Source organism: Ceratotherium simum, chromosome 2, assembly GCF_057802395.1.
Source record: "Ceratotherium simum simum isolate JZ-2026a chromosome 2, ASM5780239v1, whole genome shotgun sequence".
Taxonomy (NCBI): domain Eukaryota; kingdom Metazoa; phylum Chordata; class Mammalia; order Perissodactyla; family Rhinocerotidae; genus Ceratotherium; species Ceratotherium simum.
The window spans coordinates 78336665-78613111 of record NC_141901.1 but is presented as its reverse complement, the minus strand read 5'-3'; the positions used below and the strand labels follow the sequence as shown (position 1 = coordinate 78613111).

Genomic DNA, 276447 nt, shown 5'->3' with positions numbered 1-276447 from the left:
GTAAATAGTTCACAGTGGGCATTCAGTTTTTCAGTTTCAAAAAGCCACTTGTTTATAGTAAAGATCCTGGCTCATTTCTCACTGGGCAGTAATGGTCATTGTTTTGTGCTATGCTTTGTTCCTTTCAAACGTCTGTGTTCTGCTCTGTTTATCATAGTTTATCTGTTTATCATAACAAAAAGTTATGTGCCCTGCCTCAAATTTGTAATGACCAGTAACCAAATAACACAAGAATCTTTTGCTCAATAGTATACTATAACATGACATTTTAAATTTACACACCAGAAGCCTTGAATTTCTCTAGCAGGTTCCCTTCATATGAAAGTTTCAGTGATTTACGGTGTTAAAGGGGACTTAAAAAAAAAGTCTAGAAAATGTAAGACAGGCTAATAGTAAACATGCAACAATTTTCTGGGATAGGTGGGCAAGAACAGTATTCACTGTGAAGTTTATGTGGAGGAAGAACAGAATAAAATAGGATTAAAAAAATGGAGCCTTGGGGGCCAGCCGGGTGGCGCAAGCGGTTAAGTGCGTGCGCTCCACTGCGGCAGCCCGGGGTTCCCCGGTAGGATCCCGGGCGCACACCAACGAACTGCTTGCCGAGCCATGCTGTGGTGGCGTCCCATATAAAGCAGAGGAAGATGGGCACAGATGTTAGCTCAGGGCCAGTCTTCCTCAGAAAAAAGAGGAGGATTGGCATCAGATGTTAGCTCAGGGCTGGTCTTCCTCACAAAAAAAAAAAAAAATAGAGCCTTTTATTTACTTACTGTTGACATCCTTTGTAGGTTTTATTAATGTGCAGGTAGTCTTTGTATATTCTAGATATCAGTCCCAGTTTTAGACATTATCAATGTCTTCTTCCAGTCTTCACCTACCTCTTAACTTTGTCCATGGTGTTCTTCCTTGGATAGAAGACCTTAATTTTGATCTTGTGAAACAAAATTAAGGATATTAAACCTTCTGGCTTGTGCTTTTCTGATCTTAAGAAGTCTTTCTCTACCCCTAGGTCACAAATATTCTTCTGTATTTTCTATAGTATTTTACTTTGATCCTGCATATCAAAGTCCATTGTACCTTGAACTTACATATGGCGGGAGATAGGAAGGCAGCTCAGTTTTTCTACATATCTAAGTCAATTTTCAGCGAACTATCTTATGAATCAGGAGTTGGCAAGCCTTCTCTGTAAAGGGCCAGATAGTAAGTATTTTGGGCTTTGGAGGCTGTGCTCTCTCTGTTGCAACTACTTGACTCCACCATTGTAGTGTGAAGGCAGTTGCAGACAATATGTAAACAAAAACAAGTGATTGTGTTACATGTCATGAAATATTATTCATACTTTAATTTTTATTAATAGACTTTATTTTTTAGAGCAATTTTAGGTTCACAGCAAAATTGAGCAGAAAGTACAGCGAGTTCCCATATCCTCCCTGCCCCACACATACACAGCCTCCCCTAATATCACCATCCCACACGAGAGTGGTAACATTTGTTCCAGTTGCTGAACCTACATTGTCACATCATCACCCAAAGTCTGTACTTTACATTAGGGTTCACTCCTAATGGGTTGCTGTGCAGTCTATGGGTTTTGACAAATGTATAATGATGTGTATCTACCATTATAGTATCATATAAAATAGTTTCACTACCTGCTATAGACTGAATGTTTGTGTTCTCCCCAAATTCATATGTTAAATCCTTATGCCAATGTGATGGTATTTGGAAGTGGAACCTTTGGGAGATGATTAGGTCACAATGGTTGAGCCCTCATGAATGGGATTAGTGTCCTCTCTCATAGAAGAGGTCCCAGAGAGCTCCCTTGCCCCCGTCACCATGTGAGAACACAGCAAAAAGACAGCTGTCTATGAACCTGAAAGCAGGCTCTCACCAGTCACCAAACTGCTGGCGCCTCCACAACTGTAAGAAATAAATTTCTGTTGTTTATAAGCCACCTAGTTTATGGTATTCTGTTATAGCAGCCCAAAAGGATTAAGACACTGCACTAATAATGCTCTGTGCTCTGCCTATTCATTCTTCCCCTCCCCCACCCCCTCACAACCACTGATCATTTTACTGTCTCCATAGTTTTGCCTTTTCCAGAATGTCATGTAGTTGAAATCACACAGTGTGTAGCCTTTTCAGATTGGCTTCTTTCACTTAATAATATGCATTTAAGTTTCCTCCATGTCTCTTCATGACTTGATAGCTCATTTCTTTTTAGTGCTAAATAATATTTTATTATCTGAATGTACCACAGTTTATTTATCCATTCACCTACTGAAGGACATCTTGGTTGCTTCCAAATTTTGGCAATTATGAATAAAGCTGCTATACATATCCGTGTGCAGGTCTTTGTGTGGACATAAGTTTTCAACTCATTTTAATAAATACCAAGGAGCACAATAGCTGGATTGTATGGTTAAAGGGATAGTTTTGTAAGAAACTGCCAAACTCTCTTCTAAAGTGGCTCTACCCTTTTGCATTCCCACCAGAAACAAATGCGAGTTCCTGTTGCTCCACATCCTCAGCAGCATTTGGTGTTGTCAGCGTTTTGGATTTGGGCCATTCTCCTAGGTGTGTAGTGGTATCTCATTGTTGTTTTAATTTGCAATTCTTTAATGATGTATGGTGTTGAACACCCTTTCATATGCTTAGTTGCCATCTGTATATCTTCTTTAGTGAGGTGTCTATTGAAGTCTTTGGCCTATATTTTAATCAGGTTGTTTGTTTTCTTATTGTTGACTTTGAAGTGTTCTTTGTATATTTTGTATAACAGTCCTTATCAGATTTGTCTTTTGCAAATATTTTCTTCCAGTCTGTGGCTTGTCTTCTCATTCTCGTGATGGTGTCTTTTGCAGAGCAGAAGTTCTTACTTTAATAAAGTCTAACTTAACAACTTTGTCTTTCATGGATTGTACATTTGGTGTTGTATCTAAAAAGTTGTCACCAAACCCAAGGTCATCTAGATTTTCTCCTATGTTATCTTCTAGGAGTTTTATAGTTTTTCATTTTATGCATATATTTATGACACATTTTGAGTTACTTTTTGTGACAGGTGTAAGGTCTATGTCTAGATTCTCTTTTTTTTCATGAAGATATCCAGTTGTTCCAGCATCATTTGTTGAAAAGACTATCTTTGCTTTATTGTACTGCCTTTGCTCCTTTGTCAAAGATCAGTTGACTATATTTGTGTGGGTCTAATTCTGGGTTCTCTATTCTATTCCATTTATCTGTTTAACTACTCTTTCACTTTCTTGATTACTGTAGCTTTATAGTAAGTCTTAATGTTGGGTAGTGTCAGTTTTTCAACTTTGTTCTTCTTCAATATTGTCTTGGCTATTCTGGGTCTTTTGCCTCTCCATATAAACTTTAGAATCAGTTTGTCAATATTCACAAAAGATAAGACCGGGATTTTGATTGCGATTGTGTTGAATCTATAAATCAAGTTGGGAAGAACTGATATCTTGACAATATTGAGTCTTCTTATCCATGAACATGGAATATTTCTCTAATTACTTAGTTCTTCTTTTATTTCTTTCATAAGAGTTTTGTAGTTTTCCTCACATATATCTTGTGATGTGAATTTTAGAATTCAGTTTTTGAGTTTCAACAAAAGCACGTGGAATTTATGTTACTGTTACATTGAATTTATAGATTAATTTGAAGAGAATTGAATCTTTTCTGAGCTAAGTTGCCCCCATTTGTGAATTGTTATCTCTGCAATCATGTGGATCTTCTTTTATGTCCTGTAATGGAGTTTTTTGAAATTTTCTCTGGGAAGGCCTTGTACTTTCTAGTTTAGGATAATTGCTGGATAATTTATAATTTTTGTTTCTATTGTGAATTATTTCTCTTATATTTTCTAGATGATTAATAGTGGAGAGGAAGCTTAGAGAGTTGTTAAATTGATCTTACATCCAACAACCTTGCCAAATCCTCTAATTAGTTTTGAGAATTTGTTACTTCTATTAAGTTTTCTATGTAGATCATCATATCATCAAATAATGAGAATTTTATCTTTTTTCTTCTAATCCATCACCTATTTGCATGTATTAATTTAATTTGAAAGTGGTGTTCTGGGACAAAAAGATTAAAACTCAATATGTATTAGATATTTCAAAGCTTTATTAAAGTGATAAAAGAAAATGCCATCCGAATTGTGTAAATAAAATATGGCATCAGCAAAATCAAAGTTTACCTAAAAATGATTGTAATAGACAACACAAATTCTAAAATATCTATTTTGATGTCTATAAACCCCCTTACTTGGAGGTTTCTCTCTTGACTAATATGATCAAAATATAGAAGGCAAGTCTGAATTTTGAACCTTCTGGATAGTTCCTTATTTTTAGCCCCAACAGAGGATGTATCTGTTTCTGGTCCAGCTCTGGGCCATGCAGCCACCACAAATCACTCGCATCAGACTCACCTTGTGTGCCTCCTAAAAATGCAGATTCCTGGACTCCCCCTAAGACTTGACAAGTAAGAAATCTCTGCTGGTATTATCTGGACATCCACAGTTGTAACAAGGTCCGCCAGGGATTCTTCTGTCCACAAGCTTGAGAATCATTATGGTGGGGGGAGAAGGCAGAGAACCTGACCTCCAGACAAACGGGCATCACCAACAGAAGTCCACCCCAATCTCCTTTTTGCTCCCCAAGTCTAGAAGCCTGGGAGGAAAAATGACTTTCATTTTCTATTCCTTCTTACAACAACTTTGACATTCTGTGTAGTACATATATACATATAAGGGGAACACTGAAATGACTGGCCCATAATTTATCTGCCTACCCGGATCAAGCCATTGTACTGGTTTGAGGACAGTTCAAAAGGTTAGTGCTATTTCTTTCAGGAAATAGTAGAGATATTCTCTCATGGGCATCATTACTAAAAAGTAGGAGGCCTTGGAATTTTTCAGGGACTGAAAGAAAGAAAGAAAACTTGGAGAATCAGGAGAGAGACGTGAAGGTGCCAAGTCACTAGCTTTTATTCTACAGGAGGAATGTAATGACTTCAGGGCAAAGCAAAACCCCAGGCCCAACACTGGGTCAGTGGTTTCATATTTCCATTAAAGTATTATTGCTAATCCAAAAATCTCACAGAGAGGAAAGAAAAAAGTATTGGCTAATAAACATGATTTCAAAATTCACATTGCATTCTAGTAAATTCTAGAAATCATTATGATACAAATATTAGAACCAAGCCAAAAAAAAAAAGAAAAACTCACTTCGAGGTTTAGATTTTTTATTTTTTAAAAGCCACAACAAATACTACAAAAATAGCTTATACTTGTAAAAGCTCACATTTCAACACCTGGAGTCATTATTATGATCATTATTATGTTAAGTAATAAAATTTCAGTATCTCAAGGCTATCTTTATTTAGCTCTTAAAACAAAATAAAAAATTAACAAATCAGTTTCCTTCAATAAAACGGAGTTTGCTTTGAGAAAACCTTGATTGCACATCATCAAATTCATTTCTATTTGAATAAACAGTACACGAAACAAAGGTTCATGCCGTGACAATCCCTGAAACCTCCAATCCGCAATCTGCAAGGAGTGGAGACTTCGTTTTTGTGTCTTTTTAAGGCATACGTTTCCCACTTGTTTTTAAATTTTGAGCATAATTGTTTTCCAAAACATTTTTAATGTGAATTATAGAACCTCTCCCTATGAAACCACAGCTCCTGACCCCAAAACTCTACTGTTTTCTGTGAGACTAAATATGCCTACAGTAGACCCAGTACATCAGATTTCACAAAGCCATGCAAATACTAATAAAATTATCATTGTAGGATTGAATATACATTTGGTATGTGCTTTAATTTTCATATATGTATAGGATACTCTTTAAATTTTGTACTTTAACACTGAAGGAGGAAAGAAAACTTACATACGAATACTAAAAAACCTGATCCTTTCCAGAATCAAAAGCAACATGAAATAACAGTTGTCCTTCAGAACCAAATATTGGATTGTTAGCTGGTGGATGGTTGCTTCTTTCTTATTCTGCCCTTTAAGAGAAGATTTTAAAACGCAATGATTCCTGGATATACAGCAACCATCCCCTCCTTCTCCAGGATGGACCCCTGAGAGTGGTCCAGGCATGGTCAGTGAGTTGTCCAAAGTCACTGTCAGACCAGGGATTGTTTCCCACTGATGACACAATCAGCACAGTCAGAAGAGCCAGAAGCAAGAGTGTAAGAGCAAGAGTAAAGGGGGGCAGAGAGAACATTCTAAAGCTATGGCAAAATAAACAAGCAAGAACAAGAACCCAACAGCTTCCCTCATCAAAGATAAACATAAAGCGGCAAAGACGTTAAATATTGCTTTTAAAAATATAAATATAGTTATTGATGAGTTATCACTATCAATTTGCTCAAAATAATAGTCTTTGAACATGCTACATGTGATCTTAAAATATCCATATAGTCTCCCAACTCAGCTCACATGATGTTTTCCTCTAGAGCACAGGTCAGGCTGATAGCTACTTTTTACAACAGCAGAATACAGATACTGGAGGGTCACCTTCTAATCTGTATTTTCCAGAATTGGGTAGATCCTTGCACTCTGATAGAAATGTACCAAGTTCAGTCGCTGGGAAGCCAACTTGTTGGTAATGCTATACAGAAGAATAAAAAAAAAAAAGCTCTAATTAATAAACTCCTTGAAAACAGCTCTATTCCAAATTCAAAATAGATCATTTGGTAAGGGAAGGGATCTTTCTAGAGGGATAGATTCCAAGTATTTTCAAAACATGTAGCCTCTAGAGCCACTCTTAGGTTTGGCTAAGGTAAAGTGGGTCTGGGATTGTGCAGCACACTCCTGGGCTCTCTTTTGTGGGTCTGGTTCAACCCAAAATGGGCATGTGGAATCTGAGTCTGAGCTCTTCTTCCAGGGAGAATCCAGCCAGCCATGTCCCAAGTCTGAGAACCTCTGTCACCACTTTGCCCTGCAGCCCATGACTTCCAGGCCATTGTGAAGCAGACACCTTAGATGGAGTCTGGTTCTGGCCACAAGAAGCGCAGCTGATCTAGATTAACAATGATGTTGTTGGGGGCTGAAGCATGGGCATACCTAGCCTTCCTCTGAAGACCTCAGCCCAGCCCTGGATGCTCCTGAGTTAGTCCAGGTGTCTGGACAAAGATCTGAATGCTGTAAGGGACCTTTCCAGTCTGCACACCCTTTTGGAGTCTCTCTTCTGGACAGACAGGTTTGTTTAAGGGCCTCATATTTATATCCATTTGGGATCTAAGAGCTCTATATCCCAGATGTGCCCTGACCAGAAAGGATCAAAAATAACTTAGCTTGCCCATTTGGAAGTGCTCTGAGCCCAAGGAAACAGGTTCACTTCTAAACTATGAGTCTCAGCCTTGTGTCATGGAGAATTGTCAACTCATGTTACTCTTAGAGATCTTAGGTGTCACCCTTGAATAACATATAGTTCTTTGCATGCAGAGTCAAGGTAGTGAATTTTAGAGCACCATGGGGAGGGATTTGGACAGGTACAGCTAAATTCTTTCCCAGTCACCTTGGTGACTCTAAGCACACAGTCAAGCAAGTACTGAGGGAAGTCAGTTCCTGAAATCTGATTCAGTAAGAATGAGGTCATGGCCCTGGCTTCATGAGTAAGCTACTCATAATTATCAACTCATAATCCATCAACTCCTGATGGCCTTCTCTTTATCCCTGGACCATTCACATGGCATCATGTTTCATTACCCATGTCATACCAGAAAGAAAAGTCCTCAAACAAAAGTATCTATGCCAATAGTGTACTTAACAGTATAAGGTTATTAGAAATTTAAATATATGTGGATATTTATTCTGCCCCTCCATTTTTCAAAGGGCTCAAACTGATTTTTAAAATATCCCATGTGAATGACAGTATGAATGATAACAGCTTTTAAAATCATGTTTCCAGCTGTGTAAAGCATTCGGATACTTGACCCATCAATCCCTCCCCTGTTCTGGAGACCAGGCCTCTGGGATGGCGCCATGCAAAGCCTTGCAAAGAGTAATGGGTTCAGTTACCGCACACTCCAAGTGAAAAGGCGAATTTTTCTTTATGAAAATTGGATTTTAAAAGTTCCCCCACAAAATTTTGTCTTTCTGAAATGCCGTCTGTTTCACTCACTCAATACCTACTGATTTTTATAATTCTAATAAAAGGTTAGGAAGCTTGTTTGAAAAAGCACAATTGGGGGCCGGCTTCATGGCTTAGCAGTTAAGTGCGCGCACCCCACTACTGGCGGGCCGGGTTCGGGTCCCGGGTGCGCACCGACGCACCGCTTGTCAGGCCATGCTGAGGCCACGTCCCACATACAGGAACTAAGAAGGATGTGTAACTATGACATACAATTACTGGGGCTTTGGGGAGAAAAAGGGAAAAAAAGGGGGGGAGGATTGGCAATAGATGTTAGCTCAGGGCTGATCTTCCTCACAAAAAGAAAAAAAAGGCACAATTACTTAGAGATAAAACTTTCAACATCCTAGAAATTCTATTTCTCTTTCATTTCTGTTTCTCAGTATCTAAAACTGAAGTCCTTCTTCTCTACCCTGAAAAAATGAACATTTCATCAATCCCCTTCCACTTTAAGTACTATATTTTATTGTCATTCTACAAGTTCTAGAAAAATGCTGCCACTGATGGCTCTTGATGAACCTACCTTAATTGTTTCATATGTATCAGTAATCAGCGCAATGAAAAGACTTAAAATCATATATATAAAGAGGCTGATGAATGAGTAGAGGTAAATTCTGCTAAACAGCCAGACCAAGTAACTTTTTTGGTGCATTTCCGCAAACGTGGCAAACATATCGTCTCCATTTATCAGAGAGAAAAGGCACTCAGAGACCATGTTCAGAGAACGAAACTGGAAAAAGAAAAAAGTTTGCTTTATTTCATATTCCTTCTTATTAGAGACTTCATTCATGACACCATATTTAAAAATAAAGGGACCAGTATAAGCCAATAAGACCTCAATAAAATAATTTTTTAAATAAATAATAATGGGACCAGAAATCCCAAGTTACCCTTTCAAATAAATAACCTGAGGTAACTACAAGCATTTGCTTTGTGATACGCAGAACATGTATAAGCCTACTATTTTTCCTGGGACAAGAAGCTCCTCCTTGATGCTCCTCTTAATAGGAGCAGCCTGATTTGAAGGCAGAGGGGCTGGTCTGTACTCTCAGCACTCTTCTGAGTCAAGCCTTACACACCCCCCACCCCTTTACCTTCATAGAAAGAGATCCTCGAAATGCTTCTGAAGAGATACCCAGATCCCAACCATGCACGCTCATGCTTCTCTTTTTAAAGTTCATTTAAGATAATGGCATTACAGTCAAGACTATAATTCTGATAACAAAATTTTCAAATATTTCTACAAGTTTCTCTCTATGCTACTTTTTAAAATAAGGTCACATCTTGAGAAGGCTTACCTAAATAGCCTACTTTAATATATATTGATGAATCAAACTGACTAAATTTAATGTTGCTGGTGATGAAAAGGACTTAATTTTCCAACATACTCCATAAAAGGAGTTGAGGCAGTTGAGTGAATCAATTATCCTCTCAGGTTGGTCACGCCTCACCAGTGTATGAACATGGCAAGAAATACACAATCAGCCCTCAGTTCCACATCCGCCTACAATGGTTGCATCTGTACTGACTTTGTTTCTTGTCATTATTCCCTGACATACAGTATAATAATACAGTATAACAACTATTTACATAGCATTTACATTGTACAGGTGTTACAAGTAATCTAGAGATGATTAAAAGTATACAAGAGGATGTGCGTAGGATATATGCAAATTTTGTATGAGACTTGAGCATCCGTGGATTTTGGCATGGTAGGGGTGTGTCCTGAACCAATTCCCCACAGATACTGAGGGACGACTGTACTACCTTTAACATTTTAAGGCTGAATCACAAAAGAAAAGGAGCTCATTTTAAAAGGATAACAAGCCACTGACACTATTCTAAGAGCTTCAAAGTAACAGGAAAAAAGTTGGTTATCAGTACCTTCTCATGGTACGGCCCCAGCACAATCCATCCACAGAAGCAATAGCCTAAATAAATCATAGTGGCACAGCAGCAGAACCTCATGACATTGGGCAGAGCTGCCTGAAGGGTCAGAATAAGGAGCTGGAAAAGTAAGAGAGGTCATTAGAATTCCTCTGTCCTTCAGCCAAAGCAGTGCAACAACTTTGAGAGAGAGAAACACCAACAGCCTGGAAATCCATGGTATTCCTTACATTGTACTTCTGAAAGAAACCGAGGTATCGGATGACTCCAAGCCACACGAGCATGGTAGAAGTCCCAAGAAGTATGCTACAGACATCATAACTTGTTAGACTCTAAAACAGATTGGAAAAAAATTATCAGATTATATGGCAGAAATTCATTCGGGCAAAAAAATATTTATTGAGTAGTTGTGAGTCAGGAACTGAACTGTTCTGGGTGCTAAGGACAACGCAGTCAACAAACAGACAAAATTCCGTGCCCTCATGAAGCTTACATTCTAGTGGGGGGAGAGAGAAAATGGAAATAAATTAACAAAACTCTTGGTACATTAGCTATTGGTAAGTGCGGAGGAGAAAATTCAGGGGAGGGGATAAGGAATGGCCATGGGGTTGCATTTTAAATAGGGTGATAAGGGAAGGTCTCACTGAAAAGGTGGCATTTGAGCAAAGACCTGAAGGTATGAGGGAGCAAGCCAGACAAAAATCGAGGGGAAGAGCTTTCTAGGCACAGGGACAGCAAGTGCAAAGACCCCAAGCAGGAGGGTGCCTGGCAAGATAGTGAGTCTGAGTGATGGGGAGAGTATGGAGTCACAGAAGTAAGAAGGCAGGTAGAATAGGGCCTCGTGGGTAATTTAACAACTTTGCCTTTTACTCTGAATACATCAGGGAGATCTGAGAGCTCTAAACAGGAGTGATAGGATCAAGTGTTGGCTGCTATGGTTGAGAGCAGATTGTTGGAGAAGTGAGAAGCCTATTGCAATAATATAGGTGAGAGCTGATGATGGCTTGGACCAAGCTGGTAATGGTGGAGGTGATGGGTGATTTTTGAAGGTAGATCAATAGGATTTCCTCTTGGATTAGATGCAGGGGAGAGGGGATTAGTGAAAGAGAGGAGTCAAGGATGAATCTATCACTTTTATCTTGAGCAATTGAAAAGAGTTGCCATTAACTGAAGTTAGAAAGGCCATGGAGAAGCAAGTTTGGCCTGTGGAGGTGGAAATTTTAGAGATTTTGTTTTAGGTACGTTAAATTTGAGAGGCCAGGTAGACATCCAAGTGAAGATATGGAATAGCCAAGTTGGATGGCTGAGACTGGAGTTCAGGGAAGAATTCCAAGCTGAAGATATAGATTTGGAAATCATTGGCATACAGATACCATTTAAGGACACGAGACAAGATGAGATCACCAAGACAGTGACAGAAAAGAGAAGATGTCCAAGCACTACGCCTTGGGCACTGTCACTTTAATGGGTTGGTGAGATGAGAGGGAACCAGCAAAGGAAAGTCAGAAGACCAGCCTGTGATTTAGGAGGAAAATCAGGTAAGTGATAGCCCACTGCAAACAGGGTATCAACAGAGAGGGAGTGCTTGCAGTGTTAAAAGCTGCTGATAGGTCAAGGTGACAATAAATAATTGATTATTGGACGTATCAACATGGGAGGTCATTAGAAAGAACACTTTCTGTGGAGTGGCAGGGCAGCCAGACCGGAACAGACAGAAGAGAGAATGGAAGGAGCAGAATCAGAAATAAGAGTAACTACTTTTTTGAGGTCTTTTGCTATATAAAAGGGAGCAGAGAAATGGGAAAGTAACTGAAGGGAGAAATAGGTTATTTTGTCTTTTTAGAAAGAAGAAAACATTATGTTAATGGAAATGACATTCGAGAGAACGGGAAACGGATAATGCGTGAGAAAAGGAGAACAGCTGGAGCCATGTTCTTGAGTAAGCAAGTGGGGACGGCACTGGTAGGTACGTGGAGGAGGTGGCCTTAGATGGCAGCCTAAACAATACGTCCACAGGAACAGAGAACAAGCAGAGTGTATGGGCACTGATTCTTGTAGGTAGATAAATGAAGCAGGCATTCGTGGAATTTCTATTTTTTTCTATTGTTTTTATGAAATAGGAAAAAGGGTCATCAGCTGAGAGTGAGGGTGGGGCAGGGGTGTTAGAGGTTTCAGAAGAGATGAAAACAGATGAAATGATTGTCTGTAAGACAGGGGAGTGAATGGTCTAGAAAAAATGTAGACAGATTCTTGGACACCATTAAGAGCTCATTGAGGTTAATGATAGTTGAGGTTGATAAAAATAAAGATTTGCTGCAAATCTCCCCCTACTCTTCTTTTTGTTTTCCCTAAAGTTAAACCTCAATTCCAATGATATATACCACAGTTTCATCTGGTGGCAGCTGCTCGATGTCAACCCAAACCCATTCTCTCCTTCTGAGACATATGCCTGGGCTGTATTCCCCAGTGCCACTTGCAGTTAGATGTGACTAAATTCTCTCCAGTGCAATGTGAACAGAAATGAAGACCACTACTCCTAAGCAGAGGCCATAAGACAGTGGGAGAGCTACCGCCATACCATGTTTTCCCTTCCCACAGGCTGCAACCTATTTGTGGGTGACCCAGCATCAATCATGCAGTCCACGTGAGCCTGGCAGAGCAACAAGATGGGAGGAACGTGAGTCCCTGAATGACTGCATGGAGCTGAGCAACTTGCCAGCCTGGGAAACCCACTCTGGCTGTTACATGAGGGAGAAATAAGCTCCTATCTTATCTGAGCCACTGGATTTGGGGGTCTCTGCCCAGGAATCTGAATCATAACAGGCTCCCTAGGTGGCTCATACTCATAGTTAGTTGCAGTCAAGGCTAGAAAAATATAAATTTGAACAAGATTAGTTTGAACAATATTAGTTCTTTAATTTGATTTTTGCTTTGGTGGGAGGGTTGATTTCTAGACTGGGTTAGTCTTAACTTAAAATGGAAAACCTTGTAGCACATCAATGGGAAAAGTAAGAAAAAGGGAACATTCTCAGCTGAAATGGACAGAGGAAACAGCAGCAAGCAAGCCCACAACACTGGCTTGGCCTCACTTTCTCCCCCAGCCCTACTCTTTTTTTGTTGTTGAAGTTTCTGGCATTTCTTGCAAGAACAACAAAAACACCTCTTACCTTAGTTACTTGATGTGTGTATGAATTCACAGGCCCCACCCCCAGAGTTCAGACTCAGTAGTTATCTAACTTGTGGCCTTTTTACCAGGTATCCAAATGATTCTGATGCAGAGGCTTGTGGATCACACTTTGAAGAACTCTGCCTAAGAGATTTCTTGACTAGATTTAAGAAAATTACTGCATTGATTTTAAGTTTACTTGGTACAATGTTTGAAAGAAATCATTTACTCTGCAAATTCTCACATTCTGGAAAAATAAATTACCGCTAATGCAAATCTGATACTAATGATGACATAAATAGGGAAAAATTTACCTTAGCTTGTATTTCCATTTTCAGAATTGATCCAGTGATTGTCAATGTGTCACTAATAATAATCATAATGTACCATCCATTGATGAATTCCATTTGATCTGAAACAGAAACTTCCTTCTTATAATGGAGGAGGAAAAAATTGACAAATTCCTTTAGGGAGAAGAGGAAAGGCACAGTGAATTTCTCTATCAATCAACACATTCACAGCATTCCTAGAAAGCAACAACTCCTACCTGCTGAAGCTGAAATCCTTGAATCACAGATCGAATGCACAGGATCATCGAAACCAAGCATATCAGAATAACAAAGGCATCAAAGATCATCATGAAATGAGTGTTCTTCTGAACTGGAAGGAAAGGGGATTACCCATTTATGTAGTGGGACATTGATATGGTGATGTCCACTTCTTTTTTGTTTTCATTTTTAGCGTCATTTATTTTAACTGCTCCATTGTATAACACAGTATAGATGCACAATACTTTATAAGGACATTCAGATTGTAATCTATTTTTCCCCTACTGCAAACAATTCTCCAACTCCTCCTTGTGCACAGGTGCAAGTGATTCTTTAGGTGAATGGATATCTAAAGATGGAATTGTTGGGTTAAGGCATATGCATATTTCTAAAAAGAGATCCTAAGAAATTACTCTCCAAAAAGATCATGCCAGTTTACATCCCTACACATATCTCCACATCTTCTCCATCATTTTTGCCAATCAAAAGAGCAAATCCATCATTCCCAATGATTTGAAATGCCATCTTTATCATGTACCAAATTACTATATGTATTCAAGTACCATATCTTACCCTTTTGATGTTTTTGTGTGTTTTAATGCCTAAGATAAATACCTTTCATTACTCTTTTCTGGAATTTTTGCTGAGTATTGTTGCTTGTTTATTTTTCCATATATTCTTTAGGATCAGATTTTCAAGTTCCAATAAAAATCCTACTGGTAATTTTTTTTGGGGGGGATCATGTTAAATCTATAGATTAATTTAGAGAGAATTGACATACTCATGATGTTGAATCTCTTGTCCAAAAACATGGTATGTCTTTCCATTGATTCAAGTCTTCTTGCATCCTTCAGAAGCATTTTCAAATTTTATATGGATCCTTCACCCACCTTTCTAGAATAATTTAGATAATTCAAGCATTCTTTCCACAGAGAATACAAAGAGAAAAAGCGCGATAAGTGTTCTTCCCGTTAGTATTTAAAGAAGGTTAAAAGTCCTTCTTTAAAACTCACCACAACCATCAATCAAAGATCTTTAATTACAGCTTATGGTCTTTTGTTCTTAATACAGTTAGCCTCCCTGCATATCCTATTAAAATATACTTATCTAGGTATAAAATATTTATTAAGCGTCCACAATGTGCCAGGAGTTTTTCTAGATGCTGAGGATACAGTGGTGAACAAGATAGACAGGGCCCCTGAGCTTATGGGCCTTCTATTCTACCACAGTGAGACAAGCAAAGAAGTAAACAAGCAAATGAACAAAATACTTGCAGATAGGAGTAAGTGAGGTCTGGTAGGTCCGGCCCTACCCAAGACCCACTGAATCAGACACTGCATTTTCCTAAGCTCTCCAGGAACACTAACGTTTGAAAACCACTGCTCTACTTGAGGGAGTTTAGTGTGGGGGCATGGTGAGAAGAGAGGTTCGTCTATATTGCATTGTAAAGGAAGGCCTCACCAAGGGGCAGTAGGTTTTAGAGGAGACCTGAGTGATGAGACAGAGCCATCCCTGCAGACAGTCTCGAGAATCGCAAGTGCAAAGTCTTGGCCAGCAGGAGTGCAGCCAGGTGAAGGGACGTGACAGAGGGCTCTGCCATCATACGCTCTGCTACAGAGTGTGTCTTTATTTAACAAGTTAGATTGCTCTATACTAATAAAGCATTAAGACTAAATCTGTGATGAAGTATCCCATTAATATTGGCCCAGGGGCATCTAATTGTTACACAAATGTCTAAATTTTAGGAAAACTTACAAACCTAGAAACAAACATTTGAGAGAAAGCTTATGCATCAAGCACTTTCATATGCTCTCCTTTTCCCTATTCTAAAGTTTGTGGAGAAGTACTACGATGTTTACAGGTGACAAAACAGGCTTGTGTTTCAAGTTAACAATTTTGTAATTGAAATAAAATTTGTGATTCAAGAGCCTCATATATTTGAAGTTACCTATTGTGAAAAGAATACTAGAATAATGAAATTTCATTTTATTTACTCTTACTATCTCATTACTACTTCTGAACTTTGTGAGTCAATTGGAAGGAAACCCTAAAGCAAGTATTATCCAAGTGTGCTGTGAGTAAGGTCCACCAGCACATTCCCAGGCCCTCCCCCAGACCTACTGACTGTCTCAGGTGAAACTGGGAAAACCATCTTAACAAGTACCTGGGCTGACTCTTCTGCCCACTAGAATCCAAGACCCTTGACCTACTCATTAAGTCAAGCACAACATACCATTATGTTACCTATAAGGGACAAGAAAATGAGATAGGTAAGTTCTTTCCAGCCAATTTTCTCCAGTTCGGCTCCAAGAATTCTCGATGGTACTCAGTCTATACCTGACTTCATGTCCATATTTCTAGGAATGTACTCTTTCCTTAGTTAGTCTACTTTTTGATCTGGATAGAAGACAGCTATAATGTGTGGGATGATTCAGGGTCAAATCCTACTTGACTTTTCCTTGGCTGTATGACCATGGACACTAATATTCTTTTCTGAGTCTTAGTTTCTTCATCTGTAAAAATAGGGATGCTGCCTATCCCAAGGATATTTTAAAATACTAAAATGAGGAAAATGTAGGTGGAAGTGCTTATGCAGTAAGCACTCAATAAATACTGGTTTGGGTATACATGAATTTTTTGCTGGGGGGATTTTTTTGCTGGGGGGCATTTTCTTGGTAAGGAGTGGGCCAGTGAGGACGCATGGAGAAGGCAAGAAAAATCATTGCAATGACTAATAAGTTGTGTATTGCCTGGAACATCAGGTATCTACAATGAATTGATCTACCTGCAGAGAATTAGGGACTTGGGAATGGTCCGATGTTTTCATTTGATGCTCCACTTATCCTTGAGACTCGTAATTTAATAAACATTTTTAAAACTAGTAAAATGCACCACTTACTTGATCCAGATACATGCCAGTTTTTACATTCTGTCATGGAAATGTCATTATCTAAATGTATCTTAATTCTTCCACTATGAGCCTTGTTGTCAAACGTTATCTGTGAAGAACAGGAATAGGGTCAAAAACATACCTGTAGTTTTTGAAGCCAAGATACCTCTATGCATTAATTAGGAAACAATTCTTTCAATGTAATAGCAGACCCAGATTCTCATCCCCAACCTATTGCTAACTCTGTTCAACCTTGGAAAGTTCCCTTTATTTCTCTGTGAAATGAGGTTGAACTTCCCAGTCTCTAAAATCCTGTGTTTCTAGGACAGTCATCCAGCCCTGCACAACTTCTAAAACAAGAGAACTTCCCCTTCCTTCCCATTCTAAGTGCCTCTAGATGCCCTCTTGATATGAGCAAGAGCCGATACAACTGTGCTTTTCCCAACCTTCCAGCAGGGCCTCATCTAGGGACAGATTTTTAGTGCTACTGCAATTCTCATTAACACAGAGGTTCATTACTTCAGTCTTGACACATTTCAGGTGGAGCTTCTTTGATTTTCATTCTGGGCCTAGATCTCTTAGTCACTCTAGAACCATAGGTATTACAAAGGATCTGGTCACAGGGAATCGAAAACTATGTCTTGCTTCAAGGATAACGATTTAAGGACACCAGGCACCCAACAGGACAAAGCCATGCCAGAACACCTTCCATAGTCCTTCTACTGTTTTCCCCTTCTAGCTCCCTCCACTTTCCCCGCACAGGGAACAGAAAGGCAAGGCAAGAAAATCAATCTGTTTTTGTTTTTTGTCCTTTGGTTTTTTTAGTGCCTCCTCTCTCAAGTCCTAAAGAAAAAAAGGTTCTTTTAAAAGTCTGTCATTTAAATGAGTTTTATTGAAGCTTCTTCATGTGGGGTGATCTGTTATCACTTCACATATAAGATTTCAAATAAATGTAATGAGTCTAGTCACTCTGTTTCTCCTCATAGTGGATTGTGAGCTTCTTTCCTTGACAAGCAACCAGGGCATTGTCAGTATCTGCCCATCTCCATTCTGCTGGAGGACCCAGCCCACAGCCTCACACAAGGAAGATGCTCAGTATTATTTGAATGAGTCAGAAATCCTTGCCAAGGAAAAACCATGCTTTTCCCACACAAAGAGCATCAGGGTCTTACAAATAGTAGGTGCTCACTAAATATCTGTTAAGTAAATATACTTTGGCTTAGTGTCAATCACATCTCAGTAAGGCTCAGAAGAAGCTGAATTCTTTAAACAAGGAATAAAAAATACTGGATGGGATTAATAACAGATTAGATAATACAGAAAAAAAGATTAGTGAATTTGAAGACATAGCAATAGAAACTATCCAAAATGAAACACAGAGAAAAAAGACTGAAAAATAAAAGAAAAGAGAGCATTCATGAGCTGTGGGACAACCTGAAGTGCCTAAATACACACGTAATTGGAATCTCTGAAAAGTAGGGGGAAGAGACAGAAAAAATATTTAAATAAATAATACTGAGTAAATGTCAAATATAATGAAAACTATAAACCCACAGAACCAAGATGATCAATGAACCCCAAACACAAGAAAGATGAAGAAAACTACACCAAGGTATATTGCAATCAAATTGTTAAAATTAGAGATAAAGAGAAAAATTCAAAAGCTGCCAGAGGGGAGAAAACATATCCCATACAGAGGAACAAAGGTGAAGATGACAGCAAATTTTTCATCAGAAACAATGCAAGCTGGAAGAACAACATCTTTAAAGTATGAGAGGGAAAAAATCCTAGAATTCTTTAACCAGTGAAACTATCTTTAAAAAATGAAGGTAGGGGCCGGCCCTGTGGCTTGGTGGTTAAGTGCGCGCACTGCGATGCTGGTGGCCGGGGTTCGGATCCCGGGTGTGCATCGAGGCACCACTTCTCCGTCCATCCTGAGGCCGAGTCCCACATACAGCAACTAGAAGGATGTGCAGCTATGACACACAACTATCTACTGGGGCTTTGGGGGGAAAATAAATAAATAAATAAAATCTTTAAAAAAAAAAAAAAAAAATGAAGGTAGGGGCCGACCCCATGGCCTAGTGGTTAAGTTCGGTGCACTCTGCTTCAGCGGCTCTGGTTCGGTTCCCAGGTGCGGACCTACACCACTCATCGGAGGCCATACTGTGGTGGTGACCCACATACAAAATAGATGAAGACTGGCACGGATGTTAGCTCAGGGTGAATTTTCTTCACCAAAAAAAAAAAAAAAAAAAAAGAAGGTAAAATACTTTTTCAGACATACAAAAGCTGAAAGTATTCATCACCAACAGACCTGCACTATAAGAAATGTTAAGGAAGACTTTCAGACAGAAGCAAAGTGACACCATTTGGAAACCTGAAGCTACATGAGGGAATGAAGCACCCTGGAAATGGTAACTCCATGGGCAAATATCTAGACTTTTTTCTTATTATTTAAATTGCTTCAAAAGATAATTGTTTAAAGCAAAAATAATAACAATGTATTGTGTAGTTTATAACACATCTGGAAGTAAATTGTATGACAACAATAACATAAAGGCTAAGACGAGAGAAGTGGAAATATATTGTTGTTAGGTTCTTATACTCTACATGTAGTGGTATAACATCATTGGAAGGCAAACTGCAATAAGTTAAATATGTGTACTATAAACCCTAAACTAATACAACAAAGAGTTATAGCTAATAAGCTAACAAATGAGATAAAATGGAATCCAAAAAATATTTAATTAATCCAAAAGACAGCAGAAAAAGAGGGAAACTGTATTAATAATCACATGCAATATAAATGATCTAAGCATCCTAATTAAAAGGTAGAGACTGTGAGGCTGGATTAAAAAGCAAGTCCCAACTATATGCTGTTTAACAAGAAACCCACTTTAAATATAAGACACAAATAGGTTAATATTAAAAGGATGGAAAAAGATATACCATGATAACACTAATCAAAAGAAAGCTGGACTGGCTATATTAACACCAGACAAAGTAAATTTTAGAGCAAAGAATATTACCAGGGGTAAAGAGTACCATTTTATAACAATAAAAGAGTCAGTTCACCAAGTGAACCCGAGAATCCTAGATATTTATACACCTAATAAAGAGCTTCAAAATATGTGATACAAGAATTTATCAAACTACTATGAATGAATGCTAATACACTACTTTTACATTATAAATTCAACTGGGCACACCCAGGAAAGGTTTAATAAATAGCTATTGAATGAATCAAATATTTACTATAGACCAGACATTTAGGCAGTTCCTTGATATATGTTATCTTCTGTCTTGACAACAACTTTGTCAGGTAGGTGGGCATTAACTCTGTTTTACAAACGAGAAAACTGTGGTTCAAACCAATTAAGTAATTTACCTAACGTTACACAGCTACTAACTGGTGAGCTGGAATTAAAATCTAGGCTTGCCTGACTCTGAATTCCCTGCATTTTATATCAGGTGTATACTGGTTCATGTTTACTTATCACAGTGAAGTTGCACTAATGGTTTTTATTATTAACCTACCTCATAGGATATAGGTTCTACCACAGTTCCATGAGATGCCCTGCTACATCCACAATGCACAGGCACAACTTGGGATAATTCTACAATAATGGTGAAAATGTAACATCTGCTTGTGGCTACCAGGCCAGGTTGCTTTTATCACTGTATTGAGTCATTGGAACAGATCTAGATTCCACAAGTGTTTCATTTACTCATTCAACAAATATTTGAGTCACGTTCTATGTACTTTGAGAGATGAAATGATTAATAAAACAGTTCCTGCCTTCGAGAAGCTTTCAATCTAGCAGAGTTGATGATAAACACCTAGAAAATCTTAAAACAAAGGAGAAAGTGGTAAGCCTATACAAAATGTAAAAACAAAACCTGAGAGTTCAGAGCACAGAATGTATTTCTAACTGAGGAATCACAAAAGGGTCCGTGAAGGAGGTGTCAGATGAGCTAAGCCTTGAAGGATTATAAAACTTCTAAAAAGGACCATTTCTCAATTCAAGAGGGAGGAGGGGAGAGGAGACAAGACTGTGGATAATAGCTCAGTTTTTAAAAAATCAAGTAATATTGAAAATTCATAACTGCTGGTTAATATCAGGATCAAAATTTGTAGCCTATTTCAAAATAGTCTTAGAGTTTTAGTGCTTTTTCTGGTTAAATAGTGCTTTTTCTGGTTAAATAATATGCATAATTATTACATTATACTATATTCTGAAAATTTTTTAACCTCAATCTCTGAAAACTTGATTTCTTACAGGCAATTAGTTGAGTATTGTGGACATAGCTTTTGATTTAAACTACTGCTAAAGTAATAGAAATGTGGATCATATGAAGGCAAGTTGTATCAAATGCTGTCCTGCATATGGTCATACAGCATTGGGTTACTGACTCTGATCCTCATGACTCAGATCTGCTGATCCTCCAACTCACATGAGAGGTACCTTGTGCTCTCTAGAGAACATTAATAGCTCCATTTGCAACTGGAATATCGAGAACATAGAAGTGATAGGGTGGGTAGGGGGAAGGGGGAGAAACCAACCAGAACATTCAGAGGCAGCACCAGGAAGGCACTGTGAGCAATAACTCAAAGGCTGCAAAGGTCCATGGGGAGGAAACTCAGTGGAAAGAACCCTTGGCAATGACCTTAAGCAGACAGCCACAGACTGCTAAGAGCCGACCATACAGAACCTACAAACCTCTTTTCCTTTTGTATTTGAACACCTACTCTGCGCCAGGCATGTTCTTGGTACTGGCGACACAGCAGTCAACAAGGCAAGGTCCCTGCATCATAGAACTTACATTGAGGTACAGAAGACAAATAATTAATAAGTAAACAAGCCACTATAACAAAACAGAGCTAGCTGTACCAATGCTTCCCCCATGCACATTCAAGTGGAAACATCCTATATACTTGATCACACCTTAATACAAGCAGATGAAACATATAACTAGATAAAACAATTGTTTCTCCAGACCAGAATCAAATTCAGTCCAGCCCACACTTACAGTCAGAGTAAATTTGTAACAGTCAGGGAGCTCCTGGTGACGAATAGTCTGCAGATTAATAGCCTTCAGTCTAAACTTAAGCTTCACTGTTAGAAGTCTAGAAAACAGAAGGGACTTTAGTGCAGCGAACACACACACACACAAACAAAAGTTACACTCCCATCCGCTTCCCTCACCTGTGAAAGTCCAGCATTAAGTTGAGTTTGTATTCTTCTAGTGTTCCAATGTGAAAAGATTCATCTGGATCTACAAAGAAACATTCTGCCACAGAAAGGAACAAAACATAATATGGCAACTAAAAAATTTAATAAATAAAACTGCATCTTGAAAGGATAATACATTTAAGACTAGATATTCAGATTCTAGTATTTTTCCTGAATTAAGATTGTAGAAACTAGACATCCATGCCACTTGGTTACAGTGACTCATTTTTTTAAAGATATAAGTGGCTACAACATTTCCGAAGTGGATGGGCGTAAAGAAAGATCTGAACACTCTCTTTAGTCTTCTATAGAAGGCTGTCTTCCTTCCTGTCTTTTTAAGCCTAAACTTTGAGTCCCTTCTTCTTCTTCTGCATCCTAAGCTTAGGGTTGAAGCACTTGCAGTGCCTAAGACAAAATTTTCTAAGTTTAAAGGATCTATTTTTCTTTAAATATTATGTGCTGGTAATTTTTCCTCAATAAGCACTTTAAAAAAAAAAAAAGGAAGACAGCATCTTAGAAGGTTTACACTAGTCAGTACTGTAATCTTTTACTACTCCTTTCAAAAAAAAAAAAAAATCCCGGTGGCTATTGTTAAAAGTATTTGAATACTTATTTGTTAACTCAACAACCTAAGCTAATATTTTAGGTACAAACTGCAAATAAAACTTTACTAATAAGAATAAGTTGTGCTATTCTAAGTTCTGGTTCTCATTCCTCCCCCAACCTACCCCCAAAGATACTGAATAGTGAAGTGCTATTGAAGGGAGAGAGTTTTATATACATCAAGAATTTGCAAGCATAATGTTTTGTAAGGATAATATCTGTTTATTTAACTGCTTATCTAGCATGAGAGGCAGAAGAATAAAATTGCCTAGAGCGCAGACAGGCTGGGTCAAATTTCAGCACTGCCTCTTACTAGCTCCACTGTGAATAGATCCCTTAACTCTTTCAGCCGTACTTGAGTCTTCTATAAAATGGGAATAATAATAAACCTTGCCTTGTTGGGTTTTTTTATTTTTGTGGGTTTTTTTTTTTGAAGAATCATAAGTTATAGTAAAGTATCTGACACATGATAACTCCTATATAGTTCTTACTATGATCTAATAGCATAGACTAAATCAATGTTTTCAGAGATGAAATGACTGATTTTAAGTATAAATCAGGGAGCTAAAAATGGAAGTTCTAGGTTATGGAAGAACATCACCATTTTCAATTTCTGGATCAATGTCAAAGGTGTCATTTCCAGGACAGATGTTTCCTTGCTTGTAGAAGTGCTGACAGATTGCCATAGTAGACTGCTCTGTGCCCTTGTTCTCATAAGCATGATTCCCAACTGAGATGTTGCGCAGCTGCAAGTACTTCAACCAAAAAGAGAAACAAAATGGGAATGCCAGCCAGGGCAGAAGTGAAGCCATGATTTTCCTCCTCCCCAACTTTGAAACCGACAGGTTCCCACCTCCCCTCTAGGTGGCAACATTCATGTTGATCTGCAGAGTAAGTGACATGCTGCTGTGCACCAGGACAGCAGAGGGCAGAGTGCTCAGGAATTAGAGTTCTGGGTTCAAGTCTCCTTTCTGTGACAATGGGCAAGTCATACACTTTCTGAGTTTCTGTTTCCTTACCTGCAAAAGTAAAGGCTTAAACCACATAATCTCTGAGGTTCTTTCCTCTTTTAAAGAACTGTGTTCAGAAACTGATTTTACATTCAATGTGAATACAAATTTTATTCATCTTTGAATGATCTCCTGCAAGGTCAGAGTTCTGCTTTACTACTGTAACATAAGAGGAAGGATACAATTGTTCCAGGCAAACTAGCTATCTTTGCAAAAATGCAGTGTAGTCACTTTCTTGGCAATATTCTCCTGTCCTAGTGAATCCTCTAAATAAAACAAAATGTTACTTTTAAAAACAAATTTTATGGTACCTTGGAATTACTGTCAACTTAAACTCAGTGGATTTCTGTAGATGGAAAACCCAAAACTCAGTGTTTCAGAGCTTACTATGAACAACGCTGTTTGGCAGAATTAGTGATACAAAGATAGGGATATGGTATCTGTCTCTTGGAATTAACAATTTAGTGGGATGAGCACATAGATAAACAATTCTCCTAAAAGATGCATGTGAAATATGCTATGATAAATGAAGGAAATCATTTATAATCTGGGCCTATGGGATGGATTCTAAGCGGGGCCTTGTCGAGGCCACCAACGAGCAAGATGTTACCAGATCTGATTCCTAGTTCTCAGTCCTCATCTAACTCCACATCTCACGGTGTTTGCTGAAGTGGAGTGCCTTCTCCTTCATGGGATACTTTCTTCACTCCACTTCTGGGACACTGGCTGTTCCTTCTCAGTCCTCTTTGCTGAATCCTCCTCTTGCCAACCTCTACATCTGAGAGTGCCCTTGGATTCAGGGCACTAGACCTCTTTAGCTACATTCTCTCCACAGGTGATCTTAACCAGTCTCATGTTTTAAACACCATCTATATGCTGATGACTTCTAAATTTACATCTCCTGACCTCTCCACTGAATTCCATACACAGATAGCAATCTGCCTACATGACACCTATGGTGTCTAAGAGGAATCTTACATGTAAATGTGCAAACAGAAAAACCAACTCCTTCCACAATAATTCCCTTCTCAATAATTGACTCTGTAAGTCGAGCAGCTGCTCAGGGCAAAACTTAGGAATGATCCTTTAGTCTTCTTCCCTCATACTCCACTTCCAATCCATCAGAAAATCATGCATTACTTTCAAATTATATCCCAAATCTGACTGCTTCTCATCATCTTCACTGCTATTGCCCTAGTCCACACCACCATCATCTTGCTCCTGAACAAATTAAGCCTGTTAACTGGTCTTCCTGCTTCCAATCCAGCCTCTCACCACAGTCTAGTCTCCACACAGAACTAACTCATTGGACTATTACAAGGAGTAAGTGAATTAAGGCATGTAAAGCCCTTAGAACAGTGACACACAACATCTGAACCTGTTCAAGACTCCGTTCTTGCTGTCCTCCCCCTTGGAAGGTTCTTCCTTGAGACAGCCACACCCGGCCTCCCACACTTCTGTCTGCTCTCTGCTCACTTATTCCTGACCGCCTCCACGTGTTCACGCTGCCTGCTTCCTTTTTCACTGTACTGATGACCAACTGACGGATGATATCCTTGTATACTTAATTACTGCCTGTCTCTTCCCATTAAAATATGATCCTCGACTTTGTCTACTGGTTCAGCGCAGTATCCCTGCACCAAAAACAACTTCTGATACATAACAGATGCTAAATATTTGAGTGAATAAATGTTAGCTTTTGCTAACGTATATGAAAGTCTCTCCCCTACTGAAAGCCCTCCTATGGTTTCCTGTCTCTCCCAGAATAAACCTCAAGGCCCCTTCGAAGGGCCTGGCAAGTCCTGAGACACGTAGCCTATCCACACCTTCCTCCTTTGCATTTCCTTAAACATACTGAATGTTTTCGGGCCTCCAGGGCCTTTGCTATTGCTACCCTTCAGGCTAGAATATTCTTCCCCAAACTTCAGTCCTCAGAGAGGCCTTTTCTGACCACCCTGAGGCCACTGGTTATTATGCTATGTTCTTTTACTTCATAGCATTCATCACTGTCTGAAATCAAATGATTTTGGTTAAACTTGTTTAAAATCCAGGTCCTCCAATAATATGTAAGTCCCACAGGGCAAGGAATTTATCAAGTCCACTGCTCTAACCCCAGCACTTAGAACAGTATGAGGCACAGAGGAAGTGCTCAAATATTTGTCAAATTAATGGTGAGATAAAAAATTATTATAGTGGCTCTGTATTTACTAGAGATAATCTATGCACCGTGAGATGGCAGAGTGTTAGGATAGGATATATGGTTATGGCCTCGAGCTTTCTGTTAGCACTGGGATTGGGAAAGTGAGCCAGAAATCTATGGTAATAGAAGTAAGCGGCACAAATTGTTAAATAGCATTATGTCCTACATGTAGGGGGAAAATAGTATAATACTGGAGATATTCAGTTTTGCGATTTTTATTTTCTATTCGAGGAAATAAGTGTAATTAAGTCTCTGTAAAGCTACTCTGAGCCAAATTGGTAGTTTTATATTGAGGCGGGGGGGGGGGAATAAACAGTCCATTAAATGAAAAAGAAGGTAAAAGATATTGAGTGTGGTAAGGTCCCAAGTAGACCAGTGTGCCTGGAATGTGGGGCGTGTCATGGGAGGTAAAGCTGGAAAGGCCAGCAGGGGTCAAGAAGGAGAGTCACACCTGTACGGGGCCCTGGAGCCCTTCTGAGTGCCCACGACTTGTGAGGCAATCCCCACAGGAAATACCCAAAGATCTGAACCTCTTGACCACAGAAACTTGTGTGTCTTGAACCTTGTAAGAGCTTGAAACAGAAAAGATCTTGGGCACCTGCTACCATTATAAGCTACGCTACGGCCAGACCCCCTTGCTGCCCTAAGAAGGCTCTTTGTGGAGGTCTGAGCACCTGCAAGAGCTGGATGGACTGGGGCACGTGGCAGAGCTGTGTCCAGCTAAAGGGCAGCATGGGACCCCGAGTCAGAGGACTCTGGGACAGGAACGTGGTGTGGGACCACGGCCAGAAGGCGGGTGACCTGTGGGACTGACCGATGGGGCACCTAAGTGGCTGTGGCCTCTGTGGGTCTTTAATCGGGCTGGGCATCTGTCCTCTCTCGCCTCTGCTGCTCTGCCTTGAGAGCATGCAGATTCATGGGTCCAGGTCATCTTTTGGGAGACAATATAAAGACACATTAAAAGTCCGTACCTGAGTGATGTGGTGCCCAAAGTAAAACAGATTAAAACCAATTGCTCCTTGACTACAGATTCCTTGTTTGTGGTCCTTCTGTGACCACTTGATCCTAACACATTTAATGAGCCTTTTGAGCTCACTCATCCATTCACAAACATCTGAGTGCCTGTCATGTGCCTCTGCCTTCACAGAATAAATACACCAAATGCTGTGGCACTGAAAACTGTTTATATAAATACACATACACACACACACACACATATATAATGAGGAGTATTATGCAATCAAATCTGTGATTTTGGGTGAATTCTTTAGAAAACAGCCAAGTAGTAGTAGGCAAGTGGGTGAGGAAGAAGGGAAGCCAACCAGAAGTAGGAATTTATAGACTATACTTGAGCTTCAAGAGTAAACGATTCCAAGACCCTGAGGCCTTTAAATCTAAGCAACTGACAGAAAGAGAAACAGGCCTGGGGAGCAAGTGGGAAGAGAATGTGAACCTGCTTTGGGTGCGGTGGTTCTGAGGTGCTCGTGAGCTGGCTGGCACACAGCAGTGTGAGAAGCTGTTTCAGAGTCACCTCATCGTGGTGATGGCTGAGGCTGTATAGTGGAGGAAATTCTGCAGGAAAAGGACAAAGCTTTGAGGATTGCCCAAATTTAAGGGGCTGGTGAAAGAAATGAACCCAGTAAAGATAACCCAAAAATGATTGAGGAAAGCCAGGATATAGTGTAAAACCAAAATAACTAGGTCTTTGACATTCAAATATATAAGCATATGTAATAGTCAAAAAGTGATGCTATTATAACCAGTGTCGGATCAGGATGACCCGTAGAGATTATCCAGTTAGACGACATCTTGGGGCTAAACCCTTCAGGATAATTAATTAGTCATGGAAATCCATCTAAGGGGTGAGAAGCCACTGTCCTATCTGTTAGTTCCCCTAGGCGACTATCACCTCAACAGTCAAGAGATTTCCTTACAGCAAACAAAGATCCTTCTTTAATATCCATATTATCCCTATTCAGTTCTCTGGAATCATGTAGAATAACTGACCTCATTAATCACAAAAACTCAAGTTATTCATGAAAATTGGGAGCAAAATACTTTTTATCTTCAGCTAAAAATGCCTGAAAAAAATGCCCAAAAAACCTAACAAACTACCAATTTGGTTCAGAGTAGCTTTAGAGAAACTTAATAAGTTCAAAACAAAAATCTCAAAAATTACTGTCTCCAGCATTATACTATTTTTTTCCCTTTACAAATTGTAGGACACAGTTCTGTTTAACAACTTACGCAGCTTACTTCGATTACTATAGATTTTTGGCCAATTTTCACAATCCGAATGCTAACAGAAAACCTTGGTGCCATAAAGATATATTTTATCATAGCAGTTTACTATCTCCCTGTGCATAGATTGTCTCTAGGCAATGAAGAGCCATGATTGCACTACAATAATTTTTTGATGAAAAGTTGTAATAATTTTGAAATGTGGTCTGCAAACAAGCCCAGGTTGGAAATATTGACTTCAAGAACACTTTCAATGATACCTACAAAATAAGAGCTTTAGGATCTTAGGAAAGTACTGCTTATAGCAAAAACAAGTTGATTAGAAACTCAGAATAGGAATTTGACTCATCTGTATGAAAAACAAGCTTTCGCTTTTTTTGGCAATTAATCAATATTACAATAAAATCATTGTCATGCATGACATAAAGGCCTTACTTATTTTTTAAATGAACTTTCAGGTCTTAGTTACTATATACACTCTGCAAGGTTAATATTCTCACTATTTGTTAAGGGGCCCTGAAAGTACAAACTCTGAAGACTTAATGACTACTCACAACCAGGGTCATAGTTAATGATTTTAAATCTTTGAGGCTCCCATGACAAGCCCTAGCTATTATTCTTTTATTTAAGTCTTTAAAGTTTCTGTCTCTCAGTTATTAAACAAAAGCTTTTCTCAATTTCTAGTTTTGTATAAGTTTGTTAGCAATATTTAAAAAAAAAACAAGTTTAAAATGGTTTTATACATGTCATTAAAGAAATGTTCACCCTTCTACACTTGAATGTCGGTTTCTATTATATACCTTGCTAACAATTTTCCAGTCTATTCTTTCTCCCGAGTAAAGAATGAACATGCCTGCTTTACCTGGTTCACTGCGAAGGTGATCTGATCATATACATCACTTTGTGTGTACACTGCATATGTGTCATCCATTCCGTCCACATAGCCTTTGAGGAAGAGGTGTTTGAATGCAATGGTGTTCTCTTCCTTGAAAGCTACCACCATCTGGTTACTTAGCCCAAATGTGACCAGCTTAAAAGAAAAAAAAGAAAAAGTAAGAAGGTGAAAAAGCGATGAAATAAAGGTCTCCAGATAATGATCGATTTATCTATTCAAAGTCAAATTAATCCTGAATATATTCAATAGAACTTAAAATTTTGATAGCTATGAGTTAATTTGCCCTTAAAGATAACGTAGGTTCTAGTTTTAAAATGAGAAAAAGTGGCTTTGCTTATTTTCAACATTTATTTTCATGTACAATCTCACTTATGACACTGCCCCCACCATCAAAAGCTTTAGGAGTTCCCAGAAGCAAAGTCACTTTGGCTACAGAAATGGGAAGCTTTCTTCAAGGAAGAAAGTGTGACAGAAACCCTGAAGTATGTGCATAACTTGGGCAGAGGGCATCTGAGGAGCACAGGGGAAAGGCTAAGAAGGTGGAGTGGAACTTGGCCCTTTGAGGGGACACTGAGGACACCAGCATAACAATTAGAGGAACGGCGAGAAAAAAATGTGCGCAGAAAAAGTGGGGGCAGCTGGTGCAGGGGCTTGAACCGCAAATGGAAGAGTGTAGAATGAATCTGTAGGACAGCAAGAAGGTTGGGAAGCAGGCATAGAATACAATGTAAGAAATGCCTTAAGTAAGTCTAAGTCCTTCGCTCAAACTATATTCCTAGGTCTAATTACCAAAACTGTGACAATAAGACCACAAATAAAAATATCCTTTCCACTCATTCCTAAATTAAAGAATATTAATAACATACCTTAATATTCAGGGGGGGTTGACCCCTGAGTTTTACATGAAACTCAGCTGTTCACACACACAAAAGTTGTTTAACTGCACTGCTGTCCTATTAACATAAGCTCTTTCAATCATACCCCAAACCCTACTGTACTCCAAGTCTCTCTTTCACCTTCTCTTCCCTCCCAAACCACCTCAATCTCTCTCACGCTTGCTTTTGTTCTTACGCTCTTATACATACACACACAGACACATATGCTGTAAATTTAGAACACACACTCTGACTTAGATCCCAGAGTGAGGCAGGGTGAATTTTACATAGAAAAGAGGAACAACACTGAGCACCTATGTGCTGCACACTATTCCAGGAATTTTCCTTATACTAATCCCACAGTATAGTTCTTAATATACCCATTTTACAGACGAGTACATAAAGACTCAGAGAAGTTAAATAATTTTTTTAAGTCACTTCACTAGCAAGTGTATAGTAAGAATTTGAACCCAAGTCTAACGGACTAAATCCAAGCTCTAGCCACCCTATCATGCTAATAATCCAGGGTCTGATCAGGAAAAATAGAGAAAGTAGACAAATCTTTTCCCCTCTCACCTCCTCTTGTGATGTATGCCTTGCACCCTACACATGTCATCACTCTCTACCTAACTCGACTCCCATTTCTGAAGAGCCTCTTTAAGCTGGGTATCCTATTTACATCCCAGTAAGAAGATAGCTTGATATTCCAGGGATTTTACATCTATTGAAGCTGATGACCAAAAAGTCTTGACTAATTCATTTAAATACATGAGTACCTCCTGCATGCCAGCCCTGAGCAAGGTACTGAGAATACAATGAGAAGACCACAGGCCCTGCCCTCAACAGCCTAGTGCAGACAGGAGTACCAATAGCAGTGAGAACTGCTGTAATTCAGAGCCTGAGCCAGACACTGGGAAAAGGGAAACTTTTAGTAGGGTGTCTATCATCATAGACATCCTTCTGCTGCTGCTGCAGGCACAAAATCTCCAACTTAACAGAACACCTTTTTTTCCTTGAAAAGAGGAAATCTGTCACCAAATCACCCTCATTTACTCAATTACAAAGTTGTCTTTACGTAATTTCGCTTGATTGCTCAGATATAAATTAAGGAAACATCACAATTAAGAAATCCTCAGTTCCTTTTTAATCTTAATTAAATGCCTTTTACTTGCTTATTCCTAACAGGCTTCACATCTTAAACCATTGGTCAGTATTCCCCTTGACCACCCTAGGAAACCAGGAAGGCTAGATGAGCTCCCTAAAAGATTAAGGAGTAATTAAGAACATAAGTCTTAGAGGGAATAAATCTGAGTTTGAAGTTCAGTTCCACTCTTCTTTTTGACTATGATGGTTATTTTACCCCACTAAGCCTCAGTGCTCTCATCTGTGACATGGGGATACTACTACCTACCCCGATTTGTTTTAAGAATTGAATATGATGATGCCTGTAAAATGTTTAGCCCAAAACACAGCAAACACTCAAGTGGTACCTATTATTCTAAGTAGAAAATATTCACATTCAACTGATATAGGCTTTTCCCCCTACTTATCAAAAACAATACAGATAAATTTTTCACTGTTGTGACACACTGTATTATCACCTGGAAGTTAAGAATTTCAATTCCAACGTGCCAAACATTATCCTGAGAGTTGAACATCCAGTTTCATGGTGATGTATTAGAGAGACAGCACCTGCCCCTAAAGTCTTGATTCCACCACTGACTAGTCATGTGGCTTCTAAAAAACTATAAACATCAGTTTCTTCTTCTGTAAAATAAAGGATGTTAGTATTTATCCAGTAGGAGTGTTGATGGAATTAAATGAAATAATGCCCTGGAACAGATTAATTACTCAAATGTTAGTTTCCTTTACACAACATCTAGCATCAGAAACTTAGGCAGGAATTCTACCAACTTCATGTGAGTGGAGAGATGGCCTTAGCGTCTAACAATCTTAAACATTTTGTTCTCAATAATCAGTTAAGATTAGCAATTTCACGGTTGTGAGAATCAGGACTTGCCTTAACAGAAACCCTGACTTTTCTGAAGAGAGAGAAACCTCCAGGAAACTAACTAGGAAGCAAAAGAATTCCCTGGTTGGGCAACAGCTAGTTTCAATTTTTGATTTAGAAATCTTCAACTAAACCTCTCTATTGGAAGCCACATAATAAAATTTTCTTTCCCTGAAAACTAATTGCATGATGTGACTAAAATTATAATTTAATGAAAGATGAGAAGGAAAAAAGTGAGAAAAAAACTCCAAAGTCTTCTTTCACAAATATTGGAGAGAGACGGGTTTAAGATTGTATGTTTCCTCATTCATTCTTCTCTATTATGCATACAGTTAAAAGTTATAAAAAACCTCTGTCCATCGTCCTCTTTGTTAATAAAAGAGGCCTTCACTAAACTCATGATCTGAGATGCTTACCTGGATAGTCACCATGACAATTTTTAGAATTTGTATGGTAAGTTTCCACGGTTTTCTACCTCGAGCCCAGAACTTCTCGCAAGGATTCATGAAAAAAAATTTGAGTTTATGCCTCATCTGGTCTTCTAATAGAAGCTTCTCAGAGGGATCTGTATGCTGATTAAAAGTGCAGGGATTTTCATCTTCATGAGAGCTGCGGCTACTTATAACAATCTCAAGATCTGACATCTCTAGGAGGAAAAAAAATATTTCCATTCTGTGAATAAAGGCACAAATCTATATTCTTTGCTAGAGCAGGATAGTCAAAGAAGCCCAAACAAAAGATCTGGTTTCAAATAAACAGCATTGTTCTAAGCTGCACTTTAGATGATAAAAGATCAATTAGAATGTAACACATCATTTTTCTTTTTGTTTCAGTTACTAAGTGATTTTCACCCAGTTAAAAGTTACCAAATTCAAGCGCTGCTTTAATTAGTAAAAGATTATACATACATATATAGTATGTGTATACTTTCTGCCTCATTCAGTAATAGATATAGTTAGAGCAGGGTGACCTGAAACCCCGGGGAAGGGTTTCAGAGGGTAGGTGGACCCTGAAATTACATGCAAAATTTTGTGCATATGTGGATATGGCCATTTTTTCCTGGGGAGATACTTCAAGTGTCATTAGATTATCAAAAAAAGTTTAAAACCACCAAGTTAAAGGTAGCAAGATGTGGTGTGGAGAACCAAGATCCTGTTTGGTTTCTAATTCTGGTTCCATGACCTGACACTTCTATGACCTTAGGCAAGTCACTCAGCCTCCCTGAGCCTCAATTTTCTCTTCTGCAAAATGGGAATAACAATGCCTACCCTCATACGATTCTAGTGAGCATGAAATAAAAATGCAAATAAAGCCCTTGCCTAGGGTCTAACACTAAGCAAGCAGCCTCACTTTCCATACAGCCCCAGCAGACAGATCAGCTTCCTAAACAGCCAACAAGGTTCTTAAGGGGCAGTGTGAGCCTCAGGGGACTTAACTGTTCTACAAAGGGAAACGCAGAAGCTCCATTTAGTCCAAATCTCAATCAGCCACATCACTTGTATTTGCTGTTCATTGAAGGCCTTATATTTATGTAGCACATTTTACTTTTCAAAGTACTTCATACCTATTATTTCTTTTGTCTCTTTGAAAAGGATGGGGCTAGTTTTATTGTCTTCATAGTCAGCTTTTCCAAAATGGCAAAGAAGTCACTCCAGAGGCTGGGACCTATCTTGGATTTTCCCTCAGGCTAATACTGATATTATGGAAACCTGTTCAAAATAAATGCCTGCAACCACCAAGACGAGTAGAGTTCTTCCATCTAGAGTAGAAAGGCTGGCACTGTGAAATTTTTACAGTAACTTCTGCTTGAAGATCAATGGGGGGAAATTTAACCAATGTTAACACCACATCTAACAAGTCACTGTTTAGGTACCACACTGCTTTCCAAGTTTAATATCCCACATTTGGTTCTGATTCAAACATTCTTAGCAAACCCAACATCTCCAAACAATAGATACCGGCTATAAAAACTAGCCATGGGGAAAGTTTTTAAACTCTTGATTAATGAAAAGATTAGTAAGGATATTGCTGAGTCAATAAAGCATAAAACATATTTACAATAGCACATGCAGTACCTTCACAATGAAATAATTATGATAGGAATTATTAAAGTGTGGCTCATGTATGTGTTAAAGTGAGTTAACATTTTGAGTTAAAACGCAAAGAGTACAATAACTCAGGTAAAGACATAATGGAGAGAAAAAAGTTATCAATCTCTTAGAATTTTCACTCAAGAACATTTTATTTCCTTCTTCAAAAAGGTATGCTGTTGTAACCAGCATTTAAAGAGACCTTATCTATGGGATTTAAAACGAAGATGATTTTTTGATAACCAAAACTCGCATATGAACACCGACATGATAATGAAGCAAGTACTAATAAAGTATGTTGGTAATTACAGGTTTGAGGTCACTTTAAACCCTTTCTAGTTTGGTCCGGGGAAAATTAAACTTTAAACAAAGTAGCCACACACCGTGTAACAGTAACCCACGGGAACACAGAGAAAATGAGCCAACCACAATTAATTTATTCAGCACATCGCGCTAAGTTGTCCCGGAAGCAAGACATTTCATTCACAAGGATCGACCGCTGAACTTGCTGCAAACGTTAGCTTTCCCGCGTCACAGAAGCCGTTCCGAGGTTGCGCTTTAAAAACTGCAAACTGTCCAGACCCCTAGCCGCTGAAGGAGTGCTCCTCCTCGGCCACCCTTCACCCCCACCCCTGGAGCGCCGCGCGGGACGCAGGGTCGGTGGAGACGCGGGCCGGGAGAGAGTCTATCCGAGGTATCAGGCACGCCCTTACAATCGGCAAACTAACACAGAGGTTATTTATTCCTGGCGATGAGGGGCTTAATTGGATTGAGCTGCAGAAAATTAGAGAAAACCAGGGAATACGTGTAAATAGTAAAAGCCTCACAGTTGACAAAGTAACGCAACTTAATTTCTTCAGAAGCGCTTTCTCACCAAATCCGAAACATCGGTCTCTTTTTCTTTCTTTTTTTTAAAACAAAAAACAAAAAACCGAGCGTTCAGACTGACTCTGAACTCTTAGCATCCGGCGCGGGGAGGAGCGGGGCGGGCTGCGCGATTATCCGCAGCGCGGCCCGCAGCAGCGCGCCTTCCTCCCGGCCGCCGCGCCCGAGCTCCCTAGACGACGCGAGCGGGCGCGCGGCTGCTTTCGCCCCGCGCGGGGACCCCGGCTTTGGCCCCCACTTCCATCCGCTCCCCACGCCTCTACTAAAGGGACACTCCGAGTCAAGAGAGGCAGGCTGTGCAACTTCCAGACCCTCCGGAGCCCCGGCCACACACGGACGGCCGCCCCCTCCCCAGGCCACCCAAGGCGAGACTCCGGACCGCAGGTGGCTTCCTGCTCTGGAGTCCCCGCCCCCCAGCCGCCCCGCTCCGGTCCCGGCTAACCCGCCCCGCAGGGTCCCCTCCCCGACCGCCGGCGGGGGCGCGCCACCACTGACCTTGCACCGGCGGCCGCGCGGGCGCTGTGCGGAACCGCTGCAGCTCGCACCCTGCTCCCACCTGTGTCCCTTCCATGGTGCCTTCGTCCTGGGGCCCGACCCTCCCGCTCTGTGTCACCGACGGCTCGCGACACCGCGGTCCCTCCCTGCGTTCCCACGACACCTGATGCCTCCGGGCGGTGCGGGGCTTGGCTCACCTGCGACCCGGGGCCCGCGGAGGGAGCGCCCGGCGGGGACAGCGGGAGGAGCCGGGGGAGCACGTCAGCGGGCCGCCGGGGAGGCGTCAGGTCAGCACGGCTGCAGGGGGACGCGGCATGTCAGCGCGCCGCTCTGGAAGCCTCTGAGGCTCGCTCAGTCCAGAGTCCAACGTGATGCCGCCGGCCGCGAGTCGCCGCCCGTGGCATCCTCCCTCCTGCGGCCGCTTTAACTCGTGACCCTCCTCCCCGTTACTGTGCCTCCCTTCCCCGCCCTTTCTGGGGCCTTCTTTCAGGATAAGTAGGGTGAAGGCCGCCGTCTGCAAGAGCCCGACGCTGTCGGGTTTCTGGGCACCGCACCCATCACGCCCCTGCCTGTCCCCGTAAACAACCCGCACAACCCCACTCGGGCTTTCTACGATTGCTCAGGAGCTGCGGCTCAGTGAGGTGCAAACGCCTGGGCTCCGGGGTTCAGACCCGAACAGGGGCCACCCTCCTGGCCCACTCCTCTCACGTGGCTGTAGACTCGAGGAAGGATGTCAAGGGCCTGGCGGCAGGTGAGTGCTCAGGCCTCTCTAGCAGCCGTGCATTCTGATCTTTGTATACAGGGAACATCATGAAGGGTAAGACTTATCAAGCCTGAACCTTGTACCCTCTCTAGGGCTTCCAGTTTTGGAGAATTGCGATGAAATTAGTGAACCATTGACTAGGCTCTTCTCTAGACTGCGTGCTGGGACAGAAAGAGCCCTGGAAAGCTCTTACAAGAAATGTGACTAGAGATACTTGAGGTAGTGACAAAGATTCTCTGCTTGACCAAACTTGAGTCTGCCTCATAAACCTTCGCCTAGGCCCATGTTCCTTGTAAAATCCGGTGTTTGCAAGAACCCTTCTAAGTCACTTTAACCAGAATGCCCACCCTCAATATCTGATCATCTTCAATATCTGATCATCTTTAATATCTGATCATCCTCGATATCTGATAGGGTTCCTCATCCACCACCATCTCCCAGGTGGTGTCTGATCATCCTGGCCTGTGTTCACCAAGAATCCTGTTAGGTCAGTTTAGCCAGAACTCTCCTTAACCCTGTTGTTTCCTCTTAGTAATTTTCCATCCACTGATCCTTACCCTGCTCCTGGGCTATAAATTCCCACTGCCCATGCCTTATTCAGAGTTAAGCCACATCTCTCTCCTCTACTGTAAAACCCCATTGCAGGGGTTCCTATAACTATCTGGATGGTCCTGAATAAAGTCCGCCTTACCCCATCTTTAATAAGTGTCATTGGGTATTTTTTCTTTAAGAGAAGACCTCCAACCATAACCTTTTTCGTCATAATTTTTTTTTTCTTTTTGTGAGGACGATCAGCTCTGAGCTAACATCTGATGCCAATCCTCCTCTTTTTGCTGAGGAAGATTGGCCCTGGGCTAACATCCATGCCCATCTTCCTCATTTTATATGGGACACCATAGCATGGCTTGACAAGTGGTGCGTCCGTGCCTGCCTGGGATCTGAACCCCTGAACCTGGGCACTGAAACAGAGTGCTCGAACTTAACTGCTATGCCACCAGGCCTGCCCCCGTCATAATTTTTTAAAATTAAATCTTAGCTTACTCCTTATCAGGAATAGATCAGGAACTTTGATCAATTCTAATTACAACCTCTGTGGATATGTTTTAATTGATTTTTTATTCTTATTTTTTGGCCACGGGTAAGTTTGTAAAGATCACTGAATTTCCATAACAGGTACTTCCCCAAATCATATCAAGAGCTGCCAGGTTGTTACAAAACCTTTTTCAAATCCTAAACCACTTTGCATGGATAATTTATAAATGGAAATATCTTTTCTTGCAATGGGGTACACGAATTTTATGCTGTTCTTAAAGCTGAATCCCAAGTGCTATGAACAAGGTAGATACTCAAGGGTATAATTGGTACACTCAATTCTCAAGTGAAATTTGGAAAATATAATTTAATCTCTAATGCCTGAATGCCTCCACGTGATTTAACACTATCTCCTTACCATAACAGTGAAGTCATCATGACCATGGGAGTTTGAAATGTTCAGGAACAATCTGAGCTTTGGAGAGGTTTGCAGGGATAAATGGTGGCCCTCACTTTTTTTTATTTTTATTTTTTGTGACGAAGATCAGCCATGAGCTAACATCCGATGCCAATCCTTCTCTTTTTTTTTGCTGAGGAAGATGGGCCCTGGGCTAACATCCGTGCCCATCCTCCTCTACTCTGCATGGGACACTGCCACAGCATGGCTGACAAGCAGTGCATCTGTGCGGCCCAGGATCTGAACCGGAACCTGAGAACCACAGGCCGCCACAGCGGAGCGCACGCACTTGACAGTTACGCCGCCGGGCTGGCCCCAGTGGTGGCTCTCACTTAACCCTAGTTAGAGCTGAGTTAAGTAGACTGCAGAATAGAAAATCCAGGCTTTGGAGTCAGACAGATGGGGGCCCACATTCCCTTCCATGCCACTTACTGGCTGACCTCTGGGAATTACTAAACCTCTCCACCTCCTCATTTCCTTCTACGTATAATCTGTCTAATAAAAGCAATGATGAATTTTAATTAATAGGATGCATGTAAAGCACCCATTACTGTGCCTGGCATATTTTATGTGCTTGTAAATGTTGATCCTTTTTTATTTTATTTTTTTGAAAGATCTAAATTCATGAAAAGATCAACCATGTTCATGAATTTTAAGACTCAATATTGTGAAGATATCAGTTCTTACCAAGTTCATTTATAGATTCAACCCAATCTCAATCAAAATTCCAGCAAGCTATTTTGTAGAAATTGACAGGCTGAGTCTAAAATTCATATGGAAATGCAAAGAACCTAGAATAACCAAAGCAATTTTTAAAAATAAGGACAAAATTGGAGGACTTATCCTACTTGATTTCCAGACTTATTATAAAGCTGTATAAGAAAGACAGTTTGGTATTCATGAAAAGAAACATATGGAATATATAGAGACAATGGAACAGACTAGACCCACTAGATCCAGAAATAGATCCACACATATATGGTCAATTAATCTTTGACAAAGGTGGCAAAACAATTTAAAGGAAAAAATTAAACCTTAACAATCAGCATAGTGATATTATTGGCTCAAAGAAATATACTGACATCAAGTCAAAAGGAAGACAGGAAATGCTGACACGTAGAGTCAAAGATTAAGGTCAACATTTCTGGAAAGCATGACAGGAGCACATTATAGAGAGAATCAGTGAAGATCTAGGTAGTCTTTCTTGTAATTGTTGTCATGTTATAAGTGTGTGTTCCTGGCCCTGCTGGTGATTACTTCTTGCAAATAAAATAAACATTAATATATTTATATGCATAGAATACATTGTGCTAGTCCTATGGATAGTATTTCAAGAAATAACAAGTTTTGCAAGCAAAATAACTCCCTAAATTGGCAATTTCAACATATTTCTATGTAATACCCTTATTCAGGCTAGGAGAGCCAAATGTTACATTATTTGAGTACTACCCAATCCTGTTTCTTGCATTTTGAATGCAAAATGCAAGAATATTCTTTGAATATTCACTAAAGGGTATAGTTCTTTATAAAACAGACAAAATATCTTCATTGTTAAAAAAGTAAAGAAGCTTATATAAAGCAACATATAACCTAATGCCCAATCTGATAATGCTTTGGGGAGCATTTTAACAACTGAACCAACAGTAAACACAGAATAAGAAAAATTTTTCCTCTTCTGGAATATTTATGTCAAAACATAGATCAAATCTATTGAATAAGGCAATTAATGTTTTATCTGTTTTAAATTGTCACTTGAAGAATAACTTTTAAATATTAAATATTTCTGGGACCGGCCCCGTGGCTTAGTGGTTAAGTGCGCACTCTGCTACTGGCGGCCCGGGTTCGGATCCCAGGCTTGCACCAATGCACCGCTTCTCCGGCCATGCTGAGGCCGCGTCCCACATACAGCAACTAGAAGGATGTGCAACTATGACGTACAACTATCTGCTGGGGCTTTGGGGGGTGGGGAAAGGAGGAGGATTGGCAGTAGATGTTAGCTCAGAGCTGGTCTTCCCCTCAGCAAAAAGAGGAGGATTAGCACGGATGTTAGCTCAGGGCTGATCTTCCTCACAAAAATAAATAAATAAATAAACAAACAAACAAATAAATAAATAAATATTAAATATTTCTATTTTTTATTTTTAAAAACGATTTTTATTTAGAGTTTAGTTTGCATTACCACTTCCTTCTTTTAATGATTTTTATTATGAAATGTCTATCACAGGCAGAAATCATTGCTACATGTAACTGAAATATATAATCTTGTCCAATATGTTTGTTCATAATATAATAAACTATGCTTTTATTATTTTTTAAAACAGAAAGAAACCTCTAGAACTTTTAGTATAACGCTCTCACAGAAAAATGATTTATTATTTATTATTATGGTTACTGATATTTCAAAAACATGTAAATAAAGTGTTATGAAAAATACAAAATAGTTTCAAGAATTCCATTTTTTTTGTTTGTTTGTTTCTGAATTCCAAAGATTAATATCTGTTGGGAATTGGGAAACACGACTACAATAGCCAATGAATCACAACAGCATTCTTGCTATCTAATGGATGGAAGAGAGTTTTTATCATGTCTTTATCTTCTTGGCATCACAAAAATCCTGTCTGTTTCAGAGTAACATAGCTCAGCTGAAAGCCTCTGGTAGCATGAGTATTAATTCATGCAAATGTCAACCCAAATATTTTTCACACGTGTAACGCTTCAGTCTTTTTACATCTGTACCACTCATCTTCTTTCCCCCTCAATTCTTTCTCCTTTTTTTCAATTAAAATGTTTATTTATTCAACACATACATATTTAACAAGTATTTATTGAGGACCTCCTAAATCCTACTAAGTAGTGGTACCTATGGATAGAAATATGAATAAAACATAGTTTCTGCAGTTAAAGATCTTGCAGTCTAGAAGACAATATTTTTTAATTTTGAGAACATTTCAAATACAGAAAGTATAAAGAATAACATATTAATCCCACTCCATACCCACAACCCCTATATTCAACAAATTTTACATTTCATTTTGTTTCCAGTCTTTTTATTTTATAATAAATAAAACATTATAAAGTTAACCATCCCTCCCTAAATGCAATCTCCTGTCATGAAGTAGGGTGACTCATCTCAGTAGTTCATTTGTAATGTTTTTCTCACGTACATGTACCCATAATAAATAAAAATAGTTCATGCATGTTTTTGTTCATGAAGATGGCATTGCTCTGGACGTAGTCTTCCACATTTATCTCACCATTTTGGTTCTGAGCTATATTCGTGCAAGTTTATTTATTTTAGTAGCTTTATGGTAATTTATTGACTACACCGTAGCACTCTATCCATTTCTGCGCTGATGAACATGTAGGTTGTTTCCATCTCTCAGCCATTACAAAAATATTCTGCAGTGAACATCTATGAACCATTTTCTCATGCACATATGTAAGAGTCCCTCTAGGGTAAATATCCAGGAGTAGAATGGCTCAATTATAGGACACGTACATTTCAGTTTTAATAGATACTGCCAAATTACTCTCCAAAGTGGTGATTCCAAGTCATTTAATGAACACCATATGATGCACCTTCTATACGGCAGGCATAGATTTAGGCACTGCGGATGCAGCAGTAATAAAGACAAAAATCTCTGCCCTTTTAGAGTTTACATTTTAGTGGACAAAGACAGTCAATGACCATAGTAAGTAGATTATAGAGTGTGTTAGAAGGTGATAAATACTGTGGGGAAAAAATAAAGCAGAGAAAGGAGAATGTGGAGAGTGTTGAGAAGTTGCCATTTTAAATAGGATGGGGTTAGGCCTCACTAAGAAGTTAACATTTTAGCAAAAACTTGAAGGATATCTGGTTTAAGTGTTCCAGGCAAAGGGAACGCCAGTGCAAAGCAGGAACGTGCCTGGTGTGTGTGTGTAACCCCAAGGAGGCCAGCGTGTCTGCAGCAGCGGGAGCCACAGGGAGGAATGGTAGGCAACGAGGCTAGTAACCGGGACTAGGTTATGCCGGACCTTGTGGGCCTTTGTGAGGACTTCGGCTTTTACACAGACTGAAACGGCAGCCATTGGAGGGTTTTGAGTATAGGACTGGCGTGATTTGACTTATGTTTTAAAAGTGTATCCCTCTGCCTGCAGTGTTGAAAATATATCCCAAAAGGGTGAATGATAGGAGAGGAGTCAAGGATGACTCTGAGGATTTTGCCTGAGCAACCATAAAGATGGAATTGCCGTCAATTGAGGTGAGGAAGATGGCAGGATGTGCAGGTCGGTGGGGAGAACCAAGAGTTGAGTTCTGAACACGTGTTTGAAATGCCTACTAAGTGCTTCCCAGACTATCTGTTGGAGGCTACTTGATTTGGTTTTGTTTCCATTTCTCTCACAGGCTGATACTTCTGTAAAATACAGTACAAATAAATTTCTAGAAAATGAATTTATAAAGACATTTAAAATACAAACCTCAATTTCGTTCAAATGTAACATAAAGTAGGTACTCTATCAAATTGCTATAAAGTTCTTAAACACTTTCCATTTCTGTACTTCTTTTGCTGCAGATGGTAACAAATATTTCATGGACTGGTGTACTAGTAACAAATATTTCCCAGCGGGCTGTGATATGAGGGCTACACTTTGGATAATCCTGTATTAGACTTCCAAGTAGAAGTGTCTAGTAGACAGTTGAATATTCAAATCTACCTTTAACTGTCACCAAAGGGCAGAAGCAATGTCTATAAATTCACTTTGAACAGAATTTAAGATTAATTCTGACTCAACAACTCTTCATTGAGCTTGTACCACAGTTGAGGCACTATGCTGGCCTTTTGATAGCAGTGCTATGGGAAAGGGACAGATTAATATCTGTGGGAAATCTGGACAGGCTAATAATTTGGCCTCCCTTCATACTAATAGTCTTTAAAAATTTATTCACCATATATCTCGTGGAAATAGGGAAAAACTGATTTCTGTTAACAAACGTATATACTCTTTCTTTACATTTGAAATAATTTATTAAACACAATTTTCCAAACTAGAAAACTTATTGGGAACATATTGAACTGTTCAAATTTAAATATTAAAACTGGCTGAATTCAGGGATGCGAGCAATGCCTTTTGGTTAAACCTCGTGATTTGTACCCTCACGTGGCAAAATTTTTCAACATAGATTTTATTTCAAATCTGAAGCTGTCTAATTGGTTGAGAGAAGAACGAATTTTATCTCTCTCCTGATACTTAAGAAGTCCCCTGTGGAAACCCAAACTAACAGACAACCTATTTCCGATTCACTCCTGTGCGGTTTTCTCTCTTTTGGAGAACACCCTTTACAGCAGCAATGTGGTTGCTCTCGCTCCTTCTCTGGCTTGGCTCTGAGGAAAGCATTATCAGCCCAGATTTTGCAGATGTAAAACGGAGATATAGAGAGTTTAATAGCTTGTCTGATGTCACTTATCCAGAAAGTGACAAATTTAGGCTCCAACATAATTTTCTAACTTTAAGGACGCTATTATTTGAATGATTCCACTTTAAAAACTATTTGAAGTGCCTTAATGGTAACAATCATTATACATGCAGTGCTGATACTTCACTGGCTCTTGACACCTGGTAACCTTGTAGGACTATCACCACCACACAGTGACTCTCCCACCACCAACTGTTTCTGGGTGTAGAAAGTGAAGTTTCACGTATACTCACAAATAAATCACTCTACTACCCCCATGGCCCCATATTTTCCTCCTCAGTTCGTGCACTGGCCCCTCTAGAAACATCTACTGCCTACAGCCTGCAGGCCACCTGTAGGGCCCTGCCTTTCCTTGTGGAAAGGACCGGCTATTCTGAAGGGGGGGACTGTCCTCTTTAGTCCCCATTAGACTCAAGCCGTTCTGTGCAGAAGTCGTAAGAATGCCTATCTCTTCAATTTAGTGTTACAAATGTTCCAATTTCTTACTAAAGTTTTAGTTCATTTTTTCTAGAAGTGCCACAATTGGTTTTCTCCTGTAAATAGCTAAAGCTTTGTTCTCAAGTCAGACTTTTCTGTCTGTTTTCTCACTTCTGAAGCTGAATATTTTTCTGGCATGCTCCTCAGTTCCTCACGCAATAGGCTGTGATAGTTTCCCCAAGCACTTTGCAAACGTTGGCATCACAGCAGTTTAGGGCTCAAACAAGGACACTTTCTTCCTCCCCACCCGCTCTTCCTCCCAGGCATACTGATGCAGACAAACAAAAGGCATAAAGACTCCTATTCAGGGTCCTCAACCCTTAGTTTCTGAACTATTTTTAAAAAATCTTAAAAGGGATGGGAGAGTCAGGCACTAAAATAATAAGTAGTAACAAGCTTCCTCCTATCCAATTTGTCAGATCACCCTTCTGTAAACCCAATCTGAAACTTAGTAAGATGTCTTTAAATAATCAAAGAAGTATTTTTAGTTAAAACTTCTTGACTCACTACATTTCACTCAGCTAGTAAAGCTGAAACTAATTTTTAAATATCTTCAAATTTTAGGCAAATTAATTCAGCATCGCCCGGAAGAGCATAGAAGTGTCCACTAGCCTCCGTGGGGATGTGTCATTTCTGACCACTCCCGTGAAAGAACAGATGTTCAGTCAATCATTCGTAATTTGAATTTGTAACATGAAGAAATTACTAAACATTTTCTATCTAATTTCTAACTTTGTTGGTGTCAGAACTGAATTCATTCCTCCAAATGAATATCCCCTTGGGGTATCTCTAGAGAAAAGATGACAGAAAGGCTTGGTGCCTCATCCAAATCACAAGGTTATAATCTTTACTTCCTTAAACCTGACTGCAAAGGATTATGATTTTATTTTTTAAGAAAAGGAAATTCTTCGGAAGAATACAGAGAAGCTTTTGTTAGAGAGCTTTTCCTAGATTTGCTTTCAAGAATAGACAATCAATTAAGTAATTCAACATATATGTTATTAAATACCCATGTCAGACACGGTGTTAAACAATGGAGATATAAGGGAGTGAGACACTATCCCTGCCCTCCAGTCCAGTGGGGGAGACATCCATATACATAAGCCATTGCAACACAATGTAATACTTGCTGTAATGGAAAAACAGAGAAAAGAGTGACTAATTCTGTGGGGTGCCAGGATGGCTTTGCAGAGAAGGTGATGTTTGAGTTGGGTTTTGAAAAATAAACAGGCGTTTACCAAGTAACGAAGATGAAGGAAGGCATTACGTGTTGAGGAAGAGGTAGCAGTAGAGGCCGGGGATGGACAGATACACGGTTATCAAAGGGCACGGCATATTTGGGGAGCCATGGGATCCTGTCCTCTGATCCTGGGACACACAACTTCCTGGGCTTGTGCAGCAGTATGGCAAAGGCTGTAGAATACCACAGGAGAAGCGTGTCACAGCTGCCTAGGGCTTCTTTGAGTTTATTCAATTTTAATTAATAGGGATTTTAGATATTTTTTTCCCAGTTTTATTGAGACATAATTGACATATAACGTTGAATAAAGATTTTAGACATTTTAAAAAATGAAAACAAGGGCCGGCCCGGTGGCGCAAGCAGTTAAGTGCGCATGCTCTGCTGCGGCCACCCGGGGTTTGCTGGTTGGGACCTGGGCGCGCACCGACGCACCGCTTGTCAAGCCATGCTGTGGCGGCGTCCTGTATAAAGTGGAGGAAGATGGGCACAGATGTTAGCTCAGGGCCAATCTTCCTCAGCAAAAAGAGGAAGATTGGCAGATGTTAGCTCAGGGCCTGTCTTCCTCACAAAAAAAAAGAAAACAAACATGAATGTGTTGTGGAGCAGAATGCAAAAATTCATGAATTCTTTATATGAAACAAATATATCTCAGTTGCAGAAGTCTGTTTCAAGTGATAACTCCTTTTAACCACCAGCCAATTACCACCCCCAGCCCCTATGGTTTCATGTCCCTTGGCATTGAGGGGCTTCAAGTGAGAAGCTCTGTACTAAAATGTAAGTTGAGCCCGGGAAAGAAGCAGGAAATGAGGTTGGAAAAATAACTCATTATCTTCCAGATATCTTTAAGATATCTTTCAGATCCCAATTGTATAAGGTTTCATATGCTAGATTGAGAGTATTTAAGCTGGGTGATGTCAGGATTGAATCCGTTTTAGAACACTCTGTGGCAACTTGGCAAATAAATTAGACAGGAGGAGACAGAACAAGTCAAGAGGTCGTTACTACCATCTAGGTGAGAGATGAGACATACCTAAAATAAGGGAGAGGCTGTGAAGATGGCTACGAAGAGATAGATTATTTGAGAGATAATTTAGGAAAGGAAAATGCCACGACTTAGTGACACGTTGACTGTGGGTGATAGAAGTCAGGATGATTATCAGATTTCTAGCTTTGCAAACTGGGGAACAGTGGATACTATTACCTAAGACAGAAAATAAAGGAGGAACAAAAGTTTCTGAAAGATACATGAAAGATATCTGAAAGATAATGAGTTGACTTTTGCCTCTGGTAAGTCATAATGCCTGTGGTACAGTAATTATTCATTCAATATCTTTATTCACTTATTCATTCAGTATCTTTATTTAGCAACTACTAAACACCATGAGCTAAGCTAGACATGTGTTTGGAAATGTCCAATAGATAGTGGAAATTCAGATCTGAAATTTAAGAGATGTATTAGGCTGAGAGTATAGAAATGGAAGTCACTGATGTGTTTAGGGGGATGGTTGAAGCTAAGGGGACTAGATATGACGTCACCAGGAGAGTGCAAAGAGTAAGAAAATAAGGCTCAGGACTGAGCCCAGGGGAAAGCTAACCTTTCAGTGTCAGGGAGTGGAAGACCCTGGGAAAATGCTGTCACAATGATAAGTCCTCCTAGTTTTGTTTTGTTTTTTAATGATTTCTTTATTAAAGTGTATTCGCATTTTGCAAACACAAATTCTTAAGAAATTTGAAAGAATATACGTGATCTTCCTACATATCATGTAAAGTCATCTTATCTAGGATCATTAAATTTCAGGTATGTTATGAATCTATAAGCCTCTTCTCAAAAAAATACTTTTGTTTAAATTGGGAGTAAAAAATTTAGACCAATTACAGCAGTCAATTGCATTACTTTATTAAATTCGGCTAGCTTACAAATTAGGCAGGGGAGAAAGGGAAAGGAGAGGAACAGTGTTCAGAGAGATGAACTTCACTGTATGAATCCCATAGGACCCATAATCACAGATAAAATGAACCTTGGAGTTACTAAGGGATTTAATCTTCTTCCCCTGAAACTCATACTTCCAGTTTGAGTCAAACACTATACAAAAGTTATTTTAGCAGGAGTAAAATGTAACACATTAGAAATTCTGGGACACCCACGACACCCAGTCGAACCGGATTTTTCTCTCCTTCACACCTGAATCTAAGGCACGTTCCTAGGAGGGCCCCAGATCGCTGCGGGGTAAGCAAGGCGGCTGCCCTAAGGAATTCCAAGCCCGCAATCTTTATATCACCCTTCCCTCCCTGCTGCTAGAGTCCACACCCTAGAAGGCTTCTTCTTTGGGTACAGTTGCGCTGGGTGCGAGGCATGGACCAAGCCTGTCAGACCTAGGGTCAGGCCAGGCCACTAGCCTCAATACTACACCTAAATTACACAACTCTTTCCTTGCTAGTGGAAAACTGCAGACCTCGCCCGGGTTCATGCTGCGCGACGTCAGCATCACAGAAACCAATCACAAGCCTGCTCTGAAAGAGACTGTTAGGGAGCGGACACTGTATTGGTGGTGGTAGTTTGTCAGTCTCAGCAGAGGAGTCACATCTTTTTGTCTTAGTAACGGATGCGTCAAAGCAACAGCTTGCCGTGGAGCTGCGGTTTGTGCTCTGGGGACTTGTTTTTCTGGGAGAGGAGAGTCAAACTCCCATCTCCAGCTCCCGAAGGAGCTTTTCTCTAGGATACTGCAAAGAGGCTTCTTTTCCCGTCCGTTTAGCAGTATAAGGTAAGGGAACCTCTGAATGGGAAAGGAGGTTTGGAAAACAAGCGTTTTACTCACTCTTTCAAGGGCGTTTGGAACACTCGCTGTGCCAGCGATGTGGTAGGCGCAGTGAAGACTACAAAAAAAGTGCACTTTCCCTGCTTTCAAAGAAATTCCAGCCTAGTCAGGAGACAAAAATAGCAAGGAGAGAGCAGTTAACGACACTCTAAGAACTTTGAGGGCACGTGCTGTGTCCTGTTCACAGGTTGTATATCCCCAGTGTCTACCACATTGCCTGGCACATAGTAGGAACTCAATAAATACTGAATGGATGGATGGATGATGGATGGATGGATGGATGAATGGATGGACAGATGGATGAAAAGGAAATAGCATGATCCTGGTGTAGGGGATCAAAAAAGAAAAGATTAATGTGGGCTGAAGTAGGTCAAGAGATGACCTCAGGACTGTTAAGAAAAGGCTGAAGTAGATAAAGAGTGAAGGAGAATAATAAGGGAATATTAACTCTTTGAAAATAAAAAACTCATCTTATTCCTCTAGTGACCTCCAGTACCTAATTGCTGCTCAACAGTTTCTCTCTCCTTCTCCACAGTGTATACTGAACACTGAGTGAATTCACAGCAATCTTTCAGGCAGCTCTGAGTTTGAGGCCCTCTGCCTTTGCAGAGGCCTGGCATAAGTAACTATACTACAGTGTGACTAGAAAGTGTCAGAGGGAACAACATTATTTAAGCCTGAGTGACAAAGTTGGGAAGGCTTTGGAGAAGGTCATAGAGTTTTGCCTTGAAGAATGAATTAGTTTTAAGCAAGCAGAGAAATGTGTGCATGGTGTGGAACAGGAGGGTGGGGAGGGAAGGGGATTCCCCAGGAAGGGAGAAAGAAAGGATGGGAACTGCCTGGACAATCGATAGTAATCCCATGAAACTGGAATAGAACTGGAAAGGTGAAGTGGTGAGGTAGACTGTGAAGGGTGTTAAAGGCGATGCTTACAAGTTGGACTCTATCCTGTTTTGCAAAGTCTGGGCTGCAGACCACTAGTGCAAGACTGCCTCATAGTGATTTTAAGAACTTGGAGATGGGGCCGGCCCGGTGGCATAGTGGTTAAGTTTGTGTGCTGTGCTTCGGTAGCCCGGGGTTCCCAGGTTTGGATCCTGGGCACGGACTTACACACCGCTCATCAACCCAATTTGTATGTGGGCTGCGTCCCACATACAAAATAGAGGAAGATTGGCTCAGATGTTAGCTCAGTGACAATCTTCCTCAAGCAAAAAGAGGAGGATTGGCAACAGATGTTAGCTAACTCAGAGTCCCAGGCTAACCCGAACCTGCAGAATCACAGTGAGTCCAGGAAATTTGCATTTCAGATGAGCTCCATTTCTACAGTGCAGGAGGAGGATGCTGCTGCGGACAGTAGGGACCCACGTTATATTCCCCAGTACACAAAGAAGTGACTTGTTAAGATCTGCATTTTAGAAAGAGCTCTAAAAGTGCCCTGTGGGTGACCGTTCTGTGGGTGACCGTTCTGGTTGAAACAGGGGCAGGAAGGCAAGTTAAATGTCCATGATTTAGTCAGAAGATGGAGGGAGGGGAATCTGTGGATAGAAAAAAATTACATATTTATTTTTACTAACCGTTAATTGAAATGTATGCATTTGGTAACAAATCACAGTAGTATTACTAGGACTTGTGACATTGTTACCCAAAGAAATTACAGCTCTTTTCATATTACATTTTGAATATTATAGATATATTTTTTATGATCATCTCTTCTTCAAAGTTAAGGTAGTAATTAAAACCACTGCTAACCACCACTTGTTATTTAATGTGTTAATAAAGAAGCACATGTGTTATTACATCATAATTTTAAAAATAGTTTGCCAACTGTATCAAACTATTCAATATAATATTTAAATATAATCTCTCTCTCCTGTAATCTCATGTTTTTATTTGATGCATGGCCTTCACCAGGCTGCCGAAGGGGTTCCCAGCACAAGATAGTTAGGAACTCCTGATACAGGAGGACATGGGGAAGGCCTGAACCAGAGGAGGCTGTGGGAGAGGAGGGCTGGGATTTCAGGAGACATTTCAAAGGGAGAAGTGATGAGATAGCATCTACTTAAATAGGTAGAAATCCAATCTTGGGAAGAGGTGGAAGTAGCTAGGAAGAGGAGAAACAGAAGTAGTAGACTAGGGCCGGCCCCATGGCTTAGCAGTTAAGTACGCACACTCCGTTGCTGGTGGCCTGGGTTCGGATCCCGGGCGTGCACCGACGCACCGCTTCTCCAGCCATGCTGAGGCCGCGTTCCACATACAGCAACTAGAAGGAGGTGCAACTATGACATACAACTATCTACTGGGGCTTTGGGGAGAAAAAGGAGGAGGATTGGCAATAGATGTTAGCTCAGAGCCGGTCTTCCTCAGCAAAAAGAGGAGGATTAGCACGGATGTTAGCTCAGGGCTGATCTTCCTCACACACACACAAAAAAGAAGTAGTAGACTAATTGGAAACATTGTAGGAACAGTTAACTCTGGAGGCTGGATGTTGTGTACTTGTTAGAAGATGGCTGAGGAGCCCAGGAGAACCTTGAAGCTTAATCAGGGTCTTGATGGAGATTGACCAAGGAGCAAAAATTCTTGGAACACATTTACCATCTTTTTCTAAATCTCAACTTAATTAAAAAAAAGGGAGGCAAGCATGATAAGCTGACATATACTTCACAAAGAGAAAAGAGGATGATGACCACCTAGACAAGGTCAGCTAATTGAAGAAGACTCGGGGAAGTAATACTTTCCAAGGAAGGCCCTAGGTGAGGAGAAGGTGCCAATGCTACAGATCTTCTCAGAATGAAAAATCTCATGGCTGGGAGTAAGCCACACACACCTACAGGTAACAAATGGGAACATGTAAACAGGAGTGTGCATTACAGCAGAATCGAGTGAAGAGAGGAAGCTAATACCTGTTTAAATTGCTGCATTGTGTCAATTGTAATTGTATCACTGATCCCTTCATCTGGATTAGTTATCCTCCTGAGTAATAGAAGCATCATCAAAAGATATAGTCACGGACAAGTCTTGAAAGTTAGTTTGGAGCCAGGTCATGGGCAGCTCAGCGTGCAGTGCTCCTCATCATCAGTGGAGCGCCATGTCGGGTTTTGAGCTGTTACACGGAGGACTTTCCCAGTAGTCACTTCTCCTGTCACTCTCTAATGTCTTTTGCTGTTAACTGGAAGGTAGAAAATGTGTCCTTTGGTACATTGGTAGCAAAAAGGTACTCTGGAATGGGTGAATTAATTTACAAAGAAAATAAGTGGTTTTAATATCAAAAATATTTAAATGGAATGCTTAAACATTTATAAGTGTTATCTTTCACAAATTCTATTTTGAAATTCAATCAACTACAGTGGCTTTGAAGACCAATTGTAAACAAGCCACTGGGGTAGACATAACCTTTCTTTTATGAATAAATGAAGTATCTCTTCTGTTACTCTTAATAATAACAATGAATTTACTTAAGCTGGGAACAGGAAAAATGTGGTAAGCATTTCAGAATAATCTTAGTACAATGATATCTATATTGAAAATTTTTCATGACCTTTTAGTAGTCAATTTAATGGGGAAAAAATTTGCTAAATATAAAGCAGCACAGTTATTGCATGAAATGTGTAACTAATTTAATGAAAAAAATGTTAGTAAGACCTGCTGTATTTAACAGCAACATCTTTTATTTGAGATTTGTTTTTAAAAAGAAAATCTGCATAAAATATAAACCTTGAATAAATATGTGTTTATTGAAATTATGCAGACTACATTATTCATTTGATTTAAATATCTCCAATTAAAAGTGATGTATTTTCTAGACACAATATTGGTAAGGTTTTTATTATTTGCAATTACTAAAATAAAGTATAAAATTTTGCCTGAAACACAAATACAATGCAAGGTAGCTACTCCCTAAGTAATCATGTTCTTTTCATTTTAGATTATATTCAGCAGACTGACCTCAGCTGATGAATTTTTCCATCAATGATGCCCAGCAACTTAGTACTGTGCTTTTTAATTAAGAGGATTAGAACCTCTAAAAGCCTGTAGAACAACCTGGTCTTCCTTTTTCCTTGGTCGCTAGTCAACATTTTAGACGCAGGAGTTAATTAATACTGGTGAAAGCAATAAATGAGCTTGCATTTAATGTTTGTTCCTATTGTGTTACCTAATGTACTGCTGGAAAATTGACTTTGTTTTCCTCTGAATGTTGGAAACTGAACCAAATTACCCACAGATCATTTAATAGCAGCATTTGAAAAGAACTGGGCATATGTGATTACTTTGACTATTTCTGGGGATGATTGTGTTAAACTGATACCTATATATTCCAGCTTAATACTAATGCAGCACTTCTCAATCCCTGGAAAGCAATTTTACCATCCGTGGTAAAAGGAATTAAGCTTTCAGATGGAATTAAAGTTGCTAATCAGCTGACGTTAAAAGAGGGAGATTATCTTGTACTATCTAGGTGGGCCCAATGTGGTCACAAGGGTCCTTAAAAGTGGAAGAGGGAGGAAGAAGACACGGTCAGTGTGCTATGTGAGAAGGATTTCACCCACCATTGCTGGCTTTGAAGATGGAGGAAGAGGGCCCACACTCCAAGGAATACTAGTGGCCTCTAGAAGGGGGAGAAGGCAAAGAAACAGCTTCTCTAGGATCTTAGAGCCTCTGGAAAGGATGGAACACAGCCTTGCTAACACCTTGATTTTAGCCTAGTGAGACCCATGTCAGACTTCTGAACTACCAAACTGTAAGATAATAAATCTGTGTTGTTTTAAGACACTAAGTTTGTGGTAATTTCTTACAACAGTTATAGAAAATGAATACAGCATGCACACAGGTTATTCCACAGATCATTAGGCAAAAGACTTTTGTTCAGACTGGAAATTCATAAGCTAAGAATGGAAGAGGGGAAGAGGGGACCAAGGAGTCATTAATTCAACATTTTTTTTAGTGTGTCCACTGTGCCAGTTGTAGAGTTTACAGTCTACTTTACAGTCTAACTTCACGTGCACCAAACTGAATTCCTGATCTTCCCTTTCAAATTCGCTCTTCCCATGGGATCCCCATCTCATTTAAATAAATAGCAACCCCCTGCTTTCGATTCCTTAGGCAAAACTTGTTGAAGTCATCCTTGATCCCTTTCTTTCTCTTACACCCTACATCTAAGTTATTGGCAATCCTATTGGCTCTACTTACAAAACACACCCAGAATCTAATCACTTTTCCATCCTACTCTCACCTCCCTGATCTAAGCTGCCATCTCTTTCTTGGATTATTGAATGTCTCTTAATTGGATTCCCTGTTGCAGCCCTTTCTTCTCTGCAGTCTTCATAACGCAGCAGCCATAGTGATCCTTAAAATGCAAGGTCAAGTAAAGTAACTCCTCAGCTCAAAACCATCCAGTAGCTCCCTACCTCATTCAGAGGAAAAGCCCAATTCTTTCTCCATGGCCTAGACTCCTTGTAGTACATTATATAATTGTCCCCAACTATTTTATTCCCAGCAATTACTTCCCTTCCCTGCAAAAGGATCATACATTCCCACCCAGTGACATGAAAGCATACGTTCCTCCCCCATTGAAAGGCTGTGTGACTTGCTTGGGCCAATGGGATATGTGCAGAAAGGACAGTGTGCCAATGCCACAGAGAAGATTTAGGAGGCATTACGTGGTTTTGGTAGCTTTTTCTCTTTTCCTTCTGCCATGAAAGTAGCATGTGTCAAATAGGGGCTGCTCCTTCAGCCTGTCCCAGAACAAGACTTGAAGAAGCAACTCACCCACAGCCACAATACAGAACACAAGAAGAAATAAATGTTTGTTGTTGTATATTACTGAGATTTGGGGGACATTTGTTACTGCAGCAAAGTTAACTAATACATATCCCTATCACCTCTCTGACCAACTTCATCTCCAACTCTTCCCTCGCTCACTGTGCTCCAGCCACCATGACCTTCTTACTGTTTTCCTAAACGTGCCAAGCATATTCCTGCTCCAGAACCTTTACACTTACCGTTCCCTCTGCCTGGAAACATCCTCCCTCCCCAGATACATATCTGCATTTCTGGCTCCCTCCCTTCTCTTAGGTCTTTGCTCCAATGTCACTTAAGTGAGGTCTTCTTCCCAGATTGTCCAATATAAAATTACAGCCTCCCTACTCTTACAATCCCTCTCCCCTTCCTACTTGATTTTTCTCCTTAATACTTATCACCATCTAAAATACTAATAATTTTGTGCCTTTATTTGTTTGCTGTCTGTCTTCCCCCTACAATGGAAGCTCTTTCAGGACAAGCGTTTTGCCTCTTTTGTTCACTGCCATGTTCCTAACCCCAAGGACAGCATCTGATGTGTCAGAATCGCTCAGTAAATGTGAAATGAAGAGTGGTGGTGGTGTGTGTGTGTAGGGTGAGGCCAGGTGGTGTCCAGCGTGTTTTTGAGTATTTTAAGTCAAATGCAGCTGGACTAGAATATGGAGAGGGGTACACTGAGAAAGAATTTTCTGAAACAAGGACTAAGTCCAAGATCTGAAGTTAGAGAAGTGGGATGGAGGACAGGTGACAGGCTGAAAAGTGGGGTCAGAGCCATTCATGGCAGAATATTTAAAAAGTAGAAATTCCTAAATTGTCAGAATCATAAAATGCTGATTAAATCATAAAGCATACCTTTCTAGATAAAGACAATGACGTTAAATAGTTTTGTTTGTAATGAAACACAGTAATCACTGAAATCTAAGTGACAGTCTTGTACAAAAATTAACAATGCGGACATGGGAGCCAAGCAGCTCGGCTCCCACCCTGACTCGGCCTCATAGTTTATATGTCCCCTCAGGCAAGTTACCCGACCTCTCAGGGCCTCTGTTTTTGCATCATAGAATGGGGATAAAGATAATAGTATTAAGAAAATGACTACCTAACAAGGTGGTTAAAATTAAATAAAAAACACATGTAAAATACTTAAAACTGTGTCTGGCTCATAGTTAGCTCAACAAACGTGAGCTGTCATTGTTGTCATTGGAAAAAACACATATGAAAAATTCGAAGGAAAAAATGTATATACACAAACACACAGACACACACCTACACTTTGGTCAAGATAGTAATCAAGGGACTAGGCGTGAAAGAAAATTCATATTTTAACTGTGGGCTGTGAAATAATCTTCACTCTGTGTTGGTTTATTAAAATGAGGCAAACCAGTCTGAGAAGACTGAGTTGATGATGATGCAACTCTATTTCATTAAATCTTCACAACCACCTTGTGACGTAGGTTTTGTTATCATCCCCATTAAAAAGATGAATACACTGAGACTTAGAAGATAAGGAATTTGCCCAGGGTCACTCAGCAGGTAAAAGATAGAGCCTGTTTTTAAACCCTGCTGGTTGGACTCTTGAAATCACACTCCTAGCCACTTAACAAGATGAGAGGTGAGCATTGAGGGGATGACAAGGCTGTGACGTCACGGCAATGACCTTGGCCAGTGTTATGCCCTGTCAAAACTGATGAGCAATTCCACAGAAAACTTTTGGAGGCATTCTTGGACGGCACAAATAAGAACACAGTGGTTACATGTACACATGCTAGGACAAAAGTACGATTTAAATTATGTTAATTTAAAAATTATGTACATATGTGTACATATATGCACGTTGTGGGCCTGTATCTGCCTATGGACTTTAAGCCCGTCTTTGTAGCTGGGGCACCTGCTGGGGAGCCCCGCACTGGGCAGCACAGAGCAACTCCCTGGGATGGGAGCCGCACAAGAGGAGAGGGAACCAGTGTCCTCTGTCATGCTTCTGTGGCAGGGCCTGTGGCTGAAACCTTGAAGTGTCAGCAGGTCATCTCCTTGTGCCTCAGCTGAATGGCTCCATTGGAGTGGCAAGATCTTATCAGTAAGATTGTTGTCGCAATAAACCTTTGGTCACAGAACACCCATTCTATGAAGTGGATACACATTGATTTAGACAAAGGCAGAACTTGGAAAACATATTCTTATGTTTACTAAATGACAATGCTTACCATTTGAAACTGTAAACCAGAATGTACTAATGATATTACCTCTTTACACAGCCTAAGTCAGAGCCATGGCTTCAAAATCTCAAAAACAGAAGATCTCCAGTGGCGGAAAAGTGTCAAAACGTGGCAAAAATAAACCAACAATATCTGGTAGGATTATTTTTTCATTAATGGGATTTTTCTGGATTTAGTATTTGTATGTATAGTAGCAGCCAAAATGATCATGGTTGTATGTATGAAATAAATGTAAATATTTTTGCTGTCATAAAGTCAAACACATGTGGAATTCAAAATATGGGGATTTATTCTTACTTTTTATTCATTTCATTACAAAAACAAATGCCATAGCAAATATAACACTAAGAGATAATTCTGTGAGAAAGACAATTGTTTGGATTCTGTCTATTTAATTATTCATAAAATAGTTTGTCTCCATCACATATTTGCATTTATGTTTTGAGGCTTGGTAAAAGATTGTAATTAACTAAGATGTACATTTGATGCAAAAATGTAAATTTGACATCATTTTATTATATTCTAGTTAATGAAGAAGAGGAACCTATAAATATGGAGAGCTTGGGTAAGTGGAAATACAATTTAGAATTTATGTCCCCAGTTTTATAATATTTTAATATGCAACAAGCAAGCAAGAATATTACAAATTGAAACAATTGATCAAAATGTATATGGGCTAAAATTACATCATGTCATTTAGAATATAAAATGAAAAATTTTAAAGAAAGAATAAAAAGTAGAAGTGGAAGAGAGAATTTCAAACTGAGAAATAGGCTTGGACCAAGCAGTCCCTTAAAAATATAACATTGCACAATCATTGAGAGACCTTTTGTAACTATAAACTGCGGTAAGTCTACAAGTTATGACTTTTATTAGAATAATACTTTTAAACTCTGGCTCATGGGCAATATTTATCTGTACCTCATGGTAAGATTCCTACTATTTCAAGGAAAGAGGCTGATTTTTAAGCAAATAAACTAGAATTTAGATAACCAAACTAGTGTTGTTCCTACTTTTAGAGGCTAATCTATTCTTATAGGACTTTTGGTTTTTGCTGCGGTTGTTGAAACTTTCGCCTTCGAGTTGACTTTGATGACGCCCTTCATGTTTAGAAACACAGAGGCAAAACAGTTGGGGTGGGGAGGAAGAACTAAAAGCCTTGCAGGCCGTTGTAAAGATTCCACCTTTTCGTCATGTATAGTGGGGAGTTATTGGTGATATTTAAGCAGAGGATTGACACGATCTGACTTAAGTTTTTATAATTTTATTTTATTTATTTTTCCCCCAAAGCCCCAGTAGATAGTTGTACGTCATAGCTGCACATCCTTCTAGTTGCTGTATGTGGGACGCGGCCTCAGCATGGCCGGAGAAGCGGTGCCTTGGGGCGCGCCCGGGATCCGAACCTGGGCAGCCAGCAGCGGAGCGTGCGCACTTAACCACTAAGCCACGGGGCTGGCCCTGACTTAAGTTTTTAAAGGGTCACCAGCTACTCTTGAGAACTGCAGGGGCGAGGACAGAAACAGAGACTATTTAGGAAGCTATTGCAGCAGCCCAGGAAAGAGATGATGGTGGCTGGGCCCCGGGGGGCAGAGAGGGTGGATGTGTGGAGTGTGGAGGTGGGGAGACAGTGGAGGATGTCAGCTAACAGTCAGTGGCTGGAGCAGGGTAGGCTGCCCAATGCAGGAGTCCCCTTTATCCATGGGGGATACGTTCCCAAACCCCCAGTGGCTGCCTGAAACCGTGGATAGTACCAAACCCTATATAGACTACATTTTTTCCTATACATACATACCTATGATCAATTTTAATTTATAAATTAGGTGCAGTAAGAGATTAACAGCAATAACTTCTCTGTGGCATACCTGAATTGCCAGCTTTGGGGCCATTAATAAGTAAAATAAGGGTTACTTGAACACAAGCACTGCGATACCGCGACACTCATCTGATAATGGAGACGGCTACTAAGTGACTAATGGGCAGGTAGCGTGTACAGCGTGGATACGTTGGACAGGGGGCTGATTCACATCCCGGGCTGGACGGAGCGGGACAGCAAGAGATTTCGTCACGCTACTCAGAAAGGCATGCGACTTAAAACTTATGAATTGTTTATTTCTGGGATTTTCCATTTAATATTTTCAAACCGTAACTGAAATCTCAGAAAGTGAAACCACGGAGAAGGGGGAACTACTTTAAATATTTATTGAATTAATGAGCGTGTCACTCAGAATTCTCCCACTCAACACCTCCCCACTCACATCTAAACCATCCTGACTCCTGTCAATTCCACCTCTAAAATATACCTCAAATCCATCCACTTCAATTATCTCCACATCTGCCACCTTAGTCCGAGACTCCACATCCGTCACATAGATTGGTTCCTTAGCCCCGAATTGGTGTCTCTGCTTCCAGTCAGCTGCCTTCAACCCATCCTGCACACCACAGCCTGGCCATGACTTTCCTGCTTAGACTCTCCCATGGCTTTCCTTCATCATTGCAGCGGTCCTGGCCCCACCTTCCTCTCTGACCTTGTCTCTCCACCCTCTCCTCTCTCTACAGCCCACCAGCCTTGCTTAGCACAGAGCATACTAAATTAATTCCTGCCTCAGGGCCTTTGCTTCTGCTGCTCCAGATGGCTGGATAGATCTTCCCTCAGATCTTATGCAACTATCTCCTGCTCATCATTTAGATTCAGACTCCAATCCCATCTCCACAAGAGGCCCTCCTTGAAGACTGCTCTATCACCTAGTACCCTGTTTTATTGCCTTTGTAGCACTTATGATAGTTCTGAAGTTAAAGTACAGTTGATTCTCGTTATTTGTGGAAGTTCTATACAGTTGCTTCGAACACTGAATTAGCAAATGCTGAGCCATTGGTCCTGGAGAAATACAGGGTAAGGTTCCTGCGAGCCCCTGGTCACAACATTTTCAATAGCCAATCAATAAATAACCTTGTTTTATGTGTGTTTCTGTTTAAAGACATCTTATTTAATATATATTGTTGATTCATTCACGTTGAACTCACAGCCAACAGCACTATAACTCACACCTGAACAATGGTTGTCTAATACACGTATTCTCTCCATAAGGCACTTCACAGACTTCTTATGGGTAACACCAGACAGCACTTCAGCGCTACACTTGGGGGCCATTTTAGATAGCAAAATCACTAATAGAAAGCACGAAAATGTGAAAAGTGTGCCACTAAATAGACAGTGGAAAGGACACTTGTTTACAGTCTGAGAGCTGATGCAAGATGGCAGAGCATCGTCTTGTTTGACCTCAGCTGACAATGTGCACACTGGGCAGCTCAAACTTTCTGCCACTCTAAGCACGTCCACTGATGACCGTGAAAGTGCCACAACTATTGATTTTAGGGTTACAAATAAATTTTAGCATGTGGATTTGCAGATACAAAATCTGTGAATAGTGAGAATCGACTGTGTTTATTTGTTTATGCATTGATAATCTATTTACACACATACCCATGCTGGCTTGCCTTTGCTCTCTCCCTCTCACACACACACACACACACACACACAGACACACACACACAAGTTCCAGGGGAGCAGAAACTCTCTTGCTCACCACTGTACCCCAATGCCTAGAACAGATCTTGACACATAATAAGCACTCAATAAATATTTGTTGATTGATTGAATAAAAGAATGAGTGAGGGGCTGGCCCGGTGGCTTAGCGGTTAAGTGCGCACGCTCCGCTACTGGCGGCCCGGGTTCGGATCCCGGGCGTGCACCGACGCACCACTTATCTGGCCATGCTGAGGTGGCGTCCCACATACAGCAACTAGAAGGATGTGTAACTATGACATACAACTATCTACTGGGGCTTTGGGGGGAAAAAAAAGGAGGAGGATTGGCAATAGATGTTAGCTCAGGGCTGGTCCTCCTCAGCAAAAAGAGGAGGATTAGCATGGATGTTAGCTCAGGGCTGATCTTCCTCACGAAAAAAAAAAAAAGAAAAGAATGAGCGAGGGGCTGGCCTGGTGGCGCAAGCGGTTAAGTGTACGCGCTCCACTGTGGCAGCCCAGGGTTCGCTGGTTCGGATCCCGGGCGCGCACCGACGCACTGCTTGGCAAGCCATGCTGTGGCAGCGTCCCATATAAAGTGGAGGAAGATGGGCACAGATGTTAGCCCAGGGCCAGTCTTCCTCAGCCAAAAAAGAGGAGGATTGGCAGATGTTAGCACAGGGCTGATCTCCTCACAAAAAAAAAAAAAAAACAAAATGAGTGAATTGCTTTCCCTGTTCTTCCTGTCTAAATAGACCATCACCACTACTACCCTCCTTAGTTTGAAGTTCTGTCTCTCAGCCTGTCTTCTAAATAACACTTGTCACAATTTGTACTTAGGTATTTCTGAGTGTATTTATTTGCCAGTCTCCCCCTCTAGATTGTCTACCCTGACACTAGCACCATGCTTTTTAGAAAGTAAGTTCTCAATAAATATTTCTAAAATGAATTGACTGGTAAAAAAAAATCCATGAACCTGAGAATGGGGCATGGTGGAGATGTTTCATGGGAAAGTAAATGGACTGAAAAATAGAAGTGAGTGTGTTTGTTTAAGGAGAAAAATAACATGTCAGTCCTTTGCAGTGAGACTTGAGGTTAGGGTTTGACTGAACATCCCCTCATGCTAGAATCTCTCTCCTCTACCCCCAGCTCCCTTCAGGGCAATATCAGGACCCCTCTGACTTCCTCTCTGTGGAATCCTGACACTGTAAACTGTCACTCAGGGCTTGTGGCTGTCGGGTCCCAGGGGACTGGGATTCTTTTTCCTACCAAAGAATCAAGGGATCAACTAGTTGAAAAACTGTATCCTAAGGGCCTAAGGGGCAATGTTTAGAGGTTTCTAGAGAACAAACATACTTTCTACACATAGCTAACATTTATGGAGTGACAGCTTTGTGCCAGGCACACTCCTCTCATCCCTGTTGCTCTATGAACTGGGCATTATTAAGGCCATAACAAGATGGAGGTGCTATGACTCCCAAAGTTAAGTAGCTTACTCAAATTGTAATTATAAGTCATACTTTAATACAGGTTAGAGTGTCAGTGGTGTATTGATTGCCTATTGCTGCTGTAACAAATTACCACAAATTGAGTGGTAGAAGCTTTGGGGTCTCTGTGAATGCCAGAAGCACCACCACCTCCTTTAGGCACGAGCTCAGCATGAGATTCACAGTGCCACCTAGTGGTTTCCAAACTCGAAACTGCAGGACTTGCCTTATGCATTCAACATTATAAGTTACCATCCACAGTATGTTCTCGTAGAATTAAATGTATGTGAATCAAGTCAGCAGTTGCTTATTGAGCGTCTCCTACATGCCAAGTGTTAGGGTTACTATTTTGAGGGAGATAGAAATAGGCAGTTTGTCCCTAATTTATGAACAACTTGTATTCCAAATGTTTATTACGCCAGTTGATTGCAATTTGGACTATATTTCCACATATAATCAGTGTTATGCACACAGTCGTTAAAACCCCCCAAATTACCTGAATAATTGTACCACAGAGCCACTAGGGTGTGGGGGACTAAATGTTTCTCTGGGAAAATAAGCTGAAAATTCCAACTTGAGAGGCCACATGCACTCTCCCCTGGCTGGCGCATCTGTTGAGCAGTGGGAGGGAGGCTGTCAGGACATCCAGGTGTAGAGGGTCTGGAAAAGATGGGAGTGGCTCTGGGTCCCTAGGAGCAGGGAGTTGGGGGAGCAAGTTCTGGAGGCAAATGCAAAGCTGAGGCTGGGGTGGTGAAAGCTGATGGTGATAAGAAGAAAAAGAAAATGAGAAGGCGGCTCCAGAGATGGATGGTCACAGGCAAAATTGCAAGGCTTGCAGCTGCTGAGGACTGGCCTGGGGTCGGCGAGAAAGAGACAGGAAGAACAGGAACGGAAGCCTCTTGAACATTGCCTCCCTCCTCTTCTGAGGGCAATCCTGGCACTGGGGAACTAGATCAGGGAAAAGGGTTCCCTACTCCACCTTCCTCCCTGATTCCAAAGGTTTACTAATACAACCTAACTGGGAAGTCAGTAGCTTTAAAATGTGAAGAACTGAGCAACAAGTCTGACTGTGAAAAGGAGCCCGAGGGAGCAGAGGTACCTGTACAGGGTCAAGGGAAGCTTTCTTTAAAATGAGAGATCATTGAGCAAATCAGCGTGCTCAGGGAAAACAACACAGAGGTAGGAAAAGTCGAGTCAAAGGGAGAGGCCTGGCTGATGGGGCCTCAATGGCTGAGAAGGGTGGAGAGGGGCGGGCAGGTCTTCAGGATGGAAGGAAGGGAGGAAAGGTGGTGTCTGTGCCCATCAGCTGGTGGGCAGGGCTGCAGGACACCGCAGGATTCTGTGCTGCACAGACACAGAATTTTCTCTGTGAAAGGGAGCAGGGTCACCTAGTAAGAGAGAGCAGCAGGTGAGGAGATGAGAGAGGGGAGGCTTTAGGAAAGCAATACAGGTTTGATAGAGCCTAAAAGGATGATCATACCTTCAGACCAATAATTTCACTTTTAAAAATCTATCCTAAGAAAATAATTTGAAATATAATAACAATTTATAAACTAGATATTTGTTTGTAGAATTATTTACCATCATTGGAAACAAATGAGAAAACAAATGTAATGCTTACCAACAACAGAATGGTTAAAAATTATGCTACAGAATTACATTAATTTAAAATGATCTGTTAGAAAGATTACATAATGTCATAGTAGAATACTTAGGACATAATAAGAAGTGTGAAAGGCAGGATTTAGAATTTCATATAAGATACTATATATGGAGTGGCTAGAAGGAAATAGAGCAAACTATTAATAGACGTTCTCTTTTGGGAGGTAGTATGGGTAATTATTTTCTTATTTTTATCTTTTTTGACATTTTTTCATAATGGAAATGCTTACTTTAAAAATAAGAACAATGATTTTGAAGTCTTTTAAAATTTTAACCAAGACAATTATTTAAAGCAAACGATTGCATATTTCCTATTGTTAATATTTTAAATGGTTATATTTAATGACCAAATTCCACTTTGCCTTTCCCAGGTCATCCAGAAATTTATCCTTTAGTGTTAACTACCAAGACCCAGGAAATATTTAACTGCCGAATAGATGAAGACATCACAGATGAACAACCTTATAAACTTATCAAAAAAGAAGATATTTTTGCAGACTTTCAAAACAGAGCTGCAGTATCTGATTTCTACCCACTCAAAAAAATCATCCAGGTAAGTACAACATACCTCTTCATTTTTCCGTCCTACCTCAAGAGGTTCCTGGTATGTAATAACAAAAGTTGGAGAGATTGTAAGTTCAAATCTGACATTCCCCGTTACTTTGGGCAAATGCTAGCTTGCCCACCCCTCCTTTGGAATCCTTCTTGATGACCCCGTGTGAAAAGCAAACTTCTCTCAGTGATTGTCTTATTTCACCCCATAAAAGATCATTCTTACCCAAATTTAACTAGAATAGGAATCTACCCTTATTTTCCCATACTGCTTTAATTGTTGAGTTCATCATTTTGGTCCTGATTTGTCTGCAAACATGCAATAGAGCACAACGCCAAGTAAAAGGAACGCTTCTTTTTTCCTGTTAGAAATAAAATTCCGTGGTAAATTTCCCCAGACCCATTGTGTTTTAAGAGCTTTTTTAAGTTAATAAAATAATTGTGCAATTTGGAGTTATTAGCCATAGATTAGCACTATGGTTATCTCTTATGATGGATTGATTAGAGAAAGATCAATTTTGTGTCAATGTCTGAATAAACTGAATGACCATTGAACATTAACCTTCTCTTTTGATTATATTCCTGTAGGAATATCCTGGAGATGAGCTTCTGATTGTTTATGACAAAGACTTCAGATACGGACTTAACTTTTATCTTATTGGAACTGAAGAGGGCAAGGAAAACTATTTAAATGTAAGCATACCCCAACCTCTTGCAATTTGTTGGGGGGGGTGTCAATACATGGTTATGATTATCCTTGTTCAGCTCTGTTTCTCTGGGGCCTAGATCAGGTTCTAGAACCTGGAGTAGGTGGGCAGTAAATGTGGGATGAACTAAATCAAACATCTCAGAGTAGCAGATACAATCTGCCTTCCATATCTGGGGATTCCGCACCTGCGGATTCAACCAACTGCGGATGGAAAAGTCCAGGATGGTTGCATCTCTCCTGAACGTATACAGACCTTTTTTTCTTGTCATTATTCCCTAAACAATACAACAACTATTTACATAGCATTTACACATGAGCTATTATAAGTAATCTAGAAATGATTTAAAGTATACAGGAGCATGTGTGTAGGTTACACACAAATATTGCCCCATTTTATATAAGGAACTTGAGCATCCTCGGATTTTGGTATCTGTGGCGTGTTCCTGGAACCAATCATCCGAGGATACAGCAGGAGGACTGTATGCTACTTACTTGCCTTTCATTGACATAATGAGCGCGGAAACAGCAGATCTGGAGTATCACTGCTCTCGACCACTCTTTGGCCCATGTTCCTGGTTCTCCTCTTGCCATCTCCATGACTTGGGGTAAGATACTGAACCTCCCCTATGCAAAATGGTGGCGTGAATAGTGCCAATTTCCAGGGCTGTTGTGAAGATGAAATGGGCTAATACAGGTAAAGCCCTTTGTATAGTGCTTGGCACAAAGCTAGATGCTCCATAAATGTTGGCTATGATTATTTAAAAGCAAAACTTTAAAAGAATGACTTCGTCGGTGGGCAGTTGACGGGGAGGGATGTCAAAGATAAACTGAAAATAAAGGAATGGTAGTTTCCAAGGAAAGGAAATCAGTTCACTTTGAGGTGTTGTATTCAAAGTGGTCATGAGAGGTAACAGATTTCTGAGACTTGCCTTCCGATCCGGTAGCCTCATAGAGAGGTTTGGTCAAATTGAGGGAGACAGAGGGGTTTGTGTGATTGTTCAATAAGCAAGAAAAATAAAGGCAAGCCATAGAATCTTAAACTATCTAACATTTTTTAAATTAAAAATAATCTTTCGCTTAGCCTTAACATTTTCAATTTTATTTTTATGGTTTCTTTTCTCTATGTTTTTAGTTTTTTTATTATAGTGAAATATTCAACTGTATAAAAAAGTACAGATAGTATAACAAATATGCACATAATCACCACCCAGAATTAACAAATATTAATATTTTATCATATTTACTCCAAATTTTTTTTAAAAAGAAACAAGTAATGTTCCATTCCCTCTTGTATTCTCCCTGATCCCGTTTTCCTCACTCCTCTCTATGAGGAACCATTATTTTAAAGTTGTTATATACTCTTCTTGTCCATGGTTTTATACTTTTACCATATACGTGTGCTCCACAAATAGTGTTTTGTTTTATTAATTTAAAATTCGCGTAAAATTATATCATACAAATTGTTGTGCAACTTTTGTTTTTCACTGAGTTACAAAATTCTAGGATTTGTCCATGTTGATACATTTAGATATCATATATCTGTAGATCAAGTTTGTTCATTACAATTGTTTTATGTGATTTTATTTTATGATTATACCACAATGTATCAACCCACTGGCCTATTGATATGCTTCTGGTTGTCCGTTTCTTCAGTTTACAAATAAAGTAGCAGTGAACATCTATATACCTACGTCTATATCTATATCTACCTGTCTCTTGTGGACATCTTGGTTTTAAAAACATTCACTCCTTATTATTTAATGGATATCTTATTTATTCACACATATAATCCTCTTATCAAAGACCATTTCATTAAGTCAGAGAAAACTAGCTTTATATTTTATGTGTTAGCATTCCAGGTTTATAAAGATATGCAGTAAATGCTCTTTACTTATGACCAATCTTTTCTTTTTTCCTCTCTCATCTTTCTCTTCTTTCACCTTCTCTCTGTATCCTTGATCTCTTTCTTTTTTGTTCTTTATTCCTTTTTCTGCTTAGTTTCCTTCTCATAAATGAAAAGCATGAACCAACAAAAAATAAAAATAACAAGGAAGGGCTTCATGAATTTATATAAAAGTAGAGTTTACTGCAAAATATACACATGTAGTTATAAGCTAAATTTGGATATATCTATTAGAATGCTGTTTCTTTTACTCTAGCCCCCAGAAGTGCCAGAAGAACAGGAAGAATACAAAGAGCACGTTCCTGAAGACACGTATATTTACACGCCACCTGTCTCTAAACCATGGGTTTCTTTGGGCAGTGAAAAAGAAATTGAGGAAGAATCAGTTAAGGAATTTACAAAGCAGGTCAGAGGCTTGAATATGATCTTGGGTCGTTACCTCCCTGTAGCTGAACAGCACTTATCCCTGAGGGATCCGTAAGGTTTGCTATGTTTGCTATGGGGATGTGGTTTTTCTTTTGATAAAAGAATGGTCATTGTTTTAGATGGGTGTTATGGGTTGAATTGCGTCCCCCCAAAAATTGTGTTGAAGTCCTAACCCCTAGTACCTCAGAATATGACCCTATTAGGAAATAGGAGAGGCTTTATCCAGTGACTGGGGGCCTTCTAAGAAGATAGCCATGTGAAGACACAGAGACACAGGGTGAACACCATGTGAAGAAGGAGGCAGAGATTGGAGTGATGTATCTACAAGCCAAGGAACACCAAGGATTGCTGGCTGCCACCAGAAGCCACAGAGAGGCAAGAAACAGATTCTCCCTCAGAGCCCTCAGAAGGAACCAACCCTCCAATACCTTATCTCAGATTTCTAGCTTCCACAACCGTGAGAGAATAAATTCCTGTTGTTTGAAGCCACCCAGTCTGTGGTACTTGGTTACAGCAGCCCTAGGAAACTAACAGTGGCATTCCAGAACAGCTCGTGAGAGGAGCAATTATGTGCAAGTGATTTATTACGAAGGTGCCCTATAAGAGCATAAGAAAAGCAGCAGGACAGGCATGTGGCCGAAGCCCTGCAAGGGGGTGATCTCAGGCAAAAGTCTGGCACAGGAAAGGCTGCAGCCTGAACCCCTACGGGGACTCTGGAGTGTACCCTACACCTCAGAGCTGTCCCGAACCTAAGCGAAAGAGATTGCATATGTCTCCCACCAGCCCATCATTGATCAAGATGTAAACTGCCAGTCACCTCCTGCTCTTGGTACCTGCAGGCAAAGTGGTCCCGATAGCCCTAGAGCAGTCCTCCACAGAAGAGTAGCAGGTGGGCCATGGGAACAGAAAGCACACGAAGCCAGAGGGGTGCACAGAAAGTGTGCACAGAGATCTGAGAGGATCTGGACAGAGCACCAGCGTTGTCTACTGCACATCCATTTTCCTCCAGGGACTTGATTATGTTTTCTTTACTGCTTACCTGTGTTACAGATTACATATATGATTTCTCGAAAACGAAGTCAATTTGGTGCACCCATTAAGTTCAGTGACCAGAATGCTTCTAGTGTAAAAGATGCCTATATTGAATGCACAGCCTACCCAGATAAAAATTTTACCGTTAAGCAACTTGAGAAAGATGTTGGCATGCAAGTAGTCCCCAAAGTCAAGGACACAAGCACTCAGACAAGATGGTAAGTTTGCAATGGGTTTATGGATTTTCAAAGGCAGTTACAGTAAATCTAGCAATGTCCATGATTATTGTGAGAGATCTTTATAATAAACAGAAATGGGTTGACAATGATGACATAGATCTCCACAGAATAATTCAATTCAGGAAGATCTAATTACACTCAACAATGCCTTTTAAAATCTTAATAGGAAAATGAGATATAAGTAAATAAGACTGTAAAGACTATGAAGTGGGAAAATGACTGATGCTGTTCATAATTACAGTACTGCTTTCAGAGAAGGGGCCCTAGTCATCTCTCACCTGGAATATTATCATTGTTTTTGTTTTTTTCCGTGAGGAAGATCAGCCCAGAGCTAACATCTGCCAATCCTCCTCTTTTTTGCTGAGGAAGACTGGCCCTAGGCTAACATCCATGCCCATCTTCCTCCACTTTCTATGGGATGCCGCCACAGCATGGCCTGACAAGTGGTGCATCAGTGCGCGCCTGGGATCCGAACCGGCGAACCCCGGGCCACCGCAGGGGAGAACACGCACTTAACCGCTTGCGCCACCGGGCCAGCCCCTTATCATTGGCTTCTAACCCCTCTGTTCTACCACCCAAGTGATCATTCTTACATATCAAATCAGATTGTGTCACTTCACTGCCTAAGTCTCTTCTTTGGCTCCCCATCACATCCAGAGCCCTTGGGACGGCTATAAGGGCCTTCTTCCTCCGTGATGAGGCACTGTCTGCCTCTCCAGCCTTTTACCCCCTGTTCCCAAACAAGCCCTCTGTGTTCTAGCCCTCTGAGCTGCTTCCAGCTCCCAGAATACCTCCTCTTCCACATCTTCTTGCCTTTGCCCATGCTCTTCCTCTGCATAAAATGCCCTTCACTGCCTTGTCCACCTGGGGAACGCCTCTTCACCCTTTAAGTTCTGGTTCAATGCCCCCTCCTCTCTGATTTCCTGGAAACACCAGGTAGAGCTGATCACTCCCTGCTCTGAGTCCCCACTATAGTTTAGAGGGATCTTTATCATTGCACTGGTGACCCATATTGTACTCATCTGCCTACCTGTCTGTCTGCCTGAGATCCAGAGCACTTTGAGGCTACAAACCATATCATTTTACACAAGACGCTCTTAATTAAAATTTATCAAGTGAGTGAATTGATGTGAAATGGATTGCCAAGGGAATGCCTTGAAGACTTGAGCTAGGCTTTGACTGTTGTATAAGTTTGAAGACATATTTAGCTAAGCCATGCATTTTTTTTAGGATTTAAAAAACAAAACATTTTATTTTGAAATAATTTTAGATTTATAGAAGATAAGCCACAAATGTTGAATATGATTTACAGACATAGAGGAAGAGAAATTAGCCCAGATTTTTAAAATTACCTAAACAATTCAAGGGCGTGGGAAGAATAGAGTTTGCATGGGACCACGAGGAGACCGGCCTGGGTCGAATGGAGGGAGTAGCAGAGGTAGACAGAGAAGCGGGTTCTCTGTGGCAGACAGTAGGGAGCTTTGTCACGTTCTGAAGCAAGAGAGAGAGATAGAATGGTAAGGCTATTAAAATAAGATGAGTTGTGGGCCGGCCCCGTGGCTTAGCGGTTAAGTGCGTGCGCTCCGCTGCTGGCGGCCTGGGTTCAGAACCCCGGGCGCACACCGACGCACCGCTTCTCTGCCCATGCTGAGGCCGCGTCCCACATACAGCAACTAGAAGGATGTGCAGCTATGACATACAACCATCTACTGGGGCTTTGGGGGGAAAAAAGGAGGCGGCTTGGCAATAGATGTTAGCTCAGAGCCGGTCTTCCTCAGCAAAAAGAGGAGGATTAGCATGGATGTTAGCTCAGGGCTGATCTTCCTCCCCAAAAAAATAAAAAATAAATTAAAAAAATTTTTAAAAATAAGATGAGCTGAGCAGTATGTATTGGAGAGCAGAGAAAAAAAAAAAAGCCTGGAGTTGAAGAAATCGACCAGGTAGGAGTCTGTTGTTATTAAACCAGGTAAAATGTGACCAGTGTCTAAAGTAAGATGGTGGCAGTAACCCGAGAGGAGGGGTGGAAAGAAGACGTGTGAATATAAAGTACTATAACTCCCATCATTAAAACAAACAAACAAAGGCCAACTTTCTTGACCTCTCCAGCTCTTCTCTAATTTCTCTGCTTTTCTTTACAACAAAACTCCTCACAGCAGTTGTCCACACTCTCTAGACCCACTTCCTCTTCCACTATTCTGTCTTGAGCCCACTCCAGTCTTAAAAAAGGTCACCAAAGACCTCCAGTGGTCTAATTGCCTTATCCAATTTTCACATCTCCTTTTTCTCCACTTCTCAGCAGTATTTAACATGGTTGACCATTTCTCCTTCTATAACACATTTTCCACTTGGCTTTTGGACAACACTCATCGTACCCCTCTAACTCACTGGCAGCTCCTTTTCAGTCTCTTTTACTGAATCCTCCTCTTCCCAACTCCTAAATATTAGAGGACTCCAGGGCTCACTCCTTTTGGTCTCTTCTCTAACTACACTTAATCCCTGGGTGAATTTATCCAGTCTTATAGTATTACATATTATCTGTTTGTTGATGACTCCTAAATCTATGCCATCGACTCAGTCTCTCCGCTGAACTCTCTACTCATTTATTCATCTCCTTCCTTGGATGTCTAATAGAGGTCTCAAATTTAACATGCCCAACAACAAACTTTTTTCTACTGGGCTTCCTCTATCCATCCTTTCCCTCCTACATTCTGTTCTCCATAAAAGAGCCGGAGTAATCTTGTTTAAATGAAAGTCAGATCACTGATCAAACTCTCCAATGGCCTCCCTTCCTGAAGGAACCTACAAGGCTTCATAGGATCTGGATCTCCTTTGCCCTCTGCCCTCATTTCCCACAATTCCCCTGCCTCATCCATTCCAGCCACACTGGCTTCCTTGTTCCTTGACTTCACTAAGCATGCTCATACCTAATGTGTTTATGCTTGCAGTTCCCTTACATAGGCCACTCTTCCCCCAGATATCCTTAGGGCTCATTCCCTCCTTCATTCAGATCTCTGTGTGAATGAGGCATCCCCAACACTCCTATATAAAAGCAACCACCCTCATTACTATCTCTCCCTTACTCTATTTTTCTTCATGGTACTATCATCACTTGATATGTATTTGTCCTTGTCTCTCTTCTCTCCGCTTCTCCTGTCCACCCACTCAAAATTTAATCTCCATGCGACAAGAATTTTGTCTATTTTGTTTACTTCTATATCCCAAACTCCTAGGACAGTCCTGGCACATAGTTATTAAATGGAGGGGAAAAAGGAATGGAGGAAGAAAAGGAGGAGAAAAAGAATCGAGTTAAGGAAGAATGTGCAGAAGGGATGACTGACTTGAGTTCAATATTAAGAGAAGAGCCACGAAATAGACAGTGAGAGAGGCCGAGACCAGGAGAATCAGGGGTCAGAGTGTGAAGTGTAGTACAAAACATGCTTTTCAGATCCGTGTAAAGCAACGAATCAGAAACCATAACAGTGCAGTGTTAAAGTCAGGACACACACACGTAGATACCAGGGGTCAGGACAAGAAATGGGTCAGAAACAAAGATGGCAGATGAACAGACAGACCAGAACCAAAGGAGGTGAAGAGAAAGACAAGGATTGGTGGTCAAGTCTTGGCAGAGAATTAGGACATCAGAGATCCGTAAATACCAAGAAGTAAGGGCAAGGCGGGAAGGAAAGAGGTGATACATTAGTACCAAAAAAACTTAGATTTTGAGACAAATTTCTAAGCCAAGCCAGCCAGAGACTTCTTCTGTGTTCCTTCCAGGTACAGAAAAGTGACAAGAATGAGTCAACCAACGTAGACTCAAGAGGTAGACTCAGAAAAGCACAGGGAACTTCCAACAACAGGGACCCTAACCACAGGACTTTGATTTAGTAGGTGCTCAATGAATGTTGACTAATAATAATGGACATAGACATGGAGTGAATAGATGGGAATTAAGGGCAGGTCTTGACCCATTAAAAAAAAAAAAGAATCAAAAAGAACTCAATGGGGCCAGCCCAGTGGCGTAGTGGTTAAGTTCGCATGCTCCGCTTCAGTGGCCCCGGGGTTCATGGGTTTGGATCCGGGGCGTGGACCTACACACTGCTTATCGAGCCATGCTGTGGCAGGCGTCCCACATATAAAGTAGAGCAAGATGGGCATGGATGTTAGCCCAAGGCCAATCTTCCTCAGCAAAAAGAGGAGGATTGGCAACGTATGTTAGCTCAGGGCTAATCTTCCTCAGCAAAAAAAAAAAAAAGAACTCAAATGGTTCAAATCTAGGTGTCTGGGAGAATGCTGGTACTCCTTACTAAGATCAGGAAATTAGAAAGAGTAGCTAGTCTGAGTTGGAGAAGTGGGATATATGATTGTGATGGAAGAAGTGAAAAAAAAATCAAAGATAAGGTTCAAAGAGTAATGACTGAAAGCAAATGACTGCAATGTTCTTACCACATCCCAGGCATTCTTCTGTGCACTTTGCACACATCAACCTAGTTAATCTTCACAACGGCCCTCTGAGGTAGACACTATCTCCATTTTACAAATAAAGAAACTGAGGCAAAGAGAAGTTAAAAATGAAAGCTCAATGTTTGGAACATAATTTAAATCTGAAGCAATAATGAATAGGTTTGCTGAGAAATAACAAATCACATTTAAAGAACAAGAGTAACTCTTTGTTGTTGCTACTTTGATGAAACAACCAGATGCCACATAATTTCTTAATCTTATTTTTTTTATTTTTTTATTTTTATTTTTTTTGGTGAGGAAGATCAGCCCTGAGCTAACATCCGTGCCAATCCTCCTCTTGTTGCTGGGAAGACTGGCCCTGGGCTAACATCTGTGCCCATCTTCCTCCACTTTTCTATGGGGCACTGCCTCAGCATGGCCTGACAAGTGGTGCATCTGTGCATGCCCAGGATCCGAACCTGGGCCACCAGCAGCAGAGCACGCACACTTAACCGCTACGCCACAGGCCGGCCCTGCCCCATAATTTCTTAATCTTATCTGGATGACAATAATGTGGAATAGAAATTGAAAGGTAAAGCTAAGATTTGAACCCACGTCTCTCTAGTTCCTTTCTTTCCATCACATGCCTTCTGCTATGAATTGTTTATTAAACATAAACACAACTCTCTTTACCCTTCTGTTGGATTACTCTGCATTTAACGTATTTGCCTCTCACAGAGACATTTTACTGACATTTGTTTAACAAATACAGATTAAATGCAACCTAATATTTTTTTGACTAGGCACTGTTTTTTTTTTTTTAAGATAAACCTGTTTTTATTTATTTATTTATTTATTCATTTTGTGAGGAAGATCGGCCCTGAGCTAACATCTGCCAATCTTCCTCTTATTGCTGAGGAAGACTGGCCCTGGGCTAACATCCATGCCCATCTTCCTCCACTTTATATGGGAGGCTGCCACAGCATGGCTCAACAAGCGGTGCGTTGGTGCGCGCCCGGGATCCGAACCGGCAAACCCCGGGCCCGCCGCAGCGGAGCGCGCGCACTTAACTGCTTGCGACACCGGGCCGGCCCCTGCTAGGCACTGTTTTAAAAGCTTTGCATGTTAATTGCACATTCAATCCTCACAATCACTCTATGAGCTAGATACTTTAAGAATTTCATTTAGAGGTGGAAAAACAGGCATGATGGTCTTAAATAATTAGCTCAGGGTCACAAAGCTAGTAAGTGATAGAACCAGGCTTTAAAGCCAGGCAGCCTGTCACGGGAGTGCACACTCTTAACGACTGTGCCATATGACCTTTCTACAGCCTCATACCCTAAGATCAAGGAGCTCACCCATCTAGTTGGTGAGACTGACAAAGCCCAGAGGTGCAATGCAGCATGGTACGTTCAAGAGCGGAGATGAGCACTGATTGCAGCCTGGATGGAATAAGCTTTCTTCCAGAGATTGTGTTGCCATCTTTGCTAAAATGTAAATTGTTCCTAGTTTTGTATATTTAGAGCAGAGTTTCTCAATCTCGACACTACTGACATTTTGGGCTGGATAATTCTCTGCTGTGGGGAGCTGTCTTGTGCACTGTAGGGTGTTTAACGGATCCCTGGGCTCTTCCACTAAATGCCAGTAGCACTTCCCAGTTGTGACAACCAAAAATGTTTCCAGACATTTCCAAATGCTCCCAGGGTGTGGAGGTGGGGCTGGACTGCACTGGTTAAGAAACCCTGATTTAATGAAATGAAGAGAGAGAATGACAAACAAATGTGGCAAAATGTTAACAATTGATGAAAATGGCTGAAGAGTATATGGGAGTTCCTTATACCCTTCTTACAACTTTTCCGTAAGTTTAAAATGATGTCTAAATAAAGTTTCTGAAAAATAAGAGCTTTTTGATTATGTTGGAGAGAAATGCACAAATATTTTGAATGACAATCAATAGTAATTGTCTAAAATAAAGAAAAACGTTCAATATATAGAATTTAAATATAAAATAATATTCTAATATTGTCACAGAGACAAACCTTTGACCTGTCATGACCTATATTTGCTTCTCTTTGATCTAATTTTTGGCGTTCAATTTTCTTTTAATATACTAGGACATATCCCAAAAATGCTACCACACAATATTGTCCAAGAGAATTTTCAGAGGAGGAAAAAGAAACACTTGGACAATCAAAGTCTTTGACTGATTTTCTTAACAACGCGTCCATAAGGTAAAAATTGTATATTAAATTTTAAAAGTAAAACATAAAATATGTATGTTTACTTATAATAATAGGATCTAAAAAACAACTCCATACATGGTGTCTAGATAGAAAGTATGAAGACAGTTATCAGACATGCATGAGCATATGACACATTCCACAGATTCTCAGTCTTTCTTTCGCTTCTGCTGCTAAGCAACATCCTAGACCTTCCAAGCTAGGGCCACACCAAAGAGTGTGAACTGGAAGATGCATACAGTTGAGTGTGTGAAGATGTTTTCCTAATGGCAAATTAACAATTATTTATTTGCCACAATTTCTTTTGTCTTTTTCTCCACTCCTTACTTTCCTTCTTAGCTTCATTGACTTTTATAGGATTACAAAGATGAGAATGCTCTGGATGTTGAGGATGATCATTATGATGATGATAGAAGTTAACAAAAATGTGTTTGTAAATGAGAACCTGAATTCAATTCAGATGTACTTTTTGGATATGTCACCCTTATCCCTAATTCTTGTGTTGCTGTCACTCTTATTGGATCTGAAAGAGAGGTGTCTTCAAAACGCCCCTTACACTCATACTAGGACCCTGGGGCTTCTATATGAGAGAGAGAGCTTGACAAGCTCTCATCAAGTTGGTATCAGAATTCAGAGAAGTAGAATCAATGGTGGACAGGTCTGCCAGTTGTACCCAATAGGTTGGCTTGCATTTCCTTCCAAAATTAAAATTTTGGTGGTCAAGTTCACGTATAGCCCAACTTAAGCTTTTTTATTTTTATTTTTAAGAAAACATCATTAGTTCTTTCAGACTGGATTAAATGTCCTGAAAATAGGTATGCCTATAGAGAATCTGGTTCAAAAATTCATCAATGATTCAAAGAGAGTGCATTTAACTATTCACCACTTACTCACAGGAAGCATGCTATAGTTTTTCCTTTGTGGACAATAAGAAAGAAACAAGAAAACCTAAGGTTTCTTTTTCCCCATATCAAAATTAAGTAGTTATTAAAAATTTTCCTGATGAGAACTTTAAAAATGAGAAGTCTATGTACATTAATTTCCAGGGAATAAATAGCCTAGAGCCAATTCTCAATTATTCACATTGTGTATTATCTTAGGTCCTGGGCTTTTATCCTTCCCATTCAATTGCCATGCTTATAGAGAGAGGAATATAATTCCCTCCCTGAGATGTGGGAAGGAGAAGCCAGAACTATAGAAGAAAGGAAAATTGGTACAGGAATTACAGTGGCACTGGTCAAAAATAAATAAGAAACCCATGTTTATATCACTGCCATGCTTCCCACTCTAAAACTGTTTATGGCTTTTTTAATTTTTAAAAATTAATATAAGCCCCTTTTTTTCCAGAAGAGAGCCCTTTGAGAAATGAGTTCTTTCTTTCTCATAAAATTTTATCCAGAACGAATCTAAGGGAAGCATTATTTGCAAAAGAAGGAAATTATGTGAGAGGAGAGCGAGAAACTTCCAGGGGATTCTCAAAGCAATTAAGAAGCTTTCTTTTTAGGGTTAAAAAAAATCAATGATATTCATGGGCTTTAACTCAGACCACACTTTTGCCAGTCTCCAGTTCATCACTCTCAGGAACCACGTGGTAGAGTGTAGGGAAATCAAGAAACAGAAATCCAGAGAAAAGGTGCTGTCTTCACTTCTCACTTGTGAATTACTTCCCTGTCCAGGCTGAGAGGGAAGAATCAGGAAACCAGAGCAAAGGCCCAGTCTTTAACTTCTCTCTTGGGAATTTGGTTCTCATTCAGGCTGAAACAGAAAAGAAATAAGATTTTGAAAATGCTAACAAATCCTTCTACTTGAAACTGGATTTAAACCTTAAAGCTCCAGGGTGTGAACCTACCCTACAAAGGATTATTCAGACTTGCATGTGCATATGAACCACGTGGGCATCTTGTGAAAATGCAGGTTCTGACTCAGTAGACCTGGGATGGAGCCCATGATTCTGCATTTCTAGCAGCTCCAGGTCACACTGATGCTGCTGGTCCTAGGACATGCTTCTAGTCTGAACGATGAAGTACAAGAATTTAACCGAGTATTCAATTAAGCCATGGATGGTAGTGTTAATGCTTAATTACAGAGGTATTAAATGGTGCTTTTGTTTAATTACATTTTTAGGAGTATCTATTATGATATTTAGTATTTATATTTAATTGTCTAGATAAAGCAGTTTTTTCTTATTTTAGGAGATTCATACTTGAGAACCACTCTTTCAGCTTATTACACCCATTAAAAAACCAAGCTTTTTGGACTTTCAATCATTAGGATAAAACCCTGGGTGGCATTCTAATTGCAGGAAAGCTCCTAGAGGCCTTGGGGGTGAGCTGAGCTTTCAAATCTAAGCGTATAAAGGAAGAATAAACATTATAGTAACTTTTAGGACATGAGCCTGTCCGGCTCGGGTCCCTAGACTATGAAGACATGAGCCTAGCACTCAGATTGCTTCTTGAAGAAACAATATTAGCATTTTTAGCAGGATAATTCTTCATTTTAGGTACTGTCTCGTGCATTGCAGGAGGTTTAGTAATGGAATTAATTACATTAGCACCTCCCAGGCATTGTGACACTAAAACCACCACCACTGCCATCACACACACACACACACACACACACACTTCTAAACCCCGAAACTCTCCTTCAGACTCTCTTATTTGTTGTTTTGAATTACATATATAAATATATATATAATCCTAATTATATGTTAGTATAGTAACTAGTATATATTGTCATTTGGTACTGAATATGGCTAAGAAAATTGCCTTTTGTCAGTTTGGGGTTCTCAGGAAGCAAACGAGACCAGGTTCACAGCAGAGGTTTCTGAGGGTCACGCTGTGAAAAATAAGAGACGAGGAAACAGAATTGGGCTGAGAGAGCTTCAGACAAAGTCTTAGGGGTGGAGGAGTCCCTCATGAGGCAGAGCTGGCCAGGTTTGGTGTCCCCACAGTTGTCATGCTCAGTCACTGGCCTGGGGAGAGCACAGCCTTGGCTTGGAAACAGAAGCAGGTTGTGAGGGTGCTAGAGTCTGTCAGCTAACCACATCCTGGCAGCAGAACAGCAAGTTCTTAGAAGTTCTGAGTAGCACACCGCCATCAACTTTTTTTCTCGTCATTTATTCCACGTGTGGTTAATCATTGTTTACCAAATATAATTGAGAATATTTTCTTCTTTCAGTGTAAAGGAAGTAGGAGGAGCTGCTGAAAGACATATCATTGAATACTAAAATCCGATGTCTTCATTGCATTTTTTTCTTTTTTACAAATTAGTGTTGAAATAGCCCTGCAGCAAAATGAAATCATGAACACATTTATTGATGACTGGAAATACCTGGCGGAAGAGGAAGGCACCTTTGGGGACAAGACCGATACCCACTTGAAAGAGTACCAGTCCTTTACCGACCTTCATAACCTAACAGAGAAAATGATCACCTGCGTCTCGTGGCATCCAGTCATCTACGGTGAGGTGGAAATGGTTGTGATGCCCTTTTGTGATGGCACTGAAACAGTCTGCTGCGTTTATATGTAAAATTGCAAACTAGCTCCATTTCAATAAGACAGCTTCCATTTGCTGAGTGCAAGCAGAGCGCTTTCCACTCCTTGTGTCAGTCGTGTGTCCTGACAGCAACCCTGTGTGTGGGACCCGCATTGTGGTCTCTCCTTCACAAGGAGAGAACCAAAGCTCAAGTCAGGGGAGCGTCTGGCTCAGTCACCAGCTGGTGCAATGCCGAGTCTGAACCTGACTCGGGCCTGTTGGGCTCCCAAGGCTGACTTCACTCCCCGGACACCCTGTCTCGCTGATTACTGGACAAGGGAGGACACGCCTCCTTAAAGCACTCAGCAGCCAAGGGAGGAAGGAATGTGTGAGGTGGAACCCTGGAGAGAGGGGTCCTCCATCTTTCTTCCTCCTCCCCTCCCCTACATTGGCCCTTTTCTCACAACACAACAAAACAAACATTCTTTTCTTGCTAAATCTTCCAAGTCTGCTGTTTATTTTATACCAACAATATATCTCAATTTGGACCAGACACATCTCAAGTTAAAATAAGTGACATGTGGCTACTGGCTGCCGTGTTAAACAGTGGAGCTCTAAGAAAACTCTTGGTCCCCTGTAGAATATTTTTGCTCAGGTTTCATCAAAATGGAAATGAACAGTGACTATGTAGAAAAGCAAAACCTAAAAACACTTCTCCATGTGCAGTTGCTGCAAATTTTAACTTCTGATTGTGTTTCGATCAGGGCTAATAGCTGTGTCGGTGGCTGTACGACTCTCCTTTGAAGACAGAGTCCACTTTTCTGGTAAATTATTGCTGCAGCCGTCACTGATTCTTTTCTGGAGTTTCTCCGATCCCATACATCCTCAGGTAATTAAAGAGAGTTGTCCCCGTAGTCTAAAAACTTCAAATGTTACTTGCATGTGTATCTTTAGCAGTTATAATCACTCAATGTTCTAAACCCTTATCAAGTTAGGCTTTCTCCCATTCAGAATTTGTCATCATTCAATTTGAGCAAAACTGAGGTTCATACTTAGTTTATTGAACAAATCAACAAGTTACTGTCAAAAAAGATTGTAAGAGGACTGTTTAACCAATTTTAAAAAGCAAACTCTTTTATGGGCTTTATTTAAATACTAATTGTTCAAATGCAAATAGATTTTAGCTTCACATTAATTTCCTCAATTCCAAGTATCACAAGTAGGTGAAGATAATGAGTAAAGAGGACTGTGAGGGATCCAGTGGGAAGTGGTGGAGTCTCCGGCCCTGGAGAGTGTGCAGCCCATCTGTGGGGACAGGTATTCTTCGGCTTTCTTGTCGCCAGGTGGTCCCGCTTGTCAAGAGAATCCAGAAACCGGGAATTTTGCGTGAAATCTCTCAATTTCTAAATGGCAAGGCTAAAACCAAACCAAAACACACAAAAACCCCCTCTCAAACCAAACCACACAGTGATCTAAATAAAACAAGGCTGAAGGCTGGGTTTGCTCCATCTGGTTCTATTTCCCTCATCTGCTCAAGAAGAGTTCTGCTTAGGGGGAGGGTGCTTTATAGTGTTAGATTGAGTTTTTTCAAAAATGTACTTAAATATAATAATATTTTGTTTCCATAAAGTATTGTATAATTAAGGCTTTCTCTAATAAACGCTGACCTTCCCTTCTTCCTTCTTCCCTAATTCACCTGAATTAAGGCAGTCTTACTGTAATGGATTCTAGACGCTTTAATTATTATAGACCCAGAGATCAAAATGACAGATCTCTAGTTCTTTCTTGTCAGCCTACTTACTACAAAAATGGTGCTATTCTCTCACCGGGGTTTTCTAACATTTTCTAGTATTGTGGAACTGCCCTCCACTCCACACCATGGAAGTGTGGCTGAACTAGAAAGAGGAAAGAAAGGCCCTCCTTTCTTCTATTTTGAAGAATAGCTTTAAAAAGACAAGCAAATAATTTCCTAAAGAAATAATGCAAATGATTTATTTTGTCTTTGCTCTAATCAAAACCATAGGTGAGTATTAAAAGATTTTATTTTCAAAATAGAGGTTTTTCTAGAATCCGCAGGGTACCAAATAAACAAAGATCATTCACCCCAATTCCCATGTGAAAACTTTAGCCCAGTGGTGGCAAACCAATGGCCTCTGGGGCCTATATTTTTGGTTGTTATGTTTAAAGAAGAACAGGAACCAAGTGTTTTGCTTGGTGGTGACACAGTAGCAACACAGTCACGTAGGTGACTATGGTTAATATACCTGTTCCTTCACACTGGTGCATTCCTTGTAGGGCTTCCTCCCTACCTTTTAGGCACTTGAGTTTGTTCAGCTTCTGGGGTCTGTATTATTTTAAAATTTGAAATATTATCACAGGCAATACCTCCATCTTCTCTCACTCAACACATTTTATTTTTGAGTTCTCACTATGTGCCAGGCTAGGTACACAGGAAGGAACCAAACAGACCAATATCTTGCCCTCACAGAGCTGACCTTCCACACTTTTCAGAAACACTCATTTCATAGTCATTTTGTTTATAAAACTTGTAACCTGCCCCAACAATGACCATGGAGAGTGGGGGAGGGGAGACCTGGGTCCCCTTGAGAACACACCTGCTCTCATACGCATGGCCAATGTCCACAATAAAACTCAGCAAAGCACCTTCCAATCCAGAGGTAGAATTCTGGACACATTTCTCTTAGATAGCTGTAAAATTAGACTTTTAATTGTCACAACATTTTCTAGCCGTGATCTCAATAGGTTTTCTCACACTCGTGAATTTGTGGGATTTACTTTAGTTAATGCTGGAGAGCCCAGAAGACATCTTCTGCTTCAAGTTCTGTCCGAGCGACCCTAACATCATTGCTGGAGGCTGCATAAATGGGCAGGTACTTATGGATTTTTTCTCAGGTATTTATTAATCTAGACAACATTCTATAATACGTTTTTATGGTAGTTTTTTAAACTTAAGGATTCAATTCAGCAGAAGGAAGGCATGCCAATTGTGTGTCCATCAACATGGCAGGAACTGGAGTATAACGATGTGTTAGACATGATATCAGGGCTGGAGGTGTCCAGAGTAACCCAGCTATGATAACTGGAACAAAACTGAGTCACATCTATTTGTGTTGCGGGAAGGAACCACACATTGTACAAGATTCCACAGAAGAACAAAAACCATGAGAATTAATACCTGTTGGTCAAGAGGCCTCTTCTGAAATTTCCCTGGGGATAGGAGTCAGGGGATGATCCAGTATTTAAACAGAAGTTCACTGGAGGGCCGGCCCCGTGGCTTAGCGGTTAAGGGCATGCACTCCGCTACTGGCGGCTAGGGTTCGGATCCCGAGTGCGCACCCACGCACTGCCTCTCCAGCCATGCTGAGGCCGCGTCCCACATACAGCAACTAGAAGGATGTGCAACTATGACGTACAACTATCTACTGGCGCTTTGGGGGGAAAAAAAGAAAAAGAAATTCACTGGAAAACATACATATATCATTGAATTTATGTATGTATAATTTGGTACCATGTTTGCTTTTTTCATCTCTCCCCCCTTTTTTTTTGACTGAGGAAGATTCGCCCTAAGCTAACATCTGATGCCAATCTTCCTCTTTTTGCTTGAGGAAGATTCGCCCTGAGCTAACATCTGTGCCAATCTTCCTCTATTTTGCATGTGGGTTGCTGCCTCAGCATGGCTGCCCATGAGTCGTGTAGGTCCTCACCCAGGAACTGAACCACGGGCCACCGAAGTGGAGTGCACTGAACTTAACCACTAGGTCCCTGGGCTGGCCCCTGAAATGACTTTTTTTTTTTTTTTTTTTTAATTTTTTGTTTATTGCAGTAACATTGGTTTATAACATTGTAAAAATTTCAGGTGTACATCATTGTACTTCTATTTCTGCTGAAATGACTTTTAATCATGGAAAATTAATCTAGTGTTGCATATTCTACTTTAATCTGATTTTTTCCAAAAATGACCATCCATGTATATGCAAATTCTGAGTTGGCCATAATATTCAATTAAATAGATATAATCATTTCCCAGCCTTTTTGGACAGTTGGGTGTTTGTACTTAATTCTGGAGAACAAGCTATTTTTCCCTGGGTCTAAAGCAACTGTCCCCAAAATCATAGCCCATTCCCAAAGACAGAGGAAGAACTCTTCCCAAAGCATGATGCTTATCTTGGATTCAAAAAATTACTAGCATTTATTAACATAAGCACAAAAATCAAGGTGCTGAAAATACTTTTATAGAGAAGAAAACTTTTTTTATATTAGCTTTAAAAGTTTCTGACTTACCTAAGATGTAGGCTAAATTTGATTATCCCCCAAGGTGATTGATTTATCTGAGTGCATACCAATACCAATAGATTTTAAAAAATCTTTAAGACCCAATTAGCTGTTTCCTGGAAATATGTTGTAATAGCATTTATATCTGTTTTAGATTGTCATGTGGGATATTACCGCACATGCAGATCGCATAGAAAACATCAAGACTGGTGGTGGCAGAAGTAAAAAAGTCACATTGAAGGTTAGCATTCTATAACTTTTCACTTGCAAGTCTTTCCATTCAGGAGTTTATCAAACAGTATATAACACGGTTGCCAACTAAACAAAGACTCAATAGAGAAAAAAAAATGTTATTTCCCAAGCCATCCCATCTGCTTGTGGACGTGTTCTGAATCACTTGTATGTAGGCCCTTGATTAAAACACCACCAAACAGGTCACAGGATGTTAAGTTCTTTTTTGTTTTTATTGTTGTTAAATAAAATGAAGGGACCAAGTGACTTACCTACAGTGATGTAATTGAAAGAGTCCTGGACAGAAGGGCCGGGTATCCAGGGTCTGGATCATAGTCCTGTGAGTTTGGACATGTCTCCTCACTTCAGCAAGCATCGATTTTCTCAAGTAGAAAATGAAGGAGTTACAATCCTTTCTAGAGATAATCTACTATGATTTTATGAATCTGTGGATTCTGCTAAGAAGGTTGGGAAAAGATTCCTCAGCTCCCAAATCAGTACTTACCTGCCATATTACATATCTCCACCCACAGTTCTTCAACCTGAACATCAACAGGTCTCTCACCAAGCGACAATGGGATGTGGCCTTCTGTGCATGCAAAGAAATACTCCTTCAAAGATGGGACCTCACTGATTCTTTAGGGAGTGGGTCAATAATTCTTGTTAAGTTTAGAGATAAAATCTTAGACTAAACTGAAGGAGAACGTAGATAATCTTATTACCTAAATATATGATACATGGAAACATTGACTTGTGTTTTTCTTTGAACTGGTTTTTCTCCAAGTTACTCATTTTAGTTGGAATGATGAGTAAAGTATGAGTTCATTCATCACCTCTCTGAAATTAGCACATAACTTTCTGTTAACATTTTCCAGCCTATGTTTCTCCTTGAACCAGAGAGTAACAAGGAAGCAATGTATATCAGACACTGTGCAGTCTCCTCAATAGAAAATGGACATAGAAATGTAATCACAGATATTCATTGGCTGTCTGACACATTTGAGGTAAGTTTTAATGGCTTCATACTTTTCTCCTGCTGGACTGTAAATTTTTGGAAGATTTTATTCAAAGAGGGTGTTTCAAGTCAACAATTCATTTACATTTAAATTGTGAAATAACTAGGAATTAGGCATCAAACAGTTGTGTCACTGATGTCAGATCAGTATCTGACATGGGGACGAGAATAAGGCCAATGTTTCAACTTCGATGGTTTATAAACCCCTAAGAAGTGTAGGTGGTGTCAACATTGATATAATACAATAGTGGAGAAGATGAGGGTTTGATATGTAAAAACAGAGTACAAATATTTTACACCCCTCGCCTTTGTGGCTTTACAATGTATGATTTCAGCTATTTGGAGGAGGCACCTCTGAAGATCTGTGACATGTAGTAGTGTGTCTTGAATTGAGTGCGCCGTGAGGCAGTGAGTGAACCCAGCTGACTGCCTCGCATCTGCACTGAGGTTTGGCTTTGTGGTTCTGTAGTAGACTCACACAGTCTGGTGTTTGTGAATTTGGAAACTGATTAGCTACCCAAATGTTTCACTCAAGGACACTAAGGGTCTCCTATGTGCTTTGAGGAATTAACAGGTGAGACTACCAAGGAATATTCTGAAAAATTAGAGTTATAAAAGACAGTTTGCCCTTCAACGTATTCAAATGGATTATGCAAAACAACATACTTTAAAAAGTTATAAAGAACTAGAATAAATAGCCCAGATATAGTTGCTGTTATTTATAAAATTTTAACATATGTAATGGAAGTTAAAGCACAAGAGAAGGAACTCCATTTCAATTCACATCATACACACAAATTAATTCAGATGATTATAAATTGAAATGAAAATGACAAATGACAGGAAAAATACAACAAATTGGAATAGAATATCACATTTTTGGAATGGGGATAGTTTTCTAAACTAATTAATGTTGAAAGAATTCAAAACATACTCATGTAAATTTCTAAATTAGACAATGAAAAGGAGGGCCAGCCCCAGGGGCCTAGTGGGTAAGTTTGGTGCGCTCCACTTTGGTGGCCCAGGTTTGGTTCCCAGGCGTGGCCCTATACCACTCGTCTGTCAGTGGCCATGCTGTGGCAGGGGCTCACATATAAAAAGAGGAAGATTGGCAGTGGATGTTAGCTCAGTGTGAATCTTCTTCAGCAAAAAGAAAAGAAAAGTAAATGACCAAAGAAGGAAAATATTTATCCCAAATATGGTAAATATAAAATTTCCAGTAAATAAGCAAAAGACATATACTGAAAAACAATTAGTAGGTATACATGAAAATCATTCAGACTTTCTAATATCAAATAAATTAACAATAAAGCAACAATAATGTACTGTTTTGGACCTATTTAATTTTTAAATGAAAATTTCAAATAATACCCTGTGTTAGGATGAAATAATGAAACCAGCAAACTGTTGCTAGTTCCAACATAAAACTTTTGGAATATAATTAGTCAATGTAGTTCTTAAATCATCCAAATTTTCAAATTTTTTGACCAGTAACTCAAATTTTCGGAATTCATACAAAGAAATAATCTAATTTGTGTCTCAAGATACAAAATTACATGCACACCTTGACAAATCATGTCATAGTGTATCCATGAAAGAAGATTGGAAAAGAATATAAGGTATAATTATATTTGATATTAAAACCTTCTATTTTCCAAACTTCTGTAATATTATTATGTGTTTTTTTTAATCATTAAAACATAAAACCCCGGGGCAAGCACATCTCTGGGCTCGCACCTCATGCATCAAGGAAGGCTCAGTAGAGGGAGAGGCAGCGTAGGTCCTGGATTGTTTATCAGATCTGGTGGAAGCTGGCAGCCACTATCCAACCAGAATTGGTTCAGGCTGCAGCGATGTCAGCCAGGTTTCCAGGGCCCTAGCTCCTGAGATGTCTGCAGGCCTTACTCGAGCCGCACCTGTATCCCTCCCACCCCTACTTTCATTATTTATTTGCTGCTGGAAGCCCCACCTTTGCTTACTATTTTCTCATCAGTGCTCCCAGGAGGGGATGGAATTGGGGAAACTCCTGTTTCCCCATTGGAAGGTACCCCAAGAGTGGCACCTCCATAGGTTGCCTCAGAACTTTTCACCTCATTTGAGAACTAGTTGGTTGGAATTTTGGACCTTGTAGAACCCTAAGGAGCCGTTAACCCTCCTTGGACTCCTTGGTGTGCTAGCAGAGTAGTGCCCCTTATTACAGAAAGATGCAGGGGCCAGGTCCTTCACTGCACGCTATGGGTATCTAATTTAACGCTAAGCCTCTTTTTCGTTGATCTCACCGGCTTAACAGTCTCGTAAAAGCTCATATGTTCAGCTCCGTAATTAGTAGTGAAAAACCAAAAGAGCCCACGTTTCTAATAATGGGTAATGAAATTGTGATACATCATCTATATATTATAAAACTATAAGAATGATTTATGTGTGCATAGGTAACTATTCAAATTATATTAACTGAAAAATCTAGGGATAGAAATTTATATGCATGCTAATTAAAACTATGTAAAATGTTTCTGTGAAGAAAAACTGTGAAGAAAAGAATATGTGGCAGAATTATATTTGATTTTAAAACCTTTTATTTTCCAAATTTCTGTGATAGTTTTAGGTTCTCTAAATAAAACATTAAAACAAAGAAAAAAATTTTTAAATGTAAAAAGCTAGGAGAAAAAGGTCATTACTATTCTACGTACACAGAACTTACTTCTTGCATTTTAAAAAATAGATTAACAGAATGGGTTCTGTCTTTGAGAATCGAAGTGGAATATGCTGTCAACTTGTCACCTGTTCGGCAGATTGGTATGTCTTATTTTAAACATTACCTGATATGTTTTCATATGATATATTCTTTTTTGTTAGATGCTTCTAAAATAATTGTTTTCTGTTCCTTAAATAATCTTTATTGTAGCAATTAAGCCTAATATAACTAAAAGACAGAATGTTAGAGATTGTTGCTGGTTAAAGAAAATCTTTTCATAGATATAAATATGTTGTAAAAAGAAGAATTAAGTAGGTTTCATGGTTGATAATGTTGTATAATTTCATCCACAGTTATTCTGCCTCTTCACATTCTCATATTTGTACATTTGTAATATGTGTTGTTTACATTCATTTGTATCTCACAGTTACAAAGATTAAAACATTTAATCAGCTTCTTTTAAAAAAGAAGAAGAGTTTGACATTTTTATTGCATATTTACAAAAAATGTTTTTATAAACAATTTAGTAACTATGTTAGTGTTTATTTTTTAAAAATTGCATCTCCCAATTTATAGAACTAAAAATTCATAATGAAGTAGGAAATATGAAGAGAAATAACATTATCTAGCATTCAAATACTGGCAAAACTTTACCATTCCAAATAGCTTTGACCCCAGGGGAAATAGTGACACCTTAAGCCATAGATGCTGACAGCAGCAGAAGCAGCTATGGAGTGGCGAGCGAAGGCATAAGTAACATTAGCAGCAGTCACGAGCAAGGAATAGGGGAGACACGATTAATCCTGTGGGCATGTATTGGGTAAGGTTCTGTGACTGCAAGAAACAGAAATTGACTATGGCTAACTTAAGGGGACAAAATAAATTTATTGGAAGTTTATGCCACTACTCTACCTACTAGGTGCTTTAATAGGTTAACTGTTTTTATATTTGCAACAACCCTGAAAAATGCTTATTGATAGAGGAAATGAGGTTCCGAAGGCAAATACATTATCCACCTATAGCTGACTATATATAGTGAGTTGTATATATAATTATATCCTAAACTGTAGCTAGTAAGTAATGATGTTGCTGAATCAAAGGAAGAGCTGCCTCAGGCCTCAGAAAGAGCGCCAGGAATTTGGGTAGCAGAAATTTAATGGCCAACTCCTTCCATATGAATGAGTCAGTTCCAACCTTTCATCACTGTTGAAGATTCAGAGTGACGAGAGAGTCTGACTTCTGTTACATCATGAACTCGCCCCTTTGGCCAGGGAAGGAACGGCAGAGCGCCTTGAGTGACACCTTGAGTGACAGCTCCAACCTGACTGCATGTAATAGGAAAGGGGCAGTTTCCCTAAAACCAATTAGAATGCTCTTGCTGAAAAAAAAGGAGAGAGGGTGTTGTTGCCCAGGCAAAAACCACACATGGCACCTACAGGGCCATATGGAATATTATGCAATAATTAAAATTTATTATTATTTCATGGAGAAATGTTTATGGTATAATGTTGATTATTAGCAGCAGAATGCAAAGCTATACTGTTCTTGAGTAGCCTTGGAGAACATTTAGAAGCACTGAACAGACTAAAAATATTACATGTTCTATATTGAAGACATAGATCCTTGATTGTTGTTTATAAGGATGGCCTTTGAATTTGGAAATATTCTGGAATATTCTGGAAATTGTTCCTTCAAAAATTGTTAAAGTAAAAAAAAAAGTTTATTCATTTAGAAAAGCTAACTTTTAGTTATCTGGAAAACTCATCAGTCCTAACCTTTATACTTTAGCCATTCTAAAGTTCTTATAAAATAATTTTAAATCAGGTTCCATTAATTAAGAATGTGTGACTGATTTATGCAGAAAGTTCAACTGAAGTTATCTGTATTTAGCAAAACCACTTCATGAGTAATACAAATTAATGCTATAAATGACCTTTAAGAAGAGCTATGTAATTTTGAAAAGCAGTTTTAAACCACCTATAATTATATTTTAAAACAGATCTTATTACATAATTTGGTATTCTCCCAAGGATCTGTTTTGACAACACAAAATGATTATTTTTATTAATTTTAACTATTTATTTATTAATATGAATAAATGATTAATGTTAATTAAATAATTCACATAAATGAATAAAAGTTTTGTTAGTCTTACTTGAGTTACCATCTGTTTATCTAAATACTTTCATTTACACATATAAATCTTTAATAATATCTTAAATTTGTTAATCAGTTTACTCATAACCTCAGTGATAGAAATTATAGAGCTAATATGGCATATTCATTGCAGTTCTCATATGTTTTCACTTAATTAATACAAAGACACTTTTATACTAAAGTACTATACAAGTACCATTATAAATTTTTTACCAAGTTTATTGCACTAAAAATAACACTCTAGATGTGTGGAACTTGATTAAGACTTTTCACATCCATTATCTCATTTGATTTTCATAATCAACCTCTGAGGAAGGAGAAATAACACTTATTGGATGCCTATTATGTACAAAAGTACATTAAATCCAACTTTGTGTGTGTGTTGTTGTCACTATACATATATATATTCATGACACCAAAAAGCAATAAAGAAAGCAATAAAAGAAAAAGATAAACTGGACTTCATCAAAATTTAAAGCTTTTGTGCTTAAAAAGGCACTATCAAGAAATTGAAAAGACAACTCACAGAATGGGAGAAAATATTTGCAAGTCATATATCCGATAAGAGATTTCTATCCAGGATATACATTGAACACTTACAACTCAACAATAAAAAGACAGATAACCCAATTTAAAAATGAGCAAAGATTATCAATAGACCTTTCCCCAGAAAAGATATACAAATGGCTATTAGGCACTTGAAAAGATGCCCAGCGATATTACTTATCAGGGAAATGCAAGTCAAAACCACAAGAACTAAAATAGCCGAAACAATCTTGACAAAGAAGATCAAAGTTGGAAGACTCACACTTCCTGTACTCTAAACACTCTGCAAAGTTATAGGGATAGTTATAGTTATATTACTGATACTGGCATAAGGGTAGACATATAGATCAATGGAATAGAATTAAGAGCCCAGAAACAGACCCATGCCTCTACGGTCAGCTGATTTTTAACAAACGTGCCAAGATAATTTAATGGAAAAAGAATAGTCTTTTCAACAAATGGTGCTGGGACAAGTGGACATCCACATGCAAAAGAATGAAGTTGGACCCTTACCTCACACTGTACACAAAAATTAACTGAAAATGGAATAAAGACCTAAATGTAAGAGCTAAAACTGTACAACTCTTAGAAGAAAACATAAGCAAACGTAAGCATAAATGTTCATGACCTTGGGTTAGGGAGTGATTTCCTAGATATTATACCAAAAGCAAATGCAAATCAAAATCACTTTTGATGAGATGCCATTTCACACCCACTAGGATGGCTATAATAAAAAAGACAAAAAATAGTAAGTGTTGGCAAGGATGTAGAGAAATTGGAATCCTCATGCATTGCTTATCGGAATGTAAAAAAGGATACAGTGCTTTCTCAAAAGGTTAAACATAGAAGTTACCAAATAACTCAGCAATTCTACTCCTAGATATATACCCAAGAGTAATGAATGCAGACACCCATACAAAACTCACACACAAACGTTTATGGCAGCGTTATTCATAATAGCCAAAAGAGGGAAACAACCCAAATTTATTTGTCCATTCATCAGCTGATGGACTGATGAATGGATAAATGACATGTGGTATATCCTGTACAATGGAATATTATTTGGCAATACAAAGGAATGACGTACTGATATATATATACTACAACATCGATGAACTTTGAAGACATTTTGCTAAATCAAAGAAGCCAATCACAAAAGACCACATATTATATGATTCCATTTATATGAAATGTCCAGAATTGACAAACCTATCAAGACAGCAAGTAGATCTGTGGTTCCCTAGGGCTAGAGGGAGGGGTTGGGAGGAAACGGCGAATGACTGCTAATTTGTACAGGTTTCTTTTTGGGGTGATGAAAATCTGCTAAAATTGTTTGTGGTGATGGTTGCACAACTCTGTGAATATATTTAAAACCATTGAATTGTGCATTTTAAATGGGTGAATTTTGTGGTATATGAGTTGTATTTCAATAAAGCTGTTACATTAAAAAATTGTGTCAATCTCCAAACTCATTTCTCATATATGATAATATTAGTCTCAAGATTAGCAAAGTTACTATATAACCCTATAAACTGTAATTTCTCTAAAATATAAAATGCAAAAGTCCCATTTCATTAAAAAAATCTTAGTTTCAAAGAGATTAAAATATAGCCACAATCACATTGCTAATGCAGCAAGAATGGTAGTCCTGAAGTTATACCTCTATTTTGTACTTAATGAAAAAATAAAATGTAAACTTTTTTTTTAAGCACAATATGTTTTTGGGATATCAGACCACAGAAACCTTCAGCCCCCCAACCAACAGAGAAAAAGAAAGAAGAAAGTATTGAAATTCCTTTTGATATACCGTCTACCTTTTTGCATCTAGATCTCTCCTGGAAACCTCTTGCTAGAGTAAGTAACATGGGATTTAGTCCCTCCTATTTGCTTTTATACAAGATATAATTTAAATGTATAGACGTACATGTATACACACACTCTTAAAGTAGAGCGGCTCACATTAACACAGGACTTTACAATCCATGTATTCATTTATCCAATAAATTCCTTGATTGAGAGTTATTATGATGCCTGCCTAGATCAAGCCAGAAATCACAATTATTGTGAACTTGAAATTGATATTTGTTCATGTATAAGCAAGCCACAACTTACAAATCATTTCTATGATGATTATTCAATTGCATATCAGTTGCTTGACAATTGGTAGGCTCACAGGTTAGCCTGGAAAAGCTAATTTTACCTCTGTTGTAGCCAAAATTCTGCATATTTTGTACCTTAATAGTAAGAAACAGTATTGTAATACCTATGACCAAACAAAATTGGAAATTAATTGAATGAGAAATTATTTGAACTTATCTTGAATGACAGAGCTTGAAGAAAAGCAATCTTAATTTAAGAAACATATGGCTGTGGATGGGATGCATGTGAAAAGTATGAATGGACTTCTGCCATTGATGGCTCTCTTTCTTTAGAATGTCTAATTCTAATTCTAAACAATACTTTTCTTTTCCTTTGATCTAGAAGTATCACTAGAATTACATTATTATGTATTTGCCCCCAGTGGAAGAGAGAATATGGAGGCGTGAAAGTATGCCTGAAGTATTAGAAATTACAAAGAGAGAATTAGAAGTTTCCTGGGTAGGATTTACTGAGCTATAAATAGTTTTAAAAGAAACAAGCAAACAAAAACTCACCTAAGAATAATTGTATAGCAAGTGGACAAACATCCCGATGGAGAAAAGCGAGGAGGAGGCGGGAGCCATGAGGGAAAGATGTCAAGTGTGACAGTTTCCCATTCTGCAGACCCAGGGCCACTTCTGTAACTCAGGGGCTTGTGTGTCCATGAGGGGAGGACTCGGCAGTGCCAGGCGGATGCAAGGTGCCTGCACAACTTTCTAGACCTTCATTTAACTGAAAGATTTAGGGAACAGGGGAATGAGCCATTATTTTGTATTAAAACCAACAAGAATGTATTATGGACTAGAATGCAAAACATTTTCAGAAATTAAACAGCACATGAGACTTTGGGATTTGGAAATGAATCCCTGGACAAGCTCCCTTTAGTAGCACAGTTTTAGAAACTGTGGTTTAGGTGCTTTCCATTGGGAAAAGCAACTAGAAATCTGAGAGAGAATGGGGAAGGGAAGGAGAGGGAGGTGGGAAATAGCAATCTGGGGGCAGAGGGAAAAGCAAGAATAAATCACCCATAGATAATTTAAGGGTATATGGAAATAATCTTTCTTATATGTTCTCCCCAAAGATAAGGCTGTCTAAAGGTGAAACAAGTTTAGACCATTGCCCAACCAAGTTAAGCCTGAGTGAAGACCATCTCCCATACAAAGCACAAGGTAACTGCCTTTGCTTATTAAAAAAGCATTAAATAGTTTGAGTGTTAGTGGTTCCTTATATCTAAGGTGAGTTACTTGCTAGGATAGTCTAATTTGTAAGAAGAATACAGAAAATCAAACCCTCCAATATGGAACTTTACAATGGCTAGAATAGCTATAGCCAACACATTAAAACTGCCTATACACACAAAAAGATTTAACCGAATTCAGTTCAATTTAGTTTCATAAACATTTTTGAGCACATTTATATATTTTTAAAAACTCATTACATTAAGAAAATTTAATGAAGCGCACTTAATGAATATGTATGAGCTCAAAGAATAATTCTATGGAATGGAATGTATCTCAAGTCTAGCACAATAAGTTATGAAGTGCTAAGAAACAAATTACCATTCTCAATCAGAATATAATAGAAAAGTTAATATTTGTGCAGCACCATGATAAAATTGAGTAGAGAAAGAACAAGTGGCTTTTAAATCTATCTCAACTCAACCCACACACCTTTGTTGAAGTAATTGAAGGGTGCGCATATAAGCTGTCAAAACTATTAAAATAAATGTGTGCATGAATATCCCACCTTGAAAGCAATGGACAATGAAAATGTACAAGGATCACTAGCAACTGGAGTATTTTCCAAACATTTACCTTATCAAAAGGATTTCCATTTATAAGTTTTTCAACATTCACTTAAATGATGGAACATCTAAGAAAAACATATTATATATCCAATACCCGCTTGGGCAAAATTCACTTTGAAGCCGTGTGTTTCATAGATACAACTCAAGACCTCATGCTAAAAAAAAAAAAAAATGGAATCGCTAAATTTTATAGACATTTTCAAAGCAATGTGAAAAAATTGCACTTGTCAGTATTTGGGCCTGCTTCATTCCAGAGGGAAACGAAGGTGGGCCCTCTCCTCCCCTTCCTCTTTATATTCGATGATTGGTTACAATTTGTTGAATTCCAGCCCTGGGTTAGGTATCATGCTAATATTGCACGCACTGTCATTCATTTAACAAATATTTATGAAGCACTTATTTTGTGCTAGGCCCTGAGGGTACAACAGTGAATGAGCAGACATTAATGATCACAACAATCCTGCAAGCTGGGAATTTTCATTACCGTTTTATAATTAAGGAAACTAAGACTGAGAGAGGTTAATGTAACTTGTAAAAAGATAACTTATTAAATGTCCTAGTCTTATTTTTTAACCTAATGAAAAGAGATGGTCATGAGAATATTGCTGCTTTCATCCAGTTTATATTAAGGACATCGTTGCATCTTTTAAAGTGTGGTTTTCTTTGTTACTCACTTTTAACAACTTTATTGAGGTGTAACTGACATACAATAAAATGCACATGTTAAAGTGCTCGATTTGATGTTTTGACATATTAAAAACCCATGAAACCATCACCATAATCAAGATAATGAGCATATCCCTCACTCCCAAAAGTTAACTCATATAGGGATTCCTTTATAATCCCTCCAGCACCTCTCCCACCTCCACCTCCAGACCACTGATCTGCTTTCTGACACTGTCAGTTTGCATTTTCTAGAGTTTTATGTAAATCATACAATATATACTCTTTTTTGGTCTGGCTTCTTTCAATCAGCATAATTATTTTGGGATTCATTCATGCTGTTGTGTGTATCAGAGGTTCATTCCTTTTTATTCTAGAGTAGTATTTCATTGTTGGGATTTCCACAGATGTTTATCCATTCACCTGTTGATGGACACTTGGATTGTTTTCAGCTTAAGGCTATTGCAGATAAAGCATCTATGAACATTCATATACAGGTCTTTGTATGGCCATATGCTTTCTTTTGTCTTGGGAAAATACCTAGGAATGGAATGATTCAATCATATGTGGCAGGTGTATCTTGAACTTTTTAAGAAACTGTCAAAGTGTTTTCCAAAGTGGTTGTACCATTTTACATTCCCACTAGCAGTGTATTAGAGTTCCAGTTCTTCTATATCCTGATGAACAGTGGGTATGATTAGTCTTTTTAATTTAATCATTCTAAAATGTGTGTAGCGATATCTCATTTGCATTTACCTAATGACTAAAGATGTTGAGCATATTTTCATGTACTTGTGTGTCACCTTGGTGAAGTGTCCCAATATTTTGTCCATTTTTCAATTGGGCTGTTTTCTCATTGAGTTTTGAGAGTTCTTAATACATTCTGCATACTAGTCCTTTATCAGATATATGATTAGCGAATATTTTCTCCCAGTTTGTGATTTATCTTCTTCTCCTAACACCGTCTTTTGAAAAGCACTGTCTTTTAATTTTGAGGAAGTCCAATTTAGCAATTTGTTCTTTGTGGATCCTGATTTTGGTGTTGAATTTAAGAAATCTTACCCTAACCCAAGATTGAGTTATTTTTTTTTCTAGGAGTTTAATAGTTTGATATTTAAGTCAGTGACCTTTTTAAAGTTAATTTTTGTCTATGCACAAGTTATGGATCAGAGTTCATTTGTATATGGTATTCCAGCACCATTTGCTGAAGGTCTATCCTTTCTCCACTGGATTGCTTTTGCAGCTTTGTCAAAAATCACTTGTTCCGTATACGTGTGAGTCTATTTCTGAACTGTCTATTCTGTTCCATTGATCTATGTGTCTATCTTTACCCCAATACCACACTGTCTTGATTATTGTAGTTTTATAATTAGTCTTGAAACCACATAGTGTTAGTCCTTCAACTTTTTTCTTTTTCTAACAAGTTTTTTGGCCATTCTAGGTTTTTTGCTTTTTCGTGTGAATTTTATGATCGATTTGTCTTGCATGGAAGCCTGCTGTGACTTTGATTGGAATTGTGTGGAATCTGTAGATCAATATTACAAGAATTGGCATCTGCAATGAGTCTTTCAACTCATAAGAAGTGTATATCCCTCCATTTATTTAGGTCATTAATTTCTCAGTGATGTTTTGTAGTTTTCAATGTACAAGTCTTTCACCTCTTTTGACAGATTTATCTCTAAGTCTTTCATATTTTTTGGTGCTGTTTTAAATGGTACTTTAAAATTTTTAACTTTTGATTGTTTATTGCCAGTGTATAAAAACACAATTGATTTTTGAATATTGATTTTTTATCCTGCAATCTTGCTAAAATTAGTCACATTAGTTATGGTGGCTTATTTGTAGATTTATTGGTTTTTTTATATAGATGATAATGTCATCTGCAGATAAAAACAGTTTTACTTCTTCTTTTCTGATCTATATGACTTTTTCTCTTACTTGATTTCACTGGCTAAAACCTATAGAATGTCAAATAGAAGTGATGCCAGTGGACATCCTTGTGTTGTTCCAGATCTTAGGTAGAAAGCGTTCAGTCTTTCACTGTTAAGTATGATGTTAGCTGTAGGGTTTTCGTAGAACCGTTTGTCAGGTAGAAGATGTTTTCTTCTATTCACAAATCTGTTGGATTTTGTCAGAAGCTTTTTCTGTGTCTTTTGAGATGACCATGTGCTTTTTTTTCTTTTTAAGCTTTTTAATATGGTGAATTACATTGATTAATTTTTGAATGTTAAACTAGCCGTACATCCCTGGGATAAACCCCACTTGGTTGTGAAGTAGTATTCTTTTACTGTATTGTTGGATTCAATTTGCTAAAATTTTGTTAAGAATTGATATATTGTGTTTTCATTTTTATTGAGTTCAAAATACTTTCTAAATTCCCTCATGATTGCTTCTTTTGCCCATAGGTTATTTAGAAGTGTGTTGTTTAGTTTACAAATTGTTGGAGATTTTCCAGAGATCTTTCTATTATTGATATCTAATTTAATTCCATTGTAATCGGGGAACATACTTTATATGACTTGTATGACTGTACTTGGTCTATCTTGAGAAATGTTCCACGTTCACTTTAAGAGTATGCGTACCTGCTGTGGTTGGATGGAATGTTCCATAAATGTCTAGCAGATCAATTTGGCTGACAGTAGTTTTTTTGTTTTTTTTTTTGTGAGGAAGATCAGCCCTGAGCTAACATCCATGCCAATCCTCCTCTTTTTGCTGAGGAAGACTGGCCCTGGGCTAACGTCCATGCCTATTTTCCTCTACGTTATATGGGACGCCGCCACAGCATGGCCTGACAAGCGGTAAGTTGGTGCGCACCCGGCATCCAAACCCCGGGGTGCCAGCATTGGAGTGCACGCACTTAACAGCTACGCCACAGGGCCGGCCCCTGACAGTAGTTTTTAAATCTTCATTATCCTTCCTGATTTTTAATCTCCTTGTTCTAACAATTGTGGAAAGAGTGGCATTAAATTTCTGATTGTCATTGTGGATTTGTCTATGTCTCCTTACAGTTCTATCTTTTTTGCTTCATGTATTTTGAAGCTCTGTTATTAGCTACATAAATGTTTAGGATTGTCATATCCTCTTAATAAATTGGTAATATCCTCTACTCTGAAATCTGCTTTGTCTGATATTACTATAGCCATGGAGCTTTCCTTTGGTTAGGGTTAACATGCTATACCTTTTTTTATCCTTTTGCTTTTAACCTATTTGTGTCTTATATTTGACATGCATTTTTGGTGGGTCTTTTTTAAAATCCGGTCTGGTAATCTCTGCCTTTTCATTGAAACATTTAGAACACTTACCATTTATGTGATTATTGATATGGTTAAGTTTAAAACTATCATCTTTTTTTTTCTCCCATCTCTCAGGGATCAATGTCCTTTGTGGTCTGATGTCCAGTGCCTTGAAAACTATTATTTCATATATGCTGTCCGTTTTTTAGTTGTTTTAGTTGAAAGAGCTTAAGTCCAGTCCCAATTACTTCATCTTGGCCAAAAGCAGAAGTCTATCTAAAGTATGTTTTCAAAAATTCATTGTGAAATATGACTATATCTTTTTTTAAACAAACGAATCTAAACTTTAATGTCCCTCAAGTGAGTGTAATTTCTGTTGCTCCTTCATTTCTTTACAAATATTAGACTCCTAGGCCATCTCTTTCTGAAGACTGCCTAAATATGGTACATTTCAGGAGATAGAGGCCTTTTTTTTTCTCTTAAAGAACATTATATTTCATTTTAGTGTAGGCATAGCTAACACTAGGGAATAGGTACATAAAATTAAATGGTGTCAGAAGCATTATATAGAAATATTATGATCCTTTAATTTTTTTAAGGATAATTTTTACACTGGCGTTTATTCAATACTGTGTTTCTTCAACACTTTTATTAAACTCCTGCAAAGTGCCAGGCTCTGAGGATATAGCTGTGAAAAGACAAGTCCCTGCATTTTTGGAGCTTACATTCTGGTGGAATAGACATCAAAAGGCATAATGAATACAGATCTACATCCACTTAAGGAAGGGCCTATTTAAAATGAAGCACCTGGAAGCAGGCCCCAAATGTAATCAAAGAGAAATACTCCCCATCAAATGAATGTTCTCTTTCCAGACAAAGTCATTTTGTGAATGTTTCTTAGAGAAAGGCACATTAGGCTAAGTCAGTTTATAAAGGGAATGGACACATGTTCTTAGATCTCAGCTGAGACTCTAATTGGCAACACCCCCTTACGTGTGTCCAGAAGTCCATACTGTAGGCAATTCCACAGGTCCTGGAGAGAATTAAATTTCACTTGGGAATCCCACGGATCTTGCTAACACATGCCTCTTATCTCTAAAGACAGTTACTGCGGCCATGTCCTGCTTCCTGTGTAGACAGCCATCTCTTCGGGCTTTGAGATCTAATTATGATATTCTAGACCTCCTTCAGCCACCATGCCAGCTATCCACCTACTCTGGCCAGACTTGGACCTGTTGACTAGAATATACTCATATGCTTCTTGACCACATTTTGCTTATTGACTCTACTGTCTCCCCTTGACTGTGAATCACAAGTCCACGCTATTCTATTATCACGTTCTCTTGAGGCCTACATCAATCCCAGGGTCAGTATCTGGTACTCTGTTGCCATCTAGTGGCCACAGGCCACTCACCCTTTGCCTGTAAGAAGCTCTATATTTATTCTGACGAAGAAGCCTTTGCTCTAAATGGTTTTGGAATTCCTTCTTTGCAATTGCCTTCGGAGCCTCCGTTATATTCTTCTAGGCAGTGTGGCATGGTAATTAAGGATGTGGATTCTGGGGTCGATGGTCTGGATTTAAATCACAAAGCCACAATTTATTATTTGATTAGGCCAAATTACTTAACCTCTCTGTGCCTTACTTTTTTGTTTTTTAACCTTTTGGATTAAAGAGAAATGAAGATAAGGTGAATACATAATAAAAGTAACTACTTCACAGAATATTGTGAAGATAAAATGAGTTAATACATGTAAAGCTCTAAGAACAGCACATCAACTCACAATAAACGTTAGCCACCATGTGTGAGACGTTGGGCAAGCCACTTAGTCTCTCCGAGCCTCATTTATTCATCCTTGAAGGAGGATTAATGCTTAACCTCCTCAGGAGTTACTGTGAGGACTGAATGAAATGGTTCATGTGGAGCACACAGTTTAGTGCCTGGCACGCAGTAAGTACTCAGTAAATGTTAGCTGCTATTATTATTACTATCCCTGGTGGTGGAAAATCCATGACCTATGAGGATGACATTGAATTTAATAAATATCCAAGTTATTCTAGTCGAGTCTGAGTAAACACAGCTAATGATAACATTCTTCTCTGGCCTCATCCTCTTTGATCTACCACATTAAACACTATTGACTAAGCCCCTTTCTTAGTGCTCCCACCTTCCTTGGCTTTTGTGATTTTCCTGGTACTTCTTTAGGTTCTCTCCTCAGTCTTCTTTCCCGGCCCCATTTTACCTTGATGTCCTCTCATCGTGAATGTGCCTCAGTCTCTAACTCCAGCTGTGTGCTTTCCTCATTACACTCTCTCCCCTTGGCAATGCAGTCTACTCTCTTACCTCTGCTGGGAATCCTTCCTCGCCCCTCTCCTTCTCCTGGGTTTGAACCTAACCTTTTCCCTCAAAGTCAATGTGTCCAGAACAGAACTTGAGTCATCCCTGACTCTCTCCTCCAGCCCCGCATGTCCAGTCTCTCATCACACGATAATTAAGTCTTCATTTACAATGCATCTCACATCTGCCTCTTCCTTTGCATTACCAATAGTGACCTCTGGGTCAGGCTCTTGGCTCCGCTTGTTAGACCAGAGGGCCCCAACTTTTCCATCTTCTACCCCCACATGAAACATTTTTGAGCGCATATTCCCAATGTATATGTGCTTATTGACTGACAACTTATATACATGTTCTACTCTGCTAATATATTTATGTACATTATTAAAAAAGAGAAAAACAGACCTTGAAATGAGAATGCGGAGTTTTAAATAAATATTTTAATGATTCTAATTTTATGTATTAAATAGATACAAGATGCTTTTTGCTCTTTTGCTCTTGCTAAATGTATTATGAATAATATCTTTTAGTAAAAACAATGTAATTGAATGTGCCTAATTATTTCTTGAAATGTTGATGACACTTTGTAATACATCTTTTTAAAGGCCTGGTTCCACATTTGGCTTACTTTGGTACTTGTTTTTAATGTCTTACCTAGCGAGAAAAGGGACCGTTGTAAACATATAGATCTCAAACAAAGGAAGCGTTGGTTGACTGTGGCTATAAAATCATGGTGCTTATTTTTTACTTTTGTCCAGAATTATGTTAAAATTTTTTTGAAATGCATATGTATTTTTAGTATAGCTGAAGTTTCTTTCTCCTATTTTAGATTTCGTTTATATATTTGCTGGTTGGTTTTTATTTGTTTGTTTTCCCATGGGTGATATAACCCAGAGGATGTATGGAGGAGTGGTGGTGAGAAGGGTTTTGTGAGTATATATTTCTCTACCACCTTTCCCAGATTTAATATTATATTTTTAAAAAACTAATAAGCGACCTGGGAAAATGCCCAAGATGTGTCTTTAAGAGAATAGAAAAGCAGGATACAAAGCTTAAATATCCAGTTAAAAAAAAAATCTATTTATATATATTCACAGAAAAGTAACTAGAGAGAAATACACCAGTATTTTAATAGTGGTTATCGCTGGGAGACATGATAGTCGATGACTTTTGTTATTTTCGTCATGCTTTTCTCTCTTTTCCAAAGCTTCAATAAGTAACATTTATTAATTTTAGATCATAAAAAGACTTTTGTTTCAAAACAAGGTGATATCAGATACTTTTAAAAAGAAAGAAGTTCCAGAAAACATTTGAATTTCAGCCCCCACATTAGCTATGCTCTTACACTGTTTGCATGTGTAGTTATAGCTATAATATAGTGCAATCATTGATGTTCATAAATAGTAAACCTGAGCTACTCAGAAAACATTAAATTATGTTCCATATTGCTGTGCTTATGATGAAGAAGTAATACATTTTAGATGGATCTATTTTTTAGAAGATAAAAAATTTTTGACACTTAAAAGGCTAATCTTGAGAGGCCAGCCTGGTGGCACAAGCGGTTAAGTGTGTGCGCTCCGCTGTGGTGGCCCGGGGTTCGCTGGTTCGGATCCCAGGTGCACACCGATGTACCGCTTGTCAAGCCATGCTGTGGTGGCGTTCCATATAAAGTAGAGGAAGATGGGCACGGATGTTAGCCCAAGGCCAGTCTTCCTCAGCAAAAAGAGGAGGATTGGCAGATGTTAGCTCAGGGCCAATCTTCCTCAAAAAAAAAAAAAAGGCTAATCTTGAATTATTTGAAAAATTTCCATATGATGCCAGCTGAATAAAAATGACACAAGTTTCTCGTTAGAGTCTTATTGAGAATATCAAGGGTGATATAATCCAGAGGATATATTTTGTGTCCAATTTTTACCGTAAATAATTCTGAAATGATGTAAATGGTTTTCAAACTGTGTGCCATGGAACCTTTAGAGCCCCTGAAAAGTAGGCTGAGGAATCTCCTCCCTTCCTACCCAGGAAACATTTTAATCAGAGCAATGCAGCTTTGATCAGGTTTACATGCAGGGAGTTGGTTTGGGAAAAAAAGCATTCTACTGCTAAACTAGAAGTCTAAAAATGCTTAGATTTGTGCCTGCCACACTGGGGATGGAATGGGGCAGGTGTGTGTGGCAAGGGACAGAAAATACAAACTGAGTATATTTTTAAAGATCCTTCACTGTTAATATATGTTTCTTCTATCCATACGTCTCTGAAAGACAAAATGTTAGCCCAGAACAAAGTAATGGAGGTGGGAGAAATGAACCCATACCAGAATCTGGAAGGTGGATTGGCCAATCATCTCAAGCCAATAGAGGACTTCTGCACAAAGTTCTTTGTGGGAACAGAGGTGAGTTGGAATTATCTAATCTTAAAATTAATATATATATTTTATTTCGACTTTATTGAGGTATAATTGACATATAAAATTGTAAGATACTTAAAGTGCACATCATGGTGATTTGATATACGTATACGTTGTGAAATAATTACCCCATCTAGTTAATTAACACATCCATCACCTCACATATTTGTCTTTTCTTTATCTGTGTGAGAATATTTAAGTTCTACTCTCTTAGCAAATTTCAGTTATACAATACAATGTTATCCACTATAGTCATCACTTTATACATTAGATCCTCAGACCTTATTCATCTTACAACTGAAAGTTTGTACCCTTTTACCAACCTCCCCCTAATTCCCCCACCCCCTAGCCCCTGACAACCACTTTTCTATTTTCTGTTGCATTGTAACCCATATCGTACACGTTTGCTTTATGAAGGCTTACAATATTTATACCATTTCCATACTTTAATATGCTTATTTGCATTTAAATTTTTAAATCTTGATGCCTCATAGATTCGTATTTAAAGTGTTTCCAAACAAATGTGGAAAAATCTGTAAAATTAGGTATGACCCTTTTTACTAATGACTTATTGATCAACCTGCAAATATTTATCAAACACCTATACCATATGGAAGAAACCATGAAAAGCGTTAGAGATTTACTAAGAAAATATATTGTTTTGTTAGGCTAGCACATCAAGTAGGAAAGACAGTGAAAAACTCACTCAATTCAAAAGACAAATAATAATTGGATGTAATGATAATGTCTGCCTTTTTTTAGCACCTACTGTAATAACCAAAGCGAGCTCACACTTACTGGACATTTTGTACATAGCAGAGTCTGTGCCTGGCATTTTCCAAATTGTATCTCATTTAATCCTAATAATCCTGTAAGGGTGATATTATTATTCCCATTTTACAGATGAAGAAATGAGGCTCAGAATTCTATCTTCAGTCGTACAGGGGTAGAGATGCTCTTTTCATTCATGAGTCTGTTTTTCTGAAATAAAGGGTTTTTCTCCCAGGACATAGCACCATGGGAAGACACCATGGGTCAGTCTCGCCGGAATGCAGTTTGCATTCACACTTTGGTATTACGAGGGGCTTAGTCAATGCCGCCAACTCTCAAGAATGTACCACCTGCTCGGCACAGCGCTTGGCCGTGGATCAGAGATGAATCAGTGGCACAGTCCCTGTCCTCAGCGTGCTCGCTGCCTACTTAAGGAGCAGACACATTGACAGTCTGCTCCATGCCGACACCGGTCCAGAGGCCACAGGGACAAGACGGGGGAGGTTGGGTAAGGTGACTCATGAGCTGGCTGCACATTGAATGTTGAGGAGGCACCGAAAGATCAGAGCGAGAGTACAATTCTCAGTGCAAGTAACAGCCTGAACAATATTTTGGAGTTATAAAAGCCCAGGATTTGTCTGGAAATAGTGGAATAGTTTTGTGCAAGGCAGAAAGCTATGCCTAGAATGCTAGGTTGGGGTTGTGGGAGAAGAGGGAGAATCTCCCTGTGCCCTTTCCCTTAAGATTCTTATGGAAAGCAGGGACACTGAGTTTCTCCCATGTATAGATGTTATTAAACTTGCTATTATTTTCTCCTGCTAACCTGTCTTGTTAATTATTTGGCCAGCCGTAAGAACCTTAAGGGAAAGGGCAGAGGGGGATTCTCCCTCTTCCGCCACAGGGTCCAACCAAAGGGCCTTTTCTGACATGCCAGGTAATTTGAATTTCATTTGGTAAGCAATGGGTGCTATCAAATAGATATATGTTTTATAACTTGGGCTTCACACCAACGTTTAAAAAAATTTCTTTTAATCCTGGAAAAATATAAATAACAAAATTTACCATCTTAACCATTTTTAAGTGTACAATTCAGTGGTATTAGATACATTCATATTGTTGAGCAACCATCACCACCATCTATCTCCAGGACTTTTTCATCATCTCAAATTAAAATCTGTACCCATTAAAACAGTAACTCCCCATTCCCTCCTGCCCTCAGCCCCTGGCAACCACCATTCTACCTTCTGTCTCTGTGAATTTGACTATTCTAGGTACCTCAGGTAAATGGAATCATATAATATTTGTCTCTGTGCACCAAAGTTTTGCAAGTAGGGGAATGACAGCTTTAGCAAGATAGATGACCCCAAGATATTAAAACAGAAATTAAAGCATCACACCATTTGCTTAAACTCTTCAGTGATGGCTCAGTAAAACACGAATAAAATCCATAATCCTCACACCGTGGCCTATAAGATTCTGCATAATTTGGCTCCTTCCTATCTCTCCACCCAGTCTGCACCAATCTCCCTCACTCACTCCAGCTGTTCTGCTTTTCTCTCCTTCTTCTTATACACCAAACTCTTTCTTGCCTCTCAAGCCCTTGTCTTGCTTGGAATTAACTTCATCCATCATTCAACAGGTGTTTATTGAGCATTTCATATATGCCAGGCTCTGTACTTGGCCCAGGGAATATACTAGTGAATAAAACAGACAAAATTTCCTGCCCTCACAGAGCTGACATCCCAGTGGGATGCTCTTCTACCAACGCTTGACGTGGCTGATCCATCTACTTTGGAGAGAGAGTTTAAGGGAGGCCTCCCTGGGATCCAGGCTGGTTGGCACAGGGCTGGAGCAGGAGGCAGTGGACCCCTGAGGCAGGGGGGCCAGGCAGGCCGTAATTTCAGGTGGGCCCACCCAGAGATGAAGAGGGTCTGAGCAGGGGGCCCAGAATGTCAACACAGGTGTCGAGGGAAGTGGAATTGTTACAACTAGGTAACTGAGTGGAGAAGGATGGGAAAGTTTCCAGCGAGATGGCTAATGATATGATGGGCTCTCAACATATGTCTATTAACCTGGTTCAAACTATTCCTGTATGACTTGATTCAATTTCAGCTGTGAGGCCCAGGAGATGTTAATAACTCACTTACAGGACTTTGGTGAGGGTTGGGGTCACATACCTAAAGCTCCTAACAACTCTGGCAAGCACTGAGGGCTCAACAAATGGTAACCGTGAGGGTGATGCGCCACAGGCAACAGGCTAGACTTGTACACTAGACTTGTACCAGTCTGTCTGCTCCCTTGGACTCTGAGTACCACGAGTGGAGGGAGAGCTTGCCATCTGACTCTGAATTTTCAGCACCAAACACAGTTCTTGTTTGTTAAGTGAATTAACGTGGATGAATAAAAGCACAGATGAGTGAATGAGTGGACCTTGGCCCCAGTGAGCTTATCCTTCACTTTGCTTAAATCAAATGTTCCCCGCCCCAACCCCCGCCTACACATCCGAATCCATCCCTTCTTCCCAGTCCCCTTAACTCTTTTTACACCCTTTTGTGTGTTTTCCTCTTATTATCCAATAAAAAAAATTGGAATTAGGAGACTGCATTTGGCGACCTTGAGTAAGTCATTTCACTCTCTGAGTCTCAGTTTCACATCTATAAGATCATAGTGTGGGATGAAACTTTTTCTCTAAGCCTCTCTCACCTCTGTCACTCACTGGTTCTGTCTTTCCCCTTTGTGTGGCTGTTTCTGCCTCTTCTTTACACCAGGTCCCTCTGCCTTCCTCTCTCCTTAAAATGGCCATAAGTGGAATATACATTACATGTTATGTTATTTGGAAGGAATTTTATGTTTCCTGTTCTCAACTTTAAAAAGTAATGAGTACCATATTATGAATTCATATTCCCTCTTTCTCTCTTATTCCACAAATATCTATCAAGTACTGACTTTGTGACATGCTGGGAAACAAGTCAGACGAGACCCCTCCCCTCCTGGAGTTTTCAGTCCATCGGGACAATTTTCTGTTAACAAAAACTTTGAAACCCAGAGGTTGGGGCTTGTGTACATAGATTATCTCCATAATTGCCTGTGTTCTCCACATCACCATGTACAGATACAAATTCAACAAATTCATTTTTTTTTTCAATTAAAATCAAGTAACTATTTTGAACCTTTTTCCCTCATTGTACCAAATTATCATTTGATTATATTGACCTGTTGCTTTGTGTTTGTTTGGGTAACAGTCAGTTTTAGCACATAAAGATGAGGTCTTTTGTCTCTTAAATTGTCGTTATACTCATCAGGAACCTATAATATTTTAGGAAGGTGAAGTGATATACACAGATTGGAAAATGGAAAGAGACCCTGAAACTGGACGATTGATGAGTAAGTGTTGATGATTGCTCCGTTATTAATAAGTTGTTCTTTTTTAAGAAGTACTGAGTAACCCTGGCCTTGCTAATGGGAGGGAAGGCACCTAAGGTTCTGGCTACACACTTGTTACTCCAAGTGAGGGCCTCAGACGAGCAGCACAGTTGTCACCTGGGAGCTTTGTAGAAATACAGAATCCTGGATCCTACCCCAGGCCTACTGAATTTGAATATGGATTTTAATAAGATTTGCCAGATGATCTGCTTTCACACCAAAATTTGAGGAGTACTGATCTATTGATACTTAAATGACTAAGACACTTGGACAATTCACTTAAAAAGTAAGAATGCTGTTTCAACAATTCAACAACCTGGCAGCTCATCTATGTGAAAAATCTGACTCAATGTGAAATTATAAGCTAAATTTACGATGATCTTGAAGACCCCAGGACTGTAGGAGGGAAGTGACTACAGGACCCTCCTTTGGGGTGGTCCAGGTGTTGCCCTGCTCCCAGGGCTGGGACTCTGGGCAGCTGAGCAGAGGTATGAGGGTCACACTCAGTGTGAGCAGGAATCAGAGACAAGAGTTCAGGTACCCCAATGAGAAAGCTCCCTGTCTGTAATAGGCTCAGAGCCTTGGGGTTCACTATAATTACAACAACTTACTTTAAAGCTTTGGATTTTATCATGGCATGAAAATACGTTTGAACCACATTTCAAAGTGTGGAGTAACCATAAGCAAAGGAAGAGGCAGCTCCTGGACTGCTCGAACCCCATGGAACAGTGAGGTGGAGCAGCCAGGCTAGGTTTGCAGAGGGGATCTGGTCAATCCTGTGGGTAGTTGGGACAAGTGGACGTGTAAGTGACTGACAGGAGTCAGAGGTCAGAGCCACAGCCTGCAGGGAACAGCTGCTGGAGCTCAGATCTCCACCTGAAACTTCATGACCTTCACGTCTAGCTGCTGAGTCTGGTTCTGTAGAGTTGAGTCTGCCTTAGAGCTGGGAAGGCTTGCTTTGTCAGCATCATCTCCAGGGTAACCACTTTAATCTGCAAACAAAAGCACTCCTACTTTTCTTATATAATGTCCCCTGACCAGAAACCCAGATGTGTTATTGATAAGAATGTGGCATTGAGAGAGGATTAGATGTGACCCAGGGGAAGGCCAAGTGCTTACAGAACTGAGACTGATTTTCCACTTTCCCTTCCTTCCCAACTCCATGATTGGAAGCTCCTCCACACCAAAGTCTTCCCGTGCCAAACTGCTACTCAGGCCTAAATGACTCATCCTCAGAGAAGCCTTTTCTGTCCATTCAGTCAAAATTATGAACGTCTCTTGTTATTCTTTCTTGTAATATTTTTTTCTTCATAACACTTTTCACATTTTTTTATTATATACTTTAGGATTTGCTTATTGAGTATCTGTCTTTCCCACTAGACTGTAAGCTCCATGAGGACAGGATCATGTTTGTTTATTAACCATTGTTCACCCAGCCGTCTATAGTACCTGGTACATATAGGCAATCCACAAATATTTATTGACCAACAATATATGATATTGCCTGACTGAATAGACTAACGAATGAGTAAATGAATAAGAACATGAAGTATTCCTGTGAGCCTGAAAACTGGCCTTGATGGGAATTTCCCTGGACTTCCCATAAAAAAGAGGAAGAACTGTCCCTTGACAGATTCATTCACTCCAACTGACCTCTGGTTCTCCACTCTTAGACTGCATTAGTCAGGACTTGTGTCCATTGGAGGTCTGTCTATTGCAGGAATATAAATAATGTTATTAAAGATGAAATGGCCTTTTCCACCCCAACAGCAAAGAAGCCAGTGAGCCTCTATACCGTCCATGATGGAGCTGTCCACACCATTCAGAGGTCACCTTTTTACAACGACATTATCCTTACCATTGGGGGATGGAACGTGGCCATCTGGAAAGAAGGTGTTATGGTAAATTGCCTGCAAAATAGAAGAGTGGGTGTGTGGTCTTTGTTACTGAGAAAGACAATAGGAACAACAGACTGTTCTGACATAACAATGCCTTTGGAACACTTTTTAAGAAATTTGAACAGATGGCCTGGGCTCCAGCTTGTCAGCAGAACCGCTGTAAGCCTTTTGAAAACACAACCATTTGCTTTTCTTTCCCGAGGGAAGGAAACATTTACAAGTCTCTTGTTCTCTGAAACCTAACAATCTTTTCTTCAAAGTATATATTGTGGGCAGTTGATGTGGTTTATGTTTTTTCCTCCCCTTAAAATACAAGAAGGGATGCTGATTACTGTATGAAGTCCAAGGAGAAGCATTAGGTCTGTAGTCTTTGCTTCTGCACCAGGAATCCATCAGCACGTTCAGAGAGTGGGAGTAAGAAAGCTAAAGGGCCCGTCACCAGGCAGACCAGAGACACGCATGGGTCAGAGTGAGGCAGTGCCAGGGGTCTGGTGGTCAGGATTAGGAGCGGGACTGGATCCAGGCAGAGAGAAGCTAGACGTTGATAAAACCCAGGGAAGCAAGGGTATGAGGAAATCAGTCTGATATGTCCCTTTGGTGAGCAATTTAAGAAGATCATCAAAATCTGAAATATATATATTTCACGTTTGTAATATAGATACTCTTTGAATAAACAATATATAATACATATTTATATACAATTTATATAAGTATTATATATATATAATTTGATCTAACACTTTCACTTCTGGGACTCTAACTTACACAAATACTCAAAATATGTGTGTGAATATATGTACCAGTTTGTCATTGAAAAAAACTGGAAGCTACTTAGGTGTCCATCCACAAAAGGACGTCTACTTTATGCCAATGTACTTCTGTATGATCAATTTTTTTTTATATACAATAAGCAAGTATTAGTTTTGTATTTAAAGGAAAAAAAAAGAAAATTTAGGCAAATTGAGTTACCCACAGAAACTGAAGGAGCTGAGCAAAGTGGGCAAGAACAGGTTTGGAGTGTCACCTCTGAAAATCGGTGACATCCTTCATTCCCCGCAGGACAGTTTCTTATGCATGTATTGGAGGATAGGAGACAGCTCCATGGTTTAGTTTAGTCCCTGCAGATGTAAGTAGATAAATGAGTACCCCTTGTGCAAGGTGGAGCCTCACAGTGGGAAGAAAGCACATTCTGATCTTCTACCTCTATGAAAACCTCCCAAAGACGGCAAATTACCCCACGGTAGAGAAGGGAGATGATCTAATGTTGCTTTGGTGCTCTAAAATCTCTTCCAAATAGTATTTTTAAGCCATTGGATACAGCTCACAGCTGGAATTGACTTTCCATTTGCTTTTCTTGGCTACTAGAGCTGTTTCCATGGGAAGCAGACACTTGACAGAAAAATAAAGGTATAAGCAAAATTTTCTTATAATCTTTACTTATCTAATGTCCCCCAATCTCTGTAGAAATAGCAATGGACTCTAGCAGCAGCTGGATTATTAGAACTATCAACAGCTCAATTAGAAGGTTTGATCTTTTCTAAAAGCCCACTAAAATAAGAAAAAAAAAAAAAGATGTTATAAAAACATACAGAAAAAAGAGCTGGGATTATGTAAAAACCCTACAGGAAAAAGAAGTAAGACTTCTGAGTAGGCGTAATTTTGCTGTTACATGGTCATAACCACTTAAAGAAAATCATTGTGAGTATCTCTCAGATAGTAACAAGAGCTTTTAATTTGCCTTTTTAAAAATTTGTTTAAAGACTGGACCTCTCCTTCAGTCATCTTGTGCACCAAAAAGGTACACCTCAGGGCACTGGTCCCTGACAAGGCCCGGAGTCTTCTACATTGGCCGAGAAGATGGATACATCGATATCTGGGACCTTCTGGAGAAAACGCATGAACCAGCCCAATCACAAAACATCTGCACAACTACGATCACCTGCATCAAACCCTGGACCTTTTCTGGTATGTTAATTCTGATTAAATGAGATAAGTTATTTTTCCTTTTGGGGGTAACTCAGGAACATTTTGACATTCATCTGGAAATCTTCTGATGTTTCTTCTCAAGTTTTTGTTTTTCTTCCCATCCCATCCCTTACCTTCTCTTCTCCTCCCTTCCCTTTCCGTCCCTTCTTTCCCCTTCCTTTCACTTCTCTTTTCCACTCAAGTTTTTGATACAAGCTGAGTTTCTTTAACTATTTTCTTCATCAACAATTATTTCTGAGAGGTTTAGTATGCCAAGCAGAGGCTGATTTTGAACCGCACAATGAAAAGCATCCTTCTCATCTTCTCCAGGTCAGACAGGACGATCTCTAAATCTTTGCTACCTTTTGCTGCTTCATTTCCAAATAAAATAAGTTTTGTATCTTTAATTTTTCATTATGTCACACATTTTCAATATTTTATCCTTTTGTGGCTCTCCCCTGGACAATATCAAGCAATTCTCTTCATGAAATCAAAAGACTCTCTGGGATCATATATCTATTTAAACTTTAACTTTTGAACTAATTATGAGGAAAAAATAATGTATAACAAAGCCAGCGGAAATTTAAGGATGCGTTTATGGAAAAGTGATTTATAGCCTTTTTCACAATTTCTCTTTTTCACCAAGCACTACTTTCTGTGTAAATCCAGTATATTTGCCTCTTTTATTTATTTATTTATTTTTGCTGAAGAAGATTGGCCCCGAGCTAACATCTGTTGCCAATCCTCCTCTTTTTGCTAAGGAAGATTGGCCCTGGGGTAACATCTGTGCCCATCTTCCTCTACTTTATATGTGGGACACCTGCCACAGCATGGCTTGATAAGTAGTGTGTAGGTCTGCACCTGGGATCCAAACCTGTGAACCCCAAGCCGCTGAAGTGGAATGCACGAACTTAATCACTACGCCACCGGGCTGGCCCCTTACCTCTTTTAAAAGAAGTTTCCCTTTGTTTCCAAACGTGTGCATGCATAAAATTGTCTTTCTATCCATTTCTCTTTCAGAAACATTACATTTAGAAATTCAGTCTTCAGAATCTCTGGAGTGTCACAGTCTACCTGCTAATTAGCCATATGTGTCACCAAAATGTCTTTTCCCATCTTTGCTACAAAACATTGCTTTTATATACCTACAGGGATTATAAGTCTAGGATTTAGCAATCAGACCTTCTGAAAATGAGAAGAAGAAAAAAAAACTACGTAATGAGATGGAAAGTTAAAGTTCTCAAGCACATTTGTGTTTTATATCCATTTTAAATGATCAAAGGAAGCAATTTGTTTTTATAATAAGAAAACTGGTTCTGGCTGTGACTTAGAAATTCACCTGGATAATGGTATTTTTTAACCCTTGCTCTGTCTTTGGTGAAAATTGGCTTCATGATTTTTCTTTGAAAATCTTTCAATGTGTTGTCCCTGCTTTCTTCTCAAGTCTGCCCAGGTAGGCCAGCCACAGAGAGGGTCAGCCTCAGCAAGGAGATACCTTATATAAACACCAAGAAAACAAGATTTGAGGTGGGCCTTTGTGACTGACAAAGGCTCAGGGTCTCAGCTTTCGTTTCATCAAATGGAAAAAATGACTTTACATGTTAATATGGTCGCCAGTCATAAATGTCTAATGAAGATGCCAAGATCATTGTAACCACAGCAGGTCCTTTGTAACCGAAAATCAAAAACGCATTTCATGTTTAACCTCGAAGATGGCTTTCTGATTGCTGAGTTGTTTTTTTCCCCTCATTTTTTGAATCATTCAGCTAAGCAGCAATTTATAGCCATAGCTGATTATTATGGAACGCTGCATATATTGGAAATTCCTTGGACATTGAGTCACCCTTCCACCAATGAGGTTAGTAACTTTTGGGTTTAAGGATTTATGTGACCAGGTATTACTGAGGCATGTTTTAAAAGTGTGTTCAGAAATGACAACATTTTTTGCTCTATAAGAGAACAAAAGAATCATACAGTCAAAAACAAGGGGATGTATTTCTGTTATATGAGTTAAATAGTTTGAGGCTAGAAAAAACCAAACATGTGATGAGGAGGAGGCCAACCAAATGAAGCCCAGATTCAGGGAAGAATGGATTTGGGGATTCATAATCATAAAATGTTATTTTCAGGTTGTAACCGAAGCGTGGGGCTCTTATTTCAGTGATGCCCTTCCCGGAGGGTACAGTAGATGTTTTTATGCATCTCTCCATCTCCCACTTCCACTGCATCCTCCACCAACTTGGTGTACTGCAGGCAGCGTGTCTGAAGGGGCAATATTCTGCCCATCCATACCCACCAACCAAGGGTTTCAAGCAATGTTAATAATGAGGTTATAAAAAGAAGATCAATGAATAGAAATACATAAATATGTATACAACCAACATTAAATATATAGATTGCAATCTGTCACAAGTCCCAACATCAACCTAGTTACTGGCAGGCAAAAAGCTTTCCCTCACTGGTCGCCTTGCCCAAGGTGTCTGCTGACGTGCCTGCTTCTAATCTTATGCCTGCACACTAAGCCCTCCAGGGGACCAGGAGCTCAGCTCTGCTTCCAGTCCCTTTAGGGTCCACATTGATCTCCTCATCTCAGTTCCCCAAGTTTGCTTGATGATATGAAACTTCCCTCAGTGAGAAGGAAGATAAGGGAAAAAAGCAATCCCTGAATATGTCTTCTACAAAATTGCAATTTTTTGCAGCTGTCTCCCTCCAACTCCACTCCCTTCCTGGGATCCTCCAATTCGCAGGGCCCTAAACCTTAGCACAGTAGGCCCCAAATTGAGCTGGCTCCTCTGGTAGTGGGCCTGTGGGCAGTGTCCCAAAGTAGGTCATCTGCCTAGTGAATTTCAAGCAGCAGGAATTCTTCCAGAGCCTTGTGAAGCACACGGGGCCTTCCGTGTGGGCTCCCCTCTCATGGGCCTGTGTTTCTAACAGGTGTCAAGTATGAACCACTACTTTGAAAGAGAAGTCAAACATCTGGAATATGTAGAACAGCGCAAAAAAATTCGTGAACAGGAAAAGAAACAAATGGAGCTGGAAACTGAGAAGAAAAAAGTTGTAAGTTAAATTTCAGAAACAAGAATTGCTTTCCTCTAACCCCAATGAAGATAACGTGTGTTTGGCTTCTTTCACAGTCTCAATAGGAAAATTGGGCTTTTCACATTCTTCTCTTGTTCTCATGAGAGTCAAGAGGGCATTTCTCTGATTTCCTAGTTTACTATGAGTGAGAACTACCAACTGGACACCTAGCAGGATTCTATCCAATTTAAGTTTCTGAAATTTTCTATAATTTCAAAGTCCTTTAGAGACAATGGTATCTAAATACCATTTCTAGATACAATGTCAAATTTTGAATGCTTTCATTATATAGAATTTTAACCCCTGGTGAATAATGCATGAGAACAGGAAGCATAAAAAGGGTGGGATATGGAATCGAGGCGTGTGGGCTCAAATCCCAGCTCTACCACTGACCAGCTACGAGGTCTGGAGAAAGGCTCATATCTTTGCTGAGCTTCAGCTCTCTTGTCTTTAAAGTGAGAATACTAATAACTACCTTTTAGGATTACTGTAAGGCTTTCAGTTAAGTCACCTGACAAATAGGAGACTTTCATTACATGGGAGCTAGTACATAGACAGACGCACAAATAGATAAGAATTGTATAGAATAGAATATACTGGAGCCGTGAATTTTGAGATAGGGGAGAAATTGGTAGAGGACACATCCATTTTAAACTCAACCAAAAAGGAACCTAAAGCTCGGAAGCCCCCACCCTCCTCTTTGTCATTTGATATGAATTCTGTCGCTCTGTTGGTCTCCCTTGCCCACTGGAATTGCGGGTCTTTAAATATTCTGTGAATTCACCCCTTCTCTCTTTCTCACTGGAGGTCGTCTCAGTCTGTATTTCCACTTCTCTCTTGCTCATTCTCTTCCTTGCTCTTTCGTTGCCAGCAATTTCATCGCTGATCCCATCTGTAGTTTCCTTATAGCCAAATATACAGCCTCCTCCAACATAATTATTCATGTGAGACCCTCGGTCTCAATTAAAAGCACAAGATATGGAAATATTTTAATGTACTGAATTAGTGAATAGATTAATGTTATCACTATCGACAGATACTATGTCATGTGATAAATCAGAGGGGGCCTCATTTCAAAAACATTGTTTAGTGGTGATAATGTATAAAAGAATACCAATTAATTAACTTTTCTTTGTTTTCCCCTGCTGCAAAAAAATTGGTCTTGGTCTGTTCTTTTGCACAATCACAAAGATTGGTTGAAATTCTGTTGTGGGTGATAATCTGCCACCCTTCCCCAGGCCACCAGTTATCCACGATTAATATGAATATTTAAATACCATAGTGACAGCTCCTAATTATCCATATCATTAGGAGCAAGTAGAATTGTGGATAATCTAAAAATAATTTGCATGTGAAATACTTTTAAAATACCGGGATATTATAACAATCATATCTTGAAATCGTAGCATGTGTTCAAGCATCCAAAACTTTTCCAGCTCCTTCTGTAACTTCCTCTCCATTTGACGTCATACGCTCTTTTAAGCAGAGCTACCACTTCGCAAATTTTCTCTGGAGCTAGACTGTGGATAAGTGAATGGATTTAAAAGGGATCCTCTGTTACATTTAGAACGTGAAAAGAGTCACCAAGGAAAAACAACTAATGTTAGTCAGAAATAGCTCCTTATAAGCAACTGCTGGTAAAAGGGAAGTGGGGATTAAACAAGTTACAATATTTACAGCACTTAGCCAGTAACTGGCACATAGAAAGTGCTAGTACGTGTTCCCTCTTAGTATCATGACAGAGGGCAGGGGAGGATCACACATGTGTCCAGCAGGCTGGTCTATGAGTGCCCGCAGCTGCCAGGGGTTCAGCTGGACACTCCAACAGACGCCAGGGAAATCATGCACCGCTCTCTCTGCAAACACTGAGTCTGGATACACCTCCCTTGTTGAAAAATAATAGTAATTACAACTCTATCAGCACATGACATGGGAATTTTCCTAACTGGAATTTCAGCTGGAGACCCAAAGCTGGAAAAGTGGCAGGTTCCATGTGACCCATAACCTGTGTCATCTGTATGGGACTTAGAAGAGGGAGGAATTCCAAAGTATTTTGCCACCTCTTGTCAATTACCCACACTCCAGGCTACGTAAGGCAGGCAAGAGTTATGGCAAAGAAGATTGGAAGGTTTTCGTTGTTTTTTTGTTGTTGTTTTTGAGAGAAGGGTGTCAGGAGGCGGTGCACTCCCCACTCCCCACTTCTGCAACACCAGACTCCGTGAGGAGACCTTCAATGGAACCACTGCTAGAGATTGGTTGCTGGCCAGGGTGGGCACTTGGCCTCTTACACCTGGCAGGAGGCTTGCTGAGCCACAGGAATGCAAGGGCCAGGAGTTACCAAGGGCCCAGAGCAGAATGTCCAGGGAGAGTTTAGGGAACCCAGGCAGTAGGGCCCGACTCTTGAGGCTGGAAAGTCTGCAGGCAAGAGATTGGCTTAAACTGCCCTGACAGAAGGGAGGAGAGAGGGCTGGTGGGCAATGAACTTCTCCTGGTGGCAGAGTGAGGGGATGAGTTTTCCTGGGGCTGGGCGGGCCCTTGGAAAGTAGCTAGGCTCACATCAAATGCCCAAAGGGACTTCCTAACTGGGGTGAGGCAACCTCTGAGGAAAGAGGCTGAAGGCGCACGGGGGGGCATTACAGTGGGGGCCCCAAGGGGCAGTCTCCGCTTTGATATTAGACTGGCCTGGATCTTCAAATACCTGACAACAACACTATTCTAAATACCTGAAGGTGAGAGGAAATGCTATGGCATCTGTCATATATGTTACAAAAGACAGTGGTTAGAGGAACATTTTTCTTCTCCCACCCTACCAAGTCCTGCTCTTTGTGTGGACTGGTTACTGTAGCTAACATGTATTAGGTGCTTACTGGCTCTGTTCTGAGGACTTGACATATTTAATAATTCATTTAATCCTCACAGGGCTACGAGTAGCTACAATTATTAGACATGAGGCATCTGAGAAAGCAGAGACATTAAGAAAAGAGAGGGAAAAGCAAACATATGGAAAAAATACAGCAGACGAAGGGGACGGGAACATCAATCATTGGGAACGTTCAAAGAAGGAAAATGTCTCTTAAAAATTTTTCTCTGGAGAAACTAGAATAAAAGCTTAGAGTACTGGCCCCCTTCACGGAATCCATAAAGATATGGCTTTGTGACAAAGGAGCAGAAGGCACAGGAAGACAATAGGATGGGGAGAGGACAAGAGGAGGAGAAAGAAGGGGCTACACAGGGATGACACACCAAGATGACACGATCCTAAAGTTCATCTGAAAGACGACACATTTGAGAAAAAAAATCTTAAAAATCGTAATGACTGCCCTAGCAGATATTGCAATGAATTAAAATGCCACACTAATTAAACCAGAGCGGTACTAATACAAACACTGACAGATCAAAGAACAGAACAGATTATTCAGACTATTCAGCAAGGGGTATTGGGTGAATTAGCTGAGTAAACGTTCCTTGTTGCTCTTCTTTACCCCTTCAATGTGCTCCTCCCTCGGTCAGTGGCAGGAGCTTGCGGGCCAGCCTGGGTTCCACCTCTGGGAGCCCACATCCCATCCATCAGCAAATTCTGTCTGCTGCACCCCCGGGAGAGATGATGAATCTGCGCACACCTCTCCGCTCTGTCTCTGCCTCACCCTCAGAGCCAGCAGCCCCTCTGCCTGCCTGTGCAAGAGACCCCCTCCTGCCCTCCGCCCTCCCACAAACCCCTCCCAGAGAGCAGCAGCCAAGCCAACTGTTCAAAAACAGCCCCTTCTCATCCTTTAGTATTTCTAGCTGTCAGTGTTTTATGGGGTGACTTGCTTTTTTCCCCCTAGAAAACGTATCAGAAGTCAAAAGAACTTTTGGAGGCTGAACTGAAAATGGACTATGAGAGTTACTTGGAACTTGAAAAGACTGTCCTCATCAACCTTGGCTTAATCAAAGTGGCAGAGAAGGTGTCATACATGGACATGATGTAGAAAAGCTTTCTGTACGGGTGTTTTGGGGGCTTTGTGGGACTTTCCTTTCTATTTATTCATTATTTTTTATGTAAGGTAAACTAGGAAACTAAACATTAAATAGATTTATTTATAAATATTAGGCTTTTATCTCACTGCTATTAAAACTTTTGCATTATAATAATAAGATATGTTTCGATTTTTGGACTGAATATGTACTGAAATTTGTACTGAATATAAACATTATTGATAATGAAATTTTCCTTTTCCGATAGTAATACAGAGCTGTAGACACTCCTCCACCCCCAGCTCTCGACATCACTCAGAGCCCCTAAACCCAGACAGAAGTGGAAGTCAGAATGTGCTCCTAATCATCAGGCTGCTTTTGGTCACCTCTCTAAAAATATGCTCCCCCTGAGCCACTGCGCAAATTGTAGGCCCATGTGCTAACCAAAATATCAGCAACTGAGATCCAGGAAAATATGTAGAAAACAAGATAACACATGAAGATCGTGTTGGGTTTATCCAGGGAATATAAAGTTAATTTAACTGTAGAAATAAATCAATGATTGATTAAAAGAGAGAAGTTATGATACCAAATAGATGCAGAAAAACATTTGATGAAATTTGACATCCATTCATGATAAAACAATAATAAATTCGTAGCAACCACAAAAAGAAGGGAATTTCCTTAATCTGATGCGAGTTATCTAAAACAATCCTACAACAAACATTATACTTAATGGTGAAAGTTGAAAGCTTTCCTCCGAGATGTGGCACAAGACACAGTGCCCATTGTCGTGTCTTCTAGTTGATATCGTACTGGGGGGTTAACCAGCATGTGTACAGATGTGTCTCACTAAGAGGGTCAATGTCACAGGATAGTGACTGCTTTGGGAGGTGGGGCTGGAGGGAGAGGAGCAGGAGACGAGACTGGAAAAGCTGCTTGGAGCCAGACTGTGAAGGCCCCTGTAAACCAGGCTAAGGAAGCTGGACTATAGTTTGCAGACAATAGGGAATTAATAGAAGGGGTAAGCAGGAAGGTGACAGGATCAGCTTTATATTCAGGAAGATAAGGAATGGATTACAGCAAGGAGAGTCTCATGGCAGGAAATCCTATTAGCAGGCAGGAGTAATAGTTTGAGGCAGAAGATTAGCACGCCCTGTACTGAAGCTTAACGTGAAAATAGAAATGAAAGGCTGAGTGGATAGGGGAAGGAAGACAAAGGACAATGCCAAGGTTTATAAGTTAAGTTGCTAGAGGAAATAAAACACAAAGTTTTTTTCACTTCAAAAGTCAGGCAGATATTAGCACTTAACCATCTGTGTGCCTTCAGACAGATGACTTACAGCTTTGAAACAGATTCCCATTCTATTGAGTCAGGCTGAGAGTATTTACCTTGCAACGTTTTTATAAGGGTAATTACGCGAGCACCTGTGTATAAGGTGGTGGTGCCCAGCACATTCGTATCATCGTTATTGGATGTCCCCGGGCTCAACCTTGCACTTGAACTTCTTTTTTTGTTTTCTCGTTTTTTTTTAACCCACACTCATGTCTTAGGTGAATCCATCCAGTCTCATAGTTTAAATGCTACCTATGTCCCTAGCCTGTACTTCTTCCATAGAATCAAGAGCTGTATATTCATTTGACTACTTAATGTCTCCACTTGCAGGTATAATAAGATCTCAAATTTAAACCTGACCGAAATTGAGGTCCTGATTATCCCTCCAAAACCCATTCTTCCTGCAGTCCTCCCAATCACCCTGCTTCAGTTGCTTGGGCAAAAACCTTGCAGTCATCCTTCATTTCTCTTTCTCTCACAATCCACAACCTAATCTGTGAGCGAATCTTGTTGACCACAACTTTAAAATACATACAGAACCTGATCACTGCCCTCCTTCCTCACTGCTCCCACCAGGGTCCAAGCCACCAGCCTCCCCCGCGTGGACTTTTGCAGTAGCCTCCTCCCTGTTCTCCCTGCTCCTATCTTGCCCCCTTCAGTCTCTCTCAACAGCAGCCAGGTGGTAGTTTTACATGGAAGTCAGAGCTGTCCTCCTTCTGCTCAGAGCTCCTCCTCGGCTTCCCGGGTCACTCAGACTATAAGCCAAAGGCTCCACTCCCATCTGCAAGCCCTCGTGTGATCAGGCTCTGCAGTGTCACCCTGGTTCCCTCTCTCATTCTTCTCCCCTCCATCACACCACCCCAGTCATGCTCGCCTCCTTCTACACACCAGACACTTCAGGAGTGTTCCCGTCCCAGGCCATTGGTGCTTGCTGTTTCTCATTGCACTTTCTCCAGCAATTTTCCCTATTTTGTTTTCATGTGTTTCCCCCAAAGAAAAAAAATGTTTTGAGTGCCTACTGTGTGCTAGGCTCTATGATTTTAAGCACGGTGTTCAGGGTAGGTCTTCCTGGGAAGGTGGCATTTGAGCAAAGACCTGAAGAGCGTGAGGGATTTTGCCCTGTCGTCTCCTAGGAGAAGCATGTTCCATAACCCAGTCTCCCGTCCCCACCCCAGCAGACTTCTGCTTAGGTCTCCTGACAAAATTGGGCTGTGTGGCCACCCCTCAGTGCGAAAGAAGCTGGGACTACAGAGAACAGGAGTGTCATGATAGCGTGACAAGGCCATTACCTGGGGCTGGCACATGGTTGTCTCAAACAAAAGCAGGGTTTTATTCGCATAGAAGAAGGGAGTAATGGATACGGAATAAGTGTCTGCCTCAGGGTTATCAAGTAAAGAGCTTAGTATAGTGTCTGGCATGTAGCAAGCAGTAAATATGTTTTGCTATTATTTTACCTAATTTACAAATACAACATGATTATAATATTCTTGCTACAGAAACTAAACATGGGGTTCATCTTGCTTATGAGAGCAGTTATTATCAGTTCAGTATGATATTTTCATTGTGTGTTTATAACCTCCGGTTTCCGGGTCTCATCACCTCACCAGCCTGTCTCCACCAATGGGGTCACACAAACAGCCATAATCTCGCCCTGCCTGTTTATTGGGTATCTCATCCTTCTGCAAAGGGCCTCCAGGTGTGTCCTGTAGTCCCTGGGATGAAGGTGGAGTCACATATGTTTAGAAACAAGTCCATTTATTAACAGACATAAAAACAGAAATAGACAGTAACACAATAATAGTAGGGGACTTGAACACTCCACTTACACCAATGGATAGATCATCCAAACAGAAGATCAATAAGGAAACATTGGCCTTAAACGACACACTAGAACAGATGGACCTAGTAGATATATACAGAGCATTCCATCCAAAAACCAAAGAATACATGTTCTTTTCAAATGCACATGGAACATTCTCCAGGATTGATCACATATTAGGCCACAAAACAAGTCTCCATAAATTTAAGAAGATTGAAATAATACCAAGCATCTTTTCTGACCACAACAGTATGAAACTAGAAATCAACTATAGGAAGAAAATCAGAAAAGCCACAAATACGTGGAGATTAAACAAAATGCTACTGAACAATGACTGGGTTAACGAAGAAATCAAAGAAGAAATCAAAAAATACCTGGAGACAAATGAAAATGAAAATACGACATGCCAGAATTTATGGGATACAGCAAAAGCGGTTCTAAGAGGGAAGTTTATAGCGATACAGGCCTATCTCAACAAACAAGAAAAATCTCAAATAAACAATCTAACAATGCACCTAAAGGACCTGGAAAAAGAAGAACAAACAAAGCCCAAAATCAGTAGAAGAAGGGAAATAATAAAAATCAGAGCAGAAATAAATGAAATAGAGACCAAAAAAACAATAGAAAAAATTAATAAAACCAAGAGCTGGTTCTTTGAAAAGATCAACAAAATAGACAAACCTTTAGCTAGACTCACCAAGAAAAAAAGAGAGAAGACACAAATAAGTAAAATCAGAAATGAAAGAGGAGAGGTTACAACAGACACCTCAGAAATACAAAAGATTATAAGAGAATACTATGAAAAGCTATATGCCAACCAATTCGACAATCTGGAAGAAATGGATAAATTCTTAGAATCATACAACCTTCCAAAACTGGATCAAGAAGAAGTAGAGAGTTTGAATAGACCAATCACCAGTACGGAGATCGAAACAGTAATCAAAAACCTCCCCAAAAATAAAAGTCCAGGACCAGACGGCTTCCCTGGTGAATTCTACCAAACATTCAAAGAAGACTTAATACCTATCCTTCTCAAACTCTTCCAAAAAATTGAGGAGCGGGGGAAGCTCCCTAACTCATTCTACGAAGCTGACATTACCCTGATACCAAAACCAGACAAGGACAACACAAAAAAAGAAAATTACAGGCCAATATCACTGATGAACATCGATGCTAAAATCCTCAACAAAATACTAGCAAATCGCATACAACGATACGTTAAAAAGATTATACACCATGATCAAGTGGGATTCATTCCAGGGATGCAGGGATGGTTTAACATTCGCAAATCAATCAACGTAATACACCACATTAATAAAATGAAGAACAAAAATCACATGATCATCTCAATAGATGCAGAGAAAGCATTTGACAAGATACAGCATCCATTTATGATAAAAACTCTGAATAAAATGGGTATAGAAGGAAAGTACCTCAACATAATAAAGACCATATATGAGAAACCCACAGCTAATATCATCCTCAATGGTGAAAAACTGAAAGCTATCCCTCTAAGAACGGGAACCAGACAAGGATGCCCACTGTCACCACTCCTATTTAACATAGTATTGGAAGTCCTAGCCAGAGCAATCAGGCAAGAGAAAGAAATAAAAGGGATCCAAATTGGAAAGGAAGAAGTGAAACTGTCACTATTTGCAGATGACATGATTTTATATATAGAAAACCCTAAAGAATCCACCAGAAAACTTTTAGAAGTAATAAACGAATATGGTAAAGTTGCAGGATACAAAATCAACATACAAAAATCAGTTGCATTTCTGTACACTAACAACGAAGTAGCAGAAAGAGAAATTAAGAATACCATCCCATTTACAATTGCAACAAAAAGAATAAAATACCTAGGAATAAACTTAACCAAAGAGGTGAAAGATCTGTACACCGAAAACTATAAAACATTTCTGAAAGAAATTGAAGAAGACACAAAGAAATGGAAAGATATTCCGTGCTCTTGGATTGGAAGAATTAACATAGTTAAGATGTCCATACTTCCTAAAGCCATCTATAGATTCAATGCAATCCCTATCAAAGTTCCAACAACATTTTTCACAGAAATAGAACAAAGAATCCTAAAATTTATATGGAACAACAAAAGACCCCGAATAGCTAAAGGAATCCTGAGAAAAAAGAACCAAGCTGGAGGCATCACACTCCCTGATTTCAAAATATACTACAAAGCTATAGTAACCAAAACAGCATGGTACTGGCACAAAAACAGACACACAGATCAATGGAATAGAATCGAAAGCCCAGAAATAAACCCACACATCTATAGAGAGCTAATCTTTGACAAAGGAGCCAAGAACATACAATGGGGAAAAGAAAGTCTCTTCAACAAATGGTGTTGGGAAAACTGGATAGCCACATGCAAAAAAATGAAAGTAGACCCTTACCTTACACCATACACAAAAATTAACTCCAAATGGATTAAAGACTTGAATGTAAGACCTGAAACTATGAAACTTCTAGAAGAAAACATGGGCAGTACGCTCTTTGACATCGGTCTTAGCAACATCTTTTCAAACACCATGTCTGACCTGGCAAGAGAAACAATAGAAAAAATAAACAAATGGGACTACATCAAACTAAAAAGCTTCTGCACAGCAAAGGAAACCATCAACAAAACAAAAAGACAACCTAACAATTGGGAGAAGATATTTGCAAATCATACATCTGATAAGGGCTTAATCTCCAAAATATATAAAGAACTCATGCATCTCAACAACAAAAAAGCTAACAACCCAATTAAAAAATGGGCAAAAGACCTGAACAGACATTTCTCCAAAGAAGATATACAGATGGCCAACAGACACATGAAAAGATGTTCAAAATCACTAACTATCAGGGAAATGCAAATCAAAACTACAATGAGATATCACCTCACGCCCGTCAGAATGGCTATAATTAACAAGACAGGAAACAACATGTGTTGGAGAGGATGTGGAGAGAAGGGAACTCTCATACACTGCTGGTGGGAATGCAAACTGGTGCAGCCACTATGGAAAACAGTATGGAGATTTCTCAAAAAATCAAGCATAGAACTACCATATGATCCAGCTATTCCACTGTTGGGTATTTATCCAAAGAACTTGAAAACACCAATTTGCAAAGGTACATGCACCCCTGTGTTCATTGCAGCGTTATTCACAATAGCCAAGACTTGGAAGCAACCTAAGTGCCCATCAAGGGACGAATGGATAAAGAAGCTGTGGTATATATACACAATGGAATACTACTCAGCCATAAGAAATGATGAAATCCAGCCATTTGTGACAACATGGATGGACATTGAGGGTATAATGCAAAGTGAAATAAGTCAGAGGGAGAAGGTCAAATACCGTATGATTTCCTTCATTAGTAGTAGATAATAACAACAATAAACAAACACATAGGGACAGAGATTGGATTGGTGTTTACCAGAGGGGAAGGGGGGAGGGAGGAGGGTGAAAGGGATAATTCAGTAAATGTGTGTGGTGATGGGTTGTAATTAGTATTTTGGTGGTGAACATGATGTAATCTATGCAGAAATAGAAGTACAATGATGTACACCTGAAATTTTTACAATGTTATAAACCAATGTTACTGCAATAAACAAAAAATTAAAAAAAATAAAAAAAAGAAAAAAAAAAAGAAACAAGTCCACAAGCGCCAGGCACTCAAGGCTCCCGTCTCTCTGTATGCTAGAGCTGCCCAACGGCCTGTAACATGGGGGAAGGTGCTGGGATAACGCCTCTGTGTTAGTTCAGCTCCTGCAAGGAGCAGAGCTAGATATGCAAACGCTTTACTGGGAGAGAGAGCAGGAGAAGCCAGGGTGAGCCTTCAGAACTTGATGCAGGTCTGGCACCTATGGAAGGAGAGAGGGAAGGAAAGAGGACGGAGTAGGATGTCTTGGACCACTCAGCAGGCTCACTTTCCTCTGACTCCGAGGCACGGGAGCTCAGGTAAACTCACAGTGCTGCCTCCTCCCTGCCTGGGATGAGTTCTCTCCAAGGCTCTACAACTCTTCAAGCTAATGGCTTTTTCTCTGCCCAGACCCTCCACTTGGCAGACAAGGCCAGGCCTGCTGAATCCTAGCAGAGAACACAGCTGAGGCTTAAGCTAGGAAGCTAACCGCCATAACTGAAGATGTACGACTATTGGGTGTGAATGAAAACGGAGTTAACTGGTGTGCCTCCTTCCAATCCCTACAGCTGCATTCCTTTCCCCTTCCCAGCTGCACTGGGGGTCAATCCAATCTTCTTTTTCTGCCCTTAAGTCTTTCGATCTGGCCTACAGTGTAGTGAAAAGTAAGGGGGCTTGAGATCCTAATCCCAGCTTCATCACCCTAGGCAAGCTGCACTGTCCCCTAAGTCTTAGTTACATGGCCTGTAAAATGGGGATAATAATTATACCCACCTCATACAAAGACTACGTATGTAAAATACATGGCACATAGTTGGTGCTTAATAAATGTCGCCTCCTTTTCTTGCCTTGGTTTCAGGTCTACTCACACACCCCAGAGAAACCATAGTGTTTCCTCTGCCCTATGTAATAATCTCTGATTTTAACATTTTTGTTATTATTAATCATATCAGGAATGTCACTCTCAAATATGACTTGAGGGGCTCTGCATGCCTAGTTTAATATTAGCCTTTGATCATTTTAATATGAGACCAGACATGTTGGACATAGTATTTAAAATTTGAACAGTAGCTTTCTATTTTGCAGAACTTAAAATGCTTGTGGCTACTCAGAAAATTAATCATTCTAATAATACTTGATTTATTTAGATTACATTTAATTATCATTCAGCTTTACGAAATGCTTTTTACCCACCAAGAAATGTTGTTTAATTAAACCAGCATATTTACAGGTCCTCAGATAAACATATCATCTGTGTGCACTTCAGGTGAAAAGGCAATTGACTCCAGGAGGCGGTGGCCAGGTACACCTCTGCAGCTTCGCTAATCCACCACTGTAAATAATTAACATCTCTCTGTGCCCTCTACCCCAGGGCGCTGCTTGGGTTAGGCGGTGTGCCACCTGGTTGCTAGGTTGCCGTTGCCAGGTCAGATACTATGTAACTGAGCAAGGCCCCCTCAGCGGAAATTAAATATCTCAGTGAAGGGCGAATTAAACCCTGTGTGATGCATTCACTCCTTCCACAGCTGATGAGCTGTTTGAGGGTCACAGACTCGTGTAAAACAGCTGCACCCCATCAGAGTAGAATCCCAGACACCAAAGAAACTGACCTCGGGAGTTTATTGGGGAAACAATGGTTTTAAAAAAATGAAGTGTAATTGCTTCCAGATGCTTTCTTGTTCAGAAATCGGACACTAAAAATATATGCAGTGAGTATGGAAAATAACTTAGGCTGTGTTTCCCTGCAATAAGGCCAACGCTCCAAACTTAAAAGGATAGAAAATAAGGTTTCTCGAAATCGCCTTTACATGTAATATTCTGGGCTCTTTTTATTCCTTTTTCTTAAACAGAAAGAGAAAGAAGATGTAAAGTAGAAGATTTCACATTCTTCCCTGTCAACTAAAGACACATTTTCCAACCCTTCTTAGGATCCGTATTTTTAAGAAGAGTAATTCTCTTTAAAAAAAAAAAAAACTTAAAAAAAAGGAAACAATACTAAATCAAATCTAAAACATGGCAAATGTGTGCTTTATTTTAGCCTTAGTAAACAAGCTAAATTAGCAATTGAAATTGATAACGATTTTTCACTTTTAATGAAGTTTCTTGACTGTGTGGATCTAAATATAACAAATTAAAAACCAGAATAAACTTCCAATTATCCAGAATCCTAATAATCAATAACTAGAACTTGATTATTTTCTAGTTCTGCAATGAACACTTATGACAAATGAAATACTTAGGTATAAATCTGATGTACAGATCTCTATGCTGAAAATTATAAGTATTGATGAAAAAAATCAAAGAAGACAAATAGAGACATCATGTTTACGGACTGGAAGACTCAGCATAGGAAAGATGTCAATTCTCCCCAAAAGGATATACAGATTTAACGCAATTCCTATTGAAATCCCAGCAAAGGTTTTTGTAGACGTAGACAAGCTTATTCTAAAGTTCATACTGTAAGGCTCTGGGATAGTGTATTAACCATACTTTTCATTTCTGTGAGTTGATGTTTTGACATCTACAAAATGGCCACTAGCTGTTCCCAAGTAAACCCTGGCCTACACAAAAATATTTGGGGACTTGAGACAGCTCAAAACGATATGCTCCACAGGTAACAGTGAACACGAATTTTTTGTGGACACCGCTGTCAAACACAGCTAGCCAATCCTAAACCCGCTTACCCTGCCTCACCCATTCCTTCCAAAAGAAATCACGGTAAAGGCTCTTGTCCGTGGTTCCTTTCTCTCCCCGCCTCACGTTCCCTTCTCCCTGCCTCGGTGCTTCCCACAGTGACTCTGCGTGGTGTGCTGTGTTCTCTCCAGGGAACTATGAGTATAACAAACTGTAACACTCTTTCTGCTTTCGCTCTCTTGATCTGTGTCTGCTCTCGCAATACTTCACCCAAGGTAACATGGTTAAAGCAGACAAAATAATTTTGAACAAGAATACAGTGGGAGAAATCACTCTTCCCTATGTTAAGGTTTACTATATAGCTGCAGTGTGGTACTGGCATTAAGATGCACACATAGATCAGTAGAAAAGAATAGGGAACCCAGAAATAGAACCACACAAATATGCTCAACTGATTTTTGACAAAGATACAACAGCAATTCAATGGCGGAATGATAGCCTTTGCAACAAATTCTATTGGAGCAATTGAACGTCCGTAAGCTAAAACATAAACCTCAATCTAAACCTCCCATTGTATACATCTTTTAAAACTTTACTCATTTTTAATTATTATAAATATGCATAACATAAAATTTATCATTTTAACCACTTTTAGGTGTACAGTTCTGTGCATACGTTCGCATTGTTGTGCAACCATCACCACCATCCATCTCCAGAACTTTTTTCATCTTGCAAAACTGAAACTCTGTACCCATTAAAAAAGAATTCCCCAGTCCCTCCTCCCTCAGCTCCTGGCAACCCCCATTCTACGCTCTATGAAATTGACTACTCTAAGTACTTTATATGAGGGAAATCACACTGTGTCTATTCTTTTGTGACTGGCCTATTTCACTGGTCAATAAATATTTTTTATCTATCTACATCATCTTTTTAATGAATTTGTAATTCATTTGAATAACACTTATAAATGTCCTCAAGGTTCATCCATGTTGTGGAATGTGTTAGAACTTCTTTTTAATATTGAATAATATTTCATTATATGTATATATCACATTTTGTTTAACCATTCTTCCATCAATGGACACTTGGGTTGCTTCCACCTTTTGGCTATTGTGAATAGTGCTGCTATAAACATAGGTGTAACATCTTAACTCAAAATGGATCATAGACTTAAAGGAAAATGTAAAACTATAAAACTTTTAGAAAAAAATATAGGAGAAAATCTTCAGGACCTAGGACTAGGAGAAGAGTTCTTTGACTTGACACCAAAAGCATAATCCATAAAATTGGATCTTAATAAGACTTTTGCTCTGTGGAAGAGGACGAAAAGACAAGCTACAGACTAGGGGAAAAATATTTGCAAACCACACATCTGACAAAGGAAAAGATGTAATAATATTACACAACCTTATGAAATGCTATGTGCTAGATATGATTATATGTATTAACTTACCTAATCCTCATAGTTCCCTTATGGAGTACTAGGTATTATAATTATTACCATTTTATTAATGAGGGAGCTGAAGCATAGGTTTAATAACTTACCCAAGGTCACAGAGCACAGTTGAGATTTGAACCCAGGAAATCCTACCCTCAGGTCATGCTCATTTTAACTCTTATACTGCCTCTCCATGCCCAAGGTTGTTCATACCAGGGCAGATTGGAAACAACTCACATGTCCATCAATGGGGCTGATTATGTAAACCATTGAAGAGCTATAAAAGGCAATACTATAAATTCATTAAAATGAAGATGTAAATCTATATCTATGGACTAGAAAAGATACCCAGGATCTAGTGTTGAGTTGAAAAAGTGAGTTATAGAACAGTACATATATGATCCCATTTTTGTAGGATGTCACACCTACAACTACACATATATGGACTGTGAGATGTCTGAAAGGATATTCACTAACATGTAAACTAACGATTTTTTTGATGTTCGGAGTTCTGATGATTTTTACTTTTGTCTTTGTACTTTTCCATATAGTTTGAATTTTTTAAAACAAACTACTTTTATAAAAAGAAATAAAGCCAGTTTTTAAAAATCCATTAGCTTTAAACAGATGTCATGCAAGTAAAAGAATAAAAGATATCAGAGAAATATTCCTGATGGCTTTGAATATTTTATTTTGTATTGTCAAAACTCTTGCCCAAGCATATGTGCCTTGAAAGGAATGAAGCTCTGCAAGCGCTTGCAAAACAGTGTTCTAAGTGTGGACATGCATACATTGCTTTATATGCCATCTACTACCCTAAAGAACCCACATCTGGAACAGGGTTCCCAGCCTTGCTTGCATGTGAAAATGACCTGTGGTGACTGTAAAAGGACAAGATGCACAGCCAGGGTTGAGAATCATTGGTCCAAAGTGGGAGACGTAGGAGAACAAGCAATTACAGGGAGGCTGTCTCTCCTACCTATATCTAGCTGCTCTGAGGAAGTGCCTTCTGAACTGAGGCCTGAAGAGTCAGGCGGGTGAAGTTGAGCTGAGAGTGGAGGGACTAAACAGAGTTTCTCAACATGGCACTATTGTCATTTGGGGCCAAATAATTCTTTGTTGTGGGGGCTGTCCTCTGCATTGTAGGATGTTTAGAAGTATCCCTGGTCTCTACCCACTAGAAGCAAGTAGCGCTTCCTCAGTTATGACAACAAAAATGTCTCCTGATATTGTCAAATGTCCCACCTTGGGAGTGGGGGTGCAAATTGACACCCATCTCCCCAAGAACCGCTGGGTTGAAAGGAGAGTGGGGACTTCTCCGGAGAGGGAACTACACTGCAAAGTTGTAGGGCCATTTCCAAGCAAGGCCCAGGTAGTTTGGTGCAGTTAGAGTCGGGGTGGGGAAGGCAAGAAACAGGTGAGTTTAGGAGGTAAGGGAGCCCTTACTTATATCAGGAAAGGCCATTATAATTCATTTTTTATCACATTTTAAATATATACCTTTGCCCCGATGTCTGCAAAACACTCATTGAAAGAAAAACAGCTAACAACAACAATTAACAAGTAACTGAAAAAATAGCAAAAATTAATTACAGAAGATTGTGAAATAGAGTTTGTAATAGTTTCCTAATAAATTCGAACTCAGTAGCTTAAAACAATGGAGATGTGTCCTCTTACAGTTCTAGAGGCCATAAGTTCAAACTGGGCCTTAGGGAGCTAAAATCAGGGTGTTGGCAGGGCTGGTTCCTTCCAGAGACGCTGGTGGACAATCCATTCCTTGCCTCTTCCAGCTTCTGGTGGCCGTTGGTATTCCCTGGTTCATAGCTGCATCACTCTAATCTCTGCTTCCTTCTTCGTGTCACCTTTCCCTCTTCTATAGTCAAATCTCTCTCTGCCTCCCTTTTATAAGGATGCTTGTGATTACACTTAGGGCCCATCTGGATAACCCCAATCCGGGAAAATCTCCCTGTCTCAAAATCCTTAACTATATCTGTAAAATCCTTTTTGCCATGTGAGGTAACATTCACGGGTTCTAAGGATTAGGACATGGACATCTTTGGGGCCATTATTCAGCCTACCACAAGCTCATAAAAAGATTCCAAGGTTGGATGGAAATGCCAACAAAGATTTTATGTATTAGTTCACTACTTTCTCTGTGTGGAAAAAAGGGTAAAATATAAATAACAGGACACATGAAAGGATCTGCCTTTAAAGAAATAAAAAGTGTAACTTAGAAAGCTCTTGGGTTTGTGTATTGAAGAGCAGACTTTGAAGATATATCCTTTAGACATACTTTCTCTGGAAGGCAAAAGCAAAAGTAGTTCTCACAGTGAGTTGAAAATAACGCTATTGAAAATTTACTTTTATTGTTATTTCTCTTTTTTTTTTGCTCATAGAGTTAAGGAATGCATTGGTCTTCAAGGCATTCAAGGAAGCAGTGGTGAAGAGTGCTCGTGGAGGAGCTAAGACAAAGTACTAAAGAGAGGAAATATTAGCCAGATCAAAATCATGATATGTAGAAGGAATCTATATGAGCATCAGTAGGAAAATGGCAGAGTATATTATACTCATCCAGAAAAAGGGCTACTCTTCACTTGTGCTGAGGGATGATATAGATTTGTTCCTTCTGATAAGGAAAGATGTCCACAAATTGTTTAAGGGAATAATCAAGTCCCACAACAATATATATAGTATGACTACATATAAAATGTATATATGCATTTGTACAAATATGTAGATATTCATATTTCTCTGTATATGTATAGAGAGATCTGGAAATGTAGCCATCGAAATATTAATTATGTTTACGTCTGAGGGACAGAACAGGAGAAGAGGGGAGACTTTCACCATTCCAGTTTTAATGACAATCAGTGCATGGCTAATCTTCTTTAAACTATACACTTCACTCCAGATTATTTTGAAACAAAGGGACTTTCACTTTTTTTTTTTTTTTTTTGTGAGGAAGATCAGCCCTGAGCTAACATCCATGCCAATCCTCCTCTGTTTTTGCAGAGGAAGACTGGCCCTGGGTAACATCTGTGCCTATCTTCCTCCACTTTATATGGGATGCCGCCACAGCATGGCCCAACAAGAAATGCATCGGTGCGCGCCCAGGATCTGAACCCGGGCCGCCAGCAGCGGAGGGTGCACACTTAACCACTATGCCATGGGGCCGGCCCTGGGACCTTCACTTTTAATAGGGCTATATTACTAGAATATTTTATAATAGGCCTTTATGACTTGACAATGGTTATGTTTACTCCTGAAAACTGTTAATAGATGCCACACTACTAATAACAATAGCTAACATTACATGAGCACTTACTATAGTGTCAGGTACTGTTCTGATGCTTTAACTATCTTAACTCCTTTAATTCCCTCAGCAATTCTATGAGGTAGTGGGTACTATGGTTACTCCTATTTTATAGTTCAGAAAACTGAGGCATAGAAAAATTGTTACTTTCCCAAGATACATCATGAGACTCAAACCAAGACTGTCTGGCTCCAGAGTTCATGCTTTCACCTGCAATATTATGCTCCTACACGAGTCTCGTATGTATAATACACACATATAAACACACATACTTTTAATAATGTTACTGGGGTATAATTTATATAAAATACACCGTATACATTTAAAGTATACAACTGGTTATGTGTTGACATATGTATATACACATGAAATTATCACCAAAATCAAGAAATAAACATACTCATCACCCCCAAAAGTTTCCTTATGCTCCTTTTTAATAGCTCCCTCTAGCATCTTCCCCCCTCAATTCCCAGGCAATCACTGATCTGCTGTTACTGTAGATGAGTTTGCATTTTCTAGAATTTTATATAAATGGAGTCATATGGTATATACTTATTTTTGTCTTATTCTTTCACCTTTGAGATCCATCTATGATGTACGTATCAATAGTTCATTACTTTTTATCACTGAATAGTATTCCATTTCATGGATAGCCCACAATTTGTTTGATGGACAATTGAGTTAATTGCTTCCAGTTTGGTGTTGGTACAAATTAGTCTGCTATGATCATTTCTATACAAGCTTGTTAAATGGATATATGCTTTCATTTCTCTGGGATAAATATCTAGGAGTAGAATGTTTGGATTATATGGTGTGTATATGCTCAACTTTTTAAGATATTGCCAGATGTTTCCAAAGTGGTTGTGCCATCTCATGTTTCCATCAGCAGTATATGAGCTTCCTCCATATTCTTGCCAATATGGTCAGTCTTTTAAAATTTAGCCATTCTATTTAGTGTGTAGTGGTATCTCATTGTAGTTTTAATTCACATGTCCCTAATGACTAACGGTGTTGAACTTATTTTCATGTGTTTATTTTCCATCCATATATCTTCTTTCGTGAAGTGTTTATTCACATATTTTGCTCATGATTTTTGGAAGGTTTTGTTATTATTATTATTATTGAGAGTTGAGAGTTCTTTATATACTCTGGATACAAGTCCTTTACCAGAAGCATGCAAACATTTCCTCCCAGTCTGTGGTTTATCTTCTTATTCTCTTAGCAGTGTCTTTCAAAGGGCAGAAGCTTTTATTTTGATGAAGTTTGGTTTGTCAATTTGTTTTTTTATGGATGACCAGAGAAATCTTTGTATAACCGAAAGGTTTTCTTCTAGAAGTTTTATACGTTTAGATCTATGATCCATTTTGAGTTGATTTCTACATATGGCATGAGGTATGTTATTGAAATATTTTTTTATTTTGCATATGACTATCCAATTGTTCTAGCACCATTTGTGGAAGTCTATCCCTTCTCCACTGGATTGCTTTTGTCAAAAATCAGTTGTCCATATACATAGGGGTCTATTTCTGAACTCTCTATTATGTTTCATGGATTTATTTGTCTATCTTCATACCAATATCATACTGTCTTGATTACTGTCACTTTATAAGTCATCTTAAAATCAGATAGTATTGGTCCTCCAACGTTTTTCTTTTTTTCGAAGTTGTTGTGGCCAGTCTAGGCTCTTCATATGTATATTTATGTTAATTTACATATGCAATTCTGACTTTCATCAATTTCTACTAGGTGATTTGCTAGAAGCCCAAACCCTTTGTGACTCAAGTCCTGTGTAAATGCGTTAAGGATATAGCTAAGAATGGCTGAAGTACTCTTCTGTGGTGGCTGAGGATGTAAGTACATATGGGAAGTTGAGATGGCTAATACAAAAGCTGACAATCTTTCAGAAGTGAACGTCACATGGAACTGTAGCAGCGGCATTGAGGGAACCCACAGTTAACAGAAAGAACCTAGAGAAACTAAGGGAGTTCCTCTGATATTTTGTTATGCTATTCTTTAAAAGGGGGTTAATAAACTAAGTACAAATAAACGCTACCATCATTGACACCCTAGTATTTTAATCAGACGAGGCAACTGCATACTTTCAGGTAAGACTGTAGAACCAAATGGAAGGCAAGTTTTCCCCATAGGCAGAGGAGGCAGATTCTGTTGGGCATAGGAGGGAAAGGCAAGACTGGGACATCTGAGGCTCAAGGCACCAGAGCTGGCACATGGCCACAGGGGCTTGAGAAGGAAAGGATTTATCAAGAGAGGTGAGAATATGCCCAATTTTGGCCACTTTGCAGATTAACTGGGGTGCCCAATGGCAGCAATTGCCTACCAATGACCCGGAAAATCTTCACATGCTGTTTTTGGCTGCCAGTACACAGTGCAGCATTTCCACTTCCTGCTCCATTTGACGAAGGGTCCCAAAGTTCATCCTGTGACATTTGGTCACTATAGGAGGAAGCAATAGGAGATAATTTTTAGGGGATAACATCCTGTACTTCTCATGTTTCCATAAAAGGGAGAGAACTTCTACATCTCTCAAGAGGAAAGAGTATGGGAGGAAGCCCACTTGGCCATAGACCAAAGCCATATTCTCCAGCCTACTTTTATCAGCAGTAAATCTGGTACTTTTATCTCCATATGTCTGGCTCCTATAATTGGTTCTAATTTCAGGAGGGAAAGATAGTGCTGTTGGTCCCCTACCACACCTTTATTAACACAGAGGTAGTTGGGAGGAAGATATGCTGGTAGGATAGGGTTAATAGTGTAAGGGGAAACAAAATGAAAAAGAAAATGTGGTCAGGGCCACAGCTCCGAGAAGTCCCCAAGGTAGAAACTCAGGCTGCAAGGAGTGGGCTTTGGCCCTGTTCCTGCCGGTGTGGGGCCTGCAGGGCAGCTGGGGTTGACAATACTGGGGGCTCATGAGGAATAGGCCCCACTGGGGACATAATCTCAGAAGGCTCTGACAGACCCTCCTGGCCCTGTGGTAGGAAACCCTCCACCTCTCTCCATCACCAGCTCCAGGTGAGGCTTAGGCAAGTCTGGATGTCGTGCTTTTGTCCCTTAAAAAGAGAACAGCCTGGTGTCATATGGGTCCAACTTCCAGTGCAGCTTTGACTTCTTTTGGGTACCAATATTTGTGACAGGAAAATTGGGAAGGGTGGGGACTATAACTCAGTATTTCCCAAGGTGTGCCAAGTGTGCATGCCAAGGTGGACAGTCTAAATTTATTTTAGTGTGTATGTAGAAAAAATATATATGGTTAACTTGTTTATGACAAATAATACTGGTTTTCCATTTATGGCGATATGAAGTTTTACTCTAAAAATAAATTTAATTAAAAACAAGATTTTTTAGAGAAAATAAATGATGCATGGTACTTGAATATGGCAGAAATTGTGAGGGTTATATGTGAATGATGGAAGTCTGGGATAGCTAAATGTAATGTGGAAAGGATCACAGTGTACCCAAAATATACATTACCTTTTAAAGGCTATTAATAGCAATGTTGGATCTTTCTAACCATGATAAAATCTAGGATTTGTTGTGAATTCCCATATTAAGTGACTCTTTTAGAGGTTAATTATAATCAAAGTTCATCTCCAATTCAATTTTTTTGGCTTCGAAAATAACATTTGTCGTGAAGTGTACTGATGTCTGCAACTTACTTTAAAATGTACCAAAAATTAACACAGATAATGGTGCATAGATAGATATATGATCAAGCAAATATAGAAAAATGCTTATATTTATAGAATCTAGCTGGTAGATGTATGGGTGTTCACTGTAAATTTTTCAACTTTTCTTTATATTTGAAAACATTCATAAAATGTTGGTGGAAAAAGACACATGCCTTCTTTTATGTATAGTTTGGTTGACTTTACAGGTGAGTTTTGACATTGAGTACAGATCAAACACAGATCCATAACCTTGGACAGACAGAACTTTATGCTCTGACATTTCTTATCTGCCAGTTGAGACAAGCTGTTTTCACTTACCTAACGATTCAAACTTGCTCTTAGGTTAAAATGTGAGTTTTACAATGGCTACGGGGGGAAAAAGTTAGGCAAGAACAGACGCAAATAGGCTGGCAACCTGCGTCCCTTCTCTTGAAGAAAGGTCAAGAACAAGGGATCACTGTTCAGTAGCTGCAGCTGTGAAAAGACGTGAGCTGCAGGCTCGCTGCCTCGTAACTTTCACAAAAACATCTTAAATGCAAGGGACTTGCCATATCCTTGATTTAATATCCGTTGCACTTTTCTAAAGTTGGAATTTTAAACTCTCCTTGGAAGAGTTTATTTTGAAGAGTGGGATTTCCAGTCAAAGAAGTAAGTAGAATATTGAGGCCAACACCAAGTTTTCACTACATAACTACCTCCATTAAGGAGGTAAAAAGAAAGATTAACTCAAGTGACTTAAAAGCATGCCAATGGCCTTATCGAACAAATAAGGATTAAGTTAACCCAACTCAGGGGCAATATTTAGGCATTTTTCTCACTTACTTAAAAACAAACACTTGACATTGAGAAAAATAAAAACATAAAATGTAGTGCCTGTTCCCCAAAGTGGTCTCTGCTATTCTTTCTGACGAGAGTTCTACTTATAGAGTTCATTCAACTTTATGAAAATATTTTCTCTTAATAAAGTGAAAAATAGGTTTTCCAGTTCTAGCAAAAAGTACACACTAAAGTGAATCAGGACAAAATTGAGGTTTTCTGCTCACGATTCCTGTAAAGAAAAATGATGCATTTTAACAAAAGCTTTTTAAGAGACCTTCCTTTCCTATGGTGAGATGCACTCTTTCATACACATGTCATTTAAATAATTATTTCTACTGAACTCTGCAGTAAAAAATAACTATAAAAAATTGCCCAAAATTTACCAAACCACTAACTTTTTAAGTCACTAATTTTTCCAAAGCCACTCCAGTTCCAAAAGAAACACAAGTCATTAAAAAAAAAAAAAAAAAAAAAAAGACAACATTACTTTCTTAACCACAGATAATTTATTTCTCAGGCGTGAATATCTGAAAAATTACACAGACGTTGCATCTCACAGTCCTTAGTCTTTTCCTGACAAAAAGACACCCATTCTCTGAGAATCCCTTTACATTCATTCATTTATTAATAATTAACTGAACATCTTCTATGTTATAGTTCCTAGGCATATAGCAATGAACTCGATACACAAGGTCCCTGCTGTCATGGAGATTACATTCTAGAAGGGCGGATATAGATAATAAACAAATAAACAAGGTAATTTCAGATAGTGATAAAGGCCTTGATGAAAACAAGCCAGGGTGATATGACAAACAGTGACAATGGGTGTGGATATATTTTAAAGTTTTTCATCTTAAATTTCATTTAAATGTAAACAATTTCCAAAATTATAAATATCCATAATCAAATAGTACCATAACTATTTGGTACTTGTTACAAGAAACAGAAATCTCCATCTTCTTCCTTCCCAAATTCTCAAGGCAGGTTACTGATGGGGTTTTCAGAGGCAGCCTCTGAAGTGACATTTGAACAGAGAAGTGAAATGACAAAAAAGAGCTACCCAAGTAAGATCGAGGGAGAAAGAGCTTTCCAGACAGAGAATGGCAAGTGCAAGCCCTAAGACAGGAATGAGGTCCTCAGTGTTGCTAGAGCACAGGGGAGCAAGGGAAAAGGCCTAGGAAATGATGTGGTTTATCTTTTTAAAAGATTACGGTAGCTTCTACGGATGGAACGGATTGTGGGTGTGAAGGGGAGAGAGTGGTAGCAAAGAGACGAAGTAGGAAGAGATTGAGAGATGATGGTGACAAGGGCGTTGGTAGCGACAAACAAGGCACAGTTTTAGGACATGTAGCAGAGAATGTTGACAGCTTGGGTATGGAGGTGAGAAAGACTCCAATTTGGGGGCAACAGGGTGAGATGAAGTGTGGATATTTGTCGCTGCTCAGCCTGCTCAGCATCTGAATCCTTTCTTATATTCATAGAATTTACCACCGTGTAAGTTTCAGGGAAAGGATGCTAGCTAATTGCTCTGATTCCCAGAAGCTGGGGCACAATCTGTCAGGGCCTTTGAGTCAGGAATGACGCAGAGGAGTAGGGATGCTTTAAAATGAATTCCAGTGGTGTACATGGGGACTGTGTTTGGGGGCAGTGGCAGCAACAGCAGCACCCTAATCTGGCATAGCCTTGGTTGTTATCATTCTGATCACCTAGCTTCTCTTAGTTCTGCTTATTTTCCAAGTCTATTTCTCCAGCTTTCCCATTAAAAAAAAAAATTACTTTAAAAAAATTGAGGTATGACTTACATAAAGGGCATAAATCTTAAGTATGTAACTTGATATGTAAACGCCTATGAAACTTCCATCTAGATCAAGATATAAAACATTTTTAGCACCCTAAAATAGCCTTCCATCTGATACATTATTTTTTTTAATAAATTCAATTTCTGCCTGAGTTAGTCAGTCAGTTTATGGCTGAGTCAGAATGCAACCAAGAACTCTGATTTCTGGCACCTCAATGTTTATCAAATATGAGCCTTACTGAATTCAGTGAACACTGAGCAGGGAAAAGAGCAAAGGAGCATTCTTCTTTGTACCAAAGTCCTCAGGTCAGTAAGACTCACGTTAGGACTTGTTCTTATTAGACATAATACAACTTTATCATTATCTAAGTACCTAAAAATTGATGTTTTTAAATGATAAAGCCTCAAAGTCATTCTGTGGGCTGGAAAGTAAATTCTTTTTAGGAACCATACCACTACCCAAAACTGTTTCTTTACAGTCCTTAATATAAAGCTACACAAAAGGAAATTTTCCAAAGACAGTTACAATGTGGAACTTTGCTTAGATACATTTGAAGTCTTCTTGCTTTCTCATCTTTGCAGTGACTCTATAGGAATCATTACCAGGTGCAGAAGCATTACTACTTATAGTTAACAGGGTATTATTAGGCATTTTGATAACTACTATTTAATAATAGCAACATCCACTACAAGGAGCTCATTTAAAAAATACAATGGAGTCATCTCCATCTCATCTGATGCTAAGTCCATCCTTCAGTTGCTCAGGCCTTACTCCTTTCTCTCACAGTCCACTGGCAGATTCTTTTGGCTCCTACTTCCAAAATGTATCGAGAATACAACAATTTCTTACCATCTCTATTGCTTCTTCCCTGGTCTGAATCACCATCCTTCTTGCCTGGCTTACTGCAAAACCGGATGCTAGAAGATAATAGAGAAATGCCTTCAAAGTTCTAAAGGAAAATGAGTCTGAACCTAGAACTGCAGGTCCAAGCAAAATGAAGTACGGGGAAGAAATAAAGGCCTTGTTAGACATGCAAGGACTCAAAGCTTATCACCCATGCACCCTTTTAGTGTTGGGGGGGGCAGTACTTATATAAATATACCTCAGCAAACAAACAAAAAACGAAATCCAGAAAGAGTAGAAGACAAAAAAAAGTAGAACACAGGAATGCAAAAAAAATATATCACAGGATGATAGCTACAAATCACTTTGTCCAAGTTTGATAGAGTTGATTAAGAAGCTTAAATGTTCTCAGGATTATAGTGAAGAAGAAATTTTTCTTCTGCCAAAGAAAAACAAATAAAGGCAAGAATATACTTCAGAAATCCTAGGATGAGAGCTAAAAGCACTCTGAACCAATCTGGTAATTCAATGTATAAAAGAAGTGTTATAGTGAAGAAAGCATTTTTCTTCTGTCCAAAAAAAAGAAGCAATTTATTTGCTCCAGGAAAAATAAAAATCTGAAAAAGTCATGACCCAATTATGAAGCAAATAACACATAGCATGATTTAGAAGTTCGTGGCTATAAGATAAAACAATCCATTTGACCTTTACCTTGGAATATTCTGCTTATTTTCAGCACAGACTTCAGGATATAAGATTGGATATGTAGGAGACAAAGTCACCTGGTTTACCTGTGAATACTTTTGCATAATCTAGCACATAACTGCTAATTATTGATTTGCAGTTTTTAGAATCAATAAAGGAAAAACCTAAGTATAGTTTCCCAAAATAATATACATCTATTAATGTTGATTATACAAACTAATAGTATAACTTAGAGAAGTTAGGAGGTAAAGCACAGTAAGGAGTTGGAAAGAAAGTACAGGGTTGGTCATTTCCACAATGGTAGGGAGTCAAGAGATACTGTTTAAAACCGATGGATCAAGTAATAAAGATTACTAGCTAAAGTTATAAAGGAAACCAAAAGAACTAAAAACATAAAATGGGGAGGAGGAATGGAGTGATATACATTGCTTATCAATCATAATGGACAATCAAGAGAATCGCTTAAATAACAAGCCAAGAAACAGCAGCAATAAACCTAGAGCGAGGGAGGTAGCTACCTGAAGAATAAAAAGTAGTTGTGACCTCTGAAAAGTGGGATTGGTGTGGAGGGCAGGGAGGGGCACTTTTACTTTTTATTTTCTATCCATATGAATTGTTTTAAAATTCTTATTCAGGGACATGCACTAAAATTAAAATTGTTTTTAATCTTAAAAAAATTAGGGCTGGCAGGCTTGGAAGAGAATGACAGCTGACAGTCTAACAGTGTAGGAAGATCTCAGGAGTTTATAAAAAGCAGGTATAAAAACTCAAAAAACATTTGAAGTAAAAGGCCACTTAAAATAAAGGCATAAACTTACTGAGCACTACTGAATACAGCAGAGTCAATAAAAGAGGTTTATAAGTTATGACTCGGTGATTTAGACAACAAAAAATGTTTAGTATTTTCTATTTAAGAGGGCAGACATTAAGTTTAAAACTATTCCCATTCAAAATTATGTAACAAAATAAGTGTGGCCTTTAAAGTATTCCAGATTCTGGAAAACTCAATTATGGACAAAAAGATGTTATGACATATATTTATGGATACTATATGACAGTCTAATACTTTAACACGTTGGTTTAAAAAGAATGACATTAAAATGAGTGATCCTTAAAATCATTATGATAATTAATAGCATTATACCAAGGTTATAATATTTTAATAAAACTTTTACATTGCTGGAACAACTTATTCAATTCATCCAATAGACATGATACAGCAAACAAAAGGAAGAATACCAAGGCAGTCTTCCCACAAAACATTTAAAGTACATTTCTTTTGACTGTTTACTCAATATACATACCTGTCACATATTATTTTGGTATTCTTCTGAATTGCTATACAAAGCTTTAAAAAATGAAAATTTCATATAAAAATATTTATCTGTTTTTTTAACAATTGAGTTTTCAAATTAAGTAACAAGGTGTTCCATTTATCAAGGTATATTGCATAGAGATAGTTAAATAATGTTTAGGAAAACATCAAGTCAGTTTTTTTAATGGCTGCCACATCTTTAAGGTGGTAACTTAAATTTTATTTATAATTTTAAAATTACACATTCTGTGGGTATAAAAGTTTAAAAAAATACATTCCAATTTAATAAAAAAGACTTCTAAATTTACATTTTCAAACACTGCAGTGATTGCTATAAGGACTACTTTGTAGATATACTTAGCCAAAATAAGTTATCTTTTAAAAATCAATAACACGTAGTATGCCGGCAAGATTTCTTTAGAAACAAATGAGGGTAATTATACAGTCAATGTTATAAATGCACTACTACAAATAAATACATTTTAAGTATAATTACTTTGTTTCATAAAGCAGAAAATAAAATGCATAGAACAGATAAAGATTTTTTTAATCTAAGTCACTAGTGCAGTAATCTGGGCACTTAATCGCTTAAGAAGTTAGAGGATTTCAGTTTAAAAGACGACTTTTCACTGGGGATATCGTGACTTTCTGTGAATCAAAAAAAGAAAGTCTATTATTTCTATTCAGATGCATCTAGTGTTTTGGTTCAAGTGTTTCTATGCAACTCCTCCTTTAACTTAAAAGTTCTTTCCCTGAAAAAGACATTTTAAGCTAATAATTTTGGCCTCATGACATATATACTTTAAAGATACATGTGATTCTGTAGCAAATCCCTCCCCTCATTCAAATACCTATACATATAAGCACTTATAAATATATACATATTTTCAGGATTATAAAAATATTTAATTTTTATAAGCTTAAATAATTACTGAATGTTAATACATTAATATTTGTATAATTTTACTTTTATTTATAAAAATGTTTTCTTATAGCAGCATTTGCATTGGAAATGAAATGTGATCAAATGATGTTGCAGTGTACATGGACTCATTCTGCAAATCAGACTGAGCAGCTGCATCGTTCCTCTAAAAGGAACATCTGTTTCAGCTACAGAAGAGCAGTTCCTATAAAGCACAAAAATCTTAAGGGGCTAATAACTTCTGTGGACCTCACAAGTGCACTTAAAAGTTATCTCCATAGAATTGTCAAGATTCATTAAAATATCCACAAGAAGTCCACGTTATCTTCTCCCCAAGAAAAATTTTCTAATGAGATAAGCAAAAATTATAATGAATAGTGTTTTTAATTGAATCACATGAACTTATTAGAAATTAACTGAAGGTTTCAAGAGTAAAATAATAAAAACATCACTGTGAGAGGTACTAAGAAAGAGAGCAAGATTGATTTGAAACTTTAAGGTATTATGAAAAAACAAATAAAAACTCTCAATCTCAAACACTCATATTAAGCTTGTTTTTGTTGAGCTCACGCTCCAAATTTCCAATCAAAGTATCAATACTTTCTTGTAGATCTTTGAGATTGGCTTTCTGATCCACTGTAGACTCAATTGTCTGCATTGTCAAATATGTCTGAAATGTGCACTCTTTGGACATGGGAATTGACTGTTCAATCATTATATCTGGTCCATACATTTTGCTACAATTTTCTCCATCTTCTGAAGGGACATCATCATAATCCACATCATTTAAACGTTCTTTTGTATTTAAAAAGTAGTTTTCTCCACAGCTGCTCCAGTCCCCTGCATAACGATTGCTAGGGGGACTATCTAATCTGGTTTGCCTGGGCCTAAGTACTCTTGATGAGTCAGTACCACTCAAATTTAACAGGTAAGGTCGTTCTTTCTTCCGCCTCAAATAATTTAGAGAAGACTTCTGCTCTGGGAACAAATTGTCTGTTGATTCTTTGACTGTTAAACGCTGCACTAGAAACAAACAATAAATTTGCTTTAGTGACAGTAATCCAACTGGCCTTAAAAAAGCAGAGCTAAAGATAAGCCATTTAATAATCAACTACAAACATGCAATAAAACAAAAACATGCACACTATCAGAAGAAGGCATTCCATAATTATTTTTTCTATCACCAGACATAATTAAGAGTAAGGACAGAAGCTAGTAGAATGTTTCATGCTATATCATAACATCCCAAAACAAATCAAATTTCCAACATTGATTAACTTTCTGTGCAAGTTAATTATTATCTAGCTATAATTCAAACAGTAGCTAAGCTGGTAGCTCCTTCTAAATTAAAAGCTACAGCAAAAAGCAGGCAAGGCGCGTTGGTGTACAAACAAAAAACAAAACCAAGTTCCTTCGTCTGCAAACATCTAAATGAGGCAAAGGCATGTAAAGTACTCACTCTAAAAGTTCTGACCTTCGTGGGTTTTTGCAATTCTATTAGCAGCAGTGTCATAATTTACTTTACTAAGCAGCCCAAATTTCACTTTGATAAAATGCGCAAATATTAGACTTGACCACTTGTTACCTGAGTTTGATTATACAGCATTAGCTACTAATAGTCTTCATTTATTGCCTGAAAATAGTACAGATATTTTATTTTCCCATCCTGATTAGGTATCTAACAATCTCAAACAGCATTCCTCATATTAAGACTAATTTCTTCTAAGAGTATGCATTGTACTGGCCACACAGATTACCACAGAAACACATGTCACTTCATAACAAACCAAGGCTTTACAGCTTACTTTTTTGTGTAGTATATTGAACAAAACATTTGTCTAAGGCTTTTTTGCATATAAAACGGACTTAACTTAAATGTTGAGGCATAGCTATTAAAAATCATCCATAATACCTCACTCTTTCTGCTTGTTTGCTCTCAGTTAACAAGTGCCTCTCCATTTATATCTCCCTTCACTAAGATAAAGGGAACATATTATCAGTGATAATGCACCAACTTTACACTCCAACGTATAAGGAATGCTTATTTCCTATTGTACAAAATAAGATAACTGAAAAATAATACAAACATGTATATGGTTCTAGTTTCCAGACTGACAATGATATTCATAACATTTTTCAGAGATCACATAATTTTCTTTTACTTAGATTTTATTAAAATGCTTGACACTTGTGTATAGGGATGTTTTTAACATTTCTATTTATCTGCATTTTTATGATGGTTATTATATATCATTATGAATAGCTAAAAGATCTTAATCTAAAATTTTCTAGAAAATAAAAGTCTGATATTTACTTTAAATTGATCTTTAATAACAGTATTAATACAAAATGTCCCATGCCATTCACTGATATAATTGTAAAATGGATATCTGAATTTTTCCACTGCTCAATTATTCATATTCCTTTTTCTCCTCTAGCTGCTTATCTCCCCTAAGTCTCCTTGCTTCTCTCTCTTCATTTTCTGTGCTATTTCTGTTCTTCTTAGTGCTTAAGTGTCATGCCTGTTGTTTTTGCCAAACCATTACACTGCTCGGCTAACCTTGAGGTCATCTGTTTTGTGATCCAACGAAAGTAAAACATTTTTGACTCTGTGTATTAAGCTGGTCTTATTGTGCCTGTTTTCTGACATTCATCTGGAAAACCAAGATTCATTTTGTTGCCAGTTGCTTCAAGTTGTTTAACCAAGTCCCTATTCAAACATTATTTTTGTATATTTTCTTGGAAAACATTAAGAAACCAATTATAATGATATTTTATATCTTTTAGACTAAAAATTCAATGTCTGAAAAATCAACTTCACTGGCTTTTTAAACCACTGATGATGGAATGGTTTCCTATTAAATAATGCAAAGAAAATGGCTAATCTTAACCCTAAAAGAAATATTCTGGTTTTCCCAGCACTGGTGACTACCCACCCTCAACAGAATAAAATGAAAAATGTAATTTATAAGGTTGCTGAAAAAGTTTCAAAATGTAATGATAACTACTAAGAAACTTAGTTTTCTTTTCTACCAATAGATTTATATATATATATATACATATATATATATATTTTTTTTTTTGTGAGGAAGATCAGGCCTGAGCTAACATCCATGCCAATCCTCCTCTTTTTGCTGAGGAAGACCGGCCCTGAGCTAACATCTATTGCCAATCCTCCTTCTTTTTCTCCCCAAAGCCCCAAGTAGATAGTTGTATGTCATAGTTGCACATCCTTCTAGTTGCTGTATGTGGGACGCGGCCTCAGCATGGCTGGACAAGCAGTGCATCGGTGCGCACCCAGGATCTGAACCCAGGCCACCAGTAGCGGAGCGCACGCACTTAACCACCAAGCCACGGGGCCGGCCCCTAGATTTATATTTTTAATCATCATTTTATTAACCTTTTACCTATAGTATAATTACCTTATTTAACAGAACATATTGAATGTCTAGTTAGTGTCAAGTATCTGTTAGGACCTGGGAGTATAAGGGTAAGCAAAATATAGTCCCTGATCTCATGAAGCTTAGTCTAGTGAGAAAAATGAAACAAAAAGGATTAGCGAAAAATGTATAGCTTTTCCAAAAAACAAAAATCCTGCCGTAAATCTAAACATCACAGAAAATGTGATGCAGCAAACAGCTAGTCTAGGAGTTATACTCTCTCTAAAGCTATCTCCCCATCTGCAAAGTGAAAGAGTGGCCTATCAGTAATTTTCAATATTCTTCTCAAAAAACAGAAAACCCATTTTTAAAAAGCAACAATTTTGTAAAAACCCAATGCATAAAAAAGATAAAAAGAAGACTGTTTTGGTCAAAATGAAAGTGTGTTTCCATTTTGTTCCCCTACAGGTTGCCATCTGGCCCCAAAGCTGCTTTCAAAGAACCTTAGGGTTTGGCAGAAGACGATCTGAAAAACCAATGGCAGGATGGTTTTCACCTTTCAGTGCCAATATACTAGGGTTCTGACTGATCACTTTGAAGACAAGATTTTTCAAATAGAAAGCTTAAAGCAAATTATATTCTTGCCCAAAATTAAAAAACAAAAAATAACACAAAACAAAAAGTTAAGACAGTAAAAAGGAAGTGGGGGGTGTATGGAACCAACTCTTTTTATCTCTGGAGTGGGGGAAATTCCAAAAAGAAAAATAAGTAAGAGATGCATAGCAAGGAGAGCCAAAACCTACTGACTGTATAGGGATGGGCATTCACTGAGTTAACATGCTATGTATGGCCCATTCTCCATGTCACCATCAATTTTCTCAGGCTCAGTAACTGCACTACATCTACTTGATTTCTGCCTTTTCTTGAATAAAAAGCAAATGATTTAGAAGGCAAAACTAACTGCTGTTCCCTCTTATCTTTCTGCCCTATTCTGTCCTTTACCTGAGGGACTACAGCTAAAGAAAATAACAGGTTATAGGAAAGGGAGCAGTTATTTTTAAATCCAACACCACAAATCTTGGGAGTAAGGTGCTATATATACACTAGCAGTCAGTTGTTTAAGATTGTCATTGAAATACAGTGAATCTGAACCTGCTTCTTCTATAATACAGTACATAAGAAGGTAAGTTTTTGCTCCTACACCCAAAATTAAGGTGGCTATTACAAAATAATGAAATGACATTAACCTCTGATACAGAATTAATGAGAAAGAACTCAGGTACTGATAGTAAACTTAATGATATTAACTTTTATTTTATTTGTGATTAGAATGAGAAGACGACTCCTCTCCCAATTCCTGATGTTTGTTAGAATTAAAGCAGTTCTAGGAAAAGCTAGGAAACACACATTACAACTTTAACCTGTGAGATCCCTTATCTTGGGCACCAAACGCAGAAATCAGATCAATTATCCAGAGACTCTTGATTCAGGATTTTTAAACAATTAATAATTCATCCTAATTCAGTTAAAATATGAATTAGAAATGACTTTTTAAGCCTGTGTTTAAAAGAAAGCAAAAATTTTAACTTTCCAAATTTAAAAGTTGAAAACTTCTATTAGTTTAATTTTTAATTAACTCTTTAAAATTACTTAGATTTATGTATTTTAAAAGATTAAATCAAGCATTCCTTTGTACTTTGGTCTATTCTTCACATACAAATAAAAGAGTAACAAATAACAAAGCACATTTACTGAGGGCTAACTTTACACTAAGCACTTTGCTCACTGCCTTAGATACTTTATCTAGATAATTCTTCAAATCAACCCTGAGGTAGGCACTATTTATAGAGAAGCAAACTGAGGCTTAAGGAATTAAATATTTGCCTTAGCCCACACTGCTGGTGAGTGCCACAGTCCAGATCTGAATTCAAGCCTGACTCCAGGGCCCAAGCCCTTTACAGCTGCGCTACACTAAGCATCTAGTACTTTCACCTCTGGGACTATGCAGGGTGGGGGAGGGGAGCACAGGTCACAACAGGATAAAAATTTTGGAACTTAGAGACAGCATCCTTTATAAATCATCTAATTAAATACATATTCCTTTTACCTCTGAAACTATATAAGAGATATATTAGAAAATAACTGTCAGGTCTCTTGTTATTGACTGGAATAAGGGATGAATAAGAAAGAGAGAAAGATCAAAAATAACTGTCAATTCAAGCCTGGATAATATGAAGAATGACCATGGATACAGTAAAGATGTCAGGAAGTACTGATTTACGGAGAAAAATGAATTCTGCTTCATACCCGTTGAACTAAAAATGAGAAGAGTAAAGAAATTAATATTTACTGAGTACTGATTATGTGCCAAGAGCTGTGCTGAGCACCGTACATATGTAATTTTTTATTTAATCCTCCTATAAGCCCTATAAACATAATATTAAATCCTTGTGACAAAAGATGATGCTGAGGCTCTAGATGTTAAGGAACTTGCCCAAGGTCAGACTGCTGATAAGCGACACAACCAGCATTCAAATCCCGATCTGACCAGATCCTAAATGTGCACATTCATCTATATATTTGTAATATTATCAGCAAAAGCAGAACCTTTAAGTGGAGAAATCTAAAGGGCAGGTGTAAATTCATGACTATTTGAAAAAGCAAAATCTAGAAAAGATTTTCTTCAATCATATACGGGCATATTTAATGATTAGCTAATTGAAACACCCTATCATTCAAAGAGAAAAATATTTCCATAGAATTATTTACCTGGCCAGAGTTGAAGTAAGTAATGAAGAACTTCAATATGTTTTTTAAAATCCAAAGCACTTGCAAGTTCTTCTGAATCAGTAAAGACTCTGTTGTTATGGGTGGAAGTCTCTTGCCTCTGACTTAATAATACTGGTCCAAAGCACACGGCCAAATTCTGACAAGTCATCTTATTCACTTCATAATAAGAAGCCACCAATTTCAAATGATCCAACAACATCTTTAGAGTTGCCTAAATTAAATTAAATTAAATTTCACTTAATGTAGTTATACAGGGGCAAATTGAAGGAGACAATTTATAGCAGAAAATATAGATAGGCATCCTGTCACTTTTAAAAAGTTTGTTTCAAAGATTTGCTTGTAAGTTGGATTTTTGGAACTTGAAACATATTTTCTTATAGAAACGTTACACAGGACCCTTAGGTTCCAACAACATAATTTGATCCATTAAAATATGGTTAAAATATATACTCTTTATAAAATGCTCATGAATGCATTCTAAATTTCAGCTGGAGTCCCTAGGAAAATATACCATTTTCCTCTTTTTCTTCTCTCTTCTCCTCTAAAATGATCACAGCAAAGGCTGTGATGGAAAGGGAATTAGGGTAAGAGTGCTCATTTTTAAGCACAGATAAATCCTGTAGTCATAAGTAGGGGACTACCATCCTAAAATCTAGGAAGTTAACCATTTCAGAACGTGGCTAGGTTCTAGCATGATCCAGATTCGGAAAAAGGCCAATGCACTTCTTAACTAATAAATATTTTAAGTAGACAAACCATAGAAAAGGGAAGAATATTATAGTTAGAAACGAAAGAAAAATTTATGTAATAAAATACTATATTTTTTAATCGTTGAAGAAACTAGTAAGGGGCATTTGCTCAAGAAGTAGAGTGGCTATTTAAGCAATTATGGAAAGGAATGATGTTTTTGAAGTAGTGGCATATAATCAATCATTTAACAATAAAATGAGTGTGTAATTTCTTCTTCATAATTGTATTGAAGAAATGAATGCCAAATAAAAACTATAATTTTAAAAAACTATAAAAAAAGAAAAAAATCAAAATGACCTGTTATTTCTGGAGCCAAAAGTGACAAATGGATTTGGTGATTAGAAGGTCATTAGCAACCTTAGCAAGAACAAGTCCAGAGAGATGGGGTAGGAAGCCAGATTACAATGTATTGAGTAGTAAGTGAGTGGTGAAGAAATGATATAGACCAGAATAAACATTCTTTCAATGTTTGGCTGTGAAGGGAAGGAATGAAGAGAGAACGAAAGCTAGAGAAGACTATAATCAACATTTTGAAATCAAAACCAGTCAAATATGTGAATCCAAAAGTGATGTAAACAACAAATATTTGTTTCTCTTTTCCATTCACTATAAATTTCCTAACACAAGTGGGACTCAAAATACATTGACTTCTTAAGGCTATTATCAGCATATTATACTATGAACAACACAAACACACACAGACACATACACACACAACCACAACTGGTTAAATATATTAGGTTCTATCTCAATAGCAAACCAAGAAAAGCAACTTAAAATAAGAAAATCTTTTTTTGATCTACTAAATAATGAGCCAAAAAATGTAGTTGCTGTGTCCCTTTTGAAAAGTAATGTGAAAAAACGTATTAAGAGCCTTAAAATGTTCACATCATTTAAATCAGCAATTCCACTCTGAGATTCTATTCTAAATAAGTAATTCTAACTGAAAAGAAATCTCTGTGTACAAATATATACAAATAGGTTCAAAACCTAATACTATACAAAATAATGATAAATTATGTCAAATCCACTCAGTGGAATATTATGTAACCTTTTTAGAAAGGATGTTAATAACACGAGCTTTAGGGCCGGAAAGACCTAAATTCATGTGACAGACTACAATACTCACAAAAGCTATATAACCTTGGGCAAGTGATTTAAATTCCCTGACACTCATTTCTTCTAAGTAAAATGACACTTATAATTTTACCTTACAGTGGAGAGGGAATATTTCTACCCCTTAACCCCACCCTTCTGCTTCTGCCCACCTCTTTGTAGCTGGTCCCCTCCCCCCATCCAAAGGAGTAGTAATTGCTAATCTAATTGGACAGAGCACAGGACAATCAGAAGACTCAGTAAACTTGTGAATGAAGTTTTTGGGCTTAATGTTCCTACCCACTCACTCTTGCACTTTCTGCCCTCACATGGTAAGAAACATAGGCAAAGTCAGCTTCATGTGGACAAACCCAGCCACGTCTCTATTTTCCCTCTGGTTCTAAGGAACAACAGCTCAAGTTAGGCTAAGATTGGTTCTGCAGACCCAGCCATCCTTCTATGTCTGTCGCAGGCATACCTAAAGATATTGGTCCCAAGATTTAGACTGTGGGGAAGAGGCAAATGGGAAGAGGTAAGGAGGAAGGAAATGGTGATGGTAAGGGTTGCTTAAGTCTTGAGGCCAAGCCATATGCACTAAAACAGTTACTATATTTTTAAAATACTAAAAGGAAATAAACCAAAATGTTAATTATAGTTGCCTTTGGATATTGATAACTGCAATTTTCTATTCTTCTTTTCTATATTTTCCCAATTTTTTCTATAATAAACATATATTATTTTAACACTAACATAACCATACTCTTTAAAAACTTACAGGGAGTATTGTACCTAGACTAAAATCATATCCAGAAAAGATAAAATTATTTTCTAGATTTACTCTGTTTAAGAAGCAGTTTCTAGATTTATGCAATTTAGGGAACCTTAGTAAAGACCAAGCTTAAACTCATGAGTGCCACAAATGTCAAATACCTAAAAAATTATTTGTAGCTCTGGAGCTAACCACATAATTCATTAACTGGCTTTCCGGAAAAATGTACAACAACTATGCTTACCTTCTCAACATCAGGCAGACAATCCAGCAGGTCAACAGCATACTTAGAGTCACTGGGGTCATTCTCACAACCACTTGATGACATTTTCAAAGGATTTTTTGCCATTGCATCTAATACAGCCTCATAAAGCTGCTTTGTTATCAGAGGAGAAGGAAGTTCTCTTAAATAATCCTTAAGAACACCTTTAGAAAAACAAACAAATGACAGACAGTTGGCGACTGGTCTTCAGAGTGAAATAAAAAACGGTGAATTTTTTTTTTAAATTTAAGTATTATTATAGCCAATTTTTAATATTCTGAAAAAAATAAAAGCAACAACATAAAAAGAAACTATTATAACAAACACTAGTATTTCGTATTCTTATAAATTGCCTCGGTAAGTGACTTTTTGTTTTGAAAGCATGCTAAAAATGCACACACACAATTTCCAATTATCATATATATTAGGTTTGTTACCCATAAAGTGAGCAATTCTTGATACATATACTCTATTGATTCTGCCCCTCTATAATTTTATTTATTTATTTTTCCCCCAAAGCCCCAGTAGACAGTTGTATGTCATAGTTGCACATCCTTCTAGTTGCTGTATGTGGGACGCAGCCTCAGCATGGCTGGAGAAGCCGTGCTTTTGGTGCGAGCCTGGGATCTGAACCCAGGCCGCCAGTAGCAGAGCGCGTGCTCTTAACCGCTAAGCCACGGGGCCGGCCCCCTGCCCCCCTATAAAGAGCTCCTCTAAATGCATGTAAAACAAAAGTTAAGAAAGCTAAGCATATTACAATTAATATTAATTGTAAATTATTCCAATTACATGAATTTTGAATTTCTAGATTTTTAATTGATAAAGAATACCAATGGTCCATGTACAGCATGGTGACGACAGTTAATAATACTGTATTGCATTTTTGAAAGGTGTTAAAGGAGCAGATATTTTTTTGTGTGTGAGGAAGATCAGCCCTGAGCTAACATCCACGCCAATCCTCCTCTTTCTGCTGAGGAATACTGGCCCTGAGCTAACATCCGGTGGATCTTCCTCCACTTTATGTAGGACACCGCCACAGCATGGCCTGACAAGCGGTGCGTCGGTGCGTGCCCGGGATCCAAACCCAGGCCGCCAGCAGCAGAGCGCGCGCACTTAACTGCTACACCATGGGGCCGGCCCAAGAGCAGATCTTTTTTTATTTGTTCATTTACTGACAAGATAAAGAATATTCTCCCTAACATTGCTTTGTAGATTTTGGTGTTGTATCCAAAGAGGAAGTTGGATCAAAATATCCACTTGAATAAACTGGAATCACATCTTCCTGCTATGCCATATGATTTTTAAAATCAGAGAAGGGAATTTTGATAGCTTTAGAGTGATTTATCTTGGGAAAGGATCAACTTAATGTCTGTTTTGTTTTTTTTTAATTGACGTATAATTGACGTATAAGAATAGATCTTAAAAGTTCTTATCACAGAAAAAAATTTTTGTAACTATGTATGACGACGGATGTTAACTAGACTTATTGTGGTGATTGTTTAACACATTACATACAAATATCGAATCATTATGTTGTACATCTATGTTATATGTCAATTATACCTCAATAAAAAAAAGAAAAGAATACCAATGGTCCAAAGGCCTTCCAAATAAGTGAGCTATATAAATATATTTCCTCTTTAATACAGAAGATGTGTTAAACGTATATACTGGATGGCTGGATAATTTCTAATCTACACTATTGTATGGAAGAAAAAAATTATTCCTAAAACCAAACGAAATCAAAAGCCAAGAGCAGAAATCATCAGACTTATCACTATATTAGGAGTGAGGGAAGCCAATTCCAAACACACTACAAGGGGTGATGAACTAAGAGAGATCACTTATGCAGTACAGGAAACAGGAAAGGTTAATTAATGGTTGTTACATATAAGCAAGGTAGGTAAGATACTAGCTAAAGGCTGGAATGTGATCACTAGAAAAACAGAAGACATTTCTGACATCAAAAACCTAAATATAGACAATAATGATTCAGAACATGCTCTCAGCTTAACTGAGAACTTAGTTTCAAAGCTTAGTTTGAACTTAAACATGATCATATAGGAAGCTTCCCGTCTGATAATCTTTTTAAATTTTGATAGTTACATGGTTCCTTAGTTTCTTATGCATCCTTCCAGTGTTTATTTATGCAAATATAAATAATGTATTACTATTTGTTCTCCTTTATTAAATAAAAGATAGCATATACGTCCTGTTCTGTTTCTTGCTTTTTCATTTAACATCATATCCTTGAGATCTTTTCAGTACACAGAGAGCTTCCTCAATCATTTTTACAGTCACATCATAGCATTCCAAATTATGGATGTCCCATTGTTTTATCTAGTCAGTCAGTGCAGATGGATACTTGGGTTGTTTCTAATCTTTTGTTATTCCAAAATATGCTATGATGAATAACCTTGCACATCATTACTTTGTATGTATGCAGGTATGTCTATAGGATAAATTCCCACAACAGGACTGCTAAGCCAAAAATGCACTTAATAATTTTAAGGGAAAAGGAGGAGTAAGTACAGTTCCTAGGTTTGGGGCTTGAGCATCTAGGTGGATAGTAGTGCCTTTACTTTAAACAGGAAAAAAGGAGGAAAACTATGTTTTGGGGGATAGAATGGAGTTTCATTTTGAACATGTTAAGCTTAAGGTATCTATGGGACATTCAAGGCTGCTGGATACAAGCATCTGAGGCTCAGGAAAGAGATGGCTGGAAACACAGATCTGAGAATGATCAACTTAAGGATGATAACTGGAAACCTGGGAATGATGGAGATAACCAGGGAGGCATACAGAGTGATATGAGAAGGCCCTCAAGAACATCAGCTCTTAAGGGCACATCAGAAAGAGGATCTTCCAAAGGTGACCGAGGAAGAATGGCTAAAGAGGCATGAGTGGTAAGAAGAGGCGGGGATGGGATTCGGGGAGACTGGCAAATATGCCGCCAAGGAAGTCAAGGAAAGAATGTTTCAAGAAAGACTCTATGGTATCAATTATACCCAACAATAGTTAGGTAAGAACTGTGTTAAATATTATAGAGAACAGTGTTTCTCAAACTTGGCTGCACACTGAAATAACCTGAGGAACTTTAAAAAAATAGATTCCAGAGCCTACAGCAGCTCTACTAAACCATAATCTCCAAGGGTCAGGGCTCATTTCCCTGTATTTTTAACAAATTCCTGTTGTGCTTCTAAGGCAGCAGGTTTTTGTAACAAAGAATAAGAAACAATGAGATAATTTAAGGCAACGACCAAAAAATGTCCACCAGAGAAGGAAGTCAGCAATGTTGGTAAACATAGTCTAGGAGAATGAAAGACAGAGAAGTCAGGTTGCAGTTTGTTAGAAAGTGAATAATGTTAAAGAAATAGAGAAAGAGAAAGAAAGATAGGCAACCTGCTCCAGAAATCCGACTTTGAGAGAAGGTGATAACACAGAGGACCAAAGTAAGGACTTTTTTCAAGATGGAAGAGACTTGAACTTTTAAATGTTAATGTAAAGAAGATATTACAATGGTTTTCAAGGTCCAGCAGAGAGGAATATAATCAAGTGAGCAAAGACTCCAGAGAAAGGAAGAAGCGACTTCTGAGAACACATGAAGGAATTAAAATTAGTTCAAAATGTAAGGAAGGTCATTTCTATACCGTTACAGAAAGGATAGTGGAAGAGTGGAAAGGATGTATGCCAAAGAAGGCATGCTGGCAGGCTGGATCACAAAGTAAAGGAAGTTCCCATCGGATGGCTTCTATTTTCTCTGTCAAGTTAGGAGGCAAGGTCATCTGCTAAGAGTGACATGGGTGACATGAGATTTGAGGAGTGAGAAGATATTAAATGGACACTCTGGAGAACGACAAAAAGAGAGAGGGAAAGAGCAAATAAGAAAACATTAGCAGGTACCACTGAAAGCCTAGTCAATTTTGAAGTTCATGGATTTATACCGCTACCAAGACATACCCTTGTGTGATTTTTTTTCTAGTAGCAATCAGCAACCCAGATACAGGCTAGAAAAACAGACCAGTGCTTCCAGCCAAGATGGAACAATAGGGACTAAATTTACCTTTCTGCCTGCAACAACTGGCAACACCAGACAAAATATCTGAAAAAACCTATGTCCAACACATTGGACATCAGGCAAAGAAGGATAGTGATCTCTGATGGATGGAAGACAAACAAGGTGTGCCCATAACTGCCCCAGCTCACTCCCTGGAAAGACTTTCCAGGTCACAGTGAGAAAGTGGAAAGCCAGGAAGCTAACAGGTCTAGCTAAGTTGAGGAGAGAAAGCTAGAAATCTAAGGAGGCCAAAGTGGCTACAGCTTGCAGGGCAGAGTATTAGAGAGTCAAGAGATGCCCAGAAAGAACTCTGGAGATCTGCAAGGATCCCCCTGAGTCTTCATCTGAGTACTGATCAGAACATGCAGGTGAGGAAACTACCAAAGGCTGGCGAAAGAACCACCCAAAAGGATTAGAGGGAACAATTTGGGGAGCTTACATTGGCTGGCAATAGCTCCTGTTCTGAGCAACTTCATAATTCATGGCATTTGGATACAGTACTGTTATAGGTTGAACTGTGTCCCCCACAAAAAGATATATTTAAGTCCTAACCTCCAGTACCTTAGAATGTGACCTTGTTTGAAATAGGATCTTTAAAGAAGAAATCAAGTTAAAATGAGGTCATTAGGGTGGGCCCCAATACAATATGACTGATGTCCTTATAAAAAGGGGAAATTTGGACACAGAGACAGACATACACAGAGGGCCATGCACATGGGAAGAACATCATGTGAAGACAGAGGATTGGAGTGATCTATCCACAAGCCAAGGAATGCCAAAGCTTGCCAACAAAATGCCAAAAGCCAGGAAGAAGCAAGGAAGGATTCCTCTACAGGTTTCAGAGGGAGCAGGGCCCTGCTGACACTTTGATTTTGGACTCCCAGCCTCCAGAACCATGAGACAATAAATTTCTGTTGTTTTAACCACCTACTTTGTGGCACTTTGTTACGGTAGCCATAGGAAACTAACATAAGTACATAGAAGGGTTTTGCTTCAGTAGTGAATCAAAGAACTAGAAAAAGAGGATCCTCGTTTAAAAGCTGCTCTCATTCTGCTTAAAAGCATAACTAAAAAGGATCCAACTCTTTCCAAGTTACTTAACTGCATACCAGAACAAAGCTCAAAAGTATTTATAGGAATACAAAAATATCCAGCACCCCAGAAGGTAAAATTCACAATGTCTGACATCCAATAAAAAATTACCAGCCATATAAAGAAGCAGGCAAATATGACCTATAATGAGGAGAAAAATCAATTGAAGCTGACCCAGAAATGACATAGATGATAGAATTAGTAGACAAGGACATTAAAAGTTATTATATGGTATTTCATATGTCCAAGAAGCTAGAAGAAAGACTGAACATGTTAAGTAGAGACATAGAAGGTATGAAAAAAAAATCAAACTTCAAGTAGTGAAAACTAAAATGTCTGGGCCTTAAAATATAGTGGATGAGATTAATATCAGAAGAAAAGATTAATGACTTGAAGAGACAGCAATAGAAACAATTTAAAATGAAACAGATTGGGCCGGCCCCGTGGCTTAGCGGTTAAGTGCGCGCGCTCCGCTGCTGGCGGCCCAGGTTCGGATCCCAGGCGCGCACAGACGCACCGCCTCTCCGGCCATGCTGGGGCCGCGTCCCACATACAGCCACTAGAAGGCTGTGCAACTATGACATACAACTATCTACTGGGGCTTTGGGGGGAAAATAAATAAATAAATAAAATCTTAAAATGAAACATTAAAAAAAAAGACTGGAAAAAATGAACAGAGTATCAGTGAGCTGTAGAACAAATACAAGTGATCTAATATAGGTGTAACTGAAGTCTTTAAAGGAAAGGGGGCGGTAGAGGATGGTTGGTGAGTCAAAATGACAATCATAGAGATTTCAACACCCCTTTCTCAACATGTCAAAAGAAAACAAGGCATGGAACAACATTATTAATCAACTTGACTGTATTGATAATTATAGCATATTACATCCCAAAACACCAGAATACACATTCTTTTCAAGGGTTCAAATGGGACATTCACCACAAAAGATCATATGGTAGGCCTTAAAATAAGTCTAAATAAATACAAAAAGATTCAAACCACATGAAGTATGTTCTATCATTACAATTGAATTAAATGAGAAATTAATAATAGGAAGATATCTGGAAAATTCCCTAAATATCTGACACAAACTAACACACTTCTAAATAACCCATGGGTCAAAGAAGAAAGCAAAAAGAATATTAGAAGTATTTTGAACAGAATGAAAATGAAAACACAACATAACAAAATTTGTGGGATGCAGTTAAAGCAGAGTTTAGAGGGAAATCTATAGCACTAAATGTCTACATTAGGAAAGAAGGAAGGTCCCAAATCAATGGTCTGTTTCCATCTTAAGAAACTAGAAAAAGAGGAGCATATTATATTCAAAGTAAGTAGAAGGAAAATATAAAGATCAGAGTAGAAATTAATGAGATAAATAATAGAAAAACAACAGAGAAAATCAACAAAACCAAAAGTTGGTTCTTTGAAAAGATCAACAAAATTGACAAATCTTCAACTAGGCTGATCAAGAGAAAAAGAGAGAAGACTCAAACTACTAAAATCAGGAATGAAAGAGGGGACATCACTTTCAACCTTACAGAAATAAAAAGGATTATAAGTGAATACTATGAACAACTATATGCCAATAAATTAGATAATTCAGATGAAAGTTAGAACTCATAGAAAGATATAAACTACTGAAATTGACTCAGAAAGAAACAGAAAATCTGCATAGACTTATAACAAGAGATTGAATTAGTAATTTTAAAACTTGCCACAAAAGAAAGCCGAGGCCCAGATGGTTTTACTGATAAATACTACCAAATATTGAAAGAAGAATTAATACCAATTCTTCACAAACTCTTCCCAAAAATAAAACAGAGGAGAATACTTCCCAACTCACTCTATAAGGCCAGTATTACCACAATACCAAAAACCAGACAAAGACGTTGCAAGGAAACTAGAAACCAATATCTTTTAGGAATGCAGACACAAAATTCCTCAACAAAATACTAGCACACTAAATGCAGAAACACATTAAAAAAGAATAAAAGAGTATACATCCTGACCAAGTGGGATTTATCTCAGGAATGCAAGGTTGGCTTAACATCTGAAAACCAATTAATGTAATATATCAATAGAATAAAGGACAAAAACCACATGATCTTTTCAAAAGACTCAGAAAAGTCACTGAACAAAATTCAACATCCTTTCATGCTAAAAACACTCAAAAAATTTGGAATAGAAGGGAAGTTCCGCAATCTGATACAGGAGATCTATGAAAAACTAGCATCATAACTAATAGTCAAAGACCGAATGCTTTTCTCCTAAAACCAGGAATAAGATAAGGATGTTCACTCTTGCCACTGCTGTTCAACATTATATTGGAGGTTCTAGCCAGGGCAATTAGGCAGGAAAAGGATATAAAAAGGATCCATTTTGGAAAGAGAGAAGTAAAACTACGTGTATCTATTTGCATATGACAATCTTGTATATAAAATCCTAAGGAATTCACTAAAAAAACTAATAACGAGTTTAGCAAAGTAAAAGATCAATATGCAAAAATCAACTGTATTTCTATACACTAAAAATGAACAGTCCAAAAAGAAAATTAAGATAACTCCATTTACAATAGCATCAAAAATAATTAAATATTTAGGAATAAATTTAACAAAAGAAGCACAAAACTTGTACTCTGAAAACTAAAAATCAGTTATGAAAGAAATTAAAGAATAACTAAATAGATGGAAAGCTATCTCATATTCATAGATCAGAAGACTTAATACTGTTAAGATGACAATACTCCCCAAATTATTACAGATTCAATGTACAAGATATCAAAACCCCAGCTAGCTTTTTCACAGAAATTTACAAGCTGATCCTGAAATTCATATGGAAATGCAAGTGACCCAAAATAGCCAAAAAGTCTTGAAAAAGAAGAACAACACTGGAGGACTAACACCTCCCAATTTCAAAATTAACTAGAAAGCTTCAGTAATCAAACCAGTGTGATACTGGCAAAAGGACAGACATACAGATCAATGAAATAGAATTGGGTGTCCAGAAATAAACCCTCACATTCATGGCCAATTGATTCTTGACTAGGTCCAAAGACAATTCAATGGAGAAAGACTAGTCTTTTAACAAATGGATTCTGGATTGGTCATTTGTATGTTAAAATCACTTAGGATGATGGCAGAACTTTGGTTGGAAATATAAACATAGGAGAGATATCAAAGTCTTCACTGAATAAAGAGGAATGTCCAAGAGTTCTGTAGATGATGTTAAATATTAGATAGGAAAGGTAAAGGTGGTGTAGGAATGTGCCATAAGCCTCAAGAGAACCTTATTCCTCAAGAAAGTATAAGTTTCTACTCAAAAGTGAAAAGATAATAATCTGGAAATAGCACTGGGAAACCAAGAGAATACTGACCAAACTTCTTCCTTGACATATATGAAGAGATATGACATACATAAAGTGCTTGGAATATCATAACAATCAATACATGTGATGATAATGATAAAGCATTTTGTACACATTGGCATGCAATAATTGTTTATCCCTATTCCTTAACTTATACCATGTGATCTTTACTACTATCATTAGTTTTGCAGTCTAAACCCACCCACACTGAATAGCAACATTCAGTGTAAAGAGGACAAGTGAGTTACAATTAGAAAATGGAAATGCAATTTTCCATAGCTGCCAAATAAAAAAACTACTAACCCCCTAGGGCATGATTTTTAAAACAAGGATTCCATATTTGTTCCTTGACAAAGCAAGACTTGTTAGTTCTAACAAAACTCAATATGCCTCTCAAGTTTGAGACTTGCCCTATAATGCAATTATATTAAATTAAAACCTAAAAGATTCCCAGAAAAGATAACTTTATAACTTAGTGAAACATATATTTCAAATGTCATTATCTTTTATATAATTAATATACTAAACAACCATAATATAAATGGAAATTTTAAATTAATCCAAATTCAAGATTACTTATTTCACTATAATTTGAGGGCAAATAAAGGAGAATTATTATTAACAAATATATTAAGCACTTAAAAGTATGCTCAATGAAAATTACGTTCAATGAAGTAAAAGTTATAGTTTCTTTTCTATAAGCAGACAAAGAGTTCATAGGAAAAATAAAAGATTTTATAAAATGATACAGAAAGGAGGTATTTACACTATGTTTTGACATATACTATGTAACTACTCATAGACCTAAAAATTAGCTATATGGCCTTATCCCAAAAACTTAGTGACAGACAGGAGCATCTTAAGCCATATTGCCTTCTTTGTATCTTTCAAACACTTTGGGGACATAAAAACCTTAAGATAATAAGTTTGTGGTGACAATCTTGAACACTATAGGAGCTACTTAAGAGAGACTTGGGGAAAAGTTATAATGGAGAAGTTTAGTACAACACAGTAAACCTTTTATCACGTACTTGAAGAAAATGCAGGCAATTATAGGTAAATAAAGAACTGGCTCTGGCTACATCTCTTAAGCTGCTCTGTAATAGTTTGCTCTGTAATAGTTAGATACTATGAAACCATATGCCTCTCACCTGCATAGGCACAAGGACCAACTATACAGGAAAGTTCTACTCATCCCCATGATGGGATATAGGTATCACCATACTAAAGGAAAAAAAAAAAGCATTCTAATCACTAAAACTACTTCTACCTCTCAGAGGCTGGTTTGTAGTACCCATATTTTATTAATTCTCAACCACAAAATTGTTCTCTCTGCCTAGAACTCTGGCCCCAGATCTTTCAATGGTTAACCATAGGTGTTCCTCCTTGTATATTAAAACTAGCTGTCTCTGTGTCTGTATTCCTTTTTAGACTAATATTCTTGAGGGCAGAGATTATCTCTTACCCCTCATTGTATTCCAAATACCCTAGCAAAGTATCTAGCATACAGTAAGCATTCAATATATGATGGTTGGATGGATATCATCTTTCTACTAGCAATAGCAAGACTATGAAGATTAATATACTAAACAACCTCACTCTTCAAGTGAGACTCTGTCCCCTGGGAAAGTGCCCTTATCCTCTACCAGCCCCCACCATAAGAAAAGATTAACTCACTAGAACCAGAATATTGAAAATACAGGTACAGAACCACGAGAATCATTCTTCCTCAGGTAAAACTTAGATAGTAAAGATATATTAGAGTAGGTAGATTTGAATGTAGAATCACTGACGTTTCCTGAAGTTAGCACCACAAATTAATTTTTAAAATTCATTAATCTACCCCACCCTACCTCATTTACTCTTTCTGAACTTACTGCTTTCGTTAGCCATACTCTATATGCGTTACTCAGATCAAATGGCTCTCATATACTGCCTCAGTATATTTTGGTTGCTAAATCCATGAGCATTCCTCAATGTTTTGCATTCCTTAGTGTTTATACAGTTTAGACCTCTGTGTTCAACCCAGGTGAAGAAAAACAGAAGTAATTGTAAGTGGAAGTTAATGTGCCAGAGATCAGAGAACATATGTATGATGGGAAAAATGTATATTTACTAAGTCTAAGTGAAGAAAATTATTAATGGTTTAAAGATAATTTCTGGCTTATTTCTGATCAAGTTTTCTTTCAAAGGAAAATAAAAGAATTAAGGTAGGACTAAAATCAGAAAAAGGTATGGCCAAATGAACTTTTAAGTACTGAACCCAGATACTGATTGTGTAGTACTGACACATGAAGTCTATTTTACAGTGGGCAGACACATTCAAATTGAATTTTCCTCCTCAGGAGACTTATTCTTTTCTAATAATCACTAAATAATAAACATTTTGACTTTTCTAATTTCTTCTATTGTTCTCTTTGGTGAGTAAGTCCCATAATAACTATGAATAGATTTCATACCTTAAATTTTGTAACTGACTGAAAAAATCTGGTTGGTCAGGCGTACTTCATTCTATTCCAGACAAACCAACTACTAAGAACACATTCAACTGTAAGTAAACTCTTTCACTCACTTCATTAATTTCTCATTTTTTAGACCTACTGAACTGTTAATTATATTTCAAAGTTTACTCAGAAATGTGAGTTCACATGGAACAAACACATGAAGCAACACCATTACTGGCCAATTTCCCAAATCAACAATACCCTTTATTTTGAGAAACGATGACACCTTGTGTATAATTTATTGCAATTCCAGTGATATTTCTCAGACAAATCTTAAATCATTTCACTGCTTTTTTATCAAGACAGAAAATAGCTCTGGGTTCTTTTGAAAAGCAGCTTTACTGAAATGGAATAATATAAAGAATATAGCCAAGAAAATCATGGAAATTCTCAATTTTAGAAAAGTATGCTATAATTCTAACATTCATTGACTTATTGTTCTTATCTACTGCATATACTGCAAATCTCCAACTAAGGACCTTCTCTTATAGCAAATAATCAATTCAAACTACATCATTTCATCTTTTTAAATCATGTATGTTTGACATAATTTTTATTTCTAAGATAAGGCTTCACCAAGACAAAAATCTCCTTTCATTTACTTATAGAGTGTAATTCTCTGAGAATTGCTATTTATAAAATTTCTCTTTAATGAATTCATAAAATGGGTTCTTTGCTGATTTTGTTAATTACATATTAAGGAAAAATTCTACTTTTTTGTATAAATGATCTTTTTTTAATAGAAATGATAAGCCTTCTTCCTTTATGAAAATAAAAGTAACCATTCTTTCTTTTTTTTTTTTAATTTTATTTATTTATTTTTTTTCCCCCAAAGCCCCAGTAGATAGTTGTATGTCATAGCTGCACATCCCCCTAGTTGCTGTATGTGGAACGCGGCCTCAGCATGGCCTGAGAAGCGGTGCATCGGTGTGCACCCGGGATCCGAACCTGGGCCGCCAGCAGCGGAGCGCGCGCACTTAACCGCTAAGCCACGGAGCCGGCCCCCATTATTTCTGATTTGCTAAAATTTATAAGAAATAAAAAGTGCCTTGGTTCGTTTTCTCTTAGAATTAAAATGCTTGGGATCAAAGTTTTGGTTATCCAAGAGTATACATTAAATACTCTATGAAAATACAGTCATTCAGAGTTCAGAGACTGGGAACCTCAACTATTAGAAAGCCTCAATCCTAAAAGTAAGCTTTAAGGATTTCAACTAACAAAAATCCTTTAATATGTGCAAGTGGAACCTTCCTCAAATTCTCACCTAGAAAATTAATTGTATGTAAAATAAGAAAGCAAATTAGAAGAGATAAACAAACACCATTACAGCAAGGAAAAAAATGGTAGTTGACAGTAGAGACAAGGGAAAGAACTATCAAAATACATAAGAGATGTGAAGATCCATACCAAAGCATCTATAGGTGAAAAGATATGATATCAGATATGCTCAAAACAATCCAAGTTTGGGGAGAATCAAATGAGGGCTATAAATGAGACAGGTTTGGTCATGTGTTGTTTATGGAAGCCAGGTGATGGATAAAGAGGGTTTATCACAGTATTCTCCCTACTTTTATATATGCTTGAAAACTTTGCTAATAAAAACAACAACAAAAACACAGAATTATAAGCCAGTAGTCCCTGAAGATATCAATTAATTATGAATAATCTCCTAATAGCCCAATTCAAAGGGCTTTTTTCTGTTCTCATCTTACATGATCTCTCCACAGAATGACACTGCATTACACCTTTCCTTACACTCTGTTGTCTTGTTCCCCAAACTTTCTGACTTGTTTTCTCTCAGTCTCTTTAGCTGTTTCTTCTTTCTTTGCCTGCCTCCAAAGTTTGGAGATCCTCAAAGTTCTTGTCTTTTCAAACTTCATGGACATTTGCAAGGTGTTAATTACAACTATGTGCCAATGTCCCTCAAATTGCCATTTTCCACCTCCCTCTCCCAGGGGTACTAGAAGTGTGTTTCCAATGCTGTACTTTGCTATACTTGGATTATATTCACCACTTGGGTAAATAAAAGACCCCTCAAATTCTACTCCATCCTCTCCTTAGCTATAGATGAGTACTTGCAACTTTGCTTGACGTATCCGCTTGGATCTCCTCCTAGTACCTCAAAGTCAATATATAAATTTGAAAAGAAACCCAATTCATAACCTTTCTCTCCATTTCTCCACTAAAAGCAGGCTCTCCTCTCAGCTTTTTTTTTTTTTTTTTTTGTGAGGGAGATCAGCCCTGAGCTAACATCCGTACTAATCCTCCTCTTTTTGCTGAGGAAGACCGGCTCTGAGCTAACATCTATTGCCAATCCTCCTCCTTTTTTTTTCTTCCCCAAAGCCCCAGTAGATAGTTGTATGTCATAGTTACACATCCTTCTAGTTGCTGTACGTGGGACGTGGCCTCAGCATGGCCGGAGAAGCGGTGCGCCAGTGCGCCACCGGGATCCCAACCCGGGCGGCCAGTAGCCTTAACCGCTAAGCCACAGGGCCAGCCCTCAGCTTTCTTATTTCTGCTAATGGTACTCAATCAACCAGCTGTCAAAGTCATGTTTGTTTGCGCTCTCTCTTCATATCCTTTCAATTCTATTCTTTCCTATTGCTACTGCTACAGTACTCCTTCAGCTCTCATTACCTTTTTGCTGGGATTACTGCCAAGGCTCCCTAACTGGTTTTCCTTCCCCTGGTCTCTTCTAATTTCAATCTATCACATAGAGTTGCCAGATTAATATTCCTGAAGACTATCTCTAAAGATTTCACTCCCTGCTCAAAAATCTTTGATGGATCCCCTCTGCCTAGTAAACAAATCTAAATTTTCTAACCAGATAGTCAATGCCTTTACATTACCTAAGCTCCAGTCAAACTGACCTCTAATGGCATCTTATTTATCCCTTTATAAAAAGGTACCCTTTTCCTTTTGCTAGCTACTACAGCTAATTCAATGTAGCTCTTCCCCCAGAATTTGCTGGCTGTTTAAGGGCAGGGACCTCCCCAGAGAAAATAACACAGTAGTGTTCGTGAAAGAAGGAAAATAAGACTTCAGAATAAAACCAAATTAAATTTAGGCTACAAAATAGTATTTCAGTTCTCTCTCCTGCAGATGTAGTTTTTCCAGAATGTGTACATAAAATGAAATCTATTTATTACCTGTTATTACATTTATATCTGGGTACTGGTTTTCACACAGCCCAACAGCTTTGCTATCCCTCTCAAAAGCCTCTCGAAGTTCTTTCTTGACTGCTGCCGAACCACATAATCGGTACAGGCCTACTACCTAGAAATAAAATTATGGCCACATTATGGTAAATATATAAAAATATATATATAATAGTACAGTATGTATAAATCACGTAAACTTAGCAATCAACTATGTTCTAATGGCATTTATTTTAAAATACCTAAAACATAGCTTTTGAAATCTCACCATTGATTATATTGATTAGTTTAATAAAAACATTCTATTCTTTCATTTAAATTCAAACAATATACTATGCTTTCTGTAGTGCTGGTTATCTTATCTTAAGCAAAGATACAATCTCTTCCCTTTAGTCTTATATGCTCAACCGATATCTCCATGCCCCAAGATCATGCCCTTTCACATCTTTTGCTCTAGACTGAAGTAACAGCACAGTGGTTAAATAGGGGTTTTGGATTCAAAAAGCCCCACTCTATCACATCACTCTTTGCTTGGTGAATTTGGGCAAGTTATTTAATCTCATTAAAACTCAGTTTATTTATCCATAAAGAAGAATACACTAGTTGAAATAAGGTTCCAGTAAACTACTGGCATAAAGTTATCTTTTTAGAAAAAAAAGATTCTTAGGAAGAAATAAAAACAAATCTAGGATTTCTTTAACTTATCAAATTAACTGATTATAAAGTGATGGAAGAAATTTAACTAAAATAATATATTAAAGGTAGGATAAAATCTCTAATTCAAAATGTATATAAGACGCACAGACACCACCCACCCTCCCCTTAATCTACATTAAAAAAATTTGTTTTTTGGGCCGGCCACATGGCTTAGCAGTTAAGTGCGTGTGCTCCACTGCTGGCGGCCCGGGTTCGGATCCTGGGTTCGCACCGACGCACCGCTTCTCCGGCCATGCTGAGACCGTGTCCCACATACAGCAACTAGAAGAATGTGCAACTATGACATACAACTATCTACTGGGGCTTTGGGGGAAAAAAATAAATAAATAAAAAATTATAAAAAAAAAAGAAACAAATCTTTTAAAAAAAAATTTTGTTTTTTAAACAGTTCATACAAGTTCTAAAATATTAAGTCTTAGGAAGTTCACTATAAATTCATGAGAAGAAATCAGCATGGTATCTGTAAAGAGAAAAAATGCCTGATTAAGCAATGGGAGTTTTTAAAAAGAATAAACCTTCAAGAACATTAAGGAAAATAAGTGGTTGTCACCTATACTTCCATATTATAGACTACTTAGGAAGTTCAATCACCTTGAATTGAAGGAAGTTATGGATAAAAAAATTATTTCAAGACAGAAATAAATTAAAAACAAACAATGGGGATCCCCAAGGAGTTGGACTAGGAATCACTTTAAATGTTATAAATGATCTAGAGGAAGAAATCACAAATGAAATTTCCAGGTTTACTTATGACACTAACCTCTTCTGAGTCATTAAATAACTGATAGAATATACTAGAGAAGGTGGGAAATATAGGCTATACAGGAAAGTGTCAATATGTATACAGGGAAATTTATCCAAAATATTTTCAGATGATAAGCTATTAAGTATTCATTGAAAGATAGTAAAGAACCTACAATTATCTCCAAGAGAAGGTAGTGCAAGGTGCTGCTACATTCAAAAGAATCAACATAATACAGAAAACCAAGGAATGTATTGGGAAAATAATTCAAATTTCCTATTCTTATCCACATTCAGGGTGCATTCACACTGAGAATAGCATGTGCTATGCAGGTCACATCATTGCAAGAAAGACATGGTAGAACCGCAGATGATCCAGAAAATAAAACTAAAATATTAAACAGGATCAAAGGAAATGCTACCACATTAGAAGAAACTAACTTGAGTAGCGCCTTTCTGGTATAGGCACACTTAGGTGTCACAAAATCCCATAATAAGGATGTATCCCCTTGAACTTGAGGATATGAACCTACAACAAATTAAAGAAAGTAATACTTCAAAAGTAAGTAATAAATTAATGGAATATGATATCCCAAGCTTAAATTACACATATATACTTTTTAGGGTGAATAAAGGAAGGAAGATCTAATATAGATACTTCAAAGAAAGGATACTTTAGCATATATCCCTAACTCCAGAGGCTGACTTTTGAATCAAACACTTGAAGTACATGCTTGATGCCTCTATCCGAGACAGACTCCGTACTGGATGGACCATGAGTACGATTTCTATACTTTTTCCCATTGGAAGCAGGAGATAGGTGGTAGTAGTCTTCAAAGCATTTGGAAGATGCCATAAACTATTTTGGTATGACTATCAAAACTTGATTTTTATGGTGAAAAAACAAGAATAATTACTGACTAAAAAGGTAAACAAAATTTAAGCAGTGTGCTGGTCTGTAAAATGCAGGCACAATAAGCCTCTTTTTGTGGGTGCTGGGGTGCAGGGGGCTGGGAGAGGCAAAAGAAATAAAACAAAAAGAAGTGTTTAAAAAGTACAGCTCCAGATGTACAATTGTAAAATTTACTATTTTTAGTTCACAGGAAATAACTCTTTTTTAAAATAAATCTTTCTAAATGCTAAGTACAGAAATAAAAAGCACTGCCAAAAAATGTTTTCTTGGTATTTAAAATAGGTTTTAACAGTCTTATACACCTGATTTTTATAAAATATTTCAGAAAATATACTGTAAAAGTACAGTGCTATTTGAGTTACTTATTTTAATATAAAATTGTAAAAGTTTCTGTTTAGTAATTAGCTGTAAAATCTGCCTAATCTCTGACCTCTCTACAGGCTGCCTGAAAAAAAATGGAGGAAAAAAAGAATCTTAAGAAAACACTAACTGGACCAACAGTTGGATTGAAAACTAAAGGCCTCATTCCCACACAGACAACATAAATTCGACCTGATAGAATTGTATATCTAAGAAGAGGCTTCAAAAGTTCAGATGCCCTACCTCTCAGCTTCAGGAACCTATTGCATCTGTTTTTATAGATACAAGCAAATAAGACCCACAGAGATTAAGTGACTTGCCCAACATCACACAGCTAATAATCGGAGGAGAAATCAGAATCCAAGTTTCCTGCATCTTAATACAAAATTCCACTAACTTATGCTGTTTCTATAGTTTCCATGTTAAGTTCAAGGTAGGTTATTTTAAATTCCTTTCTATATATAAAGAAATCATATTCCAGATATTGTGATATTTACTCTTGATATTTATAACTAATGTTATAAATTCTGATAGGACTAAAGTAGAAATATCTCAGAACATGATGATTTTTAGGCTTAATTTGTGTTGCAAAAATGAATATAAACAATTACTTGTACCTCAGAACAATACCCTCAGTCATATGCTGTTTCTCATTGTCATAGTCTATATGTATAATGAAAATAAAGAAAGATAAGGTCTACTAACTGGTGAACATTTACATATCTTGTTACAAATAATGCCAGGTTTTTTGTTTGTTTTAATGGGCTGCTTTTACCTTCTTATTTAAAAGGAAAGAGAATGAGATATGTTTTTATTAGTAGGACCTCTCCTCATCCTCCATGCTATCCCAAAGTTAAGAGACAGATAAGCTTATGCTTTCCAAAGAGTGAGTCTGAGGGAGCATAGGGAATAAAAGCAGGGAGTTAATTTCAGGAGTAAAGCAGAATTGTAAGATTCACTGTTGGAACTCGCTACCACAAGAATGTCAAACCATGCAGAAACATTCCTTAAATTAATTTATTTTTGCCTATGTTATCAGCTCTGGCTCTTCCTAGGAATGCCATTGTAAAGCTATCTTGATCCCTAGGTATAAGGCATCTGCAACTCTGTATCAACATAAATTGTGGAACCATCTAGCATGCTCTCAATCATTGACAACACAGCTTAAAGTATGAATTATATCCTAAACAGTAATGGAATAAAAATAAAGAATAGGAATGAGAAAATGTCTAAATTAGATTATTTTTTTACCTTACCTTGGATTCCTTCCCCTAAGACTTGCTATAAATAAATTTACTTAACTGATTAATTTAGATAGATAGATAAGAGGGTAGTAGAGAAACACAGTGAAATAATACCTGACAGCCTCTCTTTTCAATTTCCATAACACATTTCTGTATCAGAAGTGGCACCATCAACCCTGTATTTTCCTTCTCTACAACTTTTCGAATATCAACACCAAATATTTCTGGTTCTCGATTTATATCTAGTCCACGAAGAGAATTCTCCCACTGTTCCAAAAGAGTCACTTTCACATAAATAAGACCTCTAGGTTCAAGTTTGACAGCCAATTGATGTGTCTTTGTCACTCTGAATAAGGTGGGGAGAACAACAGTTCCATGACAACACACTCGATTTTTTCTTGGAGTGGGTTCCCAACTGAATACTACTAATTTCAAATGCTGTGCATTTTCAATTTCTATGTTGAAAGTGTGATCCATGTCTAAAAATGTTGTCCGACACGTGAGCAAAGCTGTTCTTGCTTTGTTTACTGAATCTACCTGAATTGCACAAAAGACATCTTTTGAATCTATCCGAGGTGGTTTTAAATCCTCAGCACCATAGAAATGCACACTCATGAGCCCAGATATGTACTGTGAACACTTAGGTTGATCAGAAAAGCTATAATGTCTAAAAGCATCAATGTCTATGTCATTCTTGCTACAACTATTTGGAATTATTTCTTTTCCCTTTCCAAATTTGTTTTCAGATCCATGTTTGCTAGATTTAGCTATAAGTTCAGGTGAATCTCCATCACTGAGGTAACCACCTTTGCAGGAATACTCAGAACTCATAGAGGTTTTCTTCTGGTAGCTGGGCTGAGAAGATACACTGGTATCAAGATGATATCGACTTATAACATTCCTCCTAGCAGCTGTGGCTGTGTTCCCAGAAGACAGAATAACAGTATGATGAATTTCTTGACAGTTACATTTAGACAAGGAAGGAGTACTGTCTGGACTGTTTACATAATTCAAGGTTCCTTTAACGCTCAGTTTTCGGCTAAGTTCTGGCAACCTTTTCATTTTCATGGAAAGTTTCCTCACAGTTCGTGGAGATTTTATTTTATCCGGGAAAGACCAATTAATTGAACTGCCTTTTTTCACAGGGCTAGGGCTTGGAGAAGATGGTTCTATAACTCCCAATTCAGTCTTATTTGTAGCAGCTAGGATCCCAGGACCTTAAAAAAAAAGAGATTATAAGTTGATATGTTTTCATTCCTACTTTTTTTCCTACTTTATAAACCATCAACTTAACAGACTCTCACAGGGACAGAAATTTTTCCGTTGTCTCATCTCAATGGGGAGATTTAGTTATAAGTTTAGGTGAATCTCCATTACCATGTTCAAGCAGAATATCAAGGATCTCCAAATGGCTTACAGTGGAAAGAAGCATCTCCCTCTCCATCTGCTTTTCTATTCTGAAGGTTTGGAGGAAGGGTAATCTACGTTCCTTTTAAAGTATTCCCACTGCAATATACTTCAGGGAGTATGTTATTTTATAACTGTAGACAGTGAATATCAGAGGAAATTAGGAAAGCTTCTTACCTTAATGTTTACCATATTAAAACACTTATTTTAACATATTTCCTATTTTAACATGTTTATTTAGAAATCCTACTTTAATATAAGAATGTTTCCCCTATATTTATAATCCTTTAAAAACTAAATTTTATCACATAGCAGTGCTGGTTAAAAAAAATGGTTAAAAACCAAACAAGTTTATAATTTTGACAACTAAGTGCCCCTCCTTGTTCTAAAATTCTATTAGAACATATCACCAAAGATTATATAGAATGAAATCTAGTCAACCAAGAATAACTGAATATTGAATATCATAAATCTAACTGAATAATTTTCAAAACTATCAAGACATTTTCTTTCTTGTATTATTTGTATACAATAATTCCCTAAAACTTCAAAAGCTAAATTAGGGCCTTTCCTTGCAATTTCAACATATCAAATAACAAGGCAGAGATAAAAATAAGTTTTCTTATAATTTTCAGTTTTCATAAAGAATAATGCATCGAAATGTTTTTGAATCTTTCTCCACACAAAAATAGCTTTATTTTTTTCTCAATGTCAAAATTATCCAGGTTTACAATAAAAAATTTTTAAGCGGCTGGCCTAGTGGCGTAGTGGCTAAGTTTGTGTGCTCCACTTTGGTGGCCCGGGGTTCACAGGTTCGGATTCTAGGCACAGTCCTACACCACTCATCAAGCCATGCTGTGGCAGGCAATCCACATACAAAATAGTTCTGTTAGTTTCACCAATCAGATTAACATTAGCATTAGCCTATATACATTGGGTTTCCTAATATAACTAACCCTAGAGAGTTGATTTGAACCTCATCATATGGAAGCCTATGCAATGACAATAATATCTTGAAATTACTGGTGCAGATGTTAGCTCAGAAACAATCTTCCTCAAGCAAAAAGAGGAAAATTGGCAACAGATGTTAGCTCAGGGTCAATCTTCCTCACCAAAAAAAAAGAAAAAAAATTTTTAAAGATACAAAGAAGTACAAATAAAGTAAATAACAGCCTAAACTACACTACCAAGAAATTAATGATTGTAAATATTGTGGTAAAATAATATTAAAATATGAATATTAATATGAAATTATTAATATTTATTATTAAAAATAATAATACCAGCTAACATTTATTGTGCTATACAACGTATGAAAATTAATTTAATACTTCATATACACAGACTCTCATTCAATTCTCACAATAACCCTTTGAGTGAAGATACCACCAGCACCCCATTCTCCAGATAAGGACCTCACGTAGAGAGCTAACTTGTCTAAGATAACAAAGCTAGTAAATGGCAGAACCAGGATTCAAACCTAAGCATAGGCCTTCAGGGCCTGTGCTCTTAAATACACTTTCAGCCTCTCCATCCCTCTAAACATTTTTCTGTCCATATATATACACATTAAATTCATTTTTAAAGACCTTTTCTCAATGATTATTAAGAAGTTAAAGTATTCCATTTAACCTCAAACTTTCAATCTCCCAGTTAAAAAATAATAACGTACAGACTAATCAATTTCATTTTTATATTCAAACCTGTTCCTATAAGCTTTCACCCCAATACAGCAAATTAAAAATCTTCTAAAATCTAATATTACATAAACTTAACTGTTCCATTAAAGAAACAATCTAGTATTATCCCAATTATTTAAAGTTTCAATTAACTTTTCATACTTTATCTAACTATTCCTTATAAAGATCCCTAATGACCCTAATATCGGAGGCTACTCTACATAATACTAGAAACGAGAAAAAAAGTGTTTATTCATTTTAAAAATCAATAGATTAAATGACCTTTCTTTAAAGTATTAATCTCATAATCTCCCTCCACCCCTCTTAATGTGTCCTAATGACAAAGAGGTTTCTTTACAGAGAAAGGACTATTTTAAGTATGCCTGCTAGGCTTTTCTGGTAAGCAACTAATAAGAAATGGAGTGTTGATAAACCAGACAAAGCATTCCCTTGTACTGTAAATTGCAGTACAATTCCACTGGTCTAAAACATTCTATGGTTAGAGTCCTGCTTTAGTCTACAATCTATTTTGTCACAGTACAAAAAAGCTACCCAATATATTGAACTGCTCTAGGTTATATTAAATTATTAAGGAGTTTGATGTAACATTCTGACTTTTTTTTACACATTGTGCATTAAATACTTCTTACTGAAGTCCTTAACTAATTATTAAAATGAAATACTGTTTATGTTAGCAATTTCTACTTCAGACAAGGCTGAATTGATCAGAACAAAAATGCTTTGTTGTCATAAAATCCAAGAGTGAAAATATTACCAAATTCAACCATCACTTAAAATTAAACCACAATTATACTAATCAAATTACAGACTTGCTATATGGGGAAGGCACAAAATGAAAATATTTAAATATAAATTTATGAACCCGGCTAGAATCAAATGAACCTGGCAACTCTTTCAGCACCCAGAACAGTAACTGGTACATAGCAGAAACTCAGTGTTTACTGAATAAATGAATTACTCAGCTGAGAACCAATTGTTACCTGTAATTTGGTAAACCTTTTAGGAAATACAATATAGGAATTACCTATAGTAGTTACCAGCCATAAAGACCCAGTAATGATACTAAGAATCAGTTCTAATGAAGCAAAAAAGAGCATGATGAAAATCACTGCAACAGTAGTGGAAACAATCTATTAACACCTAACATTAGGGAACCAGTCAAACAGATTAGGGTACATCAACCCAATTAAATATTATAAATATTGGGAAACAATAACATTAATTTACATGTAATAATACAAGATGAAGATACCAAATAAAAATAGCAAAAACCAAAAATACTCCACTGTGATTGTAACTAGATAAAAGACACATACACATCTAGAAGTTAATAAGCAAAAAACAAGTCATAATTGTGTTAGGATGATTAAAAAATTGTTATTTATATTCAAAATACTTCAGCTTTCCTATTCCTTGATCAAAAATTATTTTGAAATTCAACCATTCTCTTTGCCTATTTCTCAACAGTTTTCTGCCAATGTTGCTAAAGAAAACAGATCACTAGGTAACCTCTGTGATCAAACTAAAACAAAAGGAGACTGCATATAAACCGTCTAAATATTTCCTTTGGTCAATTTAGGATTGTGCTTATTATATTTTAATAATATGTTTAAGAGAAGAACGACAGTAAGGACACATAAATGACAGCCCTACCGTACTTACAAGTTTTGGGATTTTTTTTTTTTTGTAACGTCTGTCAGTCTTTCTAGGTTCACAATTTGCCACAAACATAAAAAAAATAAAGTTTAAAGACAGTAACTTAAATCAAAGTGTGTATCACTTTAGACACTGGCTTTCTAACTTTGCTCTTATCCTCACGCCCTCTTGCGTTTTTGCACCATTCCACACCCATCACCATCCGCCATATTCCTGCAAGCCTTCCCTATCACTCCACCCTGATCGCAACCTACATTCCAAATTATTATTTTATATAGTATTTGTCCTCTCCTCATCGAGAATACAAAAGAAACATACACTCACTCTGGAAAATCAGTCTACAATTAGAAATGTACACACACACAAATGTTTAATTACCTTCAATCCCAACACCCCCGGGGTGGGTGTGGGGTGCAGAGGGGAAGATTAACATTTCCAGTATAGTTTTCAGTGTTTCTTTCCAAATTGACATTATACAGTACACACGGTATCATAACTCGCATTCTCTCTTAACAATATAACATTTACTCCATCTCCTCATATTTCTGAGAAAAGGATACCAGCCATAAAGACCCAGGTGAAAATTCCAGGTGAATTATCAAGCCTGCTACCACTATGGGCAACTAGAGCTAAAACTCCTAAGAAAACTCTGGGAAACAATGTAGAATTATCCCACTCAAGGTGGGAGCAGCTGGGGTAGTCCTACACCAACTCCTGTCAGTCGTTGGTTGAGAGGCACTCCTGGGCTCCCTGAAGAGAGACTCTCTAACACTTCGGAGAGAGTCTTCAAGCAGAGATGCAGATATTGATGACTGGAAATAGGGTGTCCCTATTTAAATAAGTAATAAAACTTAAGGGATATGGACAAGGTACTGACAGCATCTGCTATACCTCACGTCTTTGAATATTCTGTATCATCTGAAATTTTATAAATTAAAATGACGATATAAAACAAAATTGCTTTCTACTGAACATTTGATATTTGCAACTAAATGTGCCTTAAGCTCTGTTTCCTGGGTAGTGTGTCTGGGACTAAATTTGAAAAGAAGCACATCACAAAATCGAAGGCAATCGAGGAAGAATAAAACCATTAGGTTGAACTATATGAAATGCTGTTTTTTTGCAGATCAAAAACAGTTGAACATCAGCAGTTTCATATGGTTCAACCTACTATGTATCAAACTTCAATTATTTCCTTTCTGGGTTCCATAACTATTGTAGAACCTATTTGCAAGGTGTTTACTTCTACCTCTCATTTCTTTTTTTTTTTTTAATTTTTTATTTATTTATTTTTCCCCTAAAGCCCCAAGCGATAGTTCTAAGTCACAGTTGCACATTCTTCTAGTTGCTGTATGTGGGACACGGCCTCAGCATGGCCGGAGAAGCAGTGCATCTGTGCGCGCCCAGGATCCGAACCCGGGCAGCCTGCATCGGAGCGCACGCACTTAACCGCTAAGCCACGGGGCCGGCCCTTACCTCTCATTTCTTTTTCTCTTCTCCTTTTCCTTTGTTCATGAGGAAACGTAGGCATAAAAGCGCAAACTAATGACTACTGGTACACTGAAAATACAACTTTTCAGCTGTGGCCAGGCTAGGTGTGAGTGAATGAATGAATGAAGCAAAGTATGAGTTACATAAAGAATATATCTTTCTCTTCTACTCCCCATGTTTCCATTCTTTCAAATAAGGAAACAGTAATTACTATCTCAAAAGACTGGCATACTAAAGCACACCAGAATACAAAACCAAGACTGTGATACAAATAATTAAACTACCATGTATATAAAAATGTTTATAAACCTTTTTGAGTTTATTTTCATGAAAATACATTCACTTTGTAAGATAAAGTATATAGCTACAATAGACATCTGTATTTAGTTTTAGCTACTGCCAAAGAACTGAAAAATGGAAGAAGAAAGAAAAGGCAGATGTACGATCATCTTTACCTGCAAAAGGAAATCTCAACAAGGGACTGTCCTCCACCATTATATCTTCTTGTGTCTTGTGTCCAAGCCTTGGCTTGTACTGCTGCCCAAACTCTGTGGAATGGATGGAATCTACAGAATTCATTTCATTTGACTGTGTGGTCTGAACATCGCCTGTGTGTTCAGAGGAGCACAGCAAGTCTTCAGAACGCTGCTCTGCTTTCATTAGGTCGCTACCAGATAACACTCTCAAACTGACAGCAGGAAATTTCAGAACAGCAGAGTTTACCTCACCCAAACTCAAAGCATTTGATATCCCCAATTCATCATCCTCAGGAATGGGGTTGTACCATATTTCTCCTTCATCATCTGCATCATTTTCCTCATTAAAGTCTAAAGAACAGTTTCCTGATAATGAAGAATGTGTAGCATTACATACCACATACGTACAATAGTCTTCAGAGGATTTGAGGAAAGATTGTGATAGCTGATGTTTAGGTAGAGAAGGAGGTGAGATGGATAAATTACTTATATCTTGGCATTTCTTATTTTCTCCTGCCAAATTAAATGATCTCAGAGTACTCTGATACAGCCAATTGCGTTTCTTTGACACAGTGATGCTGTTAAGTGTCTTATGACCTCTGAATCCAATATCATCCTTCAGATCTTCAAGTTCTCGTCTCTTCATTGTAGACCCATACACATTTTCAAATAAATCTGTTCCAAAGAAAAAAAGAAGGTAGAATATAATTGCTGGAATAACAGAAAAGATGTCCCTTAAGACCAGTTATTAAAATACTATTTTTAAAAAGATAAAAAGAAAGAAAAGTAGTATTAAACACATTCAGAGACTAAAATTGAACAAGAAAAATTTTGGATTTTTCTACCTAAAAATGATTCTATTCTATTCTTTAGAAATCAGACTGCTAGTATAAGTGTCATAAGAATTCTAAGAAAAAGGATAAACAAACCCTGAGACTGCCTTTATAAACATGATACGGCTAACAAAGCCTTACTCTAAGGAAAACATACTTTATAAAAAGCTTATATAGGATGCTTTATACACCGTATGCCTTTAATTAATATTTAAATAATTTTAAGCTCATTACTACAAGGGCCAGAAGTCTTTAGAAAACACAGGTAATATTCTTACCTTTTCACACAAAGATTAACTTTGAATAAAAATAAAAATAAGTGTGCCTTACTTAATACTAAATGCCTTACTGATTACTAAAATTTCAACATAACATCTGAAATTTCCTGTTTCATAACCATACAGTACAGCAGCATCTTATGCAGGATTTAAGTTCTAAATATCTAGGGCAAAAATAAACATAAAAATCCTTAAGAAGGCCCCACATTAGAACCAGGTATCCTGTCTCACACTAAGCACAATACAGCTGTTATATTTGCCAGGCACAAACTTAAGCAGCAAGAATAGACGAACAAAATAGTCCCTGCCCTTAAGGAATTTGTAGTGGGGAACGTCAAATACTTAGATATGTGTATGTGCTAATATAATGTGATAAGACTCTAATAACGTATATATAACATTAATTCCATATAAAGAGGAAAAATATTTGTGCTTCCAAAGAGTTGCATAAAGAATGCCTCAATAACAGTCAATAAGCTAAATATATATCATAATAATAATTCACTACACATAGATAATTAAAACAAAACCACATTTCTTAAATTTTAAGACCATGCCAGGTTTGTAAATTAGGAATTACTGTCTTATACTACTTTGTGTATGTGGTTGATTCATCTTAGTATTACAGCAAGTAAAATACAATAGTCTAATATCAGAGAGTGATAAAAACACATTAAACTATGAGGAGCTTAATAACAACCAAAAAAATCAGGTTCATGCATAATCAAGGCTTTCAGTAACCTCTCTTCTACTGAAAAAAATCCTTTAAAAAATGTAAATTTGCCTTTTTTTTAATCCTATACATTACCCAACCAAGCAGATTAATTAAAAAAACAAAACAAAACTCAGTTTCAAGTTCAATTAGTTCCAGAGGCAGGAACAGACTAGGAATCAGAAGGGAAGGAAGCTCCCATGAATGAATGCCTATTATGCCAGACATTTATCTATTCAACAAATATTTAGTGAGTGCCTATTATGTGCCAGGAATGAGAGAGGAAGCAGTAAGGAAGCCCTTAACCTCATTTAACCTCCACAACAATCCTGAGACAGGTACGATTATTTCCATGAGCTTCAAAAAATACGAGGAATACGGTCAAAGTGCTAGCCCTAGGATTCAAATTTAAGCCTGTCTAACCCTGAAATCCATGCTCTTACCCATCTCCCGCACACCATGCTACCCACTAAAAGTAGGGAAGTAGGTGACCCTCTCTGAAGATGGCCATCATATCAACCAGTTAACCTTATGTGGTGTCTGCTGGTAAGGATTAAGTGACAGAATGTTCAAAATACTTTGAAAACTATATAGCACTACTCAGAAGTCAAGTAACTTGCCCAAGATCACCTAGTTGGTAAAGAGAAAAGGCAGCACTCAAAATAAACTCTTCTGACTCCGAAGTTTGTAGTAGAACACCCGGGCTACTACTAAGAAATACCCACCTCCACCCTCCAGGATGTAACATGCAAACATGTAACAGATATTCAGTAAATATCTTGAATTGATTTAGTTTGATTTAAATAATGAAAACCTGAAGATTCAAGAGTCTTTATCTGCTTCTGTCTCCTTTACACTTAAAATTAAGAACTGAAAATCAACACACACTCAGGAATCACTGGGCTTCTGGGTTTTTAATGACCACATCCTTTTGCCAAGTGCACTAAAATCTAGATCAATTTCATGTTTTAGCCCAAATCTTGTATTATTTAATAGCATTTCAGACCTTCACAGAATATTAGACGTAGTTTTAACACAATTATAAATTTGAAACAGAAAGTATAAAATTATACAACTCACAATGGCTATGAGCCACATCTTATTTTACGTTTTTCTCAGATGTCTCTCAAAACATCCAAAATTTTATATAGTTAGACACATTATTTTGAGTCTTATCAGAGTTTTTTTGACATACACTATATATGAAATAAACACACTTTTACTAGTACTACATTCCAAGGAACTGCAGTGAGAAAAATAAAGCTACTAGCATCCCGTGCAAAAAACTTGAAACCAGATAGTCTGATTGTTACTGCTGAATATTTCAAAATACGGGATGTGGAAGTTTAAATTTAGAGATAAATAGGTACATTATTAAAATTTCTGATAAAGGCCAAATTTACTCAGTTATTAAAAGTGAATATAAGCAATACATCATTTAGGGCAGCAAATTTTACTGAGCAATTATTTATAAAGAATTTAAAGCATTTCATTTTTATCTCAGTTAATTAAAAGATGCATATGTAAATTACACAGAAATGGAAAGCTATTTGCAGTCTTCCCTTCACTCCTCTTTTATGCTAAAATTAATGTTAAACCTTATTGGCATAAATTTAAAAGCTACCTTTAGCTTGAGATTTTATACACACACACACACACACACACACACACACACACATACATGCAAGAAGGCACAAGTAAAAAAATATAAAAATAAGTGTGCAAAGTTGCAAGGCAAAAAAATCTTTATTCTCTTGCAACTACACGTTATAGTATAATTATCAGATTCTAACCAAAGTCATTTTACTTCAAAAATCTGTAAGAGAACGCAGAAGCAGCAATTAAAAGTTTTTCACTCAGAAAAATATTCTACATAGTGGTGAACTACTCAAGCCAATTTTATGTTCTCAACTATTATTTCTTAATAAACCTAGATGACTTACTATTACTAAACATTAAACGAGTGCCCCAGCCCAAAATCAGCAAACTTGCTGAGAAATTATGTATTTCAACGCTCACTGAAAATGTACAGTATCTACAGACATCTTTTCATCATTTTCAAATTTCTACTGCAGAAACAAACTCTGTTGCTTTTGCTTCTCTTTAAAAATCCTAAATAAAAGTATTTTTATGAACACTGTGTTCGAGTTTAAATAAATACAAGCAGCGCTGCTTATACAGTTAAGCCTGGCTGCCCAGATGAAATGACTATAATAAACTTAAGCTTTAGGTTTATATGAGTGTGTTTACACGTGTCTTGATCTTTCCCAGATAAATCTAAATGGGGTAAGGGATACAACGAAAAGGAAAGAAGTGCTTTTTGTATCTTATTTTTCCTCCCTAGTGACTAGCAATAAAATCCCTTAAGAAAAAAGCTGTGTGCTAGCTTTGGGGACAGGAAAGTAGAGAAAAAAACTTTGAGACTGTTTCTGGTTCCACAAAAGTAATGGGGAGGAGCAAGAGAAAAGAAGCACAAAAGAAAAGATGAGCAGAATAAATAAGTGCCCCTAAAGGGGTGAACTCCAGTTCAATTCCCAATGTTCCTCAAGGCAGTACTCCTCAACTTCTGATCATCTCAATCTCACTCTCCATCCAGAGTCCTAATGATGCAAGGCAGTATTCTCCTCACAAAGTCTGCTTGCCTTTCTCTGGATAACAACTAACTAAGCACCAGGCATGGTACCAAATGGATTATCTTTTTTCATAGTCACAGTGACCTGATGACTGAGGCTATGCCGGCTACGCTTGTCTGGTAACAAGCCTGGTAAGTGGTGGAGTCTGATCAGAACACCAGAAAATCTATTCTGTTAACCACTGTTCTATATGGCCTCCTTTCCTGCAGATTCCAAAATCTCACTTTTATTAGTGCCAGATGAGACCAATATGGAGGGAACTGCTTAAACTTGTCATACATAAGTAGTAAGCATAAATTCATAGAAATAAAACTGAAGCAGAAAGAGCTCAAATGGTTTGCTCTAACAGGGGTTAGTTTAAGCATCAAGTATCAGAATAAAGTAGAAAACTAGAATGTTTTTACAAAACTTTAACAAACGTTATCAAATAGGTGACGGGGGGGGGGAGGGGGGGGGGGACTGAGAACTCTAGGACCTTACTACTCAAAGTGTGTACCAAACAGTAGTATCTACACTGGAAGTTAATTAAAATGCAGAATCTCAGGTCCATCCCCATACATATTTGATTTGCATTTTAACAAGATTTTCAGGGAATTCATATGCACATGAAGTTTGAAAAGCAGGGCTCGGTAACAGTGAACCACAGTTTGAGTGGCAAAGGGTCCAGAAAACAGCCTTAGTAATTCTCAAAAAATGAACACCACTTAGAAATACAGGACTTTCAAATCAACACAACATTATTTTCCGCTGAATTTGTAGTTCTGCGTTTTCCTGCCACCAGCCACTCTAACGTTCTATGGCACTCGTCCCAAAAACAAAAAAACTGCACTTGCTTCTAGGGCCACAATGGCAGAATTTCTCAGAGAGGAATGTAACACTAGAAGACAGTCAAAAATTATGTGCCTATTGCTACTAGTCTTGAAGAGGACTAATGCATAAAAGAATTTGTTGGAAAAATTCATAATGTAGCTCATAAAGATAAGAAATTAGAGCTACAAATACTTGAGAAAAGAGAAGAAACAGATGAGAATCTGCATTACAATAAGTGTCAACTTCTTTAAGATATAATGCACAAGATTATACCAGCTAATTAATACTATTTTAAAAAACTGTCTAAAGATTTTAGACAAAATATTAACAAGTTACATGCTCTAAATTTTTTCTTTCACAGATCATGGAGCAAGAAAAGTAGAGTCAAAGTAGGCTAATTATTTTTTAAAGCAGTAAAAGACCAAAATAGCTCAACCTGGTGCTTTTGAATTTACTTCTGAGTACTATATGCTAATTAAAACTTATTTATAAAGACTTATAGGCCGGCCCCATGGCTTAGCGGTTAAGTGCGTGCGCTCCGCTGCTGGCGGCCTGGGTTCGGATCCCGGGCGTGCACCGACACACCTCTTCTCCGGCCATGCTGAGGCCGTGTCCCACATGCAGCAACTAGAAGGATGTGCAGCTATGACATACAACTATCTACTGGGGCTTTGGGGGGAAAAATAAATAAATAAATCTTTAAAAAAAAAAAAAAAAAAAAAGACTTATAATGGAGTATAGTTGGCAAATAGATTAAAATTCCTTTGTAATCTTAAGACTTGCAGAAACTTGATGATATTTATCATGTGTAATGACTTTACATTTCTTAAATAATCATCTCAATTAAGAACAAATTGGCCAAACTGTGAACACTACATACCCAACTGCATCAAATCACTGACATTATTATACTATCAAAAGTTTCAGTGGTTCTTAGTAAGAGCCAGAAATCAAAATAGAAAACCATTTTGGTTTCCATTTGTCAAATGGGCTCAAAAATTTCCAAAATACCTAAGTAGATTAGGTATCTCTATCCCACTATATAGTTATTCTGTGTTATAAGTTCTAACTGTAACTTTATTTTTTTTTTAAATCCTCATAAATAATATTGCATAGAAAAATGTGATATAAGCCTTTTAGGCTATTTAACACCTTTATACAATCAAGAATGTACTGCTTCATCTGGATTACCCAATTAATTTTTCAGAAAACATGATTTAAAAGTAGACTCCAAGTAACATCATTTTGAACTAAGTAAACATTTAAAGGTAAAGATTTAAAATGGATATAGCCATTGATTAAAAAAAGTCTTAAAACCTATTGTAGGATTCCTCCATCTTCTTCGCAACTTTGAGGAAGTCACTTACCCCTCTAAACCTTGTTGAAATTCCGTCCATCTCCTCAATTCAAGCAACTTAACAGAATTAAGTGAATCAAACATCTATGGAACTTTAGAGTCTTTTTGACCTTATACAAATAGGGGTTTTGGAGTCATAAAAAAGACCTGAGTTTGAATCTACATAATAGCTGGAATCTAGTATATACAAACCATATACTAGTTTGAGTGGCCTTGGGCAAACTACTTACCCCTCTGTTTCTTTTGCTGTTGTTGTTGTTAAATCACAGTTGTCATACCTCCATGGGGGAGAATAATAAAGATGATACGCCAACCACAAGAAGTATCCAGAATGGTTTTATTTATTTATTTATTTTTTGTAAGGAGATCAGCCCTGTGCTAACATCTGCCAATCCTCCTCCTTTTGCTAAGAAAGACCAGGCCTGGACTAACATCCATGCCCATCTTCCTCCACTTTATATGGGACGCCGCCACAGAACGGCTTGCCAAGCAGTGCGTCAGTGCACGCCTGGGATCTGAACCAGCCAAGCAGCCGCAGCAAAGTACACGCACCTAACCGCTTGCGCCATCGGGCCGGCCCCCAGAATGGTTTTAATAAGTACAATTAACCTTCATGAAAAATAGTTTTTAAAAAAATCAACTGTCCAAATCTATACTAGATAGGTAAACATTGCACAAATTATTTTTATCTTTCCTAAAAGATGAACTGGTGATATGAAAGGAAACAGCATCTATGAAAGTTTTTAAACCAGAAATTATCGAAGCTTTTGCTTAGATTTCTTGTAAAATATCTAAAATACTATCACAGGGTAATTCTAATATTTCATTTTAATTTCTTTTAAAGTTAGTTTCACTTAGTTTCTCAATGAAAAAGATAAATGAATTCATTCTCAAGAGTTACTACATTTATTATTACCTTAAAATCTTTGAATGTTTACACTACAACTGAAGGCATTAAAAGCCATCCCATGGTAAACGGGATATTTGACTAAAGTTTTATACAGATTTGTGTTATGGCTGACATTTCACTGTCTTACAAAGAGTTAACTGAACCAAAATCAGGAAAGGTAAAGATATATTGGCAATAAAATCTAATAAATGATTACAAATATTTTACTCCTGGAAATGCATATTTTAATACGAACTTGGCATAAAGTACACCTCTCTTCACAAAAAATTTACATTCTACTATCCTTTTATTCAAGTGAAATGGAATAAATTTGACGGAAAAATTGACAGGTGTGGATTAGAGATTTATAATCTCTAATTTATAATCTCTAAAAAAACTTTTCAAGTCTGTATACACTTTAAATGAATCATTTGATTTGTCCTCATTGTATAATTAGAAGTTTTGTGAACTTTGTTTCTCCCCACTGTTTTTGTGTTTACTGGTTAAACAAAGTTAATGTGTACAAACCTAGTCCTGTAGGATTTGTAATTCTTACCAGAGAAACTGCCAAGTACTGTGAACACGTTTTACATTTCAGCATGTAATATTTTTAAAATTATTATTGGCACATAAGTTATTACGTTCACTAAAAGTCTTTATATTTAAGAGTGTAGTTCAAAAGACCATGTTGGTTTTGGCTCAGTTTGAAGGTACTATACTTCTTTCAGAAGAGAATTTTTGCTATTTACAACACAACTAGATTTCTAGAATTGATAACCTAAATCTCCAGTGAAAATTAAAAATCACGACATACAAAATAGGCAGAAGTAAGGATAGTCCTACTGTAAGGACACATATACTTAAGTTCACAAATGACTTTAAATGTCTACACATTCTTAAAAAGTACATAAGGGACATTTTTCTTTTGGTTAAAATACTAGTGCCCTTGCTTTTCCACAATAAAAAGCTTAGTTACTTCGTTGGTTTTTTTGTGGGAGGGTGAAGGGAGGGCAATGTGGAGAAAAGAAGCACGTGACATCCTACCTGACTAAAAAGAAATTTTACTCTGGTAGTTTTTTGTTTTGTTTTGTTTTTGGGTTTTGGGTTGTGTCTGTGTGTGTGTATGCACGCCTGGGAGAGAGAGGGGAAAAAAGGCATAATGAGAAAAATGACAGTTTATGAAGCCCGTAAAGTCTACCTTGGATCAAATTCAAATTCACAAACTCCACAAAAGTCTACCGATTTGCCTAGAGCTACAAAGAATAAAAATCAAGGCGGCCCCGCCCAACTCTAAACCTACTAAAAGCGTGTGGTGAACTTAACCTTTACTCACTGTTGTGCTTAGGAGTAGAAACACTGGCTCTTAGAGAAGAAAAAACAAAATCTCCAAGTTCCTCATGCTACTGTCTTAAAAAAAGAAAAAAAGGCAAAAAGAGTGAATGCATTATACCAAGTAACCTCGAAATCGCATTAAGCTGCCACTTACCTGACACTTCCTTCCCCACGGGCACCTACCTGTCTGCAAAAACAGACCTGATTCTTCGCTCTTCGGACACAAGTCCAGTAGGTAAACATCAAGGCTCGAAGCGTTAGCATTCTGATTGCAAAGTATCCTACCTGTCAGCGTAATTCTTTGGTCTGGAGACACCGAGAGGACATGGCTTTCCCGCATTTTCAAAGCGCCCAGGTTTGGAGAGGTTGCCTGCGCTCCCGCGACTTTGGGGGGCGTCCCACGGGCGCGACCCTTCATTCCCAGGGACAGCAGGCGCCCTTTGTACATCCACTTCTGCAGCTTCTTGACTGTCACCGCGGGCGGCTTGAGGAAGGGGAGCCCCTCCTGGCCGTCCCCTTTGGGGCTGCGTAGCACCGAGGACCCCGCAGGATCCCCGAAAGGGCTTCCCGCGGAGCGGCTGGGCTCCTTGGAGCTGGAAGGCAGGAGGCCGGAGGGCGCCGCGGCCCGGGCGCTGCCTCCGCTCCAGCCGTCCATCCCGCCTCCACGTGGCGGGGGCTCGTCGCGGTCCCCGCGCGCGCCACACCTGACCCAGCTGTCGCTCGGCCACCGCTGGAAGGGAGGCGGCTTGGCACCCACCCGGAGGCTCTCGAGGCTTCTACTGCAGGGCAGCTGCATCCGAGGAGTCCGCAGGCGGCCTCCCCCCGACTCCCTCGGAGGCGACCGGGGCGGGGACACCTGCTGCCAAGGGCGGCCGCCGCCTCCCTGCTCCCAATCCCGGGGGCAGGCTCGGCGGACCGCAGCGCCGCAGGGGGAAGGCGGCTGGCCCCGAGTCCCGGCTCCCGCAGGGCAGGAGCGGTCCACCCAGCCCGGACCGCCCCGCCGCGCGCCCGAGTCAGGGGGCAGGTCGTGCATGGCCTGGATCAGCAGATAATAGGCCTCTCGCAACTGGGTCTGCAGCCTGCCCGTCTCCAGGCGGCCGCCCTCCGCCCCCGGGGAGGAGCCCGCTGCCGGGGAAGGCGGGGGCCACCGCTCCGCCTCCGCCCCCTCGGGCTCGGGCGCGGGCAGGGAGCCGCCGGGCAGGTTCTCGTAGTAGTCCGCGCCGTCCTGGTCGTCCTCCTCTCCGCTGCCCTCGGAGCCCGGCGGGGCGTGCAGAGAGGCGCGAGGGAGCCGGCGGCCCGGGGGGTTGGCCTCCTTCCCGCCGCGCGGCCGGGGCCCGGGCGCCCCCGACCGCTCCGCTCGCCCTCCCGGGACCGGCGCCTCAGGACCCCACGCCAGAGGCGACGGCGGGGGCTGCTCGAGGCTCCGCTGGGCTCCGCCGGCGTGCTCGCGAGGGGGGGCGGCCCGAGCCCCCTCGGCGGCCGAGGAGGCCGCCACGGTAGCTGCGGCGGCCACCCGGAGCCCGAGTTCCCCCGCAGCGCGGGGACCCCGCCTCCCCCGGAGCTTGGACAGCGTCCGCCTCAGAGGGTCCGCCATCCCCTCCGCCTCAGCAACCAGGCGCGCCCCCGCCGCGGGGAGAAGTCGGAGCCCCGCTCGAGAGAGAGCCGCGCTCGCGGCGGCGGCGGCGGCGGCGGCTCCCCATGACCAGCGCTGGCCCTCGCGGGCTCCTCACATACTTGGCATAACTCTGCCGCGGGAGGGTGGGGGAGGGCGGCGGCGCGCACAGCGCATGCCCCGGAGCCCCGGCCGCGACGGGGCGCGCGGGCTGCGAGGCTGCGTTCCCCGGGTGGGCGCGCGGCGCGGGGCGAGGCGGAGGGCCGGGCGGGGCGGTGGGTGAGGGGTGAGCCGAAGTAGACCGAGGGAAGCGAGGGTGAGCGCACGCGGCGAGGGTGGTGCGGCGAGAGTTGAGGCAGGAAAAAGAACGCGCGGGAAGGTGTCTGGGCTGGAGGCTGCCAAGTCTTGGTTAGGGAGACGGAGAGAGGGAAAGTGCCCTCCTGGCTGCCACTCCATCACCTTCGCCACCCTCCCCATTGCCACCATGGCATGAGGTGTGTCTCATATAGCGTGTCCTAGCTTGAGAGAAAACTAAGACTGTTTTGACGGACAAAGTATGAGTACAGCTGTATGTCACTCAGTGCAACGTGTTCTAGAAACGTTCCGAAACATTTTAATTGCACAGGGAGCTAGCTATTTAAAGGAAATTTGCAGCGATTTCTTTTCATAAGAATCTTTTTGTCCAAAGAATCATCACTGGTGTCTCTTTTAGGTATATTTTTGTTTCTTTTTTTCCCCAATTAATACATGCTAACGCTAAATTCTGACATCAACCAAAACTTGTAAAATAGAGCTGCAAATGTCACAGTGCCCCCCGCCCCCGACTCCACTAACACTTCATTTTAATTAAAACCGGAGTGAGAAACAATTGGATTGAAATTCAGAAACAATGCTCTTTGGAAATACCGGCTCTCTCAAAAACATTAAATCCCATGTTCTATGTAACAGTTGTAAACTAAAGTACCTCTTGTTGCCAGAGATCAGTGGACCTATCCGTGATTGATAAGAATCAGTGCTGTCATCATCCCTGATTTCAGTTACATTTTTCAGTGTTTACATCTTAGAAAGGGCCTTTGAGTAGCTCATTGCTTGCACACAGTGCTTGCACATGAGTGCTTACTGCACTCAAGCAATATTTGTTGAATAAGTAAATGCTTGCGTAACTGAATAAAAGAATTTATTACTAACTTACCCTATCTCCAACTATATTTAAGGTTTTTTTTTTCCCCGCACCAGCCAAAGGCTCCCGTCTCTAAATGTGCTTTGATCTATACTACTTTGTTAATACCTATTTTCTGCCTCCTGGAATATTTTTACCTGCATCTCTATTTGCAGAAATCTTACGCATCCTTTAAGACTCCACTCAAATGCTTTCTTCTCCATGAAGTCATTGCTGATCCCCCAGATGGACATGATCTCCCATTCTTCCAAACTCCGATAGTACTTTATTCATACCCACTCACAGTATATTTATTGTTTTTTTTATACGAGGCATACCCTATCTCCTGTACAAGAAAAATTCCTAAACTCCTTAAGGGCAGAGACTGTTTATAATTGATTTTTGTACTCTCCACAGAGTATAAATTTAGCATCTTATATACTGTACATGATGAATGAATATTCTTAAAAAGTCAACTTTAATTTAAAGGAAACAAATGACTTTCATTTCCAGTCTATTGCCTAACTCTCCACTAGACCATACTATATTAGTGTTATTTTAAAATTCTTTCAGTGATGAATAGGAGACACAGTTTGTTAAATAATCTTAATTCTCATCTAGGAAAATACCATGAAATGTTACACTATAATTTGCATACATTACTATTTATAGTTCTACACTATCTTTATTCCATGGAACAAGGCAATTTAATAAATAGTCAAGGCATAAAATCATGTCCCAGTGAAATATTCCCACAGGAAATGACTGAAAGTAAATCTGCCAGTATGGTGTCTATAAACACAATTTGATCTCTATCTCAGAAATTGTTTCCATTCCAACTCGGTTGCAAAATCTTTTTATTCTTTGTAGTTAACATAGTTGTTAAGAATACCGTTAAGTTGCATATGTATGTAAAAATGAATAGAAAAATATGATCTTGAAAGTCTAGGTTGAACTTCATCCTTAATTCAAGTTCTTGTTCAGGTCAGGAGTTATAAAACACATTGGCCAATATAAAATACTATGTATTGTTCTAGGCATTACTCAAAACTAAGTCTGATGCTGCACAGCACAACTGAACTTGATGCTACTTTAAAGTTGAGAATGTTCTATCACATAAATTCACAATTTTAAAGAAGTATTTGAGGTCACAACAGAAATTAACAAGGTGATTATAGCTATGTGACACTACTTAATGACCTTAAAAATGCAAATCCCACTTTTCTGTATGTGCATTATACCTCAATAAAAAGTTTGTAAAAATGTGATTCTAAGAAGACAGTGCCCACAGAAATTACATCATATATGTAGTTAAGACAGTGGCAAGATATGAACATAAGCTATACTTTGTAAAATCCTTTTGTGTTTTAACAATTTAGACCCTATTCCCCCAGTTATCTCAGTTTTCTAGCATAATTAGAAACAAATATATTCTATATAAATATATATCCTAATACATTTCTAATTAACACATTCCCATGAATATTAGGGGGTGGGGATACATTTTCCCAGTGTTTGTACTTGTTTCTCACTGACTTGGAAATCATATTGATGCCCCATAAATTAACAACTATGTGTCAGCACAATCACAAAAGATGCAACAACTGTGGGATAACAGGGCTCCAGTAAGGCAGGGAGCCAAACTAGAGATGGGGTAGGACTGACTCAGTCTGGAAGAAGGGGGGAAAGCCGCGCAGGCTGAGGCAGAGGGCTAAGTTTAACAGTAATAGAAGGGAATGCTAAGTGTGTTAGGTATTTTCTAGGCAATTTAAAGCGCATTTCTGTCTCGCTGCTGTTCAGTCTTCCGTTATAGTCTTAGTGTAAACAAAGGCAAGTTTAACTCTGGCGTTTGCCCAGTTCTCTCTCTCTAAACTGCCTTATCGGGGGGGGCGGCCCCATGGCTTAGTGGTTACATGCGCACGCTCCGCTACTGGTGGCCCTGGTTCAGATCCGGGGCGTGCACTGACACACCGCTTCTCTGGCCATGCTGAGGCCACGTCCCACATACAGCAACTAGAAGGATGTGCAACTATGACGTATAACTATGTACTGGGGGGCTTTGGGGGGAAAAAAAGGAGGCGGATTGGCAATGGATGTTAGCTCAGAGCTGGTTTTCCTCACCAAAAAGAGGAGGATTAGCATGGATGTTAGCTCAGGGCTGATCTTCCTCACCAAAAAAATAGATAAATAAACTGCCTTATCGAGATCCTCTGGTATAAACCTGTCTGGTCTGCCATGCAGTTCCATCAAAATTGAGTAAAAAATCCTTCAGCCTAAAGCTGACCACACTACCACTGCCCTGAGAATGAAAGATAGCGTGTCCTCAATAAAGCAATTTTTACTGTTAATTTTTTCATAATTAACAATATCTAGCAATTGGCAGTATTCTTTACCTCAACCCCCACCGCCAACCAAAGTAATACAAAGGGGGCTTTTGCTAAATACATATGTATTTTCTAATGTTTTAGAAATTTATAATGTTTTAGAATATTCACTCATATTTCAGATTCTCTTAGTATATATTTGGGATATGTCGAGTAATTTGCTCAAGGTCACCATAGTAAGGGAAGGGGAATTCAAACCCTGTCTATCTGATTCCAAAGTCACTACAGCCCTAGGACATCTCCTTTATAGGAAAAGAGAAGAAACATTTGCTAAAATGGTACTTGCACTGACTTGAACCTTTGTTTTCATAAATTATTTAGTTGGTCACCTTTCAGAAAAGAGTTTAATATTGTATGAGCTTTTGTGAACTGCAGCTGAACGTTGGAAAGCTGCTTATTGCACAGTGAATGCTTCTCCGTGCATTCTTCTTCCAGGATGTTAGAACTAAATCCCGTAATATATTCCCATTTAACTGTAAATATTAATCCACAGTGTGAAACTGCATCCTATGAATGTAGTCTAATTTTAAAAGTGGGACAAGCTACAATAGTTTAAAGGCAAAATATATGCATCCTTAAAACCACAGGAGCTCTTAGATAAGCCCCTTTCAAAAGTGAACTGATGGTATAGCCTGTCTTTCCTAAATGACTTGTACCTCAGGGTAACTCATAGTTGAAGGGAAGTTGCTCTCTTTCAAAAATTGTCAATTTAATAAAAAGAGTTGATAGACTATCACCATTTTGCATCCTAATGAGATAATGGATCTAATAATGGATGTGAGCAAAAGTCACCAGTGGCTACTAACATCACAAAGAGAGAGAGACAACCTGACATTACACAGCCTCTGATCAAGTATACAACACCGCCTGTGAGGTATTCTTAACAAAAATGAAACCTGAGTCTGATCAGCTTCAAGATCTGCTTACCAATTTCCAGGAATTACAGAGAACAGAGCAGCACGTTAAACACCATGGGAATGCAATCACCAAATCCAGACTATGGAAAACTACAGGTCAGAGGATCCAGTTTCTTCAACATATTAACCAATTGCAACGTATGCACCTTTTTTATTTTTACAGGAGTCCAACTTTTTAAAGAGGTCCTGGCAACTGTCTAAATCAACATGACTTTGAGGGCAGCCAGATGGTTTACTCTGCAAGGATGGCAAGAGAATATTGAAATCTAGGTCCAAGAACTCTAATTCCAATCCAAAACTTGAGGTGGTATAATGGAAATGATTTGAAATCAGATAGAACTAGTTCAAATCCTAACTTGATCAGTCATATACCCCAAAATCACTAATCATGATGAGCTCTTGCTCATCTTTGCCATTCCAGATCACTATTCCTCCTTCCTCCTAAAAATCCACAGGTCTTTGGAAGTACATGGCATGAAACTATACCACCTGCTGCCTCTGCTTTTTGTAGTCATGTCCCACTTCCCCTTCATTCATTCTAGCATCTCCTCACTATCTCTTTCTCTCCGCCATTTTTCTTGTCATCAATCTTAGTGATTTCATTATTCACAAAAAGGATCCGATACCCTGGCCTATTGTATTCTTAAACTTCTCTAATAATCTTGTCCTCCACGCACATCAGCCACCCAATCCCAGAGTCATACATTAGACTTTGTCATAACCAATAACTGCACACTCTCCAGACACCCGTGCCTATTTTCTAGCTCTCTCCCTCCAGCACCGAGGCTCCAACAATACTTTGATCCCACTATCCCTCCAGTCTATTACTCCCCTTCTGTCCTTTCTTCGGTGCTTTCCTAGTTTAGATTGCATAGTCCTTGCCTACGTCCTCAACTCTCTTGTCCCTCTTTCCCATTGTTCTACTCACCTGGCAAAACCTTAACTCTGGTTAAGACTAGCTTTCCCACATACTCTGCATTGACACTTCGATGGCTTAATGTGGCTGGAGAAAAACATGTTGCAAACTTCAAGCGGTCCTTCAGTGCTGCCAAACAACTCCACCAAATATCCTTAGTCCATTCATTCTCTTCTCTTTCTTGACTTTTTGACACCACCACCCCCTCCTCACTCTCAATTATCACCTTTCTCTTTGTTACACTGAGATAACAGAAACATTCAGGAGAGAACTTCCTCATCCTTCTGCCACCAAATCAACCAGCTGGCATTATTTGTTCACTGATACTCCACCTCCCTTGCCCCCTCATATAGAGGAGCTGCCCCTGTGCCTACCCGAGGCCAACTCTCTCACCTCCTCTACATTTCTCCTCTCCTTCCTCCTCTTATTGCCCTCCAGTCACATTGGCTTCCTTGTTCCTTCAGCACACCAAACACTCCAGCCTCAGAGCCTTTGCATTTGCTGTTCCCTCTGCCTGAAATGATTTCTGTGTGACTTACTCCCTTCCTCCATTCAGGTCTCACCTCAAATGCTACCTCCTCAGAAAGCCCTGACCCGACCACTCTATCTAAAATAATACCCCTGATGCTTCCTATCCATTCAATTTGCTTTTATTTTTCTTCATTGTACTCATTACTATTTAATATTACATTAGATGTCAGTTTATTTGTTTATGTGACATCACCACCACTCCCAAATGCCATAACCTCACCTTGTAGAATAGTTCTGACATGTGTCAGTGCTCCATACATCTTCGTTGAAGAAATGTGTGATTTTCATGCACAAGAACAAGTTAATATATGTTTCCATTTCCTCCATGGTAAAATCAGTTTGCTATTGTTTCATGGAGTATTGTTAAGAGGATTAAAAGAGGTAATAGACAACATAGATGAACCTTAACATTATGCTAAGTGAAAGAAGTCAGACACAAAAAGCCACATATGGCATGATTCCATTTATGTGAACTGTCCAGAATAAGTAAATCCATAGAGACAGAAAGTAGATTAGTGGTTGCCAGGGGCTGAGGGAAGGGGAGAATGAAGAGTGATTGCTAAAGGGTATGAGGTTTCTTTTTAGGATGATGAGAATGTTCTAGAATTAGATTGTGGTGATGGTTGCAATATACTAGAAATTACTGAATTGTACACTTTAAAATGGTGAATCATTGAGCAATTGCTGTCAGAAATGCTTTCACATACCAAATCCTAGTTTTTCAATAGAGCTTTAAATTCTATGTATTCAACAAATAAATACCAGTGGCTTCTTTCTTAAAGTTTACTTTTCTCTATCAATTACCAAATGAATTCAAATCTAGACTTACAAAATTAAATAAACAAAAAGACTTTTCTGATCCCCTCAACCTCTCACTACCACCAAGAAAACAAAAACAAAGGCATTTTCAGCATTTAGAAATAACTTCCTTTCGTTTCCTACTGGAAACTCATGGTTCTTTCAAGTAAACAAAACCAAAGAGCATCATTTATATTTATAGCAAGAAACTGCTGAGAAAAACCATAATTACACCAAAAGAGATAGGTAAGTAAACACATCACTAGCCTTTTATATTCTTTTATTGGAGGATTTTCTCTAAGGCACAGAATAAAGAGCTACATATTACCTAACATTTTGGAATAGCAGGGAACCAATTTAGGGGAAAAACAAACCAAAAGCTGCCTGGTAACTTCTCTCCTGATTAAAATCATATTCTGATTATTCAATGATATGTACAGAGGGAACTTTGGGTAAGCACTTATTTATTAACTATTTCAGGTAATCCAGAAAGAATTTTTTCACTATACAAAACCAGTTATTTTCCTCCCAAGCTCATTTTTGTAAGTGCACTTATAACTATCAGTATCTCGATGGTTTTACTTTAGAAAAATCTCAATTTTATTTCAATTGCTATTTTAAATTGTGATGCATGCATCAATTATGACACATACAAGAAAGGGGAACATAGTATAGGCAAGGCCAGAAATGTCCATTCAGTGTAGAAATGGTAGATTCCAAGAAACACATTTCAAGTGGTGTTATGGACTGAATATTTGTGTCTTCCCAAATTTCATATGTTGAAGCCCCAGTGTGATGGTATCTGGAGATGGGGGCTTTGGGAGGTAATTAGGTCATGAGGGCCAGGCCCTGGTCTGATGGGATTAGTGTCCTTATAAGAAGAGACACTAGACAGCTTGAACCTTCTGTCCAAGAACAGACCAAGGAAAGTCCATGTGAGCTGTCTTAGTCCATATGGGCTGTTATAACAAAAATACCATAGACTGGGTGACTTATAAACAACAAACATTTATTTCTCACAGTTCCAGAGGTTGGGAAGTCCAAGATCAAGACATCAACAGATTTGGTGTCTGGTGAGAGCTCACTTCCTGGTTGATATAGGGCTGTCTTTTCTCTGTGTCCTCACATGGTAGAAGGGGCAAGAGAGCTCTCTGTGGTCTCTTTTATAAGGGCACTAATCCCATTCAGGCAGGCTCTACCCTCATGAGCTAATCACCTTCCAAAGGCCCCACCTCCAAATACCAACTAAATACGTTGGGCATTAAGATTTAGCATATAGGGGCTGGCCCGGTGGCACAGCAAAGTGTGTGTGCTCTGCTGCAGTGGCCCGGGGTTCGCAGGTTTGGATCCCAGGCGCGCACTGACACACCGCTTGTCAAGCCAGGCTGTGGCGCCATCCCATATAAAGTAGAGGAAGATGGGCACGGATGTTAGCCCAGGGCCAATCTTCCTCAGCAAAAACGAGGAGGATTGGCATCAGGTGTTAGCTCAGGGCTGGTCTTCCTCACAAAAAAAAAAAAAGATTTAGCATATGAGTTGTGGGGCACACACACATTCAGTCTATAGCATGAGCACACGGTGAGAAGGCAGCCCTCTGCAAGCCAAGGAAAGAACCCTTACCAGAAACCAACCATACTGGCACCCTGATTTCAGACTTCCAGCCTCCAGAATTGTCAGAAAATAAATTTCTGTTGTTTAAGCCATCCAAGCTATTGTATTTTGTTACAGCAGCCTGAGCAGACTAAAACAAGTGGAGAGTTTTTAAAATAGGAGAGTTTTTAAAGTAACCTGTTTTCAAAGGGTTACAGATAAGTAAATTGAAGCAATAAAATATTTAGGTTAATGCATATTTGTGATAATACTGATAAATCACACCAGGAATTTAGGACAATTTCTTTGGTCTGAAAAGTTCTGCCTCCAGTTATTAATCACAACAAGACAGTAATTGCCAAAGAAATTCTTTCTTGCATTATACTTTCCTTGAAGGCTGGGATCATGTGCCATTCTTTGAACCCACAGAGCCCAACACTGCACATCTTTACTCATCTTTTGAAATCTGGACACCAATCTCAATTCACACTACTGTTCACAAAACACACCTTCTTACCATTTTTACTAACCAACTTATCCAAGAGTTAATGAAATTCTTTCACACACTAATAATGAATTCAAGATGAAGAATAGGACTATCTATTTTATCGCCAGAGTAAACAAAATCATTATCTCTATTGACTCACTTAAGATGAAACATGATGACAGTTTTCCTAGATGCACCTAGAGATGCAAATAAGAACATCTTGAAAGCTGTTTCACTGGGCAGTCACTATCAGAAATGCTTTCACATATTGTTTCCTGGTTTTTAAGTAGAGCTCTCAATTCTATATATTCAACAAATAAATATAAGTGGCTTCTTAATTGACAGAAAAGCCTACAGAGTTATTATCAGCACTGTGATCATCAATGGAGGGGCCAGTACCCTGTGAAAACTCAGTAATTTCTCTGAAAAAAACTAAAGAGTTTCATGCAAAGACACTTTGCTCTCACACATATACAATAGGTTTCAAACTCAGTGCCCACCATGATCAGGCATGTCCTGCCAAGGAGGGTACCAGTCCTGGGATAGCAACCAAAGAACCAAGCCTGCCAATTAAAAGGGAACAACTGCTTTCTCAGCTCAAGGAATGAAGAACTACAAAGAGCCCCCCTCCCCGTCCCTGTCTCATGTTCCTTTTTTTAACCTGTTGGGAAGGAAAAAATTTTCTCTACCCTTCTAGGCTCTTTTGGCTGGTCTATTAATTTAAATTGACATTAGACAGATTAATAGGAGAAAAACAAATTTAATTTTATATGTATGGGAGTCTGACATAGGCATGAGAGATTCAAAGACAGTCAGGCAATTGAGGCTCTTGTGCCATCATGAGCTAAGGAGAAAGGGGTATGGGTCTGGGACTTCAAAGCAAAGGAAGACAATTCAGAGGAAGATGCAAAGAGCAAATGTTTGATAAACAAATGTTTACCATGCAGAGACAATAAGACAAAGAGAGGAATTTGAACAAACAGGCCCTTCCCAGCTCCCCTCAGCTTACCACACCTAGCCCATACTCTTTGTAGTATGATACAAAGAGAGCTCTGGTGATAGCTCTCCTCCTGGACCAGGCCCTCTATCTAAATTCTTTTAGACAATTAAAGGGAGAGGTAAAAGTTTTTCTTGAGTCTGCTGGGCCTTGATTGCCTTCAGTTCAAAATAATCCACATGCCAAGGTGGCATATTTTTGGTATGACAAAGTTTGTTCTCCTTCAAACTCTTTTACTAAGGTGGTAAGTTTCACATTTTAAAAAGTACTACATAGGATAACTCTGGGTGGGTCATGCAGATACATATACTCTTCGGCAGTTTTTGACCTCTCACCTTCAGGAAATAATACACCAAATTGTTTCCAGAAGAAAGCGAGGCTCAGTACCATAATTTTAAATAATCTTTTGTCAACCTCATGACCCAAAGGGCCAATGTCTATAGTGACAATCAAATTTCCTTCTCTTGCCTTATTTTTCCTCATATAATCTCAGTACCAGTATAAGTCATAAATTTTATGAATAGTGAAGTGTTTTTACTTCACCTCCTAGTGTGATTCTCACCAAAAGCTTTGGGAGTAGGTAGCACAGAGATTGTTATAACCGTATTCATATGGGATAGCTGAGACCCAGAAGGAGAAAGCCATTTAATCATGGTAATTCAGGCCTGAGGAGGATCCAAGCCCAGTTTTCCAAGCTTCTAATACAAATCCTTTCATTTTTAAAAGCACTTTTTAATCTGCTGCAAGTGATTCTTTCTTTAAAATCTTAGATAACTTGGAAATATATAGAAAAGCAAAGACAAGTGAGAAAAATCTCGTGTAACCACCCCCCACACACACACACACAACTGTTCAAGTGGAATTCAACTTCACATGAAGGACAGTTGCTGCTGGGAAACCATGTTTTTCAATATTTCAACATCATTAGTAGTATTAAAATAATATTCTGGTAATACAGAAAAATTATCTTAGAGTGTGATGTTTTATTATAAACATCGACATGGTACTTGCTAGTGTTTTTGATCTAACATGTCTGAGGAAGGAAAAAGTAAAAACTCATTTTATAACAAGAATTTCAAATAACCAGTAGGTAATGTCGTTTCTACCAGGATCTCTGTGAAATTACATTGAAAAAAAGTTTTTCTTTAAATGCAGACGAAGTTCACTAATCTGAAAACTTTTTTTTTTTAACCAAACGCACCAGTCAGCAACCTCATAATTACATACCCAAAGATTGTTCAAATAAAAAGGGAACAAAGCTCCTAAATAAAGTTCAATGCATAAGTCAAGACTGCCTGGAGGTATGAGAAGTTTTATGTCTCTGTTTACTCCAGGAGTAAATTAAATAAATGCATATTTCATATATGAATCACAGTTATATTTGGTATACATATGACAGTAGGGAGAAACAAGAGAATTCTTTTCCGGATAAAATTTATTAATTAAAACTGAACATACACACACAGGTCCAGATAGTTCCCCCTAGAACACCGTCATGACAAGTACAATAAAATATCTGTGAAGCAGAAAGGCCTACGAGGGTTCTGGGTAAAATGCACATTCTCTCTTAACTATAAAAACACAGATAGAAGGCATGCAGTACCTACTTGAGGACTCTGAAAATTAAATAGTAGTAGGTGGATTGAGGAAGACCATAGTTCAAAGGACCCCCAAACTGATGGTGAGTTTACCCTTTTTTTTTCCTTCCAGTATCCCTTGACCTGAGTGCAATGCAGCCTCACATCTGGAAGTGGCACTGGGGCCCAAAGAGGGCGACATCCAGGAGAAGCCCTCTGGCATCTCTCGTGGAGATGGAAGGGAACGCCTAATGCTCAGAGAAGGTGCAGAAATCCCTGGGGGTTTTCTTCTCTCTGTTCTCTGGTGTTCCACGTCCCAAGCACTCCTGTGGTGGTGATGGTAGAGCCTACAGGAGCCAATACTCTAAGTGAGGGAAACTTTTCTTTCTGAATAGTAGAGCTTTGGCCCCAAGAGGGTGCGACAACCCCCCATTGCCTTTTTCTCTCTCTCCATCTTTCTGCTACTTGGCTCTGTATGCAAGCACAGTCATAGAAGCGTGCAGCAGAGCGAGCTAACTACAGCCTCAGCTTTGAGGCCCAAGGACCAAAAGGAGGAGCACCAGGGAACTGAAAAGGACCTGAGAGATTGTGCCATAGACTGGATATTTGTGTCTCCTCCAAATTCATGTGTTGAAACATAAGCCCCAATGTGAGGGAATTAGGAGATGGGACTCTTGGAAAGTGATTAGGTCATGAGGGTGGAGTCCTGCGAATGGGATGAGCACCCTTATAAAAGAGACCCCAGAGAGCTTCCTCACCCCTTCCACCATGTGAGCATATACAAAAGAAGACAGCCGTCTATGAATCAGGAAGTGGGTCCGCATCAGACACCAGTCTACTGGTGCCTTGATCTTGGACTTCTCAGCCTCCAGAACTGTGATAAATAAACTGTGAAAAACAAATGTTTGTTGTTTAAGCCACCCAGTCTATGGTATTCTTGTTACAGCAGCCCAAGCAGACTGAGATGGAATTTTCTTGTATGCCTGGGCTCACCATTGCACTATGCATGTGTGGATTTGATCCTAACCAGCATACCAAAGACTTTAAGAATGGAACTAACAGATACACCACAACTCAGGTCCCAAACTAGATGACCTATACGTGGGACAGATCTGAACAGTGCTGCAAAGGCTTGAAGAGCCAAGCTGATATTGGAACCACAGCCCACAGAAGGTGAGTTGAAACTTGTAGTATTAACTTAGCCAGATCAATTGTCAAAAAACAAAATTAATATTCTCTATTGGATTTAAACAAGACCTAGAGTTTCACACATAATATTCAATGTGTCCAGGATACAATCCAAAACTACTCAGAGTACAAAGAACCAGTAAAATCTTAACTTGCATGGGAAAAGACAATCAATAGACATCAATACTATGGTGACACAGATGTTAGAATTATCTGACAAAGACTTTAAAACAGCTATTATATAAATGCTTCAACAAACAATTGCAAACACTCTTAAAACAAAATGGAAAAATAGAAAGTCTCAGCAAAAAAATAGAAGATATAAAGAAGAACCAAATGGAAATTTCAGAATTGAAAAATACAGTGACCAAAATAAAAAACTTCACTGGATAGGCTCAAAAGAATGGAGATGACAGAAAAAGAATCAATGAACTTGAAGATATGTCAATAGAAATTTTCCAGTCTGAACAACAGAGAAAAAAACTTTAGAAAAATGAACAGAGCCTCAGGGACCTGTGGGTTAATAACAAAAGGTCTAATATTCACGTCATCAGAGTCTCAGAAGGAGGAGAGTGTGGCACTGAAAAAAATATTTGAAGATGTAATGACTGAAAACTTCCCAAGTTTGACAAAAGACATAAACATAAACATTCAAGAAATTCAGCTAACTCCAAACAGGATAAAGCCAAAGAAATCCATGCCCAGACATCACAATCAACTTACTGAAAACTACAAAGAAAAAATTCTTAAAAGCAGCCAGAGAAAAATTATGCATTATAGACAATGATTCAAATGACTGCAGATTTTTCGTCAGAGCCATGGAGATCAGAAGAAAGTGGCAATTCATTTTCAAGTGTTGAGAGAACTGTCAAGTCAGAATTATATACCCACCCAGGTATCCTTCAGGAGTAAAGGTGGAATAAAAACATTCTCAGATGAAAGATGAAGAGGGAGAAGAGGTTTAATATCTTTTGGGGAGGAATGTCTGAGGCAAGGCTGTGTATGAAAAGAGAAGTGAGTGCTTTTTCCCCAAATGGAAATCACAACGAAATAAGTAGCAGTTAGGCCAAGACCTGTCAAGGCTGAAGAAAAGCAAAGACTTCATTCCATAGCATTATGTTAACAGAAGAATGAGCCAAACTATAAACTAATTCTCCGTGTAAACATTCCAAAATCGCTCTTAGAGAAACACAGGGAGCTTGGTATGCTCAAGGATCCAAGAAAATCTGTGAATGAGGTCAATTACAGGTCAAGACAGAAAGACAAAGCAGAATTAGGAAGATGAGTTGTAACTGAAAAAGTAATCCATGAAGAACCCACCCAAAGTTTCCCTTTGGGAAGATGTGGGGCAGGTATTCATCAACATCAGCAAGATGAATAACAGCAAGTGCAAAAGCTAAAATTGAACACATAATTTAATGAAAGGTTTTTAGAAAAAGATATGGATTTCTTTCTGAACACTTAAACATCCTAGAAATATAAAATTCCATCTTGATAATGCAATTTTGACACATAGAATTGGATCCTTTCACCATAAATTACCTCCTGTACCATTTACAGAGACAGACATTTCTGAACCAATGAAAATAAGAAGGATCACTAACGATTTCTGATTACCTGTGGCCAAAGAAAAGGAAGGGAACGGTACTGTGTCCTTTGAAAGACAAGCTATGAATCAAAGTTGCTCTCTTGGTTCATTTAATATGTCCTTTGAGCATGGTAAATCAATTTCAAAAATACAAGTTTGGTTTCACTGGCGTAGTGCAAGGCTTTGGACTTAACGGGCTGTCATTTCATTTTTGACTAGTGACAGAATTTTGGTGCAGAAAGTTGCTTGATTTAGTCATCATATGCATTTCCATACAAGATTCTAAATGTAAGGCTCTTTCCTGAATTTTAAGAATTTTACCACACTTTTTCATAGCTCTATATCTTGGCATGTGACTGTCCTTTGATCCTGAACACCTCTCCGCTCTACATCCACCTGACCCTCCCCTGCTTAAGCCCTTCAGGGTCTTACTGTTCATAGAATACACTCCAAACTTCTTTCCTCATCCTACAAGGGCCTGCAGGATGTGGCTTCTGCCTGCCTTTCCATCTTCATCTCATACTACTCTCCCTCTCCCCCTCCAACCATGATGGCCACCTTCCGTTTCTCAGACCTGCAAAGCATTTCCTGCTCAGGGCTTTGCACAAGAATTCCTCTTTGCAGAGAATGCATGGCTGGCTCTAGTTCATCCTTCTGGTCTCAGCTCAAATGTCACTGCAACAGAGTCTTTGGTCGTAACAGATATCACAAACTGTAATTATCTTTTTTATTGATATGTTTTACTTGTTTACTATCTGTCTCCCTAACTAGGACGTAAGCTCCATGGGGTCAGGGACCAAGCACAGATAGAACCCAAATTATTCTTCAAGTTTCAGCTCAAATATTGACCTTTCTATCCTCAGAGCATGGCACATGGTCATTAGCTGGTGAATGAATGAATGAAAGGAAAAATGGAAAATGAGTGAGGCAAAAAGCAGTGGTGTTAACATAGAAACATAAATCAGACTGAGACTGTGAGAAAAAAAGGATTTCTGAAATTGAGACAACGCTCCAAGAAATCCATAATATCAATAATATGGTATCATTTATAAATGTTGTAGATATTTGTTGCAGGATAAATAAACAGGGCACCTATTGGTTCAGATTGTTACAAAATATATTGTTTCAAAGTTGTTCATTTAATATTAAAATTGAGCAACTTTTTTTATCTGAAAACCTGACAATACTTGCCACTTCCCTCCATCACAGAGCTAATGATGAGAGGAAATGTAAAGTTCTTCCAACTTGATTATAAGCCACTAGGTAATATCTCCAAAAAGACTGTCTTTAAAAAAAGAAAAGAGGTAAATAAGTCATTATTTAACATTGCATAATTAACTATTTTCCACTTCAAGGGAGCCAGTCCTATTAAAATATATCTCTTAAGAAGAAGGTACCTTGCCATATATATGAAATGCTAAATATTTTATAAATAACTTGTAAATATAACTTCTGTTTTGCTTTATAGGATATTAACATTAATAAATAATCAATGAAATGCACATGAAGGAAGATAGTGTTTTAATAGTTTATATCATTCATGATAGTGAGCTGAGACTTGACAAGGCAGAACAGAATGACCCAGTTGTTACTTTCCCAGTTTCAAAAGAAGAATGCTATTCTGATAAGGGCTTTGTTATTAAAAAGTGTTAACTGCTAGAGATATTAAAAATATTTACAATATTTGTTGAATGAAAGTCCTAATCTCTCTTCTAATTACTTTTTCCCCCAAATAACCTACCAATAGCCTTCATAATAATAATTTGTATTTTCACAGCCCTTTCAATTTTTTACCCAATCTCTCTCCCTCTTCGAAATAAAAGAGCAAATTTGAGCTAGGAATTTACTTTCCAACTGCGAATATCAAAGGTCATTCCAATTTTAGAGAGCTTTTCTCAAAAATTGAAAACAGTTCCCTGAACTATCAAGAAAAAACTAAAAATTTGTTTTTTAATGAAAGCACTAAGATCATAAATCATGGTAGGCAGAGACAGTAAAAGTCATCTCAAATGAGTAAAACACAATCCCGGAGAACGGAACACTTGAGTTCAGCCTAAAAGGGCATCCATCAAATGCACGTGCTGGTTTATTATTTTAGGGCTGCTCTAGAGAGCTGGGGTTATAGGAAGGGACTTGTTCCCATTGCTGTTATAAGTAAAATCTGAAGCATTGTATCATCTTTGAAGAGAGTTTTATAGAAATACCATGCATAGTTTCAAGTATAGCAATTTATATGAGTACCTCTCTAAATGTATGTCTTGGGATTGTTGCTAAGCCAGGTAATAAGGAGCATTACCACTTTTGCTAAGGCATATTTGTGTGACAGATTAGGCCCTGTGTCTGCACCTACTTACAGGTCAAAGCCTGCAGGCCTTGAAAGGAGAAAGCAGGGTGCTCACCCAGCCTGGCCTCCAGCTCCCCAGCAGCTGTGTAATCCCACTGAACCTGTTTGGCAGCTCTCTCAGTCACTGCTGCAGCTTGCAGATAAGACCCTCTTGGAAAGCCTGATAGCCCTTGTCAATAAGGAAACTGCAGAGAGCAACTGGAATTTTCCAGATCATCAAAACAGATTCTCTGCTTTGATAAAGTATTGATACTCAGCCATTGCAGAGAGCCCTTTGAATAAGATTTTTGTTAAGGAAAGGTAGATGATAATTCTTTGCTTCTTTAAGTCATATGCAAATGTCAAACTTATCTTGATCATGAGCAATCATTGTTTGTTTACCTATTGCATCACTGAAGCAAAATGAGTCACAATAGCCATAAAAACAAGACTAACGTTAGATTTCCACAGTTCTTTTAGCAATGGGTTGGAAAATGCTGTAAAAGCATGGCTTAAGTTTCACAATTTCCCTATTGGATAGGTATTGTAGATCCCATTTTTGACATTAGCATGAGTTGTCTTGCCTCTAGAAAGCCAGAATGGGGGCCGCCCGTGGCTTAACAATTAAGTGCACTGGCTCCGCATTTGGATCCCGGGCGCGCATTGACGCACCGCTTGTCTGGCCATGCTGAGGCAGCGTCCCACGTACAGCAACTAGAAGGATGTGCAACTATGACATACAACTATCTACCGGGGCTTTGGGTAGAAGAAGGGAAAAAAAGGAGGAGGATTGGCAATAGATGTTAGCTCAGGGCTGGTCTTCCTCAGCAAAAAGAGGAGGATTGGCATGGATGCTAGCTCAGGGCTGATCTTCCTCACAAATTAATTAATTAATTAATTAATTTTAAAAAAAGGCAGAATGGACCTAGGTCAGGGAACAAAGAGTACCCCGCCCACAACCCTTAAGAAAGTGAGGCTTCCAGCCAGAGAAGGAATGGAGCTGCCTGGCGCTGACCTGATCCACGGCTCCATATTACCATGTCCCTCTCAGGGACCAGAGAATGCTCCAGAAATTCTGCTGGGTCTATACTTTTTGCTATTCAAAACCCTGGTCACTGAAGAGAGAATACTATTTACTAAAACTAGATACCAATTAGCCGCTTATTGTGAAAGAAAAGAAAAGTTCCTGGAACATAATACTCCAGAAAACCATGAAGATGTTTCAGTCAAAGAAGAAAGAAAAAGACTGAGTGGGTAGACAATGGTCAGAGGGCTGGAATGTAGAAGCCCAAGGGAGCCAGAAAAGAGAAAAATGTGGTGTATGTGTCTAGTTAAGCTGCTGGAAACAGTGCGCTATCTCACTGTGTCTAAGCACTCACAGGCTTATTCTGACAGTGCTTTCGCCTCTGTCGTTTCCCCATGACACCGCTTTCTGGTGTAAGGGGTAGAGTTCCTTTGAGGGTTATGATTTAGCTTTTCTTTTATAAACAGCTTTTCACCTGTTTAAAAGAAGTTACATCTACATATGAATGAACTCACAAGATAATAAGTGAAAACACTATGAATTCTTTGTGTTGAGGCCATAGAGAGATAAAGTGCTCTAATAATAAGTTTGTCATTATAATTTGATTACCACAAAGTACAATTATATTTAAGGAAGCAGGGTGGGGGAATAAAAGCGTTAAATAACAGGTCTGCAAAAACTTTTTTTGCAATATTTTATTATCCAAAGGTGCAACTGGAAAAAAATCTTTAAAGATACTTAAATATTTTTAATGTTTTAAATCAGATTTAAATAAATTAGGAGATTATTCAACATAACAAGTATTTCCATGACATTTTGTTTCTCCCTAAATTAATATATAATTTAACTAGAAGTTTGTTGATTTTCATTCACTTGTTTCCTCCATAATGAAAATAGTTTTATGTTGTTCTGATTATGTAAGTAATACATTTTCAAAAATCCAAAAACAATGTATAAACACGCAAGCAGGAAAGTAAAAATGACCTGAAATCTCATCGCCTTGCCTGAGATAACTACTGTTAACATTTTGGTGCCCATCCTTTTATGCATCTCATATTTCTATATGTATACAAATTTATGTAAATGGATATCATATGTGCGATTTTTATTGTGGCACTTAAAAATTTAAAAAAAGATATTGCTTGGTTGGTTGTTTTTTCATCCCAGGGAATCAATATAAAAATATGGTATGGATATGTCCTTTTCTTTCCCATGCTCATATAATCAGATACATTTATGCTCTGTGTGTGTGTGTGTAATAGACACTTCTCTGCATTTCATCTGTCTCATCTAAACTATGTCATGGAGATCCCTCCAAGAAAACTAGGACAGTTCTAAACTCATTCTTTTCAATAACTGCATAATTTTTTCATTGTATGGATGAATCATAATTTAATTAATCATTTTTCTACCTAATACCTAATTTTAAAGTTTTTTTCCAATGGCAAACAAGGATGCAATAAACATCCTTGTATGTATATCCTTTCATACTGATGCTTTTATTTAAATTGGAAAATTCTTCCTATGAGTGGGATTCCTAGGAAGAAGGTATGTACATTTTTAATTTTGCTTCCAAAATACTGTGACAATTCACATTTCCACTAGCAATGTGTGAGAGTGCCCCTTTCCACATATTCCTGAAAGCAGTAGCTGTTATCTCTCTTTTTTATTTTTGCCAATCTGATGTCTGTAAAGGGATATCTCATTGTTACTTTAATTTGCAATTCCCTGACTCCTCGTGAGGTAGGCATCTTGGCATCTTTTTCTGTATTTAGTGGCCATCTTGGATTTGCTCTTACATGAATTGCTTTTTTACATTCTTTGTCCATTTTCTATTGTTACCTTTTTTGTTTTTGCCTTTTTTTGTACAGTAAAACTCTTAACCCTTCATTTTTTGTGTATATTGGTAATATTTTTCTTAGTCTATCATGTGTCTATTGAGTTTGTTTGTGGTATTTTTTCCACACTATATATGTTTTTTATATTTGAGTTGTTATCTATCTTTACTTTTATAGCCTCAGGGTTCCCTGCTAAAAGTTTCTCCAATGTCTAGGGCTAAATTTCCATTGTTACATTTTTTACATTTAAATCTCAAATCCATCTGAAATTTATGTTTATACAGTATAAGGTAATGGTCTCACTTTTTATTCTACCACATCTATCACATCTACTACTGTTTGTCAGTAACATATATGTGAAATAAATCATCCTTAACCCCTGAATTGAAGTACCGCATTTTGCATGTACTAAATTTCCATACATCGTGGGACCAGGGGTATATTCAAAATACAAACAATCAGAACAGCACAGGCACAGAGCAGTCAGAACAGATGCTGTCTGTAAATCACTGCTACAGGGACACCCTGCAAACCAAGTGAATAGCAGTCCTGCCCTGAATCTATTTCCAGGTTCTCTACTCTGTTTCCATGACTTATTGGTCTATTCCTATGCCAGGATCATATGGCATAATTTCTAATTTCAGAAATTATTAAAATTATTAGAAATAATCATCAGAATAATAATAGCTAACACTGAGATAGGACTGACTTTGTGTCATGTATGTTCTAGGAACTTTGTATATATAAACTCATTTAATCCTTATAACAACTCTATAAATGAGGTGCGTTAAGCCATTTTATAAATGGGAAAACTGAGGGCCAGAGAAATTAACTAACTTGCCCAAAATGAGAAGTGAAGTCAAGATTCGAACATAGGTAGTCTGACTCTATATTCAGTTAGAGTATTCCTACCCACTATGCAATAAATATGCATAAAAAAGTCATCTCAATAACACTCAGTAAAAAACTGTAATAGCTTTTCTCTTACTAGGGGCTCTAATCATAGAAACTTTATATTAATCACTCCTGGAAACTTTCTATCTCCACACTTTTGTTAATTAAATAATTAAAATTTCTATGTTTTAAATCACCTTTAAGGATTTGAGTCATGGAAATGTCCAGCAATGGCCATCATAGGTGACAGATGGTGGGCACTTTGACTTTTAATTCAATTCAAAGGCTTAAGTATTCTGGATATTATGGCAACTTGGTTATGTTAGTAAAGGGTAGATAATATGATAGTATACATATTCAATGTCAATACAACAAGATTTATTTCTCACTTCACATGTCCAATGTGAGTTAGTGGGAGGTCGAGGGTGAGAAGTGGACCTGTCCAATGTGAGTTAGTGGAAGGTCGAGGGTGAGAAGTGACCATATAGTCACACAAGGACCCAGGTTAACGGGGGCCCTGTCATTGTATGATGCTACCAGCTCAACCACTGGCTTTAGGGGAAGAGAGACCACGGAGAATTCACAGCCACTCTGAAATACCTTGCACCAGATACCATATATATTGCTTTGACTCACTGCCCCTTGATGAGAACTAGTCATGAGGCCTCATCCAATTGCAAGAAGTATAGTCCTCCAGTATTCCCAGGAAAGAGAGGAGAACCACACAGAGGCAAAGAGTAGCAGTCTCTACCACATCCATTCACCTCACTCTTTGCAGTGATTTCAATCTGTTATGATGCTTTCTGTCCACTATTTCTTTAAAATGATGATACAAAGGAGATAAATTTGGATAAAATTTGTCCATACAAAAAGTATTATAGTTGGGGTTTATATTTTTGACAAAGGTCATGATAACAATTGCATTAACAACAACAATGATAAAACAACTACAATTTGTTAAGCATTTATTGTTAGTCAAGAACTTTTGAATGATCTCACATTGTGAAGTAGTTCCTAGTATTATCTGAATTTTATAGTTAAGGAAATGAGTCTCCAACAGCTTAAGCAATTTGCCCAAGGTCACAGGTGGCAAGAAGAAGGGCCAGGAATTGAATTTATGAGGGCTGAACCCAAAGTCCAGGTCTCATCCATCAGGCCATAGAGTAGCAAACGCATCGCAGCAGTGCCCAATGGTATGCTCTCTAAACACAGCTATGCTTCAAAGCCTCTATAACCCTTTAAAGTGGCAAAATTAGGCTTTGATTCACCTATGTTAGCACTGGGAAGCTTCTTAGAGATTATCTAGTAGAACCCTTCTTGAAAATAAACTGTGTTCTTTAGGATCAAGTTAAGCCACATAGTGGTTTAGAAAAGAAGTTTCTTTTTCTCCCATGTAGCAGTCTCAGTGTGAATGGCCCAGGTCTTCAGGGCAGCTTTGCTCCTCACAGCCCCTCAGGGATCCAGCTTCCTTCCAAGGAATTGCTGTGCCCTCTCCTAGGGCTCGTCATCAAAGTGAGGCTACCACATGCAAGTTCCAGCCAGCAATTAGAGGGAAGAGAACATGCACGAGGTACATGTAGGCTCAGGGTTCGAAAACATTAATGAAAACTGAAGGGGGAGGGAGAAAGAAGACACAAAAGACAAGCAATATGTAGGGGATGAAAAGAGAAAATGACATTCCTTTGTTTTTCCAGTGGCAGGAGAGATTATGGGCTCAAAGTAGGGAATTTTATCAGCCACAGGTTAAAAAAATATACATAAGAGGACAGTACTGCTTCCTGCCTGTTCCCTCTTTTTTCTCTCTTTCCACTTTCTCTCATTACAAGTGGACTTACAAGGAAGGAAAAGCCTGGAGGGGCCGGCCCCGTGGCTTAGTGGTTAAGTGCGCGCGCTCCGCCTCTGGCCGCCCGGGTTGGGACCCCGGGTGCGCACTGACGCACCGCTTCTCCGGCCATGCTGAGGCGGCGTCCCACATACAGCAACTAGAAGGATGTGCAACTATGACATACAACTATCTACTGGGGCTTTGGGGGAAAAAAAGGAGGAGGATTGGCAATAGTGTTAGCTCAGAGCCGGTCTTCCTCAGCAAAAAGAGGAGGATTAGCATGGATGTTAGCTCAGGGCTGATGTCACCAAAAAGAAAAAAGAAAAGCCTGGAAAGTGTCAGTGAGCTAGCACCTCATCAGTCAGTGCTGAGAGTAGGACGTGCTCCCATCCTGACATGGTTAACTGGGACCCGAGACTGAGGTATTCTGGTTAACGGAACTTTCAATTTAGCCATTAGTTAATCAGAAATATCTTTTGCTTGTTTTTTATTTTAAATTAAACAAAAATTTTTAAAGTAGGCAATGCAGTCACATTTGAAATTCAAAAGGATATTAAAAGGTTTACTCAGAGAAGTCTCTCACTCCTGTCCCCATGCCTGTTGTGAAAATGCACCAGACGATTAAAGAGATGATTTTATTCTGGCTACTAGAATAAGAAGAATGTTCATTAACGAGAGATATCGCAAAGAAGAGGAAGGGGGCAGAGAAACAAGGGAGTCAGCCACGCCAGTCTATGAGAGTCACGAGGAATGATGAAGATGGGTCTTATTTCAGGCAGCTGGGTGGTCCTTTGCTGTTTCCTAAAAGACAAAAGGGTTGGGGGATTTCTTAACCTTCACTGTTTTCCTGGAGCACAGGGCTCAGGTAAAGTTCAACTTTGTCACTATTGATCCCAAACTTCTCGTGCCTTCTATAGGTGACTACTTTTATTGGTTTCTTAGGTATTGTTACGGTATGTCTTTGTACAAACACAAGGAAATATGACTACTTATTCTTTTTTTTTTAAAAAAAAAAGACTTTATTTTATACAGTAGTTTTAGGTTCACAGCAAAATTGAGAGGAAGGTACAGAGATTTCCCATATACTCCCTGCCCTCATATACCCACAGCCTCCCCCTTACCAACATTCCCCACCAAAGTGGTACATTTACTACAACTAATGAACCTACATTAACAGAACATAATCACCCAGAGTCCATAGTTTACATTAGGGTTCAGTCTTGGTGTTGTACATACTATATGGGTTTGGACAAATATACAGTGACATGTATCCATCATTATAGTACCATACAGAGCAATTTCACTTCCCTAAAAATCCTCTGTGCTTGACTATTCATCCCTCCCACTCACCCCAACTCCCGGCAACTGGTAATCCTTTTTACTGTCTCCATAGTTTTTCCTTTTCTGGAATGTCATATAGTTGGAATCATATAGTGTGTAGCCTTTTCAGATTGGCTTCTTTCATTTAGTAATATGCACTTAAGTTTGTGTCGTGTCTTTTCACGCTTGATAGCTCATTTCTTTTTAGCACCGAATAATATTCCATTGTCCAGTGAATATATATTCTTATCCTTCCCTTTTTAACAAAAAGTAAAAAGTAGCATAGTATATACACCTTCTGAAACTTCCTTTTTTCATTTTATAGTATATCTTGGATATCTTTTCATATCCATACAGACAGCTTCTTTATTTTCCCTATTTTTTCCCACTGCATATCATACTATTCCATTGTGTGGATAAACCATAGTTATTTAACCAGTCCCCTAAGACACTTGAATTACTTCTATTATTTTGCTTTTATAAAAACGTTTCAATAAATAACCTTGTATGTATATCATATTGTACATGTACAGGCATATCTACAGGATAAATTCCCAGAAGTGAGATTGCTAGGTCAACAGGTAAATATATCTGTAATTTCTGTAGATTTTGCTCAATTGCTCTCCATAGGGTTTGGATCATTGTCTCCTCCTACCTGCATTGTATGAGCATGCTGTGTCCACGAAGCCTTACCAGAGTGTATTGCCAAGTGGAGTTTTTCTAATCCAGTTGGTGATAAATAGTGGTATCTTGAAGTAATATTAATTTGCATTTCTCTTAAAAATATCTTTTTGATTCAATGACTATTATGAAAAATAATTTAGAAAATAGACTTTACTGAAGATACTGACTCCTTGAATAATCAAAAATCAACCCCCTACCCCCACCCCTCACCAGTGTAAACTCAAATGAGTATTGTCATTCCACAAGATGAACAGTAGCAAGTCTCCAAAGTCATTCCACAAGCTTTACCAGCTGTTCCTCAAAAGAGTTCTGTGTTCAAATAAGTTTGAGACCTGGGGCCAAGAAGGTAAAGAGGCTTCTTTATTGAATGACTCCTCAGAGCCTTTGTAACTCTCACGTTCATTGTGAATTTCCAGCAGGGAAGAATCCTAGACTTTGTCTGTGGAGCCCTTTTCTCGGAGCATCTGCAGATAGTTTTCTTGGAACACACTTCTGGAACACATTGATGGAGAAGCTTTAGGAGATTGGGTTGGATTTATAACTAGTCAACAGCCAACCCTGAGCAGTGGTTTTAGTTTTTTGGTTTTTTTAAAGAAAAATCCTTGTTGTTTTCTTAAAATTTTTTTTCTAAAAATTGAGGAGGGGGGTGAGGATCTCAGTTAATTGAAGGTTATTGATTAACTGGATATTAATATTCATTAGTTGGATTAACTGAAGTACGGGAATCAGAATCCAGACTTGGTTAGCTTCCCTCAGGGCCAGCCCAGGGAAATAAAGACGTTGGTAAACTGCTGTTTACCAGTCTTCTTTCCCCTTGGCTGCTTTGCTCAGTCCTCCATTGAAAATAGGCTGACAGGGAAAGACCTGAAAACTCAGTCGCTCTAAGATGCTAAGTGTTGGTTCATTTGTTCAATTACTTATTGAACAATTTCTAACTTGACTGCTTTGTGCTAGGTCCCTAAGTTTGTCCCTCAAGAAATGTAAGGCCCTGCTGACTCTCCAGCAGCCCCTAATCCAGTTAGGAAGATAACACATGCCCCACAGTGAGGTAACCATATGAGTGTGGTTAAGTGACAAGATGAGAGTTAGGATAACGTTGCTTCTCCTGGGGCTCCTCTCTGGGGAGCCTTCTTTTTAAGCCTCTGGTAATGCTTTCCTGGGAGCTCTCCTTGTGGAATTTCCCCAGTTCCACAAACCACGATAAGGAGGCATTTTCTTTCTGTTTTTGAGAAGATGTGTTCCCTGGCACTCGCCCTTCTTAGTCGGCTAGCTCTGTTGCCTCCTGCAGAGGGACAAGCCTGCTGCTGTGGGGACTCCCAGAGGCCTGGCCGGCCTGAATGAGTGAATGTTTCTTCAGTGGCCTTTGGCTCCACCTAAGGTTTTTCTCTGTTAATTGCAATAATATCGTCAATAATGTAGAAGAGGGGGGAGAAAAGACGAGTCTACCTTATTATTTTTTTTCCCAAGTCCTATTTCCACCTCCAAATTTGTCTTTAGTTTATAGTAGCCGCAAATTCATTTTGCTGAAGGCAAAATAGCCAGGTTCTCAATTTGAGCACTGGTGAGTAGCTTTTTGGAATCTGTTTTTGGAGCAGTCTAAAAAGAAACACGGTTTTTCAGAGCAGCTAAAAAGAGGACATATTAGAAATGCCAAATTGCTGTTATAAAGAGCTGGCTTCTGGCAAGGGACTTAACATTTAAGACTTCAAGGAAGAGATGTACAAAAATTTTGAAAGTATTTGTTTAAATGTGGTTTCATGAAGTTAGGAGCAATAAGTCAAGAAAGCTGGATGACCTTTACATGACTCCGTCTTGAATTCTTACTCACAAAATTAGTTCTATAATCAAATACTACAACCACATACTTAATCACAAAGATGTTCATCTTAGCATTTATTTATAGTGGTGAAAAATATGGAAATAATTTTAATGTCCAGTAGATAAAATAAAAATTAGGTTTTTGAAGAATTCTTAATGGACTTGATAATGCTTAATGTTAAGTAAAATATAGAACATCTATATTGTTTAAAATATGTACATATATGCGTAGAAAAAAAACACTCTAAGAGAATACTGTATAACAAAATGTTAACAGTGGATTTCTCTACTAAGAGTGATTTCTATTTTCTTTTTGTTTTTTCCAGAACTTCAACAATAAGCATGTATCATTTTAATAATCAGAAAATTTTTTAAATGAATATTACTATTATAAGGAATTTATATCTAACAATGTTACAAAATTAATCAAAACAATGTGACTTAAATATAATGAATTGTTATTGTATTATTCGTGTGTGTGTGAGGAGATCAGCCCTGTGCTAACATCTGCCAATCCTCCTCTTTTTTTGGCGAGGAAGACTGGCCCTGGGCTAACATCCGTGCCCATCTTCCTCCACTTTATATGGGACGCCACCACAGCATGGCTTGCCAAGCAGTGCGTTGGTGTGCGCCCGGGATCCGAACCGGCGAACCCTGGGCCGCCGCAGCGGAGCGCGTGCACCTAACTGCTTGCGCCACCGGCCGGCCCCATTATTGTATTTTTGATGTAAACATTGTTTCTGTCCTTGAAAAGGCTAAATATATTTGTAGTAAAGAAAGCACACAAGTTTTTGTTTTCTGTACTTCTGCAACATATAGATTTTTTTCCTTACTTTTGGTATTTACATGAGGCAATTGAAAACCTGTTCTCCATCACTGTTTATCACATTTTCACAAATCCCTGTTGGAAAAATTAGTTGAAATCATAGTAATGCTAAGAAAATCTAATCCTCCTTCAACAAACTCTCCTGGGCTTACAAATAAAATTCAACACTAGGCTGTGTGATCTAAAAAACCCTCCAGGGCAAAAGATTAAATTAGGAACTCTGGTTTAGTTACCCAGCAAGGCTGACATAGGAAAGCCTTGCTACCGTTGCAGTGGAAATAAAAGTGGAAAAGAAGAGAAAAACCTAGGCAGTTCATAATTAGACAAAGCGACTGGAAGAATTCAGCAACTTCTAAATAAGTTAAAAATACACAGGGCCCTGGTCAAATTACCTAGAAAATGCCACTTATTGTCTAAGGTTTTAAGTCAACATCTCCAAGCTGGCGCCACAGGCTGCTGCTACCTGGCAATCCTATTTCTTTAAAATAGGCAACAAAATCTTTTTTACAAGTTGAAGCAGCAAGGCTTGAGGAGCCTCTCTCATGGGTAGTGAATTCCAAGTGCTTTAGTTCAGAATTAAGTCACTTACCCCAGGGTTCCAGACAGTCTGGAACCCCGCAGTAAGCCCTTCTCCCAGGCGGCAGCTTGGTGTAGAGAAAAAAGAGCTTGAAAACTCAAAAGCACCCTACAAATGCAAGGGCTTATTATCTTTCTTCTCCAACTATGGAGCAGTCTAGAGAAATTAACCCTCTCATTTGTTAACTTCAATAACAGGCTTTAACAGATCTGTAGTCATGGATGGCGCAGATAATTGCCCTAATTAGTTTGGTATGGAGGGAGCAAGGGCAGGGGAGATTTGGAGCTCAAGTAACTAAGCCTAAATTAAAAGAAAAAAATGAAGTTTACGCCTTAACAGATTTGACATATGGATTCCAGATGTTATGGAAGAAATTTTATTGCTAAGTCTTCTGGGTCACTTTTTGTAGTTAAGAAGGCTTGAAGGCAGAACATGGTAAAAAGAGGGGGGAAACGTTCTATTGACTGTTAAAGCCTCAGGGCGTGTGGGGGTGTGTGGTGTGTGTGTGTGTGTGTGTGTGTGTCTCCAAACTGAAAAGTAGCAACAAATAGCAACAGGGTCTTAAAATCCCCCTGGCACAGGAGCCTCACAGGAGTTATTTCTGAGTTGGCTTGCTTATAGCTTTGCTGGCAGACAAGTCACCTCCTTAGGTGGAAGTGATTGTTTTGGTATTTCATGGCCACATCTCTCAGGAATTCTAAATTTAAAATGTTAATACATACTCCCCAGTGTGCCAGGGAAGGCTGTGAGAATTTTGGTCCCATTTGGAAACAGAGACAGGTAATTATGCCAGAAATGGAGCTACACTTTACTTCGATAATATGCACCAAATTCTCTGTTTCTTCTCGTTTTGCAGAAAATGGTAAACACAGGGAAAAGAAGAGGAGTTCCAGACCCTGGGTACCAAAATATTACAGACACACAGGAAATGATTTTCAAATCCAGCCTGTAAACGTGTCATTTTGTGGGCTGCTCTGTGAGCCTAGAAAAGAGAGGCAAAGATCACATGGAAGACTTTCCTGCGTTCTGGGAAGGCTGTCCTGGAGGACTTCTGGAGGCCTTCCCCCGCCCAGGTGCTCTGAGTCACAGCTAAGCCCTAATTTGAAGTGTTGGAGAAAAGCCTATGAAATTTGAGGCAAAATATGTGGCTTAAACCTATCTCACTTTGCTTAAAAAAATGCAGACTTTGAAAAACAAGTGAAAGGCTAAAATATATTTTTGGAGGGAGTGGGGTATGTTCTCAGGCCTATTGCTTTATTTTAAGGTTTTCAATGAAAAATACTCCAAATATGTGATAAATAAGCTACTGATTCGTTGAAATATGCATTAAGCTTCCTGAAACATTTATGTACTGACTCTACTTTTACATTAATCTATCTGAATTATGTTTCCGGTGTATTAAACAAACGCTGTGCCTCTGGTTAGTGAACTGGTTTTGGATTCACTAATTCTCCAAATATTTGTATTCTGAGCGCCTTCTAGGGTAAGACATTCTTTGAATCAAACACACGAATTGATCAATCAATCTATGGGCTCATTGGGGCGCTCCGTCCTCCCCTCCATCGCAGTGAGGAAGCACACTGGGCCTGGAGCCAGACTGTCTGACTCTCCCAGCTCTGCCACCTTGAGCAAATTGCTTCACCTCTGTGAACCTGGGTTGTCCCCTGAAAAGTAGGGCTAGTAATAGCACCTGCCTCATCAAATTAGATAAGTCAATACGTGTAAAGCGCCGAGAACGCCTAGCAGGTAGTAAGTACTCAATAAATGTTGGCTATTCATTATGTAACAAGCATGGGGAAAAGGTATGTACAGGTACAGATTCAGAGATAAATAGAACAAGGTGCATGAAGGAGGGAATACCTGAACTGTTTCTTGGAGGATAAGAAGGGGTTCACTCAGTAGATGGAGAGGGACCAGGCCAAGCAAATGGTACAAGTGAAGGCACAGAACTATGAAACTAAAGAGCATATCTGGAGAATTGTAAACGGTTCATTAGACCTAGATTAAAAGGTGTGTTAGCATGAGGAGAGACAGCCCTCTGCCGCACTTCTCATCACGTGGGTTTGGTCAATAAATCCTGAGTGGTCTCACTCCTCACCCTCACACAAATCCGAGGCTTTACAAGAGCATTCTGGCAAGCTGTACAGTTAGGGAACCATCAGAGTGTTGCTGATCATAGTAGCCGTGAACTTGGCTGAAATCCTCAAGAACCAGCTGGAGAATGATAAGGGAACAACATAGGCTACACTTGCATTTGAGGGCAGTTGGAAGAGAAGGAGCCAGAGAGATGAAATAGAGACGAGAACCAGAATGTCATGGGGCCCTGGAAGAAACCAAAGGAGTAAAAAGTGTTTCACATCAATTATGACATTTTTGATAAAAAATGACAGAAAACTTAAACTGGTTTAAACTGTCAATATTTATTGGCCCACATAACTGAAAACACAGAGGAACTCAGTTTACCATCAACACTGAGCAGTTATATGGAGTGCCTGCTATGTGCCAGGCATTGTTCCACTCAATGAACAAAACAGGCACCAAGTCCCTCCTCTGCAGACCATACATACAAGTGCTTCTTGGTATCTTTTTTTTTTGCAGTAAAATGCAAATGTGATGCTTCACATTGGGAAAACTAAGTGGAGAGAGATGAAGAGAAAGCTTTAGAATTTAACGAAAAGTCCAAAACATTTGCTGGGAATTTAACACCTTTTTGTAGGACTATCTGGAACTTCTGTCCTAGGTGATAATGGAGGGGTGAAATGTGGAAGCAGTTATGTATGGATACAAAACTCTAAAATCCAAAATACCACCAATGATACGTTTTAAAGTCCAGTTGTGGATTTAATCAAACTTTTTGACTCATTGAATTGAGTTGCTAAGTTCATTCAGGTACCTGTAAAAATAATTACGCTTTTCAAATATCACCGGTAGGGCTTCAATTGCACGGTAACATGTTTTGTATGTAGGTCATGTCCAAACCTGCATTAGTCCATTCACATTTTAATTAAAAAATATATAGTTTGCAATAAAAGAAAACCTCTTAGCCATTATATCCAACTGAGCACTATCAGTTTCTCATATCCCTGTCTCTTCTCCAATGCCTTAGTTCATTCAGACACTTACCACTCTACTGGACTACTGCAATGGGTCTTTCTGACTCGACCTATCCCCTATATATCCATCCTCCCCATGGCTACCAATGTGATTTTGCTAAAATGAAGATGGGTCCTTTGTTCCTAACACAATGCTTTGCACCAAAAAGTGCTCTATAAACCTTGCGTGGAACGGGATACAGATTCTAGCCTGAGCTCTGAAGCTAACTCATGGTGTATCTGTGGGTATATTACTTCATCTTGCTGGGCCTATTTTCCATTCCCTAATCTGAAAAGGATAAAAACCTACCTCTTTAGGTTTTTGGAAAACAAAATACTACTACATGATTGAACTTTGTGAACTCAAAAGCACTCTATAGCATTAAGGGTTAAGATTAGAAAGTTGCAAGTTTGCAAATAAGTCCAGATAATATTAGTATTTTAATGGCTAAAAAGCAGTGTCACTTTCCTCAGTAATGTTCTTTGATTCCAATTAGAATGTTTTCCATAAAACTCTATAAAGCTATTCACACTTTGAATTTTAAAATATGGCCCACAAATGCTTAGTTCTTTTCTCAAATTTTACCCCTATAGAAAAGAAAGTCCTTCATACCTGATGTGGCTAAACTTCTTTATTTTAAAGACAAGGAAACAATCAGAAATATCAAGTGACTTGATCCCCTAAAAATGAAGCAACTTGGATAGAGGATTTTCCTTATCTGTATGGATTTTATGAGATTCTTCTCCACTGGGTCTTCACTAGCTGAACCAAAAAGCTCCTGCCCTCAGTCCCCACATGGACACTTGTTTCACAAACATGTTCCCAGGACATCTCTGAAAGGGGAAAAGAATCCATTCTCTAACATGGTGATGGATGTAGAGAGTGACAGGAAAAGTACATTTTCCAACCATGGATACTTCTGTGGAAGGTTAAGCAATCCACAAACAAGTTTCTTTCCCCTTCATTTTCTAGCCGTTTTGAAAAGAAACCCAATGAAATACAAATGGTTGAGTCAGACTGCTCTAAAATATTTAGCCTCCTTCTTCCTAAATCCTCCCTTCCCCAACTAAATTAAAACTAGCCTGACCTGTACTAGCATAGGTGCACATCTTCCAGCAGCTGCTTAATAATCTCACAGGTGTAGCCACTACCTGTCCTGTCTAAAATACCAAAACATACACCCTCCCCACCCAAAAAAAGTTATGCTTGCTTCCCCTCTTTCTGTTACCTTCTAGAAAGGAGGCTCAAAGCACTACTAGGGACTGATTCAGTGAGATTTTGTTCTCTGTCGTAAACTGATCTAAGTTGGGAGTTGAACCAATAAATGGTAAAAAGAGGTTAAAAAGATTTTCAGACCGTGGCTTGCTGGACTTTTTGTACGAGGTTTGCTTTCACGCTCATTTAAAAATCTTGCGATATTTCAGTAACTTCTGAGATATCTGCTCCACCAACACATGCATCCAGACTATAGATTTCTCCAGATTTGGGAATCACAACCTCATAATTATCACTCCATTTGTTTAGTTTGGTGTCACACTGGGGTCACACTTTACCAGTTGATGCCATTCCCTAGTATATGATACCATAGCCCTCTAAATCTTCATATACAAAGACTTCAATCTTAAACAAAAAGTTTCTTGCTTTATCAATTTCAAGATTCATGTACAGTCATGTGTCACTTGATGCAGACACATTCCAAGAAATGCGTTGTTAGCAATTTCATCATTGTGCGAACCTCAGAGTGCACTCACACAAACCTAGATTGTATAGCCTAGTACACACCTAGGCTATGTGGTACTAATCTTATGGGACCACCATTGTATATGCAATCTGTTCTTGACTGAAATGTCATTATGCCACGCATGACTGTATTTGTAAACCTAGAGGATGAGCAGCTGTAGAATTGGTTTTTGCGTTTGAGATATACTGGAAGCCATCATACTGTTATGTTTCTTCCTCATTCCACAAAACACCATGGCTGGCACAATCACTTTTAATGACTTTACAAATTTCAATCTACTTGATCCATGTTCCCAACCAAACAAATTTTATATAGTTTTTCAAATGTTGGCTTTCAGCATGTGGGAAAATAATTAGATTGGGGATGTTTTTAGAACTCAAAGACTGATGTCTTTAATTTTTCATATACACTAAATGTGCAGTGTCCTGAAATTAATCTTAAAGGCTTAAGAATCATGGAAAGATTGATGCTGTGTGTAACCTCTCCTTTTTATCATTCAAAGTGTTACAAATAACTGCACTGCATTTTGGACTGTAGAACTCAAAACAAATATTATATCTTCCTGACTAGCCCTTATTCATTTTCTTGAGTATTATTATATGCAAAGCATTAAAATAGGAGCTGGGTAGAGAAAACATGTAGAAATAGAGTTGCCAGATAAAATATAAGATGCTCAGTTAAATATGAAATGCAGAAAAACAAATGTTTAGTATAAGTATGTCCCAAATATTGTATATACTCAAACGTTATTTGTTGTTTATCTAAAATTCAAATTTAACTGGGTGTCCTGTATTTTTATTTGTTATATCTGGCAACTCTTCGTAGAAGATTCCTTATCTTCAGCAAACCTACTATTTAACGGAGAATTTAATGAGCAATCATAATATAAGGCATAGACGATGAGTGCAGAGATAATAACAACCAGGGGAGGAAAAGATCTCCACTAACCACCACAGCAGAGCACTGGGAAGATAAGCAACTGCAGTTACTAAGAGAGGACTCGATTGTGATTGATGGATGGGAGGTTCAGTGCGATGATTTTGGAGTTCAAGTGTCCTGAGTTAAATTCCAAATTCAGAGCTCACTAGCTGTATAACCTTGGACAAGTTAATCTCTCTTTATTATAAAATGAGGCTACTCATACCTGCTTTACTAGGCTGTGTGAGGATCAGAGATAACATGCACAAAGCACCTGGAACACACAGGAGGCACTCCCTAAATGGTAATACCTACTATTAAAATGTAACATGGTAAAGAGGGTACTTGTCGCAGACAAATATTCAAATGTTAATGTTATGCAGTAATACTAATACTGAATAAGTAATTTTATTTCCATGATCTATTTACACTGTACAAACACTGTTGAAAAGCACCCTACAAGTTCACAGTACATTACAATATATTTACTTTAAAAATATATTCCTTTATAAAAGGTTCATAGAACGTTGGCATGTCAACGTGACAAAACTCTCAAAGCATGTCACCAATTCCGTGATAGCAAGAATGCTTCCAAGTATTGTCAATTTCACAATCACAATCACCATTTCAGTTTTAAATACATACAAGTTTTAAATAAGAAATGAATTCTACAGTGGAAAGTTCCTGCAGCAATACTTATTAGTTAATTAACACGTATTTTCATGGACATGTTGGATCACAATAATTTACAACACCAACTTAATCTGCCAAAAAGAAACCATTTCAACAAGTTTCGCAGTCCAGAAATTCTTGTCATTTGTTTTCTACTTTTTCTTCTTTGCTGTTTCTCCTGGTTCTACTTTGCGCTTTTTAGAAGTATGCTCATCTTTTTCATCATCTTTAAATAGGAAAGGAAGAGTTTCAATCAGTAATTTCAAAAAGATACAACAAAAAACATGTTAGATATTAAAATTTCACTGACTTCATATCAAAATCAGCACCCTCATCAACTATTGTTTTCTTTCAAAGTTTCCCAATAAAAACCAAAAATTAACTTTTAGAACTCTGATTTAAAGTGTATGTAAAAATAAAGATTTTTTTTCAATTGTGGTGTTACACAAAATTCACAAAGTGAGCCTTTAGTATATTATGGTAGCTTAAAATGAGAAAAATCAGATTTGTTCTGAAAAAGCTGCTCCCAAATATTCTATAGTATATACCTCGTATATATTTAGATATATAATCTACACTTTGTAAAAATGGAACATATTCTGTTTCTTTTTACAAAAAATATCAATTTAACCACGACATTTGAGTGGCTATCAGCTGTCCTTTCCCTTTCAATCTGCTTTCTCTTCCCCTAAAACAACTCCCCTCCCTATCTCAACCCCCTTCCCCCCAATCCTTATATTTTGAAGTTAAAAAAGCACTCACAGGTAGATATTTCACTGAAACGTCATTCTCAATTTTGTCCTACATAGTTAGTTCTACTCCTCCCGTCCCCTACTCCTAGGAGAGTTGGAATATTCTAATGGCAACAGAAAAACCGACATCTTCCCCTTCTTCATATTATGGAGAATTTGGGGAAGGGAGAGTGGAGGAGAACCTCACATTAGAACAATGTCCTTTACACTTTCCCAAAATGTTATTTACCGTCTGTAGCCACAGAAAATTTCCAATTAATAAAAACGTCAAACATGAAAAAGTTGGCCCGTTTATTCAATTAAAAAATCTAACAATAGGATAGTTCAATAAAATGCAGGGTAGCACAGACCAGCTTCTACTTCCCAACTCCCTAAAGAAATGTGTGGCTTTATTTTAAGAACTCCATATAGAGTAATATGTAGATGATGTTCTGATTTGTAAAATACGAATTTAGTTTAAGCACGTTACTGAATTCCTTGTAGTTTTTGACTTTATTTTCTTGATCAACTATCAAGATAGTTCAACAACTATCATGTGGTGGTCTATAAAATATTTTCATGTTGAAAAGGGCCCTCATATTAGAAAATCTGGGCAACTACTTATATCAGATCATAAACTCTTTATGGAGGAAATATATTTAAAACCTTAAGCCTTTAATTCCCTTCTATTGACTGTACCACACTCATAATTGATCTCCTTTGTTGGATGTGGACAATAGTTAGTATCAACAGCAAGGGCTTCATCTTCATTCATCTTCAAACACAGTATGGTGATGTTAGCCATATATTTCATGGAGCACTATGGATTTATGTAGGCAGGAAGATAACATACAATTCAGATCAATGACTCACCCCAGGAGTTTACAAACCAAAGTTTTAATCAGCAGTTCATCATGTACACACAAAAATACTGGCTCTGCAAACCAAATGATCACGGCACATAGCTCAAACAAGCCAAGGCTTTTGTTTTTTAATTGGAGTTTAATCACCACCACGCTTGACTTTTGAGACAATTTTTAGTAGTGGTAATATAAAAACCGAAATTACTTTCTAACTCTACCATAAAATCTACTGTTAACACATATTAAAAAGATGATCTTGAGACACTTCTGCTTTTTATTTGCCACTTATTACAAGTAAAAATGTACTGAATAACAATAAAACCACAAATCACTGAGTTTGGAAAAATAACTTCCTATCAGTGATTTGAACAGAAGAGCTAATGCCATCTAGTGACATGACAAGGCACTGCCTTAAAAAACAGTGCAGGAAAAAAATCTGAAATGTTTGTTCATCAACTTTACTGATGTGCCATATAGATGCACTAATGAGGAAACAATTTTTCTACTATGGAACTCATGTCACTCAAGGTAAAGAAGTTTAAATTATTAATACGAACTAACTTTCTAAATTCTTAAAAAAAAAAATTAGCCAGGCTTTCATGATTAATTACATGTTAATAAAGCTAAATTAATACCTAAGCCTTACTGATCTACATTTTACAACCACAAAACAAAAAGTGCTGATAGGTAGCAAGACTCAATGAGGAGTTTTGAATCTTTCCCAGCTCCTCCTCTAAAATATATGCAAGAAGTTAACTGGCAAAAAAGGCCAAAGGGCAGAAAATGGGAAGAAAAAGTAAAAACAAAGAAATTTGATAATATAAAAATTAGATAATTTAAGAGTGTGGAGTTTCTAATACAAGATATTTTACAAATTAAAAAAAAATGAAGTAGGGGCCGGCCTTGTGGCATAGTGGTTGAGTCTGGCATGCTCCGCTTTGGTGGCCTGGGTTCGTGGGTTGGGATCCCAGGCGCAGACATACACTACTCATCAAGCCATGCTGTGATGGCGACCCACGTACAAAATAGAGGAAGACTGGCACAGATATCAGCTCAGGGCTAATCTTCCTCAAGCATTAAAAAACAAAAAAAGTAAAAATATGATGTTGGGGAAATTGATTTTACAGTGACCTTGTGAACATGTTATGGGAATCTGAATTGGTAGAAGTCACTTCTAAAAAGGGAGTACTTATTACAAAAAGAAGATAGTTATATTCAATAACCAACATTAAAGTCAAAATTGAAGATTTCAGAATTATCTTATAATCTCATGATCCAGCTTTAAACTGGCTGAGCACTGGGTCCTTCTGTTTTGTTTTTTTTTTTGTGAGGAAGATCAGCCCTGAGCTAACATCCATGCCAATTCTGCTCTTTTCGCTGAGCAAGACCGGCTCTGAGCTAACATCTATTGCCAATCCTCCTTCTTTTTTTCCCTTTTTTGCCCCAAAGCCCCAGTAGATAGCTGTATGTCATAGTTGCACATCCTTCTAGTTGATGTAGATGGGACGCCGCCTCAGCATGGCCAGACAAGCAGTGTGTTGGTGCGTGCCCGCGATCTGAACCCGGGCCACCAGTAGTGGAACACGCGCACTTAACCGCTAAGCCACGGGGCCGGCCCCAAAGGTCCTTCTGTTTTTTGATATTGTCTATATTCACTTGCTTATGGAAGACCATCAAATGATCAAAAGGATAGAAATTATCTATGGGAAGAACTGTGTTACTTGCCACATTTGGAACTCCGTGTAATTGAACTCAACAGGCAAGCTGGAAAAAAGATACTTCTCTCCGCTGTTTGTCCTGGTATATAATCCTGGCCTTTTCCATTCAGGAACAAAGACAGGAGAGCAGCAGCCTATGGCATCCTAGTCTGAGTATCAACTCTAGTGCCCTTGCTGCCATTCTTCCTACAGGATAGCTATTTCTCAATTACTCTAGCCCGCAAAACATCAAGAGACTAGACCCCGGTTTATTAAGGCATCGTTTCCATTTAAAGACCTGAATTTGAATCCCTATTCTGCCTCTTCCTAGCTGGGTGAATTTGGGCAAATTCTTTAATCTGAGATTGTCTTCTTACTTGTAACACAGTAATAATAAATCATGTACCACTTCTGTAGTAGGTTGCTAAATTAGAAAACTTGTGTGAAAGTACCTATTTTAGAGCTTGGCATTTTCTAGTTTTGTGACAAGTCACATAAGCTCTCACTTCCACATTTCCCTGTCTGGTTTCACAAGCTGTTGTAAAGATTACAGATTATTTATGCAAAAGTATTTTTATTAATTGTATCAAATACTATACAATATGAGGTTTTATAAATGCCCACTTCATTTGGCATCTCCAAAAAGAAGCCATTTACTGAAGATATGCCTTCATTAGTGACTTCTAATCCACATTGGGAAACCAGTGAAAGAAACAGAAAAACCAGATGGAATCAAAACTGAGTAAGAACTCCTGCCAGTTAGCTACCCTTCCTCTTAAAACAACTCTCTGTACAGTTGTAAAAGGAGCTAAAAAAGTAGCCCTTGCATTATGGGAAGATCAGAAATCTGTGTAACAAAAATAGCACACACTTTTATAAAAAGTGATACTCCAAAACATGTAGTTCAATTCAACAATTATCCACTGAATACCTACAACATACTACAAACTGAGATACAACCATAAATAAGACCTGGATCTTGCTGTTTAAGGAACTCATAGACTTATGAACAAATAATCACGTAAAAGGTGATAAGTGCAATCAACAGCATTAGCACATACAAGGCACAGAGGAGCAAATAATTAATCTGAGACTTTTTCTTCTTCTTTGAGTTGGATTTTGCAAGATGAATGAGTTTGACAGCCAAAAGGGAGAGAACATTCCAGACTAAGGTGCAACATACACTGAAAGGCATGGAGCCATAAAATAGCATGGCCTATTCACTTCTGAATTTCAAGATCTTAAGGTGCTGGAAAGGGGGCCATGTGAAATGAGGGTGGCAGGGCCTGTCACAGACGGCTCTGACTCCATTCTGTTGGTGAAGGGTTTTAAGCAGGTGAGTTACATGATTAGATATGACTTCTAGAAAGTGAACACTAACTGCAGTGTGAAGGATGGAGTGGGAGGGGGGTAAAAGTGTGGAGGCAGAGATTACTGTGAATGAAAAAATGAAATTACTGTACTACGAACAAAACAAATAAGTCATTCTTTCTATTACTATATAGTAGTACTCAGTTAAATTCATTTTGTCACGCCAATTTTAGCTCTAAAGCACAACTGCTTTATTATAAAATGAAGCCATCAGCGCTTTACAGCTACAATCACAAGAAACCACGAATTAACTCCTGCTGTTCTAATAATAAAGCACCATAAATCACACATACCACTGGTTGAGATACCGATGATTTCACTTTAAAGCCTGAATAATTTATGATCTTTCTCTAAAACACAGCAAAAACTACTGGTTGAGGGATCAGAGACTTCACTTTAAAGCCAAATACATACAATCTTTCTCAAAAACACAGCAAAAAGTATCCAAAGACCATCATAATCAGTTTCTTAACTTGCTAAATTTAAACTGCATTCATTAAATATCTCGTTCTTTTTAAACCCATCACAGGGACCACCACAGAGGTCTAACTCTCCTTACCGGATTCCACCGTCTCCTCCCCTTCCGGCAGAAGCCTAGCCTTCTTAGCATTCTGTGGGGCATCATCACCATTGTCCTCATATATGTTAGACCATTTTATTGCCATATCCAGCTCTGGAGGCGGAGGTTTCTTCTCAGTACTGTAGGTCTCCGGAGGTGGCACATAGTTTGACTTCCATACTTTGAATTCCTTTGGAGGCTGTTAAGCAAACACATTGAGAAGCACTGTGACGATCCGAGGTGCCTATAATCGGTATGGGCACATGCACCTCTCTGTCGTTTGCTTATTGTTCAGGTTGACTTTTCTTTTTAAGGGTTAAAGACACATTTTTCCATCAAAATCACAATACTGTTAAGTGAAAAGCCAAAGGGTTCCCTATACGAATAAAGCTAATAACTTTTAGTTACCAAAGAAGAATCCAGTCTCAGAGACACTACGCCAAGGCTGACCCCTTCAGGAGGCTGCAGCAGACACTGTCTTGGAGGCAGCACCGCAGGCACTTCGGCGTCAAAGGGAAGGGGTCTCGGGGAGAAGCTGCAGCGGGGTGGGGTGGGGGAGTCACCACCGTTAGTCCTCGCCGCGCGGGGTCAGGGCACCGAGCACGGAGGATGGGGCGTCCTCACACGGGGCGGGGGCTGCGGGTCAGTCTGACACCCACCAGGCTGGGGGAGGGGCTCGGGCTCCCCAGGGCTGGGGGAGGGAGGGGCGGCGCGGCATCCCGCAGGGGGTGACTGCGTGTGGGGGAACAGACAGCCGGGCCCCAGGAGGGTGCTCGGGAGCGGGGGCCCGAGGCCGGGGCCAAGATCAGGAACCGCGGTCGGGGACCTCACCTCCTCCGGCGCCTTGACGACGTGCCTCTCCCAGTCGATCTGTTTGTTGAGCGGATTGTAGAGAAAGGCCGGGCGAGTCACGCTCCGGAACAGCTCGTCGGGGCCCGGCAGCCGCTTCTCTGCCTTGTTCCCACAACTGCCCGCCGACTTCGCCGGATCCGGGGCCCTGCGACTCGTCTCCTCCGGCTCGCTGTTATCCTCCTCGTCCGAGGAGCCTGAACTGCTGCTCCCGTAAGCCGCGAAATAGCTCAGCGGGTCCTTCTCCTCCGCTGCCATGACGGCTGCGCGCGACGACCGACGGCTCCGCCGGAAGCCGGAAGCTGCTCCAGGCCCCGCCCCGCGGTTAGCCTCACCCCAAGACTCGCAGATGCGCTCGGGGCCTGCGCCCCCTGGCGGCTGCGCCGCGCTCCTGCTCCTGGGCTGAGGGACAGGCTGGAGGCGGGGCCGCGCACATTCCCAAACGGGGGCTACTTTTGCTCATTCCTGAGGGGCCCTGAGAAGAGACAGGTCCTGAGCCTGTGGTCCCAACCAAGTTTTCAGCATTCAATAAGAATTTATTGAAGGCACAGAAGAGCTAAGGATTTTGTCTTTTCACTGCCACCTCACTTTAGCCCTTGCCCAAAGAGACCAGGATTTCTTCCTGATCCCATGGCCTCTCCTCTTCAAGATAAAAATTACTCTCAGTGTACTTCCCTCAGTCGTCATGGAAGACCTGTGTGGGCGGTGGACTCATCAGGTCACAAACTGAATCCTCTCCTGCTTGACCTCGTTCCAGCGCCCTCTGAACAACCTCTCTCTTTGATGAAACTCCTCTTGGATTGCATCCCACCACTCCGGGGGTCGTCCAAACCCTGGCTGCTCATTGTCAGCCTTCTTCCATGCCTGCTTTGCTCTGTGTGGCCCTTAAACGATGGTGTTTCCCAGCATATGACACCATCTTTCAGCAATACTTACTGATCTCTTGTAGAGGGTGTTACAAAGTTACGAGTCAACCAGCCCATCTCTTTCCAAGGCATTAACTAAGATATGCTTGTGACTCCCAAATCTGGGTCTCCCACCCCATCATTCTCCTCAAAGCTCTGGACTGGACCTCCACCTGGCTCTTCTACTTTCCATATGGACATCATGCTGGGGCCTCAAATACCCACCTTATTGGATCAGTAACTAGTCTTTCCATCTAACTTGTTTCTGCATTTGTGTTCTCTCTCTTAGTAAATGACATAACCATGTGCCTAGTTACCAGGGAAACTAGAAATCTTTGACTTCTGGTGAACTAAGAGGGAATGATACTCAAATGAAAGTGATGAAGTTGTGGTATCAGAGTAAAGGTTTACAGACGCCACATAAAGATGCCTGCTCATTCAGATGATACTCACACTCATTTATAACTTGCCATTCTTGCTGGAGGTAGGCTCCGGGGGGCAGAGATATGTCTAGCTTGTTCACTCCTCTTTACCGGTCCTATAGCACAATGTCTGTGAGCTCCTTAAGGGGAGGAGTTGGACTGTGCTTTGTTCATTTTTATATTCCTGGCATTCAGCTCAGTGCCTGTCACTAAGCAGATGATCAATAAATATTGTGGATTATAATAATTTATGAGGGTGTAGGTCTAGGTAAGTGTTTCTCAAATTTTTCCATCCAAGTACCTATGTTGACAGAGGAAAATGATGGTCCCAAAGTACAAAGTTTGGGAGTAACCCAAACGAGCCTCACTTCTGAGACCAATTGCAAACTTTTGCTAGAAGGATTCACTGAAAGCTGTTTTATTCATGGTTATGGTTTATTATAGCAAAAGGATATGGATTAAAATCAGCCATGGGAAGAGGTGCATGGGGCAGAGTCTGGGAGACTTCCACATGCATAACTTCCAGCTGTCCTCTCCCAGTGGAGTTGTAGACGGTACTAACTTCTTGCAGCAAAGATATGTGACAGTATGCATGGAGCCTGCCAACCAGGGAGGCTCATCTGAGCCTTGGTGTCCAGAGTTTTAACTGGGGCTTGGTCATGCAGACATAGTTGCTTGCCCACGTGGCTGACCTCAGTCTCCAGCCCCTCCATAGGTCAAACTGATACTGTGTGGCCCAAAGCCTACGGGCATAAAAATTTTGGGGAATACAGTATAATATCTTGCAAATGTATGCAAATTTTATATACTAGTGCCTAATATAGCTTTTATTTTAATATACAAAAAATATTTAAAATTACTTATTGAGTAAAATTGACACTCTAAGAAGATAATCACATTTATCCCGTGGCTTTTAAAACTGGCCCACTGTTGAATGCCTCTGGGGTTGGGGTACCACTTAGAGTAATATGAGTTCCTGTTATCAAAGCCACCAACAGCCTCCATGTGACCAAGTCCAAGGGCCACTTCTTACCTGACCTTTTAACAAGGGGGACTTTCTTCCTGAGACACATTTTTCTCTTGCCTTTCACTAGATCATACCCTTTAGTTCTCTTCCTATTTCACAGGGAGGGCTCTTTTCAGTTTCTTCTGTTGCCTTCTTCTCTGTCTCACCTCTAGATGTGAGAACACCTCAGGCTCAGTCCTGGACCTTCCTTTCTTTTCTATCAACCCTCCATTTCAAGGTGAATGCATCACATCTCATGGTTTTAAATACCATTTTATGCTAAGAACTCCCACATTATTATATAATCAGTTCAGAAGTCTTCCCTGAACATCAAACTCCTGTATCCAATTTCCAACTTAAATGTCTAGTGAGCCCCTCAAATTTAACATATTTGTGGTAGATTATCTACCAAGATTGCTGCCAACAATTCCTGCCATCCCTGTGCGTGTGTGCCACTCCTTCCATCAAGAGCGGGAGCCTATTTCCTCTCTCTTTGAATCTGGGCTGGACTTGTGAGTTGCTTTAATGAATAAAGTGCTTCCACTTTTGCTCTCTTGGGAGCCCTGAGCTGCCATATAAAGAGGTCCAGCTACTCTGCTGGACATTCCATGAAGAGATAAAGAACCCTGGCCAGTTCCCAGCTAGTGCATCCATGCCAGTAAGGCACCAGACATGTGAAGGAAGTCATCTGGAATCATACCCTTTAGAAGATTCCAGGAATGATCCCTGGATAGACCATCAGAAGAACCATGAAGCTAACTAAGTCCAGACTAATTGGCAGAATCATGAACAAATAAATGGTTATTATTTTAATCCACTAAATTTTGGCGTAGTGTTACGCAGCAATAGATAACTGAAAAATATGTCTAAAACTGAACTTTTCATTCCCTACCCTCAATACCTCACACTTCCCAGTCTTCCCCATCTCTTTAAATTGCGCCATTATTAATCAGGTACTCAGGACAAAAGTCAGAAAGTATTGCCACTTCTAGTTTAAAACATATTCCAAATCCAAACACTTTCTACCGGTTCTACGGCTACTACCCTGACCTTTCACCTGGACAATGGCAGTAGTCTTCTTTCTTTATTGCTATTTTTTCTTAACATTTAATAATCTTTACATTGGTTCGGATTCATGCATTGCATTTAGTGGTCATGTGTCTTAGTCTCCTTCGACCTGGAATGGTTTCTCAGTTTTTAACTTTTATGACCTTGATATTTGGGAGATTGTAGGCCAGTTATTTTGTAGAATATGCCTCAATTTGAGTTTGTCTGATATTTCCAAATGATTAGATTCAAGTTATGAATCTTCAGCAGGAATAGCATGGAAGTGGTTTTGTGTTCTTCTCATTGCATTCTATCAGGAGGCATGTGATTTCCATTTGCTTTGGTATTCATGATTTTAACTGATTTTTTGTTTAAGATGGTATTTGCCAGGCTTCTGTACTACAAAGTTATTTTTTCCTCTTTTGTAATTGATAAGTATTTTATAGGGAGGTACTTTGAGACTATGTCAATATCCCATTCTTCATCAAATCCTTATTTGTTTATTTATTTATATTAGCATTGACTCATGGTTTCCTATTTTATCCAGTGAGTTATAATCCATTATTATCATTAATTATTTTGATGTTGAAATTGTCCCAGATTTGGCCTGTGGGAGCCCCTTCAAGCTGGCTTCTGTGCCCTTTGGACATGCCCCACCATTCTTTGAGCACTTGCCTGCTTTCTGGCACAAGATATTCCAGGCTCATCTTTACTTTGCCCTGGAATTAGACATTTCACCAAGGAACTCTGATTCCTTTTATTTATTTATTTATTTATTTTTTTTAAAGATTTTATTTATTTTATTTTTTCCCCCCAAAGCCCCAGTTGATAGTTGTATGTCGTAGCTGCACATCCTTCTAGTTGCTGTATGCGGGACTCGGCCTCAGGATGAACGGAGAAGTGGTGCCTCGATGCGCACCCGGGATCCGAACCCGGGCCACCAGCATCGCAGCGCGCACACTTAACCACCAAGCCACAGGGCCGGCCCTCTGATTCCTTTTAATGGATGATGGTATTTAGAAGCCAAGATCTGGGTGCTCGGTGTGCTCACTGCTAATGAGGTGTTAATGTTCCAGGTTCTCTCAGTGGACAAAGTTAGAGAATGTATTTATTTCTATATCTATTGAAAACTTGGAGTTCACACTGATACTTCTAATTTTAATCCAATACTACAGGATTCCTTTTAGTTTTCTCTTTCCATATTTGTAACTCCATTTTCTAACATTGAGAAATCTGGCTCCCATTATCCTAAATATGTTTTTATTTGATCAGTCCCCAAGTATGAAGCCAATCTTCCATCATCGCTGCTGGCCCTTCCCTCATGTGGATGCCCTGCTTACCCTACTTTAGATCTGATATCCTGCACTGGATTGCCCTTCTACAGATGCCCTCCTCACCCGGTTCCTACCTACTACTTCAGGCTCTGAGGTTGGACACCCCTGCAGACACCTTCTTCACCAGGCTCAGGCTCTGACACCTTGTGAATGGACACCTTACTATAGGCCCTGACACTCTGCTGAGCCATGTCTACATCCTTCTTACTGCACTGGCTGACAGCCCACTCCATGCTACTAATCTGTATTGATACTTTCATTCCATTCGAGTCCCAACACTCTATATCTCCTCCTTCCCTCCATGCCACCCACATCCTGTTCAGCCTCCTACACTCCAATCTGGACTCCTACTACCTCCGCTGGTGCAGATACTTACTGTGCTTGGCCCCACATACTGGCTCGTTGATTGAAATGTTAAAGAAGTGCAGAGAAGAGAATTAAAGGTATGATGAGAGGACAGGAAAGAGAGAGTTGAAATTTTGCAATAACCTTCTACTGATCTCTCTGCTTCCATCCTGTCCCCCTCCAATCCATTCTCCATACAGCAGCCACAATAACTTTTAAAACACAAATTGGATATCACTCCCTTGTTTAAAACCCTCCAATTGTTTCCCACCTTAGAAGAAAATCCAAACTTCTTACAATGATCTGTAAGCCCTTCCACATCTGATCCTTGTTATCTGTGAAACCTCATCTCAATGCAGGCTCCCGAGTTCCCCACTGTCACCCCTCCTACTTATGTTCCAGCCACACAGGCCTATGTGGTCCTCAGTAACTCATTCCTGCCTCAGGGCTTTTGCACTTGATGTTACTTCTGCCTGAACTTTCCCCTAGAACTTCATATGGCTGGCTTCTTCCTTCTTATGATTTAGATCTCAGCTCAAACGTCACCTGCTCTGAGAGGGCTTCCCTGATAATACTATCAATATTCCTTCCCTAGTTACTTTTTAGCTCATACATGCCCTATTTTGTATCCATGGCAACTAGAATTATCCAGGTATCCTGGTTTATTTTTTAACTATCTCCACCAACTAGAATGTGAGTTCTATGACAACACAGACTTTGTCTGTTTTGTTTATCACTGTATCTCCAGCACCTACAATAACAGGTACTTAATAATTATTGAGTGAATGAGTGAAAAAATACATAATCTCTGTTCTTTCTGTCACTTAAGAAATGCTAAGAAGATAGGATGGACTTGTGGAAAGAACATTGATCTTGGAGTCAGACGAGCCCTGGATTTTAAAGCGCTGTGTGATTTTGAGTCTTTTACTTTATCCTGAGTTTGATTCTCATCTGTAAAAAAAGGTGACAATAAAACCTACCTTGCAGGGTTGTTATTAGGATTAAAAACAAGATCACACACGTGGCAACACCAAGCACAGTATTTGGCATACAATTAGGCTGTGGTTTCCAAACATTGTTGCATGTTGGAATCACCAGGAAATCTTTACAAACTTCTGATGCCCGCCTTCCACATCCAAACATTCTGATTTAATTGGTATGGGGTGCAGTCTGGCCATCGCAGTCTTTAAAAGCTCTCCAAGTGATTCTAAAATGGGCAGCAAAGTTTGTGAACCACTGCAATAAAGGACAATTGTCTGATAATTAAATTAAATAGCATGGCAAATTCAGAGTGAGGATTTGAGGAGCAGCACTCAAGTTACCCATGTATTGTCTGTGCTTAAATTCAGCTCTCCCTTCAGAAAGCCCTCATAAGATTACATTTAACAACTAATGATCGATTTGCTTCTTGGATTGCTTTTTTCCCCGAAGACAACAGTGTACATACTTATCCAGTGATACAAGATAAGGCCAGACCTGAAACTTCCTGCTCCCTTTACATTGCCTGGGTAAAAAGACAGTAGCTGTTAAGACTTGACTTCCACATTATACCATACACAAAAATTACTTTGTAATGGATCACGGAGCTAATTGTGAAACTAAAGCAACTACATTTCCAGAAGAAAACATTAGGAGAATGACATTGGGATAGGCAAAGATTTCTTAAACAGGAGACAAAAATCACTAACCACACGCAAAAAAGATTGGTAAATTGGACTTAATTAAGAAACTGTTTATCAAAATAAACAAACCAAAAAACTCAAAACAAAAAAACTGAAAAACAAAAAACCAGAAAACTGCCATTATCCTGGCCTGCCCCTAATTTGCCAGTGTTTGGCTTTGCACTAAGAGCGACATGCTGACCAAAGATGAATAAGTACCTCATGAAAAAGTGAGCTCACCACGAAAAGACACAGAGGAATCATAAATGCATATTTTTAAGTGCAAGAAGCCAGTCTGAAAAGTCTACATACTGTATGATTCCAACTATATGACATTCTGGAAAATATAATACTATAGAGACAATAAAAAGATCAGTGGGGGCTGGCCCCGTGGCTTAGTGGTTAAGTGTGCCCACTCCGCTATTGGCGGCCCAGGTTCAGATCCAGGGCGTGCACAGATGCACCACTTCTCCGGCCACGCTGAGGCCACGTCCCACATACAGCAACTAGAAGGATGTGCAGCTATGACATACAACTATCTACTGGGGTTTTGGGGGGGAAAAAAAAAGAGGAGGATTGGCAATAGATGTTAGATCGGAGCCGGTCTTCCTCAGCAAAAAGAGGAGGATTAGCACAGATGTTAGCTCAGGGCTGATCTTCCTCACAAAAAATAAATAAATAAAAAAAACAAAAAAAAAAACGAGATCAGTGGTTGCCAGGATTGGAAGAGGGGAGGAAAGAGGGAGGGATGAATAAGTGAAACAGGGGATTTTTAGGGCAGTGAAATTATTCTGTATGATATTATAATGGTAGATACATGACATTATGCATTTGTCAAAACTTATAGAACTGTACAGCACAAAGAGTAAACCCTAATGTAAACTACTAACTTTAGTTAATAATGTATCGAGTGGTTCATCAATTCAAACAAATGTACCACACTAATCGAGATATTAATATGGAAAACGGGGAGAGGGGGCATATGGGAACTCCGTACTTTCTGCTCAAATTTTCTGTAAATCTAAAACTGCTCTAGAAAACAAAGCCTATTAATTTTTTAAAAATGTAATAAAAAAAGTGAGCTCAAAGGTGTTTTTTTAAAGTAAGTGATAATACAGTATCCGTGAAAAGTAACTTTTTCACTTCTGCATTAATCAACCTAGTAACCAATTACACTGTATCATGTTAGTCTATCATTCCAATTTATACATTTTTAGCAACGGCTGGTTTTCAGTGTTTAAAGGAAAAAAATCGATTTTATAGGATTCAGAAAATCCAAAAGCCTAAGTCTGTTAAAACCATAATTTTATTGTCTATATAGTTAGCCAACAATTTGAAAGAAAAATCAGTGTTATAAATAAATTATAAATATAGGGCAACAGCATCTCTAAATTATGATCTTTGGTTGTAAATGCTAAATAAAAGTAACTGCATATCAAATTTCATTTTAATTAATGAAAAGCCTGCTTCTGCTTTTAAAAGTGATTTCTTTAAATGTAATCCCACTATTTTCCTATGCTATGCTGGAGGTGAAACACGTTTCTCTGTAACTCTTAGAAAACGTTTATACTACAAAAACCACCCAGTCTTTAAAAATTTTTAAAGCCAATATGCCAATCGTCTTCGTGATTGATAAATTCATCAGTCTATTCAGAAATGCAACTAGATCTCACAACCTGAAATAATGTTTTCTATAAAAAAAGTGTTTTGGATATTTATTTCCTATGGAAAATTTGAAACTTTCAGAACATAGCACTATAATTTAAAAACTTTTATTGTTAATATTCCATCTCTGCTTTTTGCAAGTAATGGAAATATATATGAGATGGATATCAGGAAATAGGTAGAATTATAATTCAAATGAAAACAACGAAAGGATATGATTTATAAATGCATAAGATTAGTCAAACTTTGTTATGTAACAAAAAGACAAATCTAGCTAATGGCCTGCTTGTTCCCAATAGTATTAAAAACAGAACTGTCACATACACACACAAAAAGACATTTTGTTTTGGTTATTTCAACTATACAGTAGTCCCCATTAAAAGAGAATGAAAAGTACAGAAAGAGTATTTTTGTAAAACATCTACATGTAATAACTAAGGTTTATGCCAAGATTTTTCTTCAGGAGTGAAAATGATAAAGCAAAGAATGTGAAAATCTTAAGAAAGAAAGATTAATAAGAAATGTCTTTTGGCAAATTGAGATCTTTGGTGGCTTGAACTCCATTAGATGTTCCTCTGCATCAGAAAGGGACTCTGTTAAGTGCCTGTAAGCCCAAGTGAGTGGGAAAAAGATTCTTTTCAGTACAACGGCAGTTTTCCTGGGAGTGACTGGCTTTATTACCAAATAGGGACAGCTTAATCCTGAAAATTTACTGCTGAATGGTTGGAAAGGACTATTAAACTGAAAATCACTAGCACAAATGCACTGAGCAGAAACATTATTCCCAGCTTCAGACTCTATTCTCTAATAGAGAAATGTTCTCTATTAAAATTAGTCTTAAAACAAAAAATGTGAAAACACTAAATGCCTCAAAAATGAAAAAAATGCTGAACAATACACGATCAACGTGATTTACTTTAGCTAGCTGAAAGTAAGCTTTTTTTATTCTAAAAAATTCTATTTACAAAGTATGTTTACATTGCATTTTAAAAGACATGTATCAAGTGTTAATAAGTCATTATAGCAATTTTATAAAAAGATTCATATCCTTTCAAATGTTTTTTGTCATTATTAAAAAAATTTAAAGGCAGTAAACCGTCATTGCCGCGAGAGAGCGCGTGATCTTAAGGGAAGAAACATCTCACTAGAGTTTCCACAGGTTCCTTCTTCTAACTGCAGCTCTGGTGGCAAAGGAGGAGCCCCAGGGTCCCCAGGTCTAGGAAGCGTAGTTGAAGAGAACGTGGGATTTTCAGTTCTGCCTACTTCTAGAACAGGCAAATTCAGAGAAGAATCAGTAGAAAAAAAGGGGGCTGTGCTGGATTCTCCTTCTGGATGGTATATGACAGTGGATGCTCTCAGTTTTTCAGAGAAATTACTCTCATCTGAATTTGATCTAGAGAGGTTGTTTGTAGCTCCATCTGGAAAAGGCTCACAGCTGCTACATTTCAGTCCTACAATAAAATTATTCAGATGTAAGTAAAAAAGTAACTAAAGAAACTGAGTCCATGGCCATCTTGTAACTTTTTAAAGATTCCAAACTAGTTACCACACAACCAAAATTTAAATAGTAATTTATAAGTTCTGTCATTATCCATATCAAATTTTCATTTGCTTTTCCCAACAACCATGAAGTATACTATTATTTACATTTTCTAAAGTCTCAAGGAAGCCAAATGACATGCAAAATTCACATTTAATTTGTTATACTTGTATTCTTAACCACTGAAGGACCTGGAAAAAATTAAGTAGCACCTAAAATTCTTCCTAGATTAAGAAATAGCTTTCACAGCTAATAAATATTCTTTAGGGGCTGGCCTGGTGGCATAGTGGTTAAGTTCATACGCTCTACTTTGGTGGCCCGGAGTTCTTGAGTTCGGTTCCCAGGCACGGACCTACACACCACTTATCAAGCCATGCTGTGGCAGGCGTCCCACATATAAAGTAGAGGAAGATGGGCAGATGTTAGCTCAGGGACAATCTTCCTCAGCAAAAAGAGGAGGATTGGCAATAGATGTTAGCTCAGGGCTAATCTTCACAAAAAAAAAAAAAAAAATTAAAAATAAATAAATAAATGAATAAATAAATATTGTTTAGCATTCTGGCACAAAAACCATTACCGGATAAAAACAAAATCTAAACAGCATATACTAAAATTCTGAGTTGATTAATGCCAATTACTGATTCTTGAATCACATGGTGTTAGAAGTGGAAGGGATTTTAGAGGTCATCTGGGATGGCCTCTCAGTATTAGAGATGAGAAAACAAAGGCACAGGGGCCGGCCTGGTGGCGCAAGCGGTTAAGTGCGCACGCTCCGCTGCGGCGGCCCGGGGTTCGCTGGTTCGGATCCCGGGCGCGCACAGACGCACTGCTTGGTAAGCCATGCTGTGGCGGCGTCCCATATAAAGTGGAGGAAGATGCCGTCTTCCTCAGCAAAAAAAAGAGGAGGATTGGCGGATGTTAGCTCAGGGCTGATCTCCTCACAAAAAAAAAAAAAAAGAAATAAAGGAAGCTTTAAAAAAAAAAAAAAAAAAAAAAAAAAGAAAACAAAGGCACAGCACAGTTATGTCACGCCCAACATTCCAGGACTACTTCCAGGGAAAGTGAGAACTAGAACCCACGTCTCCTCTTCACATTAAACAGATAACTGTCCTATCTCAACCTAACAGTTTACTTAAATGATAGTGGCTGTTCTCATCAAAAATTTTACCATATTCAAAGGGTAAAGCCAACAATTAACCTCAGGGTGGAAAGAATAAATACAAACACAATTTATTTTTCTGTTAGGCTTAACAAATATTCAACCTAACAGTCTACAGGCACAGAACCTTCTGAGTTGACTAATTTTACATAAAACCTGCAAAGTCTATAAAGTACATTTATATGTCATTTTTTCCACTAGTTTTTCAACTTCACAGTACATTCAGCATTTCTGTCCCCAACTACAGAAACTATTTTCTTAAATATGGCTCAGGAGAGGAAACTTTCAGTGTGTTCCAGCATGGATTTATAGATGGAGTTCCTCACAGGCAGAGCCCTAAATTACTCATTTCTGTTTCCCCAGTGCCTAGAACAGCTGGAGTAGGGCTACATCACATGCACATTTATCTTAAGTGCTCTGGAGAGAAAGACAGAGACACAGACTGGGGTTTGGAGGAAGTGGGGGATTTAAACAGCGCAGGCAATTCTACACAACCTCCAATTAGTGAGTGTGTGCTCTGGGGTGAGGGTAAAATGGGAGAGGTGAATTTGCTGTTCCTTTAATCAATCTCAGTTCCCATGCCTCTCTCATTTTGCCAGACCGAGGGTGATGCTAGTGTTTAAAGTTATGTATAGTTTATGTTACATGATTCTTATAAACATAAGCTAACTACTTCATCTTGTGATCAACTGGTAGGAGAACTATCAGAGTTGGACTTATATAAAATATTTTGTCTATATACCGTTCACTATGTGTGATGTGCATTTTCAGGGGCTACTTTTGAATAGATTAATCTTACATTCTGTTCACTTGAGAAACAAACCCCTGTGTATACTGGGATCTCACTATAGTTTTCTATAAATGATACTATTAAATGAATATAAATGCAGAATACTGAGTGATATTCCACTTTTCCAACATAATGACATCAATATAAAATTAAAAAAATGCGAATCGAGTGTAATTCTGAAGCTCACACTTTTTGAATAAAAACGTTCATTGTTTTGGGTTTTTTGTTTTGCATTTTACTTTTGTGTGTGTGTGTGAGGAAGATCAGCCCTGAGCTAACATTCATGCCAATCCTCCTCTTTTTGCTGAGGAAGACTGGCCCTGAGCTAACATCTGTGCCCTTCCTTCCTTTTTATGTGGGATGCCGCCACAGCATGGCCTGACAAGCGGTGCGTCCGAACCCGGGCCGCCAGCAGCAGAGCGCGTGCACTTAACCGCTACGCCATGGGGCCAGCCCCTGCATTTTACTTTTAAAAGCAGTGCTACATTTAAATGAACTCTTGGATATCTAAGATATCTTACCTTTCAGGTGTTCTAGCTTTATATTTCTAAGTTTCAGCACTTCATCTGTAATCTTCTGTATCAGGAAGTTCTGTGTTTTTTCTCGCCGAATAGATTCAACCAGGGTATCTAGTCCTTTGGGGTTTTCTTGTAAGTAGTCTAACAGTTTTCCAGCCCTTTTTCTACTTGATGTTCGGCAAGAAATTTCTTCAGTGTCTTCTCTACTGAGTATTTTTTTTGCGCGTAGATGATCAAAATGTCTCTCAGCTATGATTTTTTCACACAAGTAGACACGCAAATTTTCTAAAGCCTAAAAGACATAAAATATGCTTCAATATTATTTTTTTAACACCTAAGGAAATCACATAAGTGACTGATTATTAGTTAGGAAATCCTAACTGGTGGGAGAAAAGATCCTGAAGTCGGGAGGTTCAGGCCTACTATATGTGCTCATTAAGACGAAGGTCCAAGTAGACAGAACTAGGTTCCAGACCAGACATTCCTCAGAGCTTCTGTCCTGCTCTGATCTCATCTTCACATCTATAAACCAAGACCAGGCTATTCTGAGGATGGGCCAGTCAAATCTAGAGGGCCTGAGTCTGTGGAACTAGGGAGGTCTGCTGAGGGTCTTCAGGGGTAAAGATGAGAGCAGAGGCAACGCACATTTTAATTAACATTTACCAAGGAATCCAGGATTGGTCAGGACCAGAGAGGATAACTTAGTGAGAGGTCTCACAGTTTATAACTTTCTCACGTTTGTTATTAATTTTCTATCTTTCTAGAGTAAAACCACTAAAAAAGAAACAAACCTAAACTAAAAGGGTCCATAACGTGTCTACCTTTGGAGTCAGCTGGAAAGACTATAATCTAACTCAGCGAGTCAGTCTTGGTGGAAGCGAGATATAAAGGTGTTGGGGGAAAGAAACCTAAACGAATAGTGAATATTGGAAGAAATTAAAGAAATGAAGAAAACAAAATCACAGAAAACAGGCCTAGACCTGAGAAGTGCCTAACAGGGCTAAACTGGCAGAAAATCGATGTGGGTCCCAGTAAACGGCATTAATAATTTGATGCCAGTGACTGTCTTCTAGCTCTTCCATTTACTACATATGTGATCTTGGGTAAGTAACTTAACTTCTCTGTGCCTCAGTTTCCTCATCTGAGTATTATGAGGAATAAATTAATACACGTAAAGCACTTACAGAAGTGCCTGGTACATAGTAAGTGATCAGCAAATGTTAGTGATGATGACAATGACGACTAATTTCACTCACATTTATAATGATGAGCTAAAGGCAATGGAAGATCTCTAGTACTCTAGTATATGGCAGCAGGAAAGTAGGCTAGGTGAAGGGTTCCTATGGTTCTCAGTCATTTATTTATTCACACAACAATTTCATATACCTAAATACCTAATATGCCAGGTGCTGAGCCAGGATGTGCAAAGATGAACAAGACCTGAACCCTGCACGCAAAGAGCACATAGTCTAGTTGGAGAATACACTTCACATGCAAGCCAATAATTATAAGACAATGTGGTTTGACCCAGAAAAAAAAGATTATAGGTCAGGTACTGGGAAAGCATAGAGTAAGCAAGTAACTCTGCCTCCAGGACCTGGGTAATTTAGAGGCTACACTTGAACTAGAGGCATGAAGGGGTGCAGTGGGGAAAGACTGAGAAGTACTGGGACTTCTCACTGAAATGCAGAGTACATGTGAGAAGGTGGCGAGAAATGAAGTTGGGAAGGCAAACTGGGATGGAATCATGGAAGAATTTTTATAACTTGCTGAGGAACATACATTTCCCTGTAGCCAAAAGGAAAAGTTATCAAAGGTTTATAAATAAGATGCAATAGGAAAACTTCTGCAGAGGACTAAGGGAGGCAAAAATTGGGGTCAAAGGAGAACAATCAGAAGATTGCTGCGATATCTTACATAACATGTACTGAGTGCATGAATTTAAGTTTTGGGGATGGGGAGAGAGAAAAACAGATTTAAAACATGAACTCCTTGAAAAACCTCATCTGTTGTCATTTCTACCACCTACATGCTGATGATTCCCAAATTTGGACATGCGATCAAGACTTTCTCCACCTAGACATCCCAAAGGTACTTCAAATTCAACACGTCCAAATCCAAATTTATCTTTTTTTTAAAAAAATTAAAATATAGTTGACATATCATGTTAGTTTCAGGTGTACAACATAGCAATTTGACATTTATATGTATGGCAAAATGATTACCACAATAAGCCTAGTAACCATCTGTCATCATACAAAGTTATTACAATATTATTGGCTATATTCCCTATGCTGTACATTACATTCCCAAGACATTTATTTTAGGACTGGAAGTTTGTACCTCTTAATCTCCCATGCCTATTTCACCCAACTCTCCACCTCCCTCCCCTCTGGCAACCACCCCTTTGTTCTCTGTATCTCTGACCCTGTTGCTATTTTGTTTTGTTTGTTTTTTAGATTCCACATATAGGCGAAATCAGACAGTTATTTGTCTTTCTCTGACTTATTTCACTTAGCATAATACCCTCTAGGTCCACCCATGTTATCTTCCCCTATCCTTTTCCTCTCATATTCTCAACTCATTTGGGAGTACCACCATCCATCCAACCATGCTATAATCCTGCAACTCATCCCTGACTTTTCTGCTTTCACTCATTTGCCACATCCAATCATCCACCCACCAAGTTCTCCCTGTCTACCCCTTATATTTATCTAATCTGCCCCTTCACTTCATCTCTATTATTAGCATTGCCCTAGTTCAGGTCCCTATCACATCTTGCACAGACTATTAACAATAGACACCTAGCTATACTTCCTCCTTCTCTCCTCTCCAATTTCTCCTTCACACATCTATCAGATCTTTCAATTTTTCAAGAGAAAATGGAAATCTGGAGTGTTATATAAATTCTACTAATATTGAAACGCTGTTAGTTAATTAAAAAAAAAATTTAAAACACTGTGTTCTACCCTGACTTAAAGGATAGAGTTCCTCAACCATGGCAGAATAGTAGAGAAGTTAAGAGCACAGCTCTGAACTCAGACCAACCTCAAATCTTCAAATCCTGCATCTTGAATCTGCCACATACTCCTGAGAGAGCTGGGGCAAGTTATTTAACCTCTCTGATCTTCAAGGTTCCTTATGGATAAAATAATGATCAATGCTTACCTCGCAGGACATCTAGAAGACTAAATGGAACACGGTATATGAATGTGACATAATCTCTGATACACAGTAGGTGCTCAATGAATAGCTATTTGAGGGGCTGGCCCGGTGGCGTAGCGGTTAAGTGCACGTGCTCTGCTGCGGCGGCCCGGGGTTCGGATCCCGGGCACGCACTGATGCACTGCTTGTCAAGCCACACTGTGGCCGTGTCCCATATAAAGTGGAGGAAGATGGGCACGGATGTTAGCTCAGAGCCAATCTCCCTCAGCAAAAAGAAGAGGATTGGCATGGATGTTAGCTCAGGGCTGATCTTCCTCACACACACAAAAAATAAATAAAAAATAAATAAAAAGAAAAAAAATAGCTATTTGATAATGGCAGACAGAGTGCTTCATAATATGGATCCTGCCTGCCTCTCCAGTTTAATCTATCACTTCTATCTGTCCCGGAACGTTACGTTCTACTTAAAACTGCTGTTTGTCACTACATTTCTTTATGTTACCTCTGTACTGTTTTCTTTTCTCATACCGCAAGTCCCTATTCATCCTTTAAAATTCAGGACAGTGGTCACCTCCTTCAGGTAGCTTTACCTAAACTCCCCAAAATGAATTAGTACCCCTCTCCTCTGTCTTTACCGCGCCCCTGTGTATACATTTCACTTTTCTATATACCAGGACTCAACTTCCTAGACATTTCCATTCTGTCCCACTATTCTTCTCAAAGTTACCAATGACCCCCTTATTGCCAAATCTGATACTTTTCAGTCTTCATCTTCTCAGTAGCATGGACACAAGCGACCACTCCTTCCTTGAAATAATCTTTTCTTGTCTTATATGAATATCAACTACACTCTCCTGGCTTTCTTCTCATGTCTGTGGCTATAACTTCCCACTTTTAAAAACTCTTCTACAGTCGCCCTTTTCCCTTCTAGCTCTCAACTTCCTAGGTGAACTCATTCAATCTCACAATTATGTTTCTAGCTCAGATTTCTCTTCTGATCTTCAGACTTGTAGGTCTAATTGTTGATTTGACATTTCCACTTACTAATCTGATTCCACTCTCTTCCTCAACTCCCATACTCAATCCATCACCAAGTCCTATCATTTCTATTTCAAAAATGCATCTGAGGTTCTCCCGTTCCAACCATTTCCACTGCCCTCACCCTAATCTAAATCACCATCATCTCTCAATTACATCAATTCCAAGAGTCTCCTCACTGGCTTCCCTCTTCTCACTTTTGCTCTCCTCAGTCCATACAACAGACAGAGGGATCTTTAAAAAAATGTAACATCAATCTTCAATAGGTCCCCACTACACTTGGGGAAAAAAACCGAGCACTTTACCACCATCTGTAAGACCCTTCATGACCCGGCTCTAGTCCATCTTCCTAACTTCACCTCAGGGCACCCTATGCCTTTTTCCAATTTCCCCAAGTCATCAAGGCTTTACCTGTTTCAGGTCCTTTGCAAATTCTATTCTGCCCAGAATGCTCTTTCTCCAGTTCCGTCACATTCTTCAGGAACCAGTTTAAACGTAAGCTTCCCTGACCATCCTATCTCAAGTAGATTTCCTCTATTATTGTCTCAATACTTGTTTGTCTCCTTCATAGTACTTTCTATAACTTGTAATTATACATTTATTTGTTTTCAACCCTAATGATCTATATTTGAAGCAGGCAAGAATCAGGTATGTTTTGTTCTGTATACCTCGCACTTAGCAGAGTGTCAACTAGATAGCGTTTCAGATGGATGTAAAATTGATTGCACTTATTTTGTGATTTGTAATTACCGTTTTACTTCTCTCTTCCCGCACCACGCCCCCGCAGGAAATTGAGCTCTTCTCAAACTAGGATTCTTAGTTTTTAATTTTTGAACTATTAAAATCAACTACAGTATCAGCCTCACAGCAGCATGTAATTCATATTTATGAAACTGAACTAAATTCAATCAAAATAATGATGTAAATAAACAACTAGATGAGGCAGGTGAGGAGGAGTATGGTGAAGAAGTGGGAGTTTCCAGGACATGTGGTGGTATACTATTCATTAAGACAGACAATACAGCAGCAACTGCAAGAGCCTTGGGGGAGGGATGATAAAAAGTTTAATTTTAGACCAAGTGAGGGCTCTCAAGAATATAAAAGTGGATTTCCAGTAGATATTTGGAAATAAGCGCCTAGAGTTGAGAGAGAAGGAAGTCCAAATATGTAGATAATAAATTTAAAATCTTCTAAGGTCATAAACCATCCATGATTCCCCAAGGTTATGAATTTCTGATAGAGCTGTATAAATTGAAGTTATGGAGATGGATAATATCAATGAACTGATAGAAAAAAATAAAGGCCTGGAAGCTACTGTTCACATCTCTGTTCGTATATCCTCCCACTTGTAACCTTTCACTGCCTGTTTTACCAGCTGTAAAATGGGAATGACAATTATTAGAGGCTGCTGTAAAGTTTAAATGGGAACATTGTAAATTGTGTGACACAGCATCTGGAACATAGCAGGCCTAGCTCTCGAAGTTCATGGTTTTACTGGCACAAATCTTGAATAAGACAACACTCATTTATTCTACAGTTGTTATCAATGTCCCGGTCTTATCTCAACTAGAATGCAAAGCAGAGGCTTGATGGTCATTTTTTGTATCTTTCCAGGCCCAAGAACAGTACTTTCCATATGGTAAGTGCTCCATAAATATCTGCTGAATGAGGAAACTAAGGCACAGGTCCCAGTCATATCTAGTTTCCTTCTGCTAATGAGTCATACCAACTGTAATGATGAGTACAGTGTAATAAATCTTACAGGGGAGGGAAATGGGAGAGACTTGAAGTAAATGAACATTTAAAAAGCAGTTGTCTCGTCCAGTTCACAAAGGTGATTTTGTAAAAGTACCACAGTGTTAAGCCAGAACACACTTCTTGTTGAATTTCTACTTTTAATTTCAATTAACATGAAGTATTTTAGTGGTACTCATATAGATCTTATATGGCAAAACAAGTAACTAAAAGCAAAGGAAAAAGAGAAACAAGTCATACTGCAACAAAGTCATTCTTTAAGAATACTAAGATTTGTGCATTTCTGCAGTATCTAAGCAGAAAACCATAATTTAGCTTCTGAATATTTTCAACGCTTACTTCTAAATTAATTCTCGGCTACTTGTATTCATGCCCCCCCCTCAATTTAAATATGTGGGCGTTTGCTTACTAGGGGAATTCCAGGTTGTGCTTTCAGCTGTTGAGCTTCCCCCAACCCCCTTTGCAAAAAGTTTCACATATTTCCTCCACTGCTTAGGATCTTTTTATTGGTCCGGCTTTTGCTCCAGGTTGAGCCAGCAGCCAAGGAAATCAGACTCAAGGATGAACCCGAGCCGTCGATCCCTAACAACGCGGCTCCAAGGCGCAGCGGGGGAAAATCACCAGGGCACGGGCGAGGAGTGGGCGAGGAGCTGGCTGCGAAGAAACGCTCCACTGAGCGAGGTTTCAGAAACCCAGGCCCTGCATGGAGTGATTTAAAACGTCGATTAACAGGTCACCGGGGGATCACTTCCACCAAGGTCCCTCGTATGCGGGGCTCGCTGCGGTCCCGCGATGCCTGGACCTTCCGCTCCTCCGACCCGCAGGCTCCTCGTCCGTCTCGGACTCGGACTCCGGGTTTCCGCTCTCCTCGTCCGCGGGGCTGCAGCCCACCCCCCCGCGCCCGCCCGCCCGCCCGCCCGCCGCGGCGCCTGGGCAAGGTTGTGCTACTCACGTCCTTCTTCACTTCAGTGAGGTCCTCCTCGGTGAGGGACGGCGCGGTGGGCTCCATGGCGGAGGCGGCAGATGGCGCTTCTTCCGGGTCGGGGAGCTCGGGCTGCGCCGCCCCGCCCAGGCTGGGGGCTTCGGCCTCCGGATGAGCGGGGAGACGGGGACGTAGAGAAAGCCCAGAGGAAGAGGGCTGCCCCTTCGAAGACAGAGGGGCTCCGGGGGTCAAACCGTGGCGCTTCCGGCTCTGCCCTTTAGGCCGACGACGCTGCAGACCTACGCGTCCCGACGCGGCGCCTGAGCACCGCTCCACCTCCGCGCTAGAGGCTCAGGCGCAGGCACCGCCCCTCGGTGGGGCGGGGCCACCAGCAGAACCCGCCCCGTCTCTGCGGCAGCCAATCGGGGCGAGCCCGCGGGCCCAGACTTTCCCCGCCCCCCGGCCAGAGTCTTTCGGGAGTGGCTCCGCCTACAGCCTCCAGGTCTTTTGCATGTGGCCGCGGGTTGGCGTCTCCGAAAGGAATTATTTCCGTGGGTGGGACCGGTCGCTGCTCCGCCACCGGCGCTCCCCGCCTTCGCAGACTGCTCGCTGGTGCAGTCCGGTCTCGGCTTGTCTGCACCTTTGAGTTCCTCCTCTTTTCCCAGACCCTGCCCTCCAATTTCCTGTTGCTGTGTTTGCGCACACAAGTTTTTAAATTATTTGGTCATGCACGCGCGCGCACACACACACACACCCCCCACACGAATACACAGCCTAACTACAATATTACAGAAACTTTGAAAAAGCACCTACAATCCCACCGCGTTAACACCTAGCTTAGCGTCTGCATACTTTTTGGTCACTGTTTATTGTAAACATACATATTTCCTTGTTTATTCATCTGTGTAATGATATATCTACCTCATAGAGCTGCTGTGAGAATTAAATATGTATATGTAAGGTTCTTAGAGGTACTTGGCACACAGTATGCAATCAATTTATTATTTATTATCTTGTCTTACTCAAACATTTATGGAGTCCTTACGAATATGTTCTAGGCATCTTATCCTGTAAGAGTTCTCCCATTTTGTTGGGGGAGACTGAAGGACAGACAATTATTCCCAGAATAGTATTCTAACAGAGGTGTATGCAAAGCAACATGAGTAAATGTGGGTGAGAAGCTCGAACAGAGCCCTGGCCCAACTGTTGTTTGGACAACATGCAAAATAACCGAGATGGTATTTGAAGCTACAAGGTAGATAAAAATGACAAGAGGACCAAAGACAAACTTGGGAACCCCAGCATTTAAGGGAAGGGAAACCGAGAGAATCAGAAAAGAACAGTGTTGCAAAAGCCACACCAATGAAGTTTTGATCACAACACAGGAATTCTGCTTTTAACACTAACATTGCATCATATATTTTTTTCCACCTTGATATGCCACATTTTTTCTGATTGCTTAATCTTCCATCCTTTTGATACAACCCAATTTACTTAAGCATTTGTTCTTTCATTTCACAAATAGTTATTGAATGTCAACTATATGCCAGACTCTGTTCTAGGGGAAACAGCTGTGAACAAAACAGATAAAAATCCCTTTCCTTCTGGAGTTTAAATTCTGGTGTCTTTGTGTTTGGGACAGGGCAGATAGACATTTGAAAAATGTAGTGTAAATTATTTGTTATGTTAGAAGATGATAAATGCTAAAAGGAAATATAATTCAGGGAAGTAGAATGAGGCTGTATGAAGTGGTAAAATTTAAAATATGCTGGTTAATGAAGACCTCACTGAAGAGGGGAGATTTGAGTTACTACTTGATGGAAATGAGGGAATGAGCCATGTGGACATAGGGAGAAAGAACATATGAGTAGACAGAAGAGCTAATGAAAAGGATCCATTGTGACTGGGAAGGAGATGAGGTCCTTGTGTGCCACTGTAAAAATTACTCTGACTTTGCTCTGAGTCATATTGGCTTACTCTGAGTCAGATGGGAAGCCACTGGAGGGTTCTGAGCAGAGAGGAGTGACATGATCCGATTTATGATTTGAAAAGGAGTACTTTCACTGTTGCCTTGAGGGGAAGGAGGATGGAAAAGGGGAGACCAGTTAGGGAGCTATGCCATAATCCAGCCCCAAAGGTGGTGGCTCAGACCAGGGTTGGTAGCAGTGAGGATAGTGAGAAAATTTTGAAGAGAAGTGGGGAAATGATTTCATTTCCTTTTAAAAGGATTACTCTGTCTGCTGAGTAGAGAGTAGACTGTAGGTGTAAGGGCGGAAGCAGAGAGCAGCTGGAGACTACCACAGAGATCCAGGCAAAGGTGAGGGTGGCATGATTGTGACAGGGGTGGGAGCAGTGGTGAGCACTCTCCCATAGTTACCTTAAGTTATTCCCAATTTTTCATTGTTATAAAAATTTTTTTCATCTACATATTCCTCATTCTTTTTTCTTTTGAATTATCATTTGTTTTGCATAAATTCCCAGAAGCAGGAATACAGAGCACAAGGAAATGATGATTTTCTGTCTCTTCATGTATATTTCCATGGGTTGTCTCCAAAGTGTTGGTCCATCCGAGTGTGGGAATGAACTGTTTTGCCATAACCATACCAGCTCTGCTGGTGAAGGAGGGGATTCAGAACCCATCAGAGCAAAGTGATTTGAATGATGCCAATTTGACACACCCGTTTTGATCCAGCCATTATGAGGTTGCTGTTCTATTGTTGTTCTTTTTTTTTTTTTTGTGAGGAAGATCAGCCTTGAGCTAACATCTATTGCCAATCCTCCTCCTTTTTTTTCCCCCTTTTTCTCCCCAAAGCCCCAGTAGATAGTTGTATGTCATAGTTGCACATCCTTCTAGTTGCTGTATGTGGGACGCTGCCTCAGCATGGCTGGACACGTGATGTGTCGGTGCGCGCCCCGGATCCTAACCCGGGCTGCCAGTAGCAGAGAACGTGCACTTAATTGATAAGCCACGGGGCTGGCCCCTATTATTGTTCTTTTTTAAACAAAACATTTCAAACACACTAAACTCTAAGGAAAAAATAATATTACAAACAACCTCTGTTCATTACCAAGATTTAACAAATATTGATACTTTGCCACATTTGCTTCTGTTATGGCTTTTGATTACCAAATATTAATGGGAGACATCTCTGATTCTTGAGCCTTCTTTCATGACCCTTGCTATACATCTGACTATTTCCTTGTTGTTGACCATCATTTCATTACTGATACCTCCAGACTTCTTGCATCCTCAACATTCATTCCCTTATTTATTTATTCAACTAAAAAGTTAAATGTCTGCTATGTGTCAGAAGTAGGAGTTATGGAATGAGGATCAGGAATTGGGTGGGACTGGTGAGGAGCTTAGGAATTTTTAAAGCTGCAAGTTTAATATTTCATTTTTAAGGCCATGTCTCAATGTTTCCAAGTCAAACTGTCTGTATCAAAGTAGCGATATCTGAATGCCACATACCTAATCAGAGAGCTAGTTCCTGGTAGGCCTTGCAGTTCCCAATCCTGCTTTCTTTCTAGCGCATCGTACTTCCTTCATAAGCAAACTCATTTCCCCTTCTCTGCTAAATCACAGGGTCAGACTGTAATGAAGGTTGGGCATATTTTCAAGAAAATAGCCCTGCCCATTCTCTACCTTGCAATAATTCTCCCTCCCGGCACCTCCGTCCCCACCTCGACTTCTAGGTGCACCATCTCCCTCCTACAGTGAAATACGAGGCATCTGATAAATATGCTGTGAAGGATACAGTTAAGGTGCTACAAACATAAGGCAGCATATCATAGTGGCTAAGAATGAGGACGTTCGGCATCTGATAGACCTAGGCTGGTGTATTAGTTTCCCACGGCTGCCGTAACAAATTAGCACAAACTGGGTGGCTTAAAACAAGAGAAATTTATTCTCACAGTTCTGGAGGCTGGAAGTCCAAAATTGGCAGGGCCGTGCTCTCTCTGAAGGCTCTAGGGAAGATCTTTCCTTGCCTCTTCCTAGCTTCTGGCGGCTGCCAGCACTCCTCGGCATTCCTTGGCTGGCGCAGCGTAACTCCCATCTCTGCCTCCCTCTCCACCCGGCCTTCTTTTCTGCGTTCCTCCCATGTCTCTGTCTCCAAATTTCCTTCTTCTTATAAGGACACTAATTATTGGGTTTAGGGCCCACTCTAATCCAGTATGACCTCATCTTAACTTGATTACCTCTGTAAAGACACTATTTTCAAATAAGGTCACATTCCAAGGTTCCAGTGGACGTGAATTTTGGGAAGACGCTATTCAACTCGGTACAGTTGGATTCTAGATTTGCCAGTTATTAGCTGTATGACCTGGGAACAATTAATAAGCATTCAGTAAAGATAGCTATTAGAGGAATGCAGAGGGAGGAAAGAGGAAACCATTTCTGACTGATAAGCCGACATGAAAGAGGTATATTTAAACTGGGCTGGGGGATTTTAATAGGTGGCGCTTTAACTGCTGTTTAATGATTTATTTAAAACTTCCTGCCAGATACCAAGCATTGTATTGAGCAATGAATTCTATTCCAAGTAATTGTGAATTGTAAATTTCCTGTAAATAGTTAGAGGAAAAAAGTGGCCAGTTCTGAGACAGACACTCCCGGGTTTTAATGGCAAGACAATATGTGGTGGAATTCAGACATTTCAGCTCACAGACTTTGCGAAGACTCCAGGTGGTGTGGTCCCCAGGAGTGACCACCAGCTTAGGAAGGGAGGACCAGGAGGGTGCAGGGTGGTGAGCGTGGACCTGAGCAAATGCTCTGAGGACATTGGCAAGTGCACCCTAAGAGTAGGACATTGTTGGGGCTGATGGGGGAACCTGAGAGAAGGGACCATTCCCTCTGCCTTCCCCCTAGAAGACTGTTGGCTTGGAGAGTGAGGACAGGAATTTGGTATTAAAAGCTTGGATGTTTATGGGACAAGGTACCTCAAATATAGTTGAGGGGAGGCGATATCCCATATACCAGCAGGAGAATCTTGAGGAAGCAGCTAGATCTTCCAGTTGTACTACTGTCTGGGAAGAAATCATCACTAGCAATTTATTTCATACTCACTCTGATCCAAGCACCTTATGTCTACTGTTGCAATTTAATCCCTATATCAGTTCTTCCAGGTAGGCTTTATCATCCTCACTTTACAGATGAGAAATCTGAGGCTTAGAAAATATGATTTGCCCAAGGTCACTCCTCTACCAAGTACAGAATCAAGATTTCAACTCAGCTCTGTCTGATAACAAGGCCGGTGTTCTCAGTTACTAGCTGTAGACTGAGCTAACTGCTTCAGGACGTAGTGATTCAGAGGAGCTGGGTTACTCTGACACTCCTTGGGGCAAGGCAAGAGGTAGAATGCATTCAGGTCTGTTCTCTGTGCCTGAGGTAGGAAATGGCAAAGCCAGGAAACTTATTATGGGATTTTCCAACTTCCTAAATGCAAAAGAGAACATCCCAAGATTTCAGGAAAGGGAGCTCTCAGGCTCTTGATGGACCCTGAACTGCAGCCTTATAAGAGCATCCTGCCAAGGCGGAGGAGGTCAAGGAATGGACCCCTGCTCCAGGCCTAGCGATGTAAGTGATGGAGCAGGACTCCAAAATGTAGCTTCAACCTAATTAAGCGGAAACCAAAGCTCAGGAATGTAGTAAGAGGACTTAGTGTATAGTGAGTTTCCACAAACGCACTCTCCTCTGGTGGATGAAACGATGATAACAAAACAGCTTCACAGGAGTTCAGAGGTTCGTGGTTCTGTTAGATGGTACCTCAGGGGACACAGAAGGAACCTTGTAAATGAGAATGCCTGCTCCTGCTGAAGATCCTTGAGGCATTGTGCGCAACAGTGAGGGGGGCTGAAAACCAGAAGTGGTTAACTAATACAGGTTGCAGAAGGAGGAAGAGGGTGATGCTTGCAAACTCCGGGTTGGGCCCCATCACAGGCATAATTCCGGGAAGGCATATTAAAGGAGTAGCTCATGAATGCTTAGAGTGGCAGGGTGGGGTGATCACTGAGAGACAGCATGGCTTCCTTCAAAATCAGTCATGTCCTTTCCCATGAGTCATGGTTAGAATCAGAGGTTCTCAGTCTGCGCAGCTCATGAAAATCACTTGGAAGCAGATGTTGAAGTCCCACCACAGACAAATTTTTAAAAAATCTCTGGAAGCCTGAGTAGCTGGTAGGTTTCCTTTTTCTCACAGTTATTGAGATATAATTCATATACCATACAATTCACCTATTTAAAGTATACAATTCAGTGGTTTTTATTATAGTCACAGAGTTGTGCAACCATCATCACAATCAATTTTAGAATATTTCATCACTCCAAAAAGAAACCTGTGCCCTTTAACCTTCACCTCATTCTTTCCATCTTTCCCAGCCCTAAGGCAACCATTAGTCTACTTTCTGTCTCTATAGATTGGCCTATTCTGGATATTTAATATAAATGAATTGATATAATATATGACCTTCTGTGTCTGGCTTCTTTCACTTAGCATAATGTTTTCAAGGCTCTTAAATGTAGCAGGAATCAGTACTTCATTCCTTTTTATGGCTGAATAATATTCCATTGTATGCCTATGCCACATTTTATTTATGCATTCATAAATTGGTAGATATTTGGATTATTTCCACTTTTCGGCTGCTATCAATCATGCTATTATAAACACTTGTGTACAAGTTATTGTGTGAACATGTGTTTTCATTTTTCTTGGGTATATACCTAGAAGTAGAATTGCTGGGTCACATGATTACTCTATGTTTACCTTTTGAGGAGCAGTGGTAGTTTTGAAAACTTTCCAGTTGATTCTAATGAGATCATTAGAATCATAGTCAGGGCTGAGAACCAATGATACTGATAGAATGGTAAAACCCAGGACACACTCTGATGGTTTCAGGAAGACATTTGCAGCTTCAGGGAGACATTTCATAATCCTTGGGGATCCGGGTAGAACAGTGAAGTTGGTTCATAGATGGTTTTCCAGCTATACCCAAGATACTAGTGATTGCTGTCAACATGCAGGGAAATGTGCCTTAGCACCCTATTCTCAACTCTTTTTGATTCACTATTTATACTAGTGACTTTGGGGGATGAATATCTGGGGCAGGAGTTTTCCAATTTTTTTCCTGTGTAATCTTTTCTTCCAATAAAATCCTCTGTGGAAGCTTAAAAGATTAAAACAGATATAGGTGGAGGTTCTCTAGGGACCACTGAGAAGAGGGCGGGTTTTCAAGGCCCTGTCTATTGGGCCTGTAGAAGCTTCCTCTCTCACCTGCCCACCCAGCACCACCACCTCTGAGCCCTTCCTCAGAATACCCAGGGCTATATAGAACATCGTTTGAAAACCAGTGATCCGGAAGGTATTTTTTAAATTAATTTGTGGATAACCCCAAACAGAACATAAAATACTTTTAATGACAGACTCACGGTCAAGATGAACTCTAACAGGGATCAATGTAAGGTAAACAAAACAAAACAAAAACGGAACTTCTCTGGAATGGGTTATATTGAGACATAGAAAGTTTTCTTTCCTGCAAGGTATCAAGCATATCCCAGACAACTTTTTTATGAGGGAATTCAAAAACCAGAAGGTGAGGTGATTGGCTTAAGTGATTTTGACAGTGGTTGCAGCTCTAAGCCTCTGGAAGACCACGTTCACACAGCCAGAGCCACGTGTACCTGGAGGATCTCTGCCAGACAGGGCAAGGGGCTGGGCCTGCAGGGTGGGAAGTGGTTGTTTTCCTCCTTTGTCTTTCTCCTAATTTTCCTAATCCAGATCCGCTGAGGTTTGGCCTGGAAAAGAGCTGGCTATGATAGCAGGGCATATTGGGTCTACTCTTTTCAGGATTTAATATTTAATTTATTATTATTCAGCTAGATTATAACTTCAATAAGGCAGCACATTATCTACTTTTTCAATGCGGCTCCTAGAACAGTGCCTGGCCTAAAGTAGGTGTCATGGACTGAACGTTTGTGTTCCCCCAAAATTCATATGTTGAAATCCTAACCCTTAATGGGGTGGTGATGGTGTTAGGAGGTGGGGCCTTTGGGAGGTGATTAGGTCGTGAGAGTAGAGCCCTATGAATGGGATGAGTGCCCTTATAAAGATACCCCAGAGCGCTCTTTTGCTCTTTCTGCCAAGTGAAGATATAACGAGAAGTCGGCAGCCTGCCATCTGAAGAGGGCCCTCATCATCGTGGGACCATGCCGGCACCCTGATAGACTTACAGCTCTAGAATTGTGAGAAATAAAATTCTGTTGTTTATAAGCTCCCCGGCCTACGGTAATTTGTTACAGCAGCTTGAATGAACTAAGACAGTAGGTGTACAGTAAACACATGTTGAATGACCGACTGACTAAATAAAAGCTGTTCGATGGGTAGGAAGTTTCAGTCATGCGAGATGAATATGTGCTAGAGATCTGCTCTACAACGTTGTGCCTATGGTTAACAACACTGTATCGTACACCTAAAAATTTGTTAAAAGGGTAGATCTCATGTTAAGTATTCTTACCATAATAAAATGAAGTAAAATAGAATAAAATATCATTCTTAACTTCTTTAGGTCAGCAAACTTTTTCCATTACCCCCAGCCAGTCCTGCACGGTTCCTCTCAGCAGCCATTCGTATTCTATGACGCACCAGGATGCAGCTAAGGAGAATGCAGTGTTCTGTAACTCCTCCGAGTCTTAGCTCTTACCCTCTTGCCCCCACGCATCCCTTCCCCTCCTCCATCCTGGCCTCCATCTTTGCGGTTTCTGATTCACACTTAGTTCTCTGGTTTTCAGCCTGACTTCACTCGGGCTTGAGTCATTCCTTTACCACATACTGTTCAAGTTCAAGCAAGTTTCCTAACCGCTCTGTGCCGCGGGTTTCTTACCCACCCAGGAAAAAAGCTTAAATATGTGAAGAGAAGAGGAGTAAAGGTGGAATGTTGGGAAATACTAACATATAGAGGATAAGATATAGCAGCATCTCATCTCATAAATTGACTGGATGCCTGTAAAGTGCTGAGTTTCTTGCATATACCATGTAGGCAGTAAATGTTAGCTATTATCACTTTTGTGATTCTTGAGACTTACTGTCATTATGAACTTGTCCTTCAGATCTGATGCTAATCAGCACTTTCTTCTTGATGATGACCTTGATTCTCCTCAGCCACAGCGCAGTCTCTCCCCTCAACTCTGCTGCCTCGAGGAAACTCAGTCCCCAGGCTGCCTCCCTAGATGCCGGTTCTCTCTGGGCAGCACCCACACCCTGTTGACCTACCTTCAGAGCAGAAACAAAACTCGCTATTGCTGAGGAATAGTAGTTGGTTCTGTGTTTCTGATGGGGCATTGTGCGCCTAGTTGGCTGTCAGTCACGTCCAGCTGCTGAATGAGACGATTAACTTGCAGCTCCACAACGTCCGGGCAGTGAGCTAGCTTCATGCACTTTTTCTTTCTTTTTTTTTTTTGTGAGGAAGATCAGCCCTGAGCTAACATCCCTGCTAATCCTCCTCATTTTGCTGAGGAAGACCGGCTCTGAGCTAACATCTATTGCCAATCCTCCTCCTTTTTTTTTCCCCCCAAAGCCCCAGTAGATAGTTGTATGTCATAGCTGCACATCCTTCTAGTTGCTGTATGTGGGATGCGGCCTCAGCATGGCTGGAGAAGCGGTGCGTCGGTGCGTGCCAGGATCCGAACCCAGGCCGCCAGTAGCGGAGCGCGCACACTTAACCGCTAAGCCGCGGGGCCCGCCCGCTTCATGCACTTTAAACTGCTTGGTGATGGCTCTAAAAACCCCAAACCAACCGTTTGTGATTCTCTGGGCTGCTGTCAAAATTAGTTTAGCTCTATCAACTACCTGCGGTTTCTTAGAATCTTGGCTGTTTATTTCAAGTACAGGTAATCCCAATAGCAGTGAGAAGTGTGTCGACCCTTTTGAAATAGGAAGAACATTTCACCTTGTTTCAAGAGCAAGAATGACTCCATTGTGCTTTTTCTAGGTGTGATTCTATTGACCGTATTGACCAATTCATATTGAACCTGTGTCTCTCGGTGTATATGTTATCAGGGGATCTTTGGTAAGAATATCACCAATTCCAGGAGGTCTATTTTAGGAAAAAGACAGTGACAGGATTTGTTTTGTATTTTAGGGAATGATCCCTTGGGAGCAATATGGGGGGCGAAGTGGAGAAGAGTAAGATTAGATGGAGCTCGGGAGGCAGGACAGCTTGAAGGCTGAGGCTCTGAACTCGTACGGGGTGGCGGTAGAGAGAGGCACAGAGTAAGGGTTTGAGAGAATCGGCAAAATTGCCAGACCTGGAAGTGAAACAACACCCCAACTTTGTTTTCCGTAAGAAACCCAGTTACACATGGCATCTTGTGACGCTTAGAAATTTACCAACTGTTTGGGGATGTACTTTAGGTGAAAATCACATGTCCCCCCACAGCTTTCTGTCATCTTCAAGCCTCTGACTCACACTCTCCAGCCTCCAAAACCCAAGTCCTTTCCTTGCTGTTCAGAAAGAGCGGTTTAGTCTCCATTCTCTAACATAAGCTATCATTACTGAGGCTTATGGTTTATGATGTCTCCCTTCTATAATGTAAGCTCCATAAAGACAGAAGTCTGTTTTATTTTAATGTATCCAAGGCGCTTGTAACGGTACTCCATTTATAGTAAGTAATAAATAAATATTTATTGAAACGCAATGAACAAAGAAAAGATTATTCAATATGTTGAATGCTGCAGAAAATTCAAGTAGAATGAGAATGGAGAACGGATCCCTGGGTTTAGGATAAGGGTCATTGGTGACCTTAGAGAGAATAATTTCAGTAGAGTGTGTTGTGGAAGCCAAAATGAAATGTTGCTATTGTTGTTATTTTAAACTCACTTTTGGGAAAAGGTAATGAAGGCACATGGTTTTGGGAGGAAAGAAAATAAAGCTGTAAGGTTAGACTAGTCTTCTGTACGAAATTTTGTTCATTTATTAAGTCTGACTCATGGAAGTTGAACTATATTGGCACTATATATTTTGGTGAGGATGATGGCTCAAGAAAAAAATGAGCCTGGAAATATACAACTACGTTCTCAAAGGACTGTTCCATTCTGCCTAAGAGAATTGGAGACAGAGTATAAATAAGCAATTCAACAAAAAAAATGAATTTTCCATTTTCATTAGATAAATACACAACAAAAGATATGTAGATATTTTGGGGTCGGGTTTCTTTGAGGTATATTTTAGTGCTTGCTCACATAAAATTGCTCTCTCATCTTTGCTCCACACCCTGATAGAGCTGTTTTACGTGTTAAGTGTTGTTTGACATCGTTGTAAGTCATGCTCCAACTCCTAGAAGCATGCACATCTTCTAGGGGAATTTATGAACAGTGCCAAAGTTGAGCTGCATCTCAACCAGCCTTTGTTTTTCTTAGTTGCTCTTGGAGGCATGGATGGAGGATTCTCTGAAGTCATTCTGAGTGAGACAGGAGACTGAGACTTAATTCACATGCCACCCAGGTGGTCAAAATTTAAAGATTCTTTTAAATACAAAATGATGGTAGCTTGTACACTATCCCCTTGGTTTGGTGGCTGGGAACTGTCCTCTGGCCTGTCTGAGGGTCCTCAGGACAATCTTGTGTGACAGCAAGTGGATCCCCTGTGTTCTTCTGCCCCAGCCTCCTTATCCTTCAGCCACATTGCTGCTGGTGAAATTGCCCCTCTGCTGGTCACAGCTATCTCCATGGGTGCTGTTAATGCTACCACCATTTTGGCCTCAGGAGAGGGGACACTGTTCTGTCCTTTGCTATTCAGGCTCAAGAATGGACAAACCCTTCTCCTAAGTTGTCACAGCATAGAAGACACCTTGCTGTAACTTTTAGCATGTATTTATTCCATGTAAAAATAACAGAAGGCAAGTTCAACATTGAGAATATCTTAACAACTGATATGAGATGTGGCTACCCTTAGGGCTCACAGGATTAGATTCATCAAGTCTTAGGTTGTGTTCCCCGGAAGCTGACTTGAAGGCAGGGATTTGAGCACAAGTAGTTCGTTTGGCAGATGATCCCAGGAAGCACTGTAAGAGAGTGGAGAAGTCATTCAGGGAAGAGAAGGAAGTCTAGATAGGGTACATAAATAAGAAGATTACCACTGTGGGCAATTGAGGCTCAATCCCATAGAGAACCTTTGAGAGAGAGTATAGAACTGCCCTGGCCAATATGGTAACCACTGGCCACATGCGGCTGCTGAGCATTTGAAATGTGGCTAATCAGAATTGAAATGTGCTCTAAATGTAAGATACACATCGAGTTTTTAACATTTAGTACGAAAAGAAAAGGTAAAATATCTTGCTGATAATTTTTATATTGATTACATACTGACATAATATTTTAGATATATGGGTTAAACAAAATATATTATTAAAATTAATTTCACCTGTTTCATTTTACTTTTAAAAATGTGATTACCAGAAAATGTAAAATAACACATTTTCTGACTCACATTGTATTTCTATTGGGTAGTGCTGATGTAGAACATGCCTCAGAATTGTCTTATCTGAGGATTCAAGAAACTAGGTGTATTTATCCACTTGCTCCAAACCATCACTGGCTGAACACTCTCCTGGGAGTGATAACTCCCTGGTTCTTCTGGTTTCCATGTGCAGAGAAGAGTGGGCTTCTGAGCTGGAGAGAGCCCTAGGCAGGGAGTCAGTAAGAAGCTGTGGGTGCCGTGGCATTTTTTGAGGGGCACAGAGAGTGCCTGGTGTACTCTCTCATTCTTACCTCCCAGAGCAAAGGCCATCTTAACCAACAAACCCCACCTCCCCAGACAGGGGGGCTCCACTCACGTTCATCCTCAGAATCTAGGCCTGACTTGCCCCAGGGAGAAGGAGAAGGTATTTGCTTATTTTTTCCCCTTCACTCAGCTCTAAGTCAGTTTATCTAAGAAGTGATTGACAGGGACATCTCTTCAAGGGAAAAACTTACCTTTGTTGCTGGAGGTGAGGTCTGGCATTGTGATCTTCAAAAGACAAAAGAATGCAAGGCTTAATACCAGTACTTTTTCCAAGATCTGGGTTCCTTAGTCAATTCTGAAACAGGACATCCACAGTTCTACCCAAACTGTGCCAGATCAAGCCAAATTCAACCACTTTCCTTGCTTTCTCCTCAGTTTAAGCTCCACATGTCTGTCCTACAGCTCTGCAAGAAACCATGTAACCAAGAACACACAACTCCACAATAACAAGCCTTATATTATGGGCACAATGCCTAATCCAATGGATTGGATAATCCAATTCCTCAAAATATTTTAAAGAATTTTTTCCCTGTTCTCACTCTTCCAACCCTCCCAACCCTTCGAACTGTGTGCTGTCTGATTTTCTTCACTTACACCCTGAGGATCTTCCTCCCAGACCAGAAAAACTAGATATGAGTCATCTACTGCTTTAGGGGAAGGATGACACTCTTGAACCTGAGAATAAGGGAGGTGAATTTGTAGTGTTTAAGTTCAAAAGTCACTGGTGCGGGTGTAGGACAGAAAGAGCCGGATGCGTAACTGCCTAATTGCAAAGAGAGCTCTGCCTTCAGACTAAAGATTCCACAGGCTGGGGGATGGGGTGAACGGAACCACCTCAAGGACGGAAAGAGAGAGAGCTGTGCTCCTCTGGAACATAGCCCATGGCCCACCAGCTCACATCCCTGGAGACCTCCACCTGTCCCGAGGACCTGGATTAGCTGTCCTGTTTGCCCTTGGTGAGGATTGCTCATGGGCTGCAGTCACAGTGAAGCTTGGTCCAAAGACAACCACCTGAGCCCCAGGATTTTGTTTGGCTCTCTGCCCCATGCACGCCATGTGGGAAGCCCCCCTTCCAACAGCCCGGGACACTTAGCCCCAGGATCAATGTCTTGGTCACCTAGAGGGTCTTCATGGAGTAGGACCTGGCAAGTAGTACCATGGGACCAGAAAGAAAAGGCCCCAAACCTTTCAACAAGCTGAGATCGTGGTGGACACACATCTGTGTTACACTTCTTAGAGTGGGAATATTTCTCCAAAGGAAATACCGTCTTTGGAAATATGTCTTGTCCACAATTGTGACAAATCTTACACTAATGTGCACAGCAGCTTCTCCCCTTGAAGCCGCCTTGTTTTAAACCCTCCCTCCCCCACGGTCTAGGCTTCCCACAACTGAGGAGTAGTTTGCTCCAAGGTAAATTAATTGAAAAATACCAAGTATTCAAAAAACCCAACGTATGATCTCACCTAGTCTCATCTTGTATCACATACACCTGGGCTAAATAGCCAGAAAACCATTTGAATGAGTCGGAAACGGTCAGGGAGAGGGGCATAAACTGTGTGAGCTGGCCTCATAGTTACCCATGGAAAGATGTGTTGGGGTGGGATACATTCAGGATACACTATCTTGTTTTGTTGAGGTGGTTGGACTCTGTGGGTACATTCCAGAAGTTGTTTTCTCAGGCCCCAAAATTGATGAAAGAGGAAGGTGGAACAGTGCCCAGCAGACTTCTGTAGCGTTTGGCTTCCTTAGGCTAATCTAGAGCGGTAAACATTTCTCTGTCATTGACTCACGACTGCTGCTTTAGATCCGCTAACACTGGAAACAAGTGTTTCATGCCCTAGTGACCCAGCAAATATTTCTGAGGGCAGCCTTTTATATTTTATACTTCCAGTGCTAAGTGATTGTGAGTTAATGACAGAGAAGACAAATGGAAAATATCTCCACATTTGAAAGGAAATGACAATAAACTGCTTCTCAGATATCATTGGAGCCAGGAGCATATCATCTGTTGACTAAGGTAAAGATGGTAAATGACTTTTAGGGTGATCCCCAGCCACATGTCCCCTTCTCTGAGCCGTGTACCAGCTGCCATGCCACAATGTAACCCCCCTGCCCCCATAGCTGATTGGAAGGGGTATAGACGCTTGACCCAAGTGGGAAATGGGAAATCGGCCTCTGAGCCTCTTGGACAGCCATATTTGGCTCCCATGTAGGGCTGCAGTGAGGTGGGGAGAAGGAAGCAGATAGAGCGAAGGAGAGATGAAGACAACATGGTCAGATGAGCAACAGCATTGCAGCCTCTGGCTTCTGGCTTTCCAGGTCTGGCTCCAGGCCCTCCCGAGACCTCATTATGCTGCCTCTTCATGGATATCATGACGTATCTAAAATAAAGCCTCCCCTCTGCTTAAATGCCTGTGGGTGTCTGTGCAAACCTATCATCCTTATCCTTATCCTATCAGAAGCTCAGCCTGTCCTTTACTGCACACAGGCAGTGTGGCTGGAACCATCTCTAGGACACCTCTGCATCTCTGGATCACCACATTCCTTACAGCATCCTTCCTTTGCATCTTGCAGGATAAATGCCTGAGACATTTCTCACTTCCTTCACCTGTTCTCCCACTAAAGATGCCCCCTGGACCCTGGAGTCCACATTGAAGAGCCAGGGAGCAGGTCAGCAAAGGGCAGAACAGTTTCCTTTCCCTCTGTGGAGGTTCCCACCATTCTACATTTTAAAGTTGATTAAATAGGGCAAAAGGGAGAGGGGAGACACTCCCTTCCTTCCTGCCTCTCTTTCTCCATTTAGTCATTCAACTGAAACTTGTTAAGCACTTTCCACATGGTAGGCACTATTTAAGATACTGTAGCTATACTACTTACGTTATAGGATGGAGAGACAGACAATTATATAAAAAGTACAGCTACAATCATTTCGGATAGCGAAAAACCATAAAGCAGATAAGAGAGGGAAGGAAGATAGAGAGTGACTGTGTACGTGCATATGTGTGTGCCAGTGTGGTGGTTCCTTTAGGAAGGCTGTCGGGAAGGGACACTTTGAGGGGATGACATCAGATGGACATGAGAATGCCAGAGAGAGAGGAGCCAGCAGTGGGAAAATGTATGGAACAGCTCTCTGGAGAGGGGTACTAGCATATTCAGGGTGCGGGGGCCCCTCCCTCCCCTCCTGACCTCCCTCACTTCTTTGGTTTCTGTTACCTTTTCTCAAATATTGACTCAGCTCCCACTAAGAGTCAGGAGCTAGCTGGAACAGATCAAAAAAAGAATAGAACAGAGTGTTTACATTGGAAGAATTCACAGAACAGGTGAGGAGAAAGACAGAGAGGCACGTCATTAAAATACAGGTGGTGTGTACACAGCAGAAGGAAGTATAAAGTGTTATTGGGAAGATGATGGGAGCACAATGGAGGCTGCAACTACCCGCCAGGTTTTCATAAGCACCTGCCCACCAGCTGAGTCCTCAAAGGAGAAGGCTGAGCCTCGGAAGGATCAGAAAGTTCAGTTTCTTTCCACTGTAGTGCTCTTTACCTTAGAAGCCTTTGAAACAGAGTGGGAAGCTTATTTGAACAGTCTAGCAAACCATGCACACCAAACACTAACAGGGAAACCCAGTAGAAAATTGGAATTGATTCAAGTGCTGTGAAAACAGGAAGGGTGACTTTTATTTGCGGGACTAGGATGCTGACATTAAAACATGCACACACACACACACACACACACACACAGTGCTCAGAGGAGGACTGAGGGCAAAGGGAGGAATTGGCAGTCATCCCTGGAAATGCGTAATCCAAGAACGAAAGTTTTACAGAACAAGGAAAATATCTTAACGTAACACAGGGCCAGAGTAAACTCTTTGGTACTTATGTAACTGATTAAGGGTTTAAAGGAAACTGTGTATTTACTTAATGGTATGACTCATTTAAATGGAACAGAACGAATAAAACCAAAACACAATGATTAGGTTTTCCATTTATTGTTGTGGGTCCATGTGACAATTAATGACATTGAAGTCCAAAAATATGGAAATTGCCAATAGAACGTGTCTATGTAAGGACAAAAGAGGGAAAAGTTGTATCATTGAAACAGTTGAAGAGGAAATGCTAACTCAGGCCACTATGTCGTGCATGCCCTCACACTACAGCTGGTGGTGAGTAGGTGCTGGGTGTGAGTTCAACGGAAGAAGTGAGTGCAGTGGTGGGAGGTGTGAATGCCAGAGCACAACTTGGGTTTGTGGTAACCACCAGAAAGAGCGTGGAATAAAGGTGCTTCATTACTATGTCAGAATAGAATAGATTATAGGGTTACCAGCTGTCTCTCGACAGAAATTGTCATTCTTTAAACATTTTCCTCAAGAAGACTTTGAGGGAAAGGAATACTCCTTGGCTAGGACTGGTCCATGGCAGAGTTCCTTCTACTTGGAGAATTTGGGAAAAAAAACTGGGAGCTTGGTTCAGTGCCTCACTTTTTCCTCACGGGAGCAGGCTCACCTGCTGTGGGCCCACGTTCTGCTCAGCTCCTCCAGGACGGGCTCTGCCCCTGCAGGGGGAGGCTGGCTCTGGTCCAGCACCACCTTGTAACGGTCGTGCCTAACTAAAGCTGAGGTTCCATTTGCCAATAGATACAAGTTAGATCTTCCAAGCTAACCTGTATCAGTAATAAATGTGATATTCTGGTCTTGAATTACTTGGTCTTTTGTTGTATTTCTCAAAAGGTTCAGAATTCAGGCTGGGAAGCAAAACATTGTTACTGAGCCCCCAATGAGGTCCTGGGGGGTACTTCAAAGAGTCCTCCAGAGCTGCTGAATTTGGGATTCAGTCAGATGCCCATGCATCTGACAGTCGAGAGAGACAAATCTTACATGTTAGGACAAAGGAAACACACCATGGTTTCTGAGATGATCTCCAAATGAGAAGTCCCAAGGACAGACACTGAGCGTCGAGTATGAATTTGTAGGTGAACCGCTTCTCCCCTGAGCAAGTCTATGTAGCATGCTGCAGGGTGAGAATTCTCTCTCAGGAGAATCAGGTCTCTATCTTTACCCGCTAGGTTTTTAAAGGACCACTAATTCCCTTATGGACCGAAATGTGCAATAAACCAGGACAAAAACAAAAAAAGCAAAAAAACCCCAAACTAAACAAACAAAAAAACCTCCCAAATAAATAAAACCAGCACATTAACTGATGGTGTGTGACACATAGAGGATAGTTCCTGTACTGAAAAATAAAGCAATAAAAGATAAGTTCTGTATAACACTTGACAATTAACAAAGCACTTTCAGACACATCTACTTTGACCTACTTAACAACCTCATAGTATTATATGATCTCTGTTTACACGAAAGGATGAAAGGTAGAAGAAGAGTGAAAAGGAATGAGGGTGGTTAGAGAGAGGGAGGCAGGAAGTGAGTTAGACCAGACCGTGGGGGGCGATGCCCAGGACCACCGTGTGCAGTTGTGCATGGCTATGTACTGCACAATCATGTGTGGTGGTCTCGGAGATATCTGCCGGGTTAGAAAGACCAGAAATTGTGAGAAAGAAAGAAATGTGAGATCATTGTCTTTTGTATCTCTAACCACATCAGATTCCAAAAATAACTTACGCTACCGAGTGAGGCAACAATTCTGCTACTCAGCAAGTCACATCGCCTGGGTCTCAAGCAAAGTTCTGCGCCATGAAAGTCCCGCTGTGCCAGCACTGGGGCTACTCCTCTTACCTGGGCCTTCACACCAGCACTTGATTTTTTCCGTATATGTCCATATGGGGCTTTCTGGGGCAGGCCCGACTGGAGTGGAAGAAAACTACCACTTATTGAGCACCTCTAACATACCACAAACGCACAGAATAAGAACATGCATATTATCCTCTGAAATTCTCTTAATGACTTATGTGATAGGTACATGATATCCCCATTTTATAAATGAAGAATTGGAGCCTCAAAGAGGCTAACAGATGTATCCAATCCAACTCCAGTATCAGATGGCATCTGAAATCTCTAGGAGGAACTGGGCAACCATTGAGATTAATGAAAGGAGTTTACAACAGGAAAGGAGAATATTTGCTGAAGTAAGGGATGAACTAGGTAGAGAGAAAGGTACAGACATAGGGAGTATGATGTTATACTTTGAAATATCAGGAACAAAATTATGTGAGTACTTGCCAATGACTGATGGAGTTTGCAGCAATTCAGTGAAGAGTCTGTCCCAGAAGACGGCTGCTCAGGAGGGAAGTGTCCCTGAGAAAAAGCCACTGAGAGGAACGTGCCATCCAGATTGGGAGTCAAAGGCAGCACCACTCAGACACTGAGAATGGGGGAACTTTCACTCTTGATGTCATAGTATGGGAAATGGCCAGTTTTTATAGAATGCAGAATGAAATTATAGTAATACAGAAATGGGATATTTTATAAGGCAGATTAACCAAGATAAGAAATGTAGCTTTTTAAAAATAACTTTTACTTTTTATTTTGGGACTAAAAAATATAATAGAACCCTGTGTGTCCGTCACCTCCTTCAATAGTGAGCAACATTTGCCATTCTAGTGTCTTCTATCTTGCCACACTTTTTTTTTTTTTTTGCTGAGGAAGATTCGCCCTGAGCTAACATCTGTTGCCAATCTTCCTCTTTTTTTGCTAAGGAAGATTGTCCCTGAGCTAACACTCATGCCAGTCTTCTGTCTATTTTGTACGTGGGTCGCTGCCACAGCATGGCTGACGAGTGGTGTAGGTCCGCACCCAGGATCCAAACCCACGAACCTGGGCCGCCAAAGCGGAGCTCGCCGAACTTTAACCTCTGTGTGGCCAGCCCCCATAATTTCCCATTCTTGATAATTATACTATGCTAATTATACTTACTATGTAAGATGTTAACATTAGGGGAATGGGGTAGGGATACAAGAGAATTCTTTGTACTATGTTTGCAACTTTTCTACAAATGTAAAATAATTCAAAATAAAAATTTAAAAAGAAGAAGTCTGACATGTTCTTTTAACGTGCATGTTGATTTCTGCAATGATGAAATCAACCATAAGTGGTCAGCAGTTCCTCCAGGTAGAAATCAGTATTCTGTTTAAACAACGCAGTTTGTTTTTCCTCTTTGCTGGCTCTTCTGATGTGTAGGCAGCATGGATCATGATCACTTTCCCGTGATATCACGCACTGTCCCACGGCCTACTCATGGTCACCATTATGGTTGGCACACACACAGGCTTTCTGGTAAAAAGCTTTCAGATCCAATTCTTGAAGAGTTTCCTGTGTTTTCTGCTTCCCACTCCTACTCATTCTACCACTCCTCTGCCAACCCCAGGCCCAGGGTTGGTGCCCTCCAGTCTTCCCCCTTTCAAGTTAACCAGGCCACTCCCCACTTCTTACCTGGTCAAGGTCAAGGAGGCTCTGGGAGACAGTGACCACCACACTTTGAACGGTAGTGGGTGGTGTGAGCGCCCGTGTCCAGGCTCTGAAAAGAAAAGCCTTGTAATCTGATTTCTGTATCCACTTTCCATCCAGCAGCAGGTACAGGAGTTTCCAGCAGCCTGGACTCGGAGTTGCATTACCTTGCAGTAATGACAGCCCTGCCGGTCTTTCAGCAGACAGAAGGGAGGGGAATGGAGGTCCAAATGGCAAGGCTGGCTTGTAGATGAGGACAATTCTGGCATTTCCATTTTTCCCCTGGATGGTAATATTGCTGATTCTCTGCTTCCATCCTCAAGTCTCTCCTAGGCAGGGTGGCGGTGCTCCCCACAATCTGCTCTCTCTTTGGGGTGGGGTCTGGGGGTGGGTAGGGGCTGCGATCAGGAGAAGGGCCTGGGACAGTCCATAAACTCACTGAGGGCAGGGACAGTGTTTTAATCTGTTATCTTCTCTATAACACCAGCACTTGGTCAAGGGCAGCATATAGCAGAGCTTCAATAAAATTTTGTTGAATGAATGAATGAATGGCAAAGAAAGTCAGTTCCATTTAGTGTTGTTTCCTTAGCAACTTTTTTAGTTCAGATCTTTAGTGGCCCAGTGTCAGCCTCCCAAAATCAGTTTTCCCAAAGCCAAAGGCTTTTAGAAATCCTCCAACTACCTGTTTCCTAAAGTTTGGGAAGTGGCCCAGGGACGCCCAAAGAGAGGCCTGTTCTTTAAATGAGCCTTTGCAGTCCCTTGTTTTTCAGAGGGACATCCAGGAAGAAACTGGCCAAGCAGAGTGAGCTCTTGCCTTTCCCTGTGGGTGCTCAACTCTTGGTCTTTGCTGCCAGAACTGTTCCTGTTTCAGAGAGCTCAGAATTTACAAGCCTCACTATTCATTCAATTAATATTCAAATCAGCATTTATTGAGCTCCTTCTGTTTGCCAGGCCAAGAGCCAGGGATGTAATGGTGAACAAACCAGGTCCTGTTTTCTCCAAGAACGAGCTATTCTATGGATCACAGCTGGTCTATGATCTTTGGGAAACATCATCTGTATCACCTTTGAACTTGGTCCCAGAAGTCTTGGGGCACTATCCCTTTCTACTCTCTCTGATGGGAGCAGCTCATCTCCCCTTGCACCCCAGGCATTTTCACCCTGCACCCCAGAAACCCATGCTATTTCCTCTGAAACCCTGAAAACCAGTCCCATGACCCCCCAGAGAAGCCCGAGAGCAGCTATCAAGATTTCCTTGGACTTGGTGACCTGCCGGCTGGGTTCTGATTGGAGTAACCCTATTCTTGGACCTGGATATTGGGTTCATTTTGGACAATAAAAAACATGTACAGGCTATGCTGCTTTAACCAGAGGACCAAACAGTTAAGATAGATGTTTATAAAGCCCTCAAAGGAAAAATCCAGAGATAAGTGAGTGGCCCAGGGTGAGGTCATCGAGGAAGCCAGGCTCCTTCTATCTTGTTGCTTCACCAACCCCAGGGGCTTGCCTTTGTCTTCATGGCTAAAGTTGCCTCAACAGGACTAGGTCTGAGTTTCAGCCCACAGGAAGGTAGAAAAGGAAGAGGAGAGCATATGACCTGTAGATTGTTCACATCACTTCCATCCACATCCCATTGGCCAGAGGTTACTCCCATGGCTATAATTAGCTTTATGGGAGGCTGGGAAATGTCGTCTCTAGCTGAGTGGCCGTGTGCCAGGTAAAATTTCCAGGGCCTATTACTAAAAGGAAGAAGAGGAGAATGGATACAGCTGGACAGTCACCAGTCTCTATCACACACTCCTTTAGTCTTTTTTCCCACTGTCCAGGTTATTCCCGCATCCTTTCATTCCCGTGTTCCTGAAACTTGTGTCTCTCTCTCCGGGCTCTTGGGCCCGGGCTGCTCCAGGCTCCTTCTTTTGGCTCTTCCTCTAAGTCCCTGGTAGGAACTTGCTTAGAGCGAGGAGGCCTTCTGACGGAGAGGGTGTCACCACGAGAGAAACAGATGCTGAGGATCAAGGCTGGGGCCATCCAAGGCCAGATCCACCCTCTCTACAGATGTTGCGGGTCTCTCTTTACTTCAGCTGTGTGTGGATGAATAAGACACTTAGGGAGACATTGCTGAGACATTTCAGGTCTTATGGTTGGCACAGTTGAGTGAGGGTCAAAGTATAAGCTAGACCCTCTGCCCACCAGAAGCTCGTCTTCTTCATCTTCCTCCTCCACCTCCTCATTTTCAGTCTCTCCAGCATCATTATAATCATTATAACTACCATTTATTGAGCACCACCAGTGCCAGGCACTCTGCACATGTCATCTCTTTTAACCTCCACTCCAACTCGAAGAGGTAGTAGGTATTAGTATCTCTATCTTACAGTTTGAGAAACTGAGGCGCAGAGAGGTAAGGTCTGACTTTATACTGTTGTAAAGATTAAATGAGATAATTCACATAAAAACATCCAGCTCAGTGCCCGGAAAACAGATAGTATTCCATAACTATATTAGCTTTTATTGTTTTAACAGAGGAGGAAACTGAGGCTTACAGAAGGCAAATGCTTTGTTAGTGTTACACATAGGAGGGGTTTAAGTTAGTGATCTGGTTTGGGGTGTTGGGGAAACTGCTAGAGGACTTGTCTTGAAGCTGTGTTTGCATAAAAAGCACACCATGTTAACTTAGCTTGTGAATAGCAAAAATACCAACATTTTCTAATATGGTTAGATTCATACTTTACTTAAGATTGAGAATATTTCAACTGTTCATTACAATGATGATTATTATCACTGGAACAGCTTGACGTCTGATGGAGCTCATGGGTGGCTAAAGCTCCTCCAAGCTACCTTTTGGTGCCACCCTTGTAATGGCTCAAGCTAGTAAATGACACAGCCAGGATTTTAGAGCAGTTCTGATTCCAGAGCCCAGGTCTTCACTACTACCCCGTACCACCTCTGTGAGCTGGCAGAAGACGTGACCAGCTGGGGGCGTGGTTTTCCCTGAGGCTGGCCTTCCGCCTGAGGAGTCGGGGGTTGATGAACTCCTCTTACTTCTGTGACTCTCTGGGGCCACCAGCACTGTATCTCACAAGCAAAATCAAGACACGAAGCCCAAAAGGTAGATTTTTCTTTCTTGCATTTCCTGAACAGCAGAGACTTCCTGTAGGTAAGATGACCTTGGACTGGGTCTCTGTACTCATTTCCAAATTGTTCTGGAAACCTGTCTCACAGCATTAGGGCAAATCTCCTGTCAGCTGAGCAGGCTTGCTGGCTCTGACAGTCTTCGTTTAGTCAGAATTTTCATTCCCCCCGTAAGGGCCCAGGGTGCTGTCATAGGCTCCTCACAGGCAGCACTAACTGTAAACCTCACTGGCTTTCCCTGAAGGGATCTGACGCGGTTTTGATAGTTTCTAGATAACTGTGGTGACAAGAGGGAAGGCTGGGATTTTACAAAGTCTTCTCAAATCTGAAGAGAATGTCAAAGACACCAGTTTGCAGAAGGCTGTCTTAGATTCTGACCAGAGGTGAGCGTGGTTTTCCGATGGCTCCGGGCGAAAAGCAAAGCCAGCCCCGCCCCTAGGGAGATGATTGGCTGGCTCCACTCTCTCACTCATTGATTCCTGGATCACCAAAGACTTTTTGCACACCTACTATGTATCAAACGCCATACTAAGCACTGGAAATGTGACGGCTCCCTAACTCAGAGCTCACTGTCCTCTATAGAGGACACGGGTGTGTAGAGAAGTACTATATTTTCTTTATATTGGGCCCAAATCTATGACTTTGTTCATTTGTCTATTTTTATACTTTTCAAACATCCTGAGCACTTACTGTGTTAGAGGCTGGGAGTATGACGCTAGAAAGGCTGTTTCTGGCCTCAGCCTCTACCGTCTAGAGTGGGAACAGCCTGGGTGCAAACAACCAAAAAGCAGTGTGCCCTCAAGTGCTGTTCCAAGTGAAATGGTTAATTTTGTGTGTCAACCTGACTGGGCCACAGGGGCCCAGATATTTGGTTGAACATTATTTCTGGGTGTGTCTATGAGAGTATTTCTGGATGAGACGAACATTTGAGTTGGTAGACTGAGTTAAGCAGATTGCCCTCCCCAGTGTGGGTGGGCCTCATCCAATCCCTTGAGGGCTTGAATAGAATAAAAGGCTGAGTAAGAAAGAATTCTTTCTCCACCTTGAGCTGGGACTTACTTCTCCTGCCTTCAGACTTGGACTCAGACTGGAACTTACACCATTGCCTCTCCTGGGTCTCAGGCCCTTGGGCTTGGACTGCAACTACACCATCGGCTCTCCCGGGTCTCTAGCTTGCTGACTGCAGATCTTGGGACTTCTCAGCCTCCATAATTACATGAGCCAATTACTTACAGTAAATCTATCTATCTATCTATCTATCTATTTATCTATCTATCTATCTATCCTGTTCTGTTCTATTCTATTCTATTCTATTAATTCTGTTTCTCTGGAGATCCCAGACAATATATCAAGTGATGAGGGGAGTCCAGTGGGAACCATCCAAATGTCTCATGCATTGACTAAAAATGCCCTTGCAGGTTCTTCATGCTTTCAAAGGCTGGGGCCATGGGGACTAAGTCAGACTACAGAAGGGTCTGGGCTAGCCTCTTCCCCTGCCCTCCTTTCCTCTGACTCTCCTCATCTCCTCTCTTTTTTGTCCCCTCCATTTCTTTCCCCTCCCTTTTCTCTCCCGCTGTTCTCCTCTCTTTGATTCCTCTACTTTTCTTTATTTTTTGCCTTCCCCACCAACTCCTGGCTCTCGTTATCCTAAGGTTCTCTCCTTTCCCTTAAAGCACCTGTTACCAGCTAGGGCTCAGATGAACATATTTCACGTGAAGATGTGAATAACTAATACGAATTAAAGTGTTGCCACCCCCACCCGTGCCCCAAGGTTGGTGATTTTTTTTTCAGCAAGGGAACAAATTCTTAGCTAAAGAGCTGGTGCTCCGTGGAGGAAATGCAGACATGGGCCAGGAGTGGGTGGCGGGGGCAGTTCCCCAGCCGTGAAGCCTTCAGATCCTCCCAGATTCCAGTGTACGTGGATCTCAAACACCCCTGCAGTGACTTTGACTCCATTTCTGGTTTCAGCCAAGCTGGGAGAGGCCAGGCCACAGAATCTGCCCCGGCCAGCTCCACAGCCAGGTCCTAGGACGGCTCAGTTTACCCAGGGGCATGTGTACCACACAGGCCGCCAGGTCAGCAGCCACGCATTCCTGTCCCTTCTCCCTGCCAAAAGGCCTCATGACAAAACTCGAATGACCACCTGAGGGCGCTGTTACTCCACAATTTTTCAGCAAGACCTGCTGTCACCAAACAAGGATGTCAGATTTCCTTTGTTTCTGAGGCTCAACCAAGGGATGCCTCTGGGAAAGAGGGGCAACACATACTCCCAGATCTGCGTTAATATAGAAAAGCAGAGGTAGGAAAACCTCATACATTCTTAACATGCCTTGATGTGCAATAATTTTGAAATTTTGGTAGGGCACCTGTATCATTGTGCAGCATAGAATAATGCTGAAGAGCACAGGCCAAGCTGCCGAAACAGAATCGGAGTTTGAGTCCCCGAGCCACACTGACTAGCTGTGTGACTTTGTCCAGAGACTGAGTATCTCTGGGCTTCAGTTTGTCATCTGCTTCATAGGGCACTTGGGAACGTTAAGGGAAAGAGACATATAACACTTCCTGGCACCATGCCAGGCACATAGAGCTAAAAAAAAAAAAAAAGCTCCTCTCATTAAACACTATTTACAAAATCAAAAAAGAGACCAAAAGGCATCAGCTGTTTGCACGTTAAATGGAGGGCGGGCTGGGGTCCAAAGCTGTATAACTGGATGAGAAAGGAAGGGGTATTTAGACAGTGGGATTGACCAGGCCAGGTAAAGGAAAGAACAAGCCACCAGAAAGGGGAACTTGATATCTCCCTCCATCCCCCGTATAAAAACACCGTGTTGGTGCTGCACACACGGGCTCACCTGGCCAGGAACCAGCTTCTTTCACTGTTACTCTCATCCTTGCCATTTTGAGCAACTTCGCTCTCATCTCCTTTTGCTTATTCAGACAGCTGTTCCTCCCAACTCAGAAGAGCAAAGTGACGGCCAAAAAATAATTCAGGTTTTGGGAACTTGAGAGGAAAGGAACAATGTTGTTGTTGTTAGAGCTGTTGATTCTGACTCCTAGCGCCCCTGTGCACAGCAGAGCAGAACCCTGCCCAGGCTTGTTGCACCAGCCTCTCACCTTCGGTGCTCTATCAGATCAGATTAGACAATACCCTGCTGCTATTCGTAGGGTTTTCACAGCCAATATTTTTGGAAGTGGGTGGCCAGGTCCTTCCTCCTAGTCTGTCTTAGTCTGGAAGCTCCACTGAAACCTGTCCACCATGGGTGACCCTGCTGATGTTTGAAATACCAGTGGCAGAGCTTTCAGCATCACATCATCATGCAGCCACCACAACATGACAACCGACAGACTGGATGGTGTGGTTCCCTGACTGGGAAACGAGTCCAGGCCACGGTGATGAGAGCACCGAATCTTAACCACTAGACCACAGGGCCACCTAAAGGAACAGTTACCAGTTAGCAGATTATTATACAAGCCATGTGGACTCCAGGGTTGACATAACAAGGAACTTGGTATGTGTGGTAATTACTTGTACTCGAGTTGAGTTTTAGAAAAACATATAAAAGAAACGTTATTTCCTCTTTTAAAAAGGCTATGATGGTAAGAAGCATTCCATAAGCAATTACTATTCAGCACTATTTCAAGGGTTGGACTCAGTCAATGAATTTGAACTCCTAAAGAAAAGGAAATCTAATTGGAGGCCAAGGTAGTTTTAGGAATGGGAGCTTGTGAGTTTTGTACTGACAGGTGCTGGTGAAAAGCTCATTAATCCCATTCAAGAATATAATAGGCCACATTCATACAGCACTGCATAGGGTACCAAGTCCTTTTATATAAATTCTCTCATTTGATGTTCCTAACCACCCTTTGAGATATGAAGAAGACAAAGAGTATTATTACTGTCATTAAAAAAGAAAACAGCTTTATACAATTCATATACCAAACAATTCACCATTAAAAGTGTACAATTCAATGGTTTTAAGCATATTCATAGATATATGCGATCATCACCAAAGTCGATTTTACAACATTTTCATTACATCAAAAAAAAAAAAAAGCCCTATCCTTTAGCTATTTCTCCCTCTATCTCCTCCCTCTCTCCTCCTCCCCCTACTCCCAGCCCTAAGCAACCACTAATCCATTTTCTGTCTCTACAGATTTGCCTATTCTGGACATTTTGTATAACTGGAATCATATTATATGTGGTCTTTTGTGACTGGCTTCTTTCACTTAGCATAAGGTTTTCAGAGTTCAGTCATGTTGTAGCATGTGTCAGTACTTCATTCTTTTTTATGCCCAAATAATATTCCATTGTATCGAGACAACACATTCATCAGTTGGTATACATTTAGGTTGTCTCCACCATTTGTTTATTTTGAATAATGCTGCTATAATGCATATACAAGTTTTTGTGTGGACACATGCTTTCATTTCTCTTGGGTATGTACCTAGGAGTGGAATTGCTGGGTCATGTGGTAACTCAATGTTTAAATGTTCGAGGAACTGCGAGACTGTGTTCCAAAGTGGCTGCATTTTACATTCCCATCAGCAGTGTATGAGGGTTCTGATTTCTCCACATCCTTGCCAATACTTGTTATTATCTGATTTTTGATTCTAGGCATTCTAATGGGTGTGAAGTGGTAGCTCCTTGTGATTTTGATTTGCACATCCCTAATGACTAATGATGTCAAACATCTTTTCGTGTGTTTATTGGCCATTTGAATATCTTCTTTGGAGCAATGTCTCTGCAGACCCTTTGCCCATTTTAAAATTGGGTTATTTGTCTTTTTTATTATTGAGCTGTAAGAGTTCTTTATATATTCTAGATATAACATCTTATCAAATATATGATTTGTAAATATTTTTTTCCATTTGGTGGGCTATTAACTTTCTTGATAATTCCCTTTAAAGCACAAAAGTTTTCAGTTTTGATGAAGTCCAATTTATCTATTTTTTCTTTTGTTGCTTGTGCTTTTGGTGTCATATCTAAGAATCCAGTGCCAAATCTGAGGTCATGAAGATTTTCTCCTATGTTTTCTTCTAGGAGTTTTATATTTTAGCTCTTATGTTTAGGTCTTTGACCCATTTCGAGTTAATTTTTATATATTGTGTGAGGGAAGGTCCAACTTCATTCGTATGCATTTGAGTACCCAGCTGTCCCAGCAGCATTTCTTGAGAAGACTATTCTTTCCCTCATTGAATGGTCTTGGCAGCCTTGTTGAAAAACAGTTGACCATAGACATAGAAGTTTATTTCTGGACTCTCAATTCTATTCCATTGATCCATATGTCTATCCCTATGCCAGTACCACACTGTCTTGATTACTGCTGCTTTTTAAGTTTTGAAATTGGGAAGTGAGTCCTCCAACTTTATTCTTCTTTTTCAGTATTATTTTAACTATTTGGAGCTCCTTGTAATTCCACATGAATTTTTGAATCAGCTTGTCAATTTCTATAAAGAAGTCAGCTGGGATTCTAATAGGGATTGCTTTGAATCTGTAGATTAATTTGGGGAGTATTGCCATCTTAGCAATATGTCTTCTAATACATGAACATAAGAGGTTTTTTCCCATTTATTTAGATCTTTAATTTTTTTCAATGTGTTGTAATTTTCAGAGTATAAGTTTTATACTGCTTTTATTAAATTTATTCATAAGTATTTTATTCTTTCTGATGCTATTGTAAATGGAACTGTTTTCTTAATTTCATTTTTGGATTGTTCATTGCAAGTATATGGAAGCACATTGTTTTTAGATTGACCTTGTATCCTAAAACCTTGCTGAACTCATTTACTGGTTCTAATCATTTTTTTAGTGGATTCCTTAGGATTTTCTCTATATAAGATCATATCATCTGTGAATAGAGATAGTTTTACCCTTCCTTTCCAATCCGGATGCCTAAAGTTTAGCCTTTATCTTCAAGGAATCTACCAATCTCTTCCCGAGTACTGTTCCCCACAACCTCCACTGTTTTTGAGAGCACCCTTAGACCTGAACTTCTTCATGCTCTGTTGCAAATGCAGTCAGTTCTTCCGTGGGTGGGGAATTTGGAGCTCTTTGTTCTGTAGACTGCTTCTCCCCCCGCGGCAAAATCTCTGAGGCATGGCTCTGTAGCTGGCGGCAGAGACAACGGCATGCTCCTCTCTGAGTGACATCTTTGCTTTAGCTGCTGAGTGCCAGGTGGAGGGGAGGCAGTAGCCTCGGTTCTTTTTGGCTTGTCTCTCCTAGCTAGAACTCCTGCCCACCCCACGAGCCAGGGCAAGGCCATTCAGGGTACCCAGTACACACCTTGGTGCATGCTCAAGGTAGGGCCTCTCCCCCAGCAGTGGGGCTGGAGCCACACTTGCTCAGAACTTAATTTCAGCACCAGGTACCGGGGGGCAGGATGAGTAATGCTGATACGATTGTGATGGCTGATGTGAGGTGGTGCTGAGCAGGGCTGCTGGGAGAGAGGGTCCTGTGTTCTTAGCTCCACCAGTCTGCAGTGGAGGTCTGTCTCACTGAGCTGGGAGGGGAGGGGGAATGGTGTAGGTTCAGATATCACAGATTCTCACTGATCTTGCCAAGTTTAGCGGATTTTCTTGAATAAATGGTTCTTCATTTGCTGTATATACTTATGACCATTTCCAGAGACTTTAAATGTTTTTTAAAAATAATCTTTATCAGTTTTCCTGGGGAGCTGGTTCACAGATCTCCTCATGCTGCCATGCTGGACATGGAACCCTTATTACCACTATTTAATAAATGAGAACAACGTTCATGTAACTGGGAGACTGGGGGTGGCAGAGGGGAAAGGAAAGTCACCCAGGATCTGAACAGTACAAATGCCTAACTATAGAATTGCAGGGTGGTAAATGATGTTAGATGGCATCTATATCAGATTTTACTGGATAGAGTGATCTCTCTACAACCACTCTTGGATGTGGTCCTTCAGTCTCTACTTGAACATTCCCAGGAATGGGGAACTCACTACTATGAGTTTGGACTGAATATTATCCCCATGAGCAAAAAAACTACGTAAAATCAAAAAAACTTGTGCCTAGCAAGGCCTGCTGTACGTACAAACAAAAGGGGAAACAGAGAAAATAGGTTCTTTGGAATCTTAAACAACTTGATGTCACCAGCAGGTCACAGGCATGCTGTAAAAAGGCAACTAGCTGTTTTTGGATAGCAGGTGCCCAAGAGACTGCTCTAATTTTAGAATTAACATAGTGCTTACCAAAGAGGTCCAGGACTCATGGGTCTGGAATGTGACGTTCTTGCACCCTCAGGCTGTGCAGACTCATGTTCTACCGTTGGTTCTGCTCCAATCATTTTCTGATATTGAGAGAGGAAGAACCAGACCACAGAACTGGCATGTGCCTGAGGAATTTGCCAAGAAATATGATTTAAATACCAACCTTGAGAGAGACAGTTGGTGATGGCTACTCTCTGACAGGCTAAGAGCAAATTTGCACAGTGGCATTGTGCTGATTATCCTCTACCTTCTCCAGATCCTTTCTCTGCCCTTCTCTGCCAGCTCCATGACCCAGGAGGCTGACCGCTGCAGGGAACATCAACTGGGCCCCAACACTAGCCATCTTGCAGTTGTATTCAGTCAATGGGGAGCACCAGCAGATCAGAGAGTGAGAAGAGAGAGGCTGGGGTATTGCTTCCCTGCTCTGGAACCTGGTCTCTATCTGGAGCTGTGGCCCATCCTCTGTCCCAGATCCAGTAGCATGATTTCCTGTCCTTGTCCTGTTGAGCCTACGAGTGCTGCTGATGGTGTCTTACTGTCTCTTGTTTGTACCCTTAACACCCATACCTTTGAAACAGACAGTCATTAAAATCTCTTCATTTGATTCAAGTGGGGGTGAATTCTGTTTCCTACCAAACAGATTCCTTGTTACCATCCTGCCGTGGTAACAATGTTCCTTCCATCTCCCCCAATTATTATCAGGCCTAGAAAGAAAGCAAGCCCCATGCTGCTATCCTCGCATTAACTCTAGGGGACCTCATACGCTCATCTGGGTCTGACGTAAAAAAAACAGATGACTTTGTTCATATCCCGCCCTGGAATTTTAAGCCTCTGTTGGATCCACGAATCTGTTTATTCCACAAGCTCTTTCCAGAGGTTGAAGAGCTAACATTTCTACATAGCTTGACTGTTGCTTGGAATCAGAATTTGTTTGGTGCCTGAACTTTTCCTGCATTATGTGAAATATGCAGTCTTTGTGCCCTTATGGGATGGTGGGAAATTGTGACACATAGCACATGGTTTCCTAGTTTAATTTTGAACAGTTGTCCTCTGAGTTATGCCCCAAAGTTCTAGCTAATCAGTAAGTTTCCTTGTCCACGAGCAAGAACATAAAAAAATTTATTTTTAAAATTTTAAGCATAGGAAAAAGCAAACTACCTTCTTAGGTCTGTGTTAATTCACCCAAGCTCTTTCTTGTGTTCACAGCCAAATGACTAAACCTTCTATTTATGAATAGAGGGGCTTCCCAAGACCTAGAGACTCATCATTGCTTTTAGGCATTCATGTCACAAGCCAGCCCAAGCTATATTTTACCAAGCAGTTAGCTGGCATACTGGTTTGAATCTTTTATTTATTTATAGTGACAGTAACATATTTGGCACTTACATGTTCTCCTAAAAGCCTGATAACCCCAGGTATCTTGTGCTATAAGTGGCCCAGCTCTCACCGAGTTAGAAATGAGTGTTTGGAGGGCAAGGGTGATGGGGAACATTCCAATTTGCCAACAGTTCCCTAATGCCAGTATGTCTTCGGAGCAGCCGTGTCGGCTACCAAGGAAACCTGTGAATTCGCCATGGAAGCTGTCAGACCAGCTTAGAGGCATCAGTGATGAACATCCTGAGTTATTTCTGGAGAAGGTGATTGATGTTTCAAATATAAGATGACATTTTGATGGGATCCAGACTTGCTGTGACAGGAGTTAATGAGGATAATGATGAGGATAATGATATTTACATTATACCTTTCTTCCAAAGAACCCTTCAGTCCTTTTATCTCATCTGCGTTGAAAATGTCCCTTTGGAGTTGGGAGAGGAAGGTGTTACTAATCTGTTTTTCAGGAGAGAAAATATAGAGAGAGTTAATTGCCCAGCTTTCAGCCTCCATTTTGGTGGTGAGAAGAGACGTTTAAGTGACACATTAAACTTGGAGAAATGAAACTTAGAGAAACACCTGTCTCAGTTCCCAGCCATCCTATGCAATGCTGCCGTATCAAGCTCCAGTAATATCACTCCCTGACCCAAAAGTCTTCAGGGGATCCTCACAGACTGCCAAATTCAGTCTGAATACCCTACCTTAGCAGGCAAGGCCCTTGACATTCCACCTACATTGTCTCACTACGCTCTTATATTTGCCCCTGTTTCAGCAAAACAAATCCACTTGCTTGCTCCTACCATCTGCTCTGAGCACCCCATTCTCCTTTCATAATGTTCATCACACTTGCCGTAACTTGTTTAATGTCTGTCTTCCTATTTGGATGGAAATTCCAGAAAAGTAGGGACTGTCATCATTGTATCCCCAGGGCCTAGCGGAGTTAACTGGCACACAGTAGTTGCTTCTGAAGAGCACACTATGCTCTCCCACCTCCACGCCTTTGCTCACCTGTTCTCTCAGCCTCGAATGCCTGCACTCCCATCTCGGCCTCACGAAGCCGCCGCTGTTCTTCCAAGCCCAGATCAAACCCCAATTCCTCCGTCTGGTCTCCCCTCCTTGGGAACCACCACAGCATTTTTCTTTTTAGTTC

At 39.4% G+C, this 276447-nt stretch overlaps 5 protein-coding genes across 7 annotated transcripts; 1 reads left to right on the top strand and 4 right to left on the bottom strand.

Moving 5' to 3' along the window:
- Positions 1-5260: 5260 nt before the first annotated feature.
- On the bottom strand, positions 5261-32351 carry MCOLN3 (mucolipin TRP cation channel 3). The gene is made up of 12 exons (XM_004431558.3): positions 32124-32351; positions 28789-28956; positions 23077-23230; positions 21846-21930; positions 21670-21766; positions 16645-16744; positions 13745-13857; positions 13512-13661; positions 10262-10363; positions 10029-10151; positions 8668-8874; positions 5261-6620 (listed from the first exon to the last, which is right to left on the bottom strand). Exons 1-12 carry the CDS (start codon positions 32349-32351, stop codon positions 6486-6488), a joined length of 1662 nt encoding a protein of 553 aa, XP_004431615.1. The 3' UTR covers positions 5261-6485.
- Positions 32352-47262: 14911 nt separating this feature from the next.
- On the top strand, positions 47263-115857 carry DNAI3 (dynein axonemal intermediate chain 3). The gene is made up of 23 exons (XM_014788340.2): positions 47263-47363; positions 55466-55561; positions 55953-55991; positions 62469-62650; positions 63238-63342; positions 65518-65667; positions 66738-66937; positions 73513-73629; positions 76908-77098; positions 77877-78001; positions 79914-80003; positions 81560-81646; positions 82512-82640; positions 85371-85444; positions 89756-89900; positions 91267-91354; positions 100480-100610; positions 104717-104780; positions 106590-106720; positions 108478-108682; positions 110449-110540; positions 111617-111739; positions 115585-115857. The coding sequence occupies exons 2-23, from the start codon at positions 55480-55482 to the stop codon at positions 115726-115728; spliced, it is 2694 nt and encodes an 897-aa protein (XP_014643826.1). The 5' UTR covers positions 47263-47363; positions 55466-55479; the 3' UTR covers positions 115729-115857.
- A 19034-nt stretch (positions 115858-134891) lies between these two features.
- SYDE2 (synapse defective Rho GTPase homolog 2) lies at positions 134892-184410 on the bottom strand. 3 transcript variants are annotated; one of them, XM_004431560.3, is made up of 7 exons: positions 183042-184408; positions 173892-174587; positions 167297-168399; positions 163199-163325; positions 149011-149192; positions 146132-146363; positions 134892-141005 (listed from the first exon to the last, which is right to left on the bottom strand). In XM_004431560.3, exons 1-7 carry the CDS (start codon positions 184348-184350, stop codon positions 140515-140517), a joined length of 4140 nt encoding a protein of 1379 aa, XP_004431617.2. In that variant the 5' UTR covers positions 184351-184408; the 3' UTR covers positions 134892-140514. The 3 variants fall into 3 exon arrangements, with proteins under 3 accessions (XP_004431617.2, XP_087304411.1, XP_087304406.1); XM_087448280.1 differs by lacking the exon at positions 134892-141005 and adding an exon at positions 141039-141615 and having other exon boundaries at positions 183042-184410; XM_087448285.1 differs by lacking the exon at positions 146132-146363 and having other exon boundaries at positions 140847-141005; positions 183042-184410.
- A 33346-nt stretch (positions 184411-217756) lies between these two features.
- Positions 217757-224404, bottom strand: C2H1orf52 (chromosome 2 C1orf52 homolog). The gene is made up of 3 exons (XM_004431561.3): positions 224106-224404; positions 223275-223473; positions 217757-218279 (listed from the first exon to the last, which is right to left on the bottom strand). Exons 1-3 carry the CDS (start codon positions 224379-224381, stop codon positions 218206-218208), a joined length of 549 nt encoding a protein of 182 aa, XP_004431618.1. The 5' UTR covers positions 224382-224404; the 3' UTR covers positions 217757-218205.
- Positions 224405-232131: 7727 nt separating this feature from the next.
- BCL10 (BCL10 immune signaling adaptor) lies at positions 232132-243738 on the bottom strand. Its single transcript, XM_004431562.3, has 3 exons — positions 243426-243738; positions 236519-236807; positions 232132-233959 (listed from the first exon to the last, which is right to left on the bottom strand). The coding sequence occupies exons 1-3, from the start codon at positions 243480-243482 to the stop codon at positions 233607-233609; spliced, it is 699 nt and encodes a 232-aa protein (XP_004431619.1). The 5' UTR covers positions 243483-243738; the 3' UTR covers positions 232132-233606.
- Positions 243739-276447: the final 32709 nt, after the last annotated feature.

What these genes read in the sequence shown, in the direction of transcription:
- MCOLN3 (XM_004431558.3), bottom strand. Translation starts at nt 32,351, where the DNA reads ATGTCAGATCTTGAGATTGTTATAAGTAGCCGCAGCTCTCATGAAGAT. An exon ending in TCACCTTCGCAGTGAACCAG is followed by an intron (nt 23,231 to 28,788) that starts GTAAAGCAGGCA and finishes TTTTGGTTGAAG; the next exon opens with TACTTGCAGCTGCGCAACAT. An exon ending in TTAATGCTGGACTTTCACAG is followed by an intron (nt 21,767 to 21,845) that starts GTGAGGGAAGCG and finishes TCTGTTTTCTAG; the next exon opens with ACTTCTAACAGTGAAGCTTA.
- DNAI3 (XM_014788340.2), top strand. Translation starts at nt 55,480, where the DNA reads ATGGCTTCAAAATCTCAAAAACAGAAGATCTCCAGTGGCGGAAAAGTG. An exon ending in ACAAGCACTCAGACAAGATG is followed by an intron (nt 66,938 to 73,512) that starts GTAAGTTTGCAA and finishes TTAATATACTAG; the next exon opens with GACATATCCCAAAAATGCTA. An exon ending in GGCTGTCTGACACATTTGAG is followed by an intron (nt 82,641 to 85,370) that starts GTAAGTTTTAAT and finishes TTTAAAAAATAG; the next exon opens with ATTAACAGAATGGGTTCTGT.
- SYDE2 (XM_004431560.3), bottom strand. Translation starts at nt 184,350, where the DNA reads ATGGCGGACCCTCTGAGGCGGACGCTGTCCAAGCTCCGGGGGAGGCGG. An exon ending in CCAAAGAATTACGCTGACAG is followed by an intron (nt 174,588 to 183,041) that starts GTAGGATACTTT and finishes TCTTTGGAACAG; the next exon opens with ATTTATTTGAAAATGTGTAT. An exon ending in CTTACTTCAACTCTGGCCAG is followed by an intron (nt 141,006 to 146,131) that starts GTAAATAATTCT and finishes GTTTGTTTCTAG; the next exon opens with TGCAGCGTTTAACAGTCAAA.
- C2H1orf52 (XM_004431561.3), bottom strand. Translation starts at nt 224,381, where the DNA reads ATGGCAGCGGAGGAGAAGGACCCGCTGAGCTATTTCGCGGCTTACGGG. An exon ending in TCGTCAAGGCGCCGGAGGAG is followed by an intron (nt 223,474 to 224,105) that starts GTGAGGTCCCCG and finishes TTTGCTTAACAG; the next exon opens with CCTCCAAAGGAATTCAAAGT. An exon ending in GGAGGAGACGGTGGAATCCG is followed by an intron (nt 218,280 to 223,274) that starts GTAAGGAGAGTT and finishes TCCTATTTAAAG; the next exon opens with ATGATGAAAAAGATGAGCAT.
- BCL10 (XM_004431562.3), bottom strand. Translation starts at nt 243,482, where the DNA reads ATGGAGCCCACCGCGCCGTCCCTCACCGAGGAGGACCTCACTGAAGTG. An exon ending in TCACTGAAGTGAAGAAGGAC is followed by an intron (nt 236,808 to 243,425) that starts GTGAGTAGCACA and finishes TATGTCTTTTAG; the next exon opens with GCTTTAGAAAATTTGCGTGT. An exon ending in AAAGCTAGAACACCTGAAAG is followed by an intron (nt 233,960 to 236,518) that starts GTAAGATATCTT and finishes ATTTTATTGTAG; the next exon opens with GACTGAAATGTAGCAGCTGT.